Genomic DNA, 245,503 nt, shown 5'->3' with positions numbered 1-245,503 from the left:
TATACAGAGAATAAAACTTTATCTTTGTATTGTATTAGTTTGAAAATGAAAATAGTTGGTTAAATCTAGGTTTTACTAGTTCATTATACAGTGATGTAGTCAACCTTATAGCCATGTCACTATTTTGTTCATTTGGAAACATTTGAGACTCACAACTTTTCATTTTACTTTATAGAATCTAGATAAATGATGCAAACAATGGTTTTGAATTAGATCTTCAGTATATTTCAAGATCAGTCTCCAAAGATATCTAGCTGAGTCTTCTTTAAGCAGAAAAGTATTTACTGATTGGCCACCTGCTAAAATTACAGTGTATACTACAGTAAAAACTCCAATAATAGTGGTTTAAAATGAAATTGATTATAGAAATCTCTGCATATCTAGAGTTTAACTAGCACTATGTCTTGTGTACTCAGCTTGACATATTCAAGTCAGTTCAATTCAGTCACTCAGTCATGTCCGACTCTTTGTGACTCAATGGACTGCAGCACGCCAGGCTTCCTTGTCCATCACCAACTCCCAGAGTTTGCTCAAATTCACGCCATCCAACCATCTCATCCTCTGTTCTCTTCTCTCCTGCCTTCAATCTTTCCCAGCATTAGGGTCTTTTCTAATATTGAAGCTTCAGCATCAGTCCTTCCAATAAATAATCAGGACTGATTTCCTTTAGGATCGACTGGTTTGATCTCCTTGCAGTCCAAAGGATGCTCAGGAGTCTTCTCCACAGTTCAAAAGCATCAATTCTTCAATCCTACTCTCACAACCATACATGACTACTGGAAAAACCATAGCTTTGACTAGATGGATCTTTGTTGGTAAAGTAATGTCTCTGCTTTTAACATGCTGTCTAGGTTGGTCATAGCTTTTCTTTCAAGGAGCAAGCATCTTTTGATTTCATGGCTGCAGTCACTATCTGCAGTGATTTTGGAGGCCAAGAAAATAAAGTCTCTGTTTCCATTGTTTCCTCACCTATTTGCCATGAAGTGATGCGACTGGATGCATGATCTTAGCTTTTTGAACTAAGCCAGCTTTTTCCCTTTCCTCTTTCATTTTCATCAAGAGGTTCTTTAGTTCCACTTCACTTTCTGCTGTAAAGGTGGTGTCATTTGCATATCTGAGGTTATTGACACTTCTCCACGCAATCTAGATTCCAGCTTGTGCTTCATAGTCTGGCATTTAGCATGATGTACTTTGCATATAAGTTAAATAAGCAGGGTGACAATATACAGCCTTGACGTACTCCTTTCCCAATTTGGAATCAGTCTGTTGTTCCATGTCTGGTTCTAACTGTTGCTTCTTGACCTGCATACACGTTTCTCAGGAGGCAGGTAAGGTGGTCTGGTATTCCCATCTCTTGAAGAATTTTCCAGTCTGTTGTGATCCACACAGTCAAAGGCTTTGGTGTGGTCAATAAAGCAGAAATAAGATGTTTTTCTGGAACTCTCTTGCTTTTTTGATGATCCAACAGGTATTGGCGATTTGATCTCTGGTTCCTCTGCCTTTTCTAAATCCAGCTTGATTGAACATCAGGAAGTTCTCGGATGAAGTACTGTTGAAGCCTGGCTTGGAGAATTGTGAACGTTACTTTGCTAGCCTGTGAGATGAGTGCAATTGTGCGGTAGTTTGAGCATTGTTTGGCATTGCCTTTCTTTGGGATTGGAATGAAAACCGACCTTTTCCAGTCCTGTGGCCGCTGCTGAGTTTTCCAAATTTGCTGGCATATTGAGTGCAGCACTTTCACAGCATCATCTTTTAGGATTTGAAATAGCTCAGCTGGAATTCCATCACTAGCTTTGTTCATAGTGACGCTTCCTAAGGCCCACTTGACTTCGTGCTCCAGGATGTCTGGCTCTAGGTGAGTGATCACACCATTGTGATAATCTGGGTCATTAAGATGTCTTTTGTATAGTTCTTCTGTGTGTTCTTGTCACGTCTTCTTAGTATCTTCTGCTTCTGTTAGGCCCATACTGTTTCTGTCCTTTATTGTGCCCAACTTTGCATGAAATGTTCCCTTGGTCTCTCTAATTTTCTTGAAGAGATCTCTAGTCTTTCCAATCCTATTGTTTTCTTCTATTTCTTTGCATTGATCACTGAGGAAGGCTTTCTTATCTCTCCTTGCTATTCTTTGGAACTCTGCATTCAGATGGGTATATCTTTCCTTTTCTCCTTTGCCTTTCACTTCTCTTCTTTTCTCAACTATTTGTAAGACCTCCTCAGACAACCATTTTGCCTTTTTGCATTTCTATTTCTTGAGGATGATTTTGATCACCATCTTCTGTACAGTATCACGAACCTCCATCCATAGTTCTTCAGGCACTGTATCAGATCTAATCCCTTGAATAGATTTGTCACTTCCACTGTATAATCATAAGGGATTTGATTTAGGTCATACCTGAATGGTCTAGTGGTTTTCCCTACTTTCTTCAATTTAAGTCTGAATTTGGCAATAAGGAGTTCATGATCTGAGCCACAGTCAGCTCCTGGTCTTGTTTTTGCTGACTGTATAGAGCTTCTCCATCTTTGGCTGCAAAGAATATAATCAATCTGGTTTCGGAATTGATCATCTGGTGATGTCCCTGTGTAGAGTCTTCTCTTGTGTTGTTGGAATAGGGTGCTTGTTATGACCAGTGCGTTCTCATGGCAAAATTCTGTTAGCCTTTACCCTGCTTCATTTTGTATTCCAAGGCCAAATTTGCCTGTTACTCCAGGTGTTTCTTGACTTCCTACTTTTGCATTGCAGTCCCCTGTGATTAAAAGGACATCTTCTTTTGGTGTTCTAGAAGTTTTTGTAGGTCATCACAGAATCATTCAACTTCAGCTTCTTAAGCATTAGTGGTTGGGGCATAGACTTGGATTACCATGATATTGAATGGTTTGCCTTGGAAAGGAACAGAGATCATTCTCTAACCTCCCCCCTCCCCCATCAGAACAAAAGCCAGAATCCCCTGCCCATGGTCCCACCCATCAGAATAAGGCCCAGATTCCCTCACAGCCAATCCCTCCCATCAGGAAGCTTCCACAAGCTCCTTATCCTTATCCATCAGAGGGCAGACAGAATGAAAACCACAATCACAGAAAAGTAGCCAAACTGATCATATAGATCACAGTTTTGTCTAACTCAATGAAACTATGAGCCATGTCATGCAGGGCCACCCAAGATAGATGGGTCATGGTGGAGAGTTCTGATAAAACGTGGTCTACTGGAGAAGGCAATGGCAAACCACTTCAGTATTCTTACCTTGAGAACCCCATGAACAGTATGAAAAGGCAAAAAGATAGGACACTGAAAGATGAACTCCCCAGGTCAGAAGTTACCCAGTATGCTACTGGAGAAGAGTGTAGAAATAATTCCAGAAAGAATGAAGAGAAAGAGCCAAAGCAAAAACAACACCCAGTTGTGGATGTGACTGGCGGTGGAAGTAATGCCCAGTTCTGGAAAGAACAATATTGCATAGGAACCTGCAGTGTTAGGTCCATGAATCAGGGTAAACTGGAAGTGGTCAATCAGGACATGGCAAAAATGAACATTGACATTTTAGGAATCAGTGAACTAAAATGGACTAAAATGGGTGAGTTTAATTCAGATGACCATTATATCTACTACTCTGGGCAAGAATCCCTTAGAAGAAATGGAATAGCCCTCATAGTCAACAAAAGAGTCCAAAATGCTTGACACATTAAAAGCTTAATATATGTTCAGTTCAGTTCAGTTCAGTTGCTCAGTCATGTCCAACTCTTTGCGACCCCATGAATTGCAGCACGCCAGGCCTCCCTGTCCATCACCAACTCCCGGAGTTCACTCAAACTCATATCCGTTGAGTCGGTGATGCCATCTAGCCATCTCATTCTCTGTCGTCCCCTTCTCCTCCTGTCTCCAATCCCTCCCAGCATCAGAGTCTTTTCCAATGAGTCAGCTCTTCGCATGAGGTGGCCAAAGTACTGGAGTTTCAGCTTTAGCATCAGTCCTACCAAAGAACACCCAGGACTAATCTCCTTTAGAATGGACTGGTTGGATCTCCTTGCACTCCAAGGGACTCTCAAGAGTCTTCTCCAACACAGTTCAAAAGCATCAATTCTTCGGCGCTCAGTTTTCTTCACAGTCCAACTTTCACATCCATACATGACCACTGGAAAAACCATAGCCTTGACTAGACAGATCTTTGTTGGCAAAGTAATGTCTGTGCTTTTCAATATGCTATCTAGGTTGGTCATAACTTTCCTTCCACGGAGTAAGTGTCTTTTAATTTCATGGCTGAAATCACCATCTGCAGTGATTTTGGAGCCCAAAAAATAAAGTCTGACACTGTTTTCACTGTTTCCCCATCTATTTCCCAAGAAGTGATGGGACCAGATGCCATGATCTTCGTTTTCTGAATGTTGTATGTACCTTATTTCACAGTTCAGAGAACATAATGAACCAAACACTTTGTAAACTATAAAAAGCTCTTGAAAATGTAACTTCTTATGTGTTTGCATGCTAAATCACTTCAGTTGTGTCCAACTCTTTGTGACCCTATGGACTGTATCCTGCCAAGCTCCTCTGTCTGATGGATTCTCCAGGCAGGAATACTGGAGTCGGTTGCCATGCCCTCCTCCAGGGGATCTTCCTGACCCAGGGATCAAATCCACATCTCCTGTCTCCTGCATTTGCAGGCAGGTTCTTTATCACTAGCACCACCTGGGAAGCCCAAATTCTTATCATACACAACCATAAAGTCAAAAAGTATAATGGAAAGGGCTGAATTTAACCTGATCTCAGCTTGTTTTAGGGCCTTCCCTGGTGGCTCAGATGGTAAAGAATCTGCCTGCAATGTGGGAGATCTGGGTTTGCTCCCTTGGTTGGGAAAATCCTCTGGAGAAGGAAATGGAACCCACTCTAGTATTCTTGCCTGGAGAATTTCATGGACAATACAGTCCATAGGGTCGCAAAGAGTTGGATATGACTGAGCAACTAACACTTTCACTTTTACCTTGCTTTTAGGTCATTTGCCTCTTGGATGGAGACAAGTAGGTAGAACCATAAGCCCTGGACTAGGAGTGTGAAGATACAGTTAGTTGTATCTTGAACACGCATTACCTTTGGGTTCTTTGTTGCAAGCTCCTATCCATAAAATAAACCAGTTAAATAAGCTCACAGTTGTGTTGTGATACTCTTATGCAGAGGGCACTGATTTTGCTCCTCTCCCTCTATTTCAATTTTCATACTCATTAATTGTCTGATTTTTGTCTTCCTAAGAGTAGATTCCAATCCATTAGAATTTGATTGTACTGAAACTCTCCCCTGCCCTCCACCCCACACATACCAAAAAAGAAGACAGAGGGAAAGGGAGAAGAGGAAAGTTTCCTACCAAACAACAACAGTGAACAATCCTCTTAAACATCTCAGCATTACCAGAACAAAAATCATCCAAGAAAAACAGTCCCTGAACAGGAGCACACTGCAAATCAATAAGCTAATAAAGGTAGAAATAATGTATGTGCATTTTATTAAGCTATCTGATCTGATAATCTTTATCAGTCTGGCAGGTTGAAAAATTAACCTAATCTGATAGAAGCAGTAAAGGACACTGGATTATTTAAAGCATTTCTGGAGAGGATACGCTACAAGCTTGGAAAACAGGCAGGAACAAGGGCTCTTGGCAGCAGATAAGACTCACCCACAGTCACAGCCTGTGAGGATACTGCTGATCCTGCATGGCCAGCTGTGGCCTTGCACGCTGCTGTTGGGACCATTGCTTCCACTACCTCTGAGAAAAGTGGGCACACTGTATTGCAGTGCTCCCTATACCTGCCACTTGGCTTCAGTAGCTCCTGTTGCTAGGCCTAGGTTGAGTGTACCTGATTGGTCCAGCTTGGATCTCAGGCTACAAATGCTACCTGCAAGGGAGTCCTGAACATGCAACCTGTATCTGGCACTGTCAGGCTTTTAGTGATAGGCCATCTCTGCCTCCCACCTAGACTTAGGAAGGGCATTTTGAACTGGGCAGTCAAAAGCATGACAAAACTTTGTTTCAATATTTGATACTACCTTACTACAATCATCATTTCCATCCTCATTAATGAAAAGACTTCCTGCTGTGCCAGGTGAGGGACAGGTAATAATTACAACAGCAGCAGATAACATTTATCAAGTGCCCCCATTTCCTAAGCCCTATGTCAAGCCCTTTATATGCCTTTTAAATTCTCATAATGATCCCATGTGTAGTTATTATTATTTCCTTTTTACAGTTGAGGAAACTGAGGCACAGAATATATAAGTAACTTCTGTAAAATTTAGTCAGTAGTGCAGCTGGAATTTAAACCCAGGCAGTCTGGCCTAAGCCTCTTTCTGAAAGAGCAGAACTGACTTGTCATCTGCCACTTCAGTTTCGAGGAATGATGTCCATCATGTGAATTTCACCAGGCCACCTGCTTGCCAGCCTCCTTTTCCTTCAGTATACATTTTTGGGGAGTCCCTTTTGGCATTATGCTAGAGGTAGAGGTAAATGGGTACAATGGGAAGATTATCCATTCCCATACATTTCCATAAGTAGAGGCTTGAGGTTATTTTAACCTATTTCTTTGGTTTAGGTAAGAACAGAGTGAATGAGTGAAAGTTGCTCAGTTATGTCTGAGTATTTGCAACCCCATGGATGGTGGCCCACTAGCCTCCTCTGTCCATGGACATCTCCAGGCCAGATTATTGGAGTGAGTAGCTGTTCCCCCTTCTCAAGGGGATCTTCCCAACCCAGGGATTGAACCTAGGTATCCTGCATTGCAGGAGGATTCTTTACTGTCTGAACCACCAGGGAAACCCAGGGAAGGACAGGGAATATGGAATAGGAATACCAAGCATTCTTCTTTCTGATCTGGGTATGTGTATACGTGGAAGGAGGCTTCCCTGAGAAAGGATAAACTACTCAGGGGTTATGTTGGGCTACCATTTGTCCAGCTGCATAGCCTCTAGCAGTAGCTGTCACTGCACCTCTTTCCCCTACACCTCTCTAATCCACATGCTGGACTATATTGAGACAGAGGGAGGGGTTGAGGGCAGTGTCTCCTTCCCAACCTCTATCCTGTGCCTCCACAGGAAACTCCAAAAAGGTTCAAGCATTTCTTTATTCAAGACTTCCAATGTTAAAGGCTTCCCTAGTGGCTCAGACAGTAAAGGATCTGCTTGCAGTGCAGGAAACCTGGATTCAGTTTCTGGGGTGGGAAGATCCCCTGGAGAAGGGAATGACCACTCACTCCAGTATTCTTGCCTGGAGAACTCCATGGACAGAGGAGCCTGGCAGGCTACAGTTCATGGGGTCGCAGAGTCAGACATGACTGAGCGACTAACACTTGGGGTTTCCCAGGTGGCACTAGTAAAGAACCTGCCTGCCAACGCAGGACATGTAAGAGACGTAGGTTTGATCCCTGGGTTGGGAATATCCTCTGGAGAAGGAAAAGGCAACCCGCTCCAGTATCCTTACCTGGAGAATCCCATGGACAGATCCAAACCATACAAACTAGAGGTTTGGGGAAGGTTTGCAAAGTCAGCTGTTGTGGTCACTAGCTTTACCAGCAGACTTACATTCACATGTACTGTCAAACAATGTGGGGGCCCTGAAGCCCACATCTCCAGTGTTCTCTCCACGCAGACATTTCCCTGGATCTCAAGAGGTCTCTGTCCCCACACTTCCTTATCTATACTCCTTCTCCCTTCTGCTCCTCACTGCAAATGCAAAGGAATAGCAGTTGTGGAAAACAACGAATTCTACTGTTTTCAAGTCCTTTTGGGTTAACTATCCAAGTAGAAATGTCCAGCAGACACACAGGTATAAAACATGGAGCCTAGAAGAGACGTCTGGATTTGGGAGTCAGCAGTTAAGTTATAGAAATCATTGGAGTCAGTTAAGGAGGGAGAGTATGTGTAAGCACAAGGAGGGTAGACGATAGAACCCTGGTGAGCATCAACACAGGGAGGAAAGATGAAAGGGCAACAAGAAAGGCAGTGAGGGGGAGGAGGAGGAGACACAGGCCTCGTGGAGGAGCTCATTTCAAAGAGGACACAGCCACTTTGTCTTTTGCAACTGGAGATGTGAGTGCAAACAGCCTCGGAGGTTAACAGTAAGGATGCAGCACAGAGGATGCAGAGATGAGAGAGGAAACGATTCTTTGAGGATGAAAAGAGAAGTGACAATAGCTCCAGGGTACCCAGGGTAGAGGGAAGGTTTGTGTTCTTTGTACAGGCTGGAGGAAAGGTCAGTAGAAAGAGAGAACAGATGACACAGGAAAGAAGTGGGTCGTGATGAAGCAGACTTCCATGGATGCTACGCCATGGGCTGAAGGGTTGCCTCTTCCTCTGATGCAGGAAGAAAAGATGAAAGGCCTGCTGTCGTAGACATAGATGAGTATGAAAGCAAAAGAGCTTTGTAAGCTTTCAAATTCATACAAAAGTAGGACTATTAACTATCATTTTATTTAAAACATTTGCTTCCTTAAAAGGCCATCTCTACATTTAAAATATTTTGATGCCTTAATTTAGTAAAAACTAAGGTCAGGGACATTAAACAAGAACCAAAACTTTCCCATCTCTGTAAACAGTTTCTCTAACAGAATGAAAGGAAGTAGTTTGTGCCTAAAACTCTCAGCTATTATCAAATCAACCATTATACGAAGTTAGGACCTCTTAAGATACAATTAGTTATAGAAATAAATATAAAAAGCACTGGTTTCAAACTGGCTGACTAAAGCACTGTAGAATTTGAGAGGGAAAAGGTAAATACAGTGGATTGCAGATTTCTCCCAAAGTAAAAATGTAGACAATGAATGTAAATAAACTCAAACAAATAGGGTCATCAAATCAAAAGTTTCTCAGCCAAGGCAGGAGCCATAAGTAGCTAAATATTTATCATAACAGTTGGCTAGAGAAAATTTTGCTACATTCACCCTTAAAGCAAATATGAAATACTTTTCTCAGTTAAAGGACAACACATAATTTTTTAAACTCACAAAACACATATTTCTCATTCTCAAAGACAGGAGACCTCACTGACCACAGGTGAACAGAAAGGCCCCTTGGAAGTCAAAGAGAAGTGATGTCAAGGGATGCTCTACCCATAGGCCTTTGAAGTAGAATTCATCTTGGCTAAGAGATGTGTGCACACAGATGGGAGAATCCTGAGATATGCTAAACATGGACTGTGAACAAGGCAAATAAAAATGATTAGCCAATAGAAACCCCGGAAGAAATGCCCCATAAAAGTAACTTAAAATGCCATGAGGGTATGACTCAGCAACTCTCTGAGTCCACCTGTGTGTCTACCCACACATACTGTATACTCTGCCTCCAAATAAATACTGTATTTGTTTCACTACTTTCCATCTTTGTGGGAATTTTTTTCTCCAAAGCTGAAGGACCAGGGCCCTTGTCACTGACCACTGGTATAGCGGCTAAGATTTGGTGCTCTCACCACTGTGACCCAGCCTCAATCTCTGGCTGGGAACCCAAGTCCTGCTCCAAGCCATTGCAGGCTGAGGTCACCAGAGATCATTTCAAGGTGGATATTTAATTCTCTTTGGGGTTTCTGTTGTAGTTTTTTTTTTTTCTTTTCTGCTTTGGGGTAGTTTTTTTTTTTTGGCGGGGGGAAGCACTTTTTATTAGTTGAAGTTGTCTTGTTTTCTGTTTTCTTCTTGTAACAGTTTCGTGTATATTTACTGTTTTCATCTATTCATTTCAAAGATTTTTGAAAGGTTTTTCTTACTGGATGGTTCTTATGTGTATATGCATCTATGCACGTGTGTATGAGTGATATGGGCTAAAGTCAAAGTGTTAGTTGCTCAGTCGTGTCCTACTCTTTGAGACTCCATGGACTGTAGCCTGCCAGGCTCCTCTGTCTATGGAATTCTCCAGGCAAGAATATTGCAGTGGGTTGCCATTCCCTCTTCAGAGGATCTTCCCAACCCAGGGATCAAAACCAGCTCCTGCATGGCAGGTGAACTCTTTACCGTCTGAGCCACCAGGGAAGCCCATGGACGTATGGGCTAATGATTGCATATTTTCACAGCTTTGGATCTCTTTTTTTCTTACCTGACCCTAAAATTTCCTTTTGCTTCTTTTCTTCTTCACCAGATTCCAAAAGGGGCCTCTCCATTCCATTTTTCACTTCTATTCCAGAAGCAAGGGTTTTACACACTGTCCCCTTGAAGTACATCCATCTTTACTTTTAAAAAACATATCCAAGTGTTTTGATCCTTCCCAGTATCTTAGCACAAAAGTGGACTTTCTCCCTTTTGTGGTTATCTTAGACCAATCATACAACCACCAGTAGTCTTCTCTTCTATGCATTTTCTCTGTACTGTCCCTTATTTCTCTGTAAGTTTGCAGCAGGAGAATGGGACACAGCTTGCTGAGATTTGGTGTTTATTTTTCTACTTCGAGACAATCTGAAGTTTGGGCATTCTCTTTTAGTTATGCAGATGACATGGGTTTTGTGCAGTTTTGTTATCTATTTTGTTTTCAGTTTTATGGACAATGAGTTCAGATTTATGCTGCAATGGCTGCTATTATCTTGGCTACTCAGGAATTCTACCCCTAGCATTATTTTGATAGAAGTGTGGTGATGCTAGTGGTAAAGAACCCACCTGCCAATGCAAGAGACTTTAGAGATGCAGTTTAGATCCCTGGATCAGGAAGATCTCCTGGAGGAGATCATGACAACCCACTTCAGTATTCCTGCCTGGAGAATCCTATGGACAGAGGAGCCTGGCAGGCTACAGTCCATAGCGTTGCAGAGTCGGACACAACCGAAGTGACTTAGTACACACGCACATGCCCCCTGCACCAGAAATTTTTAAAAGAAAAACAATGCAATTCACTCAGGTTTTGCGAATAAAGGAACAACCAGACCCCTCATTCTCTTTCCAATACTTTGTCCTGGCTTGGAGGAAGAGGGTTGCTTATGGTTTAGGAATCTTTTCCTGAAGGATGAACATAAAGTCATTTACTTCTCAAACATGACAAGTCCCTATCTTTCCCATTCCAGGAAGAGCCAGAGAGGGTAGTTTTGAGTCTGATCAGGTCTGTGACTCAGGCTCTTCCTATCTCCCTTCTCCTCAAGCTCCTATGCATCAGAGCTAGGATTGTCCTTTACTTCTGGGAGAGCTGGTGGAGGGAACAGTCACCCAAAGGCTTTCCTAATGCTTGGGTTCCTTGTAAGACCTGCCCATTCACTCTGTTTACCATAGAATTGGGAGCAGCCAGAGGGTGACCTCAATAACTACTGAGGCCATCCAATACTGCTAAATATCTGGATTTTGGCTTTAACTTGAAACTAATAGAACATTAGGACTGTTGTCATCATGGTTCACATCCCTGTCTACCTTAATCCTCCCAGTAATTCCAAACCCTCAAGTTGTCCACTGTCACCTGAGCTTCTGTTCCCATATTGCCAGTATGTCCATCACTCTGAGCCAATCTCCTACTCTTTCCATTTCTCTCAAACATTTCCACTGAGCCTTTAAAATTCCCTTTTTAAAAATGTCCCAATTTTTTTTTTTTTTTTTAATGAGAGTTCTCTGCTTCTAGTGTCTGTTTCTCCCATTTGAACAGAAGTAGGCAAATTCTGACCCATGGGTAGCTCACACTCTAGGAATGGTTTTTACATATTTAATGGTTTTTGAAATATTCAAGAATATTTCATGACACATGAAAATTACATGAAATTCAAATTTCAGTATCCATAAATAAAACTGGAACACTCACTCTCATTCGTTTATGTATTATCCATGGCTGCTTTAACACCACAACAGCAAAGTTGAGTAGTTATGTATGGCCCACAAAGCCTAAAATATTTACAGACAAGGTCTTCTGACAACTGCACTAGAATGGAAATGCCATGAGACATTAGGTCAGGGACACTGATCAGGAACATTTTTTTAGTCCTTCACTTCCAGGGCCTACTTCATAGTTCTGTTGTTGTTGTTCAGTCACCCAGTCGTGTCTGACTCTTTGCAACCCATGGACTGCAGTACGCCAGGCCTCCCTGTCCCTCACCATCTCCTGGAGTTTGCCCAAGTTCAGGTCCACTGCACCCTGGACATGACAACGGACAATATAATTGTTGAGTGCTAGTTAACTAGCTCATAGCTAGAGCTCAATTGGAGAAGGCAATGGCACCCCACTCCAGTACTCTTGCCTGGAAAATCCCATGGATGGAGGAGGCTGGTAGGCTGCAGTCCATGGGATCGCTAAGAGTCGGATACGACTGAGCGACTTCACTTTTACTTTTCACTTTTCCTGCATTGGAGAAGGAAATGGCAACCCACTCCAGTATTCTTGCCTGGAGAATCCCAGGGTCGGGGGAGCCTGGTGGGCTGCCTTCTATGGGGTCGCACAGAGTCGGACATGACTGAAGTGACTTAGCAGCAGCAGCAGCACTCAGTAATTATAAGTTGAACAAACCTTCTCCCTCTCCTGCATACTATCAATATCTGAGGGGTAGGTGGGCTCATCTCACTCTTATTCCCTTCTAAGACCCAGTTAGAAAAATTAGGAACCAATTATTATTGAGTCCGGGAAAGTACTTTGAGAATAGTACTGTGTTTTATCCATTTTGAAATACCTAGCAAAGTCTCTTGCACAAGTTAGATTGCAGTTGGAAACCAAAAGCACTCTTGTGGTTATTGTTAAGAGAAAATTAGTGCATGCAAGGAATTTAGAAGAACCTCAGGTGTACAGACGTATTCAATAAATGTTTGCTCCTGCCTCAGTGTTCCTTTCTGTAAAAGGAATAACAATACAGGACTGTCACACAGCTAATTTAAACAAGAATCCTCTGTGTAAAACAGCTTTGTAAGCCATAAACACCATCCAAAGGCACAAATATTCCACTGCTTGGCATGGCATTGAGCAGCCCAGTTTGGAGGGAAGGGCCTTCATCTAGAGGTGAGAAAACCTAACTCAGCCTCTTACCATTATGAACTGACCCTGGACGATTGCAATTTCGGCTTTGTTTTCTTCAAGTATAAAAGTAGCCTCTGAATGGTCAAGATCGTTCCTCGGGCATCCAGACTGAGTCTCCCTCCTGTGACCTTTCTTTTCCCAGCAGGATAGGGAGACTGGGGTTGGGGCGGGAACCTCCCACCATCCCCTCCGCAGCCTCCTCTGCGGCGGCTGAGGGGCCGGGCGCTGGAGGGGCGTGTCCCGGGAGTGTCCCGGGCGGGGCCTCCTTTCCCAGGCTCTGCCGGGACGCACGAGGGCGCCGCTGGGCCCGCACTGCTACAGGAGTTGCCGAGCAGCAGAGGAGGCGCTCACTTCCGCGTCGGGCCAGGCGGCGTCCGGCTGCGGCGGCGCCCACGGCCAGGCGGGCCGCAGGTCAGTCGGGGATGCTGCCTACCCTGCCTCGCCCCTCCGGAGGAGCGGGGCGCTGGGTGGGCCTCACGCCCGGGAGGCGGCGCGGCGCCGCGCCCTGATGAAGGGCCGGGGCCTCGCTGATAACACGGGCGCCCCGGGCTGCAGACTCGGCTTCCGGTAGATTCGGGATCCCCGGAGTGCGGGAGACCCCGGCGGGGCTTTGTGGTGTCCCAGCCCCTCCCCTTTCGTCCAGCGTCATGGGAGGAGCTCGAGGCCCTTGAGCCGCGTTTCTCAAAGTAGGGTCCGCTGGCGGACTCCTGACCCCACCTCATACTTTCTGAACCGGAGTCTCTATCGTGGTCGGGGAATCTGCATTTTCATCAAGCCTCCCTGATGGTTTTGATGCAGGTGGTCACAGGACTGCACTCGGAATGCTTTCTTAGAGGACTGGGCACTTCCGACTCCTTCCGACCCAGCAGGGAGTCCAAGTGGGTCCATTTGAGGATAGGGCCCTATGACTGGCCTTGAAGTGGTGGTCCTCTGTCTTGGGGGTTCTCTTGAATCCTTGCGCTCAGGGTGCTGCTGTGTTACTGTTGCCATCAGCAGGAGTCTTCAGATGGACAGATGTTTAGTGAGTGACGTGCCCAGGTCAGGAGCCTTAGTGAGAGTGCTGTGTGGCGTGCGGCTGGAAGAACTTGGAGTTGGTCCAGCTGTCCTGGATTGGGGCTGACTTCACCATTTATAGCAGGGCGCACATTCTTGTATCTTTCTCCAGTATCCTCACCTGGAGAAGGAAATGGCAACCCACTCCAGTACTCTTGCCTGGAAACTCCCCTGGCGGAAGAGCCTGGTACGCTACAGTGCACGGGGTCGCGGAGAGACCAACAGGACTGAGCGACTTCACTTTCCATGCATTGGAGAAGGAAATGGCAACCCACTCCAGTGTTCTTGCCTGGAGAATCCCAGGACGGGGAACCTGGTGGACTGCCGTCTATGGGGTCGTACAGAGTCGGACACGACTGAAGCGACTTAGCAGCAGCAGCAGCAGCAGTGCTCTCATCTGTCAGTAGGGACAGGAACGCCTACCCAGTAGGACTTTCCTGTGAATTAGGTACAGTCAGTCCAGTGACTCCTACAGTGGCTGGCACATAGCACTCAGTAAATGGAAATTGTTAAGGGTGATGCTAAGGGTTGGATGGCATCACCTACTCCATGGACATGAGCTTGAACCAACTCCGGGAATTAGTGAAAGACAGGGAAACCTGGCGTGCTGCCTGCAGTCAGTGAGGTCTCAGAGTAGGACACAATTTAGCAACTGAACAACAACAGAGGTGATGCAATTTATAGTTCCCCAAGCCAGAGATTAGTCAAGTGGAATAATATGTGGAGAGGGGTACAGAGTATATCTGGAGAACAAAGATTCTAACTGGGGTTGCTTGGGAAGTTCATGTAACAAATGAAGTTTGCCTGCAGCTTTGAAGAATAGACAGGATTCCAGGGAGCTGATAACAGGGACAGCGTGAACCAGTTCCACTCCAGGCCTCAGAAGTGCTTCTTTCACATGGTTTGTTGCTGGGCTGCTGCTTGGACTTATAGGAAGTGTAGGAAGTCACATTGATAAACGGATTTTGAAAGCTGGACTGTTGGCCCATAATAGTTTCTGTCTACTGATTATGTTTCACACACATGGTATTCCTCAGACTCTAATGGTCTCCTTCTCTTATTTCATTGGAAGTTGGGTAAATTGAAGCATCTACGAAAAGATCATAGTTGATGGCATAGGTGAATGGCCATGGATGCCATGGGTGTAGTTGAGCCTCTTGGCAGCCATTTTACACTTGCTATGAAAGGTCCAGATACATTGGGAGTGCCTTTTTCATCATGGCATTGTTTTAGGTTTCATAGAAACACTGCCATCACCTGTGGTTCACCTATCTCCAGAATGGGTTAGGAAATAAAATCTATAAAATGTACCCAAAGCTTCAGCTGTTTTGGAGGGAAGAAGCCAGATGATTTACAGATATCATTTTGTTCCTCTAGACCAATTTGTCTTTTGGTATACATGGAATTCTAACCTTAGTTGGCAAATTATATTTGCCTAATTTAAGAATTGTTGTTACAAAAAAAAAAATTGTTGTTACCATTATTAGTAATGTCTGCCCTTAGGTTTCCTTAAATCTCTGGAGCCAATATAACATCTTTCAGTGTAGACGTTCTGGTAAATTTTTATGATTATAGATGCTATTTATCATTTATTGAGTACTTACTTGGAGCCAGAGACTGTTCTACATACTTTTTAAATTTTCTGTCAGTCATTCCTCTGATAGTCCTTTAAGGGAAGCATCATCCTTACCTCCAATTTAGACATGGGGAAACAGGCAAAGGAGGATTAATGTTTGCCTAAGGTCCCAGGATAGTAAGTAGTAGCGTCTAGCAGCCTAATTCCATGCTACATGCTCATAACCTCTGCAAGTCTACATTGCTCCCTAAGACTTATTATAGTTTGAAAAGATGTGTGAATACAAGAGATCATAAACACACCTCACCTATGCTCTAAATGTAACAAACAATGCATTAGTTACCTCGTTTAATTCTTTAAGCAATCATCTCAACACCTCGATTTGGTTATAATAGTTTATTATCATTTACATACTTGGGGACAGAGTTTTCCAGCTTCTCAGAATATCTGAGACTTCTTTTCTGTTATATAAAATCCTTCAATTCAGTATTGCCAGTGCTGAGGAATTTGTTTAAAATCACATTTGAGTGTATACTTTTTAATCTATTTCATGTATTATTGGAAATGTCACTGGTGATTGTCCTTTGTTTTTACAGAGGGGGACTGAGACCACATTGTTTTGCAGTTTCTGAAAGTATTTCAAGGCAGAACTGTGGGTGTTGGAGAGAGCAATGGAAGGTCAAAAGGCAGAAGAAGAGGTGTTAGATATTCTTCGACTGAACGTGGGTGGCTGTATTTACACAGCCAGGCGGGAGTCCTTGTGCCGCTTTAAGGATTCAATGCTGGCATCCATGTTCAGTGGTCGTTTCCCTTTAAAAACAGATGAATCAGGTAAATACCTCAAGTCTGTAAGCATGATCATGAATATTCATTAAAATAGTCTAGTTTAAATTCCCTTTAATTTTTCTAATTACAACAGGATGTATTAGCTCAGTATGCTGATTACTAAGATCATTAAGACTGCATGGAGTTTCATTAAGTACCTGGAGAAATTAAATACCAGTTTCTAGAATCTGTGATGCTGTCACTAAAAGTTGACAAAAAAGTGAGTGTATATAAAGGTCAAAAAGTGAAACTGTCCAACTCTTTGCAACCCCATGGACTGTAGCCGGCCAGGCTCCTCTGTCCATGACATCTCCCAGGCAAGAATATTGGAGTGGGTATCCATTCCCCTCTTCAGGGGATCTTCCAAATCCAGGGATTGAACTCTGGGTCTCCTGCATTGCATTGTCCAACCATGGATCTGATTTGGGGGATTAATTATATTTGGAAAGGTGTTACATTCATGCAACTCAGTGGGTCTTTGTATTGAGCTTGATTAAATATATTAGCTTCTGTATGTGTTCTTCAAGTTAAAAATTGTGTTTCTTAGAGAAAGCAGCTGCCTTCATAGCTGAGGGCAGTCATTGTCAGTGTAGAATTAGTGTTAAATTCACTCCTAGTCCAGCTGCAGAGCCTTGTGTGGGCTGACATGCAGGCCGCAGAAGACGTCAGTGCAGTGATGAGGTCAGTCAGCCATGGGAGAGGACTGAAAATTGGTGTTTCAGAAGAAACTGGAAAACGCAAGGATTAGGGTCCTGGTGCTGCTCTCTGCTTCAAGTGTTTTGGGGTACACTGAACCTACTGCTGGTTGTAAAAAAAAAACTTCAGCAATGCAAGTAGGGCTTTTTGTACATCTGAGGGATTCTGGGGCTCAGAGCACCCACTCTTGCTTCTGTGTTAGGTTGAGGAGTTCTGAGCCTGAAGGGCTGTTAGTATCCCTGGGTCTTGTTTGCCAGACGAATGGCAGTTGAAAGAATGAAAAACTCACTGATGTGTGGTGCCCAGGACTTGATGTCCATCTGGACAGAAAGGCTGTGGTGAAAAGGTGGTCAGTGGGAAGTGAGTTGTTTCCTCTGCTCCAAAGCTTATACCTTCTTAATCCTTTTATTCTAAACCAATCAAGGGAGAAAAGGAATTATTGAATAACCTCATGGTGGTGGTTTAGTCACTAAGTCATGTCTGACTATGACCTCATGGACTGTGGCCTGTCAGGCTCCTCTGTCCATACAGAAGTATTTTTTTTTTTAATTCTGCTGAATTGTCTAAGAAAAGCCCTTTTTTATAAAGTAGTACCCGCATAGCATTTCTCTTTTAAAGTTTAGTACAAAAGGACAAGCCTAGTAAGTCCAAGGTCATGTGTCCAGGTCTTGGAACCGTGGCTTTATATGTCAGTGACACTGCAAGTTGATTTGTATGATCACTGACATATGAACGCCAGACATAGTAACGAGCACTCACATACCCTCATTAGGGAAGAACTCCATACACCTCTCCTGGCCCAGCCAGGCTGAGGTTAGGGGTAAACTTAGAATTCTACCAGCAGTCTGAGGCTTCCATGGTCTTTGCGGTAGCCAGCAGTGGGAATGTGGTCATTGTATCCAAAATTCCTGATGGAGCTCAGAATACATTTTCCTATATAGTAGGTGTGAATACAGAGGATCCCCAAATTTGACTAAATCTACTTGAACACATGATATTAACTTTCTTATGAGAAAGAAACATTTCTACTTGTAGAGGTCTTCAGTCTAATTTTAGTTTGACATGTTGAAACTTTATCATGGTTATTTGTATCTATGCAATAATTTTTGAACTGAATGTTTTCTAGGAGCTTGTGTTATTGACCGTGATGGACATCTATTTAAATACCTTTTGGATTATCTTCATGGAGAAGTTCACATTCCCACAGAGGAGCAAACTCGGGTTGCTCTGCAAGAAGAAGCTGATTACTTTGGCATCCCTTATCCATACAGCCTGTCTGACCACTTGGCCAATGAAATGGAGACATATTCTTTAAGGTCAAATATAGAACTTAAAAAGGTCTTGGCATTTTCTTAAGCTTTAAAATACATATATGAATATATAATATTCATTTATTATACATTTATTATTCACAAAGCACTGTATGTTATTTTGCATAGCCTGTGTTGTAACATAAGCCACAATGAGACAGTTTTACATCTTACAATTTTTGAAGTTGTGTTTCTTAATTACCAGTATTCATTTTTAGGCCAAAATTCTGTTCTAGGAAAGTATATTACAAAGCCACTCAAAGGTTTATGGAGTTTTTATTCCTTGTTGAAAATTTACCACTTTTTGATGGCTTTTTATTTTTAAAAATAGAACTCTTCTACTCTTGAAGTTCTCCTTAAATTAAGAGCAGCACTGTAGTATGTAAAGATATAGTGGTAATAATTTCTTTCTCAAAATGATATTTTGAAAGGATAAATATGTTAGTCGCTTAGTCGTGTCCAACTTTGTGACCTCATGGACTGTAGCCCACCAAGCTCCTCTGTCCATAGGATTCTCCAGGCAAGAATCCTGGAGTGGATTGCCATTTCCTCCTCCAGGGGATCTTCCTGACCCCAGGATTGAACTCATGTCTCCAGCATTGCAGGCAGGTTCTTTACCATCTGAGCAACCAGGGAAGCATAACTTTAAAAGGATGGTGATGATAAATAAAAGATGGAATAAAATCTTTCACCTGATTGAATGAGTGTAGCAGTTGATTATTAAGTTGAAATATGATTAGTTCACCTTGGGATCAGTAAATCTTTTTTTTTTTAAGCTGCTTCTATTTTAAATCACATTTTAAAGGTGTTTACATGACTTGAACGGCTTCATCTGTTTTTTTCTCATTAATAAGTATCATGTTTGCTATTAATTAGCACTTTGGGGCATCTAAGAAAAATGTTTTTCCTAAATAATTGTGCTTAGTGAAAACTGGTTTGAATTGGTCTGAATTCTGTTGACTTAGACGTCAGTGTTTAGGAGAGCAAGTTGATGGTATAGTTATTAGGAATGCAGCATGAAGAAAAAGTTGATTTGGCTCCAGATCCCCTTTGGGAATTTGCATGGTTGTATAGATTCTGCTACTGGAGTTATTTATAAATTGAGTTGTTAAACAGTCTCTTGGTACTGTTTGTCGCATCTGCAGAGTGGGGCTAAAAAAAAAACCTAACTGGGGTTAGTTGGGGTGGATTAACATTCACCTTTATAGTCTTTCATTCCTGGTTTGTATGCACAAAGGACAGAGCATGCATACGTTCATTCTGCCAGCCAACTCGTACTTATTACACGTAAGACACTCTTCTGGGGACTGTGTGGGACATTCAGTTTTTGCCCTTGAACAGTTTCTAATGCAGTCGATGATTTTCACTGATGTGCAAGTGAAGATAAAAGCCAATTCAGGAATTAGATAGCAATATTAAATGCAGTACACATTAGGGTCCTCTTTTCCTTCTGTGAGTCAGTAAATAGTAAGCATCTCCTGTGTGTCAGACCATTTTCTAGGCCTTTGGGATACAAAACCAACAAAACATTATTGCTCACAGCAGTAACGCCGTTTCTCCCAGGGAAGGTCTTGCTCTGTGCCCCTCAGCACCTCGTAGGCTTTCCTGGTAGCACTTATTACACTGTGTGCTGATGACTTATTTAATGTCTGTCTGCTCCATCAGCTATAAATTGAGGAGGGCTGGGACCCTGTCTCCAGGACCTTATATACATAGTATTCACACTTAGTATTCAAGTGACTGAATGAATAGGTGGATAAATGCCAAATGAGTTCAGACAGTAGGCATTTAGTTTCATATATTCATATCCTTCAGTGTGAAAGAACAAGTTAATCTGGTTCATCCATGATTGGATTTTGAGTTCAGAATAAGCATCCACCATGGGGTTAGTGAATAGAAGGTAAAAGGAAAATTGAGTCAAATGGAAAATTTGGAGGAAAAGAAAAAATTCTAACTTTTAGTGATCATATGAAGATTTTAAAATGATGTTGGTAGTGAGTCTAGAGGAGGAGGAAATGAGGCATAATTTCCTAGTGGAAAAGGATTCTCTAGATGAAAAGGTTTGGATTTTGGGATAGTGAAATGCCCAAGCCCCCTCTACAACACCCCAAATTCAACAAATGGTTTGTTTTTTAAAGGCATAAGAAGTAGATTATATGTTTAGTCTTTTTATTTCCCTCACAACCAAGTGAAATGATAGCTTTACAGGAAAGTAATAAAACAAATTCATTTTTACTTTGCTCCAGAGTTAAATTCAAACTTTATATATATATATTTTTTGCTTCAGGCTTTAACAGACTTCTGTGATTCGTATGGTTTAGTATGCAATAAACCAACAGTTTGGGTTCTCCACTATCTTAACACATCTGGTGCAAGCTGTGAGAGTAGAATTATTGGTGTATATTCCACAAAAACTGATGGAACAGATGCTATTGATAAGCAGCTGGGAGGAAGAATTCACAGTAAAAGCATTTTTAAAAGGTATGTCCATATTTAAATATGAAAAGGAACAAAATAAAGTCTTGGTCTCTTCTAAGAGGTGTTATTGAGTTTTATATGTGGTTGACTGGGAAAGACCATCAATACTTCTCAACAGACAGAGTGAGTTTCATAGCTGTTGAGATAAGCCTGCTTCATGAAGAGATTGCAATTCAGGCCATTTGTTATCTGTAGAAGCAACAGGCCATCCACCTGGTCTTACAGAAGTTCTCGGCTGGGAACAGTCATCAGAATCCCCTGAAAGGACTTATACAGAGAGAAAAGAAAGAAGAGAAAAGCCACATGCCTGGGTGTCTCCCATGGACTGCAGTCCACGAGCAGAACCCTAACCTAAAGTCAGCAGGCCTGCTGGGTGACCCAGGACTGGCCTGTGTCTTGGTGTCCTGGTTTAAGAAATGCCAAGAGTCGGACATAACCGAGCGACTGAACTGAACTGAAAGGCTTTTCATCCAGTCCCGTCCCAACTTGAAAATTCTATACCTTGAGCATGTTAAATTCTTAAGGGTTATTCTGTTAATGTTTTCCTTGTAATCTTATTTATACTGGTCAATTCATCTAGCAGTTTTTTTTAATTCTCTGGGAGATTGGATTGGGTCACATATTAGTGACTAATGCATGACCACATGAGCTTGCTTTTTAGACAATTAATATATCATCATTTTCTAAATTATTTACAGACAGAGATGTTTGTATATAAGTACATGGCATAGTGTTAGAAAAGTTTTAGTCAAAGTTGAACCTTTTCTAACTTTGCTGGAGTTAGGTGATTTTTTAGAAAACTTATTTTAAAGATTTATTAGTTTGTCTACACAGTTTATATTGTGGAGTTAACAAATACTTTGCCACAGTAAAAAGAGATAAAATGTAGATTAGTATGTAAGTTTAGTTGATTATAATAATATAGCATGTCATACATATATGCTTAAGGATCACAGAAGAACAACTTTACTCAGTACCGACATATTTTTTTCCTTAATTAGCAAGCACTTATTAAGTATCTTATTTGCTGTATACATATAGATACATTCATACTTATGTAGTATATTTTCATTACCTTTTGTAATATTTCTAGGGAGGCGGGAAATAATGTTCAGTACATTTGGAGCTATTATTCAGTAGCAGAATTGAAGAAAATGATGGATGCCTTTGATGCCTGGGAAGGAAAAGGTACAGTACAATTTTTCTATTTCAAGGCGGAAGGTAGACTTTTCCTTAATAAGACAAAGCAAGGTCACATACTGAATTGCTTTTTTAGATAATGTAAATGGTGTGGGTCCAGGTATTTGTCACCTCATAGTAACATTGAGGCAGTTTACTTAAAAATTTTTAAAACTCATGCATTACTGGATATTATTAATAATTTATAGTTCAGTAACCTAAAATACACTTTTATTAGTTATGCTTACTTAATTCAATTTAAAAAGAGTTCCTGTAGCACCTTTTGGGTTCCTAGCATTGTCCTAGGAAGTATACATCTGTGTTAAGCATAAAATATATAATCAAAAGGAGAGAGAGAGAGAGAAAATGAAAATAATGCTGGGAAGATAGCTAAAGAGACCTTAGAAAATAAAATATTCTTTAAATGCACACTTTGAAATTTGACCATTTTTACCAAGCTGCTAACTTGAGTTGATAATAATACTGCTACTTGATATGCAGTGTGATACGTAGTTTACACTTAGAATCTGTTAGTCCTAAGACTATGTGCTGTTTACCGTTTATTGATAATGAAAAGAAGTCTCAGAGAGGCACGCCACTTGTTAAAGATGGCAGAGAGTTAACTGTTCTATGCTTAAGTATTTTTTTCTTACTTAACATGTATTGATGTCTGTTAGGTGCAAGCACTATGATAAGTCCTAAACTTATCCCAAGATAAGTAAGACACATCTTAGTCCTCAAATGATCTTAAAAGCTGGTAGAGACGACATTGCAAGTCACATAAGATTGAATAGAGAACAGAAGAGCCTTTTTTAAAACTCTTCATCAGCTGTTCCTCTTTCAGGCGGGATGCTGGTCCCAAGCCTTTTTTTCCTCAGTACCCCCACTTTTCCTCCTTTTTCTTTTCATATCATGCCCCTCAAACAGATAGGATGAAGTGTAATGAGCAAAGTGCTATTCTCTCTAAGCTTATTACTTGAGACTTAATTGACTTTGAGACACTTGGGCTTAAGTTGAGGAACACCCCTGCTGGTGTTCTCAGTCTCCTTTTGTGCCCCTGGACTGGCAGGCTGCCCAGGAAGCTTTGGGAGGGCCTGGCTGGGATTCCTTCTCCACTGACTCAGGAAGCTGGGATCTCTGACTCTAACAAAGCATGTGTGTGTGACTGACTTTAACTTTTTAGAAAGCATGTTATAAAGTATTACTGTTATCTTACAAAAGTTCTGGAAGGCCTGTGGAAAGCCATAATACAGGAAACAGAAATGAGAGAAAGAACTATTGAAAGGAAGAAGATGAAGGTGAAAAAAGTGTGAAAGTGTTAGCTGCTCAGCTGTGTCTGACTCTGCTCCTCTGTCCATGGAATTTTCCAGGCAAAAATACTGGAGTGGATTGCCATTCCCTTCTCCAGGGTATCTTCCTGACCTAGAAATCGAACCTGGGTCTCCTGCATTGCAGGCTGATCCTTTACTGCCTGAGTCACCAGGGAAACCCTAAGAAAGCCTTAAATACCAATAAAAAAAGATAGGTTATTTGAGAAATATGCTTGGGAGAAGAACATAACTTTAACCTCACAGCATTTATCAAAATACTACCAGTATTGTGAATTTTTTTTCATTATTTCATTATGAATGAAAAATGAAACTTGTATAAACTATAGTAAGATGTAACCAAATAACTGGTTTCTTAATTGGAAAAGAAATTATAAGCTTAAAATGAAACATAAAGACAAAGATAAATTTGCTTATACAATATTTAATGTATTAACTTTAAAGCATGCTGCTGCTGCTAAGTCGCTTCAGTCGTGTCCGACTCTGTGCGACCCCAGAGACAGCAGCCCACCAGGCTTCCCCGTCTCTGGGATTCTCCAGGCAAGAACACTGGAGTGGGTTGCCATTTCCTTCTCCAATGCATGAAAGTGAAAAGTGAAAGTGAAGTCGCTCAGTCGTTCCCGACTCTTAGCGACCCCATGGACTGCAGCCTACCAGGCTCCTCTGTCCATGGATTTTCCAGGCAAGAGTACTGGAGTGGGGTGCCATTGCCTTCTCCGACTTTAAAGCATGAAATGTTATAAATAAAATTTTAAAACTAATTTAAAAACTTGTATAAAAGTATTACATTAAGCAAAGATTATACTTACAATAAATAGAGTTTATTTAAATTGACTAGAAAATCAGTTCAACCCTATTACAAATAAAGGTATAAGATTCATGACCATAAAATTCCCAGAAAAGGAAATAAATGTGGCAGAGATTCAAACTCATTATTAATGAAATATGCATTAAATGAGAACTATTTTTATATACCAGATTAGTAAAGATCTCATGCATTCTTGGCAGGAGTAAAATTAATATTACTTTTTTGGAAATAATTTATCAGTACATATCAATAGCATCAATATTGTTCACATCTTTTGACTCAGTAATTCTACTTCCAGAAATCTACCTTATGGACATAATCAAATGCAGAAAAACGTTTATGAACAGACATATTCAACTAGGCATTTTATTCATAATAGAGAAAAAGTAAAAACAATATAAATGTCTATAATACAGGGCTAAATACATATTGGCACATCCACAAGATATAGATGGGATATAGCTATTAGAATTACTTTGAATAACTTTTTACATTGATGAGTGCCTATGATTAAGAAATGGTCAAAGTAAGAAACAAAATTAAATATAATGTGTTTTTAATTATGTACATATCATATAAATAGAAAAAAGACTCAAATGAGATACATCAAAATGTCATGAGCCATAACTTCTAATCCCTTAATTAGAAGTGGTTTTTATTTTTTATATATACTTTTCTATATTTTCCAAGTTTTATACAATGAACAAGAATCATTTTTTTTCTATATATAGAAAAAAAATAAAAGTTTTAAAAACAATTTGCTGTGTATCCATATAATAGAGTTCTACTCAGAAATAAAAAGAAATGACTATTGATACATATATCAACATGGATGAATCTTCAAAGCATCGTAAAGAAGCCAGACACAAAGGGCTACATACATAGTGTATGATTCTGTTTATGTGACCCTCTGGAAAAGGCAAAACTAAGGAATGGAGGGCAGGGCATTGAGTGTAGAAGGGCACAGGGAACTTTTGAGGGTGACAGATATGTTGTGTATCTTGTTTGTGGCCGTAGTTACATGACTGTACACACTTGTCAAAACTCAGAGTACTTAAAAAAGGTAAATCTTATTTTATGTAAATTACATTTCAGTAAACCTGACTTAGAGATGAAAACTTACTGGATGAGATTTAGGGATGTTTTTGTGGTGTTTAAGTAGGTTTGGGATTATGATCAAGCAGTTCTAGAAAGTTGTCTTAAAATGAGGTCCACAGACTTTGAGTATTGGACACGATATATATAATAATTTATGGGTTCACCTTGCTAAGTTGGTTGTTATTACTGGACCTTTAATGATGAAAAAGAAAGCGCCAAATTCTTTCTTGGGATTTAAAGATTACGTTTGTTTTTAATGCCAAGCAATTTTTATTCAGCATCATTCTTTAAACTTTTTCTGATGTGTCTATGTATAATTTTTAGGGTTCTTTTTTTAAAAATTGAGGTGTAATTCACATAAGAATTAAAGTACACATTTCAGTGACATGCTGCACCAACAGTGTGTGTAACCAGAACCTCTGTTTAGTTCCAAAATGTTTCCTTCACCTTAAAAGGAAATCCAGTATCTATTAAGCGGTTACTGTACGTTCTCCTCTCCCCTCAGCCCCTGGCAACTACCAGTCCGCTTTCTGTCTCAATGGATTTGCGTATTCTGGATTTTTATATAAATGGAATCCTACAATCTATGACCTTTTGTGTCTGGCTTCTTTCACTTAGATAATGTTTTTAAGTTTCATAAGAATACATTTTCAGCTTTCAATCAGAAACGTATCAAACTGTTACCTATAGAATAGATAACAACAAGGTCCTATTGTCATGAATCCTGTGATAAACATAATGGAAAAGAATATGAAAAATAATATATACATATATATGTATCACTGAATCTCTGTTGTACAGCAGAAATTAACACAACATTGTAAATCAAGTGTACTTCAATAAAATAAATTTTAAAAAGAAACAGCAGATTTAAAAATTAAGTGAATTTGACTGGAATCTTGGCTTACCACATTAACTCAGATTATTCTTTTTTCTTTTTCTGAAAAGATTTATTTATTTATTTCTGGCTGTGCTATGTTTGTTGCCGCGTGTGGGCTCTCTCTAGTTGCGGTGAGCAGGCTTCTCACTGTGGTGTCGTCCCTTGTTGACGAGCACAGGCTCTAGGCACATGGGCTTTAGTAGTTGTGGCGTGAGGACTCTAGGGTGCTGGCTTAGTAGTTGTGGATCACGGGCTTAGTTGCTCCCTGGCCTGTGGGATCTTCCCAGACCAGGGATTGAACCTATGTTTCCTGCATTGGCTGGTGTATTCTTAACCACTAGACCACCAGGGAAACCCCTCAGATTATTCTTGTTTGAACAGGTGCCTATAAAGTATTGACGACACCTGTTGTTCATATAGTGGTTGCCTTTTATAGAGTGGTTCACAAAATTTATCTGAATTGATGATCACAGCAGTCTGCTGCTGCTGCTAAGTCGCTTCAGTCGTGTCCGACTCTGTGCAACCCCATAGATGGCAGCCCGCGAAGCTCAGCCATCCCTGGGATTCTCCAGGCAAGAACACCGGAGTGGGTTGCCATTTCCTTCTCCAATGCATGAAAGTGAAAGGTGAAAGTGAAGTCGCTCAGTCGTGTCTGACTCTTAGCGACCCCATGGACTGCAGCCTACCAGGCTCCTCCGTCCATGCGATTTTCCAAGAGGTAGAAAGGGCAAGTGTTAGAACCCCCACTGTCCAATCTTTTCACGTTACTACCAACACTGTGACTTACGATAAAGGTATTGAACATCTCTTGAGTGCTAAATTCTAGGCATTTTGCTTGTATTTTCTCATTTAAGGTTTGAATTCTCATCATCATTTCACAGATGAGGATATTTGGGCACAGAAAAGTTGTTAACTTTCCCAAGGAGTTATGATTAGCCAATGATAGAAATGGGATCCAGACCCAGGCAGTCTTGGCTCCAGAGCCTGTGGCCTTAACCAGCATACACTCAGTTGCCCAGGTCTATATAATGACCTGCTGATTATCAGTAGCAGAGCTGGGCTCGGAGAAGGCGATGGCGCCCCACTCCAGTACTCTTGCCTGGAAAATCCCATGGACAGAGGAGCCTGATGGGCTGCGGTCCATGGGGTCGTGAAGAGTCAGACATGACTGAGCGACTTCACTTTCACTTTTCATTTTCATGCACTAGAGAAGGAAATGGCAACCCACTCCAGTGTTCTTACCTGGAGAATCCCAGGGACGGGGGAGCCTGGTGGGCTGCCGTCTCTGGGGTCGCACAGAGTTGGACATGACTGAAGCGACTTAGCAGCAGCAGCAGCAGAGCTGGGCTGGTAGCCAGCTCTTCGTAAACCCAGGTCATGAGCTGTGTCCCTGCTGCCCTGGCTCTTCATGTGAGCTTTTCCTGTGTATACTTTTCTTTGTTAAACAGGAGGCATGAACTTTAAGGTTTTCCTGGCCAGTTTTATACAAAACAGTGTTGCTGAATCTTTGGCAGTGGACAGTGGTTCTCTAAATTGTCTTTTATCTTCCAGGTGTTAGCTACTGGCGGGTGCCTCATGAGCTGATAGAATGCTGGACTCTGGAAGAGCGCCCTTTACTTGGAAGCCTGAGTCACATGGCTCCAATTCGAAAGAGGTTATTTGTTCTCTGTTGGTTTATTATTATTAATCTGCCACCTTTATTTTTACTGCCTTTATTGGGGGAATAAATAATGGTTCTTAACCTCACTGAGCTTACTAATCACCTTGATAAATATTCTAACTTACCATCAAAATATAAATCTAGATAAATGCAAAGTTACCAGAACTATGTAAAAAGTAGAAGTAATTCTTTAAAACTGAGTTATATGGTTTGTTGTTATTTGGGCAGATTCTGATTTTAAAAATACTACTGGACACAGTAGGAATGCTGTGGTATTTTTCCCCACTAAAGTGAAATCTCAGGCTTTATTGGCAATAGTTAAAAAATATATTAGACTTAATATTTAAAACTTCCTGTGATTTACTCTGAATTCTTTTCTGTAACCACAAATACTAATAGCATTTTTATTTAGTAGTATTTTCTTATGTTCTATGAAATAATTAGCATTAAATTCACTGCATGTCTGTGTCTTTCACTGTGTTTTACATACATTTAAAATTACTTCATTTTCATTGTCTGGGTATTATTCTTGGCTTTCTGATGTTCTAATTTCTTGATCATCTATTTTAGACTTTGTTTCGGTCCTCCTATGAAATTTCAGACTGCTTTCTTTTACTCTCTGAATCTTTCACAGAATGCAGAGAATTTTACTTAGTTTTTAGTATTAATCCTATATTATTAAAACAGATCTTTTTTATTAAGGGCTCTCATTTTATTATCATAATTTCTTTTTGCCATTTGAACTTACAGCAAGCAGATATCATTTGGGTCTAGAGCAGTAGTTCTCAACCAGAGGCAGTTTTGTTATCCAGGGGATATATTTGGCAATGTTTGGAGACACTGTAGGGTGGGGGATGCTGCTGGCATTTAGAGGGTTGCTTCCTAGAAGGCAGAGGGCAGCCCCTCACAGCAAAGAAATATTGAACCCCAAATGGCAGTGGTGCTAAGGTGGAGAAAGACAGGACTAGAGTTCAGTGAAAGATGCATGTAAATGCAAAGCAAGCAGAAGGGGCTTTATGGAAGCTCTCCTCTGTGTTGGTTGTCTTTCCTCTGGGATTGTATTAAGCATTATTTTTGATTCATGGTCAAGATGGTGATAATGATGACTTAGCAGCACTTGTGAGGTCCCAAAGAACCATTTTTCACCTACAAAATTTCAGTTATGTTCAGTTGAGTTTAAAGGTCAAATATATTATATTCACAGTTTTCAAATCAGTATGCTATTATGATTCCAGTTCTAAGAATCTGATGTTAAGTACAGATACTCCAGCTTTCTTTTGTTTTCTTTTGGTTTTTGTGGAATATCTTTTCCCATCCCTTCACTTTTGGTCTGTGTGTGTCCTTACATCTAGAGTGAGTACTTTGTGGGCAGCATATAGATGGGTCCTATCGTGTGATCTGTTCAGCCACCCTATGTCTTTTGATTGGGGAATGCAGTCTATTTTCATTTAAAGTAATTATTGATAGGTATATATGTACTTAATTACCCTAAAGTAGGAAACAGCTGCTCTATTATTGCTCCAGTATTCTTGCCTGGAAAATTCCATGGACAGAGGAGCCTGACAGGCTACAGTCCCTTGGGACGCAAAGAGTCAGACATAACTCAGTCAGACTGAGCACACATGTACTTATTTCCATTTTGTTAATTGTTTTCTGGCTGTTTTTGTAGTTCCTCTCTGTTCCTTTCTTATCTTGCTGTCTTCCGTTATGGTTTGATACCTTTCTTTAGTGGTACGATTTGTACCACTAAAGAAAGTTCAGTTCAGTTCAATCGCTCAGTCGTGTCCGACTCTTTGTGACCCCATGAATCGCAGCACGCCAGACCTGCCTGTCCATCACCAACTCCCGGAGTTCACTCAGACTCACGTCCATCGAGTCAGTGATGCCATCCAGCCATCTCATCCTCTGTTGTCCCCTTCTCCTCCTGCCCCCAATCCCTCCCAGCATCAGAGTCTTTTCCAATGAGTTAACTCTTCGCATGAGGTGGCCAAAGTACTGGAGTTTCAGCTTTAGCATCATTCCTTCCAAAGAAATCAAGTTATCAAACCATAAATCTCAGTATTTGTACTATCCCATGCCATGTTTTATGTTTTGATGTCATATTTTTATACTGTTTCTTAACTGATTATTTTAATCATAGTTATTTTTTTACTTTTGATTTTTAACCTTTATATCAGCTTAAAGTGATTAATATACTACCTTTACTACATATTTACCTTTCCAGTAAGATTTATTCTTTCATATGTGTTCTTGTTACTAATTAATGCCCTTTCTTTTAAGCTTAAAGAAGTTCGTTTAACATTTCATGTAAGGCTGGTTTCAGTTCAGTTCGATTCAGTCGCTCAGTCATGTCTGACTCTTTGCGACCCCATGGACTGCAGCACGCCAGGCCTCCCTGTCCATCACCAACTCCTTGAGTTTACCCAAACTCATGTCCATTGAGTCGGTGATGTCATCCAACATCATAATTTCATGGCTGCAGTCACCATGTGCAGTGATTTTGGAGCCCAAAAAAACAAAGTCAGCCACTGTTTCCCCATCTATTTGCCATGAAGTGATGGGATCAGATGCCATGATCTTAGTTTTCTGAATGTTGAGCTTTAAGCCAACTTTTTCACTCTCCTCTTTCACTTTCATCAAGAAGCTCTTTAGTTCTTCACTTTCTGCCATAAGGGTGGTGTCATCTGCATATCTGAAGTTATTGATATTTCTCCCAGCAATCTTGATTCCAGCTTGTGCTTCATCCAGCCCATTGTTTCTCATCGTGTATATAAGTTAAATAAGCAGGGTGACAATATACAGCCTTGACGTACTCCTTTTCCTATTTGGAACCAGTCTGTTGTTCCATGTCCAGTTTTAACTGTTGCTTCCTGACCTGCATACAGATTTCTCAAGAGGCTGGTTTAGTGGTGATGAACTCCTTTAGCTTTTGCTTGTTTGGAAAACTATTTCTCCTTCAATTCTTAATAGTAACTTTGCTGGGTAGAGTATTCTTGGTTGGATTTTTCTTTCTTTTACCACTGTGACTATATTATGCCCCTCCCTTCTGGCTTGCAAAGTTTCTGCTGAAAAAAATCTCTTGATAATCTTATGGGGGTTCCTTTGCATATCACAAGTTATTTTTCTCTTGCTGCTTTTAAGATTTTCTCCTTTAACTTTTGACATTTTAATTATAATGTGTCTTAGTGTAGGTCTCTTTGGCTTTACCTTATTTGGAATTCTCTGGGCTTCCTGGATCTGGATGTCTCTTTCCTTCTTCATCTATGTAATTTTCAGCTATTATTTTTTCAAACAAGATTTCTTCTCCTTTCTTCTTCTGGGAGCCCTGTAATGTGGATGTTAATTTGGTGGTGTCCCATAAGTCCTTTCAGTGATCTTCAATTTTTTTACTCTTTTTCTTTCTGCTGATCTGATTGGGTGAATTCCACTGCCCTGCCTTTGAGTTGAGTGATTCTTTCTTCTGCTTCATCTGGCCTGCTGTTGAACCCCTGTAGTATATTTTACAGTTCAGTTATAGTATTCTTCAGCTCTGTGACTTCCTTATATTTTTCATATCTTTGTTGAAGTTTTTCACTGTGTTCATTCATTCTTCTCCCAGTTCAGTGACCATTTTTATGACCATTATTGGACTCCTTATCAGCCAAATTACTTAATCTATGTTTCATTAATGTCTTTTGGTGAGGTTTCATCTTGTTCTCTCATTTGAAACATTTTCCTGAGTTTTTTCATTTTAGTTGATTCTCTGTGTTGATGTCTGTACAGTAGATGAAACAATTATCTGTCCACCAGTGTTCCCACTTTAGGCTTTTTATAGTGAATGGTAACTCAGTTCAGGAATCTTTGAAGGTTTGTCCAATACTTCTCGAATTCGAAAGCATCTAACTGTACCGTGGGTTTTACTAGTCTAACAGTTCCCAGAATGTGTTCTGTGGCATGCTAATTTTACTGGGTGCCAAAGGTTACATTACAGAATGATTGGTAAGTGGAGTCAACAAAGCTAAACAGGTGTCTTCACTATAGAACCTTTGTTAACATAGAGTTTAAAACTTCAGTAGAATAAAATACACACTTAGCATTTCTCAAGTTTATTTGTGAAACCCATTTTTTCCCTTAATAAATCTCTTGCAGCTGCTTTTCTGGGAAAAACAACTTGGGACACTCCTGGCTATCCTCTGGATTGCATCAGGCTTTCTGAGAACAAGTCATGTGTTATATAATTCTAGTGTGACACTTCAGATTTTAACTTATCATTGGTATTAACATTATGCATGAGTTTAAAAGAATGTATTTAAATTGAAACAATCTTCTGCAACCTTGCTAATTTATTTATTGACCTTAGTGGGCAATGAGAGATGAGGTAGGTAAGTTGATACCGCTAAACCTCTTGACTCAAATTCTTGACAAAAACCTTTTTGTTCACCTTGAAGTTAAACTTTGGAGACATTTTCATTAGCTATTAAACCTGTAAATGCTGACAAGCACCCACTTCTGTATTTACAGGCGACTAATAGTCAATGAAGAGGAAGAAGAAGGTGTGAACTGTAAGACTGGTCCTAAGCCAGTCCGATTTTTGGGTCCTTCCACCAGCACCCAAATTAAGGTCAAGAACTCTGCTTCCATCAGGGTGTCTCCGGCCAGTGCCCCCCAACCCTGGCCCCGGGCAACAGCAAACCTGGCTTCAGGAGGAAGGGCAGCACAGCGCTCTGCCCGGTCAAAAGTGCCAACCCCGGTGGGGACTGGGCTGCCTGGGCATCCCCAGGCTGCACAGGGGACTGGGGCTCCTGAGAACGGGGTCACACACCTACCTCCGGCTAAGGTTCTGCTCTCGGACAAGACAGCCACCCCGCACCGAGTGATCAAACTGAAACGGACTCCACTGTGTGCCACTGGGTCTTCCCTGCCTGCCTGCACCACACCCAGGCTGGCGGGTCCCCCGGAACCGCCCCCTGACACCCTTAGCCCACTGGGCACGTGGACCGAGAACAGGCAGGACCAGACCAAGTGATGGAAACGGGGACTTAGGACCGTTTGCCTCTCCAAGCTTCCAACCCCGTTAATACAAACAAGCAGCTCTCTTTCCCAATACTGTCCAGGTGAACACTTATGTTTCTATTTAGGATGATTAGTGTGAAGCAGGAATGGAGGAGGGAGACTGTAGGTGGTTGGGCCTATGTTTACTTCTCATTTTCCCAACGTTTAAATTATTTGTCTAGGGACAGTTTTAATTTCAGGTTTTTTAATGTGTAGTTTTTTTATTTTTTTAATGTTTAATTGGTATTAAGGCAACAAAACAGCTGGGCAAAGTCAAACCTAGGAAGCCTACTTTGTTGCTGAAATAATTATAGATTTTAGGCACTTATTTGATGTTACTCATTTCAGCGGAGAGATAAAAGTGAAATTTGAGCTTAGCTCTTCCTGCCGGTGAAATAGAGAGGGTGATTAAGTGCTTCCCTGTGCTACATGCCAGATGGGGAAGATTTGAGAGAAAACGTAGATCAAGGTGAACTCCCTGCAGGTGACTCTCAGACTCAAGAGGTAACATGAAAAGAAATGATGGGGAGGGGAAAAAAAAGTAATTTGAGATCACACTTTGACTCTCACTTAATGGAACAGTTTTCTTTCCTAGATTGACTTTTCTTACTCTTTTCCCTTAGCAGATTTATTTTATACATCACAGGAAGATTTCTTGGGTTTAGAATTATATAACATGTTTTTGGACTGAATTGTGAAAGTTTTTTATTTTCATTTGGATCGTGAAGTTTTGAAAGTACTTTGAAAAAGAAAAAAAATTCAGCTTTTTAACTAAAGTTAGTATTTTTTTCCCAGAAATGACTATTAAAGAGTTACTCTGATTATACAATATGGTTTTTATGCATAAAATTTCCACATAATTTGAATTTAATATTTTAAAACAGTATTTTGATTAATCTTCTATTTTTTCACAGTTCAGTTGTATGTGCTTACACATACATGTTATATTTTGTAATTGGATCACGTGTTTCTATCTTTAGTGAGCAGTATGTTTTCAGTGTGTTAAAAATAAGTTCATACAGCAGGATACTTTTTACTCAGTGCTTATCATTGTATTTGCATTGGTTTAAAAGACTAAAGTAAATATACTTAAAACATTGCTTTCTATTAAATAAAGCAAAACCTTTCCATAAAAAGTGATATTTTTCTTTAACTGTACTTATTTTTAAGTCCTGGAGCCCTTTAGTAGTTTGAAAGTTTGTTCATTTATATCTGTTTCTGCTCACAAAATTGCTTTCTTGTATAGTTGATGCATGAAATAGTTAACCCAATTTGGATAGCTGTCTGAGTACCCTCAGCTTTTTTAAATAAGTGGTTTACTTGGGTAGAAAAAGTGAATATTTAAAAATTCATGAATGATAGTCCCCTGGGAAATACATAAAATATGTAGTCACCTTGAAAAATACTAAAATCCAGGTCTTCTGAAAATTAAAGACCATAGTAAGTTTTAAGTACTTTCATTTAGGGTATTATTCGTATTGCTTGATCTATGACATTTTGAATTGTGGATTCATATAAGAAGATTTTATAGTAATAGATGTGTATTTTATACATAGTAAACATTTGTCTGGAGAGGAAACATGTTGAAAGTTAATCATGGTTGATTCAGTTGACAGCCTGCCTTTCTTTGCATCAAGTAGTTTAAGGGACATCTATTGAACAGGTGAGTTTTTGGAATAACTACTGGGCCATGGCACAGCTAAAGTGGAAAGGTACAAAACTTTCCCTTATAAATATCCGGAGTCAAAATGCTCCTGGAACTTGAAAATTACTTTATTTTGGTGTGATTGGGGTTGGGGGGGGTATGTTCATTTTGCATAAAGAAACATTTTACCTAATACCAGACTCTCCAAACATATGAGTTGGCAACTCATCATAACCCATGGCCCTTCCTGGAAAATAAAAAATTTTTAAATGAAAGAATGCTTTATAAAATAGTAATTCAGTATCATTACTTTGGAAAAGTAGGTTTGTGCAATTGTTGGGTCAAAGGACACAATAGAAATTCTGAATGGGCTGAGTAGGGTGAGTATTGTTCATTATCTTTTTTATGAAAAAGATAATTAACTATGCCCTTCTAGGTAATCTGTGTTGAAAACTGGTTTGCCCTGATTAAAACTGGTTAATTATGCAGTGGAAAGCCTAAGGCTGACAGTAGGAATCTACTGAAACAGTTGTTTCATTTGTATTTTTAAATACCAAGGTTTTGTTTCAATATTGCCTTATGTTATCGTTTATAAAGTATTTTCATATATTTTATTTCATTGTGTTTATTTTACTTTTTAGTTTCAGGACCACATAATGAAAGTTAGTCTTTCCTAGTCCTTTAAAGATTAGGAAGATGAAGTTAAGACTGTACAATAATGACTGCGCTACTCCCAACACACATTTTAGCTTCATAATCTAATTTTCACAGACTGACACAGCATCACTGACCAAAGGAAAAGCTAGATGTAACTAACTTTACATGTCTATCTTCTCCTAGAGGGACTCTGCCACCTCTATACTTGCAATGCCTGGTACATAGTAGGCCTCTAGTATGTTGCTGACAGTTAGGGCAACTGCCCCACCCCACCCCTTCTTTTACCCCAATTATTTTATAAAATGTATATGGTAAGACAAGGCAATGGCACCCGACTCCAGTACTCTTGCCTGGAAAATCCCATGGACAGAGGAGCCTGGTAGGCTGCAGTCCATGGGGTCGCTAAGAGTTGGACACGACTGAGCAACTTCACTTTCACTTTTCACTTTCATGCATTGGAGAAGGAAATGGCAACCCACTCCAGTGTTCTTGCCTGGAGCATCCCAGGGACAGGGGAGCCTAGTGGGCTGCCGTCCATGGGGTCGCACAGAGTCGGACACGACTGAGGTGACTTAGCAGCAGCAGCAGTCTTCATGGGGTGCAGAAACTGATTTCTGACCTTGCAAAATGTATCTTGTTGAACAAAGGAGATGCTTGTGGAAGTCCCTTAATTTGATGATTGTTGTTAATGACCACAGTTACCATTAGTAATGATCATTACAATTACATAGCTTGTCAAGTTGTTTAAAGTAATTCAGAGATGTGGCTCATGAGACCCCAGAGAGGTCAGACAGATGCTGCCTGACTTCTGAGAAAGGAAAAAAGCAGCCTGGCTCCTCCCCTCCTGCCTTACTGCCCCTGCTAGAATTGCTGATGCAATTTTTCATTCACAGACTGAATCCTATATGCTTCTTTAGCAGCTACTAACATTGAAAAAATTGTTGATTCACTTCAAAGTCTATGGTTAAATACAGTATAATTATTATCAACCATACTTTGATTTCTAAAGAAGGAATTGATATACAAGCATATTTGGCCTTCCCTGAGAAATCGTTCATACAGGAATTTTTATTTAAATAGCATTTTGAATGTGCATATAGACTTGTGGTAGTAAATTGTGCTGTAAAGGGAAAAATGCTAACCTTTATATGAATATGAGGTGCCTTGTAAAGGGTTGCCCTATTTATACTTTCAATCCCTTTGAAGAGCTTTAATTGACATTTGTTAGGATGTTGTTTAGAAACTAAGTGGAAAGTATGGACTTCATAAAACGAAGGGAAAGAGCTTCTGCTATAGCAAGTGAAAAATATTTTAAAATGATTTACATATGTGTATTCCTAAGTTAGCCAGGAACTTTTTAATTATGGAAAATACTGTCATTCTTCCATATGCTGAAGCTCTCCCTCAAGAACTGTCAACAAGTTGCTGAATTCCTCAGCCAGCGAAGAGTGGATGAATGATTCTTGAGGGCTGCAGTTTTCAATCAGATGAAATCAAATGCAGGATTTCAAGCAGGTAGTACAGTCAGGAAAGGAAACATCATGAATAACTAGCAGAAACAAAAAAAGATTGGTTTCCAGCTGTTTTCAGAATTGTATATGCACGGAATTTGGTTGGTGGTGAGGCCTCAAAGGGACCGTTTTCACTTATAGTTCTCGCAGCCTCATGAGCTACACATGGTTTACGTTGTTACAGAAAAGCTAATTTTTCTTTGTTCACATGTGTTGCCTCAGACAGCCCATACGCATTTTAGATTTGCTGGCTAGACACTTCCTGATGCAAGCTGTGGCTAAGACAAACAGAATTTTACAGTAACTGTCAATCAGTACCCTGTCCTACTTGTTTATTTAACAGCTTTTCATTTTATAATGTTGCTTCTCATACTTTCCATTCTTTTACCCTAGACCTTCCATTACCTTAGTAAAATTTTGTTCAGCTACAGGAATAAATTTGAGGGCCTGAAACTTAGAAGCGAAACATTTTAAACAGAGAGCACTTGATGGAAGAAAAAGGTCGTGTATTTGCTAAAGTTGGAAGAAGACGAACATTGCTTCTTTCTGCCAAGGTTTCTTAAAAATTTGGACATTCTACTTCAGTAGCACTTCTTTCAAGAACTTATGCCCTAATTTCTGGGTTTGGAAGATGTGGGAATCCAGCTTCCATGTAGATGACATGAATAGCCCAAAGACATCAGAGAGTATACATTGAGATTCCAGCTGTGGGCCAGATGGTCTGGATTTGGTAACATGGGCTGAACCAAGTGGGAACACAGCGCAGCTGGAGGAACAAGGCAGGATGTCCTTGCTCATCTGCTGTTTCTGTTTTCTTTCTCCAGAGCCCTTGGAACCTCCAGATCAGGGTTTTCAGGTGTGACACTTGTGGACTAGATAACATTTTTGGACTAGATAATTCTTTATTGAGGACGGCTGTACTGTGCACTGTGGGGTACTGAGCAGCACCCTGGCCCAGTTGTAACAATCAAAATGTTCTCAAACTTCCAGATGTCTCCTGGGGTTGGAGGGTGGACACAAAATCGATGACCCCAAGTTGAGAACCATTGCAGTAGTTGAATAACTTAACCTGAGCAAAATACTGGTGGCTGCCTCTCCTAATTGGGAGGTGTGGATGAGTAAGGGAACTTTAGAGCTGTCAAACGCTGGCAGGAATGGAGCCCTGGGAATTGAGGGGGTAATAATAAAGGAAGGCTGTCCCAGGCCTGCCAATTAAAAAATTCGATCCCGTTAGTTCTCACATTTCTGGCTTTAGTATAATATTAGAGACATTTTTGTTTGCTGTTATAACCAAGCAACTATTAATATCTAATAAAAACTAAGATGTATCTTTCTAAGCCCTTTATATGTTAACTTAATTGAATACACCAACCCTATGATGTAGGTGTCTTATTATTATCTCCGTTTTTCAGATAGGGGAAACTGAAGCACAGAGGGTCTGGTAAACTGTGTTGCATCTAGCAGGATTCACATGCATGTCACATGCAGGCCTTTCAGCTTTATTCTAGGCCTCTTATAGGAGCATGACATTGCTTCTGGAGATGAGCTAGAAGGACTTGGTGCGTCTGTGTGTCTCACAGCTATGATATATTAATCAGGTGCTCTTTTAGTGCTTTCTAAGGGTATGTGGATGCTGTGCTTAGTTGCTCAGTCGTGTCCGACTCTTGGCGACCCCATGGACCCCATAGCCTGCCAGGCTCCTCTGTCCATGAGGATTCTCCAGGCAAGAATACTGGAGTGGGTAGCCTATCCCTTCTCCAGTGGATCTTCCTGACCCAGGAGTCAAACTGGGGTCTCCTGCATTGCAGGCGGATTCTTTACCAGCTGAGTTGGTAAGCCCTTCTAAGGGTATGCCAGGTTTCAACTCTTTGCCTCTTGATTTCAAATCTGCTCTTCATTGTCCTGTTTGTGATCCTAGAGCTGGACCCCATAAGCACTTCCCTTTAGCCAGCTGACTTTGCCACTGGAGGGACCCTGAAGGAAGAGGAGGCTTTGTTGAGTGAGTGTCCCTGTGTTCTTGTTGCTGCAACGAGTGCTCAGTTAGGGTGTGGAAAACCCATGGGCCCAAGTTTCAGCAACAGCAGGTTCCAGTCCCACAGGTCTCCTTGCTGGCTCCACAGTTAATTCAACATTACTTCCTGCAGGAAGCTGCCGGGGTCCAGCCCCAGTGGATCCAGGGAATTCGAAGTGGGGACGGCATCCGCGAGGATCAGGAAACAATTGCTTAATTAAATGTTAATTAAGGATATAAAGAGTGGTTAAATAAGGATAGCTCAGTGAGAAAATTTAGTGGAGAAAAGAGGCTGAATAATTCAGCCAGAAGGTGAGAGACAGAACGACACGGGGAGACCAAGTTTCGGTGAACAAGGCCCACACTTTATTTTCCAAAGTAGTTTTTATACCTTAAGTTATGCCTAGAGGGTAATGGGGGAAGGGGTAGAGTCCTGCAGTAAGCCAGGCTTTCTTCCTGCAAACTTATCATATGCAAAAGTTTAGGTGATTTGCATCATCTGGCCCGGAGGCCTGTTAACATTTTAAGACCCTTTCTTCAGAAAACTTATTTTTCTCTAAAGGTGATTAGTCAGGCGCCAACCTCCAAAAGCATTAGATAAAGTTGCATTCCTATAGGGCAAAGGTGTGGTGGGCTATAACAAGAAAAAGAATTAACTCAAGGGTCCAAGATTACAAGCATTAAAGCTACTACTTACACCAATTATATTAATCAATACACTGCCAGGGACACAGCAGGTAAGGGATATGGAAACTTAGCAGCAAACATTGGCCCAACAAGTGAAAAACCCTTCACCAATACAATTTCTAATCAATCTTTTAACTGCTCAAAGGAATCTGTATTCAGACAGTTTAGAACATCTCATGCCTCTCACAGTTGGGAGGCTCTGAGCAATCACATGTGGCCGGAAAAACCTATTCAGGCAGGCTAGAGGACTTCCAAAGGAGTTTGTAGGTTGAAACACTGTCACACCCAGGAATTATTAACTGGAGCTGTAAGTTAACTCTTTTTTCAGAGAGAGGTAGTGGGGGACAGCCCCCCGTAAAGTCAGAGGTGTAGGTGAGAGCACAAAGCAGAAAGTAGGCAGACTCTGGTTTTGGAGGTAGATGCTCGAGAATTTCCAGGGGGACTCCTGAGGCTCGATCCTGCCTTTGCGTATGCCGAGCCTCCTTCCTCATGACCTTTGCCAGGGGCGGAGCTCCTGCTCCCGGCAGGAAGCTTCCTAGCTGGTGCCCAGCAGGATTCCCAGTGAATTCGGTGGCATCCCTGGGGTTGGACCCCTGGTGAGTTGACCAGCCTGTCAGGAGAAAGTTCCTTGGTTCTCCAGTGCCCTGTGGGGAGCTTCTCTCTTGTTAGCACCTCAGGGAGCTTCTACTGGAACCATATCCATACCCTCCCCAACAAGGTCAGAATCTCAGCCTTGGAAGCAGGGCTGGTGGGTGGTGGTGGTGAGCTTTCGCAAACTTGATTCTTTCCTCTGCCTCAGGCTCTAACAGAAACCATCCCAGTGTCTGCTATTCCTGTTTTCTTTAGTAGCTACTCCCATTACTATTTATAACTTCATATATACATACATTTTTCTCTCTATAAAGCTTCCCCATATAAATTTATAAAGCATTCAAATTACTCTGTCTCTGTACAAAGTGCCAGGCATTATTCCAAATTATTACTTTGCAAATATTAACTTATTCAATCCGTGTAGCAACCCTTCAAGGTAGGTATGGTTATTAGTCCCATTTACCTGTGGAGAAATGGAGATATTGAGCTGTTTAGAAATGTGTCCACACTGACACAGCCAGGAGGTGATGGGACCCTGATATGAATCAAGATAGCCTGCCCCAGGGCTGGGACTTCAGCTGCTGCTCCCTTCCCATCTTCTCTAGAATTGACAGACTGGATTATTTTGCACAAGTCATTTAGATTCCAGAATTCTCTAGCGCATTGGAGTTGGTCATTCTTTCATAGTTGCTCTTTCTTCCTTGTATTTATTGAGTACCTACTATGTGCCAGGTCTGATGTTGAAGCTGAAACTCCAATACTTCGGCCACCTGATGCCAAGAGCTGACTCATTTGAAAAGACCCTAATGCTGGGAAAGATTGAGGGCAGGAGGAGAAGGGGACGACAGAGGATGAGATGGTTGGATGGCATTACTGACTCAATGGACATGGGTTTGGTGTTGGACAGGGAGGCCTGGCGTGCTGCAGCTCATGGGGTCACAAAGAGTCAGACACGACTGAGCAACTGAACTGAACTGAACTGATGTGCCAGGCCTTCCCTTTTAGCTCATATGGTAAAGAATTTGCGTGCAGATGGAGGAGACCGGGTTTGATTCTTGGGTTGGGAAGATTCCCCTGGAGGAGGAAATGGCAACCCACTCCAGTATTCTTGTCTGGAGAATCCCATGGACAGAGGAGCCTGGTGGTCTACAGTCCATGGAGTCACTAGAGTTGGACATGACTAAGTGACTAAACCACCACTATGTGCCAGGCACTAGCAGAGGAGTAATGATGTTATTGGGCAGCTTAATGGTAATTTACAAAAAGTACATGTTCTCCCAAAAGACTGCTGCTGCTGCTAAGTCGCGTCAGTTGTATCCGACTCTGTGCGACCCCATAGACGGAAGCCCACCAGGCTCCTCTGTCCCTGGGATTCTCCAGGCAAGAACACTGGAGTAGGTTGCCATTTCCTTCTCCACCCAAAAGACTAGGAATAGGTAAATCTAACTCAAGTTAAAAATAGAGTAGTTTTCTGTCCATGACAGGAAGTCTTTTTTATACTTATTTTCTGTAGAAGTGTCTTTGGTCATGGTTGCAATCATGGTACTAAAATACATTTTTTTTTTTTTTTTTTTTGCCAGAAATCTATGCACACTCTCAGGCAAATATAGTAGACAAATTTGCCACTAAATTTATGTATTCTGTAAAAACTGTGTGTGGTTATTTCTGCTCTGAAACTTGAACTTAATAGTAACACTGAAAATGCTTCTGAGCTGTAGGAAGAAGCAGAGTTCACAAATAAGGGGACTTCTGAGAATCAGTCACCAGAAAGAATTAGTGAGAACCTTGTGTGTTTCTCTGACAGCGTGACTGAGTCCACGCTGGAGTGCCTTTGCCTGAGGGGCTGCTATAATGAAATCAAACTCTGATTTGGGCTAATCTGCCTCCAAGGATCAGGGGCCTGGTCCTTGGAAACTAAGAATGGACAGAAAACTTCTTTAGGATTTATAAAGCTTTGCTGGGAAAAGCAAAAGTACGAAAAACAAAAATTCCTTTGAATAGTTTGCAATGAGTAGTATTAAAATTGTGCCTCAAATGAAACCCTGGCTAGCAACTCTTCCTATTTTTTTCTCACCAAATTAGATCAGTTAAGATGGCTCAGTACTTTCTGAAAAATGCTAGAGCAAAGTTTTAGTCACTGAACGATTATTATTTATTATTATCTTTCACTATGATATGGGCTTCCCTGGTGGCTCAGATGGTAAAGAATCTGCCTGCAATGCGGGAGACCTACATTCAGTCTCTGGGTCAGGAAGATCCCCTGGAGAAGTGAATAGCTACCCACTCCAGTATTCTTGCCTAGAAAACGCCATGGACAGAGAAGCCTGATGGGCTACAATCTATAGGATTGCAAAGAGTCAGACATAACTGAGTGACTAACACACTTGCTATTTTATAGTTTAGGAATTTGGAAGCAAGTGACTGTTTCTTTCACCTTTATTTTATTGTTTGGCACCCGAGGGCAGTCTGGAATCCTAGCCTACCTGTGCCTGAATTTGAGGTATAGGCTCTGAATCTAGTGTGGTTATTAAAAAGGTGCCATTATATGTTTTATGGATGCTGTCACTAGAGTGTCTGCTGAGAAATGAAAATGTTACCATATCCAGACACAAGAGGGCACTCTAAACAGGCCAAGTAGGATACAGTATTGACAGGGAGGGAAGGAGGAAGCTTAGTCAAAGGTAGTGTTGAATTCAGGCATCCCTCTGTCTCCATTGTTCCCCCTTCTTCCCTCTAAACCACCCCACCCCTCGCAACCCTGCCTCCAGTTTGCTCTAGGAAAAGAGCTGTTCAGGCCCTAGATTACCTCTTCACATGGTTAGATCGAGATTAAGGCTTTCAGAGTCAGAATTCCCAGATCTCTTACTTTAGCAAAAATCTGCATGTTGCCTTTGCTCTGCTAACTTTCCCCATTGGCCTCATTGGATAGTGCTTCGCTAAGAATGTTAAAATGGAATCTTTTTTTCTGATGCCAGCAGAATTGAACTGCTAGCGAACTGAGCTTTACATTGGATATAGAGTGTTATTTTTTCCCTACCCACTCTCCCCCCTCCCCCAGCTCTTGTAAGTACAGCCTTTATTAAGGATGAATTTTATACAAACTTGTGTTTGACCCTCTGAACCTTGCTTAGCCCCTAGAATAGGCTGGATGACTGAGCTGGAGTATGGAGAGATTCTCAAATGAAATGTAAATTTGGAATGTAATTGGTAACCCAACTGAGAGGTTTGTCTTTAACAGATGGGAGTCTTGGTGATACAATGTAGGTGAGTTTTGAAGTTATTCAATCTTCATGGGTATTAGAGTGGTTTAACCTCTACTAGAGAAATGTTTGAGAAAAAATAATCTATTCTTCTGGCTACTGTGTATTAAGTAGAGAGATTAGAGTGCTCATAGCCCATGGAATTTTTTTTTTTAAGTTTGACACAGTTTAAAAGAATCTCAGAATTTAACCCAGATTTCTAGAATCACACCAATGATTCCATCAGAATAGATGAAGATATATACACACACACACACACACACACACACACACACACAGTATTTCCATGGACTCACACTGGCACTAAAATATTGAAATTACCATTTCAAAAAATGTACATTGGTAAATGTTTACATACCTGGGTCTACAAGAAAGGCAAAATCTAGGAAAAAACATAAACAGGTATGCATATTTCTTAGCGTGCTTTCTTGTTTCTTTTCAGTAACTTGGAGCATTTGTTATGTGCTTAGGAACGAAAACATAAACAGGTATGCATATTTCTTAGCGTGCTTTCTTGTTTCTTTTCAGTAACTTGGAGCATTTGTTATGTGCTTAGGAACGTGACTGCGCTTTCTTAACCCTGAGAACAACATGATGGGTGTGTCAAGGTTGAGAGTCGTGTCCACCCTTGACAAAGACAGGTGTGCCCCTGACCTGGCAAAGCCATTATTTTCCTGTTGCATGAATCACTTGACTCCTCTTTGAAGCTGTCACATTTATTTAAACTGACATTTTCTGTGGTGAGCCAAATCTTGGTACACAAAATTTGTGCAAAGTCCTTCTGTCTTGTAAAATATAAATCCAGGGTCTCAGATAGACTGAACAGAGATTGCAGGCCCAAATGTTTATCTTTCTTATTTGAACGAACAACCCTTCCTTCCTTCCCGGAATGTGACTTAACATTTAAAATTCCTATTAAATCTCTGGATACACCCAGAGACCTCAGAAAGTTCTCTCCAGACAGAGCAAACATCCTCCTTGTATTTGGCAAAAGAAGAAACGGATGCTTGCATGGTGTGCAGACTCAGCTGCTCAGGGCTGCTCTTTGGAAGAGAAGCCCACTGAACCTGGGCTGCCAGAAAAAATGTTAACATTGAGCTGAAAATAAGCATTTGCTCTTGAAAGAGGCCAACAAATCTGCAGGATACATGGAAGTTCGATGGAAGCGGTAGCCAAACTGAGTCACCTTGCACTCAAAGACTGGGGTACTTGGGGCTACTCGGGGTGTGGGTCCCTGGTATCCATTCTGTATTCCTCAGGGAACAGAAGCCCTGCTCCAGGCAGCCCCAGTGCTTCTGGGGAGCCTGCAGCAACCCAACTTGGAGGTGGACTCTGATTAGTCTATGCCCATTAGCACATCTCATTTGCTGATTGGTTGAGGGACAAGCCTACCCGCAATCTGGGGCAATGATATGCAAGACCCTCCCTGGTACTTTTGAGAAAGACACTTGCTCCTTGCCGATGCTACCTGGAAAGCTTTTCTTTTTTCCTAGACCGTGTTGGGGATGAACATGAATCTGAATCTTAGGATCAAGGCACGTATTTTACCCCATTCTGAACACAATGTCAGTTTAAGGAGGAAGGGAGAGCTAAGATAATCAGGAGAAAGGAGCTAGAATCCTGATTCAGTTGGACCCAAGGCATAATTTTATGCTGGGTTTTTCAGCCACTGAACTAATCATTTTCTTTACTGTTTAAAGTAGGCTGAGTTGAGGTTTATATTACTTGCAACCAAGGTTTCCAAACTGCCAAGTCGTGTCCAAGATGATTGGGGTACACGTGCATCTGTATATGTGTAAGGTACTGGCAAGGCTATGGTAAGGAATTCTTTCTTCCAAAAGGACCCTTGTTCCAAGAGAAAAGAGCGTTGTTCAAAGCTCTGTGCCACAACCGCTTTAAGTTTTCTTGAAAGTACTACATGGTGCATTTTATGATAAAGTGGGCTTCAATTAAAAAAAAAAAAACCAAGCCAGGTGTCAAATGCAGCATATTTTAATTTGTTTCAAATAAAGCAATATATGTATATATATATATATTTCAGAAAAACACCAGATGTTAAACTCTACAAAAGCGCATGTGTCTTCAGCAGATCATGTTTGTCTGATCAATAAGAATTTTGTTTCCAACATTAACTCTCTAAAGACGATCAATGGACTGACATCACTGCTACAACATAGGTTGCTACTGAGCCTCTGATCTTTAGCCACATCTTGATTTTCCTAACAAATGAGTAAATACTGCCTGGCTAAAATGCTGCAATGTGTTGATGAGAAAAAGCGCCAACAGATCAAGCAAAGCCATGAAAGTTATGAAGCAAGCTAGAGCTGATTATTAGAATTAGTAAAAATGATTAAGAGAGGATGACACAGCCGTACAGGATTTGTGTATTCAGATTGACTCTCTTTTGGCAGCGAATTGGGTCAGCACCTCCTGCGGGGGAACCGCAACTGAGTGAAAACGGCCTTTTTTCCCCTCTCTCCACGCTCAGGCCACCAACGTCACAGCCGGGACCGAGAGAACCGTGGCATCTGTGGAAACTTCTATTCTGGTGGGGCAGAGGTTGCACTGGGAGACCCTGGCCACGTTGCCCCGGAAAGGCCTGGCGTCCGCGTTGTCCGCGGCGTGCTGCCTTCGCCGGGGCTTTTCCGGGTGGGCGGGGGCCTCGGGGGTCTTTGTCCCCAAGGAGGCCTCTTGGTTTTTGGCGCCGCCTTTGTTTTTGGGACGGAAGCCGTTGTGTGGCTGTCTTCTGTGTTCGTGGCGGTTGTTGCTCTTCGCCATCAGATCGACTTCATTACCACTGCCCTGGGGCTTGGCAGACCCATTTAGCCTGTTGTTGTGATACTGCGGATTAAATCTTCGTCTTTGGCTAGAAGACCCATTCTATAAAAAGAAAGAAAGAAAGAAAGAAAGAAAAGAGGTAGATATTAGATGCCAACAAACCCCAGGTGACATCAAACCAGGGAAACCAAACCTCTAAGTCACAGGTCACCTTTTTTTTTTAACACCCCAGAAGAATGTGACAACATGCAAATAAGGTCAAGCTGATAAAACCCTCAAGCTTAAAAGAATGGTGGACTGTCTTGTAAATGGAAGTTCAAGAAAATTGCTGATGTTCAAAGAGAGGTTACAGAAGTGTAAGACAGACAATTGCAGAACCAGGCCAAATAAAACCCATCAAGTATAAACCTGAAATAAATCACAAAGAAATGTAACACAGAGGCAGGGAAATGATGGTTCTCTACCATACATATTTCTGGGACATTCTGTATGGACTATATATATGCATTCTCATGATCACATTACCAGTTTACACACCCCTAGGTATAAAGGGTGATTATCTGTGGAGGTGGGGACGAAGCTTAGGTGTGCAGGCAGTCGTGTCCACATTCCTGTCTCTGTGCACAGCTCCCTCACAATGTGGGATGAAGCCAGAGTTGGGAAGAGACAATATTCAGACACATGGGACGTGGGCCTCTGCCTTTGTACTCCTGCCCTGGGCCCTGAGTTACTAGCGGTGGGTCTGTCCTAAACCAATACCATCCAATCACAGTGCACAAACTAAGAACTTGATATATTTGTAACTTATGATACATCCAGGGAAGTAGCCCAGACAGACCCTGAGAATAGGCTTGGGACATTTGGGAATAGAATTCCAGGATCTCGGGTATTTGGAGAACTTTGCAGAAGGGAGAGCGTAGATTCTGGGTAGTCACCTCTTAGTCTCACTCTGAAGGGAAGGCCATGGGCCATGGCTGGGGAGGGTCACAAGGGTTTACTCTAAAGCATGGGGCCCAGCACAAGGGCCTTTCTTGGACTTAGATATATTTTCAAATTTAAACATGCTGTCACCTGAAATGCTTTGCTGAAAATAATAAAACAGTGAGCGCTGAAAAGGTATCTATGTGGTTAACATTTAATCTGGCCTCCTTTGTTTTTAAATAAATTGTGACAGAGAAATTCAAACTAAATTTTGGACTTAATTTTAGCATGGGGTTTAATAATGAGCAAGGAACAAAATCTGTGAAGGTGTATTTCAACGACAGTGAAACAAATTTGTTTATGATCTTGAATCAAGGACTGTATGAAACACTCCTTGTCAAAGTGCGATTTTAAAGTTCATGAAGACATCTGGGGCTAGAGAAATGCCTGTCAGAGTTACTAATGAGAATTCTAACAGACCAAGACCACAAAAGCCAACAGGGCATCTGTTAGAAAACCAGCATTTTGGAATGCTTAAAAAAAAGTCTCTTTATTCAAGCTCTCTTTCTGAAAGATGATGAAAAATATCTTTATAGCATGCCCCACTTCTGAATCATCAAATCCCATTTCATGGTCATTCTTTAATAAGCAGGGATTACTTCTCAAGAATATATGGAGAAGCAGAAGGAGAGAAGACTGTCCTTTGGATATTTCTGTTTTTAAGGGTCATTGTAATGAGAATTAATAATGTCATTTTGAAATGCATGCTGAAAGCCCAAGAGAAGAAAGAGCAGTTTGAACTAACTTTGGCCTCTTATGGATAAATTAAAGATAAATGGGATTAAAGGATCTTAAAAAACATGCCAGATTTCTTCTCACTAATGGTGTCAATAGCCTGGTTCTCAATCTTGTTCCCATGTCTGTGAGTCCTTTCCATGTGTGGGCCAGTTACCAGTACCTGGGTGGCACTCAAGTCATGAGAAATGCCATCTCATGTAGAAGGATTCTTTGCTAATGCTGTCAAGTGTGTGAAGACCACTTCCTCCACAGGGGAGAGTGCCTGTGAGGGGACCAGATGGACTAGGGGAGCTCAGGGAGGCTGGCCAGGCACATGGAGGCTCGACAAGTCAGGCTGCTGCTGGGGGCAGATGGAGCCTAGGGGTGACTAGCAGTGGCTATTTTCTCCCACTGCAAATGGGTGGTTTCTTGCCCAGGCAAGGCACCAGGGTCTGCGGGACCCCTGGAGGTTGGGCAGTGTGGCCTCCTTGGGGCAGCTTACCTGCTTATTAGCCGGCACGGCCTGGTGAGAGCTGTCGGCGGTGCTGGGAAGGTTGCTCGCCATTTTGGGGTTTGCTGCTTTACCCTCGGAGGGCTTGTTGTGACTCGAAGACTTTCGGGTAAAGTTACTCTGTTTCCCAGAGGTGGCCGCGTGAGCGCTGAGCAGTGGCAGCAGGGAGCTGCAGGGAGTTCTTGAGGAATAGTTGTTCTTTGGATGTGTAACTGCAACAAGAAGTGCTTGGTGTTAGGGGCTGTGCCTCAGTGGGCTCCCCTGGTGGCTTAGATGGTAAAGAATCTGCTTGCAGTGCAGGACACCCAGGTTCGATGCCTGGATTGGGAAGATCCCCTGGAGAAGGAAATAGCAACCCACTCCAGTGTTCTTGCCTGGAAAATCCCATGGACAGAGGAGCCTGGTGGGCTACAGTTTGTGGGGTTGCAAAGAGTTGGACACAACTGAGCAACTAACACTCACTTGCTCACTTACTCACTAAGTAACCTGTTAGAAGATGAGAGGTTGGCAGGAGCTTCATAAAAACCATAAGGGAAGACTTTTTTTTTTAAAGATGTCTTTGAAAAAGCACTTAGGTGCTTGGAACCACAAAATGTCTTCTGTGGGAATCAGTGAATAGCATAATCATTCAAGCTGGGAGACATTTGTAGGAAAAGAGACAAATCTGAGCAACTTTAATATTGTTCTTTAGGTTGAGAACCACCTGGGGAAGAGGGATAATGAAACCCCAAAGTACCCTCTCAGCCCTGTCCACAAATGCCCCTTGGGTTCCCCATTACCAAACCCATTCTTGCTGTTCTTGTCAGATCCCTAGACCAGCAGGCGCTGCAGAGATGAAGAGCAACCTAGGGGCACATCCACACTTGGCCAGTCAGAGCCACGGTGTTCTGAGAACATGGGGATGGAGTGATGCTGGGTGTCAGGGATTTTGTCACCCTGGGTTTGTCACCCCAACTTTAAGGCCAGATCTGCCAGCCCAAAAGATGCATCTTCTGTCTTCCATTAGAGCTATATTATCATTTTTTATCAACTCTAGAACCCCACTGCAAATCTGCAACAACTCCATTGCTAATGTCAGCCCGGGCTCATCAGACAGGTTCCCAGCAGGGATCAGGCAGGTCTGTTCAATGTTTACCATCACCCCTCCCGCTGGCTTTTGAAAGGGGTGGTTTTGACGGGATGGTTTCTACGTGATTATGCTGAATTGGGGCTGGAGGGAATCAACTCAGGGATATATTCATGACCTTCCTGTCGTAGTTCACCAGAATTTGGCTGTCAGTCTGGACAGCAAGACCTTTGGATCTTAAAAATGGTCACCAGTTTTGAAAAGCAATTTTCTCTGCTACCTGTGTTGGCTTGGACTTAATCCCACCATTCTTCCTGAGGATCTGGAGCGTGGGTAGGGATCACAGCACATTAGAAATGGAAAGGACACGGATGCATCTCCAGGCCCTTCATCTGACAGGTCAGGTGTGATGGCATGTTGGGGGTTGTCCAAACAGGACCAGGGGATTTTAGTGGCTCTTTGCTAACGATGTTCAGTTTTCTAGGGGTCATAATTAGGGTCATTTTCTAGGGTTCAGTAGCTGTGGGATTCCAATGTGCTCTCAACAAAGCCCAGAAGTAAAGGGCCTTTTGAGGAGCACTGTCTCCCAACACGGGAGGCTGGGTTCCAGTGTGGACACTTGGGATTTGGTGAGGGATGGCTCCTCCCACTAGGTGGCACTGGTGTGCTCTGGAGGAGAGCAGGGGATGCTGCACTGCCCTCCCCTCCTCAGATGGTGGGGTCACTTGGCATCAGGGGCTCGCCCATTATCAAGCTGAGGTGGAAACTAGTCTGCGTAGTTAAATTTCCAACTGTGAATCATATAGTCTGGCTTTTTTCTACAAAATCTGGGGATGGAGAATGGCAAATGGAGTAGATTCTTTCATAAGAGAGGAAGTCTATAGAAAAAAAAGAAAATTTAAAAGAAAGGCAATCAGAAATTCAGATATTTGTCAAAGATAGGTGAGCAAGGATGCTCACAGCAATGTTATTTTAATGGTGAGAAGATGGAAGCAACCTAAATGGCCACAATCCTGGGACTGTTTACGTCAATTATATTTAAGTAAATGATGGGTTAAAATATATTGACGTGGAAAAACGTCAACCATATACTGTGAAATGATAAGAGCAAATTCTCTTACTATATATGTATGTCATGTAGTATAGTAAATAAGATGCAGTATAATTAAATACACTGCATAATTTACACAATAGATTATATGTGCATAAAAGTGTGAATGAGCCTCAAAAGTAATGTCATGTTCTATTTAATATGGCTGTGTAATTTTTGGATCAAGATTGTATTTTTTAGACTTAGAGAAAAAACGCAATTTCCACTTTGAAACAAAAAAGTGCAGTCAGATCTCCATTTCTTAGCTCGCTAAGAGGCTGTGGATATTCCATGTCCTTCATCTGTCCTTCCTACCTCCTTCTAACTGTCCTTGGAGCCACTTTAATGCAGGTCCCCACCTCCCTCAGTGGGTGGGCTGGAGCAGGGGGGAAAGAATCAGCCAATTTTGTTGCACGTTAACTGCTCTAATTAAGGGAGAGGCTTGGGAACTGCTGAGCAGTGCGTGTGTCACACACACACACACACACACACACACACACACACAGCTGGGCCTTTCACGACAATAGCCCATTGTTCCCAGACTTATTAGGGAGACTTGCTCTTCCCATAACAGGTCTCTGTAGAACCAGACTTTTGAAATCAGAGACACTTGATCCGGCAATGCTTAAGAAAAGTTTGCAAAAGGTATAAACTAGTTGACCTGTTCTGTTCTGCTTAATAAATCCTGGGGATTTACTGATGGGCAGTGGCATTTGAAGACTCGAAGTTCAGATCTTGACATTTTTAGTGACTCGTGTCATGACCTTAGATCATTAAACCTCTTTAGACCTCACTTTAGCCCCCTGGGGGACCACACACCTGACATTTCCCATATTGACGCCAATAGCGCCAGCCTTACTCACACAGAATTATTTAGCAAGTATGCAGAACTCACTTTCTCCACAGAGCATGATTTGGGCCTTGAGCTGTTCAATGTCACAGGAGAACCGGGCAGCTTTCCCGAGCTCTTCATCATATTTACGCTCGCTGACAAAGTGCTGCGGGGAAGAGACAGAACCCCATGATGACAGAAATGACTGAGACACGCTGTTGATCCATTCTCTCTGTTCTCCCGCCCCTGCTGTCAGTGTGAGAGCATCACCAGGTGGGGAGCAGGGCAACTCTGTGCTGGGAGGTGCCTTTCAAGCGGGCTTGGCTTTGTCCTGGAGCACGATCACCTTCTTGTTTTTGGGAACTCGTGCAGGTCCTGTCTTTACCCTATCTGGGCTTAGACAAAACTGTGGTTCAGGCAAGATGAGTGTCTGGACTCATCTACCTAACCTTTCAGCATCCTACACCCTCTTTCTGGGACTTCCTGTCCTGTTGTAAGTTATGGAGTTGCCTTCTGGCCCTCTTACTAATCTGCCCAATGGCCTGCTCAGCTATCATTCCTCATGAGAAAGTATGTCAACCTTCCTAGACATCCATCTCCATTTTTAATAGGGGACCAGGAAGTGGTAAAGAACCTGCCTGCCAGTGCAGGAGACATAAAGACATGGGTTCGATCCCTGGGTTGGGAAGATCACCTGGAGGAGGTCGTGACAACCCACTCCAGTATTCTTGCCTGGAGAATCCCACAGACAGAGGAACCTGGTGGGTTATAGTCCACAGGGTCGCAAAGAGTCAGACACGACTGAAACAACTTAGCACACTTAGTAAGTCCAAAAAGCCTTTAGTAACTAGAAACCATTATCTTGAATGGTAGAATTTCAAGTGCTGTTAAGGGAAGTGGGAAAGAGATTACTTCTCAGTTCATTTAAAATTAAGATCTATGTGCAGATGACAGAGGGAGAAATACAGAAATAACTATGACTCAGTCCCTCTGTGAGTTTACCAGGGAGTTCACCATGTGGCAAGAGAGACAGATACCATAAAATAAAATATAAGGTAGAATGTAGTAGATGCTTTAGAAATATGAAAGGGAAAGAAATTATTTCCTGCTGAGGGGAATTAGGGAAAGAATTATGTAAGAGGAAGCATTTGAGCTGGAACATTAAAAAAATATTGAACACTTACCAGACATGGGCCAAATTCTTAACAGATAATCTCATTTTTATCTGATCACATTATTATGAAGTCAGTACTGTTATTAACTCTGATTTACAGAGGGGGAAATGAGGTTCTAAGAATCTAAGAGAATATGTAATTAATCCAAGTTTGCAAGAGCTGGGCTATTGCATTCCAAAGCCTGAGCTATCCACCATTTTACGATGAGTAGGGTAGAAATAGGTAGGTAGAAATGAAACTTAGAAGATGAGTGGATTTCAATAGAGCAGGAAGCTGGCAATTTCATAGTCATCAAAATAAGTGTTTGTTATTTGTTTTGCCTTCCAGGATGTCTTTCTGGGTATCAGGACAGGTTTCACCAACCAGCCCTACTCTCTATTCTAATCTACTTTGGGACCAGAGAATGTCTGTGACATTGGAAGTGCATCTGTGTCCACAAGATGAAGGGTTTCTTCTACTGAAACTAATTAGCAATGGTCATAACATACTGGGGGTTCCTAGGTAGCACTAGTGCTAAAGAGCCTGCCTGCTAATGCAGGAGACGCGGGTTTGATCCCTGGGTTGGGAAAATCCCCTGGAGGAGGGCATGGCAACCCACTCCAGTGTTCTTGCCTGGAAAAGCCCTGTGGATAGAGGAGCCTGCCAGGCTACAGTCCATGGGGTCACAAAGAGTTGGACATGACTGACATGACTTAGCACACATGCTCACATAATGTATACTGGAGTCTGGTGGTGGATTTTGTTCTGAATGGAAGAGTAGACCTCAGTGGGGAAGACCAGATCTGCTCTAACAACTCCAGTCTTAGGGTGAATGGCTGAGCTGGAAGACAGTGGAGGTAGAAAGGCTGGTTGGGGAGGCCATTACAATCGACTGGTTGGAGGCAACAAAGACCAGGAGGGCAGGTGAGAAGGGAAAGACCTCTAGAACTTCTCAGAAGCTTCAGGGCAAGTCCTCATCTCCACAGGGCTCCCTTTCATGTCTAACCAGGACAGAGGGGACCAAAGAGTCACTTGCCACTTTCTATTATCCCCAACCACTTTTATGCTGGGATGGGCAGACAACCCTACTTAAAAAGCTAGCAGCAATTGTGTCTGCCTTCAATGTGGGAGACCCGGGTTCAATCTCTGGGTTGGGAAGATCCCCTGGAGAAGGAAATGGCAACCCACTCCAGTATTCTTGCCTGGAGAATTCCATGGACAGAAGAGCCTGGTGGGCTACAGTCCATGGGGTCACAAAGAGTTGGACACGACTGAGTGACTAACACACACAAATGTGACTTCAGAGCTCCCCAGTTCCCTGGAAGTTGATCAGAAGCAGGGCTGCATGTGTATATGTGTATGTTTAGTATACTAGAGAAAAAGAGGGTACAGAAAATTTATTAACTGTAACTTCCTATCTTGTTGTAGATACTTTTTCTGTCTTTCTGGTGACAACTTCTCCTTCTGGTAACTGTACTCCAACACAGTTTTGAAGATTCACAGCATTGGTGGATCTGTCAATCAAGACCTCTCTTGGCCAAATGGCAGATGTGACCCAAATGGAGGCAGTTCAGAATCTCTCTCTCTGGGATTTGAATCAAGAGGGGGTGGCTCAGGGGGTGATGACATCTGGAGGTCACTCACTTGGATGGTGCCTGGAAGAGTGTCTGGTAATTACTGCTGCCTACATTCCTGCCCAGTTGTAGCCCGGAGTCTTCAGAGCACACTTTGCTTTGGGGAGCTACTTTCGTATTTTTTCCAATTCTACTTGTTCCAGAGGTTAGCAGAGTCAGCTTCTGTTGTGTGCCATTGAAGAAATCCAATAAATACATATTTGTGGGTGGTATTCTTAATAAAAGGGCAAGTAAGCTAGAAAAGGATACAGGGAAGAAGTTGCCACATATTGTGCGTTCTTTAGAATCCTCACTATTATACTAGGTTCATACTTTGTGTTCACATGTGTGCGGTTTATAAGCATAAATTACATATGGTGCAAATAATATCCCCTTTCCCAGATATAATTTATGGTTGAATACATTGTATTTGGGTCACTTTCAATAGCCTGTACCTCTCCTCTGTAATGCTATATCCCTTAAACCCATAGTATATTTAAATACAGTGATTAGGTGGTTCTTTACCCTTCTGTATTCTCAATTTCAACCCTGTGAAAGAGAGCGGGGTGTCTGATTTAGATCCTCAGAGAGCAGTGCTCTGTGGATGCAGAACAAACATAATAGGGATCAGAACTCTGGCTCAGGGTTCAGGCTGTGATATTTTAGAACTGACCTTAATTTCTGCCCTGAGTTCGGCCAGCTGCATCTCTGCCATCTGACTGGCTAGATCAGTAAGTCTTTTTAGTTCTTCTGCTTTCTTTTGACGAGCAGTCAGGATTTCCACTGCCGAATAAGAAGGAATAATACGTTAACGCCAAGGATTTAGACATATTAAATGACCTAATTTCTTGGATCAGTTTTCCGTCTGCAGACTGATCACTTTGTTGGGCCATGGCTGTTTTCTGAATTGGTCACTGAGGTGGGCTGTCCCTGGGTGCTCAGCACCAACCACTCATTTCCATATGTCTTTATCCACCAAGCGTCAAACCAAACATGGTCCTTTCTGATTCACTGTACACCCACAATCTTCTTCATTTTCCCCACTGGCATCTGATCTCACTTACTTAATTTGGACTTTCAGATTTGTGCATTACTCAGAACAACAATCTCCAAGAAAAGAAACATACAAATCCTATCTGAATGATACTGCAAAGACAGGAGTCCACTAAGCAAAAGCCATTCTTCTGTGTGTTGAACATTGGACTCTCTGAACTTAACACATATTCATGTAGGGCAACTAGCTGTGTTATTGAAATATGACATAAAAGTTTTCCTTTATTAGCTTTCTGTGAGCTAGAAAATGCCTCTGCTTTTGCTACTCTGCAGATTTGTTTCCATTTTGCAACCAAAGAGAAGTTGCAGACCAGAGTGTCTTGTTTTTGTTACGTGTCCACAATGGAAAAATTTCCAGAGTGAGTCAAAGCCTGCTTGAACTGAATTCACGTGCACTCTTTAGCATCTGCACATACAGAGAAGACACAAAGGAGTTTTCAGCATCACATTTCACACACTTGCCAGATGAACTAAAGGTTCAAGTAGATGTACAAGCCCACAGGTTAATTTGTATGTTTGTGTATGTTCCCCAAAAGATCATGGAGCTCAAAGCAATCAAAGCAATGAATACAAATACATTGGGTGAGATTTTAAATAAGAAGTTTGATTTTATAATACAGAGACTTGCAGTTCTCTCATTCCAGTCACATATGAATTGCCTTCATTTCTTTTGGACAAAGATTTTGAGTTATAACAAAAGAAAAGTCCATCTAACTAATAGGATATGCACACGGAATTCACATTCCTATCTCAGCTGAACAAAGGTCAACTGCTTTATTAGACCAGATTCACAGAGCCCATGCCCAGCAAACAATGTGATTTCCCATTGTAAGAGTTCTTAATTTATAAATGTCCAAAATAGTCACTTCAAAAACCCCCAAAGATGTTCAGAATCAATCAAGAGTTAATATTTCCTGCAAACCATAAACCATTCTTCAGACAGGCTGAGAAACATCTTTTTTATGCTGATATCAGTGTCAAGATGTCAGTAAAATAACTGATCTGTAACTCTTAAAGCCTAATCATCTGTCAGACTACTCTAATCATGCTTTGATTATTTACTGGGATGCCCCCTGCCTCCCATTTACAATACCATGTAGCTGGGCAGAGGCTGAGCTGTGCCTGGTAGCATTTCAGGATACAGAGGAGCTGGAGAAAGCTTGTCCTGATGATGGGAGGCAAAGGAATTTTCATCGTATTACTGAATGATGTCCCAGGTTACCCAGTCACACTGGAAGTCACAAAAAGGTAGCCCACTATCACTTTCGGTGACAGGGTACATATATTTTGTTTGGTCCACACATTGTTGTTGTTCAGTCGCTCAGTTGTATCCAATTCTTTGAGACCCCCATGAACTGCAGCACGCCAGGCTTTCCTGTCCTTCACCATCTCCCAGAGTTTGCTCAAACTCATGTCCATTGAATCCGTGATACCATCCAGCCATCTCATCCCCTATTATCCCCTTCTCCTCCTGTCCTCAATCTTTCCCAACCTCAGGGTATTTTCCAATGAGTCGGCTCTTTGCATCAGGTCCACACATTACGTTTACAAATAAATTGCCCATATTTGAAAATTAAGATATTCCATTCAAAAGCTGGATTTCTGGCTGTTATTTCTGGCCACAGTTGGCCAAGCATTCCCATATCAAAACCATTAGAGCTGAGGGGTTGCTGCCATTTTTACATGGAGCATGACATCCAGTGTGCCCTAGTCCACTGCTCCTCTGCCCCCACTCACCCTGTTTGACTCACTAATGTTATCTTCCTGGCCCCTGTGGGCATTTCCAATTCAGAAACTGCACATTTAGTTCTTTGTATTTATGATTACTAGGACCTAGTACACAGTGGGTGCCCAATATGTTTGCTGAATGAAAGATTCCAATGAATGGATCAGTGCATTACTTAATAGGAATATGCAAAGAAAGGCAGAAGTTCCTTTTCTACAGGGCCACTTAAGAATATCTAGGACTCATACCTTTGATTGGGCTTCCCAGGTAGTGCTAGTGGTAAAGATGTCCAATGCAGGAGACATAAGAGATGCAGGTTCAATCCCTGGGTGGGTAAAGTCCCTGCAGAGGGTAATGGCAACCCACTCCAGTATTCCTGCCTGGAGAATCCCATGGACAAAGGAGCCTGGCAGGCTACAATCCATGGGTCACAAAGAGTTGGACACAGATGAAGTGACTTAGCATACACTCACGCATACCTTTGATTAATCAATTATTTCCCTTTATAATTCAACATATGGATGGGACTGAAGCCTAGAGAATGAGAAAATGATTCTTGAGTAGGAAGATGAAATGAGGTACTTTCCTCTGGCAAAGTAAGATAAATGAGAAATTCTGAAGGTCCAGATTTGATGAGCAGCTAGTAAGGGGTCAGTAGACCCAGAGTGACTACACGGTTAAACAGATCTGACTTTTTCTTAACGGATCATTTGTGGGACTGGTGACAATTAGGGGTGATTGTTCTTTTTGATTACGTAGAATTTGGGCATTCATACCAAACAAAAGATTTGGTAGAAATAGATATAAATGGGCCCTAAAATAGGAATGCAGGTGCAAGATCACCAATAAATTCCGTGTTTACACTCATGCAAATGTGCATGGGAATGAATACTTTGCATCAGCAAGTGTTGGGATGAGTTTTACATATAGTCTCATTAACATTTCAAAGATTTCCATTATGAAAAAGCCCTAAAACTTGAGATCAAAAGCCAATATTCTCTTGGGGGAAGTCAACATTTTCACCTCAGAAAAATCAATGACAGAAACAGAAAGCAAAACCAAAACAGGTCAGTTCCTAAAATTCATTGACCCTATAATTTAAAATAGAATAAGTATGCTTTGAAAGCACCATCCTTTCAGAAACTTGTAGAAGGAAATAGTTCCATATGGCTTTAGATTTTCACTGCATTCAAGACTCGATTAATATTATTTATGTAGTTTTATAAACAGTCATCTGGTATGCTGAAATCCATTTCCTCAATAGGATTTATACTTTCCTTCAAGTTTCTGGAATACATTGGAAGCTTGTTCATATTACCTGAACCATAGAAAATTTCAGGGCTTCTCGAATAATACTCCTTAGCAGAGGGTGTGCTTGAAATCCTGGGGGGTAGGGGACCAGGAGCTGGGGCAGAAGTAGCTCTTTAAACACAAAGTGTCTTTGAAATCCTTTTGATTCCTTAAAAATTCTGGTGAATTTTGCATTTTGCTTCATAATAAATCTGTGTTCCATTAATATAATGTCTTCTTCCAATTTCTAGTAAATTTGACACTCTGGGAACATGCTTGTCTAGACCTCCAATTCCCTGGGCAGCCAAAGTTTGAGATCATAGCACTACAGCATCTTCAGTTTCTTCATCTGTAATATGTAATAACTGTATACCCCTCACAGGATTATTATGGAACTAAGGAAATAGCCTATGTGAACTGTTTTGACTAGTATACTAAAAAACCCTAAATAAAAATACTATTAATAAAGTGAGATGTATTTATCTACTCTCTTATTGCAGTTGCATTAATGCTCAGTAATACTGGATCCCACAGCCCATGGATACTGAATTAACTATAATGATTCAGTTAACACAATTAAGTACTTACAGTCTTCCCAGCTTTGTGTTAGGTGTGATGAGGAATGGAGAAGCTTACGTTATGATTAGGGAAATGTGGCTAATATCATGTGCAGGAAATGGAAAACGTGGAAAATACCTTGAGACCATAGATAAAGAGGCTCAAAATGGTGGTTGTAATGACAATTTGGGGCTTCCCATGTGGTGCAGTGGTAAAGAACCTGTTTGCCAATGCAGGAGATGCAAGAGATGTGGGTTCGATCCCTGGGTCAGGAAGATCCTCTGGAAGAGGGCATGACAACCCACTCCAGAAATCTTGCCTGGAGAATCTCATTGACAGAGTAGCCTGGTGGGCTATGGTCGACAGGGTCGCAAAGAGTTGGACACGACTGAAGTGACTTAGCACGCACAAAGACAGTTCAGTACTTTATAGAGAGATTTAATGGTTTCTTCTCTCGGTAAAGAAGACTCACGGTTAACATACATGTGTCACCTGAGAGGCTGCATAACTTACCCTCTGACCCCTGTTTTCTCAGGGGGTTGAACTAACTTCTTTACTAAGATGGGCTTTCTCTTTTGGACACACTGCATCAGGCACTGTGCTAAGTGTCCGACATGTGTCTTCTTCTATCTTTACAGTAACTATTTGAGATAGACACAAATGTTATGCCCCCCTTTCCTTTTATTTTTAATTTTAATAACTTTCTATTTAACCCAGTATATCACAATATATCATTCTTTCAACAGGTCAGCCATACAGAAATTATGGGTGTGATATTTACTTTTTTTTTTTTTTTTTAAGATATTCAGTCTTTGAAAGTTAGTGTGCATTTTACATTCAGCACACTTCAATTTAGCCTAGCCACATTTTAAGTGCTTGGTAGCTGCGTGTGTTATGTCCCCTTTTCTGATAAGGAATCTGGCTTTGAGAACATCACAGAATAGTTCAAGGTCACACCGCCAGTAAATGGGTGGAACTTGGATGTGATTTCAGTTCTGTTCACCTCCAAGGTAAGTGAACTGGCTTCCCCAGGGCGTTGGGCAGTTCTACACCAGGACAGATTCTTGAAATTAGGGGTATCCTGTGAGCCCATCTCGCTGTTTGAGCTAGCCTGACGGTTCTGAGTCTGCAGTTCCAGACGTATCTGTCTGCCGTGTGTCCCACTCTCCACCAGTGCTTAGCACATACAGAGCACACAGTAAATGTTTACTGACTGAATCAGTTTTAAAAATAGGGATGCTCTCCAGAGATGCCCCAAATCCCACAGGTCTTGGGATCGAATATAATTGTCCCAAGGAGGAAGAATGAACACTTGAAATCTGAAGCCTTCTGTTAAACTCTGAGAAAGTGATGTGCTAGTAACTTTCTATTTTGGTGCTAGAGAAACATTTGTGTTTGCATTGGAAGTTAGCATTTTTGTCATTAGGAAATGGAACTGAAAATAAACTGTACCCAAGAAACAGGGAAAATCCCGTCATGGGGTAATCTACTGCTACTGAAGAAATCAACAAATTCCATAAAAATAAAATATTTTCACAATCAAAGGGATTGTGAAAATATCTAAATATTCCACAGCTTAACCCTGGATCATATTTAGTTTTATTTAATAAAACCTGCTGTATTTTAGATTCTAAAATGTTGTTTAAAATTATTTAGAAAAGTTGTCTAACAAAAATAATGATAGCTATTTTTCATAAAATGACTACTGAATTATGGCCAAGGGCCAGGCAAGAAAAATATTAAAAGAATGAAGAATTTGGTCTGATCCTCCACTGATTTAAAAAAAAAAAAAAGCACTGAAGTCAAAAGTACAGGAACTTAGCTGAAAGCTGATTGGGGATGCAGACTACCATTTATCCAATTTATGAGATAAGATTTGGGTAAGGATGAAGAATTTAAAATGCCTAGGAGATAAAAATTGTAAAACTAAATCCCAGCTGAAAAATATGGTCTTAGGTTTCCCATTAACAAAGCAGATGAATTTAAAAATAAAAGAGGGATCAACATGTTCACTTGTGTTGAATTTGACTGAGCAGTCTTGTCTCAGCTGAAATTTCCAACTCATGAATCTCAGCCTATCTGAGATGGCAAATCTACCCTACTGGCTGTTGAACAACTTTACAACAGTGGAAAGGTTTAGAAATAGGTGTAAAAATAGTAAAATAAATCAAACCAGAGTACTAATATTTTGTGTTAAATTTAGAAAAAATGTTGTAATGATCAAGACTGCCTATGTGTGTTCATTATTTTATATATAGAATATTCTGTATCTTAAAGCAATCTCACTTGTGATTTCAATTTAAAACATTTCTTTTGGAGTGTTAAGTTGGTAGGTGTCAGTGAATTTGACTGAGTTTGTAAACAGAATTGGAGTGTTTTAAGAGAATTTCATTTAGTACATCTCTGAAAGTGAAAGTGTTAGTTGCTCAGTGGTGTCCCACTCTTTGCAACCCCATGGACTGCAGCCCACCAGGCTCCTCTGTCTATGGAATTCTCCAGGCAAGAATACTGGAGTGGGTTGCCATTCCCTTCTCCAGGGGATCTTCTGGACCCAGGAATTGAACCCAGGTCTTCTGCATTACAGGCAGATTCTTTACCATTTGAGTCACCAGGGAATTATTAATCTTGTAAGTGTTGCTTAAGAGCTTGGAATACTTTGCTGGTTAGGTTTGTGAGTTTGCCTTCTCAGGTTTCTGAAGTGCTTGAAAAAATAAGCTATATTAAATTTACAAATGTAATTCAAAATATTAAGGGGAATTGAAGTAACTTTCAAATAGAACAAATTTTTTAGGGGAACTGAATTTGGTAAACTTGAGTGAGTTGAAAGAACACGTGAAAAGGATTGTATAAGTAAAATAGCAATATTTGTAAACTATAAGGCTTAAAAACTTATATTTTAAAAATTTAATATTCAATATCATTTTAAACCCAGTTCATTATAAGTAGTCCTATTTAGGCACAAAAGTCTCCTGGACTTTAAATAAACCCAAGTGACACCTATTTTTTGCTGCATGCATATTCTGCCCTCTGCTCAGTGGGTGCTTCTGTTCCATCCTTTTGGCCCCCACTCAGAATCTGACTTAGATGGTAAAGAATCTGCCTGCAATGAAGGAGACCTGGGTTCAGTCCCTGGGCCAGGAAGACCCCCTGGAGATGGGAATGGCTACCCACTCCAGTATTCTTGCCTGCAGAAGTTCATGGACAGAGGAGCCTGCTGGGCTGCAGTCCATGGGGTCACAAAGAGTCAGACATGACTGAGCGACTAACACTTTCACTTTTATTCAGAATCTATATCACTGTCATCTGACCTATTGATTACTTCTGATTGGGAGGCTCCTTATTGAACAACCATGTGTCTACTTACTGGCTTCTTCTTTAACTTTATCCATTTCTGCCATTAATGAAACTTCTTTGTCAATGATGCTGGGGGGAAAAAAAAAACAAAAGCAAAGAATGGTTAATCAAAGATTAACTTTTAATAGGCACAGGAAATAAAAGAAAAATTATTTTCATTAAACAAAATACAAGATTACCATAAATATTTCTATGTTACAATGCCAGCAGCAGGCTCTGCCTTTCCAAAAATGAGGCAACATGGAAGGGATGCTCCCAGTGTTACACAGTGACATCTGCTGATTAAATCATTGTCAGCAAATCTAAAAACACAAGCCTTTTCAGACTTTTGGAATTGCACTGCTTTGAATTTCAATTTGGGAGTATTTTTGCCCTATGAATTTTCAAAGTTCCAAAACAATATAATAAGTATCTAAAAAGCTGGCACTCAGGTTATCAAGGCCTGTAATTCTCAAATGTCTCTATGGTTCACTCTGCCAGAATCGGTCTGGGAGGGAGAGAGAGGGCCCAGTTCTGATGCAGAGGGTCCTAGGAAACATGGGTCTGGGTCAATCCATCCACATGTTCTGTATTGAGTCCATGCTTTCTCGTTCACCCAAATAAGCATTTCAAGGTCAAATTAACCTTGTCCATTATATTTAATATACTTATGGTTAGTCCTTTGAAAAGGTATGATCTGGAAAAGTAATAATTATCTGTCCAAAAGTTCCTCTCTCATCCTAACTCCTTGTTCCCCTTCCAGAATCAACACAGCACAAATCACTTATATATCTTCTCACAGATTTTTATGTGTATATAAGTAGAGATTCCAGACTTTTAAAGTTTTCATCTCAACCATAAATATTTCAATATAGATAGCTCAAAGATAAAAACTTTGGGGGGATGTAACCACAGTATTACTACAATACCTAAAAACATTAACAATAATTTAATGTTATCAGATATATACTCAGTATTCAAAATTTCCTAATTGCTCCATAGTTTGTTTTTTTTTAACTGTTTGAACCAGGATCTAAATGAGGCCTATTCATGACAATCGGTTGACTGTCTTCTGTATCTATTTTAATCTATACATTTCCTCCTATTTCTCTTTTTTTTTTTTCTTTGAAATTTATTTGTTAAAAAAAACCAGGCTACGTGTCCTGTAGAATTATTCAAGGTCTTAATTTTGCAGACTGCACGTCCATGGTATTATTTAACCCAATCTTTTCTATTTTCTATAAATTTGCTACAATATAGAAATTTGATTAAATTCAGATTTGTTTCTTATTTCAGGAGAAATTATTTTATGTTATATACTTCTGTAACAGGACTGGAAAAGGTCAGTTTTCATTCTAATCCCAAAGAAAGGCAATGCCAAAGAATACTCAAACTACTGCACAATTGCACTCATCTCACACGCTAGTAAAGTAATGCTCTAAATTCTCCAAGCCAGGCTTCAGCAATGTGTGAACTGTGAACTTCCTGATGTTCAAGCTGGTTTTAGAAAAGGCAGAGGAACCAGAGATCAAATGGCTAACATCTGCTGGATCATGGAAAAAGCAAGAGAGTTCCAGAAAAACATCTATTTCTGCTTTATTGACTATGCCAAAGCCTTTGACTGTGTGGATCACAATAAACTGTGGAAAATTCTGAAAGAGATGGGAATACCAGACCACCTGACCTGCCTCTTGAGAAACCTGTATGCAGGTCAGGAAGCAACAGTTAGAACTGGACATGGAACAACAGAATGGTTCCAAACAGGAAAAGGAGTTCGTCAAGACTGTATATTGTCACCCTGCTTATTTAACTTATATGCAGAGTACATCATGAGAAATGCTGGGCTGGATGAAGCACAAGCTGGAATCAAGATTGCCGGGAGAAATATCAATAACCTCAGATATGCAGATGACACCACCCTTATGGCAGAAAGTGAAGAGGAACTCAAAAGCCTCTTGATGAAAGTGAAAGTGGAGAGTGAAAAAGTTGGCTTCAGATCAGATCAGATCAGTCGCTCAGTCGTGTCCGACTCTTTGCGACCCCATGAATCGCAGCACGCCAGGCCTCCCTGTCCATCACCAACCCCTGGAGTTCACTGAGACTCACGTCCATCGAGTCAATGATGCCATCCAGCCATCTCATCCTCTGTCGTCCCCTTCTCCTCCAGCCCCCAATCCCTCCCAGCATCAGAGTCTTTTCCAATGAGTCAACTCTTCGCATGAGGTGGCCAAAGTACTGGAGTTTCAGCTTTAGCATCATTCCTTCCAAAGAAATCCCAGGGCTGATCTCCTTCAGAATGGACTGGTTGGATCTCCTTGCAGTCCAAGGGACTCTCAAGAGTCTTCTCCAACACCACAGTTCAAAAGCATCAATTCTTTGGCGCTCAGCCTTCTTCACAGTCCAACTCTCACATCCATACATGACCACAGGAAAAACCATAGCCTTGACTAGACGAACCTATGTTGGCAAAGTAATGTCTCTGCTTTTGCATATGCTATCTAGGTTGGCCATAACTTTCCTTCCAAGGAGTAAGCCTCTTTTAATTTCATGGCTGCAGTCACCATCTGCAGTGATTTTGGCTCAACATTCAGAAAACGAAGATCATGGCATCCGGTCCCACCACTTCATGGGAAATAGATGGGGAAACAGTGTCAGACTTTATTTTTCTGGGCTCCAAAATCACTGCAGACGGTGACTGCAGCCATGAAATTAAAAGACGCTTACTCCTTGGAAGGAAAGTTATGACCAACCTAGATAGCATATTCAAAAGCAGAGACATGACTTTGCCAACATAGGTTCGTCTAGTCAAGGCTATGGTTTTTCCTGTGGTCATGTATGGATGTGAGAGTTGGACTGTGAAGAAGGCTGAGCGCCAAAGAATTGATGCTTTTGAACTGTGGTGTTGGAGAAGACTCTTGAGAGTCCCTTGGACTGCAAGGAGATCCAACCAGTCCATTCTGAAGGAGATCAGCCCTGGGATTTCTTTGGAAGGAATGATGCTAAAGCTGAAACTCCAGTACTTTGGCCACCTCATGCGAAGAGTTGACTCATTGGAAAAGACTCTGATGCTGGGAGGGATTGGGGGCTGGAGGAGAAGGGGACGACAGAGGATGAGATAGCTGGATGGCATCACTGACTCGATGGACGTGAGTCTGAGTGAACTCCGGGAGTTGGTGATGGACAGGGAGGCCTGGCGTGCTGTGATTCATGGGGTCACAAAGAGTCGGACACGACTGAGCGACTGATCTGATCTGATATACTTCTGTCAGCAGACACATAACAGGACACACTTATAAATATTCCTCTTGAAAAAAAAATAAAACCTGAATGTGCTCAGGTTTCTACATTTCAAAATAAATGTAAAGGAAATACAATGAACATCTCTAATGATTATTATATTAGTAGCTATTGGTGGTCATTGCCTAGATCAACAGGATTTGAAAAATGAGAATATTTGAATTCTCTCAATCTTTCATTTATTTACTGAAAACTTCCCTAAAGAGAAACCTTTCTTTACCAACTATTTGGTTATCATGAAGTACAGTTTGCATAGATGAATCAGGATAAATGCTTGGTTCTCCCCTTTTATTTATCAGTTTTCAAGACAATAGTTGGTTCCTGCAAAAGTAATCAATTAGATGATTTTTTTTTTTGCTGGTTTGTATAGTTTAATTATGAACCCATATTTAATGTACTTCAATACACTTATTACTTTATTATACTCAGATTGTTCCAACAGATGTACTTTTTGTTCTCCATCAGATGTACTTTTAAAATTTAAAGTGTGTTGAAAGTCTTTTCCCCTTAAGAGAAAATATTGTGTAGTATTTGTCAAGGTAGGAAGTGGTTTCTGGGATGTATCTATGTCTAAGAGTTTAGGGCTCCTCAACCAGTGATATAACCTAAGCACTTAGAGAGTAAGGACTGTTTGCTGAAGAGCTTGGCTCTTTCCAACCAGGAAATCCTAATGGAAAGAGCTGACATGAACAAGGAATGGCAAATTCTCCAGAACTGGGCTTGAAGCCTAAACCATCAAGCGCAGACACGTGTGGCTGAAGGTCACTGGCTATGACCATTTTGGTGGAATTAACATATTAGGAGGATTGTGCCTAATTTATTGACATTAAGTACATATGATGTCAGTGTGTTAACATAGGAAATACATGATGCAGAAAGATGGACGGCGAGAAGAAAGTCTTTATCCCATCTCTGTCCCAGTTTACTCAGTCCCTGTGCCTGGAGGTATCTCTTTGCTACCAGTTTCTTGTGTTTCTTTCTGGAGATCATAAACCAGCATATGTTCATGAATTGTATGAAATGCTGGGTTAAGTCAATAGGCTTGTACTCCTGCAATTATCAGGTATATTTAGCTTTCCTGTAAAGTTCACAAATGCAGCTACATAGAGGTCAAGTGAATGGAGCAGGCAATTCTATGCTAGTTTAGGAAAACAAGGGTAATGGATAAGCTGGTAGGGAGCTTAGGTGAGAACCTAGAGATCTGGGGTCAGGAGCCCAAATGACGACAACACGCTAAGCTATTCTGCCTGAGAAAATGCTTTGAATTTTTACAGTCAATCCTGAAGGAAATCAACCCTGAACATTCACTGCAAGGACTGATGCTGAAGCTGAAGCTCCAATACTTTGGCCACCTGATGTGAAGAGCCAACTCATTGGAAAAGACCCTGATGCTGGTAAAGATTGAGGGCAGGAGAAGGGGATGAAAGAGTATTAGATGGTTGGAGAGCACCATTGACTCCATGAACATGAGTTTGAGCAAACTCTGGGAGATAGTGAAAGACAGGGAAGCCTGGTGTGCTGAAGGCCACGGGTTTGCAAAGAGTCAGACACAACTTAACAACATAGAAAGGGAGATGAAAAGAGAGAGAGTCAGCCAGGACAGTGGGAGCTGTGTAAGGGTGAAGAGGCTGGGAGAAATGACTGGTAGTGAGGTGAGTCAAGGAGCTTCCAGAAGCAGGAGGACCACATGTGCTACTGTGAGGTGTCCACTGTGAGGTGTGTGAGGTAAGCCTTGCTTGGGCCATCCAGACCTTCACCACACTTGTATACACACACACACACACCCCATAGACCCTCACACACACAGACTGAGGAAGTGGCTGAGTGTCAAGTCTGCATCAGTGCAGGGCTGAGGAGATGGGAAGACGTCACAGCCTGAAGGCAGAGTGCAGGTGAGAATGTGGGGGTCTGGCCCACATCCCTGAACTAACACAAATCTCAGGGCTTTTGACTTTCTGCACACATGGAACTGGAGTCCAGGGGGCTGGGACTCTGCTGACTTATGGGCTGCAGGTCATGTGAGACTTGTTCTCTTCTCTTCATCAGCACGGTGAAGCCGGGTTGCCCAGTTGGGGTGGCTATACAGGATACGCCACAAAGAGCACAAGGAAACTCTAGTCTGTGGAGAGACTGACACATCATTCAGCCACAGGACAGATATTAGCTGAAGGTGAGGCTGGGGATACAGCTGTGGATTAAAAAAACCAGATTCCTGCCATCCTTGTGGAGCCTACATTCTTTTGGGGGAGCTGAGAGGAAGAAGGTGAGAGGACCTGTTGAGCTTATGGGGGAAACAGTGAAACACAGATGGAGAGAGAAGAAAATGACAATGGTGAGAAGAGGAACTTAGGATTCCCCACCCTCCATCAACCACAAGGCTAAGATTAGAGTCTCCAGATTCTGAGATAATGCAAGGTGCACGTGATACCAGATGGGGTGTCTTTAGATTTCAAGGGACGGGCCGGGGCAGACTGCAGTCAGAAAGCCACGACAGCCTCCACAATCCCCATGGCCTCAGTCCCCAAACAGTACCATGGACCCTGTGGCATGTCCATGTGCTGGGTGAGGAAGATGGTGTAGGAAGGGGCCTTTGCTAATTTCTTTATCAGCTATAAGATCACAGTTAATTTTTGTTGATTAAACTTGTTAACATAATTATGTGCTCAGAGGGTTTACAAGATGGACATTTGGGGTATAATCTGTATCCCTAGGTCTAACATGTATTAAACAAAGCTGGACATTCACACCACGGTTAGTTCAGGCCTCCTGGGCTAGCAATAGGAGGGATGAAGGCCACACACAATAAATTGTTAATCTGTTTAATGCCCACTGGAGGAACTGAACTGAACTGGAGGATGTGAAAAGCCTGTGAAGTTGGCATCAAACTATGCCTCCACTCCTCTGGGTATTTCAACAAAAAGACCGTCCTCAAGCATCTTAGTAATTCAAGCACTGCTATGTATGATTGCTTTCAAAACTCATGCATCAAGGCGAGCCAAGGGATCTCTGCTGCGTCAGGACCCTGCTCAGAATATATGAGCTGGATGCAAAGCAGGATTAAGGTGCTGGCCCCAGGCAGCACCCCAGGACCTCTCCTGTGAGAATCAGTAAGGTGAACCTGAGAATTCCACTGTATTCTTTTGTCCTTTCAAGGCAGCAGGTTTCTGGAAGGGAAGACTAAGGGAAGAGGATGTGGAAGTTGCAAAGGAGGATGGGACAGTGGAGGCTGGCCAGTCCTCTGGCAGGCTGTCAGACAGCAAGGAAACAGCATCATAGCATGCTGAGAGCCAGTTCAAAGGAAGGTCCAAGCGGAAAGGCTGTGTCTAACACCTTTATGGCTGCTTCCTGAGGCTTGCAGGATCTTAGGTCCTCAACCAAGGATCGAACCCATGCAGCGAGATCGTAGAGTCCTAACCACTGGACCACCAGGGAAGTCCCTGAGCCTAACACCTTCTAAATACCCACAGTGCCTGGTGTCATGTCCAACTTTCTGAGCAATTTCATCAGTGCCATTCCCAAGTCCCACGAAAATTTCTTAGAGACACAAGGACAGAGATACACACTGAAGGGGTGTCTGATGGGAAACAACTCTGTGGGCTGGGCAAGGGCAGAGGGTGCTGGGCAAAATCCAGGAGGGAGTGTTAAGAGACAGGGAGGGTAGGAGGGAGGAATGGCACTGGAGAGTTGACGAGCCACAGAAAAATCAGTGTCACTGTCCCATCCCTGCTGCAGAAGCAGAAAGGTCAAGTGTGGGCTTTCAAGGTACCACTGTGTGTAGACAGACAGCAGCCTCCAGATGAGAGCTGTTTGTAACTTACACCCCGAGAGTGTGCCCTGTGCCCCGCACATTAGGGAGAGCACCAGTGCATCACCACAGTGAGTTCATTCAAGTGTCCTAACAAACACCCTGGGAGGTATGAGCTCCTCTCTCCCCTCACCACAGGGCTCTGGCACATGCCCCTCCTGTTGCTGGAAGACCTTTCCTCCCCAACCCTGCCTTTCTTCATCTCCTTCACTTGGTGGCATCCTTCAGGTCTCTGCTTAATCATCCATTCTTCAGAGAAACTCTGACGGAGTTTTAAAAAACTTCCATTCTTAGACTTTATGATCTTAGACTATTGTGGGCTGCTCGACGAAAATGGCTTGATAGTGATGAATGGAAGGGAAGACAGCATATTCATTTTTCTACAGCATAACAGTAATGAAACTCCTTAATTGGTATATTGTAGTGCTTGCATATAAATCATGTTTATGCAAAACTTTATATAACTTTTGTCACTGATGGAATCTAATCATTTGAGACACAAGCTTATGAATAAAAGTACAATGATATTCACAAAACCTCACAGGGTTTGGCTCAGAATCAAAACATGTAGAGAATGATTCTGTTTGCAAATTGGGAGGGTAATAAATTATTGAAATTTGTACTTTCCCCACACTAATCATCTGCGATTCTAGATTTGGGGTATATTTGCTTTTCAAAGGTGACACTTGGAAGAAACACGGAAGTCTTTAATCAGCTTTCTGCTGACCACTGAAAGTTTTCTAAATAGCTGGATCAAGTCCTCAGGAAGGCACCAGACTGAAGACAGACACTATCAAACATGTTCTACATAAACTGAGCTCACAAAAAAACCCATGCTGACCTCACATGTTTCAGACGCGCCCTTTATCCTTCCAAAAACACATCTTCTCATTTTATCTAAACTGCCTAGATAGTAAAATTTTATCCTGTTGCAGTAAAAAAGCTTTTATTATTAAAGCAATAAGGTGTAAGGAGAGGAAGATTACCATGGCCCAGGCTTTAGGGTTTATTATATAGTTAATCACAGAGATAAAGTGTCATTTTATAAAAATGTTTCCACTGTCTTGATTCCTTTCTATAGAGGACTAATCATAACAATAATAAAAAGAATCAGAAAGGCACTTCCGCAGGAAGAGATTTATCACATTCTTCTCTGTGAAAGACTTCTTTAAATGTGGAGGCGAAGACACAGAGAGACAAAACGGCTTCATTTAGAGCTCGGAGGAGCCATGTAGAATCGGGTGTGTTTCATGAATAAAGATGCCCTGATGGGGAGCAGCCACTGGACTGTCACTGGGTGAGAAGCCGGAGAGCAGAAGCTACTGGCAGATACTGAGGAAGGGAAGGTAGGATTTCAAAGGGAGATGAACAAGATCAATCTCCAACAGCAGCCGGAGTCAGATGTTAAAGAGTTAAAACTAGGCCACACTTCATCTTCCTGTGCTGGCCTCAGGGAGGCCGTAGTGAGAGAAACTGCTTGTGAGCATCTGATCCCAGACAATTCTGCTTCACGACCTTCTGGCGGATGAAGGGCTTCCATGTAGAGCTTTAACTTTTGGGCTGCCAAGCAGAACCAAGCAGAAGAAAAAGAGCTTCAGGAAGCAGACACAGCCTGTGCTTGCCGGGAGGATGAGCATGAGGCAGAGCCTCCGGACCGTCGGTCCCTTGAGAGAGAAAAACATTGTGGAGACTGGACTTCCTGGTGATCCCGTGGTGAAGACTCCACCTGCCAAGGCAGGGTACATGCTTTGATCCCTGGTCTAGGAAAATGCCACATGCTGTGGGGCAACTGAGCCCTCGCGCCGCAACTACTGAAGCCTGCGCTTCTAGAGCCTGAGCTCTGCTATAAGAGAAGCCGCCACAATGAGAAGCCCACGCACCACAACTAGAGACTAGCCCCCACTCACTGCAACTAGAGAAAAGCCCTCGCAGCAACAAAGACCCAATGCAGCCAAAAATAAAAAAATAATTTTAAAAAGAAATGTGGAGATGGCTAGGGAGGAAGGATTCTACTGAATGCTAAGGGGATAGCTATGACAAACCTAGACAGCATATTAAAAAGCAGAGACATCACTTTGCCAACAAAAGATGGTATAGTCAAAGCTATGGTTTTTCCAATAGTCATGTATGGATGTGAGAGTTGGACCATAAAGAAAGCTGTGCGCTGAAGAATTGATGCTTTCGAACTGTGGTGTTGGAGAAGACTCTTGAGAACCCCTTGGACTGCAAGGAGATCAAACCAGTCTATCCTAAAGGATATCAACCCTGAATATTCATTGGAAAGACGGATGCTGAAGCTCTAATAATTTGGCCACCTGATGTGAAGAGCCAACTCATTGGAAAAGACTTTGATGCTGTGAAAGATCAAGGGCAGGAGGAGAACACAGCGACAGAGGATGAGATGGTTGGATGGCATCACAGACTCAATGGACATGAGTTTCAGCGAATTCTGGGAGATGGTGAAGGACAGGGAAGCCTGGTGTGCTGCAGTCCATGGGGGTCGCAAAGAGACACAACTTAGCAACTAAATTTGTAACAACAACAACAAAAGGGGATGTTTCACCTATCCTTGTTGTTGCTCAGTCACTCAGTCATGTCTTTTCCTGGCCTGTATCAAATAGTTTAAAGCATATCAATGAGAAGCCATAAAGCCAGACTTCCTATATAAACAATTTCCATTTCTTTCACTAAAGAAAAAGGGTAATGTACAAATATCTCCCCTCATCTTGGGCTCTGCTCCTTACTGCGGCATCAGGAGTAAGAACTGTGACCATGGGAGGAAGGCTAGCTGGGTGCCTGGCAGCCTCGTAGTGCCTAGTGGCTGCTGTGTGGACCCTGAGCTGGGAGCAGGTGCTGATGGGAGAGACCACTGGTACTGCTCAGAGTTTAGGCATCTACATCCCTTGCCCTGGAAGAAAGGATTGCGCCCACCAGGTGGAGGGCAGAAAACCTCCCTTTATCCACTTCAGGTGTACTATACTATTACCACGGGAACCATTTCTAGTCCACTCCCCAACATATTGCCAAGAATTCTTGGGCCCAGGGCAAAACTAGTCAGGGGCTTCAGTTCACCCATTTCTCAACTATTGCTGCTGCCAACAAAGGTGTTCCTGGCCTGATAGGCACACACACAGCAAGACTGCATGTGGTTCTCTATTCCTGGGGTCAGGAGAACAGGTGCCCACAAACGGTGCCCACGCTCTTGCATGGCTGCCAGTTCCGTGTTCCTCCTTTCTCCCTTCTGCTCCCTGAAGACTAGCAGAATATGCCACCCCAAAACACGGCACTTTGGTATATTGATTACTGTGAACACTATGGGCAGTGAAAAACAGCAAATGCAGCGAGACATGTTCTCCGATCTGCTTGGAGCTCAGTTGTCATACACCCACCTCCTTTCCCAGGAGTTTTCACCAAACAGGGAGGATGCTGACATCACAGGAGAGACTAGAATTGACACCACAGTCAGACTTTGTCACAAGCTGTCATATACTTCCTGGGCTTCCCAGGTGGCGCCAGCTGAGTGTGCTGCAGTCCATGGGGTCATAACGAGACACAACTTTGTCTTTTGGTAAAGAACCTGCCTGCCAATACTGGAGACATAAAGAGACATAGGTTCGATCCCTGGGTCGAGCAGATCCCCTGGAGGAGGGCATGACAACCCACTCCAGTATACTTGCCTGGAGAATTCTATGGACAGAGCAGCCTGGCAGGTTACAGTCCATAGGGTCACAAGGAGTCAGACATGACTGAAGTGACTTAGCAGCAGCAGCAGCCCTTCCATTTGCTCTTCTAAGGACCAGTTTATCTTTCCTAAAAATCATGCACTCTCCCCTCAGAGATCTACATGCCTCTCCTCTTTCCCTATTAAGATGGTATTTAATCCTGAATTCCAGGCCACGGTGGGGACTTCACTTTTCCCTAAGGGTCTCCCATGTGTACATGAGATGTCCACGTTAATACATGTCTGTTTGTTTTTCTCTTGTTAATCTGTCTTTTATAACAGGGTCTCAGTCAAGAACCCAGAAGGGTAGAGGGTAAGTATTCTTCCTCCCCTGCATGTCCATCCTGGCCCCTTGCTTGCCCTGACTGCTGGTCACTGTTCTCACCACTCACCAGTTTCCACAACACCCCTTCATTCCCACGTGATCAGGTCCTCCTGAGTTATCCCAGAAATGGCTCTCCTAACCAGCTCCACCTGCCAGGGTGCCACTACAGCTCATTATCAAGGAGCCGGCTATGCTCATTTATTTAGCTTTCTGTTGGGATTCCTGAGTCTTTTACCTTCTACTCTGTCCACGTTTGCACCTCAGTTTCACAACAACCCGCGTTCTTCTTATAATTGGAATTTTTTTTTCTGAATGCAGCAGTGATTTGACAATTGATCTAAAGATTTCTTGAATTCCAACGTGTTGTGCAATAAACATACAAAACCCAACACGCATGTCTACAGCCTGTCAGCTGGGGTTGGGATGCAACTCTTTGAACAGCTGCCTAGAAATCGTGACTCTCAGGGAAATAAAGTAGAACGTCTCTGAGCACGAATCGAAGTTAACACGTACGGCAGAGCCACACTGCTCTGGCGGCCAGTGAACATGGCAGCTGGGCTCCATTTGCCAATCAGGTTGAGGCCATTTTTTTTCCCTTTTTTTTTAATCAGAGGTAACATAACCCGTTAATGTTAATACCTCTTAGTCTGCATATTTTATATTGGAATTAGATAATGATTTAAATTACAGTTGATGAATATTTCACCACACCATCTGAGGTGCATAGACATGTGCAGATGAAGCATAATGACTAACTCTCACCACAAAATCCTGGAGTTCCTTACACACAATAGTTAATTGAAAAACGAACAAATACGGACAGGGATTCCTTTTTCTTCTTGGAATTTAAGAAATGACATCAGAGTTGCAAAATCCTGCAAATTCTACAAATCCCACATCATCACATGTTCAATTAAAAAGTATCTACATTCCTTATATACCTCTATTTAGAATTTTACATCTGATTTGACTTAATAATATAATTTCTTATCTTTGCTGACTACTTCTTAGTTTTGTTTCTTTCCATGGCGATCAGCATTCAAGGAAAGTAACTTATCTGTATTTCAGCTTCTATAGGTATAAAAATGATTTGAGTTACTACCATCTCCTTTTTTAAAAAAATAAAAGAACAACAAAACTACATCTATGAAAAAGAAAGCAAACTTCTATCTGTGGTGTTGATTGTCTTACAGCACAAAGGTACCACTTAAGGAAGTAACATTCTTCATTTACTTCATTTTGTGCTAAGTCACTTCAATCGTGTCTCACTCTTTTCAACCCTGGGACTGTAGCCCACCAGGCTCCTGTGTCCATGGGATTCTCCAGGCAAGAATATTGGAGTGGGTTGCCATTTCCTCCTCCAGGGGAATCTTCCCAACCCAGTGATCAAACATGCGTCTCCTGAGTCTCCTGCACTGGTAGGCAGGTTTTTTTTTTTTTACCACTAGCGCCACCTACACCTCTACTTCATTTTACATGCTCATTAAAAACAAAAAACTGGGAAATGTAGAAAGGAAGATAAAACAAATTTCAAAATAAAATCTCTGTCTCATACCCAAAATACAGCCAACCACTCTGAATACTGTTGCATTCCCCTCCAATTTGGGGGGAAGAGGGCATCTAGGCAGAAGCCATCATAGTGATGAATCACAGTTAACACATACTCATGAACAGAAACTAGAAGAGATTGACAGGGCCAGAAAAAGTCACAGAAATGCTGGCCTACTTCCAACCCAAGGCAGTCAGGCCTAGACTCCACTGCTCTGGCCTCCTGAGGGCTCCTGCATCTTTTGACTCTTTTGTGAAGAGGAGAGAATGTGTACTTCTTGGTTTGGGCCAAAAAGCTCTCACCAGCCAGCATCTCCAGGCTCAATCTGTTGCCCCTCATCTTCAGGACCTGCCCCAGCCAATGGCTTCCCAAATAGGGGCATAAGGAAAATAGTAAACTGCATGTACATACATTTTTAATTTTTTTTTTTTTAAGCTGAGCTATGTGGCATGCAGGATCTTAATTCCCCAACCAGAGATCAAACCTGTGCCCCCTGCATTGGAAGTGCAGAGTCTTAACCACTAGACCACCAGGGAAGTCCCAGTGTTTACTTTTCATTCCAAAAAGTAGACTTTCCCAATCTTCAGTATACAGACTAACCATAGCACACATAAATTATTTATAAATAAATTTTTTGGTTTGAGAGGGATGTGCTCACAATTCACTTCGATGGAGTGAGACCCAGGGCACACACTCCTCTCAAATCATGCTGTGGTCTCTCTTATTTTCTGGTTCCTTGTGTTATTTCTTCTGCATGGAATCCTTTTTCCCTTCCAGGATGACAAATTCCTAGACTTCCTTCAAAGACCAGCTCAAATGTCACCTCTGTGGTCAACCCTTCATTAACCAGGCGGTATTGATTTCTCCTCCTCCAGGCCCAGCTCCATTTCAGTACTTGCCTTTGTGCAGTTTCTATATTCACCCACTAGCCCTGGGGTTCTACTGTATCGGGTGGATGAACGAAGAGAAGGGAAGGGAAGGCTTTGCCTTACATCTCTCTTCACCAGGGAGTAGACAGTAAAAAGCTGTGATGAAATATCCATATCTTATAGCTGAAATCCAGTGTATGCTCAGTAAACAGAAAGGTGGAATGGATTCACTTCCTCCTAGTGTCTTGGTAGAGAGGAAAAGACATTTACTAAATGCTTACCTGAAAGAGAAGAGAACCAGTCTAGACTGAACCTCTATCATGGACCAGGCAAGAAATTTTCTAGAATAATCTGCAGACTGCATATCTTGTACATAAATCTTCATAAAACTCCAGAAAGAGACAGTAGCCCTGTTTTGCATCGGAGTAGAAGTTAGGAAACTCAACCATATTCGGTACTAGAATATGTGGAGAGGAGATTTAAATCCTATCCTGTGGAAATCCACACCTCATGCCTCCTAATTAAGTTGTTAATAAACCCAGGAAGATGTCACTTTTGTTCCAATATGGCCTATTAAGTACCAAAGGTAACAGTCACTGGAGCAATAATGTAACATACATGTAAGGAAATCTACTGTATTAGCTTCAGGTACAGCTTTTATATGATTTGTTGCTGTGCTAGACGATTAAGTGTCCCAAATTACTCCTTGGTCTCATTTGACTCTACACTCTCACTCTGCACTGGTCTAATAAATACAAATAAACTCCAAGATGTACTCTGAGACTGTGATCTAGGATATTCCACTTTTCAAACAATAATGTATTTTATATTTATCCTAATATATAGGAACAAATTTGTCTTATTTTCTCAGTGAAAATGGATTATATTTTAAATTTTTAAAAACACACACATACAAATGATACACACTCTCTTGGGATTGTATAGTTAGAACACTTTGCTTAATTCCTTTTTATATTTCCACTCTATGATAAAAACTTAACGATTCCTATTTGGGAGCATGTTCTGAAGCTGATTTGACGGGCAGCCTTCATTTGCTGAAAAGATTCAGAAATCTTTTCAGATTTCAAGCTGAAATCAGAACCAACTTCTTATCCTCTAGCTCTTCTTCTGGGTTTATTATTCTGCAAGAAGGCTGTAGTGAAAGAAAGCTGACTTCCAACGCTAAGTGCGCCGCTGACAAGATGTATGGAGGTAATCACACGTGGAGCTCACAAAGGTTATTAATACAAGGTGCTATTTATGCTGGTTTCCCGGGGACCGTATCCAAACTGAAAAGGCCAGTTCTGTACTTTTTGTATGTATCAGCCTGCTCTTCCTTCATGTCGACTGATTCACTCGGTCCTTGCGGTGGCCCTGGGGAAACATCTAACGCAGAGAAAAACCTTGGGGAGGAAAGAAAAGAGGAAAAGAGAAGCTTTCGCTTCCCAAGAGTGAGCTACCCCTATTTAGAATGACACATATTCACGAACAAGGCAAGATTTGAAATGCATTGTGCCACGGGGACTTGCCATAGACACAAAGTCACAGGAACCTTGAGTTCCTCCATGGTATAAGGTATTTACCCTTTTCACAATTTCAGAAATGGATCCTGGAACTGATTTCTGTTTATTGGACTGGCGCCGAGTGAGGAAAAGGAGTCATTTTGGGCAGTTTGTCAGCTAGGCCAGTGACAGAAAAGCATACATACGGCTCTCTTGAGGCATAAATATATTTATTAGCTTCTTCTACTACTGTCTCGATATCCTTTGCAGGTGTATGCTCATCTCCATAATGTGCGTTCTTTTAATATGCTGGCATAATCTCCAATACTGAGTGTGGGGAGAAGGAATGGATTTGTCTAATTCCCACAGGATAACACAAGTCACTGGCAGGTAGGCACTTGGAAAAAACATCTGATGAGAAGAAAAGAGATTAGTCAGAAAGTCTTGTTTGGATAGGCTTTGATCAATGAAAAGATTGTATTCCCTTGCAGGGCAGAAGGATGTAGAGACTTTGTATTAAACTTCTTGGAAAAAACATAAAATATGTAAACTCTTGGTTTTATCTGCATCATGTATATAGGCTAAGGAGTTGGCAAAATCTAGCAATTATTTAACACATTGTTGATATTTTAACAGGAAACCAAAGGCCTGTTAAAGTCCTCACGTGACAATACTAAGTGACTACAAAGGTTCCTAACGTCAGCCCTCTCTCCTATTGGTAATCCTGTGATAAACATCCTCTGTTGAAGGGCTCAGAGAAAAGCATCACTTTATTACTGACCAACACCCTGCCTCAGACACTCTCGATGCACTCAGAATGCTTCCTATTTCAGTCACACTGTTTTACAATGGAGTCTCAACTCATTACCCACACTGACATCCACATCCTCCACGTGACTGAACTCAAAAGCCAGATTTGCTTGCTGTCATAGCATCTATTCTGAGGCGCAGATCTGATTCTGGGACCTGTTTCACCTAATATATATTTCCCCTGTACTTTCCTATCAAAGTAGACAGAGTGCTTTAATTTCAATATTCTCCTAATTAAAAGAGGGTAATTCTCTTATAATTAAGAGAGGGTCAACAAATACTTGCCCAACCACTACAGCATGGTAAGATTGCAAAAAGACCTTCTGTTGTCATTCAGTTTAAATAGCACAAGGGCAGGCCCACCTGAGGATGTCACTGGCACCAGAGTAGTTGGATATATACCATGTGTAGCCACAAACACCAAGCAATATTGCTGCCTGGCTAAAGCCAGAGGAAAAGAATACCTCCCCAGACAGACACTTAATGGAACGATTCCCTACTGTATATATCTTTACATGCCTCAGATCTTCATCTGAATCCGGGTCCCTGAATCAATAACTGCGTTATTTGGTTTTATTGCAAAACGAGAAAGAAAAAAAAAAGACTCAGCAGAGACAGCATGGTGAATGAAAGTGACTGTCTATCACCAGCTACAACTTTCAGTTCTTAATTCTTCCATTTTCTCCTAAGGACTGACTTGCATTCTATAATGAAAAATAGACAAAGAAGCAAAGTCCTCAATTTTCTACACTTCAGTGTAATTGTTTCTGCTGGTCTTAAGCAAACAAAAACGTAATTTGACCTTTAAAATGTGTAGCAAGAAGGTTTATGTTTCAGCAAGTATGGGAGAAATGCCTTCCTACTGCACTGCTGTGAAAAGAGAAGACACTATGGCTGCATTGGGGGGTATGTGAATGATTTGGGCATGGAAAGGAAATCTCCCTTCTCTCGTCTGCAGTGGTGGATTAGGAGGGCTGCTGGAGGAGGGGCAGACAGCTACTGGGTAGTTGGGGTGGGGGGGAAAGTTGCAAAGGGAGGAATCTCCACCCTTCACTCAAGGAGCTGCAGCAGACCATGCAGAAGGACTGGTGCAATCTTCGTCTCCCTTTCCTCTTACTCAGGCTTTCTCAGCCTATTGACGTCTTGGACTAGATCGTTCTTTGGTGGGGGTAGGGGGTGGGGTGGGGGAGGCTGTCCTGTGCATACTAGGTTAAGTATTAATAGTGGCATCCTGGTGTCTGCCTACTAGAGGCCAGTAACACTACCTCTCTGCAGCTGTGACAACTTAGAAATATTTCCAGACATGCCAACCGTCTCCCTGGGGGAAGGCAAATTCATCTGGTTGGGAACACTGCTCCAGCCCCAGACATATCACCCTCCTTTGCGGGACTCTCAATTCGTGGTTTTCAACCACAGATGCACAAGAGAATCACCAAGGGATCTTCAAAAACAAAAACCTTATTTCTGGGTTCACTTATGCCCAGTGAAATCAGCATCTCTGGGCCTGGTACCAAAGCAGAGGATGACCACGGAGCTCTAGAGTTTGTAATTACAGTGCATACACATATACTTTGGTACTGAGAGAAGTAAATATTAATTCTCAGGCATCGTCTTTCAGTCAATGCTAAGTTATTCACAAAGATAACAAATAAAAAACCTAAAGGGCACAGAAATCTCAGCTTTTAGCACTGTATGGAGAGCCAGATATTAGAAAAGGCAGCTAAAAGTTTGGGGAGTTCGAGCAGGGAAAGGGGAGGAAACAACCAAAGAATAAGAATCCTGTTATGTGATAAATCTGCAAAAGTGAAGACAAATGGTCTCATTTGGACTCAAGCTGAAGTAGTTCTAAGGCGCCTGCTCCAAGAATTTGATGTTATTCAGGCACCCAAGAAGCAGCAAAGTGGGAATATGGGACAGACTGCTGCCTGGCTTGCTCTGAAATCCAACAGCCCCACTGACAATTTCTTCTTCGGGAGGCATTCTCGAGTTCATATCCCAGAAAAAGACACAACATTTAAAATGTCACAGTAGTGATATCTGGTCTGTGTGTGGGGCCACCCTGCTGACCACCCTGGTGGTCTGTGTGTGGTTCTGCTTGGCTACCCACAGGGCTTTAGCAGCAGATAAAGAGCCCTTCTTCAGAGGGGGATTTGAGAGATGCACAAGATATACTTATCTCGAAGTGGCTTTCTCTTTAGCCGGCAATTCTCACATTTAGAGTCATTCTTTTGGCTGGAGGAGAGCTTGAACAGACTCTGTTAGCTGGTTAACATGCAAATCTGTCATTCTGGAGGGGGCAGTGGGCGGGGGGAGGATCACATGGTCATCAAAATGATGAGATTACCAGTGACACAAAATGAGTTTCAGTCATTAAAAGGAAGAAAAGAAAAAGGAGACAGAGAACCCATTACAAGGTCCTACGGTGTAGTAGGGGCTTCCTGGGTGGCTCAGCAGTAAAGAATCCACCTGCCAATGCAGGGGACCCAGGAGATAGAGGTTCAATCCCTGGGTTGGGAAGATGATCTGGAGGGAGGAAATGGCAAGCTGCTTCAGCAAAATTCCATGGACAGAGGAGCCTGGTTGGCTACATTCAGGGGGGTGGGGTGTCACACAGTGGGGTCACACAGAGTTGTTCACAACTGAGAAACTGAACACGCAGGCATAATGTAGTGACTGGGGTTGCCGTGAGGAGCCCCCGGCCTGTAGGGGACAGTAGGAGGCTCACCTGCCCTTGCAGGGAGGGAGTGAACTCCAAGATGGAGGGAAAGCCGACAAAGAAAGGGAAGGTGGGCGAGGGCTTATGGTCGGGGGAGCTGGGAAACTTCTGACCTACTTCCAATTTCCTGGCACTGCTTCAAGAGAAAATAAACACAGGTCCAGGAACATGTCTGGCCACTTTATACAGGAGGCATGCTTTGACTGATTTCCCTTTCCTTTTTGAAAGCAAAGCGGCCTAAACATATTATCCCCTCCAGCCCCCATTCTCGGCAACCTGGTTACCCAGCACATACCCTAACCCTCTGGCTCCTTAACCATCTTCCGTTTTCTTTAGGAATGCTTTTAATTAGATGTTAAACTGACAATAGCACCTAACAATTTTTTTACAGCTCTATTTTGGAATCCTTTTTCCCCCAGCATATGGCAAAACTATCAAGTATTACTCTCCTTCCTCAATGTTTTTTTGAATTTAATGTTTTACTGCTCATTTAAAGCCGTCAACATCAACTTGGCCATGCACACACAGATTTGTGAGAAGTTAGACTAGTCTGCACACAAAGCAATTAAACCTGGCAGCTATGATTCGAAAGATGAATATTTTCCAGTTGTGGTAGGGGGCCAATCATATAGGAAAGAAACCAGCTGCTTCATGTTAGTTCCTGATGTGACTTTTCACACAGACACTCATGTTGCAAAATTTATTTTCTGTGAAGACATATTGAGAGGGTATTGTGTCATCTTTGTTCCCCCTCTTAAATCCCTAATTCTTTCTGGAAAAATGAGAAGGGGCCATGTAATGATCATTTAGCCCTGTGCAACTGTGTCCTGGTTAAGTGCCAACTCTGATATTATAAGTTAGCTACTTAATGGCTTTCTTCAGTAAACATATTGAGCAAAACATTCTTCACAGCCAGATTGGGAAGGACAAGGATTTCCTTCATTTCGCTCAGTACTGAGCATGTGCAAACCACGGCTTTCTCCGAACCTCACACAATTCATTCCGGTGAATTCCAGCCTGGGGGGGAGTTTAGTTACTCGGGATTCACCTCCTGAAGCTGGTGCTTTGGTAGTAAAGTGAATATGAAGGGTGGTTTTTCTTTTTTTAACTGTCTATTTCTAAACTACACACAGCGCCTATTGAGAGCTTAGGTGAGAGAACAGGGTGGCCCCGAGGAAGCGCAGAAGCTGCAGAGGGATGTACTCCACACCCCTGTTGCTTGTGCACCACATGAGTCAACATCTGCCTCAGAACCAGCACTCCTGGAAATCTCCAGAGGACGCCACATCCTCCAAATCTGGACACACTCTATGATACAACCCTGAGGTTTCCATCGTACTAAATGAATAGGGCTGCATTCAAAATTCTCTCTAGTGCCTAGAGTTCGTGATTTCAGCACCACTAGGGAAGTTCATTTTTTAAGCTTTTAAGCTGCCTTCTTCTATTTCGTGACCCACTATTTTTTCAAGAGCACCACAATCCTTAAGATCAGCCTTTGCTCCTCAGAAAATGAGAGGCTTAATTCAAGCACATCGCCCTGTTGCCTGGGCAGCATACTTATTTTGAATAGAGGTCAAGTTTTTCCCTTTGGCATAAATGCATGTTTGTGGTTGTTAAAAAATACTTTAGTTTTACATTCAAGTTAACATTTGTGTAATTATTTGGGGATTGTTTTGCTGAAGGGTTAGGTCAGAAAACAAGGGGTGGTGTTTTCCCCTTTCACAGCAATACCATACAGGACGTAGTTGGTCTAAATGTTCTCTTGTTCAGTTTGGAGGGAAAATGTCCTTTTGTCAAGGAGGTGACTTTTAAACAGCCGTATTGCTTTGGCAGAGCTCATTCAGAAGCCATCCTTCCCAACAGTATAAAACACGATGTGAATTACAAGCAAAGATACGCATCTTCCCTGGGTGCTGACTTTCCTGGCCCCACACTTCCCGCTCTTGAGGAGTAAAGCACTCAAAGAATCGGTTATAAATCTCAAGACGTCTCATGAGCCATGCGATGTTCATTTTACTAAGGAAATAAAAAATAAAAGGACTCAGAGCAGCTGGAGGAGAGAGGTAATTTGAGGTCATTGCTACACTCCGTCGATTAGTGTGTGAGTCACTCAGAGGGAAGGTGTCACACATGGGCCTCAGGAGAAGACTGTATTCTAAAATGCCGCACCAAAGGAGAAGACAGAGTAATCTGTGAGCAGCCTCCAGACAGAGGCTGGCAAACCACGACCCCCCCCGAGCCAGATTTGGCCCCTGCCTCTGCAGGCTCTCCGGCTGCTTCCACACCCCAGGAGCAGCCCTGAGTACGAGCACACAGACCTTACAGCCTGTAAAGCTCAAGGTTTTTAACCCGCCGGCACTTTACAGGTGACGTGTGCTGACTCTGGCTCCAGAGAACAGGTCTGGATGTTGCATGTTCTTTTATCTATTTATTTTTAAAACTTTATTTATTTATTTTTGGCTGTGCTGGGTCTTGGCTGCTGCACACGGGTTTTCTCTAGTTGCAGAGAGCAGGGGCTCCTCTCCAGTTGTGTGTCCAGGCTTCTCATTGTGGTGGCTTCTCCTGTTGTGGAACAATGGCTCTAAGGTGCTTGGGCTCAGTTACTGTGGCACTCTGGCCTTGTTGCTCTGCTGCATGTGGGATCTTCCTGGACCAGGGATCCAACCCATGTCCCCTGCATTGGTAGGTGGATTCTTAACCACTAGAACACCAAGGAAGCCCCTGAGCATGCTTTTACATATTAGGGTAACTTGGAAACGGTCAGTTTTCATTCCAATCCCAAACAAAGGCAATGCCAAAGAATGCTCAAACTACCACACAATTGCACTCTTCTCACATGCTAGTAAAGTAATGCTCAAAATTCTCCAAGCCAGGCTTCAGCAATATGTGAACCGTGAACTTCCAGATGTTCAAGCTGGTTTTAGAAAAGGCAGAGGAACCAGAGATCAAATGGCCAACATCTGCTGGATCATGGAAAAAGCAAGAGAGTTCCAGAAAAATATTTCTGCTTTATTGACTATGCCAAAGCCTTTGACTGTGTGGATCACAATAAACTGTGGAAAATTCTGAAAGAGATGGGAATACCAGACCACCTGACCTGCCTCTTGAGAAACCCGTATGCAGGTCAGGAAGCAACAGTTAGAACTGGACATGGAACAACAGAATGGTTCCAAACAGGAAAAGGAGTTTGTCAAGACTGTATATTGTCACCCTGCTTATTTAACTTCTATGCAGAGTACATCATGAGAAATGCTGGACTGGAAGAAGCACAAGCTGGAATCAAAATTGCTGGGAGAAATATCAATAACCTCAGATATGCAGATGACACCACCCTTATGGCAGAAAGCGAAGAGGAACTCAAAAGCCTCTTGATGAAAGTGAAAGAGAAGAGTGAAAAAGTTGGTTTAAAGCTCAACATTCAGAAAACGAAGATCATGGCATCCGGTCCCATCACTTCATGGGAAATAGATGGGGAAACAGTGGAAACAGTGTCAGACTTTATTTTTTTGGGCTCCAAAATCACTGCAGATGGTGACTGCAGCCATGAAATTAAAAGACGCTTACTCCTTGGAAGAAAAGTTATGACCAACCTAGATAGCATATTGAAAAGCAGAGACATTACTTTGCCAACAAAGGTCCGTCTAGTCAAGGCTATGGTTTTTCCAGTGGTCATGTATGGATCTGAGAGTTGGACTGTGAAGAAAGCTGAGCGCCGAAGAATTGATGCTTTTGAACTGTGGTGTTGGAGAAGACTCTTGAGAGTCCCTTGGACTGCAAGGAGATCCAACCAGTCCATTCTGAAGGAGATCAGCCCTGGGATTTCTTTGGAAGGAATGTTGCTAAAGCTGAAACACCTGTAGTTTGGCTACCTCATGCAAAGAGTTGACTCATTGGAAAAGACTCTGATTCTGGGAGGGATTGGGGGCAGGAGGAAAAGGGGAAGACAGAGGATGAGATGGCTGGATGGCATCACCGATTCGATGGACGTGAGTCTGAGTGAACTCTGGGAGTTGGTTATGGACAGGGAGGCCTGGCGTGCTGCGATTCACAGGGTCGCAAAGAGTCAGACAAGACTGAGCGACTGAACTGAACTGAACTGACTGAAGGATAAATTAAGGAGGAGAAGGGGACAACAGAGGATGAGATGGTTGGATGGCATCACCGACTCAATGGACATGGTTTTGGGTGGACTCTGGGAGTTGGTGATGGACAGGGAGGCCTGGCGTGCTGCAGTTCATGGGGTTGCAAAGAGCTGGACATGACTGAGTGACTGAACTGAACTGAACTGAAGGATAAACTGGAAAAGTTGTGTAACTATAAAATTTAAATATCAGTAGTAATAATAGTAATAATAACACTTTTTATTTGTATAGCATCTTTACCTTCTCCAAGTACTTTCAAACATATTCTTGGAGTTTGCTTTGAACAATTAGTGAGGTTATAATCTGATCAAACAGAGAAGTGTTCCACTGGGTGGAGGGTAAATGATTCCTCACTGAATGATAACTGAAGGAAATGGTTTGTTTTCAAGTCCCTGGTGACTGATGCACCCCTGGAATCTCACATTCTAAGTAGCAGATGCTTTAAAGTTTGAGACTTTTACATTAGGTTACTGATTGACATAATCCTTAGTTTTACACTATGCTATAGTCAGCAAAAAAGCACATCAGTGTCAAAGAAAGGACTTAAGAATGGGAAGAATATGCAGAAAGTGTGATCAAACTCTGGAATCATGAGAAGCCAATATAGGGAACATGTTATGTGAGCCTGGACATTGTGGACATGTGTTTTCTTTGTTCTAATTTTCCTCTTTAACACCATGATTTTTCTCCAGGGATCCAGGGTTCTTCACCTTTCAGTTCATGGAGTTCAGGTGGGGTTTTCCCCCACCCTGCAAATGTCCCACCGCTAACTCTCTGGGCAGGCACATGACTCTGGCCTGGCTAGTGGGAAGACTGTCCCTGTAGCCACAGGGACTGGTTTATAGACAGATATATGTCGCAACCCAGCCAATGGGAATTAGCCCTTTTGGACTTTTTTGTCAGAACTACTGGAAACAAAGTCTTCTCTCAGATCACAGGGCTGAAGATTGTGTAAGCTTGGAGCTTCCAGCGTGTCATCTTTGCTGTGACATGGAGACACTGTACCTAAGAGTGAAGTGAAGAATAAGCAGAACCAGGAGACCGTGGGGGACATTGGTTAAGGAAAGGAGGCAAAGAGAGAGAGAGGAATCTGAATCCTGCTAACATACTGGGCTTAGAACCAAATTTGCCTAAAGGAATTTCCTGGGATTTTCATGTGCATCAGTAATAAATCCTCTTTTCTCTTTAACTCCTGTGATTTGAGGTTTTGTCACTTGAAACTGAAAGTGTCCTGATGGATACACTGAGAACATTTTTATACTGATATTAACTTAATCATTTTTACTAACAGATATTTCACTCTGACTGTGGACATGAGCAAAAGTATAAGGCTGAAAGAAATGTCTTCCATCAAAATCCATTGCAGAGCAGGGCAGGGCAGGACCAAAACTACACTGGCATACCATTTCTTAATTCCAGTCTTCAAGATACCAAGAATGGGGGTCTATCGCTAAGTTTACATAAGCTGTTTCTGAATTTTGTTAAGGGAGCTTTTCTTATTTTATGATGATATCAGGCTGGAAAATATTCTTTCTGAGTAAGCATTCATGATGTTAACCTTTCAGAGATATGTCAAAAATACAGTTTTTGAAGTTTTGTCCTTTACTGAGGTTGTGTTCTACATCATTCATATACTTTTGACCCAACTTCAAACTCCAGCAAATAAGTCTATCAGGTTTCCCTTTATTTCAAATTTTCTCTTCTTTTCTATTCCCAAGATATGCATCTGTCAGCAGGGTTTAAGAAAACTCGCTGAAGTGTTGTTCTGTGATGTTTATGTATTAAATAAACAACATTTTCCATCTGATGCTGTTACCTATAGGAACAGCTCAAGTGCCATAAATTGACAGTTTCTAAGTGAAATTACTCACCAGTTGTGTAATTCAGCAAAGGCAGCTTTGATCTTCTTCACGGAGCTATCTACTTCTTCCTTGATCATGACACGGTATCTAGTTAGAGACACAGTACAGCGTTGCAAATCCTTCACCGATTTCTCAATATTTGGGCCTGAAATTAACGTCAAGAAAGAACATGTAGTGAACACTTTATTTTTTTTATTTCTGAGCTAAACAACAATGACAAAGGCAACTATATCCCCTTCCAATAAAAAGAGATCTTCTTTTGTTTTTCAATGAAAAAAAAGTTCCATTAAGAAGATGTTTATAATCCCAATTTTTTAAAATCCAGAGTGGGTGGTTTGTGTGGTCCCTGAGAAGCTGTGATCTCACCAGTGGGCTCTCTGACTGGGCCATTTTGGGCACATGTGTCTCCTTTACCCTTTGCAAAGAGGCTCTGATCATTATGTTCTATTACAAACTGGGGTTTCTTAGAATCTGATATGTCTAAAGACCATTTGTGCTGCTGGCTGTCTCTATAAACACCATTCTGTGTGGTTTAAAGCCAGCAGGGCTTTTGGAAGAGGAAAATGACATAGAGGTTGGGAGAGGTACAAATGAACTAGAGAGAGGACAGAGCATCCGTGCCAGGTACCCTGGCTCTGGCCCCATCAGTCCTGAGCCAGGCTTGTAATTATACCAGCAGTACTTAAAGCAGCTCTGTGGGTGCCAATCTTGCCTGATTTCCTGAAACTGTCACCAGGGTTTACAGATAGTGCAGAGCAAATAGGCAAATTGTACTTATCCCAACAAGGGCATGGTTTCTTAGAAAAAAGAAATCTCTCTCAAGAAAAGTGAGAAGGTATAATCAAACCCAAGCCAAGGAAATCAGATACAACTGAGGCCTGAATGAGAATATTATTTAAATCCTCTGGTAATCAGAAAGGAAGTGATTTAGCCCCTTTCATGTTTAATACTAGTTATGCATAAAGTATCAATATATCAAAGTTCAAAAAGTAATCAAAATACAGGGTGTCCAATATAAAACCCTCTTTCAGTGTCTTTTGTCTGAAAGTTCTAACACAGAACTGAATTTACATGAGGAACATCATATCAGAAGACATGGTTGGCCTCTAAACTCATCTTCAGTCAATGCAAATTCAGAACCTGTATATCAGGGAAACATTCAACATTTACATGGCTAAAGAGGTTCCTGCATTAACATTTGCTTTATAGGATGTTAGGGTACCAAGTGTTTGTGGTGCAAATTTATCCACACCTAGAAAGAGAAGAATGGCCACAGAGAGGCAGACAAAGGGGATATAATTCCACTTAAACATTCAAGACCTTTGATTAACAATGGAGGAATCATATCTGGTTTTCAATCTATGTGGCTCACAGAAAGAAATGCAATTTCAGGTCTAACTCTAAGCGGTATCTTTTGGAAGGTTTTGTCATTCAGATACTTCTCTGTGTGCGCAAAATATGTTGAATCATTTGTGCAAAAGAAATCACTTTACCTCTTTTCTTTGCCAACTCATCTGGCTTTATTTCAAGATGAGCTGCAGGGGCATTGGACTTAACAGGAGATGTTTTTGTCTTAGGCTTGCTTGGGTTACAAGGCTGCTCAGCTGACCACTGTAGGCCATCTGACCTCTCTGGTGTTCCATGTATAGGTTTGGGGTTCCCATCTAAGGACAGTTTCTGTTGCAGTGGTCTGTTGCCTTCTGTAAGAAAACACCAAATAATGACTGTGAAGTGATAAACTAAAAACACTGATGATCAGGTGATGGGGATGCCACAATTTTGGGTTTTGTTAACATGTTGGCAATAGTTCCTTTCACTGCAAACAGTCAAGAAACTGTTTTAATAGACTCCCCAGAAGATGAAGGGATATACTAGAAAGTGCCTTGTACTTGGAGTTAGAAGACCTGAGTGGGTGTTTTGACTCTGGTAATTACTTACAGAGTGACCCCAGGCAAGCTACTTATCTCTGAGTCTTAGTTTCCTCACCCATAACTACCCAGGAAGATCCTTAGGAGCCTTATATGCATGAACAGTTCCCCCACTATTCAGTAAAGGCATAGATGTCTTTAAGTATGATTTCAAATTGAGGCTATAAAAACACAGCCCTCCCATCTCCAAGTGCTACATCAGTGTCTTGTGGTATTTTATTCGGAATTAATGAAGGCAGAAGAGGAGCTAGGGCAAGAATGAAGTGACAACAGGTTCTATGATCATTTCATCTAATTTATGGAAGGATTAAATCAGGAAACATCATCACAATAACTTAACTATATTTAAAATCTAGAGAGTCAGATTCCCTCTGGAGCTTTAACAGATGTGGCAATAAATTAGCAGCACGTTGCTTTCGGCATCCTTTAAAGGTAGGTTCCTATTTAGTTATTGCTGGAGTGGATTAAATGGCACCTTAGTGGCCTGAAAAGGAAATGTATCACACTTAACATCTTACTCACAACCAGAGAGAGCTCTGGGTATGAGAAATAGGGAAGCCAGCCTGCTTTTGCAGGTTAGGTTCTTGGAGAAAGTTGGGTGTAATGGAAAGAGTGTAGGTTTGGCACTTCTGACCTTCCTGATGTCTGGATTACCCCGTATGAATGAGTCCATTTCTCTGGCCAACTATGGCCCATAACCAAACTGAGAACAACATCATCGCTATGAAGCCTGGCCTCTGTCTCACCTCTCTCTACTTCCTGGTGTAACATGGTGCGTTAAATTCAACACAAGGTTTTCATGTCTGCTCCTTCCCTGCAGAGGCTAAGATGCCCTTAAAGGCAGATGCAAAATCTGATTCGTTTTTGAAGCTCCAGTACTTGTGTCTAGCTCAATAGCTATCTGTAGGATTGTGACTGAATTAAAATACTCTTAAAATGATTTCATAGGAAAAAAAAAGAAACAAAGAATACCTTTCCTGACACTGTCACACGCATTATAGAGAATACACTTGGAAAATACAAAAGAATAGAATTTGGTCCTAGTCAGTTTGGTTTTAGACGTTTGCCCATTTATGATGGGTAAATCTGATTTTAGTTGAATCCATCATTTATTACCTATTTATCAAAAAGGCACAGCCTATGTTTTATAGACTGAATATTGAGTGCCTCTTAAAATTTACTTAAAAGGAAATTACAGCACATAGTGGAATGTTCAGCCCAGGTGGTGAACAAAGTAAATAAGTACTGAAAACATCATTTCCTCCAGTAATAAAACAGATTTAAATGATAGTATACAATTTTATCTTTAGTTATACTAAAGTTTGGAACTTTACTGCAGGGGCAGTGGTTGTCAAACTTTAGTGTGCATGACTTTTCCCCTAGTACTTATTGCAAATGCAAATTCCCTGACACCACCTGCAGAAATTTCGATTCAGAAGTGGATCCAGGATTCAGCTTCCAGGTGTTTCTGTTGGGGTGGAGTTGGATGGTACCTGGGTAGTACCCTCACCAGGAGAAACTACTGTGAAAGATGAAAAACTAATTTTTTGATGACTGTATAAATGTTTTGTTAAAAGGGACTAAGTATAGGCTGGTTCCAACTCTCTCTAAATCACAGTTGAGATTCAGGTTTGATGAAATTCAATAAATTAAGACTCTAAAATACAGTTCATTGTGCATAGTGTAGTAAATTACTGTTATTCTTGAAAATAAAGGGGATTTCCATTATAGCCTAGTGGAAATAATGACCTTAGAACAGAAGAAAGAAATTATTCTGTTGAATGCAAAAGCATTTTAAATGGAAGACCAGCATGCAAATGAATTTGGGATTATTAACCTACAGCTGAATATATTTTGTGTATCAGAGAACTGATATGAGGGCTACTGGTTCATTTCATCATTCATCTAACAAATATTTATTGAGATATTTGAGTAGTAGTATTTTTTTTAGGACCTGAAAACTGTCTCAATGGTGGGGTCATTAAATGATGGAAAGATCTGAGTTCTCAAAGACTGCTGCTGCTGCTGCTAAGTCGCTTCAGTCGTGTCCAACTCTGTGTGACCCCATAGACGGCACCCCACCAGGCTCCCCCATCCCTGGGATTCTCCAGGCAAGAACACTGGAATGGGTTGCCATTTCCTTCTCCAATGTATGAAAGTGAAAGTGAAGTTGCTCAGTCGTGTTTGACTCTTAGCGACCCCATGGACTGCAGCCTACCAGGCTCCTCCATCCATGGGATTTTCCAGGCAAGAGTACTGGAGTGGGTTGCCATTGCCTTCTCCGTCTCAAAGACTACTTGCGTATATTTGCACACTGGTAGTACAATTTGTCTCCAAATATAGTAAAACTCTAGGATTCTTTCAGATGAAAACTGGTGAATTGGTGGAGGGTTACAGAACTCTTGACTATAACAGAATTAGTTCATTCTGACCACAGGTCCTGATATTTCTAGCAATAGAATAAAAAGAGTCCTTTCCTGGATATAGCGATTTTCCTCTAACATTATGAGCTAGAAATACCATCAGTTTTCCATCTTTCAGAAACCTACTTGTAAACTTTATTATTTTAATTAGAAATTTTTATGTATGTATTTCTGGCTGCACCGAATCTTAGTTGTGGCACATGGGCTTTGCAGTTGTGGTGCACTGCCCCATGGCATGTGGGATCTTAGTTCCCTGACCAGCGATTGAACCTGTGTTGCCTACAGTGGAAGGCAGATGCTGAACCACAGGCCCACCAGGGAAGTCCCTCCACTTGTAATCTTCAGTAGACTATAGCTGACTTGGAGTTGAATCATATCACTCCCCAATAAGGTAGCCACTAGCCACATAAGGCTAGTGAACACTTGAAACATGGCTTGTCTGAATCGAGTTGGCTCTAAGTGTAAATTACACACTGAAATGTGAAGACTTAAAAAAGGAGAATTAAAAATATTCCTTTGATCAATAAAAAATATTGATCACATGTCAATATGATTGTCAATATAATTTATATAGAATATATTACTCAATTTAATTCACCTGTTTATTTTTACTTTTTAAATGTGTCTACTAAACAATTTAAAATTACATATACAGCTCATACTATTTTTCTATTGAAGAGCCCTAATACAAACCAAAAGAAGCATGAAATTTGTTGGCCTACAATCTATAGTCATTACAAATTTATATTCTAGACTAAGAGTATTGATTTTAGTGAAACCTTAAAATATCCTCTTCAATTTCTACATGAGAAAAGTGGAGACAGTGATGTATGTCTTGTTCATCATTATATGCTTGGTGCCTTGTGGGTACATGATGAATACTGAATGGATGGGTGAATGAATGAATCAGTATTACTTTCATACTTTGCATGCCTGGGGCCTTTCCAATTATAGGGAAGCTAGTTTGATATGAGTCTCTGGCTATGTCTTTATCCAACATTCATCAAATACTTGAACCAAAGTAGCTACTTCTTGGAAAGAGAGTTATCTTTGGAAACACCCAATCTGCCCAGATTTCAATAAAAATTATATTTGAATTTAATCCTTGTCCATGTGTCTAAAAAATTGCTCCTAGAAGCTTATGTGTTTTTGAATCTATTACCTGAGCCTTCCTCTTATTAAAATTACTTATCAAATCCCAACATAGATGTTATATAGCTTTCTGAGTATGGATCTGATTTCTGATTCAATTTAACTCAACAGGCCTGTATAGAATGACCACTACGTGCTTGCCCTGGCTAATTTGCAGGAGTTAAATGGGACATAGTCTTTCTGCCCTTAACAACTAGTAAGTAAAATGCGAAAAAAGAATGTAAGACTCCAGCATGATAAATCTGAGTTGACCTTTCTCCACTAAACTATTTTGTCACCTCAGTTGAAAATTTGTTGACTGTATCTGTGTGTTCTATTGCTGAACTCTAGTCTATTCCACAGATCTAATTGTTTCTCCTCACCCTGATACCACACTATCTCATTTACTAATTACTATATAACGAGTCTTAATATTAAATAATGAATGTCCTTCAATTTTACTCTTCTTTTCCAAGATTGCTTCAAGATCTTAGGTCCTTTGCATTTCAATGTAAATTTAACAATGAACTTGTATATTTCTTTTCAAAAAAATCTGATGGGATGTTAACTGCATTTGCATTCAGTGTATAAATCAATTTGGAGATAACTGGTATCTTAATGATATTGCATCTTTTGAGTACTGGACATTATATATCTCCCCATTTCTTTAGGTTTTCTTTTATTTGTTGCATCATTTTACAGCTTTCAGTGTCTTGTGCATCTTTAGTTTTTATTCCTAGGACATCAACCCTGAATACTCTTTGCAACAACTGATGCTGAAGCTGAAGCCCCAATACTTTGTCCACCTGATGCGAACTGCCGACTCATTGGAAAAGACCCTGATGCTGGAAATGATTAAAGGCAGAAGAAGAAGAGGGCAACAGAGGATGAGATGGTTGGATGGCATCACCAACTCAATGGACATGAACTTGGGCAAACTCTGGGAGATGGTGAAGGACAGGATGGTGAAGACTGGAGTGCTGCAGTCCATGGGGTGGAAAAGAGTTGGTCACAACTTGGTGACTGAACAAAAATTTTAGATGACATGCAAAATGTCATTGTATGTATAGTAATTTTTTAAAACTTCCTTTCCCAATTGCTGGTTGCTAGAATACAGAAATACAAACTAGCTTTTTATATATTGAACTTGTACCTAAAACACCTTGCTAATTTCCTTATTAGTTTTTTGTTTTGTAGCTTTCTTGTAATTTTCTATATGGGCAATAATGATATCTGTAAATGAAGTGTAATTTCTGTCTTTCCAATCTTTCCTTGCCTTATTGGACTGGCTAGGAATTCTAGGACAATGTAGAACAATTACTTTTGCATTGTTCTTGATTTTAGGAAAACTACATTCAATATTTTATTAGCAAGTATTATATTGGCTATACAGTATGATTTTCATATGTTTATCAGTAGGCTTTCTTATATACTGGGAGTTTTTATTTTATCAAGTGATTTAAGATGATCATGCTGTTATTTTCTTTGATTTCATTACAACATTGGTTGCTTTTTAAATGTTAAACCAATGCTGCATTCCTGGAAAAAACTACTTTGGTTATAGTGTATTAACTTTTTAATATATTGTCCTTACTTTGGTTTGCTAATATTTTGTTGAGGATTTTGCTCTTTTATTTATGAGCAATGTGGTTCCGAGGCTTTTCCTGTAATAATTTTTGTCAGGTTTTGATAAGGCTATGCTGGCCTCATTAAATGAGTTGAAAAGTGCTGACTTCCTTCTATTTCTAAACTATTTCAGGAAATAAAGATTTGTTTAAGACTGCTATTATTTTTTCTTAAATTAAGAGTTCACTGGTGAAGCCACCTCAGCCTGGAATTTTAATTACCAATTGCTTTGATGGATTTAGAGCTATTTCTATTTTCCATTTCTTCTCACGTGCATTTTAGTGATTCATATTTTTAAAGAAATGTGTTCACTTCCCTTTTGGCATAAAATTCTTTTATAATATGCTGTTGCTAGTCTTTAAATAAATAAATGTGGGGTCAGGATCGATTTCATTACCGATACTGGTAACTGGGTTACTGTATTTTCATTATGGTGCAGTTCAAATGATTTTCTAGTATCTCTTGTGAATTTTTTTTCTTTGATCAATAGAGTATTTATTTTTGTTTATTTATTTTGGTTGTGCTGCATGGCTTGCGGGATCTTAGTTCCCTAACCAGGGATTGAATCCAGGTCCTCAGCAGTGAAAGCACAGAGTCCCAACCACTGGACTGCCAGGAAATATCCCATCAATGAATTATTTAGAAGGTTGATTAATTTCTAAATTTTTGGAAATTTTCTAGATATCTTAGTGCTATTAAATGTTATTTTACTTCTATTTTTGGTCAAAGAACATAATCTAAAGATTTTAATACTTAAATTTTTTTGAAACTTATTTTATGGTCTAGCAATTGGTCTATTTTGGTGAAAATGCCATGTGTCCTTCAAGTGGTTAGGTGTAGTGTTCTACAAATGTCAATTAGGTCAGGTTGGTTGACAACACTATTCAAATATTCAACATTCTGAAAGATTTTTAATATACTTGCTCTATCAATTACTAATAAAATGGTGATAAAACCCGTAAGTATTGTGAATTTGGCCTGTCTCTGTCTTCATGTGTGAAGTGCATTTCTTTAATCAGCATATAATTGGGTCTTGCTACTGGTCTTGCTACCCAGTCTGTCAATCTCTGTTGTTTACTTAAGAGTCTTTTGTCCATCTCCATTTAATATAATTATTGGTATTACTGGGTTATGTTTACCATTTTGAGTTGTGTTTATTCTTTATTTCTTTGATTATTTCCTTACTTCTTTTAGGTGAAATGGTTTTCAAGAAATTCTTAGTCTTATCTTTTTTGTGATACCTCTTCATTCTTTGCTTTTAGAGGTTGTTCCAAGGATTATAGTACTTATCATTAATTTATCATAGTGTCCTTTGAATCAATATTATACTGCCTCATGTATAATGTAACAATCATACAATAATAAATAAATAATTACACATACCCACTTCTATCAACTGTATACTTACAGCCGTATATTTTACCTCTATGTTTGTTCTGAACCTCACAATACATTGTTATTATTTTTGCTTTAAGCAGTCAATTGATTTTCAAAAAAAACAAAGAGGGGAAAAAAAAACACATTTTTCTTTCTATCCATATATTTACTATTTTCAGTGTTTTTCATTTCTTCCAGCAGATTCAAATTTCAATCTAGTATCATTTACTTTCAACCTAAAGAATATCCTTTAGCTTGTTTTGTAGTGCAACTCTGTTGGTGAAAAATTCTTTCCATTTTTGTTTATCTTAAAATATCTTGACTTTATCTTCCTTTTTGAAGGATATTTTCTCTAGATATATATATAATTCCATACTGGCAGTTATTCCTATTATAGATTTCATTCTGGAGTTTGCTGGCCCATATCATTTCTGATGAGAAGTGAACATTTACTCTTCTTGTCTCCTGTTTGTTATGTGTCTTTTATCCTTTGCTTTTAAACTTTTATCTTCATTTCTGACTTTCAGCAGTTTGACTGTGACACGCTTTGGTGTGATTTTCTATCATTTACTCTGCTTGGATTTTGCTGAGCTTTTTGGATATGTGGGTTGTTGTTTTATGTTAAATTTGGAAAAACTGTGGGCATTGTTTCTTCATATGTCCCCCCGTTTCTCCATTCTCTCCTTTTTTCTCCTGAGATTCCAATTACATATCTATGAGAATGCTTGATATTGTCCCTTGAGTCACTGAGGCTCTGCTTTTGTTGTCATTTTGTTTTCTCTTTTCTTCAGTTTGGATAATTTCTTTTGACCTGTCTTCAAGTTCACTGATCCTTTAGTCTTTATTGTCCAAATTGCTGCCAAAGGCATCTGATGACTTCCACAAAACTTCAAATACCGTACTTATTAGTTCCAGGGTTGTCATTTCATTCTTTCCATCTCTCCTGAAATTCTCCTCCTTTCACCTATTAAGTCCACTTTTTTGGGAAAAATTTAAAACATACTGATAATCCTTGTCTGCTGATTTCAACATCTGGGTTGTCTATGGGTCTGCTTCTAATGACTAATCTTTCTCTTCACTAAAGTTCATATTTTCTTCTTGCAATGTCTAGTAATATAGTAATACTTTAAACTGGATACTGAATATTGTGGATGACACTTTGAGAAACACTGGGTTTTGTTATTTTCTTGTGAAGAATTTTGTATTTTATTTTAATGGTCATTAAAATACTAGCATATCACTTTCTGCTCTCCCTACTCCCACCCCTCCCTTTTTACCTTGAAGGCAAACGTTAGACATCTTATAAAACAAACTGGAATGGAATTAGGTAAGGGGATAGTGGACTGTTCCTTAAAATATCTTTAATTACCCTGCTTTATACCTCTCTTTCTAAGTTTGTCCCCCATCCTAAAGGCTGACTCTAGATCTAGAGTTTCCCCATTTTCTGCCAGGCAGTCAGCATCCTTCCTGCCAAAGCTCCCTCCCTCTGAAGTCTGTGCTGCAGCTTCCCATACTCTGCTTCATCAGTCAATCCTCTTCCATCTACTTTTCCTCCTCTAGAAACTGAGGCTGTCTTTTCCCTTTCCTTCATCATTGTGGATTTCTATATTTAAAAATTCCTTTACTATAATTTAGTAGGGTTTGTGATGAAGAAGACACAAATTCTTGCCTTTATTTTTCTTAAAAAATTATTGATATGCTTTGCTAAATTATTTTCTAGTCACGTAGATCCACTGACACTCAACTGTAGTGGATGTAATTGTACTTACACTTAACTCTTGTCAATACTGAGAACTATCCATTTTCCAGTTACTAAATCTTAGTATCTACTTACATATTGGACTTGTCCTTGATTTATTTTACAGAGTAAAACATGAACAGTGGTGGTTGTTTTCTATTAACAATATCAAAGAAAACAAATCTTCCTTTGGGGAGAAATATATGAACTTAGAGCCAAAGATTTTCATAATATATGTACAACTATGTATGTGTTCAGATTTGAAAGTCTCTGAAGACTCCCTTGTCTCTTTAGCTTTTTGGTGAAAGCCTTTTATACTTAAAGGTAGACTGAAGGAAGTATACCGGGTATTCAAGTCTAAATTTAAAGGATGTATTAAGGGACTTCCCTGATGGTCCAGTGACTAAGACTCCTTGCTTCCACTGCAGGAGACATGGGTTCAATCCCTAGTGGGGAAACTAGATCCAACATGCTGAAACTAAGGCCCAGCACAGTTAAAAAAATAAAAATACATATTAAAGGATATATTTATTATAGAGTAGTTATAAAATAATTATTTTAACTCACTGAGTTAAGATGACTTCATAGTCCCCTATACAAATGTAATTTCAGTAAATCACACCATCTCATGATGATTAACTTAGTATTGTAAGTGGTCCTATCAAGAAAAAAACTTTGATAAAAAATAATTTTGCTATTATAAAATAATGCCTAAAATTTCTAATGTCTGTGTTACTTAAAGCATTACCATTCTCTTAAAAGTACTTATGTGAATACAACAGTGTTTTCTGATAACCAATAATAAAGTAATTGGTAGTTTTTTGACCATTGATCTTAGTGTTCTTAAATATTCACTAAAGAAGAGATGCAAATGGAAATTAAACACTGCAAAATTCTCCATTTTCCTACTAATCAGTTTTACAAATAAAACAATGAGATTAGTGCAATCTTTTTGGACAGTGATATATTAAGAATTTTAAAAATACTCATACCCTTTGAACCAAATAATTCCACTGTGTAATATCACGTATGAAACGAGTTGCCAATCCAGGTTCAATGCACGATACTGGATGCTTGGGGCTGGTGCGCTGGGACGACCCAGAGGGATGGTGTGAGGAGGGAGGAGTGAGGAGGGTTCAGAATGGGGAGCACATGTATACCTGTGGTGGATTCGTTTTGATGTTTGGCAAAACTAATACAGTGTTTCATGTTTAAAAATAAAATAAAATTAAAAAAAATAATAATAAATAAATAAAAAAAAGAAAGTATGTCAAGAAGATGATTGTTCATAAAGATTTATATACAAAAAATGTTCATTATAGCATTGTTTATAATAGCAAGTGGAAACAATGCATATGGACAATAGTTTGGAAATAATTAAACTAAATGGCAAATTCATAAAAACACAGCGCAGCTATTAAGGTCATGTTTTTAAAGAACAAAATGATATGAGGTAATGTTTATAATGTCATGTTAAGTAAAAAGCAAGATACAAAAGTTCACACACTACATAACATTTGTAAAAATGACCCCTATATATCTATAAATCTAAAACATTCTGAAATGAAATTCAACAGTGGTTGTTTCTAGGAGGTAGGCTTTTTCCCTCTAAACCTTACTGTATTTTTCACATCTCTTCAATTAATATAAATGTCTTTTAAAATCAGGAATACAAAATCCACAATTATCTTTAAAAAGCAGCATAGGAACTTTTAGGCAAGAATACTGGAGTGGGTTGCCATGCCCTCCTCCAGGAGATCTTTCCAACCCAGGGATTGAACCCAAGTCTCCCACATTGCAGACAGAGTCTTTACCATCTGAGCCACCAGGGAAGCCCCAAATTAACCTATACATATCCATTTATTTATTATTAACAACTCAATACAAATCATGAAAAAGGCTTGAATGCTTATTATGTCCAGTTATTGTTCCAGACACCAAAACATAACAGTGGTAAAAGACAGCTGTGGTTTCCATCTCATAGAACTTGCAGCCTCAAAGGAAGACACATAAACCACACCACCACACAAACAAATGTAGAATTACAACTGTGATAAGTTTTATGGGAAAAAAAAGTACATAGTCCTGAAACCTACAATTGGCATGCATTTGGCTTAGGGATATCAAGAATGAATTCTCCACAGAAGAAACAACTAAGCTCACCTGAAACCACATAAAAGACTAATCAGATGAAGAGGAAGAAAACTGCATTCCAGGCAGAGAGTGTTTGAAGCAGTTATCAAATTATTATCTCTTGACTCTAAATCCACCTTTCTTTGCCCTACTTCGTGATAAATAGCAGTGGACCCTGTAAACAATTTTCTTTTGCCAATTGGTAGATTGTTAGCTTTGTTAGTAGAGGGTAACAAAGAGTCCCCTGCAAGGTGATGAGGGCAGAAATACACTTTTGGTTTTGGTCCTTCATCATTATTATTATTCCCTACAGGAGCCAGCAGCCATGCAGAGGAGTTCCAGATGCACGCTCATGCCACATTCCCTGACTCCCCCCAGTGGCAATGGCTTTGAGCAGTTCCAGTCCATCTACACTCTCCGGAAATGGTAGGCTTCTTCTCTAGAACAGCTCGGCCCAGGCCTTATGCCGAGATCTTTTGTCACCACAAGGCTGCGAGCATGTTCCTCTGATAGTCATGACTATTTACTGGAAGGACTGATGCTGAAGCTGGAGATTCAAAACTTTGGCCACTGGATGCAAAGAGCCAACTCATTGGAAAAGACCCTGATGCTAGGAAAGATGGAGGGCAGGAGGAGAAGGGGATGACAGAGGATGAGATGGTTGGATGGCATCACTGACTCATGAGTTTGAGCAAACTCCAGGAGACACTGAAGGACAGGGAAGCCTGGCGTGTTGCAGTCCATGGGGTTGCAAAGAGTCAGACACGACTGAGTGACCGAACAACAAACAACTGGTAGCCACACACTTTATTTGATGAGGTCAGAATCTAGTTTTAGACTAGGGGAATCTCCCAGTCCTACTTCCTTTATTGTCCAGCCTTCTTGGAAATGGTAAGTGTTCGCTTGACAAGCCTAGACCCCTGAGAGTCCTCACTTACCCATTTAGTAGTTAGCCACCTCCTACTGTTTTAGTTAGCAGTTCTTGCTATTACATTCCACCCATTCAAATATCCAGTGTGGCTTCTGTCTCCTGACTTAAACCTGACTGATGTACACAGCCCCTATGTGGGACTAAGAGGAGACCAGTATGGCTGAAGCAAAGAGCAAGAATCAGCACACCAGATCATGAGGCTGGAACGGGACACAGGGGCCAGAATATGCAAGAAATGGCAACCCACTCCAGTACTCTTGCCTGGAAAATCCCATGGACAGAGAAGCCTGGTAGACTACAGTCCATGGGATTGCAAAGAGTCGGACAAGACTGAGCAACTTCACTTTCACTTTCACTTATGGGCCAGAGTAAGACTTTTGGTCTTTAAGAGTCCAAATATGTGTTATTTGATGCTGGGAGGGATTGGGGACAGGAGGAGAAGGGGACGACAGAGGATGAGATGACTGGATGGCATCACTGACTCGATGGACATAAGTCTGAGTGAACTCCAGGAGTTGGTGATGGACAGGGAAGCCTGGAGTGCTGTGATTCATGGGGTCGCAAAGAGTCGGACACAACTGAGTGACTGAATTGAACTGAACTGAAGAGATTACAGGATAGAGAATGATTTAGAGGGGAACAGAATGAATGCCAGGTGATTAAGGAATGGATTACTATAGCAGCAGAGACAAGAGAAGATGGTTTGGATGGAAATGTAGAGATCAAGATAGTAAGAAATGGATGGATGTCAGGAATATTTGAAAAAGAAAATCAATAGGACTTGGTGATCAATTGAATATCAGGGGAGAGGAAGATGTCTTAACTGATGCCTAGATTTCTGACTTGCTTCAGGATGGATGGATGGTACACTAAGATCAGAAAGCTAAGACTGGGAAGAGAGATCAGGAGTTTGTTTTGAGCATGATGTTAGAGTGCTTTGAAATATCAAAGTGAAAATATCAAGTAGGAGTCTAAGTTCAGAGAGTAGCCTCAACTGGGATGAGGAGTATGTGAGCCAGCATACACAATCAAAGTTACAGCACGACTGAGATGATCTAAGAAGAGAGAGCTTTATGTGTGAAAGGACTTGGAACTAAACCAGTCGTGATGAGCCTCAACAATTAACAGCCAGTTAGAGGAGATGAACCCTCAAAGGAAACACAGAAGCAATGAAGATGGAGGGGAGAAATCAGGAAAAGTGTCAGGTCATAGACACCAAAGGGAAAAGACATGATGGTTGAGGAAAGAGTGGTCAATAGTCCTGCAAGGAAAAGGTAACTTAAGGATTGGAAAATTGTCTGCTAGATTCAATATGTGGAGGCCAGTGGTAAACTCAGTGGGGGCAATTTCTTTGGAGTGATGGGACCTTAAAAAATTGATAAGTGAGAGAGAGGTGAAGACATGGAGACAGTGAGTAAAGATAATTTTCTTAAGATGTTATAGTGATGAAACCCCAAGGAAACTCTTTTCACATTATAATTATTGTATACCTTAATTTGCATCTTACATCATTCTTCTATCTCTACATGACAGGGTAATTAACAGAAATTCAGAGGAGCCAATAACTTTGGAACAAAGACTTAAACAAATAGGTTCATTCCATTCTGTAAAAATGGACTGGCTCAGATCAAGCTGGGAACTTTCTGACTGGAAACCAGTCTTTTAGTTTATATTGTCTTTACAAGGTCTTAAATGTCATTAATACCTTTAAAGGTTTCAATTCAATTCAGTTCAGTCACTCAGTCGTGTCTGACTCTTTGCGACCCCATGGACTGTAGTATGCCAGGCCTCCCTGTCCATCATCAACTCCCGGAGTTTACCCAAACTCATGTCCATTGAGTCGGTGATGCCGTCCAACCATCTCATCCTCTGTCGTCCCCTTCTCCTCCTGCCTTCAATCTTTCCCAGCATCAGAGTCTTTTCAAATGAGTCAGTTCTTCCTATCAGGGGGCCAAAGTTTTGGAGTTTCAGCTTCAGCATCAGTCCTTCCAATGAATATTCAGGACTTATTTCCTTTAGGATGGACTGGTTGGATCTCCGTGCAGTCCAAAAAATTAATGAAAGGCATTTTATTCTTTGCAAGGAGTGCATTCCATTTAATTAAGTCTGTTTGTAACTGAAACCTTGTAACTAACCAGGTTTGACTGGGAAGTTGGGAAGGTATCAGCTATTCAGAGATGAAGATGGTTTGAATTTTTGCTGTAGGGATGCAGCAAAAGTAGTTTTCAAATGAGAAAGAGAAGGGGGAGGGCTCTGGAGTTCAGTCTACCCAGGTGACAGAAAAGTACCCGAGGGGTTTTATTTATCCCGTGTCCTTGAGTCACCGCATCCTATGTCTGTCTCCTTCTCCTGCTTTATCACACACAGAGAAAGGAAGCAGAGGTCTAAGACACGGGAAACACAGTGTAAGGCTGCCTCTAATATTACCCGAACTATTCAGACACCGTGCTGCTGGAAGCTGAGTTTGAGACTGAACAACACACAGCTACAAACAGGAGTTAGCACTAAGGCATCAGATGCCCAAATAACAGAGTGAGAATAATGATAAATGTGCTTTAAACTTATGTGCTTTAAACTATATGCTTCAAAACGCCTGCTCACATGACCGTACTTAATGTCAGCTATATACCCTAACAAAGCACTAAATCTTTAATTAAAAACCAATGGTTACAACGCTACAAGGGCTTTAGCTAAAATAATCCTTAATTAAGGTTTAAATTGGAGAAGGCAATAGCAAGCCACTCCAGTGTTCTTGCCTAGAAAATCCCATGGATGGAGGAGCCTGGTGGGCTACAGTCCATGGGGTTGCCACGAGTCGGTCGCGACTGAGCGACTTCACTTTGACTTTTCACTTTCACGCAATGGAGAAGGAAATGGCAACCCACTCTGGTGTTCTTGCCTGGAGAATCCCAGGGATGGCAGAGCCTGGTGGGCTGCTGTCTATGGGGTCGCACAGAGTCGGACACGACTGAAGCGACTTAGCAGCAGCAGCAGCAAGGTTTAAATAAAACATTGGCTGTTTAGACCAAGATAGCCTGATGTCAGAGAACGTGAATGGGGGCTCCCTCAGCATCCACATATCCTCTTCCTTCACCCATTCATATAGGGCCTTATCTGAAGTTGCTACACACACCCCTCTTCCTGCCCAAGCCTCTCTCCTTCTTGCTGCCTTCACAACATTTACTATAATCTATAAACATTTAACAGAGAAGGCAATGGCACCGCACTCCAGTACTCTTGCCTGGAGAATCCCATAGATGGAGGAGCTTGGTGGGCTGCAGTCCATGGGGTCACAAAGAGTCTGACACGACTGAGTGACTTCACTTTCACTTTTCACTTTCATGCATTGTAGAAGGAAATGGCAACCTACTCTAGTGTTCTTGCCTGGAGAATCCCAGGGACGGGGGAGCCTGGTGGGCTGCCGTCTATGGGGTTGCACAGAGTCGGACACAACTGAAGCGACTTAGCAGCAGCAGCAGCAGCATAAACATTTAAACTTCCCTGGTGGCTCAGATGGTAAAGAATCAGCCAGCAATGCAGGAGATCCAGGCACGATTCCTGGGTCAGAATATCCTCTGGAGAAGGAAATGGTAACCCACTCCAGCGTTCTTGCCTGGAGAATTTCATGGACAGAGGAGCCTGGCAGGCTGCAGTCCACGGGCTCACAAAAAGTTGGACACCACTAAGCGACTAACACTTTCACATAAACATTTTGGTGTATTCTGGTTTACTGTGCATCTCTTCTCCCCATTCCCCACAAAAGAACAGAAATTCCAGGAAGGCAAAAACTTTTTTATTTTGTTTACTTCCTCTAGAAGAATTTCTGGCACATGTTAGACACGTAAGATATTTCCTATATAGACAAAGAAATGACTTCAGGGTTTACTCTGTGCCAAATACTGTGCTAATCACTTTATTTATCTCATTTACTCCTCATCACAATTGCAGAATATTTTGCAGGTGAGACACAGAAGGGTTAGCTTGTCCAGGGTCACACACCTAGTAAGTGACGAGGCCAAGATTTGAATCCAAACATGTTTAATGCTAAAGCCCTGCTTCTTAGCAATGATATTATGTTGCTTCCATCTGAGAGCTGGAATGGCTGAAATCCTGGAATATACACATTTGGCTTTTCTATTAAAGTTCTCGGCAAGCTGCTTTCTTCTTGTTGATCTTTTCTAATCCTCTGGTCCAGTATAGGGTTTAGAAAAGCAGAGGAGATAATCTTGGAGCTAGGGCCAACAACAGGATTAAAAAATCTGCTTGGAAATCTTATAGGGAACCCCATACCACAAAAATATTGTAAAATAGTCTGTTGTTGTTTTCTTCTTTTTTATATGAAGCACAAATGAGGGACAGGCAGCCAACATTCTAAAATAACAGGACCCTTCTCTCACAGTTGGTTCAGTTCACCTAGAGAATAAGAAAGCGGTTCCGTCCCAGAGGCAGGCTGCACGCAGAATCTGCATGGCAAAGGTAGACGATGAGGCTGCTCCTGTTCTCCCACACAGGGCAGAAGCCCAGGTCGTGGAGGTCAGTGAACACAGCATGGGGCCTTCTGTTAGAAACAAGTAACGGGTAACAGAAGAGCTGGCTTCCCAAGATGCTTTACAAGACGAGAGGAAATAAAGGAAGCCTGCTGGGAAGAGGAGCTGAAGACAAGGAAAAGTCCCGCCCCCAAGCTTATCTCAGTGGAGCCAGTTGGTGGCCCACAATCCTGCTCCTTTCCTATTGGATGGGAATTGTGTCCAGGGGGAGAAGGACAGCAGAGGAATCTGAATTTCTATTCTAGCCCATGCGGTGATAAACGTATAGACATTTCCGCGATCCGAACCTTAAGGAAAATAGAGCAGGAGCCAAATTTGGGAAAAATGAAACCTAAGGTCATAATGCACTTTAACCATTTAGATAGAGCCTTAGAAATAAAAGTGACCCTTGGCATTACTTCTGTGAATATAAATCTTGATCTACTCCTTGTCTGACTTTGTACTTAGATGCAGATAATCTTCGGAGAAGGCAATAGCACCCCACTCCAGTACTCTTGCCTGAAAAATCCCATGGACGGAGGAGCCTGGTGGGCTGCAGTCCATGAGGTCGCTACGAGTCAGACACGACTGAGCGACTTCACTTTGACTTTTCACTTTCATGCACTGGAGAAGGAAATGGCAACCCACTCTGGTGTTCTTGCCTGGAGAATCCCAGGGACAGGGGAGCCTGGTGGGCTGCCGTCTATGGGGTCGCACAGAGTTGGACACAACTGAAGCGACTTAGCAGCAGCAGCAGCAGCAGATAATCTTGATTGGATTATGTAAAAGATCTAATTTGAGTGGTTATTAAAAATTCTGAAATACAGAAAAAACTACTCCAAGGCTTAAAAAAGTAATTTTGTACTAAGTTTAAATCAAACTCCCCAACTTCAGAGCTATACTCTGACTTGCAGCATTGTCCCACTCGACAGTACTATATTTACAGCCTGAAACGATGATGCTTTTGGTGGTTATTTTTCATGTGGGAAGTCACACTAACACCCCGGAACCACCTGCACATATCTTAAAGCAACTTTTCCCCTACCAGCAAATGATCCTTTTTAAAACCTTTAGAAAGAGAGATCTTGAATGTCAAGGTGTTATAAAAGATAAAACACGCTTTCCACATGTTCACAGCCTGCTGCCCAACTGGGCATTCAGGGCAAGCTTCCCTGAGCCAGTTTCATCACTGGAAAGCTTGATAAATGCTCCACCACCAGCAAACTGGAGATTTCTTCAAGGCTCATACTTTGAACTCACTCAAGTACAGAATATCATTATCTGGTTTTGTTATAATTACTTTTCCCTAATTTTTCAATTATATACATCTTTCAAGAGTTATGGAGCCTGTGGTTTTAGTAATAACTCTCTAATGCATGCATAAAATTGCATGGATTTGAGTCAGGCTTTTGCTAACCAGACAGAGTTACCCATGGGGCACAGATCTGCTCAGCTTCTTGACCCCGGGGGCCTTGGTTTACTCAGCTATATAGTGAGGGGATTAAGGGATCTTTCCCATCCTTCCCAGTTTCAAAGGTCTACTCAAAATAGGGTGCAGTAATACGCAAGATCCGACACTCATCTGTAAAATATTTAGCAGAGATCTCAGGATTTCTGAAAAATTGAACAAAGCACTTCAGAAGTCATTTGATAGTTTTGGCATCAACCTCCTGATGAATCTTCATTATCTTTGGGAAGAAACTTAACTAGCTATAAACTCATTTTAAAATTTATGATCACAAGCTGCTGGTGAAGTTAATGGTCAACCAGGAGAATTCCCTTCCTTTTGCAAAAACTTCTGATAACCTTCCACTGTCATCATTTATTCTTTAACAGAAAGATTTACAAGAGTAATATCTTTGTTTTATTAATTATTAACAAATAATACCGACATACCTTAATGACTTTATGCTAAACTTACAAAACTGAGGGATCTTGGGATGGTTCTTTGTGCAATAAAGTATTCTTTGCCAACAGTTTCATGACAGGGTTCACAAAAGCCCCCTTGTACAGAGAACTCATCTGCTGGGTATTTAACTTTCAAGGCAGCTCTCCACTGTGAAGTGAAGCGCTTCAGTATTGCATTTTCTCTAATGTCATATACTTGATAGAGTTACTGAAATTGTTTTAGGAAGAAGGTATAAATTATAAGTAAATGAACAAATATATGTGCTGGGCTTTTAATGTATGATTGATATCACAACAGCAACCTGAGTAATTAGATTTTGAAAGTAATTCGTGTGAAAGCAATCACAGGCAAAGTTGGGAATGTGCCATTCGATTATTTAATTTCTTTCTCTTGCCCTGACCATAAATCAAAACATTCTCAAAATTGTAGGCAGAGGGAAAGCTGAATTAAAAGATGACTGGAACATCCAGATTCTAAAGAGAAATAGGTTATTTTTGTTGTTTGTTGTAAGATATCATTGTGTAGTAAGGATTTTCTGAATTATAGCACTATTAATAGTGTTGTTAGGTAATGTTTATGGAAGAAAATTAGAGCTTTGTGAGCAATTAGAAAACTTCTTAATGTGTTACACAGTGTCAGTTATTTCATGCTTCCTCATGGTAATCCCTGATTCAGAACAGGTTATCATGTGATTTTCTGTTTGCACCTGTCTCTTCTGCTCAACTAAACTCTCCCCGTAGGTTGTCGTTCTGTTGCTAAGTCATGTACAACTCTTTGTGACCCCAAGGATTGCAGCATGCCAGGCTTCCCTGTCCTTCACTATCTCCCAGGGTTTGCTCAAACTATGTCCATTGAGTCAGTGATACCATCCAACCATCTCATCCTCTGTCACCCCCTTCTCCTCCCGCCCTCAATCTTTCCCAGCATCAGGGTCTTTTCCAATTTTAGTCAGCTCTTCGCATCAGGTGGCCAAAGTACTGGAGCTTCAGCTTCAGCATCAGTCCTTCCAATAAATATTCAGGATTAATTTCCCTTAGAATTGGCTGATTTGATGTTCCTGCAGTCCAAGGGACTCTCAAAGTCTTCTCCAACACTATAGTTCGAAAGCATCAATTCTTCGGCACTCAGCCTTCCTTATGGTTCAACAGTCCCATTCATACATGACTACTGGAAAAATCATAGCTTTGACTATATGAATCTTTGTCTGGAAAGTGATGCCTCTGCTTTTTAAGCCCCTGTTTTTATTCATCTTTGGTTTATTTTAGGAGGTGTTTTGAAAAACTTTTAAAATTTATCCAAGTAATTTTGTATGGGTGGGTGTTGGGGGCAGGATGCTAGATGACTCACAATCACAGGAATCCCACACAACGAAGAACTGCCCAGTGACCTGAATTTTCTCATGTCTTCCCAGACATGTGACATATAAACTCAAAGTATTTTTTGTACAGTTTTCCTATGGATTTCCAAGATTTACTTGGATTTCCAGGGTTCAACTACTATATGCATTAAGAGAAAACTGTACTCTCTGGTGTTTATAACTTCACCAAGAGTTTTTCACCATTTCGAAAATTCCATGGCCAACCACAAAGGCAGTCACTGTATCTGAGTGGATAATCAGCAACTGTCAGTCTGCATTTGTAGCAGCTGCTTTCCCAGTGACCCCATGTCTATATTAAAATATACTTATTTAGTTTTTACTTCACATGTTGAATATAAAGAAGCAGTATTCATGTTATCCAGTTGACTACTATCTCCCTTCCTGTAAGTATAAAGCAATTCATGATAAGTGGGTATGAACATCTGGCCATTTTATTAAGCCTTCTATTTTAGCTATTCTTGAACTTCTTATATCTTTATATTATTGATGTTCTGTTTCTAGGTAGATTTATATTATCTGTGAATTTTACTTTAGGATTTGACATAAAAATGGAGCTTTGGGCCAAATAGTATTGAAGATCACAGATCTAGTAGAGTCCTGTACAGTTGCCTTATTTTACAGAAAGGAAATGGGACACTTGAGATGAAATGGTTCCCTTAAGGTCATACGGTTGATTAAGAAGCAGCCTTTCGTTGAGTAATGAATATATAGCTGTAGCACAAATAAAGAATATTCCAGATTCTAACACCCTGGAAGATTATATTCTATTGCATGATATAAAATACCAGGAGATAAAATAATTTGGTCTACCCTTTAATAACATTTCCTTTGATCACCAATTATCCCTCCCTTATGCCAGCCAAAGTGTCTTTAGAAAGAAAATTTCTTTAAGCTGGAATTTCTATTTTCCTGATGATTCCAATAAAGACTAGAACTATATTTTTTAGATTAAAAAAAAAAAATCCTCTGACTTTTGCAGGGCTGGACTGGACATGTCTTCTCTGGTCCTGTTACTTTCCTCCCGGCCCCTACCATCCTGCCTGAAGACCGTTTGAATCTATGGACAATGTTGCAGGACAATCGTTTCCTTAACAACAACAGTAGCAGTGACTGTCCCAGTGGGTCCCCTGCCATCCTTTTCTTCTATGTCTTTCTAAGCAACTTTACTTAAGAATAACTGACCTGTGACCCCACGGAGTGCCTTTGAAGGTTCCTCGAGTATTGAGATCTTTTTCTCACGAGGGGGAAGGGCTGGTTTTTCACTGGCAGAATCAGTGGATGAGCTGTCCTTCTCACAGCCGTTGATGTGGCCATTCTGTATCTGGGGCGGTGGTGGCTGCATGGGCCCTGCCTCGGGCCGCTCTGCCTTGTCTTTAGCATCTTTGTTGCCTTGATGCTGCTTGGACTTGCTTCGTTTTCTCTTATTGTTCTAGAATGAGAAACAAATGAGAAATGAGTATTATGCAGTTCACAAGCACCTTGAAATAGAATGTGAGTCCAAGAAAGCAAAATAAGATATGTTATCCTTTTGCTTTTTTTGTTTTCTGACTCTTCAAATAAAATGGGTGAAAACACTGATGTCTTTATTAACCACCCAAGTTACTATAAATATCTTCTTTCCCCCAATGAGTTGTATAAACTTTTACCTCATAAACATAGAAAACAAAAAGTTTCCTTTACAAACAAAAAACAGCAGGAAATGGCTTAAAATAGCTGACATATCATTTGAGCAAATTGAGGGCCTACATATCTGAATGGTCATAGAGTAAAAAATCTCATGGTTACTACCCTGGAGGAACTTGAATTCATCTATTGTGCTATTAGAGAAGAGTTCTCATTCCTTATAGAGACCGTGAGGGTGGGAGGAGGGCAGGGAGGACCCTGAGGTTCTACTCCTCTGGGGAGGAGGGAAACTTGAGGGGAGGGTGGAAAATGAATTCCTCATTTTCCTTGCAAAATGAGGAAGTGGAGTCAAATCCCCAAAGTCCAGGTTGGGTCTTTGAAAAGGCACCCCCTCAACCAGGCCACCCCTGGATTGTTGCCACACTGTCCAGGAAGTCCCAGATTCATTCCCATGAACATTCTAGCTGGAGTGGAGAACTGCTACAAAACATTGCCAAACCAACGTGGGCCCACCTGAATTCTGTACCCCTGGAATACTTGGCTGCTAGCTCAACAGCACCATAAGACTTTTCTTACATTTAGCTCAGAATAACACAACTATGCATTTTATTTCATTTCTTATTTATATCTTTTAGTAATTTAATTAATGTATTTATTGGCCACATCTTGCAGTATGTAGGATCTTAGTTCCCTGAAGAGGGATCGAACCTATGCCCCCTGCAGTGGAAGTGTGGAATTTTCATCACTGAACCACCAGCAAAGTCCCTACCCCGAATTTTAGATAATTGAAATTTTTTAGACCTTGGTACAGGCTTCAGCCAATGAGAACAGACAAAGGACCTTTCAGGACAGACCCTGGCCTGCCTGCGGCATCAGTGTCCCACCAGCTAAACATCAGCCCGGCTTTGTTCTGCAATATGTTTGAAAAGAAATAAGAAGAAACAATTTTCTCTTGATTCTCCTCCCCATTCCCTTTCTTTTCCTCTGAAACCACAAGCGTGGCTCTGCGTAAGGGCTCCTCCAGGGGAGAGAAGTGCAATGACTGGGTGAAGGGAAGGCCCAGGGGCACCTATTCCCACAGGAGGCCTGAGTCTCCTAGGCTAGGGAGACCATCTTCCCATTTAACCTCTAAGAAGAAGGCTTGGTAATGAGTTGGGTCTGCAGCTGCCATCTGCTCTTTTTTTTCCGCATCAGAGAAATTTAAAACCCAATCCACACATCTGAAATTTTTCCATTTAAGTATAAAATACTGCCTTTCAATCACTTGCAAACCATCTTCATTTCATACAGAAGTCTGGGAAGCTATGATTAAAGATAAGCAGACATTGTCAAAGATGGTGGCATACAAAGGTTGAACAAAAAACCTCGTAATTCTCCCTGTTCTCCATGAACAGGGAGGAGAAAAAGGAGGAAAGGATCATTCCAGTAATTTCAGTAATCTTGGGAATTTATGAAAGTAATACTGCTTTCATGTGTGCGTTTGTTAAAACCTATTCCTCGGGCCAGTGATCTTCCCTCAGTGGGAAGAGTATATACTGGGATTCCCCTTGGGGAAGTTACTTTGGAAAGAGAAGCAGACTTTTTGTCAAAGTCATGAAACAGATGACAGGCCTAGAACAAGAAGCCGCACCTCAAAGGAGCCAGTGAGTACCCATAAATGCGCACAAGACCAGGAAGGCCAGTGTGTGCATAGCACACCACATGTGTGCCCAGAGGTTGAAACAGTGTGACTAGACAAGAAAGAAATATAACTTGAATGGGGCAGCTTAAAATCTCCCCTCTGCTCACAAGGAGCAGTCAGTCTGCCAGGGTTCGAAAGAAAGGCAAACAGGTCCCTTACTTACTATGGCTTTAAGGCATGTACGTCCTTTTTTTCTTCCTTTATTAAAAATCTAGCTTATTAGAACTCAGGAAAAATGTTTCTCGGGGCAGCCCTGCACAGATTCTCTCGGCTGGAAAAACATGTGAAAATATATTTAGAGCTTTTCAAGTATCTTTAAAAAGCTCCTTAATGTTTTCCTTTGTGCTGTGGGATACGTTCAGGCAAGTTAACATCTAGGATCCTTTGAATTCTCTGGTTGGGCTTGCCTTAATACTTAAAAAGAAAAACTCTGGGACTTCTAAAGCACACCTGGTGGTTAAAAACACTTGAACAGAAAACAAGGGCATTAGTAGGGAGGGTGGCTTGTAATTTAAGAGAGTCATGAATCTGGAAGCTTCTTGGGTGTACATATTAACATATTTGAAAGAAGCACAAAATTGGCACCCTTGTTAAAATGATAACAACCACGAAGGTTCTGATGGAAGATGTTACTAATTTACAATCCATATCAATCTTACCTTCTTTTTTCCTGTCATATTCCATTCTTTTAGAACTTGAATTGCACTGCCTAGACAAAGACAAAGAATCTTCAACATGTATTCACATAATAAAACACCACACAAAATTCATCTATGTCTTTCCATCTTAGTAGCGATTTTTTTCCCTGGCTTTTTCATTTGTTTTGATACATCCTACCTTAATAAAAATGCCAGTTTCATTTTTTATTTCCAGATTTTCATTTAATTCACTGCATGATCTTGGTTTTATCAAAGTATTAAGCCCCACTACATGAAGCTTACTTTGTTTTATCATTATGTTGTCTTAGAGAAAATGAAATATATCTTGAGAATTTTCTGATAGCTTCATTGCCATAGGTAGAATTAAAATTGTTCTGTTTTATATATGAATCAAAATACCTATAATCTTCTGGGCCAAACATGGGATTTTGAATATTATTAACCATGTGAATCCTAACTTTTTGTTTGGCTATTTCTGCTCATTTTCTGCCTCTACTCATTATGTTCACAACCTGCAGGGTGACAAGAAGGACAGATGATCTGATGTTAGTTTTGCTCATGTCACTGTGGATAAGGACAGGACGCAGTCTTTGCAAGGTTCCACTTTGAAACAAAAGAAGCTCATTAAATAACAAGTTGAGTCCCAGGTTCTGCAATACTCTTCACGTGCATATGTGGCATGGCCCAGATGCAGAGGAAAAGTCTAACTTGATTAAATTAGAAAATATTTTAAAAGAAATGCTTAACCAGCGGTCAGCTACAATAAGTATCTTCATGTAATCTAAGTTTCTTCACTCACTCCAAGGTGCTAGTGGTAAAGAACCCACCTGCTAACGCAGGAGATGTTAGAGACTTGGGTTCAATCCCTGGGTCAGGGAGATCTCCTGGAGGAGGGCATGGCAACCCGTTCCAGTATTCTTGCCTGGAGAATCCCACGGACAGAGGAGCCTGGTGGGCTACAGTCCATAGAGTTACAAAGAGTTAGACACGACTGAAGCGACTTAGCATGCACTCATTCACTCACTCCAAACTGCTGGGGGTAATTTCAACAAGTTATTGGTAATGAGCAGACCGGTTGTTCTTATTTACATAGGTATTTCTAAAGAGTAGCTCTTAAATGTATTCTTTCAACAATTTTAAGCATTCTCATACAATTTCATTATACTAATAGTTCTCTACAATGAGTGTGTTGGCTAAACAAAGATAAACTTCAGGCTAGTCTTTATAACAAATTTCAAATTAGTAGGGCCCCAATTATTGAGTCTACTGTCACTGTTAGATAAGCAGAAGGCCATATTGCTTTGACTAATGTTTAAAAAGACTAATTATTCCTATCCATTCAGAGTTTCCAATTCAATGCCCCTCGAAGGCTTTTTGCGTTACATGTACTTGAAATAGTAAGACTGCGTTTAAAAGTAAGCTATAATTCAGACTTTTTATTAACTAGGCTGATCTTTTTCTAATTTGCCCAGAGAATTAATGTTTCACAGTATTTTCCTTTCGAAGAACTTTAGGAAGTCACTTTCACTAGGTTACTTCCTAAGTCACACCCGTGGCTAGGAATTATTAGGGTAGTTCTTATTTATAGCTCAACTTCAGTATTCCAAATAAAATTAAGTTAAAAAAACGTTAAAGACTGTTCTTTTAAATCAGAGGAAGGAGGTGAGTTGTTTACTACTTTCAACTGCAATATTCAATTATTCCTCTCATTTTTATATTTGGACATAAATTCTATTTGCAATTTGGACCATGAGCTTTTAGAGGGTAATTCTGAAGAACCTGTGTTTACAGACAATTTTGAAACTGTTATTATTAAACTTTAATCATACTAAAACTGCTTGGGGTTTTTTTTTATATACATAATTTAATTAATTTATTTATTTTTGGCTGTACTGGGTCTTCGTTGCCTCAGGGACTTTTCTCTAGTTGCAGCCAGCGGGGGCTACTCTCCAGCTGTGGTGTGCAGGCTTCTCACTGCAGCGGCTTTTCTTGTTGCAAAGCCCGGGCTCTAGGGCTCCAAGACTTCAGTAGGTGCAGCACGTGGGCTCGGGCTCTGTAGTGCCGATTCCCCGGCTCTAGGGTACAGCTCAACAGTTGTGGCACAGGGGAGTAATTGCCCCAGGGCGTGTGGGATCTTCCTGGATCAGGGATGGAATTTGTGTCTCCTGCATTGGCAGGCAGATTCTTGACCAGCGAGCCACCAGGGAAGTCCTGTTGGGAGCTTTTTAAGCCACTCAGAAAGTGTGCTTTTAGTGTGCCTCATAAATGATTCCTAGTGATTATTTCTGATTTTCAGTGATCTTTAAACACGTTTTCCTATTGACCCCCATCCAAAATGACATCTCAGCAATCGATGAATTTTTTAAAATGAGACCTTAATCCTGACAAGGTGAAAATTTCAAGAAAGACAAGCATGGTGCTCTATTTAAATATAATCAGATTTGATGACAGTCCACCAGTTACTGAGCATCTGAGCATCTCATCAGGGTCACTGTAATAAAAACTTTCAGGATGGAGAATGTGGGGGCCTCACTCCAACTGACGGTGGGGAGGCATGGGGATAGTAACCTGTTTCCTTTCCTAAAGCTTTTTTCCATGTGAGTGATGCTGGCAAGTGAAACTGAAAAGAGAGTTTATCTGAGCCAGGCTGTGCAACTCTCAATTTTTTTTATGAGACAAACTGTACCAAATGTTGCGAAGTTAGATTAGCATCCCATTCTCTGTATTTGTTTCTTACAAATAAAGATTCCATATTTGTTCATACATGAAGCAGGAAAAATAGTCAGAAAAGTTATGCTCTGTGAGTCTGCTTGCAGGTCTATTTTGAACCATGTGTGCTAAGTCACTTCAGTCATGTCTGACTCTTTGCAACCCCATGGACTGTGGCCTACCAAGCTCCTCTGTCCATGGGATTTTTCCAGGCAAGAGTACTGGAGTGGGTTGCCACTTCCTTCTCCAATTTTGAATGATAATCATTTTTAATTCAATTAGCACTCTAAACTCTGACTGCAGATATCAGAATGTGAGTGTGCTATCTGGTTCCAAGACCTTGCCTGAAATGCAATTATAATATATGTAGAAACTTAGGAAGATTATTCTATTTCCAGGAAATTGAGTAAGTTTAACAGAAAGTAAAACTAGTATAAAATGGAGGAATATGCTGAAAGGTATTCCCTGAACTTTTGGTCAGATTATGTTTAGTTAGTCCATATTAACAAAACAGAAACTAACGCTAGGACAGAAGATATGATATATATATAATATATATGATATCAAAGAACAGGTATAAGATATTTGTTCATAAATGAAATTTGTTTAATTTGTCTAGGAGAGAAGAATTTCCCATAATTTATAGGAAATGTGAAACAGTAGGTTATACATTTATGAAAAAACTACATTCCTGAGAATTTAGATTCTATTTTTTTTATTTTATTTTTTTTTAATTTTTTCTATAACATCACTGGAAATGGGCTGTTCAAAACATCAAAAATTTTTTAGACAGCAAAAAACGTTCTAGAGGTGGATAAGATGAACTAATATTCTGACTAATTAGGAAATTTCAAAATGATAAACTAAGGATATTAAAGACCAAATCAGTCCTCTCAGACTACGTAAGCATTAAGTTCAAGGATTCCAATCCTAAGGCTAAGTAGAACTATGCTGGTTGAAGAGCTGAGAAGGCTTTTCAGATCAGGAGTGAAGTTCATTATCCTCCATTAACAAGGGCATCATCAAATAAAGGACATTGTTTAATAACAGATTGGACAGACTGGTCGACAGTGGCATTAGTAGCATTAGAACAGGTATCCTTTGCAAACTATCTACAGTCTGTCTTCTGTTTTTTCCCAATGAGGAAAAAAGAACTTCCAAATTCTGCTCTTAATACATAGATGTGTTTTTTTAAATGCTGTTTTCTGTGGTAAAATTCACATAATATAAAACATACTGCGAGCTTAGTTGCTCAGTCATGTCCAACTCTTTGCGACCCTGTCGTCTCTAGCCCACCAGGCTCCTCTGTTCATGGGATTCTCCAGGCAAGAATACTGGAGTGGGTTGCCATGCCCTCCTTCAGGGGATCTTTCCAACCCAGGGATCGAACCCAGGTCTCCCACATTGCAGGTGGATTCTTTACCAGTTGAACCACTAGGGAAGCCCAAGAATACTGGAGTGGGTAGCCTATCCCTTCTCCAGGGGATCTTCCTGACCCAGGAATCAAACGGGGGTCTCCTGCACTGCAGTGGATTCTTTACCAGCTGAGCTACCCGGGAAGCCCTGAAACACACTATCTTAACTACATCTAACTGTACAGTTCAGGGGCACTAAGTACATTCACATTGTTGTGCAACTCTCACCATCATCCGTCTCCTGAGTCTTTCCTTTCCTAAACTGAAACTCTGTCCCCATTAAACCTAAGTCCCCATCCCTCACCACCTCCAGGACCCTGGCAAGCACCAGTGTATGTAGACATGTTTTTAAAGCCTAGCATATTTTTATGAAAAATAAAGCATTAGTAAATAATTGGTATTCAATGCATTCAAAGAAGAAAACACAGAATATATGGAATATTTAGTTCTAACATCTACAGGTTCACAGGACATGTATACTCACCATCCACAAAGGCCTGCACTGCTTTATCTACATTAAAATCAAACTGCTGTAGCACCAGGACTATTTCATTATTGCTTTTGTTGGGAACAACTGATCGAACTGCATAGATCTGGAAAGGAGAGAAAAAGAGAAAGGCCAACATTGTGAATGTTTTTCATCCATGAATCTCTCACTGGATAGAAAAAAAAACAACTGTTCGAAAGGCCTTAAAAAGCTGACTAATCTATCTTCTTGCCATCAAGCATACTCAAGGCATTTTGGACCCATAAAAGTTAATCCTGGTAATCACCTTGATACCCTCTTTATTTGAATACACATTTCTACAAAGATTTCCCTGTTAGGACTGGAGTAGCAAGCCTGAAGAGCCAACTCTGGTTTTGCAATCTACTCCCCTCCCCCCCAGCCCCTGCCCAGGACTCCAGATGCACACAACATGTGTTTTCAGTGAGCACACAGATAGTTCTCTGTCTCTGGCTCTCTTCTCCATGAGCTCAGGGCCTATCTTTGGAAAATTTACAGAAATAGCTTCATGCCTCAGCTTCTCTTATCTCCACAGTGGAGACAGTCACATTGCGGTTCACAAAAGTATGTTGTGAAACTCCATTAATGTTTATAGAGATATAAAAATGTGGGGCATTGTGTTTTTGAAATGGCAATCTTAGCCATAATACAGAAAAGGTTCCCCAACACACTTCTGAAAATCAAACATTTAAACCAGTGTAAATACATACATGAGAGCTAAGGATTTCAACAGGTTAAGCTAATATTCAATTTTTAATGACCTATAGATATTTCTTAGTCAAATTTTGCACATTTTCTTCTTGCCTAATAGAATTCATTGACCTTTAGCTCACAGAACTTGCAATTACTACAGGATACTTTATCCACTTTAGCAAAACCTGGCTCTCTCCGCTTTCTATCAAGGGGATGACTGCAGCCACTACTGACAAATATGAGAATACTATATGGTGCCAAGGTGAGTGGCATCCACACTGATGATCACAAAAGCACTGCACAATCCTTACTTGTTTTCAGTGAACATTTTTTGAATGCCTACTGTGTGACAAGGCACCAAACTTCTTGTAATTTACTGACTAGAGGGGACATATCAGTATGCACATACTGATCAAATGATCACACAAATAAATATCTATGTACATGTTGCAATAAATGCTATAAATCATGTCAAGGGGACTTGAGTGTATATAGGTATGCTGAAATCTGATGGACAAAAGAGATGGCTGGGAGGTTAAGGGGGAGGCCATCTTAGACGGGACAGCATGAATGAGGAGCCAGGCACAGATGAGGAGGGAGTATGGAGCGGGACAGAGGCTGAGGCTTCCAAAAGTACAAGATGAGGCCAGAGGCAGGCAGGGATCAGATCATGTAGCCCTCAAAGTCATGTAAAAGATTTTGGTCTTGTGAGCATCCCTCAACCACCCTTTTATGCTGTCCTTTCTTACTCATTCATCATGTTAGAAAGATATCTCTTGGGAACTCCCCAGCAGTCCAGTGGTTAAGACTCTGCACTTTCACTGCCAAGGGCAAGAGTTCCATCCCTGGTCAGGGAAATAAGACCCTACAAGCTGCATGGTGCGGCCAAAAACAAAACAAAACAAAACAAAAACATTACAAAAAAAGAAAAATAGCTCTTTCCCTCTTCCCTCTCTCTCTGTATGTATGTATGGTATTACCTTCTATATGCAACACTTGTGTTGCTTCCAAAGTTTGGCTCTTGGTGTGTACACACACACACACACACACACACATACATGTACACAATGGAATATTACTTAGCCATAAAAAAGAATGAAATTCTGCCATTTACAGCAACATGATGGACCCAGAGAATATCATGCTTAGTGAAATAAATCAGACAGAGAAAGACATAGACTTTCACACCATATGATATCACTTATGTGTGCAATCTAAAAAATAAAATGAATGTATATAGCAAAACAGAAACAGACTCACAGAGAAAACAAAACAGTGGTTACTGATAGAGACAGGGAAGCAGGGAGGGGCAAGATTGGGGCATAAAATTAAGAAATAGAAATGACAATGTATAAAATACATAAGCAACAAAGATATATTGTACAGCACAGGGAATTATAGCCATTATCTTATAGTAACTTTTAATGGAGGATAAGCTATAAAAATGCTTAATAACTGTGCTGTATACCTGAAAACTAATATAATATTGTAAATCAACTATACTTCAATAAAAAAAAAAAACACAAAATTTTCAATCTACCTCCACAGTTGTGTGATCAGTAAAGATCAAGAAGTATGGAATAAACATAAAATAGTTGTTTGCCCTGTTTCCAGACTCTCCTCTGCAAAACATTATTTTATTATGTTAAGCCAAAACATGATATAAACCATAGCTTATAGAGATACTTCCTCTTTAACAGGTACACAGCTCTTGCTTGTTACTCTTTAGAAGAAGAAAAAAAATCCAACATGGTAGAATATAGAAAGCATCTATCCTTGTCACTTTATATATCCTATCTCTGAACATATCCTCAGAAAATTGTCAATAACTGAGTTCTGATATCAAATATAACTATGAATATTGCAAATAGTTCCCAGAGGAAGACAATTAAAATAAGAATGTCAAAGAAACTAAAGGAAGGAAAGGAAAAAAAAATCTATTCTTAGATATTCCATAGAAATGTTGAATTCTAGTAAATTTCTTGGCCAAGTTTCTGCTTTAATCACAGTCCTTGGCTAATGTGAAGAGAGTAGCATTGTTTTTCCACCTTCTTATTTATAAATTCACTACATTTGTTTTGCTATGAAAATGTCTTGGAGAAAGAGGGAGGAATCTAGATACTCATATGCATGCATAAACATACAGAAACCTCACAGTGTCACTATTCAAGATGCAGCAGTCATAAGGAGTCTAAGCATTTAAATCTAAAAAAGGTCTTCTTATGAAGGAGCTTTAAAACATAAGGTGTGGATGACAAAGGCAGTGTTACAGGGAGGTTGTGCTGAAAAGCTGCCTTTGCGTTAGGAAACGAAGCTCCTGGAGCAATGGATCAATCAATGCGTGACTAATGGTAGTTTGCATATGGGGAGCTCATAAAATTCTCGCCTGCAGTGGCTGTTTTGCAAAGGCTGTTTCTGGCACCACTTCACACACACAGCCTTTACGTCGCTGCCGCAGCCTAAGCTGGTGAATCCGCTGCTGCAGCTTCACACTGAAGCCCACTGTTTGAATCTGCACGCGACTGCATCCCTCAAGGGTTCTCACACCATAAAACAGTCTCCTGGGGGGCCGACCAGACGGCAGCACAGGATGCTGGGGGACAATCTGGACCGTGAGTTAGCGGTTCATTTAGCAACTGCTTTACCTTTCCCTAATCACTGTTCCCCGGTTTTGCTTTTACTAATTTAAATGGCAAATTCAATTTGCTATTGACAAATCTGCCTTTTGCACCTCAATAGTTGTTTTGATTTTAAATGTTTTTTGCACAGCAAAGGAAACCATTGATAAAGCGAAAAGACAACCTAATGAATGGGAGAAAATATTTGCAAATGGTATGACCAATAAGGGGCTAATATTCATCATATAGAAACAGCTTATACAACTCAACATAAAAAAAAAAAAAAACTGATTAAAAAATGGGTAGAAGAGTTGAACATTTTTCCAAAAAGGAAATGTAGATGGCTAACAGGTAAATGAAAAGATGTTTAACATCGTTAATCACCAGGGAAATACAAGTCAAAACCACAATGAGCTATTACCTCACACCTACCAGAATGGCTCTCATCAAAAAGAATACAAACAACAAATGTTGGTGAAGATGTGGGAAAAAAGGAACCTTGGTACACTGTTGGTGGGAAAGTAAATTGGTGCAGTCACTGTGGAAAACAGTATGGAGGTTTCTCAAACAACCAAAAATAGATCTACCATATATGACCCAGCAATTCCACTCATGGGTATACATCTGAAAAAAACAAAAATAGTAATTCGAAAAGATACATGCATCCCTAATGTTCATAATAGCATTCTTTACAATTGCCAAGATATGGACACCATGTAAGTGTTTATCAACAGATGAAGGGATTAAGAAGATGTGGTGTATATATGTATAATGGAATACCACTCAACCATAAAAAAGAATGAGATTTTTGCCATTTGTAGCAATAAGCATGGATTTGGAGGATACAATGACAAGTAAGTCAGCCAGAGAAAAAGACAAACACTGTATGATATCATTATAAATGGAATCTGAGAAATACAACAAATAAGTGATTATCACAAAAAAGAAGCAGACACAAATACAGAGAACCAAGTAGTGGTTACCAGTGGGAAGAGGAAAGAGGGTGGGGGCAAAATAAGAGTAGGGGATTGAGAGATACAAACTATTACATATAAAATCAGCTACAAGGATATACCGCCCAACTGTACAATGCTGCCCAATGTGGGGAATATAGCAAATATTCATAATAATTCTAAATGGAATATAACCTTCAAAAATTGTGAATCACTATACTTTACACCTGCAACATATAATATTGTACATCAACTATATCTCAATAAAAAATAAACATTTAAAAAAGCGTTGTGATTTAACGTAAGCTTTCTAATCTCCCTTTCTCTCCTCTCCCTGGGGTTTTCTATCTAGGATGGCAGGTTTTGCCCCGTTCTGCCTCAGGCCCGTCCTGCTGGCATTTTCTTTTTCTTTATTTATTTTTAAACGTATTTATTTTTTAATTTAAGGATAATTGTTTTATAGAATTTTGTGGTTTTCTGTCATACATCAACAAGAATCAGCTATAGGTACACCCATGTCCCCTCCCTCCTGAACCTCCCTCCCATCTCTCTCCCCGTCCCATCCCTCTAGGTTGTCACAGAGCCCCTCTTTAAGTTCCCTGGTTCATACAGTAAATTCCCATTGGCTATCTATTTTACATATGGTATTGTAAGATTCCATGTTACTCTTTCCATACATCTCACCCTCTCCCTCCTCCCCTCTCCCTGTGTCCATAGGTCTGTTCTCTATGTCTGGCATCTTGCCGGCACTAGGCAGCAGGGCAGTGTGGCTTTCACAGACGCGGTTTACTTCAGCTTCCCACATTAACTTACCTCTCCTGGACCTGATTTGTCTGGCTTAAGAGCTGTTAGCAGATTTCTTCATTCACACTGTGCATTTTTTGAGCCTATCTGTGATGACTCCTTAGAAATTCTCCTTGGCTTACAGATGAGTCACTTAAGACTATGTCTGAGTTTCAAAAAATGGTTCTAACAGAAGTTTTCAATCCACCTACACAGCTGTGTGGTCAGTAAAGACCCAGTATTATCAAATAAACAGAAAATAACAGTTCCCTCTGCTTCTGGTCTCCCACCTGCAAATTCATCCTGAGCCTGTTGCCAGACTACTCTTCTTCAAGTATAATCAGGACTACTTCCCCATCTTCCTTAAGAGTAAAATTCAGTGTCTACAACCTGGCACTCCAGGCCATTGACAACTGGGCACTTATCTACTTTTCCAAATGCCCTTCTTGCTCTGCCCTTTACAGATGAGCACAAGCCCAGTGTTGGCCACTTACCCCTACCTCCATGTGAGTTTTGCCCTTGATAAAAAGCAGAGACAAAAAAAAAAAAAAGAGTAGAGATGTCACTTTGCTGACAAAGGTGTGTATAGTCAAAGTTATGGCTTTTCCAGTAGTCATTTTATAGATGTGAGCATTGGACCATAAAGGCTGAGTGCCTAATAACTGATGCTTTTAAACTATGGTGCTGGAGAAGACTCTTGAGTCCCCTAGACTGCAAGGAGATCAAACCAGTCAATCCTAAAGAAATCAGTCCTGAATATTCATTGGAAGGACTGATGCTGAAGCTGAAGATACAATATTTTGGCCACCTGATGTGAAGAACTGACTCACTGGAAAGGACCCTGATGCTGGGAAAGACTGAAGGCAGGAGAAGGGGACACAGAAGATGAGATAGTTGGGTGGCATCACCAACTCGACGGATGTGAGTTTGAGCAAGCTCTGGGAGTTGGTGATGGACAGGGAAGCCTAGCGTGCTGCAGTCCATAGGGTCATAAAGAGTCAGACACAGCTTAGAGACTGAACAACAAAAGATGTGTCCACTTGCCCAAATTTTATATTCCAGCTGAAATGCCATGTATCCTGTGAGGTTCTTTGTCTCCACCATCCCTGCCATAAGTCATCTCTGTCTCAATTCCTGCAGACCTTATCAGTGGATGTCTCCTAACCCCAGCACCTTCTACATCACAGGCCTGTCTGTGTAAGGTGCGTATTCTAAATGATAAGGAACATGCAGGCAGAATTCTCCTCCCAGTCATTTCTGCATCTTCACCATGCTCACCCAAGTGACTAATAATGTGCACAGATAGATGGATATGAAAGTGAAAATCGCTCAGTTGTGTCTGATTCTTTGCGACCCCATGGACTATACAGACCATGGAATTCTCCAGGCCAGAATACTGGAGTGGGCAGCCGTTTCCTTCTCCAGGGGATCTTCCCAAGCCAGGGATCAAATCCAGGTCTCCTGCATTGCAGGTGCATTCTTCACCAGCTGAGCCACAAGGGAAGCCCAAGAATACTGGAGTGGGTAGCCTATCTCTTCTCTAGCGGATCTTCCTGACCCAGGAATCAAACTGGGGTCTCCTGCACTGCAGGTGGATTCTTTACCAACTGAGCCATTAGGGAAGCCCAAATGTGCACAGGGTAGGTATTTAATAGCAATCTGTTGAATGAGAGAATGTCAATTTGTAGCTATACCAGGCTGCTGTTTTTTTGACATGTTATGCTAATATTTTTATTCCTTTTCCATTAGTTCATATGTGTTATTGTGCTACAGTGGGGTTTTGCTAATTGTATATAAATATGCTAAAAAGCTCTCCTTCATTCTCTACCCTCTAAAATCATTTTTTTAAATTGGCATATAGTTGATTTAGAATGCTGTGTTAGTTTCAGGTGTACAGCAAAGTGAATCAGCTATACATATACATACACCTATTCTTTTTAAGATTCTTTTTCCATATAGGCCATTACAGAATATTGAATACAGTTCCCTGTGCTCTACAGTCAGTCCTTATTCAGGCTACTCTTCTGAGTCAAAGGAATATGCTGCTAGTGTTGGATCATCCCATCACTCTGCATCTACCATCCACAACAATAGACGGGTGAGTCCCTGCTGACTGTTATGTGCCCTAAACATTATATAGTTATGGAGAATAGACACATGCTCTTTAAATTTCAGTAACAGAGATGGGAAGAATATTTATGACATTTCTATATAATAAGATACTCATGGTACTTTGTGGAGGTTTTAAAATAGCACAGTAATCGCCTATCCTTGCGAAGCTCAGCCCAGGTATTGGTTGGGCCTCTACTGGGTACCAGGCCCTGAGGACACAACTGCCCTAAGAGAGACAGCACTGCAGGGCAGCCAGAACATCTGCAGCTGAAAGCATGTGAACGCTGTGCTGCTTGTGTGAGAAAGGCTGGAGTGTCACAGAGAAGAGAGCAGTCAAGGAGGGGAGAATAGAGAGGAAACAGCCAAATATCACGTAAGAAGCTCTGGAATTAAACAGACCTGTTCTCTAACCTTGGCTCTGTTACCTGTTTAGTTCTATGACCTTGGATGAATGGTTGAAATTGTTGAAACTTAGCTCTATAGCTGTAAAATGAGGATATTACCTGCTAGAGTCTCAGTAAAAATGAAAAGAGATGATGCATGTAAAGTGTCTGATATAGAATTTGGCATATATTAGCTGCTCAATAAATTTTAAAAAGGAAAGTGTGGAAGCATTTACATTGGGCCATGAAGGAGAAGGGTGTCTCTAGGTATAAAGGTTGGTATGCCTTTGAAATGGAAAGAATGTATGTCTACCCTGGTGACCAGGACTTATCTGGGGGAGATCATCCTATATACAACCCTTCTTAAGAACATTCCTCCTCAGCCTTGCTGAGCAGTGGACCCAAGGCTGTCTTCAATCTCTTCCTCCCCTGCAAGTTGAGTGGTACCACAAGGAAGCCCACCGGTAGAGTGGCTAACAATATGTGCTCCTGGCCTCCCTCCACCCCACCCCACCCCCTACCTTGGTCTCATTCTTTCATGTATTTATTTACTAAATGCCTGCTGTGGTCAGGATGCAGCAGTACACTGTGTGCATATAGCAAACTGCACTATGGCTGGATACAGCACTAATAAAACAGATATGGTCGCTACCAAACCTAGAGAGGAAAACAGATGTGAAACATACAAATCGAAAAAAATGTAATTACAACTTATGCTGAGTGAGTGACATGAAGGAAGCAGAGCAAGTGACAATGATGGCAGCAGTCAGGAAGGGGCCTGTCTGAAAAGACAAAGTGGGCCAACCAGGCTCTCTGCCTTGGAGTCTGGACTATTCCACACAAAGGGAGAGAAGCCAGAGCGGAGTTGAAGAAGGGTTGTTTGGGAGCTGCCTCACTTCCTGCCTTTTCTGCTGCTTTAACTTGTTCTGAAGTCCCATGAGTCCCCACTCCATCTTTAGAGTAACCTCTTTTTCACTTGCACTAGTTGCAGAGTTTTCATTTTCTAGAACAAGTAAAGAGTGCCTAGAGACAACATTTGTAACTAGGGCTGGAAATAAAAGTAATAGAGCCAGATAACTAATCCAATTGGCAAAGGGGAGGGGTGGGCAACATTAAAGATAAATCCCGCTAGAATGGGAATGACAGATCAGAGCAGAGAGGCCCACGAGCCTGGTTCACAGCCCTTGTTTAGCACTCACGTCACCCTAATTATTTACTTATGTGACTGTTTGTCCCACTGGAATGTGAGCTCATAAATGACAGGGATCACAGCTGTATATCCACAGGGCCTAGAACAATGGGTGCCATTCAGTAGATGATTCGTAAATGTTCAAATAGATGAATGAACAAAAGGAAGTAGGGAGTCCAGGAAGTAGGGAGTCCAGTAAGATGGTCATTGAAATATTCCACTTCTATTTATCTAATTTTCTTTTTTTCACTGCATCTCTGTAATTCAACATAACATATTGTATGGTGATGAAAAGAATCCAAGCCCCCAAGTGTATGAAATGCCTCCTAGGTCTCAGACATTGCTGGTCCTTACCTTGAGGACCTGGCATCTTAGAGGTGAGCTTAATCTTTTTGCCTACAAAAGGAGAAACAGCCTACAACTTCGTTTTTGCACCAGTGAGAACCAGTTATTTATGGGTTGCCATTCCTTCAATTCTGAAAGGAATTTTATAATCAGCTTTGGTCACATTCTCAAATGCTGATCCTTTCAGAGATGCCTTAAAAACAGCTCATCTGTGTACATTTTGTTTCACTTGCTGGGCCACTAATATTATCTACACACTAATGAAGGCTGTTCTCCTATGAATCTTCTTGAGAAAGAAAATATTCTTTGCGGGCCAGTACCTTTGTATCATGGATAACTTTATAATTTAATTGCCTTTTCTAACATCTACTTTCTGCCAGTAAAAAATATGCATCAAGTGCTGTCATCTTCTTCATGGCTGGCTTTTGGGGAATTAACACCAGCGGTATAAATCAAAATTAACTTTTTTTTTTGGCAGGAAACCGGGATTAGAAGGAATAATGAAGATTTGAAAGTGGGGGAAAAATGCAGTTTTCATAGAATTGTGGCAAGTTTAAAGTAGAGGGAAGCTTACAGGTAACTTACTAGTGACTTCTCAAATGTTAAAGTACATTCAAATCACCTGGGGATCCAATGAGAATGCAGATTCTGATTCTGCGACTTGGGGGAGCAGCCCCATTCTGTTTTTCTAATAAGGTCCCAGGTTGTGGAGATGCTGCCTGTCCAAGGATGTGGCAGCAGAATAGTAGCCCCAAAGCCATCTACCCCACCTAATCCCCCAGAACCAGGGAATACGTGAGGTTATTGGCAAATTAAGGCTGCAGATAGAATTAAGGTTATTAATCAGATGACCTGGAGAAGGGGGAGATTATCTAGATTATCTCAGTGAACCCAATATAATCACAAGTGTCCTTATAAGTAGAAGGAGGATGAAGAGAGTATAAGACTGACTCATTGTGAGAAAGACCTACCAGCCATTGCTGAGTTTGAAGATGAAAGGGGGCCACGAGCCAAGGAATGTAGGCAGCTTCTAGAAGCTCCAAAAGGCAAGAAGACGAATTTTCCCCAAAGCAATGCAGCCCTGCTGACACCTTGATTTTGGCCCAATGAGACCCATTTCAGACTTCCGTTCTCCAGAATTGTAAGATAGTAAATTTGTGGTGTTTTAAGTCATTAAGCTGTGGCCATTTGTTATAGCAAATCCCATCTGTTACAGCCATGGGAAAATACTACAACGGGGCATGTTTTGAGGAACAAATGTCTACTCTTCTCTTCTTCCTAATATGGAGCTACCTTTCCCTTTCTCAACGATGATCCTCTTTTTAAAAAAACATACCTTCCAAGGGGCAGCTCTCCCTCTATCCCTACCCCCATCCCTACCCCTGCCCCCACCCCATGTTTTAAGGAAATTCTAAGCATTCGTTCAAAGCTCTATTTCGTGAAGGAAAATGAGAAGAAATTGTGAGATGAATCTGGCACGGTATTTGCCCCCAAGGAGCTGACAAAACCACAGGAAAATAAGACAAAGTCATAAATAGCAACTAACTCAAGGTCATTCTGACAACAAAATCCTCTCAGAATCTCACCTGTTCTATATTTCTTCTTTTACTACCCTGGACAGTTACCCTCTGCCTTTCACCTGGACTCTAGAAAAAGCCTTCTAATTGAACTCTCTGGCTTGGTTTCTCCTCTCTCCAATCCATCTTAAAACAATCACCACACAATTAATCTCCACAAAGCACTTGAGTGTGTTCACTGAGGAGGTAAGAGAGCTGGCACTGAGAAAGAATTTGAAGAGAGGAAAATACAGAAGATAAACTATGAAGCAAAGTCCCAGAGGAAATGGAAGAAAATGGTATCAACATCCATGTGGAAATAAAAGCTTTGGAAGCAAAGACAGAGTCTTTCTCTTTCTCAGAATTCTGAGGAAGGAAGGAAGGAGAGAAAGGAAGAGTGAAGACAGAGAAGAAATCTGAGATTGTGAAGAGAAAGTTTAAGGAAACTATTTCTTCTGAGTGAGAATTTTAGAGTTTGCTTTAGGATTAAAAAGTGGGGAAACCGGGACTTCCCTGGTGGTGCAGTGGCTAAGACTCTGTGCTCTCAATGCAAGCAATCCCTGGTCAGGGAACTAGATCCCACAGGCCACAACTAGCACCCGGCACAGTCAAATAAATACTTTTTTTTTTTTTTTTAAGTGGGAAAAGGTTTAGAACTTCCTTATGGGAATGTGACAGAATATGGCCTAGCGGAACGAAAGAGCTGAGCCAGACTGAGGGGCCACGATGCTGGATGGTATGGATTTGTCATGGAGCCAACTGGCCTGGCTTTCTCCAAGCAATTCTCAACATGCCAGATGGAGGAGCAAAGAAAAGGAGTGAGCCAAAGTTATGAACCCTAAAAAAATCATAGTGGTAGATCCTAGGTCTCAGGGATACGGGGGCCGAAAATCGTAAGGTACCTAATCAAGACATCTGTGGTCTATGAAGGGGGATGATGAACCGGGGGACTAGGGACAGACTAAGGGATGAGAGATCCTGTTGAGAACGCAGAGCAGATGCTCAAGAGAATGAGCAGATGAGAGAAGCTAGCTCTCACCACCCTGGTCAAACTCCTTCGAGTGTATGCTGATGAAATGTGGTTCCATAAATGAAGTACATTGTTCCAGAGATAGTTGGATCAAGGCAGGGGACTGTGGAAACTGCACCTCTTTTGGTGTGGCTCCACTTTTCCATTAAAGGAATCTAAGATGGCATGAGCAGTTCCAGGAGCCTCATCAATTATAGTAAGTCCCTTATATGTGAACTTTCAGTTGAAGACTTTCAAAGATGCGAACCTGAAAACTGGTCAACCACTTGTAAAAGAATGAAACTAGAACACTTTCTAACACCATACACAAAAATAAATTCAAAATGGATTAAAGATCTAAATGTAAGACCAGAAACTATAAAACTCCTAGAGGAGAACATAGGCAAAACACTCTCCAACATACATCACAGCAGGATCCTCTATGACCCACCTCCCAGAATATTGGAAATAAAAGCAAAAATAAACAAATGGAACCTAATTAAACTTAAAAGCTTCTGCACATCAAAGGAAACTATTAGCAAGGTGAAAAGACAGCCTTCAGAATGGGAGAAAATAATAGCAAATGAAGCAACTGACAAACAACTAATCTCAAAAATATACAAGCAACTCCTACACCTCAATTCCAGAAAAATAAATGACCCAATCAAAAAATGGGCCAAAGAACTAAATAGACATTTCTCCAAAGAAGACATACAGATGGCTAACAAACACATGAAAAGATGCTCAACATCACTCATTATCAGAGAAATGCAAATCAAAACCACTATGAGGTACCATTTCACGCCAGTCAGAATGGCTGCGATCTAAAAGTCTACAAGTAATAAATGCTGGAGAGGGTGCGGAGAAAAGGGAACCCTATTACACTGTTAGTAGGAATGCAAACTAGTACAGCCACTATGGAGAACAGTGTGGAGATTCCTTAGAAAACTGGAAATAGAACTGCCTTATGATCCAGCAATCCCACTGCTGGGCATACACACTGAGGAAACCAGAAGGGAAAGAGACACGTGTACTCCAGTGTTCATCGCAGCACTGTTTATAATAGCCAGGACATGGAAGCAACCTAGATGTCCATCAGCAGATGAATGGATAAGAAAGCTATGGTACAGATACACAATGGAGTATTACTCAGCCATTAAAAAGAATACATTTGAATCTGTTCTAATGAGATGGATGAAACTGGAGCCTATTATACAGAGTGAAGTAAGCCAGAAAGAAAAACATCAATACAGTATACTAACACATATATATGGAATTTAGAAAGATGGTAACAATAACCCTGTATACGAGACAGCAAAAGAGACACTGATGTATAGAACAGTCTTATGGACTCTGAGAGAGAGGGAGAGGGTGGGAAGATTTGGGAGAATGGCATTGAAACATGTATACTATCATGTATGAAACGAGTCGCCAGTCCAGGTTTGATGCACGATACTGGATGCTCGGGGCTGGTGCACTGGGACGACCCAGAGGGATGGTATGGGGAGGGAGGAGGGAGGAGGGTTCAGGATGGGGAACACATGTATACCTGTGGCAGATTCATTTCGATATTTGGCAAAACCAATACAATATTGTAAAGTTTAAAAATAAAAAATGAACTAGTAAAGAAGGAAAAAAAAAAAAAAAAAAAGAAAACATCAGTAGTTCCCCTCCCCATTCCCTCTTTTCCATTCTCCTTCTCTAGGATATGTTATCATTAATTTCTAGTTTATCCTTCTTGTGATTCTTTTTGAAAAAATAAACTGGTGCATGCACAGTTAAAAAAAAAAAAAGATGTGAACCTGCATTCGCACGTCCTGTCACATAAATTAGTTCACACGTCTGGCGTACAGTGCCTGCATCCTCTACAAGCAGTTGTGCTTTTGTGTACCTTACGCTACAGTACTGAGTGTAGTTCAGTAGCGCAGTATCTTTATCTCAAGACCAGGATGTCTGGAAGCGAGTGTAAGAGCAGCAGTGATGTAGCTAGTACTACTGTAAGGAACTGTACTGTAAGATAAAAAATGTGTTATTTTTTGTGTTTGCTTTTTATGTGCATATTATTTGTGTGAAAAGTATAAACCTATTACAGTCAGTATTGTATTAGTTGGGTACCTAGCTTAATTTTGTTGGACTTATAAGCAAATTGGACTTAATGAACATGCTCTCATATGTAGGGGACTTACTGTACTGGCTCAAACAGAGCTTACTATGTTACTAACACACCCTGGACTGTTTCTGTGACAAGTATCTGTTGGATACTTGCATAGTGACTAGAATGCAAGGATAGGATACTGCATTTAGCTTTATTAAATTACAGTCTGTAAGTTCTGACCCATCACTCCAGCTAGCTGTTTGGTTTTAGAACCTTGCTTTCTGCCATCAAACACAGGGAATACGTTAGCCAATCCTTTCAATTTTATATCATTTAAAACAAGTAGCCGTCTTCTACAACTTATTCAAATTGTTGATCTGAATTTTAAATGGGCCATAGCCAAGCACAGAGATCAGTGTATCACGCCAAGAACTTCCCTCAGAGCTGATACGGCTCTCTTAATCCACATTCACTTGTTTATTCATTCATTCAGTCACCAATGGACAGAGGAATATATGCAGTGACATATACATTTCATGACATGCCTGGGAGCTTATAGCCTAGGAAGGCAGATGTTTGATGAGCCTTCCAGAAGGGTAAGTAAAGATGCTTTGGGCAATTCTAACAGGGGAACCTACCTAAACCAGAGACTCAGAGAAACCCCATCTTAGGCTCTGGAGTCTGTTTAAACTCAGGATAAAGGGCAATTAAGACCAAGCCAGGAGAGGGAAAGGGAAAAGGAGATGGAACATTCCAGGAAGAGTTTACAGCATCTCCTCATAGACAGGACTGAGTATCTGGGAGCATGTTCAAAGGGAATGAAGGCCCAGGATCGCTGGAGCATTAAATGAAGGAATGGGATTTCAGATGAAGCTTGATCCAAAAGGCACGCGGCAAAGTGTGCCAGGCATCACAAGCCATCTTATGATTCTGAATCTTATTCTAAAGGTAGCCATTCAAGGGATTTACTCAGAAGAGTGTGATTATTTGTGTACTTAAGAAAGTCACTGTGGTTTCTATGTGGATGAGTTAGAAGAGAGCAGACAGATACCTGGCAGGATTTTAATGCAGGGAGAGAATGTAGACCAGGATGGAGCAGTAGAGACAATGACTCATAATTTACTTGAGTGGAAGTAACTGATGTGTATTTAACTAGATACAGGGAAGCCCCCAGGTGACTCAGTGGTAAAGAATCTGCCAATGCAGGAGCTACAGGAGACATGGGTTTGATTCCTGGATCAGGAAGATCCCCTGGAGAAGGGAATGGCAACCCACCCCAGTATTCTTGTCTGGAGAATTCCATGGACAGAGGAGCCTGGTGGGCTACAGTCCGGGGGGTTGCAAAGAGTCAGACATGACTGAGTGGCTGAGCATACACACACAGACACAGGGAATGAGGAAGACGGAAGATGAAGGAATCTGGATGGTTCCCGGGTGTCTGGCTTGAACATTTTTGTGGACAGTGGTGCCATTTCCTGAGAAAAGGAGTAGTGAGTGGTAAAAATGGAGCATTCTGAGGGGGCTGGGAGACCTCCACTTCCAGATGTTTAGAAAGCAGCTGACTTTATGAACCTGTAGCTCCAGGGAAGAACTGAGCCAGGGATACAGATATGGGTGCTGTTGGCATCCAACAGCGGAGAAGGCAATGGCATCCCACTCTAGTACTCTTGCCTGCAAAATCCCATGGACGGAGGAGCCTGGTGGGCTGCAGTCGATGGGGTCGTGAAGAGTCGGACACGACTGAGCGACTTCACTTTCACTTCTCACTTAAATTCATTGGAGAAGGAAATGGCAACCCACTCCAGTGTTCTTGCCTGGAGAATCCCAGGGACAGGGGAGCCTGGTGGGCTGCCATCTATGGGGTCGCACAGAGTCGGACACGACTGAAGTGACTTAGCAGCAGCAGCAGCAGCATCCAACAGTGGTTCTCAGCCCTGCCTGCAAACTGGAACCACCTGGTGAGATTTAAAATGTACCTACATTCGGGTCCCACCTCAAGCAATTAAATATGGGCCTGGATATTTACTATTTTTTTTTAAGTTTTCCTAGTGGCTCTGGGAGTTAGTGATGGACAGGAAGCCTGGCGTGCCGCAGCTGATGGGGTCCCAAAGAGTCAGACATGACTAAGCAACTGAACTCAACTGAAGTGGCTCTAATGTCCACCCACAACTGAAAAGCATGAGTGAGAGATGCAAGGGAAGGCATGACTAGCTAAGGCAGAGTATGGAAACAAGAGAAAAGAAGGTGGCTAGGACAAAACCTCTTTTTAGGTATAACTGCTTACCCTATCAACTAATTTACCTGTGCCTACTATCCACTCATCCACACTTCTGCATAGTTTATGCAATAGTGTCATTTTTAAAATATCAGTTCTAGTTTAGAACAGTTTTACTTTCTGAGAAGGTATTTCAGTTATTTACTGCTGCATAACAAGTCACCTCAAAATTTCATGGCTACAAACAAAAATCAGTTATGATATTTCAATGTTTCTGTGGGTCAGGAGTTGAAGAGGAGTTCGGCTGAGAACTTGGGGTCTTTCAGGCAGACTGAGAGAGGAGCTGGTGCAGTAGGGGAGGGGGCCACTGGTGCAGCCAGAGTCTGGCTGACCATCTCTCTCTCTCTCCATGTATTATGCTCAGGCATTCCCATGTGGTCCTTCTGGGTTCATCTGGGCTTCCTCACAGCATGGAGGCCTGAGAATAGTTAGACTGTTGACATGGCTTCCCAGAGTTTCAAAACAAGTGTCCCAACTAGTGAGCAAGAAGCTCAATCACCCACTGTGAAAGCCACACAGAGTCAGTCAAAGCCTACCCAATTTTAAGGGGAGGGGGCACAGACCCCACCTCTTAACAGGAGAGATCCTGTTAGAGCCGCTAGAGAACACCATCTGGCTCAAAGGGTTAAAGCAACAACAACCCAGGCTTCTTTCCATCAACTCGGGGTCTATACTTTCTCAAGTCATTGAGCATTTGAGGGGCAAAAAAGCAAATTAATGTAGTAGTTACAATACTAAATGAAAATCGATAGCTTAAAGAAGTTACAAAACTTCTCTGATTCCTAGAAATAAGACTGATAAGTTGACTTGTCTTTGAGTATCTGATACTTAAAAGACACTTTTCAGATGAAGTTGTCTTCAGTTCAGTTCAACTCAGTTGTGTCTGACTGTTTGTGACCCCATGGACTGTAGCATGCCAGGCTTCCCTGTCCATCACCTACTCTTGGAGCTTGCTTAAACTCATGTCCATCAACTCAGTGATGCCATCAAACCATCTTATCCCCTGTCATTCACTTCTCCTCCTGCCTTCAATCTTTCCCAGTATCAGGATCTTTTCCAGTGAGTCAGTTTTTTGCATCAGATGGTCAAAGTATTAGAGTTTCAGCTTCACCATCAGTCTTTCCACTGAATATTCAGGACTGATTTCCTTTAGGATTGACTGACTGGATCTCCTTGCAGTCCAAAGGAATCTCAAGAGTTCTCCAATACCATAGTTCAAAGCATCAATTATTTGGTGCTCAGCTTTATTTATGGTGCCCAACTCTCACATCCATACATGACTACTGGAAAAACCATAGCTTTGACTAGACGGACCTTTGTTGGCAAAGTAATGTCTTTGCTTTTTAATATGCTGTCTAGGTTGGTCATAACTTTCTTTCCAAAGATAAGCGTCTTTTAATTTCATGGCTGCAGTCACCACCTACAGTGATTTTGGAGCTCCCCCAAATAAAGCCTCTCTTTGTTTCCACTGTTTCCCCATCTATTTGCCATGAAGTGACGGGACCGGATGCCATGATCTTAGTTTTCTGAATGTTGAATTTTAAGCCAACTTTTTCACTCTCCTCTTTCACTTTCGTGAAGAGGCTCTTTAGTTCTTCACTTTCTGCCATAAGGTGGTGTCATCTGCATATCTGAGGTTATTGATATTTCTCCCGGCAGTCTTGATTCCAGCTTGTGCTTCATCCAGTCCAGAATTTCTCATAATGTACTCTGCATATAAGTTAAATACGCAGGGTGACAATATACAGCCTTGACGTATTCCTTTCCTGATTTGGAACCAGTCTGTTCCATGTCCGGTTCTAACTCTTGTTTCTTGACCTGCATACAGATTTCTCAGGAGGCAGGTCAGGTGGTCTGGTAATTTAGGATAAAGTTTTTTTTTTCAGCCAGCCTTTTATATCCACACAGTGTTAGGATTTAGGAAAATATTTCTGTTGAGCTTGAGCAACTTTCTCTGATGAAATTCATACTTGAATTTATTAGTGAAGGCAAAAAGAAAGTGGGCATTTTATTTTTACAAGGCTTTTTTGTTTTGGTATTTTTTTCTTTTTAAGTTTTAACTGATTCAACTCCCTTTTTTTTTGGCCACACAGTGCAGCATATGGGATCTAGTTCCCTGACAAGGGACTGAACCTGTACCCTGTGCATTGGAAGTGCAGAGTTTTAACCATTGGACCACCAGGGAAGTCAGATTTTTGTATTTTAATCAAAATAGAAAAGTGAGATATTTTAAACTTATCTTTTGCTTGTAACTTAGAATAGTCAGTTACAAGCATAATAATAACTTCCCTGGTGGCTCAGACGGTAAAGCATCTGCCTGCAATGCAGGAGACAAAGGTTCAATCCCTGGGTCGGGAAGATCCTTGGAGAAGGAAATGGCAACCTACTCCAGTATCCTCGCCTGGAGAATCCCATGGACAGAGGAGCCTGGTAGGCTACAGTCCACGGGGGTCACAACGAGTGGGATAGGACTGAGCTACTTCACTTCACTTCACTTCACTTCACTTCACTTCACTTCACCTAGAATAGTCAGTAAAAAATCTTTCCTCATTTCCTTTGGAACTTAATGTCTCCACTCGAGGGAGGAAGTTAATTATTGAAATCTACTCTCCCTGTGGGTATTTCCCCCTGCTCATTCACAAAACTCTTCAGATAAAGAGTACCATGAAGGTACTAGTCACTATTATACTTTGCTGCTGCTGCTGCTAAGTCGCTTCAGTCATGTCCGACTCTGTGCGACCCCACAGACGGCAGCCCACCAGGCTCCTCCGTCCCTGGGATTCTCCAGGCAAGAACACTGGAGTGGGTTGCCATTTCCTTCTCCAATGCATGAAAGTGAAAAGTGAAAGTGAAGTCGCTCAGTCGTGTCCGACTCCTAGCGACCCCATGGACTGCAGCCTACCAGGCTCCTCCGTCCATGGAATTTTCCAGGCAAGAGTACTGGAGTGGGGTGCCATTGCCTTCTCCTTTATTATACTTTAATCAATACCAAATAAAGAAGTTAGTTATCCCTTGTGCATGCATGCTCACTCAGTTGTGTTCAGTTCTTGGCAACCCCATGAACTGTAGCCTGCTAGTCTCCTCTGTCCACGGATTTTTCAGGCAAGAATACTGAAGTGGGTTGCCATTTCCTCCTCCAGGGGATCTTCCTGATTCAGGGATCGAAACCACATCTCCTGCACTGCAGGCATATTCTTTACCACCAGCACGACCTGGGAAGCCCTAGTCATCCCCTTAGTCAATCCCAGAACAAAGGAGTTTTTAATCTCTAAATTATATTAATCTTGGCTATTTCTTCACTGTGGCATGAAGGATGGAGACCATCTCACCACCATGGAAACCAGGAACATGCCCTTTCTTAGGGGAAGTGTGTTTGTTCACCCACATACTTTTTTTTTTTTAGACTTTAACAGATTTGACCAATTTTAAGAAGGTATGCTGATTTAAACATCAGTAAAAATTATAATCTGTCAGGCCAGATGTTGTTTTCCCAATGATTTTATGATTTTGTTTGCTTTTTCTCTATAAGTGATAAAAGGAGTAAAAACTAGTTTGTGGATTCAGCCTTAGTCAAATAGCTACAATTACAGTCTGAGTCAATAAAAACCTATATGGAAAAAGAATCTGGAAAAAAATGGTTATATGTATACGTATAACTGAATCACTTTACTTATGAAACTAACACAACATTTTAAAGTGACTATACTCCAAAGTAAAATTAAATTTAAAAATAGATTGGAAAAACTGGGAAAAAACCAACAAACAAACATCCACTGATGGATGAGTAGGTAAAGAAAATATGATATATACATACAGAGGAATATTATTCAGCCTTTAAAAAGAAGGAAATCCTGTTATATGCAACAGTGTGGATAAAACTTGAGGACATTATGTTCAATGAAATAAGTCAGAAACAGGACAAATACTGCATGATTCCACTTATATGAGGTATCGTGTTAACACAGTCAAACTCATAGAAGCAGAGAGGAAGAACAGTGGTTGCTAGGGAATGGGAGAAAGAAAATGGGGAGCTGCTGTTCAGTGGGTAGAAAATTTCAGTTATGCTAGCTGATTAAGTTCTAGAGATCTGCTGGGCAACACTGCTAGATTAACAACATTGTAGTGAACACTCAAAGAGTAATCTCCTGTTAAATGCTCTCCCTACAATAAAAGAAAGAAAAACGTTAACTTTAAAGTGTATCATGTCACTTCAATCATCATTTCAGTACATTTTTATGGATAATTATCTTCAGGAACTGAGCAACAGACATATTCACTACTATGTATAAAATAGATAATTAATGAGAGTCAACTGCATATTACAGGGAGCTCTACTCAAAGCTCTGTGATGATCTAAATGTGAAGGAAATCCCAGAAAGAGGTGATATATGTATACATGAAGCTGATTCGTTTTGCTGTACAGTAGAAACTAATACAACACTGTGAAGCAACGATACTCCAATTAGGAAAAAAAAAAATGAGCAGCAGAGTTTTGAAGGATCTGTAGACAGTCATCAGACATGCCACACAAGTGAACCATAAATGTAGCTTGAAAGAAAGTTAAGTCACTCAGTCGTGTCCAACTCTTTGTGACCCCATGGACTGTAGCCCACCAGGTTCCTCCATCCATGGGATTCTCCAGGCAAGAATACAGGAGTGGGTTGCCATTTCCTTCTCCAGTGGAATCTTCCTGACCCAGGGATTGAACCCAGGTCTCCCATAATGCAGGCAGATGCTTTAACCTCTGAGCCACCAGGGAAGCCCAAGAATACTGGAGTGGATAGCCTATCCCTTCTCCAGGGGAACTTCCCGACCCAAGAATCGAACTGGGATTTCCTGCATTGCAGGCGGATTCTTTATCAGCTGAGCTACCCAGGAAACCCAGAGAGGTTGTGTACCGCGCTCCAGTGGAGGCCACTGATTTATATCAGGACCAAGGCTGCAATCAGGTTCTTTGACCCATGGTACAATCCCGTTTTCTGTCTTTTATGGTGCTTATGAAGTGAGAAAGTCCATGGATTCATCCATTATTAGAGCTGGAAAGGATTTTGGAGCTCTTCCACATGAAGGAGAGTCCTCATTTGGCAGATAAGGATACTAAAGCCCAATGTACCAAAGGACACACAATTTTTCAGTAAAATTAATGTGTTCCTTTGTTTCCTTAAATGTGGTTAGAGTACACTTGAATGGAAAATGAGACTCCTAAATCATCCCTTCCCTAGAAGTCACGAAGACTCCCTATGCTAGTGGCAGTATGGCTCATCTGCTAAAGGAAAGGAAATTCTAGTAACTGTATTTTAACTTACTAATTAACAGAGGCTCTCAAATGTTTTATGGATTCTTTTCAATAAGCATATAAATCTCATGCTTTTCTCTTACATGATTCAATTCCAAAGTAGTTATTTCAGTTTCCTTTGTAAATCTAAAATTGTGTTATCCTCTCAAAAATAGCCCTTTGCGGAAAACAGAGGTGACCGATGGCCAAGCTACCATCCCTCTGGGTCCACCAAAGCTATGCTCCCCGCACCCAAGCACGTAAGTCACACTCCACCTGGATGCACCATACGATGCCTCAGGTAGGTGGCAGGATACTAGGGGAAGTTCATTACAGGATGAGGGTTTCGGGAGTCCCCTAGCCGGGGTCTGAGGATGCCTCATCCACCTGCACAAACTTCCTCAGAACTGCACTCACTGTCCAGGGAGACTCTTCCTACCCTGTTTTCTTGTCTTCTCCTTCTTCTTTCAACAATAGTGGACCGGCATGTGTGGCAGTCTATAAATTCTCCCTGCCTGCCCCTACTGCTCTTTTACAAGCACCTGCTTAACCTGCTTCCCACCCCAAGAAATCTCTTACTTATGTAATCCCACCTTGGCTTCTGCTTTTGGAGGACTTAAACGAACACAAATATGCCTTTTCCCATCTTTTTCTTACTGACATTCTAAGGCTTGCCCCAACACAGGGAGGCACGCTCCACTTGCTTTTCCTTTCTTCCTGCTGCCTGAGAATCACCGTTACAGAATCTTGGCTCAGTTATTTAGCTAAATAGCGATTAACAAATATTTGGGGGGCATAAATTCTATGATATTACTACTATAGAAGCTACTGAGTACACAAATAAATTAAAAGCCCATTTATGCTTATAAGAGGCTTGTAATCAAGTTGGGGATAAATCTCAGAGAAAAAGTGGTTTTAACAATAATACAAGCAGTATGCTGTTAAATGCTGACTCAGTCAATCTACCTACCTACCTATTTAATCTATCTGGACAGATTTTTAATGCTCAAGGTCAGAAGAGAAGAAACCATCACAACTTTATCATTTTGTGTGTGTGTGAAAAATAACTAGAATATTGGTAAAGTCCCCGTAAATTCCAAGGGATTGCCAATAGAGGTAACTTTTATTCCTGTCACCAAAGGTTTTAATTTTTACATGCTCTTGTATCGTTTAGCATTAACCATCTATCTTGTATCTACCTCTCAGTCACAGTGCAAAAGGGGCTATGATGAAAGGCTGGAAGGAGGTGAGGGGCAGGAGAAACAGAACAGAAACACTGTGAATTCCGATTGTGTAGCTTGAAAAAAAGCAATGTGATGCTAATCCTACAATAGTAAATTTCTTCTTATCCCCAGAAACTGATGCTGACATTTCCATTTATTCATTCAGTTCTTTTAGACTCCTTGTCAAATCTCTTCTAGTTGCCAAGCAACAATAACAGCAGTTCTGTACATAAGCATTAGGCAATAACTACTGTCAATGTTTCTCCTTTCTTTGAAAGGGAAATTTAATGACCCTTTCCTATGAGAAAATGATGACAAGAACCTATTCGTGGTGAAACCTAAAAGTTGTGTGTGTGGTTTGTGTTTTTGCTGCCTGAATCCAAGGACTGGGCTAAACTGACCTAAACACTATTACAAAAGGTTAAAATAAAAATTTGCTCCAATGCTTGCATTGTTTGATCTTTAAAAACAACTGCGTATCATTAAAACTTGTCCACATCCCATCAAATGAGTTCTCTATTAAATGGAGTTAATATTTTAAAGATGCATGATGATGGGTCTCTTCTATACTTTCTCTGATCCTGTTAAAATCTCTTTAATCAAACTCTTGGGTTTTTCTGACAATACTCCTCCACAGTAAAGAATCTGCCTGTAATGCATGAGACCAGGCTTCGATCCCTGGGTAGGGAAGATCCTCTGGAGAAGGGAATGGCAACCTATTCCAGTATTCTTGCCTGGAGAATCCCATGGACAGAGGAGCCTGGTGGGATACAGTCCATGGGGTCACAAAGAGTTGGACACAACTGAGTGACTAACACTTTCACACTTTCACTCCTCCACGTAAAGACTTGAACCACATTTCAGTACTTTGTAAAACACAGATCAAGACAGTTATAAGAAAAAATAAAATGAAATGGAACATCTGCCCACCTATTGAGGACAGACTCCAGGACACAGTCTACGTGAGGCACCAGCACGATGGTGGAGACGACCCCTCCCTGTGCCCACTGTGGACTAAAGGCTCCTCTCCTCTTATCTACTCCTCCTCCTCCATTTTAATGAGTCTGTATGATTATTGTTTACAACCCAATTTACCTCTATAACAACAGCTCAAAAAGCTATTCACAATAAGTGACACATTGCAGCAAGGATATTGTAGACTAAGCAATTCCCCATTTCCATATCATCATATTTTCTAGTCTCACTTATTTTTTGTGAGGCTCAGCAATAGCTATAAAAGTTTGAAAAAGTCAAGTCCAGTTTTATGTTCTTTTTCTCATTTGGGATTTTTATTATGTTTTCTTTCTGATCTCGTTTCTGTGTGAATTATACTTTGAGTTCCAAACAAAAACATGAACTCCTTTTTAATAAGCTCTTTTTCCTTTTTTTAAAATAATAAAATACACAGATGAGCTCCCCCGGATGCTCTATAGTTCATAGGATTAAGAGCTTATAAAGTTGCCGTACATTTATTATCGTATTTGATGACTTTGTCAGGTAGGTTTTATTTTCATGTCTAACCTACAGATCAGGAAACTGAGGCCCAGTAAAGTCAAGTGACTTGCTCCAGACCACTCAACTAGTAACTGGGGAGAGGTAATAATCTCTGCTTCTGTTTCCAATTTTGTAACTCCATCTGTAATCCTATTTTACAAACAAGGATCCCTTGGCTTTCCATCACCAAATTGTACTGCTGAATTGTATTCTATTTAAACTGATTTATAATAATGCATGAAAATATCTGACTAAAAATGTTATTTTGTGGATGCCAGTTGCAATAATCTTTCCTTATTCAGATGAGAATTACATCTAAAACTTTATAAATCAATTTAGTTTGGTACCCTAGTGCTTCACGTGAGAAATAATGTAATAGTCATCACTGAGCCCTATCTTTAACTCATCTATGAGTTTCTAGTGTTAAATTTCTTTTTCTTCTTCTTCTTTTTTTATTTTTTAAAGGCATTACTTAGTAAAGAGCTGTAAAAAGTGAATTGGCCTAAATATAAGATGCCCGATTGGGTTCCCCAGGTGGCACAGTGATAAAGAATCCAGGCAACATAGGTTTGATCCCTGGGTTAGGAAGATCCCCTGGAGTAGGAAATGTCAACCCACTCCAGTATTCTTGCCTGGACAATTCCATGGACAGAGGAGCCTGGTAGGCTACAGTCCATGGGGTTACAATGATTTGGACGCAACTGTGCATGCACATGAGATCCCTGATTAGCCTGAAGATTTTGTTCTGGTATCTTTCTTTAACAAAGTGAGATATTCTTCCTATTTTTTGGAAAGGGTAGAGTGAGATAAGACTGGTTACTCACCAGAGGACCTCATTTGTTATCGCTGAAACCTACCTGAGACCACCTGTATTTGATAACTGTCTCATAAAGATGCTGCTTTTCTACAGAACCACAGGGAATCAACCTAAGTAACCTAAGCTTGTTTTTAGAAGCGATTTAAAACTTGCTTTATTTAATAGAAAAGAAAGTACTAAAATGAGATGACATTTCCATTAACCTACATTTCAATTTCCAAGAACGCTTGAGGTTTTGCAAAATATTGTGAATGGGAAATTTGTCTATAAAGAACATTAACAATTCAAGCAGGCAGGTTCATTCATTTGTCATCCATTCATTTATTTAACTCATATTGAGGTCAGCTATGTATCAAAACTAAGAATATGAAGACAAGAAAGGCCCTGTGCCTGCCCCCAAGCAGCACACAATCTCCCTTGGGAAGACAGACCACTAAGCATCACAGTACAGGGGCAGAAGGCAGAGAACCCCACTGAAGCACAAAGGAGAACAGTAGAAGGGCCGGCGGACAGAGAAAGGAGGCACCTGAAAGGATTCCTAAAGGGTAGTGAGTGAGGGTTCCTGGGGAGGACATCCCAGAGAGAGGAAACTGTCTTTGCAAAGGCCTGGAGGCAGAAACACTCATGGTCAGGATAGCTGCACTGAAGCGGGAGTGGAGACGTGGCTACAGATAAAGGTGGAAAAACAGACAGGGTCAGCTCACACAGACAGTGGATGTCACACTAAGGACATTAAACTCTGACTTCAAGAATATTTCCAGAACTTTCCTGGTGGTCCAGCAGTTAAGAATCCACCTCCATTGCAGAGGACATGGGTTCAATCCCTGGTCAGGGAACTAAGATCCCACATGCCAAGGGGTTAAGCTCCACAACTACAGAGACCGTGGGCACACCTAAGACCCAACACAGCCCAGAATAAAATGAATAAATAAATAGTTTTTTAAAAAGAATATTTCCAATTTAAATCCTTTCAGTCATAACCCAATCACAAAAAGTGTCAATTGCAAATGTCAATTGTCTTGGATATGAGACCTGAAGTTATGTCTTTGGATTAAAAGCTGCATGAGGACAGAAATGATGCTCTCAACTCTTCCTTTCCAATTCATCCAAGAGTGAACCCACCAGAGATAACTGAGGAAATCATCTCACTGCAAGACTTTAACTAAGTATCTAACTCCCCACAGTGCTTGACTAGATAGTGTATAAACACACCACACAGATTTGTTCTCACATCTCCTAAGAGCTTATAATTTATAATGTAAGACATAACAGTTGTTATTATTCTTAATCTTCAGAACTGAAATGTCACTGCTGTGTGACAGATTGGGAAACAAACTAATCATAAAAAGGCCATAAAAGCTAATAACTAAAGGAAATAAAAGTGCAAAAATAAATCAATGTGAAATTACAAATGATCAGAATTTTCAGTTGTTTATTATGATTTATTTTATTGAGCTAAGAAATCTATTAACCTTTTGATATGGGAAAATGGAATTTACTAACTGAGTTAGAAGAGCTCTACTTTCATTGTCTTGCAGATGGATAATATTTACAACTTAAACATCACCCTCTTTCAAAATAATGCCAACACTTTGATAAGTTACTGAAATGCAACAGCAAAAACACCATCTACTGTTAATCTTCATACATACATGTGACGTTGGTCAGGACAAGCAGATGAATGTGGCAGTTAAGCCAATGCATGGAGCATTCACACTGAACCTCTATGGTCTGTGAGATGATGGATCAGCCTCCTGCCACATTTTGGCTCGACACTACCTCTATTTTGAATAAGACACTCTATCTGCTGAGCCTACCATATTGGTCTGTCCACTGGCCATGTTTTGTAGGGAATCAATTATTATGGCTGATTCTTTAAAGTGCTTTTCCGTCTCATAACCCAACTTTAAGAGCTGTTTAGCCCATCCATCAACAGACATTTGAAAGGGGCCAATATCTGGTCAGCACTGTGGTGGCAAACGCAGCTTCTCCAACTGGGAACACACTCTTGCCTGAGGGTATGACTGTGAGTCACGGAGAATATGAAGCCACAATATAAAAGGGCACAGACTTCTGCCACTGTTCACTCAGCAGTCAATAAGTGAACACAGTTCTGTATTAATATAATATAGGGAATATATTATGGAATACAATAGATAAAAAATTTGCACCCATTTTTAAGATAACACAGAAGATCCCAAAGAAATTCTATGTGGAAGTTGGTTTTGACCATGTCCCCAAGTAGGAGGTTTGTTCTTCTGTGCTCGGGTTATTCTGGTAGAAAACTCTGGGGAGCGGTAATGTAGAGGAAAGAGCAAGAGAAAGAACCAGAACCAGACAGAGCTGAGTTTAAATCCTTGCTCTTTCACATTCCCTGAAAGTCTGACTTTGACCAAATCACTTTATCTCAAGCCTTTGTATCTTCATCAAACAAGTAGTACTTGTTTATAGATCTTCATATTAAATAACTTTTCCTGGTGCTGGGAAAGATTGAAGGCAGGAGGAAAAGGGGACGACAGAGGATGAGATGATTGGATAGCATCACCGACTCAATGGATATGAGTTTGAGCAAGCTCTGGGGGATGGTGAAGGACAAGGAAGCCTGGCGTGCTGCTATCCATGGGGTCACAAAGAGTCAGACACGACTGAGCGACTGAACAACAACAAACCACAGCTGGCAAAGCTGGGGGAGCTTTGAAAAATACACCATATCAGGTCATGTTCCTGTTTAATTCCTTTCAGTGGCTACTTTTGCCCTTTGAATAAAACCCTACATGTTTCTATGTCAGGTTCTAAATTTTGGGGGGCACAGAACCCCTATGACAGTCTGGTAAAGCCTTGGGGGTCTTTCCCAGAATAATATTTAACTAAAGTACATAGGATTACAGGGTAAATCACTCATATTAAAATAACGTTGACATTAATAAAAAGTTTATGCTACAGTAATATATATGTGCTTCTCTGTCAACATCAAATAACACAATAGGGTGGCAAGTTCTGTAACTACAGTAATTCTACAGTGTGTGCTAAGTCCCTTCGGTTGTGGCTGACTCTTTGCAACCCTACAGACTATAGCCCACGAGACTCTTCTGTCCATGGGATTCTCCAGGCAGGTATTCCTGGAGTGGGTTGCCATGCCCTTCTCCAGGGCATCTTCCTGACCCAAGGATGGAACCCCTGTCTCCTGTGGCTCCTGCACTGCAGGCAGGTTCTTTACTGCTGAGCCACTGGGGAAGCTCCAATTTTGCAATAGAGATGAACAAATAGCATTTTAAGATATCTGTAACAAATGTAATTTGATATGAAGATATTTGTGATTTCTAGTTGTGAAAGTCACAGGTACTCCAGCTATTCCTGTGGGTTGTTTTTCTCCCTTGCCTATATTCATGATTGAAGGAAATTTTAAATTTCATTCAGATATGAATAAAGATGAAAATTCATCTTTTCCCATCCAGCTTTGTGGACCCCTGGCTTCCACTCATGGATGCTGTGGAGACTGAGGAACACACAGGTGAGGAGCCAGAATTCTACCAATACTGGTTCATGCCCTGCTCTCTGATCTCATCTCCCATCACCATTCCTCTGCCTACCGCACTGTGGTCAACCATCCACTTGCCCACTTGCTCTTCAAACACGATGAACTTTAGTCCTCCTCAGGCATCTGCTTTTGCTTTTCTACCTGGAACACTATGCCCTTGGATCATTGCATGATGTTCCTTTCCTGTTTTCTTTATCTCAGCTTGCATCACCTCCTCTGAGACAGCTGCCCTGACCAAGCCCACCTAAGTAGCCACCTACCTGTGCCACCCTGCTGTATTTTTCTCATCGTAACATCATTATCTGAAACGATCGTGTTCATTTACTTGTTCTTGTGTTTACTCTCTGTTTCCCTGCCCTAAAAAGCAAGCTCCATGGGAGAAGGAACTTCATCTACACATTGAGCGCCATATTGCGGGCATCTAGAACAATGTAGAGGTCGAAGTAGGCATCTGATACTTCTCAGCTAAATGAAGGCAAAATTACTAAGGATTCCAGCAGTGTTACTTCTCTCGTTGTTCATTCAGTATTTGAGGTACTAGGAGGATACAAAGAGATGAAAGACAAACTCCTGCCCTCAAGCAGTTCACAGCCTAGTGGAGGTGGGAGGCAGCCGGCCATGTAGAAAGCTGGAGGGAGTTCCAGAGGAGGCTCCTCCACTCAGCTGTGTAACCATAGACAAACCTCTGGGAGGGCCTCATTTCCCCTAGTGCAGATGAGTGGTTTGGACAAACTGATCTCCATAATTTCCTGTGATCTACAGTTTATGATCGTTTAAGAGCTAACAGGGCAAGGGAGCAGATACGGCAGGTGAGGGGTTGTGACCCGAAGTGGAGGAAAGTCACAGAGGAGGACAAGATTTGTAAGGACTCTGATATCATCAGCCTTCATCAAATAATAAGGAGGGGGGATTTTCAGACTCTTGAACTCTATGTTGAAAGAAACTGTAAAGGCCACCCAGCATGACCACGAGGTAAGACTTTGGATAAACCTATGAGGCTGTTTTTGGAGATGTAACATAATACCCTTGAGTTTAGATGGAACGTGGTGGGTAAGAGTATCAACTATAGAACGGCACTGCTAGCTTCAAATCCCAGCTCTGTTGCTTCCTAGCTACGTGAACTTAGGCAGAGCACTTACCTTCTATGTGTCTCAATTCCCTCCTCTGTAAAATGAAAATAGCTACATGGGGTTATAGTCAAGACTAAATGAGGAAATGAATGTAATAGGCGTACATGCTACTTACGATTGTGTGGAATGGTTTTCTCCTGTGTCAAACTTATTATGTATCTCTCACCACCCGCCCCCTCCTCCCCAGAAACCATTTTTCTCTTGTTCCATTATAATTGAGTTTTTACTAGCTAGAGACTACATTATCCAGTTTGGAGTTTCTGCAAACCAATATATAATTATAGCCTACCTTTTCCTTGACATTCACATGAGTATTGAGTTCGGCCATCTTGCTTCTAGTGGAATAAGCCCTACCAAGAAGGAAAAAAAAAAGATTAACTTTTAAAATTGATTTCTCAATGTGTTATTTTTACGCTCTCTTCCAATATAGTAAACAATTTCACTTCGCCATAATCATAAATACCAATTTAGAATATAAAAATACTTTCAAGCTAAGCACTTGTCTTAGATACGGTCTAAAAAGCATGTTACAATAATTCCAGATGACAATGTGAAATCTTTTATTCATACTGTACTGACACAGAAAATGACAAAATCAGATGGGTATGCACCTAATCTGTGTTCCTTATTATGTAAAAGAATGGTGGTCAAAAAACAGTGCGAGGAGGAAAAGTGTACCTATTTTAACTAAGCACTGTCATAATCTCTATGGCTTCGATGTTTCTCAATCTCAACATAGCAAACACTGATTGAGTCTTTCCTGCATGTATGTAACTATACCAAAATGCTCCAGGAAGAAACAGGAGAAATGGTTTCAGATTAAAACGTAAAAAACACATAACAGTTTTAAAACTTGCATTTTCACTTATCAGGATAGAAATATCCCTCTGAATCTATACATATACACCTTTATCATATTTTAATGACTATAAATTCATGATCTCTAGTCTCAGAGGCACTCTTTAAACTGCCCATAATCATTGTTTCCTAAAGTTCTTTAGGTTTTAAGCCTTTGGTATCCAATCTTCTTTGAGAAGTGGCCCACTATGAGAAGATCTTTATTCTTAATATCTAGCTGTGGCATTACCTTCTCATCTGGTCTAAATCTTTTGCTATTATTAAAGAAGATAGACTGTAAGTCTTTTATAGTTTCAATCTCTTTCTGAAATTGAGCACAAATGACTTACAATGGACAGACTGGTGCAGAAATTAGCAGCTAGATAGGCCAAGATATCAATATACTATCCATTTGCATGTTTTGTCAATCCAGATTTACTTTCTATTTGCTTTTTGTCAATCAAGAACCACTGAAGCTCTTTCTTATATTCTTTGACTTTCGCTACAAAGAGTATATCTAGGAGACTTCCCTAACGATCCAGTGGTTAAGACTCCATGCTTCCAATGTGGCCACAGGTTCAATCCTTGATTGGGGAGCTAAGAGCACACCAAAACAAATAAATAAGTGAAACAAAATAGCTTACCTCCAAGCTAGAAAAACCAAGAATGTATCTAGATTTGATACATTTCAAGGTTTAACTTGCAAAAATTCTGATTTCTCCCCACCATTTTCTTTTAAGCTTAGGTCTTAAATAAAGCATAAATTCAGATCCATTACCTTCTGTTGAGCTTGGCAATATGTAACCTTATCACCACTCAAATAAGAATCCATATACTATTATCTATTATTAAATATTAATGTTAGAAACAGTAAAATTTTATTTTTACAAGCTTCCAAATGATACTGCCACTAACACATGAATTTGCGCACTGTGATGGGGGAGACCCTGCACACTCAATCACCAGAGAGACAGCTCCTTTCCATATACTCTGCAAATAGTGCCCATCCCACTGGATACACCTCCTATTTCACTAACTCTTCCAAATGGTAAATCCTGTATCCTCTGCCTTGGCATAAGGGAGAAAGTAAATAATGCTAGCTGGCAAATAATGTCTGAATTTCATTCTCATGTATTTTTGCCCCTGAGAGTTACTGGTAAAAGACAATAGGATTATTTTCTGATTATCCATAACAGTGAATAGAGATGGTATGTGAAGTATAAGGACAACTATCAGGTGTTTTTTGTTTTTTTTTTAACAAGCCATAGATGTAAAACCTTTAATCAGTTACCACAGTGCCTGCAAGATGGTCGATAAGCATGATATCTGAAGACATATGAATGGTTGATTTTCTTATTCAAATGGAGGTTCTGGCATTATACAAACATACACGGCTTACACATGGATTTTTCTACATGTGATAGTATATGTATGTGTGAGAGAAAACGAGGATGGGGGAGGTAGTGAAAGAGACCCAGGCTGCAACAATGGAGTAAGGAAGGCTCAAAGGATACAGGAGGACTTGGGGCTGTTTGTCAGGATGGATCTGAGCCACAATTCCTCTCATTAGACTAGATTAGCTAAGTCTTCCAGACACATCTACTCCTGCCATTAAAGAGGTGTGAAATCTGATAGAAAAAGGTTTTTGTTTTTGTTTTGCTTTGATGTCTAAGATTTGAGTGTGCAGCATTTTCTAAAGCCGGAGTGTTGTAATCTACAGAAGAATCAGGGAGGAATTCGATGGAACACAGAAAATTTCTGAGATCTGAGTAACTGGCAGTATGGAATGGTGAGCTAGATTCATAGAAATACACAATTTCCTTGGCAATTCCCTTTCTCATTGACCTCAGCATCTAAGTCAAGGAAGACTCTTCTTTGGTTGTGATGCCAGTAAGATTAATTACAATATTATTTTGCGGTGGGGAGGAAAATGCTGGCTGTGAGGGTAGAATGGGGCTATTACAGGTTCCTCAGATGGGAAGATAAGATAAAAATAATTTGTAGGGAGCTGTTCTTTGTCTATTTTACGCTCTTTTTTTCTTTTTCCCCTTGCGTGAAGGGCTGCCTCTACAGGCGATCCCTTCCAGCTGGACTCTAATGGCCTCTGCATGCCAAGGCTCTCTACTGGTTGGTGTGTAACAGAGAGACTGAAAAATCAGCTACAGCTCCAGTTATGGAAACTAGAGGAAAGATTTCAATATAAATAGAAAGTAAATCTGGTTTGCCTTAAAGAATTAAGAGTTTTAGTGGTTAGAATTAAGAGTTTAGATAGTTAAATTGGGTTTCATTAATAAAGACGAACAACGAGGACAAGGCTGATCTTCATTGTCTAAGGTCCTTGCTGAGTGTCCACACCTGGGCTTGGCAATAGCCTGCCCAGAATACTCTGAAGCACGCCTCACCCTGGCACAGCATCATTTGTTCATTGCCTTTCCTCTGACCCCCTCACTCCTCTGAAAATGAAATTATGCTATGCCCCTGTTTTCTGGGATTCTGTTCTCTGTTATGAACTGTATCTGGACAGTCACACACACACACAGAAGTCGCTCAGTCGTGTCCGACTCTTTGCGACCCCATGGATTGTAGCCCACCAGGCTCCTCGGTCCATGGGATTTTCCAGGCATGAATACTGGAGTGGGTTGCCGTTTCCTTCTCTAATCTGGACAGTCAGATCCCCTGAATATGACTTGTTTAATTTGTATAGTTAAGGAACTTTTCCTCTAAGAAACAATATATTGGCACCTCCTCCTAAATGACAGGTCCAGAGTTCAGCAACTTGAAACTCCATCCCTCAAAGCTGCAGATCCTTTGGGTTAACCTGAGAAGCCTTGGATGCTGTGAGTGAGGGACAGAAGTCTGGGGCCAACAAATCTCCTATTTCCTCCCCTCTCGCCACACTTGGTCACCACCCTTGATGGTCTATCAGTAACATAGCTTGATCTCAGAGTTTTAAATCCAAAAGAAAGGTACAATGATCCCACACTCTGACTTCCTGGGAAAGAACCTGGTTTCTAATCCTGTTATCACTTAAAATTGCTCTTAGAACAGACCAATGACTGAGGCCTAACTATTCAAATCCACAAACACAGAAACACAAGTCCTGATCCTGGAACAACATTTCAACAGCTCAGGAATGTTTGAAATTTTTTTTCCTGTAATTTTATACTTTGGCTTTCAATTTTACATATAGCCCAGAGAAAAATAAAGATCAAGGAAACTGTTGAAATTTTATTTATGAAATCTCAGATTAATCTCTTACCTCAGTCTAGATGCATGTTCCATAGTCAAAAACTTATTAGGAGAGATATCAGTCCCAAAGGAAAGAATTTCACTGTTTATCACCAATATATCATCTGTATACTTCTCCAGTGTAAAATTAATAATGCACAACTATAGTTACCACCAATCACTTCATGTACAAAGTTATATCAAACTGAACTTACTTATGCAAAAATCTTACTTAATATGCATTAATGCTAGTCAGAAAATCTATTAGTTTGTAAAAAAGAGAAATATTCTTTATGAAAAATAAACCTGAAGAGTATAAATTCTGGAACATATGTTTGTTTCAGCATTTCTAATTAATACAATTCAGAGAAGGTTAATATATACAACAACCTGAACAATTGAAAAAGATATTACATATATATTAATATATCTCATGCAATCATATAAATTATAAAAAGCTAAGAGTGTAAAAGAAGCTGTTATTTGCTCAGGCATGTCTTACTGTTTGTGACTGCATGGACTATAGCCCACCAGGATCTTCTGTCCATGGAATTCTCCAGACAAGAATACTGGAGTGGGTGGCCAATTCTCCTCTCCAGGGTATCTCCTGACTCTGATCAAACCAGGGTCTTCTGCATTGTAGGTGGATTCTTTACCATCTGAGCCACCAGGAAAGCCCAGTCTCTGTTTTCGCTTGTTTCACTGCGTAAGCAGTAATGAAAGTTTCACTTTTGTTTCTCTGAAACCTATTACTACTCTTAGACTGACTTTCCTGTTCTCAGGTATCCTATTATTTTTCTGGAATGGAATTTAGAGGCAGAGGAAATACATAAGAAAAAAAAATTTTAATAATCATTTTAACAATTTTTTCAAGGTCATTTATGCAAAGTCCTCCCATGATTTATAAAAACCTAATAGAGAATGTCAGTTGGTATGGGAGGGTGGAGGTCAGAAAAAAGAAACTTACTCATGACATTTACTTGCAAAGCCAGATTTGAATGCAGGCTGGTCTGAACTGGAATGTCCTGTAAAATACTTCCTGGATTTCAAAGGCATGCTAAAGAAAAGGAATGTAAGCTGTCTCAATACTAATTTATGACAATCGTGTGTTGAAATGATAATATTGGATGTGTTGAGTTAAATAAAACATTATTAAAATTTAACTTCACTCATTTCTTTTCACTTTTTTACTGTGACTACTAGGAAAATTTACACGGCCTATGTGGCTTACATCTGCTAGAAGCCAGTGTCCTGGAGCAGTGGCTCTTCGAGTGGGCTTCCCAGAGGAGCAGCATCTGAGAACTTGTTAGAAATGTAAATTCTCAGCCCATTTCCAGAAGGACTGGATCAGAAGCTCTGGGAGTGGGTACAGTGGTCAGTGCTCCAACCAGCCCTCCAGGGCATTCAGACCCACGGAGACTAAACTGTGACCGCCTGGGAATATTAAGAATGGGCCTCTTCTTTGATCCCAGTCACTACACACAACAAATAGACTCTCCAGAAGCCTAGACAGATAAACAGGGTGTGGGGGCTTAGGGGTGGTTTCCTACCAATTACCTTGTTAGGGAATGGTCATTTCACCAACATACTAATTATAATAATAGCAATAAATATGGAGCACTAATATTGTGCCAGGCACTCTCCTTAGTGCTTGACATAAATTTATCCATTTAACCCTTATACCCCTATAAAGTAGAAACTGATTATCTCCATTTCATACACATGAAGGCTGAGCAACAGAGGTTCAGTGACTAACCCAGGGTGCATGGTAAGTGACAGGGCCAGGACTCAGGCACAGGCACTGTGACTCTGGAGCCCAGAGCCACTGTGCTGGAAACACTTCAAAACCATCACAAACAAGTCATGGAGCTCATTACATATGAACTGCAGGAAGAACTCTGCAAGGAGAATAAAACCAGTCCCAGTCACTGCCTTCTCCAGTGAGGCAGGGATGTGATGTATGCCTTGTATTATACATTCACAGGGCACACAGACTGCAGAGCGAACCACGAAACTCGCACGGGAATGGGCGGGAATGTACCTATTATAAAGAGATGGCTGTTTTCCTGCGGCTTCTGCCTCTGATGAGAGTGTTAGAAGCTGCATTTAGTGGGCCGTTGGCCAACAAGCTGCTTCCTGGTTCTATGATGCTGTCCAGAGGCGCCACGACATTCCAGGGTCTAATGTTTAACTACTACATCTTTCTAAATTAAAGTAATTAAAGTGTCTCTGTAGCCAATTTTTGTACAGCCTTGACAGTGTTGGGATCACATAGATCCTGAGACGTCATCTTGTGGCTGCCTCAGAGAGGAAGAATCGGGACTGATCTTGTGGTGCTAAGTGCTAAGTCATTTCAGTCATGTCTGACTCTGTTGTGACCCTGTTGTAGCCCACCAGGCTCCTCTGTCCATGAGAGTCTCCAGGCAAACTCGCAGGGATTGAACAGGAGTCTCATGTCTCCAGCATTAGCAGGTGGGTTCTTTTATCACTAGCGCCACCTGGCAAGCCCTGATCTTGTGGGCAGGAAATCAATTATATGACGTGACTGGAAAAGTAGAAGAAAGCCTCTCAGTCAAAACAGAGCACCCCATGATCTCCCAGAGTGCAAAAGCCTAAGCTGGGAAAATCTCTTAAGAGATATCTACACTCTTACTTAGCTTATGGCATGCTATCATCTCCTGAAGAAAGAGTGACTTCATACATTAATTTATTTCATTCTCTACTGCCATCATTTGGCCCTTAGCAGAGAGTGGTACTCTGAGAGAATGGGAGACAGGACAGGTAAGAGAGAATGGGAGACAGGACAGGTGAGTTTCGATAGAGATCTAGGGAGAGGCTGCAAATTTATCTATGGGGCCATCATTCGTCCTGGTGGAACATCTGAGCAGAGGTTCTAGGTTGTCAGAGTATAGCATGAGGGACTCAGGTCTCCAGCTGCAAAAAATGAGGATGGAGTTCTAGGGGAGGAAAAGTAATTTCCCTCTTACCCTTTGAGTTCTTAGTTGGGACCCCTGTAATAAAAGACAGATTAATACGAGAAAAACAAACACATGCTTATTAACATGTATGTCTCATGGTATCGCTCAGTTGTATTTGACTCTTTGCGACCCCATGACTGTAGCCTGCCAGGTTCCTCTGTCCATGGGATTTTCCAGGCAGGAATAATGGAGTGGGTAGCCATTCCCTTCCCCAGGGATCAAACCCACATCTCTTGCATTGCAGGCAGACTCTTTACCATCTGAGCCACAAGGGAAACCCCGTATCTCATGGACACATGGAAGATGGTCAGGAGAAAGTGAAGAATTCTCCCCAAGGTAGCCTAGAATTCAGGATAAATACCATCTTAACAGGGAAAGCAGAGGGGGTACAAGCCTCTGAGGGGACAGCACATGATTTTTAGGAAAGACAAAACAGGTCCTTAAAAGAGCAGATGGGAGCTATGATAGCTTGTGACAAAGTCTGCTGAGTGTGGTGTCAATTCTAGTCTCCTCTTCTGTGATGAGAGTCAACACGCCCCCTGGGAGTTTCACCAACCAGGGAGGGAATTTATGGCAACTGAGTTCTTCTTGGACGATCTGTCTTTAAGCAGAAAAGCGGAATTCAAAGAAAGCCTCTTCCTGTATTTGCTGTTTTTCAGTGCCCATAGCTCACCAAATACACCAAAGCAGCATATTTGGGGGTACCATGCTCTGAACTCCCACAGCCATGTTTTGGGATGGCATCTTCTCCAACCTTCAGAGCACGGGACCTCTGTGGCCCTTTTCAGCTCACAGGTACTCAGGTCTGTAAGGGCCCTTGGGGTGATGGGAGCAGTGAGCATCCAGAGCAGCTGAAAGCTGAAAATTTACCTTAAAAAAAAAAAAAAAAAAAAGACCTGGGTGCTGTCTCCCATATATTTGGCTATTTCTCTGTAAAGATCATCTTTAAACTGGCCGAGGACTAACTGTCCAGTTGCCTAAGCACAGTCAAGGGGACTGACATGCTAGCTCAAGAGGGAAACAGTGCTCCCTCTATGAAACTGGAACCTTGTCTAAATGTAACAACATACAGGTTTTCCATTGCTCAACTTTTCCATTGCTTAATCTCTCTTCAATTTTGTGCTCTTTCCTTTCACTCCCACCTTTACTGTTCCTTATCTGGTCTTGTAATTACTGAGGTCTCTCATATTCCAAGTACTTCAGCTCTTTCTTCTGTGGTTTAATTCCCACAGTTTAATAAAGGTTCTTGTGCAGTGCCTTGCTCCTTGGAGGAAAGTTGCTTTAATTATTAGGAATGAGGACACATAAACAATGAAACAGGGAACGGTGGCTGAAATACGACTGTCATATGAAGACTCCTAACCTAGATGTTTTTTGTTTAATTTGGAGGGGGAAAAAAGATCTCAAGGTTGCATTTTTATTCAAAGACACTTCAGTGGACTAAACCCACTGTTAGAACAGCTTCACGGAAAAGCATTTTAGGGGCAAATGTCAGGGGAAAAAAAAATTCACATTTAAAAGCCCAGTCTCTCCCTCTTTTGAAAAGCAGGGTTAGCCTTTGGTTTAGAAATGTCACTGCCTACTAAGTTCTTTGTAGGGGGAAGAAAGAAAATTGAATGTTTTCTTTAAACAGGTCATTAACAGTCAATACTTATTTGAAAAATCCTGCTTCCAGAGGCAGATAAAAGCTTCCAATCACTTAGGATATCACTTGAGCATATCCAGGGCAAGATGGGCTGATGCAAGTTTCAGACCTTTCTGAGAGAATGTCTTGACTCAACAGCCCCGGGTGCTTGTAGAGGAGGCAGAGTCATCTGGATTGCACACCCTTGTACACGCTGCACACACAGAGTGGTCTGGGAGAGCACAAAGCAGACTTGATGGCGAGCCCAGCTTTGCATTTTCCATTTTAGTACCGGCAAATGCGTATGAATGAAGATTAACCATTTTTACATAAAGTGCCAAACCACCTCCTCACTCACTGCAGCAGAATGCAAATAGGAGCAAAAGAGCAAAGGACAGCTAAAATAAACGCGTAGATCTCAGGCCCCTGAGAGCACAGGGGGAGGGTGCATGGCAGGCTCTATTAGCATTCATCTGTGGCCTGATTTTTCTATTTAATTTGAAATTATTTCATTGCATAGGTCTCTGACAGCTCGAGAATATAAATAAATGCCTTTTTCTAAAAGTGACCCAATGCTGGCTCCTGGAAGACTCTGCTTCTGATTGCTGGGCTTTCAAGCAAACATGTGTTTCCATAGAGATGTGGGTGAGCGGGGCCCAGTGCAAGTACCCACTTGTATCAGCAATTCAATTATGCTCCGTTCTTTCAAGATGCAATGATGTCAGCTCAAGTCTTTACAACAGGCCCATCCTCAGAGATGCCTTGGGAAAGGTGAAGTGGCTGGCGTTTCGAGGTTCGGAAGAATAAATCCATTCTCTCCAAGCATGCTATAATAAGCTGTCTGCCCACAGATCACACCGTCTTGCCCACCACCCCTCTACTGCCCACGGAACAAATCCCAAACCCCAGAAGCTTTCAGACAAAAGATCAAGCACAGTTCTCCTCACACCCCTGAGCACCAAAGCACCTCACACCAACTCCCCAAATGTTGAAAAGGAAATAACAAGCCTTCTCTTTTTTTTCCCTTTCCCCCAGCTCTTTACCCAGCTATGGCAATTCCTACACAAAGTTTTTTCTTAATATCTGACAAACATTTACTAAACACCTACATGCTGGGCTCTACGGAGAATGCTGGCAATGGTCACAAAATAACACTTATGGAACTCTTCCTGTAAACCCCAGGTGGCTCAGACTGTAGAGAATCCAGGTTTGATCCCTGGGTCCGGAAGATTTCCTGGAGAAAGGAATGGCTACCCACTCCAGTATTCTGGCCTGGAGAATTCCATGGATAGAGTAGCCTGGTGGGTTACAGAGTTGGACACGATGTAGCAACTAACACACGCACATACTTTCCTGTATAGCCAAGTATGAACTTGGGCACTTCCCAAGTATGAACTCATTTAATTCTCATAAAGACCCTGTGGAGTATGTTAACCTTCATTTTATAGAGAAAGAAATGTGAGCACAAAATGGTGAGCTCCTTAAGTCACACTGCAGGCAAGTGCCTGAGCTGGGATCTGAACTCAGACCTCCTGACTCCAGGAGTTCAGTTCAGTTCATTTCAGTTGCCCAGTCATGTCCGACACTGCAACCCCATGAACCGCAGCACTCCAGGCCTCCCTGTCCATCGCCAACTGCCAGAGTCTACCCAAACCCATGTCCACTGAGTCGGTGATGACATCCAACCATCTCATCCTCTGTTGTCCCCTTGTCCTCCTGCCCTCAGTCTTTCCCAGCATCAGAGTCTTTTCAAATGAGTCAGCTCTTCTCATCAGGTGGCCAAACTATTGGAGTTTCAGCTTCAACATCAGTCCTTCCAATGAACACCCAGGACTGATCTCCTTCAGAATGGACTGGCTGGATCTCCTTGCAGTCCAAGGGACTCTCAAGAGTCTTCTCCAACACCACAGTTCAAAAGCATTAATTCTTCGGCACTCAGCTTTCTGTATAGTCCAACTCTCACATCCATATATGACCACTGGAAGAACCATAGCCTTGACTAGATGGACCATTGTGGACAAAGTAATGTCTCTGCTTTTTAATATGCTGTCTAGGTTGGTCATAACTTTCCTTCCAAGGAGCGTCTTTTAATTTCATGGCTGCAATCACCATCTGCAGTGATTCTGGAGCCCTAAAAAAATACCTGCCCCCAAAGGAGCTTAAACCATGTGACAGAGATAGATATACAAGCAAAAATACGGAAAAGAGGAGGTGGGGGAGGAAAGCAGTATGTGGACTCAGGAAATTAGACCTGGAATTGAACTGGCTTAAGGTTTGGGGCAGAGCACCACTGGGGTTGCGATCAACCCAGCTAGCCAGTCTCATCAGAGGGTTAGGGGCAGACTTGCAGAGGGGGTGGGCTGGAAGTCGGCTTGTTTTTACAGCAAATCTTGAAGGGAAACACTGATACCCATCTCCAAAGAAAACACGCGCTGTGGTTCTGCACTATAGCTCTGGCCTGGCAAAGAAAAGTACTAACAAAACCTGGCAAACAAAGCTCTACCTTCACCGCCAGTTCAGGGAAGTGGTCTCATTTGTCACGGAATAAACATCTGGTAAAGAAAGCCACCATCTCTCCAGAGCATATTCTGGTTCCAAAAACCTTTCTTCTAAGGAACTCACAATATTCTTGCTTCATTAAGTCAGCACCCTCCTAGTAAACACTGAATGGTTTTCTCAAAGTAGCGGAGAAAGTCAGGTCCCTCCTACTTCCTTGAAACATTTGCCCCTGGCACCGACTGAATCAAAACACGCTATGATGGCATCTGTTGGGAGAGAAATGCTAGGGAACTGAGGCAGAAGAGAACTAGAGGCAGCCGGACCCTCTCATGCCTCCTTCCCCAACCCAGTACCATTGCTCCTAAGCCTTTCTCACAAAATCCACCTCGACTCACTTGGTAAGGTGTCCAAATCAGGGCTTCCCATGCCCGGCTTGGTTGCCTTTCTCAACAGACAGATAAGCCTTTCCCCTGAACTGACCACCTTTAGCAACTTGCTTTTACTGTGTCCAGTCATATTAACAGTGTGACTCAGGTAGAGTCAGAGACTGGGTAAGTAGCAGGATCCTGAGTGTGGTGGCTGGATAACCAGGGGTGGGATGGTGGCTGAGGACACCTGAGGCTTGGAGGGACTCACCTTCTGCGAAAATGCTTGTTTCCTTTACGTAAAACTGCCCCGTGCTCTGGCTTTCAGGCCTCTGTTAGCGAATGCTCAGTTTTTCGTTCTTCTCCACTTGGGGAAGGCAGAGCTGTAAGATTGAACTTGGAACTTTTACACCGACTGCCTCAGAGACTCAGAGACAGTGCAGGCGGGACCACAGTCATCCTTCCAAAGGTCAGTTTCTGAGAATGTGAGTCAGTTAAGGGCTTCTAATCTTCCTGTGACACCAGGATAGGCAGGTCAATCAATCAGCAAACATTCCTCACCCTGCACCTCCTCCCTGTTCTAAAACCTGTTCCTGGCTCCAGACCTAACTGGAGGCAACTGCCAGCTAATCTTACACCCAATGAATAAGGTACTACTGTGTCCAGGGGTATATACATTTTATTTGGGGTGATGCTCTCACCCATAGGAATGAAGTTTTTTAAAGTGGATTTTACCAATGAAAAGCCAGTGTGAGGAGCTTGGGGGTGGGGATAACCATTGGAACTCAGAAGAGAGAAGGCTTTCTTGCCTGTCAGGCCTGTGCCACCAACAGGCACCTTAGTCTTATATATGTTTGTTTGCTGGTTTGATATTTAAAAAAAAAAAAAAAAGAAAGAAAAATCACTCGTAAATTCAACACATTCTGAGAAAGGCACTATTTCTCCTTAGGTTCAGGCCTCTCTTTGTCCCCATCGTCTCACTAACCAGTCCCAGGCAGTCAGCCAGAGAGCTTCATAGCCAGCCCTGTGGCAGGGGTGTCTGCATTAATTATGGTCCCATAGTCACCAGACACACAATATCTTTGGTGTTTGTTGTTCAGTCGCTCAGTCATGTCCAACTCTTCACGACCCCATGAGGTATAGCAGACCAGGCTTCCCTGTCCTTCACCATCCCCAGGAATTTGCTCAAACTCATGTCCATTGAGTCAATGATGCCATCCAACCATCTCATCCTCTGTCGTCCCCCTTTTCCTCCCACCTTCAATCTTTCCCAGCATCAGGGTCTTTTCCAGTGAGTCAGCTCTTCGAATCAGGTGGTCAAAGCATTGGAGTGTCAGCTTCAACATCAGTTCTTCTAATGAATATTCAGGGTTGATTTCCTTTAGGATTGACTTGTTTGATCTCCCCTTGCTGTTCAAGGGATTCCCAAGAGTCTTCTTCAGCACCACAGTTTGAAACCATCAATTCTTTGGTGCTCAGCCTTATTTAATGACAACTGGAAAAACCATAGCTTTGATTTAGCTTTGTACTGGCAAAGTGAAGTCTCTGCTTTTTAATATGCTGTCTAGGTTTGTCATAGCTTTTCCTCCAAGGAGCAAGCATCTTTTAAAATTTCATGGCCTCAGTCACCGTCCACAGTGATTTTGGAGCCAAAGAAAATATGGTCTGTCACTGTTTCCATTTCCCCCATCTATTTGCCACAGAATCAGGGTCCCCTAAATGATCACAAAGAGGAAACACTGCCCATTTTCTGCTATTCAGATTCTTCTTTATCTTCTTATGATAGAAAATAAGTAACTGCAATTTACCAAGTTTGAATCTCAACTCTGCCTCTTACTGGTTTGGGGACCTAGGTAAGTTACTCAACCTCTCTACACCTTCATTTCCTCATCAGTAAACTGAGGCTATTTATAGTAACTACCTCTGAGTGTAGTAATGAAGATGAAATGAGTTCATATTTTTCAAGTGATTAAAACAATGCTTGGGGCACATTATGCACTATAAAATAAATCTAAATAGATAAATAATCTCATCAATTCCTCCAAAGCATATGTGGTTGCTTTCCTCCATCTTCACTTTGCAGGTGAAAAACTATGCCATAAAAGGCTATGGTCATGCATCTGGCCAGTGATGGAGCTGGTCCTTGAAACACAATCTTTTGAGCACAAGTTGCCCTCATGTAGATACACCCTTCCCTCGCCACGGATGCTGCCACTTTAAATGAGGCAAAGGGCAATTCCAGGGAGCTGTGGGTGGCGGCACAAGGCTGAGGCCTGACTGCAGCATCCTGAGAGACTCCCAGGGCTCGGTGTCCACAGAGCCATTTGTTTATCATGTTCTTAAAATTTCAGCATAAGCAAAAGTAAATCCAAGACTAGAACACCTCTTCTTTGTAGAATGACTCAGAAACCCATGCCAGGTCACACTTTCCTGCCCTGTGTTGGCAGGTGTGGTCAGTGCTCTAGTGACCAAGTTGACCTTCAAGGTTCTTGTCTTCAGAGGGCAATGAGCAGCTATAACACGGAAAGGACAAAGTTCAAATAAAGTCTTAGAGCTAATAACAGAACAGCCTAAAAATTATGAAATCTCCTTTGATACGTGCTGATTTTAGGTAATTGTCTCAAGATGGATAAAAGAGAGAATTAACATAATTTTAATGTCCTTGAATTTATTCTAATGCAATCACAGATAATAAAACTCATTTTGACTGATAGGTTCAAAATTCTAGACATCATATTCACTGCCTTAGCAAATTTTATTTCAATTTCTAGCTATAATAAAAAATAAAAATTTGCCAACTGAAATATATGCTGTTTTGGGAAAATTAATAAGTACTTTTAAAAATGAATTACAGAAAGAATCCCTTCCTTTTAAAAAGCCTGTCTCTGACCAATTCAATTTCTCCTTTCTGTTTTCCAAAGTACTTAGGAGAGTGTCCTTGACCTTTGAAATGTTCAATAAAGACATGTGGCAAAAGAGGAATAAATGTCTTCTCACTTTTATTTTTTTCTTGGTTGCAATGATTTATTCCCCAGGTTTCAACATCAAGTATTGGGGAATCGCTTAAAACAAGCGTTGTCATCATTAAAACAAGCGGTGTCAAATGCCACTCTAGCCACCTCACTTACACACACTCCAATCCACTCCTTCTCCTTCTCCCCACTTATCTCCAACCCAGCAGTGTTCCAGCGAGTCATGGACACTGAAGCCCTCTATATCTTCCCATATTGGACCCCATGTATCCCATGTCTTTAACCAGGTAACTTCCCCAACATCTCCTACTTATTTTCTTAACTCAGAGACTTGTATGCAGGATAATCAGGTAGCTAGACTAGCCCTCCCGTTCACCTCCATCAAAGCTCTGTCTGAAAATGTATCTTTTCTATGGAATATGAGGAAAAAAGAGTGGTTTCTAGCCCAATGCTAAACACATTTAACCACTAACCTCACCATTAAATACTCTCTAACTCCACCTATACATATGGATTTTCGTTGCTGTTGATACCCTTATGCACACTATGGGTTCTTTGTAAACCTTCTCACAAACTGTCTGCTTATTTCTTTAGTGTACAACAATCAAAGGCCTGAAAGCATACACCTTGCTCTGAGTCCCAGCCTGCCTATGGCTCAACTCACACTGGGTGAAGTCTGGAAGGTACCAAATGCTTATGACTGTCTATAAGCCACAGCGATATATAGTTTAATCTCTTCCAAATCATTTTTCTAAAGACTGAATGATTCAAAACTGGTTTTTGTACAGTAGTTCAAATATTGTACAGGTCTCTCAAATAAATATAATACCATATATTACTTCCCTTTGAAAGACTTTCTGTTAGTCACCCAATCTACTTTAAAGCAATTTTGAGGTGTAAATGTATTAGGTTTTGATAACTTATCTGATGAAAAAAATCCATCTCTCACAGCCTTGATTCCATTTATACCCATTCTTGGCAGACTGATAGAGACAAACAATCAGGGCTGTCTGGCTTTTTTCACTAATGTTAAACATTTCATTACCCAGCTGTAGAACACATCCTTTGCTTCCATGGGTGGACACTGCATGTGTAGAGGTGTGCCTGTGTGTATTGCTGTGGGAAATAAGACTCAATGCCTATTCCTGAGGTGTGTATATTGTAGGGGTATGAGTGATGCCAGAGCCAAGAGAAATTAGAATCTTAAATCATTCTGAAATGACTACAACCATGTTTATAAAACAGGCTTCTCGATGGGTGAGATGGCTTCAGTTTAGGTGGGTTAATCAGGGGAGAAGAGGTGCTCTTCTGCACTGCTTTGAGAAAGTACTGCCAATGATGCGAATGGCATTTCAGGTAAGAGAAAGAGCAAAACCAAAACCTCTCTGGCATAAATGAGTCAGCCATGCATGAGGCCAAAAAGAAAACCCACCTGTGCAGTCCACAAAACTCAACAAATATTTACTGGGAGTCCATATGTGTTTTGGCTAGATGAGATGTGTTTAACTAATGGTAACTCAGCGTAATTTTAAGATAGGCTCCTGAAGGAGATAAGATTAGCAGGCAGTAAGTAATTAGATGACATCAGAAGGCAGTGTGTGAAAAGGTGTTATGTGCTTTGGTTTCAATTATACGCTTGTCCTGTTCGTAACAGCGAAGAGATAACATCCTTGTTTCGTTTTCCTTTTAGCAACTGGGAGAGTTCCTTCTCATTCCCACCCCACCCCAACTCCTCATCCCACCCCACTGTCAGAAACCAGACTCTATTTTCTCTGCTATTCTTGAAATGCTGAATCAAACACTGGAATTTTGTTGTTTTTTTTAAACCAGTTCAACTTGATTCTTTGTCCTTACAGTTTTGTAAAAACATTAGTTTTAATCTGACTAACACGAAAGGCCTGCAAACAAACAAAAGCTATGAAGCCGAGTTTCACTTAGCTCTAGGAAAGAAAGTCATAAATTATATTAAAGATCATTTGGTTTTATTTTTTACCTGGGAGATGACCAACGGCTAATACTATGTAATTTACCAAATTCAGCCTTGAAAAAGAGATAATTAGACACTGGAAACATATTCCTGTTGTTTTACTGAATGCTTCTTTTAAAAATGAGGAAGTCTTAAAGAGGAAAATGTCTCTGAAAATTAATCTACTTAGAAAAAAAAATCTATTTCTGAATGGCTATCAGCCAGACTTAACTTGGTTTCATTTTTCATTTCAAGCTTTCAAATAATATCTGACTAGACAAAATAAGAAGAATGGAAGTCCTTACCCCATTTTTCTCCAGGAAGAAGTGGGGGAAGAATTGAGGAAACACTACAAAGATGACCTAAAGGTCATAGTTTTACTTTAGTTTTTAAAAAATCCTGAAGCTATGCTGTATAATGGGAAAAAATAAATTTAGCTATGACAAAGCATTCCCCTTCTTCAAATCTGTGAATAATCAGTCTGTTGCTTTAAAAAGACTTCTCATGATAACACTGCTATTCCCAGATAGCTCAGTTGGTAAAGAATCTGCCTGCAATGCAGGAGACCCGGGTTCAATTCCTGGGTCAGGAAAATCCCCTGGAGAAGGGATAGGCTACCCACCCCAGTATTCTTGGGCTTCCCTTGTGGCTCAGCTGGTAAAGACTCTGCCTGCAATGTGGGAGGTTTGATCCCTGGGTTGGAAAGAACCCCTAGAGAAGGGACAGGCTACCCACTCCAGTATTCTGGCCTGGAGAATTCCATGGACTGCATGGTCCATGGGGTTGCAAAGAGTCAGACACGACTTAATGACTTTCACTTTCATCCTTTACTGAACATATTCATTCATTAGGTATTCACTTAGAAAACACTGCCTAGCACCTTCTGTGTCAGGCACCAGCCTACTTGTTGGGGCTACAATAGTGAAGAAAACGAAACCCCCTCAGGCACCATGCCATATAATTTTATCTCTTTATGTCTACTTCCTGAGTCCTCAGGATGTTCCTGCAAGGTAGGTGTTATTGTTGCCATCTTCTAGATGAGGGAACTGGGTGTTGAGACTTTAAGGCCAAGGTCCCAGAGCCAGTTAATAGCAAGAAGGGGACTCAACCTCCGGGATTGACTGCCAAGCTTCTGCTTATTCCACTAGTCTGCTGCCATTGTTTTGGTTCAATGCAAATAAAGGGACTCATTTAAAAATTATTTAGTGGGTTCATTCCACTAAATTGAAAAACCTTAGTATTCCCTAGAACTAGAGTCAAAAATGGAATGTTGACTTGGTTAAATAAAAAAGTCAAATGGGGTAGAAAATTATTAATGGGAAAAAGAACAATGATTTTAAATTTTGCTCTAAGATTGCATATTGTTGACAATCACACTATTCATTGGTCATGCCGCTGCTGCTGCAAAGTCGCTTCAGTCGTATCCAACTCTGTGCGACCCCATAGAATCCCAGGCTCCCCCATCCCTGGGATTCTCCAGGCAAGAACACTGGAGTGGGTTGCCATTTCCTTCTCCAATGCATGAAAGTGAAAAGTGAAAGTGAAGTTGCTCAGTCATGTCCGACTCCTAGCTACCCCATGGACTGCAGCCCACCAGGCCCCTCTGTCCATGGGATTTTCCAGGCAAGAGTACTGGAGTGGGTTGCCATTGCCTTCTCTGATTCATTGGTCATAGTGAGCCAATATTAAATGAAACTCCCAAGACTTCCTGATTTGCTATAAGTCCTATCTTTCCAATCTTTACTTTTGCAGTTGATTTATTTGGAACTTGAGTGTATGAGTTTACATTTGGCTCAAATTAATTTTATCTTTATTTACTGGGCTAATTTTTCCATTCTATTATTATTTTGGGGGTGGGGGCACCAAAGCTCTAACTTTACATACCTATACATTTCACTTTGTTGTTTTTTATTTATAGTTGCTAAGCTGTGTCCAACTCTTTTTGCGATCCCATGGACAACAGCCTGCAAGGCTCCTCTGTCTGTGGGATTTCCCAGGGAAGAATACTGGAGTGGGTTGCCATTTCCTTCTCCAGAGGATCTTCCCGACCGAGGGATCGAACCCATGTCTCCTGTTTGGCAAGTGGATTCTTTACCACTGAACCACCTGCGAAGCCTCACATTTCACTTTGGTCATCCACATATTGATGGATATAATTCATATAACTTATGCCATTAAGTAAACCGTCTGGGCTTGAATCTCAGTTCTGCCACCTATAATCTGTGTGACCTTGAGGAAGTTACTTCAACCCTCTGTGCTGCTTATTTGTAAAGTGGAGATAAAAATCTCAACTATATAGGACTATTGTTTTACATAAATGAATACATACAGAGTAACAGAAGAGTTCAACAGATGTTTCTTATTTCTATTATTTTTATCAGAGTAATCATCATTCAAGTCATTAATAAAGGATCTAGAGAATAACACAAGTAGATGTCTATAGATCACCCTTTGATCACATGGACCCATTCTTTAGCACTCCTTGGGCTTGGTTATGCAAACCTAGCTGTGAATCCACTTGACTCTTCTGTTATTCAGTTCATAGTTCTCATTAAATTCATAATAGGATCTTGAGATGTTGTGAAAACTGCCTGGATGAAATCCATATACACCATACCTACCACATTTTCTTCATCTTGCATTCTAGTTACTCTAGTGAACAGGAAAATCATTTAGTCCTGCTTGACTTCTTGGTGCCTAATGGTTGTCTCTTTCTTTTCTGAGTGTTCTCAAAAGTTTCAGAATAAATTTTTGAATTTTCCTGGGATTTCATATTTTCTTTTTTTTGTCAATCACCAGGCACTTGGGGGGTTTTCCATTCACAAATGCCTCCAAGGCGGCTGGCTGGAGTGGGACAGTTACAGGCGTGAGTGTTCTCAGGCTACAGCCTGGGCCAGGAGACCCCGATCCACACCAAACAGCTAAGGATCTGGTGTTTCACGGCTGTGGGCCTCAATTCCCTCTTCTTTACATTTTGTTCTGTCCTACCAGGTGAGAAATCATGATCCTTGATTAAAAGGCAAAAATAGGAAGAGATGAATAGCCTTTCGTTTTTCTCATCAGAAGTCCTATCCATTTCTTGTTCTTTTTTTCTACAAAAGTAAAACGAAAGTCTACCAAAAAAAAAAACAACAATAAAAGTATCCCAGTCTTGACAGAAATAATAACTATGTCATTAGCAAAAATGGGCATAGTACTGAACATCACAAGCATCCCAGTTTTCTATGTTTGGCTTATTCTGTCACCGTCATTTTCTGTAGCATTGTTCCTTGCCAGCCTTTTAAGTCTCTTTTGTTGTTTTTAGAATGTTTTACATACTTCAGCTCACTCTGGACTTTAGGCTTCCTGACACTATTCTAATGGGATTATCTCTCTCTTTGGTATTTGTTCTGTGTTATTTGCCTCTCCCTGCATTCTTCTTGAAATGGTCTTTTATATTGTGAGTTACTTTGAGCATGTCCTTTGTAGCCGCAGCCATTTCTTTTCCTCATTAGTTAGAACTTTTAACCCTTTAATTCTAATCATTCAAAAAACTGAACTGTTAGACTTGGAATGTGTGTGTGAAGGTGTACATTATCTTTGATAATCTAGAAAAATATTCAGGATTATATTATCAGAATTTCAGTATTGTTTACTACTTACTTCATTATATATATAATGAATTGTGGGTGTGAGTATATGTGGGTGTGTGAGTGTAAGCTGTGTGCCAGGTACTGTCCTATTTGCTAGGATACAAAGATAAGTGTGAGAGATGCAACCCTGCTGTCTTAAAGCTTAAAGTGAAAGTGTTAGTTGCTCAGTCGCGTCCAACTCTTTGCAACCCCATGGACTGTAGCCCACCAGGCTCCTCCGTCCATGGGATTCTCCAGGCAAGAATACTGGAGTGGATAGCCTTTTCCTTCTTCAGGGGACCTTCCCAACCCAGGGATCGAACCCAGGTCTCTCGCATTGCAGGCAGATTCTTTACCATCTGAGCCACCAGGTAAGTTCTTAAAGCTTAAAGCTTCAGAGTAGAGATGAGTGCGGGGGAATTATGATTGAGCCTGACACTGGACTTGTCAAGGGGTTTTGAGGAGCTTCGGGAGCACATAGAAAGGGCCCTAATCTGAATTTAAGGGTTGGGTTTCTCATTTCCTTTGTCATCTTCTCTTTTAGGGTCTCAGACTATAGAATCACATCTATTTCTTTGATTATTTGAAATTTCCCTCCTAAAGTCCACAGCATGTATGTCACCTGCTCCCTGGTTATCACAAAAGCTAAGATGACATCATGGCCACTGTCTTCCGAGTGCCTGAACACAGCAGGTGCCCACTGAATATCTGCTGAATAAATGGACACACATTCTTTCCACTTCTATTTCACCAAGCAATCTCTTCTTGGTTAAAATTTGATCCCCAAATAGACATTTCCTTCATCTTCTTTTCTTTTCTTTTTAAAATTTGTGTTTATTTTTGACTGTGCTGGGTCTTCATTGCCACACAGGCTTTTCTCTAGTTGTAGACAGTGGGGGCTGCCTCTGGCTGTGGCGCATGGGCTTCTCATCGTGGCGGCTTCTCCTGTGGTGGAGCACGGGCTCAAGGCTGAGCAGACGTCAGTGGCCGCGGCTCTCGGGCTCCACAGCACAGGCTCAACAGTAGCGCACCAGCTTAGTGGCTCTGTGGCATGTGGGATCTTCCTGGATCAGGGGTTGAACCCAGATCTCCTGCATTGGCAGGCAGATTCTTTACCACTGAGCCACCAGTGAAGCCCTTCTTCACCTTTCTAAAGATGAAAATGTCAGTTAGGTAAACTGGTATCTAAGATTTGTCTTCATTTAAACATGAATAAGACTTCTAGTGATGCCCAAAGAGCTTAAGTCTCTCCACACCCCTACTAACTACCTTTGTGTCACTTCTGTACTCTACATCAGAAGAAAATTAGATGCCTGCTTCATATGGTTGGGTAGTCTAAGTTCATTTATTTGTACAAAACTATTTATTGAGTGCTTGCTATGTGCAAAGAACTGTTCTGGGCACTGTATTCTTTCCTGCTTCCTTTTAACTTCTCCAAACACGTCCTTCCCTGCGTTTTTGGCTATTCACACTTCTGACTCTCATAGAACGTCTGGATTCCTGCTCCGTGGGAACAACTCATTTCCTTCTGTTTATTCTCCATCAAAAATACTGCCATGGACCAACTTTTTCTTAACTGCAGATTAGTTAAAACAGGTTTCTCAATCTTCTGATAATGAAAACCTTTCTTATTTTCCTTTAATGCTATTTGAAATTTCAAATTAAGTAATCTAAAAAATCAGAGCTACAAGACAGCATACTACATGGTTTATAAAACAGTCCTGAACTTCCTTGGTGGTCCAGTGGTAAAGAATCCACCTGCCAGTGCAGGGGACACAGGTTCAATCCCTGGTCTGGGAAGACTTCACATGCTGTGGTGCAAATAAACCTGCGAGTCACATCTACTGAGCCCATGCTCTAGAGCCCAGGAACCGCAATACTGAGCCCATGCGCTTCAACTACTGAAGCCTGCATGCTCTAAAGCCTGTGCTTTGCAACAAGACCAGCCACTGCAGTAAGAAGCCTGTGCATCGCAACCAGAGAGTAGCCCTGCTTGCCAGAACTAGAGAAAGCCCACAGGCAGCAAAGAGCCAGCGCAGCCAATAATGAAATAAATAAATTAATTAAAAATTTAAAACCCATATCACTCATTAAAAATAATAATAATAAAACAAAATAGACCCTCACCACCCATCATCAAGAATCACTGACATTAGTGATGGAAATAATTAACATTTTAAAAGAATATGGCCAAATTTAGAATATTCAGTTGATCATCAAAATGATGAGTAACTTTCAAGATTTGAACTATACTTTATTTATCCATATACCCTATGTTTAGCATAAAAATTGGAATTCACTTTCAACAGTTCAGTTCAGTTGCTTAGTTGTGTCTGACTCTTTGCAACCCCATGAATCGCAGCACGCCAGGCCTCACTGTCCATCACCAACTCCTGGAGTTCACCTAAACTCATGAACATTGAGTCGGTGATGCCATCTAGCCATCTCATCCTCTGTTGTCCCCTTCTTCTCCTGCCCCCAATCCCTCCCAGTATCAGGGTCTTTTCCAATGAGTCAACTCTTTGCATGAGGTGGCCAAAGTATTGGAGTGTAGGACATGTAAATATGAGCACTACTTTGTTAATCTGTCTAGCCTACTTTTTAAAAAGTAATTTAAGTAACCTATAATAAAATGCAAAAGCTGTTTCAAATAAACCACCACAATTTTCCACATGAAATAAAGATACACTCTTACTTTCTTAAAAATATAGATTTTCATCAAGGTTTTTGTACCAAGTATTTGAGTCATTAAATCATTTTCACTGGTTGTGATTTAGAGTAACTTGTAAGTAGAGGAACAACAAATGCATTTGTCTTTGGTGTTCTCCTGATGTGCTGCTAAAAGACTGTGCCCTGTCCAAACAAGGTCATGGCCAGCTGACCTGGAAGCAGGCTTTGCTGAGCCACAAGGTCAGAGATCATCATGGATTGCTACATAAGCAACAATATATAAAAGTAAGAGGAAAAGAAAGAGGAAAAGAACCCTGATGGTAATTAGTCTATAAACTAGCCATATACAGTTTTGTCCAAAGATAAAAGAAATTCTGTATTGGACAAGACAACTTTCAGTTAAAAACAGAAAATAAAATATATTTATAGTGAGTTTACCTAGAATACTTATGTTATTGCTGTCTTAACCCATCAGGTATATCATTTTAATAACATTGAATTGAGCAAGGCTTCGTAGTAAGGTTAAGAAATAATTTTGAGGGGTGAGCAGGGCACGGCCCAGGTCAGCGGGAGCAAGGTTCACGCTGCACACTCGGAAAAAAAATAAAAGAAAGAATTTTGAAATTCAGCTTTTAAGTCTTGAGTTAGTCATAATTACCAGGAAACAGAGAGCAAATTTTAGGAAAAATTAATTGCACCTACGGAGAAGGCAATGGCACCCCACTCCAGCACTCTTGCCTGGAAAATCCCATGGACGGAGGAGCCTGGTAGGCTGCAGTCCATGGGGTCGCAAAGTCGGACACGACTGAGCGATTTCACTTTCCCTTTTCACTTTCATGCATTGAAGAAGGAAATGGCAGCCCACTCCAGTGTTCTTGCCTGGAGAATCCCAGGGGCGGGGGAGCCTGGTGGGCTGCCATCTCTGGGGTCACACAGAGTCGGACACGACTGAAGCAACTTAGCAATTGCACCTATAGAAACTCTTAGTAAATTACTACTTCAGATTACTACACATAAATATTAATGAAATACCTAAACATGTTTAATTTAGTAGCAAGATGTACTTGAGACATGGTAAGATTCTGATTCCTATGGTAATAAGCACTAAGAATGTACGTGGAAGCAGCCTCCAAAATGTTTAAGCTCAAATGCAGTCTTGTAGTTTGACATGGATTCCCGCATAAGGGATAACCCAGCAGACATCATGTGTGAGTCACTGCAATGATTAACATTTCATATTCATATTCTTATAGCTGGCATGTTGGTAGTTCTCTTTTTTCCTTTCATTTTCATATCAAATATTCCACATTGTTAATATATGGTATTATGTCCATTACCAACTCAAGTTCATCAAAAACAAAAAAAATCAGCAAAACTTGAAGATCTTTTTCTTATTTGATAGTGCTGTTCTCATATAATGGCTTATTTAATTACCTTCACTTGAAATTATTAGTACAGTAAAAGATTTCATTAAGCCCCTCTAGGTAAAAAATTAGTGGACATAAGAACAAAACAGTGAACATAAACAGAATTTATCATTTTCTCAGGCTTAAAAGGCTCCTTTCAGATGTTTCTATCAGTATAGATGCAGAGAGTATTCCAGCAGAAAATAAGCCCTTGAGTTAAGGACAGAAAAATCAACACAAGAACAGGTATGAATCTAATGATCATTAATATACATATAAGTGGGTGAAGTGAAATAATCAATCCATGTTCAAGAAATGAATTCTGTGGCAATGCTCCCAACTTATCATTTGCAAGATGTGACTGACTACTGATTTATAGCTTCTGGATGGCTAACGAGTTGCATTAGAATCCCAACATGTTCATGATTGGAAAGAATTTCATATCATCTCAATGAAATTTCTCTTTTCATAAATGAGGAAACTGAGGGCCTACAGTTTCCTACATATAAAGCAAAAGTCACACACTAGAAAGTGGCAAGGCAAAGGCTTCAACAGAGGTCTTTCATTCTCTATTCATTCAAGAAAACTTTATTAAGCACTTCCTGAATATGCAGGCTGTGACAAGTACAAGGTAGAAAAGTAATAGTGAATGAAAGATGGACCCGGCCTCAGAGAACTTTGATTCTGGTGAGGGTTACCAGATAGATAAACAGGACACAATTCAACACAAACTATTATAGAGGAAGCACAAGTTTTATTAGATGACTTTGACTTGAGGGTGGGAGCAAATAACTGAGATTAGGAGGGTCAGGGGAAGCTTCCAGATGGATGCTAGGTCTAAGTTGTGCCCTGAAATAGACAGATAAATGGGTTACAGTGAAGAGGAAAAAACTAGGAAGACTATGATCTTAGCAAAGGGACCAGAATAAACCAAAGCACACATGCAAAAAAGATTCAGGCCTGACGGAGGTGTTCAATATCCCTAAAACTGAGTGAAGAGAGAAGAGATGACTCCAAAGAGAGAAAGGTTTGTGACTTAAGTAATGGAGCTTCAGCTTTAACCAGAGGGGAGCAAGGTGTCCCTGAGTGGTCCTTCAAGGGAGTGAAATGGCCGGATGCATATTTGAGGAAGAACTCAGGGGCACTGAGGGGATCAGACTGGATGAAGGGCAAGAGAAGTCTGTGAGCCCTTGATTTTGGAAAGAGGATGTCTTTCCTGGTCCTTAGAAAGAAGAAATGCCATATTAATAAAGACATAAGCTTTCTGGCTGATCCATCATCCATAGAAAAACTATGTTAGCCCAAGAATATCAATAGAGTTTGGGTATCTCTGAGCTCACAGAAAAAGTCCAGTGTATGGACCAGCAAGACTAAAAATTAGGTTTTGAAATAAGGCCTCAATGGAAAGGGCCTGCCCAGGCAACCAGCTAGCAGCAGCCCCACACAGCGGGTCACATCGCTGTCCCAGTCAAGCCAGTACAGAAGCCATCCTCCGGACCCCTGGGGCCTCAGCTGGAAATGGGGGTTATGATATCTATTTATTTATTTCATAGTGATATTGTGAAGATACACCCCCTTCTTTAGCAAGAAGTGAGAGTAGTAATATCTATTTTACAATGCTGCTGTTGCTGCTGCTAAGTCGCTTCAGTCGTGTCCGACTCTGTGCGACCCCATGGACTGCAGCCCACCAGACTGGAGTGGGGTGCCATCGCCTTCTCCATGATGCTGCAAAGACTCAAAGATAACCACATGTAAACATACATAGTTTTAGCACTTAAGTAGTAAGGGTACAGTTCCACTGGTTTCTTTTCCTGTGATAATGCAAAAGCTGTTCTCTGTGAAAACAACTGACTCAACAAAGAGAGAAAAACCTGTGGCCTTCACTTCATTCACACTAGGCTCAACCCAACTGACTTAATGAAGCAAGTCAGTGAATGCTACATTGTGAGGAGTCTCATTTCAGTGGGATTTTGTCAGTCATTAAAAAAAAAAAAAAACCAGCAAAACAAGAATGAACACACACACACACACACACACACACACACACACAGAGTCCTTAAGTTAAAAAAAGAAAACAATCCAAGTTCATTGTTCTCAGCACAGTCAGGCTCTAAGTTGGAGTGTCTTTCTGGAATGGCAGCCCACTTGGGACTGCCCCTCCCTCACCAGGGTGCTTGGCAGCTGGCCCTTTTCTCCTCACTACCACTGCTGGGAGTTTCTTTCTCCACCACCCCACCAAAGCTTCAGACAGATCAGAAGAGGGGAAAAGAATGGGGGTAGAACTACTTGAAGGAAGGACCTAAGAGTTAGTGATACTCAAAAGGTGCTCAAAAGAACATCCCCCAGTTGAAATAAAATCAATACATGATGGTTATCTTAGGTCAGTCTCCCAAGGCAATGTAACAAAGCAAATATGAATGGGTCAAGCTGGTTTTAGAAAAGGCAGAGGAACCAGATATCAAATTGCCAACATCTGCTGGATCATGGAAAAAGCAAGAGAGTTCCAGAAAAACATCTATTTCTGCTTTATTGACTATGCCAAAGCCTTTGACTGTGTGGATCACAATAAACTGTGGAAAATTCTGAAAGAGATGGGAATACCAGACCACCTGACCTGCCTCTTGAGAAACCTATATGCAGGTCAGGAAGCAACAGTTAGAACTGGACACGGAACAACAGACTGGTTCCAAATAGGAAAAGGAGTCCGTCAAGACTGCATATTGTCACCCTGCTTATTTAATTTATATGCAGAGTACATCATGAGAAACGCTGGACTGGAAGAAGCACAAGCTGGAATCAAGATTGCCGGGAGAAATATCAATAACCTCAGATATGCAGATGACACCACACTTATGGCAGAAATTGAAGAGGAACTAAAAAGCCTCTTGATGAAAGTGAAAGAGGAGAGTGAAAAAGTTGGTTTAAAGCTCAACATTCAGAAAACGAAGATCATGGCATCTGATCCCATCACTTCATGGGAAATAGATGGGGAAACAGTGGAAACAGTGTCAGACTTTATTTTTGGGGGCTCCAAAATCACTGCAGATGGTGATTGCAGCCATGAAATTAAAAGATGCTTACTCCCTGGAAGGAAAGTTATGACCAACCTAGATAGCATATTCAAAAGCAGAGACATTACTTTGCCAACAAAGGTCCGTCTAGTCAAGGCTAATGGTTTTTCCTGTGGTCATGTATGGATGTGGGAGTTGGACTGTCAAGAAAGCTGAGTGCCGAAGAATTGATGCTTTTGAACTGTGGTGTTGGAGAAGACTCTTTAGAGTCCCTTGGACTGCAAGGAGATCCAACCAGTCCATTCTGAAGATCAGTCCTGGATCTTCTTTGGAAAGAATGATGCTAAAGCTGAAACTCCAGTACTTTGGCCACCTCATGTGAAGAGTTGACTCATTGGAAAAGACTCTGATGCTGGGAGGGATTGGGGGCAGGAGGCGAAGGGGACGACAGAGGATGAGATGGCTGGATAGCATCACCGACTCAATGGACGTGAGTTTGAGTGAACTCCAGGAGTTGGTGATGGACAGGGAGGCTTGGCGTGCTGCGATTCATGGGGTCGCAAAGAGTTGGACACGACTGAGCGACTGAACTGAACTGAACTGAATCAAACTTACAAGCTTCTGTACAGCAAAGGAAGCCATAAACAAAGCAAAAAAACAATCTATAAGTTGGTAGAAAATAGTTGCAAATTATGCAAGTGGCAAGGGCTTAATTTTCAAAATATACAAACAGCTCACATAACTTAATAACAAAGAAACAACCTGATCAAAAAATGGGCAGAAGACTTCAACAGACACTTCTTCAAAGAAGACATACAGATGGCCAACAGGCATATGAAAAGATGCTCATTATTGCTAATTATTAGAGAAATGCAGATCAAAATTACGAGGTACTACTTCACACCAGTCAGAATGGCCACCATTAAAAAGTCTACAAATAATAAAAGTTGGAGAGGGTGTGGAGAAAAGGGAACTCTTTTACTCTGTTGGTGAGAATGTAAATTGGTGCAGCCATTATGGAAAACAGTATGGAGGTTCCGCTAAAAACTAAAAATAGAGTTGCCATATGACCCAGCAATCTCACTCTTTGGCATATTCCCAGACAAAACTATAATTCGAAAAGATACATGCACCCCCTCCCCATGTTCACAGCACACTATTTACAAGAGCCAAGACATATGAACAATCTAAATGTCCATCAGCAGATCAATGGATAAAGAAGATGTGGTACCTATATAAAATGGAATACTACTCAGCCATAAAAAAGAAGATAATGCCATTTACAGTAACATGGGTGCAACTAGAGATTATCATACCAAGTGAAGTAAGTCAGAAAGAGAAAGACAAATACCATCTGATATGACGTATACATGGAATCTAAAATACGACACAACTGAACATATCTATGAAACAGAAACTGACTCAGGAAGCAGACTTGTGGGTTGTGGTGGGGAGGTGGGGTGAGGGGAGGACAGGGTGAGGATGAGGGGCGAATTGGAAGTTTGCAGTTAGCAGATGCAAACTGAAAGTATATATATCATGGATAAACAACAAGGTCCTCCTATATAGCACAGGGAACTATATCCAATGTCCTGTGATAAACCAAAATGAAAAGAAATATGAAAAAGAATGTATATAACTGAGTCATTTTGCTGTTCAGCAGAAATTAACATTGTAAATCAACTACACTTGAATAAAATTTTTAAAAATAAAATCAATACATGACAAATCTGAGGAGATATCTACAAAGCCCCTTTAAAGTGACAGAGTCAGTTGAAGGTCTGACTGTTGTCAAAATAATCAGAGAAATAATCAGAATAATCAGAAATAATCAGAGAAAGAAACCTGTCAGCAACCTCGGCATGGGAAAGTACACCGAGGGCACAAATGTTGCCCGTACCAGCACCGTCAAGGCTTGAGTGGGCCACTATGTTCCTTATGCTAAGTACCACTCACAGATTATTTTCTTTAATGCTTACAACAAACCTGTGACATGTATCATTCTATTCTTCTCACTGAACAGGAGAGAAAACTGAGTGCATTCATTTTCTACTGCAGTTAGAACAAAGGAGCACAAACTAAGGGTTTCAAACAACACACATTTATTACCTTACAGTTCTGTAGCTGTAGAGGAGGATCTGTTCCCTTGCTTTTCCAGATTCTGGGGTCTCTCCACATTCCATAGCTCATGCCCCCTTCCCCCACCTTCAAGGCTGGCATGGTAGCATCTCTCTGAGTGTCCCGTATCACAGCTCTCTCACTCTGCCACTTATACCCTCAAGCACCAGTTTTCACCCCCATGAGGGAAATGCATCCCCTGTTGAGAATGCACAGTCTACACAGACAGGGAATAATGGTACTGAAGTAGAAACCAATTGCTTTTATTTCTTCCAAAGCTCCCAAGTATCCTTTCCTCTGTTGTGTAGCAGCCATACAGTTTGGGTGCCACCAAGTCAAGGCTTAAACTTTGACCACAGAAATTGGTGCTGGGAAGATATAAATTGAACACTCAGCAAATGAGTTTTTATTATTACCTGATTATTATTTCTACAATAGGCAATGAGAATGTTGATTTTGCATATCAAATACAAGATCAGCAGAAAAACACACTTAAACGGAATTCTTAACATCCCCTATATATTCAAATGAATCCAATACTTAGAGCATTATATTTCTTTTTTGTTCCTGTTTAAAATAATGGATGCTCCTGATCTAATTCTGCCTCGGTTTTATATTACTTTTCTCAATAACAAAAGCCAGGGACAAAATCAGATTTGGCTTCTAGCAGTTTAAATAGATAAAAATCAGTGTGACTGTCAAAATCCAGGTTGGTCTTGTCAGGATGAGATGAAAACCAGGGTTATATTTGGAAAAGATGAATGCGGACACTAACAGGAAAAAGCGCCTGGCTAATCAAGTAAACAAATATGACATGCAAGTCCCCGATGGAGTATGTATAGCACTGTATTCATCAGTATTTTTTTCACCATTATTTTCCTAGAACATCCTTAAAGAATGCAGACCTTACAATGGGGTGGTAGCAGTACTACAATTGTTAAACTAAAAATTTTTCACTTACTAGCATTTTAAAAAATTTTATTTTTATCATGACAGGGCTCAAATACATGTTACTGCCCCATTCAGAGAATGATCTGGACCTAGGGGCAAGAGGGCAGCATGGTTTTTATAGCCTGAAATCACTGTAATGGAACCATGTGGGGTCTTGGCTTTGTATTGAACCTATTTAGCCTGGAAACTTCTCCTAGAAAATCTATTTTAATTCAGTCATACAGTAGTAAAAGACATTTCTGGAATTAAGCTTCAATTTCTCTCCCAGTGGCAGGAGAGGTATGCCTTATTGTTGAACTCCAGGCCTGAAACCCACAAGGCTGCAACACCAAGCTTATCCATGAGTCTCAGCTTCTACATCCAGCAACTCTCTCTTTCTTCATATCCTTAGGTATCATCTCTACAGCTTACAAGTTCTCTAGTGAAGTCATGGTTCTCGATCTGAAACATGCTTCTCTAGGCTAGCCCTACCAAGCCAGGTGCAGAGCTAACTGTTGTCTCCCAAATCCATCTTTCTTTCTTCCTCCAGTAATAGAACTTTGCAGTCTTACTTGGGAACATGATCCTCCAGTTCATAGACAGACTTTCCAGCCTCCCTTGCAGCTCGGTGTGTTCATGTAGCTACATTCTGGCCAACAGGATGTGAAAAGAAGGGATACCCAAGCACAACTTCTTGGCTGTACTCTTAAGAAGAAAGACTGGTGCTTTCCACTTCCCCTTGTACCCTTCTTCTAGCTGGCTGGTGTATAAGATCTTGAAACAGAAGCCATGAAGACAGCATGGCAGTGCTAAAATATAATAAGACTGGTCCCTATCACTGTGGGGCCTCCACATCAGCCTGTACACTTAGACTGTTCATAGGCAGAGATCAACTTGCAAGTTTTTAAGTCGCTGTAGTCTGGTGTTTATCACAGCAGCCAAGTCAGAACCCTAACTAATATTTTAGTCAAACCATTTTCTGAACTGGCCTTCCTGAAACTTTCAGCATTCATATTTTTGGATTAAAAAGATTTCTCTGTCTTAACGACTTAGGTATGAATATACTAATACCCTAAAGAAACCTGAATGGACAAGTAAAGAGCTGGTTCTGAGTGAGCATTGTGTTTTTAAAGCTGAGTACATGGGAGAATCACATGGAAACCATCCTATCATCTTAAAAATTTCCACAAATAAAGTGGGAACCAAATTGGGGAAGATATAGACAGGTACCACAGAGATGAATCAAGGTAAACAAAAGTAGATGTATGAATGGACTGGTTTATTCAGTCATAAATCTAGTGGTCAATTGAATATCACTGAATCAGACAAAGGATGGTGATGAACTGTCCTGTCCACTATGGAAAGAAAACCACTTAAAACTGAAGCAAGAAAGCCTTGAAAGTTTCAAGAATGGTGGTCGCTGAGCCCCAGGTTAATCATCTTTGTTTTTAATGTATAAACTACATTTAATTGATTTCTTATTCTTTAAAAAATTTATTGGAGTATATTTGATTTACAATGTGGCATTAGTTTCAGCCATGAAATTTAAAGATGCTTACTCCTTGGAAGGAAAGTTATGACCAAGCTAGATAGCATATTCAAAAGCAGAGACATTACTTTGCCAACAAAGGTCCATCTAGTCAAGGCTATGGTTTTTCCTGTGGTCATGTATGATGTGAGAGTTGGACTGTGAAGAAGGCTGAGCACCGAAGAATTGATGCTTTTGAACTGTGGCGTTGGAGAAGGCTCTTGAGAGTCCCTTGGACTGCAAGGAGATCCAACCAGTCCATTCTGAAGGAGATCAGCCCTGGGATTTCTTTGGAGGGAATGATGCTAAAGCTGAAACTCCAGTACTTTGGCCACCTCATGGGAAGAATTGACTCATTGGAAAAGACTCTGATGCTGGGAGGGATTGGGGGCAAGAGGAGAAGGGGACGACAGAGGATAAGATGGCTGGATGGCATCACTGACTCGATGGATTTGAGTCTGAGTGAACTCCAGGAGTTGGTGATGGACAGGGAGGCCTGACGTGCTGCGATTCATGGGGTCGCAAAGAGTCGGACACGACTGAGCGACTGATCTGATCTGATTAGTTTCAGGTGTATAGCAAAGTGAATCAGTTATACATATATCCACTCTTAACCATCCTAATTAGTTATTGAGGGTAGTTGTGACATCTTTCTCTGTAGATGTTTACAGATTTTAACTGGGCATATTTTAACCTTCTAGGATATCATGTTAAGAGTTCTGCCCTGTGGGTCAGGGAGGAGTGCGGATGCACTAGATGACCTCAACAAGGTCCCTCGCCTGGGGACCAGAGGTGCTTTCCATGCATCTCTCTCTCATGACGTGAAATTGTTTTCTGATTATGAGCAATGAGAAGCAACAAGTTTTGGTTTCTCTTTGCTTTATTTCTCATGACCACATGCTTTGACCTGTCTTCCCTTCCACAATGTGCCAGAGACTACAAAATTTAATAGTAGCAACAGCTGGTGGCTGGGGGGTGGGTGGGGTGGTGGTGCCGGAGGGGAGTGTGCACAGTGGAGCATGGGCTGGTCCAGCTGAGAATGAGATGGACAGCCACACTATTCTTTCAAAGAAACACATACACAGGCACACAGGGCTCTTTTCTGTGTAATCAACTCTGGAGCAGGGTCACATAAGGTGTTATCTTAGACCTTCAAGCACACAATTCAAAATCGGATCAATGGGATTTATGTGTTTTGCTTTTTCTTGTAGTGAAAAAGAGAAGTGCTCCTTCATAGGGAGATAGATTGGTCACAACAGAAAATCTTACTTATTACAGGTGTCCCTTGTGGTTCAGCTGATAAAGAATCCACCTGCAATTTGGGAGACCTGGGTTTGATACCTGGGTTGGGAAGATCCCCTGGAGAAGGAAAAGGCTACCCACTTCAGTATTCTGGCCCAGAGAACTCTGTGGACTGTATAGTCCATGGGGTCGCAAAGAGTCAGACACGACTGAGCGACTTTCACTCACTCACTCACTCACTCAAAAGCTGAAGCAACAGTGGCATACTTATGAGCAGGGACCACCCCCCAACCCCACAGTAACAACTGCCCACCTCTCTCTACTGGCTACCTCCTTTCCTTCCCCCAAGAAGGAGTGGCCTGTCTCATAGGTGCATTTGAAAGAATAAAGCAAACAGCCCCATCCCATCTCTCCCTTCTGTCAGAAGCCACCAGCCTTTGCTGTTGGTCACACAGGAATCTTTGCGTGCAGCCCTGAGTGGGCAAGAGGGAGGTAGAAAAGGCGCTGCATCTGTCTATCTACTTTGCCTGTGACTTGTCTGCTAACCCCTGGGGAGAAATATTAGCAAACCATCCCGGTCCCGATCTAAAGTCACATTTTCCAGGGAACTTTTATCAGAAATAAAACTAAAACTTTGAGCTTTTATCAGAAATAAAACTAAAACTTTCCCCGGCACACTGCAGGGGAAGGGTAAACAAGTTTTGAATGAGAGAATGAGTGGGTCTGGATGGGCCAGTCTGCTGACCTTCGAAAACCACAATGGAATTGTCCTGAATTTGAGGCTTTATATACTTTTTGATCACTCACTATTATTAAAATGGACTCCCCAATATATGTATGTTATTTATTTGTAAATGCTACACATGTATCTCTGTAGTAAATATACTTTATAAAATACTACAAAATAGAAATTTTTAGAGATACCAAAGAATGTAAATAGAAGTTCCAAGAGATTCCTCCTGAGCCCTGGGGTTATTCTGAGCACTCCACTCCATAGTCTTCTGGTCCTTTAAGTACTTAGAAGTTCAGAAGAGAAGGATGTGGCAGTCTGGTGTGGTCCAGACTTAAGCAGTACAGTATGACTCCATTTCACACAGCCTTATACTCCTCACAATACCCTGTGTAAGGTGACTTTCAATTTGATGGCAGGTGCTCAGTTGGCAGGTGTTTACCAGGACTTCCCTGGTGGCTCAGATGGTAAAGAATCTGCCTGCAAAGCGGAAGACCCAGGTTCAATCCCTGGGTTGGGAAGATCCCCTGGAGAAGGAAATGGCAACCCATCCCAGTATTCTTGCCTGGAGAAGTCCATGGACAGAGGAGCCTGACGGGCTACAGTCCACGGGGTCACAAAGAGTTGGACATGACTGAGCAACTAACATATAGCAGTGACTAACATATATATAGCTCAGTCGGTATGTGTTAAATAAATTGAACTGGAAGGAAATGGTGAGTGGATGTCTATCAAGCTATTAATAGAAGGAGCAAGGGAAGGGTATCCCAAGTGAGACCATCTTATTCCAAGTACAGACATCACAGAAATGCAAGAGGCTTGAGCTCTAACACACTGTAGAGAGTAGGAAATAAAGTCAGTTATTGAATGAGAGAGATAAGAGAGAAGGCAGCCGAGTACCCTGAACCATGAAATCTAGGCAGAGACGATCCACATCTAATGTGCTGTAGAACAAAACAGGAAAACACAGAATGATTTTGGGCACCATCATGACATCAATGTTTTCTGAAGATACACGGGGATTAGGATGCATATTGGATGGAACAAAATTGGGATTCGGTTTGATCAGTTCTGAGTCTAGAATGAGGAACCATGAGAGTCTGTCAAGGGGAATGCAGGTATAATAGAGAGAAAAAGTATGAAACTAAAAGTACATTAGAGGGAACAGGATCAAGTGTTGTAACCAATGAGATATGAAGGAAGAAAGAGAAGAAACCAAATAATCCTAGAGGTAATTCCACCATTTGGAAAATGAACAACATTAATTGATTTCTTGATGTTTTCCTCTATCTTGAATTGCTATGATAAGTAACCTCCATGTGGGCTGGTATTTCTTTGCTTCTATTTAAAAGCTTGGGGCTCACCCTACAACCTCAAAGTAAAATTCTTAAACACAGAACATGAACTAAAATGTTTATGAGTCCAAGATACCAAGTTTTCTGAAAGATGCAATTTAGAAACGGCACTCTGCCTCAAAAAGAAGGGAAACATCATGTATGTGTATATGCAGTTGACAATTGTTGGTTTTCTACACTCAAGTGAATAATCTAGTGAAAGACAAGATTAGTAATAAATCCATGACCTTTTCAGCCACATTTTTCCTTTATGTGAACTCCACGGGATTGTAAGCGACAGAGTTTAGCTCTGGAGTAATTCAGCCTGCTGAATAAAAAAAAAAAAAAAAAAAAAAAGGATAGGATAGAGGAGCAGGATATAACAATGCTGGAAGAGAAAGAAACCCAAGCATTTTCATCAAATAGCAATAATTCTGTGGACAGGTTAAACAATGAGCCTACATTTGTGCAGTTCATGTTTTTTGAAATCTATGTGCTTTATCCCTCAATGACTCATTCTGAAAGTGGTCTCCTAAGATGGTGAGAAATGACCAAAAATTACATAAAGCTCACTTTCCAAATAGAGTTCTGCAGAAAATACAGCTGCCATCTGGCCTTCTGGCTAACTTCACTTCTTTCCTTTTAGGCAGATATTATTTAATCCAGACCACACAGTTTGTGTGTCTAGTTGGTTCATGAAAATTTCAGAACATGAATCTGTAGCAGGAATGTTTGGCAAGTGACAGAACATTAGCTGCTTGACATGAGGGCAGTTTCCTTGTCTCAGTGGTTAAGCAGGTCTCTCCCAGGCTCTGTGCGCTTGGGTGCCTTCAGCTATGAAGCCAAACCGATTATCCTTGTCATTTCTCAAAGATGATGTCTGCAGTGCACTCTGAGACAGGTACTGCTCCTGTACACACACTGAAGCTTTAAAATTACTAAGATTTTAAAACCCAGGGCCAGTTCACAGTTAACATGATGATGGTCTACTTGAAGGTAAATGGATTTAAACCAAGTTATTGTAGTTGTCATTTCATCCAAAATAGGAATAAAGTTTCCCTATTCTTATTATATAAAATACAACCTGTGCTTTAAAATTTATCCAGGGTGTATTAAAGTAAGGGAAAAGTAATTTGGTCTGGGTTGGTTTTTCAAATCCTGTTTAAGAAAAGAGGCATTTAACAACAATAACAACAAATCACATCAGTTACATAGCTCCTTCTTCCTCTTTCCAGGTTTATCAAAAGGCAGAAATTGTTGGTCTCTGTAACTGCCTACCTGTCTCCAAAGAAAGCGAGAGGGTGAGTTAGTCAGAGCCTGCAAACTCCTGTGACATTTAGATACGGAAAGTCTTTTCAACACACTCTAGGTTTGGCTTAATTTTTCAGTGGTCTCACTTAAGTAGCAGTGCTAAAGACTGCAGCAGAGCCCAAAGCATAAATCTACAGATACTGCCAACGAAATCACCCTTGGGAAAAGTAGTAACCTACCCAAGTGAAACAGATTAGAAGGATCAACCAATGTTAAACAAAACAAAACAAAACAACACCTGGCCATACAATAAAAGTGAATGGAACAGCTTTCAACATTTCTGAAGAATGTTGGAGGATGACATATTACAGTTTTCAAGAAAATATTCAGGTAGAACTTTATACAATTCTAATCAGGAACAAGATTTTAGCAAATAATAATTCCATGATCCTTGAGGTTTTACTAGATATTTATCAAGTTTTCATATTTTCATTTCCTGTTAAATTGAATTTATAAGTTTAGCATTCATTTGTATCATTCCATTTCCTTCACCATTTCATATTCAGAGCATGACATCATGGAGTCAGAGAATGGAAACTGTTTCTATACTTTGGGAGAAAAAATAGCAATGTTTGTGATAAACCAATTTTTTCCTTCCTTCTAAGTTAAAACAGTTATAATCTTTAACACATGTTTTCTCTTGGAACCATTTTTACTTCTGGCTTTATGTAAAATGTGAAAATTCTCTATCTCAGAAAGTGGCACTAGTTCATCTCTTATGACATTCCCATTGTATGTTCACTGCTAGTGAGATAATCAGTTTAGACCCACCATAATTATTACTATAAATCAACCTGTATAGTGTACTTTTATGCATTCCTATCATTTTCAGTTTCAGAATTGTTATTTAGGCCCTGATCAGGAATGTTATCACATGAAAATATTTAATGAACCTGGCTCTCTGGTATGAAATTCAAATACACTTTGTAGCTACCAATAATACTCAGTTACTAAGAGTGGACTGACTTACTATAAGTAATTCAAAACCACAGATGTAAACATACTATCAGTGTTGGAATTAGGTCTGTAAACAGAAATATAATTCATGGATTTTATTATTTAACCAACCACTACATAGGTGTTTCTCAGTCAAGTTGCAAAATCTTAACATGGCTTCTAAGTGTGTTTTGTAGGCACACACAGTACTCTCAATCTCTAATGCTTGTGAAATAAGACCCCCTCATCTAATTTTCACCTTCCAGGTACAAGGATCTTAAAAAATAGCAGAATATCGAGGTCAGACATGGTTTGAGAGTCTCTGAATTGTTTGCTGATCATATGCAAACACATTTGCTTTACTTAAAAAGGCAGAGCTGTGGTCATGTGTATATACAAAAACCCAGACATGTATAAAAATACACACCCAATGGGATATGGAAAACAAGAACTGGATTCCAAATTTGAATTTGCAGTTTCTGAAGTCCTGCCTGCAGCATCTCAAACATTGCAAACTGAGTTACGAGTCTCACCATTTGCAAAGCAGCTGTGAAGAACAGATGCCTGTGGGGAAACCTTTTATCAACAGTGAGATATAAAACACTAAGCAATACTCCAGGGCCGTGTTGGTATGTGTGGTCATCGTAGCTTGACCCAGTTCATACAAACATACAAATGAAAGAAGGCTGCTTTCTCCGTTTCTCTCACAGACATCCCATATCTTAAAAAAAAAAAAAGTCCAAATGAATAAAAGTAAATAGAGCTTAAAAGACTCCTACCACATTAGAGAAAATAATGGGGGCATGCACCTGGCCCTGCCCAGGAGCTGTCTCTGGGGTCAGGCCCAATTGTGCCCATTGTGTTCAGCTTCTTCTCCCACTTTAGAAACCATAGTTTTTCCAGAAGAGCCAAGTTTTTCCATGGCAGTTTCCATGGCAGTGCTGAAATGGCTCTGGCATTGAGAGGACAGGAGGGAGGGGGGTGTAAGGGCAAAGAGGAGAAATGAAAGGGATCCTGAGAACGCGGAGGGTGGAGGAAGGGCAGCCTTTTCTGTCTCCTGGAAACTTGTTTGTCAAGTTCTTGTAAGTCAGGAATTGTATGTATATCCAACCACACTTAACTACAGTTTTTAAAAAAGTCATTCACGGTTGACATTTCCTAAATGTCATGTTTAGCTACAAAACACAACCCTGGCAAGGCGTCAAAGGTACTGCCTTTGTTGCTAAAATCTGGTCTGTTCGGTCACAGCAAATAACTACCAGATTTATGGCTCTGTGTGTGTGTGTGTGTGTGTACCCGCATGCTCAGTCGTGTCTGACTCTTTGCAACCCCATGAACTGTGGCCCGCCAAGTCTGTTTGTCCATGAAATTTTCCAGGCAAGAATACTGGATTGGGTTGCCATTGCCCCCTCCAAAGAATTTTTTCGACCCAGAGATTGAACCCACGTCTCTTGCATCTCCTGCATTGGCAGGCAGATTCTTTACCACTAGCTCCACCTGGGAAGCCCAAACTCATGGCTATTTTCTCTTAAATGGAAAAGCATCTTCTCAAAGATCCCAGAAAGTACTTTAAAATACATCTACTGACAGTTAAAAGGTACATGTATTTTCTACAAACTACCCCCTAAGGTGAGAAGAAAAGACATTAGCAAGAATCCTTGGCCATATGTAGCCTCCCGCATCGGTGAGGACCTCAGAGGCTGAAGCAGGTAAGCAAAGGGAGATGGCCGCACGTGACTATACTGGGGCTGGTTAACTGCATCAGTTCTAGAGCTCCATGAGCAGGGTCTCCAGGTAAAGCTGAAGTCATCTCATTGCAGGAAGGTAAGAAGCCTCAATATCTGTTTCTACCAAGAATAAAGAGCCTTCACTAAGCTGTATGGCCTGACCAATACATTTTTTTCCTCTTTGGGATAAAAGATGGGGTCTGAGGTAATGATTGTGTTAAAATTATAGACATAGGAAAACACTTATTCACGGTTAGCTAAGCTTCAGTCTGCTGCAACATGCCTTCCCGAAGCAACTCCTCTCAAAAACAAACTCTCCTGGCAAATGTTTAACTTCATTAAGGCTGAATGACATCAAGAGGGTACATTTCCAGTAGACTCGGACATGCAAAATATGGATCAGGCATCTTTACTGAAGGCCATGTTGATATTTGTGGAATGTTCTCAAATGACGATAAGACCAGAGTGTGGCCAAGAAAATGGAAAAGCTGTCATTTCCTACAATAGCATGGTATATTTCTGTTTTAGACTCTAGTGCGGTACTTGGAAAAGTCACTGCTTCCATAAGTGCCGATTACGTGTTTACTTCTCAAGAATAAAGTGGCTGAGTGGCAAACACCTTCAGAATTATTTTTTTTAAGGGATAAGCTAAACGAAGTCAAATTTCTCTGTGAAAGAAGGGATGTGGCAAGACAAATGGTGTTGAGATTTAAAGTCTGAAAATTTGGGGTCTGGTAGCCATTGAGGGTGGGGGATGGTGAAGGCTTTTTGGAAGAGGGTGAGAAGATCCAAGGACCACAGTCACGTGCTCTGGTTTTCCTCTTTAGGGGCAGTGACCTCTTTTGAAAAATGAGAGGTTTATTTTCCTAACAGGCAGTGAGGAATAGCTAGGCAGATGTGTGTGGGCTGGTTCTGGCCCTTGATTAGCAGACAGAAATGATGCTGCCTTTACGTTTCACCAAATATATCCATCCAAACACATACGAGGGACCTCCACTTTAGTTGCACAATCAAGATCCTAAATTTCACTCAGCGATGGTGCTGTTTTAGGAAAGTTTACACGGGACCAAAATTCCATTAGCAGAACCATCCTCAGATGTGGTTAGCAAATAACATGGACTTTTTCTCCCCGCTGTTCACTCCCGTAGTTTGACAAGTCTGAAATCAAGGTATTTGGGAAGTGTTTCTGCGTCTTAGTCAAGGAGGCAATTGATGGGGGCCAGATATAATTCTCCGGGCAAAGTGAAGACTACGACCAGACCCCTTCCTCCATAAACAAGAATGGTCCCCGCCTTTTAAAGACTGTCTCTGTCATGTACAACATGTAGATGCTCTTGTCAGTGTAGCTCGGTTTTTTGACAGTTAAAATTGGAGCGTGGCTTTGAGCACTCACTACAAAGCTCCCTGTGCAGCTATGTTTGTGTGTCAATGTGGGTGTTCCCCCTCCCCCTGCTTTTTCCATGGGTTTTTTCCCTCCTCCTAGAATAGGGGGTTTTGTGCTGTTAATCCTCTTGGAATGTAGCTCTTATCACCACCTAGATGAATTCATTACCCTTTTGCCCTCAGTGCTCCCCAGGCCCATGAGACTTGGGAACAAGAGGGTAATTGTCTTGGGAGCTGCCCCTTGAATTCAGGTGTGCTGGCACTGAGTTACCATGCATCCAATTTTTCCTATAATCAAAAGAGAAGGGGAAAAATTAATCATGCATCCTTCTCCAAAGGAGTGGGAGGAAAAGAGCCTTCAGGAACGTAAGCTGAGGTCCCCTGCCATTAAATCCAGCTATTCTAAAGCTAAATGTTTAAGGGGGGAAAAATGGCACCAGGTTCACAAGAGCATTTTTGTGTTGTGTCTGCACAAGGCCAGAGCAACTGATCAATACAGTGGGAAAAAAACTAGCCAAACCAGTTATCTGGATGATGTTTAAGAGAGACAGAGGGAAACACTGTTTGTCTTTATTGTTTTTAACCTTCTGCTGGTTATACAGTGGCATCAAAACCAAAATGTTCTGTATTGTACATAGAGCTTGCAAAACTCATTTTATGTCTTTAAGTGTATGCCCTTTTCCATCATCTTTAAATTGTCAGTTTTGCTCACATGAGAAAACAAAATCAGAAGACAAGCATACTTCTCTGGGTTGTAAACCATGAGATGTTGTCATGTCATCAAGGCAAGAGGTGGGGACATGCAGGAGTGCATTCATCTCTGGTTCTTCCTTCAAGCACATAAACTGAGATACACGCTGACCCAAACCAGAAAGGTGACCAAACATACTGGAGAAGAGATACGAAGGACATTCTTAGAATGCACTAGAAGCCAACAGAAAGCAGCCATTAATTAAACAACACCTAACTAGACCCCCTCTCTTAAAGAACGATGTCAAGGGGGCAGGGATTTATAACCAAACTCCTCAGATTATTCTAGAATCCAGTACTTCCTGAAGAAGTCCACAGGACCACTAAGTTCTACGTTCTTGTTAGCTAAGGGCTTCCCGGGTGGCTCAGACAGTAAAGAATCCGCCTGCAATGCAGGAGACCTGGGTTTGATCCCTGGGTTGGGAAGATCCCCTGGAGGCGGGCATGTCAACCCACTCTAGTATCTTGCCTGGAGAATCCCCTTGGACAGAGGAGCCTGGCAGGCTACAACCCATGGGGTCGCAAAGAGTCGGACACGAATGAGTGACAAAGCAATGGTTTCACAAGGCTGAACTGTAGTTGTATCAAAATAAAACTCAATTTGTGATCCTCACCTTGGGGATGGTCAGGGGAGGAGTGAATACAAAACTTCTCATGCCTTCTCCTTCAGTTTACGGCTATGTAAATCAATTATCAATTCTGAATACAATGTTAGTGAACCCCTCTGGTAACAATAATGTATGTCAGAACACCGGGAATAATGGGGTACTAACTAAAATACATCAGGAGTTGGGTAAAAGTTACTGACAGGCTAATATATTTATTTTTTTAACGGAAAATTTTAGTTCTTGGCAAAATAAAATATGTGCCATTTATTTAATTTTATTTTCTCAGGAGTTTGAAAAGCATCTTGCCTTGTTTATATTGCAAACACATTGCAGGAGTCACAAAAACATTTACCATACATTAAATTTATTCACTTAACAAACACTTCTTCCTCTGCAGTCCTGGTAGGTACACAGGCGGAGGAAAGCTTCTTCTTGCTGGCTGGTGTCTCTAAAAACAAAGACACTGAGAGATGTTCAGCGCTTCTTCCCAGCAAGTGTTCAGCCACAGATGAAATATACAAACACGCCTCTCCCTCAGCAGTTCTCATTGATTCCCAGCCATTGATTTCATAGTGGCACATTTCATTTTCAAAACACTTCCATAAACGTGATAGTGAACCACGCTAGGAGGTTAATTTTTGGTGATAATACAAAACCTGATAAGATTTGTTTTTCAGAAGGTTCTCGGCAGTGAAGGAAGGTATGATGCATTCTTTGCTGAGTGCAACTCCTCACACCCAAGATTTCCTTAACGCATTCTCTGTACTGCTGAGGGCCAAGGTCCTTAACACTCAAAAAAGAAAAAAAATTTTTTTAAACTGCATTCAGTCCTGGTCAGTTACTACCCACTGGGCTTCAGATCCACCTTAGAAACTTGTATTAAGAGAGACAGAAATAAACAAGGTATAAACCCCAAAGGACCACAGATGGTAGAGGAGACAAAAAATGTGACATGACAATTGCAAAAGGTAGAGAGCAAACAGAGGAGCGGACCTGACTCAGCAGAGGCCAGTGAGAAGAATACAAATGAGAAACCAGCCAGTTAGGCCCCCAAAGAACCCCAGAAGGCCCAGGATGCGGACAGGTCCACACCACTCAGGGCAGCCCAGCAACCATCCCTCCCCAGCCCTGTGGGACACGGAGGTTTATTCTAGAGAAACTGAACCCAAGGAGCTGGAGTCCAGACGTTAGAAGAAGACAGTGCAGGGCACCATGCTGAAAATAAGGGGCTGTCTGGGCAGTAACTGAGAGGCCTTCCATTCAACAGTGAGCATGGGGGCTACTCTTAGACCCCCTCAGTAGGAGCTGTAGGTTCCGTTTGTGGGAGATGACATGGATACAATAGGAAGTCCTACAGATGTTGACACTCTGGGAGGGAGTAAGGTGGCTTCTAACAAACTGAACTTGCTGAAAGGAATGAGTTCCTGTCCTTCAGTTGTTGGATGAAACCAGCAATTAGAAAAAGAAAAAACAAAAAAGGAAGGGTGGTTTTGAGGATACCCAGGAGTCTAGGGACTACTGTCATCCTTGACCTGGGCATCAGGAACCTCAGGTTTAAGGTCCTGCCTGTGTCATTGACTCTGTGTGTGGCCTTTGAGTTACTTTCTCTTTCCAGGCTGCAGTTCCCTCATTGTACAATGAAGGGTTACACTCCTAGGGTCCTGTTACTCTGAGATGCTCACTCTCCCCAGCAGATGCAAAATGACAGACAGATAGAGTCTCAGGGGTCCCTGGTAAGATACCATGCAGCCGGAGGCTTCACTGACTTCTCAGGTCCTTGCAGCTCCCACAGCAGGTGGTTGTCATTCCTGGATATGATCCAATGACACACTCCTTCCAAAAAGGCTATTTGCAACCAACTTGCATCAGAAGTACAGTACAGGACTCTAAGACACCTACAATATGCCCATATCCACTCTCTATTTTTTCCATATAACAAAGTAAAAGCATCGTCAGGTGGAGCAGACCCAAATTCAACTGTTTTACTGTCACACTTTCTTTTTTTCTTAATGAAACTCAGAAGAGTGAAAAATTCAGCACTCTTCCCTCTTTTCAAGGGACAACTCTGAAAACAGAAAAGTAGTTAATGTTTACTGAGCAAGAAGGATAGGTCTGAGGCATTGGGCTAGAAGCATGTAAATGCCTTCTCTCACTAGATTCTCAAATACTCCCATCTTACAAATGATGAAATCGAGCCTCCAAGAGCTTAAGTACACGTGGAAGAGCCAGTGTCAAACCTAAATCTCTAAACTACAGGGGCCACACTCTCGTTCCTACTGTCTTCAGCCCAGATAGCCAGTCCCCCGGCCACTGCAAGAAAGCTTTCTACAGCCCACACTCCAGTGATGCTTTCCTGTAGCTTCAAAGGATGGACATGATCAGCCCTTCCTTCTCCTTCAGAATGGGGGCATTCTGAAAAATCGATACTGGCTTCTGCAAGAAGCAGCCTTGCCCAAAGCTAATTGAAAGCCATCTGAACATTTTCAGAACCGTGGCCACAGTCATCTGTCTTGTGGTGTGCTGTGTTCCGTCATGCGACTGCAGTAAACCACTTCCAGATCACATCTACAAAACAGCAGCCCATGGTGTTTTCTGTCATTGCCCAGTGACTCCTCCACCTAAACTCAGAGCACTGGAATTATGGTGACATAATAGGCAGCTTGCTGACATTACTATTTTAAAGTACCACTTTTTCAGGGTTTATCACAAGTCATTTTAAATTTGATTTAGCTGTAACTTGTTATATAACTTCATGTTTGGAGACAATGTCCTCGGCTGCATCAACAAGCTATGTTGGAAACATAGTCATTTGGGGGTCTAAAAAATTTTTTGGGGGGGCAAACTTTGATTTCTATCCTTTTAGAAGGCTATAAATAGGGTGGTGATGAAAAAGGGAAGTTATATGGCTTATTGCAAGATGTTAATCTGGAAAACTAAAAGATATATATTTTGATATTTAATCTGGATTTATTGTATGGCCTTCACACTCTAATTTCTTTAACAAAATGAATCCAAAGACCAAATCATTATTGAGTGTAACTCTGCAAGCCAAATGATCATCTACTCAATACTAGAGACTATAACTCAGAAAAGAAACTGGAAAATTTGGTGGGGGAGATATTTGTGGTTTGGTCATCATCCAGTATCTTCCTTCCCACTTCTCCTGGAGCTCCAATGAATCCATCAGCACGTCATTCTGTATGTCTCAGTTATAGGTTCAACACAACTCCAACTGGGGAATCAAGTCAAGGAGAAGCCAATTCAGGGTTTTGCTTGAGCTACTGGGGAATTGGACTTTCTTTCTGCTAGGCTTTAGTAGAAGAAAGTGATGGGACTCACACTGTGCAGTGGTAAAATCATTCACCACCTGCCAATATAGGAGATGAAGGAGACATGGGTTCAATCCCTGGGTAGGGAAGATCCCCTGGAGGAAGAAATGGCAACCCACTCCAGCATTCTTGCCTGGAGAAGCCCATGGACAGAGGAGCCACAGTCCACTGGGTCACAAAGAGTCAGATACGGCTGAGCACAGCAACAAAGCGTCCTCAGCCGCACTGTGCACACACGGAGCTCGGAAGGGAGAGTCCACAGAAAAACAGAGGACGCAGAGTCAATAAATACACACCCCAGTCAACTGCTGCCAAAGAGGTTTCCTGAAAGTCCCAACTAACAATTTCCCCACTGGCTACCCCCTAACTGCAAGGGAGGCTGGGAAATGTAGTCTTTCCCCTTGAATAAAACCAGAGTGGGCTACTAAGGAAGAAAGAATGGGCATTGGGTGGGCAATTAGTAGTCTCCACTGTGGCCTGTTTCGGTTGGGTTTTCTGTGCTTACTACAGAAAACAGATATCCTATATATGTAAAAGAGTTAGTTGCTCAATCACGTCTGACTCTTTGCAACCCTATGGACTATAGGGTCCATATTCCTCTGTCCATGGAATTCTCCAGGCAAGAATACTGGAGTGGGTAGCCATTTCCTTCTCCAGGGGATCTTTCTGACCCAGGGATCGAACCCGGGTCTCCTGCCCTGCAGACAAATTCTTTACCGTCTGAACTACCAGGAGTCTACAAATGAGAAATTAAGTAAAAACACCCAAGTGTTTGATTTATAAAATCTTTCGTTAGGGTAACCTGATTCTTCTTTTACAGTAGATTCATTTGAAATAATTACTCAATTTTAAAATATGCTATCTACAATTAAAAATGCAGGATCAGCAAGCATGAGCAGCAGCCCAATTTTGCATATTCAGTGTATACAGTGAAAAAAATGTTGCTAAAAATGTTAAATATCCTAATTTCTTCTAAATTATAGGGACAAATCATACTACATATTTATGAGTTCACTGTCTCAAGGGAGGAATTTTTCTGTCTCAGATTTGCCTTAGACTTCTATAGGTTAGGTTGGAAATGATAACAAATACAGGAATCTTTGAATTAACATTTAGCTCTCATTTAGTTCTCAGGGCATAGCTTTAAAAACTAGAAAAGCAGCTGCTATTAAGAATTTTTTTTCACTAGTCACAAAGACACATCATACATTAGATATAGAGCATGCCAAAATGAGATGGAAATTATTTAGTGTGGCACAAGAAAAGGAACATAAGCAAGAAAACAGGGTTGGTTGCACCAAGAGAGATAAGAGCCGGATTGTTAACAGACACCCTGCCATGGGTCTAGAGTCATGTAGGCAACAATAAACAGCCTTTGTAGATCATTTTCATATAATTTTAGAGCTGGAAGGGAGCTTGAAAACCACTGAATTCAACCCTCTCACTTTAGAGAGGAGAAAAACTTGGACCTAAAAAAAAAACCTCTAAGGTTCTACAAGTTCATGGCCGAGTCAGGTTTCTTTCCTAACTCGTGGCACAATATTCTTTCCAACTTCCATTCAGAAGTTACAAAATTAGGAAGTCAGTCTGCCAGATGTGTACTGTAATTTACCTCGATGTTGATTGTGAACTCATTCTGAAATTGTATGTTTACAGGTAGGAGGAACTGATTGTAACACTGTGACATCTACCAGAGTGATTAATGAGAAGAAATGAACAACATCGCGCCTCACTGAGCTAAATCTGGCCGAGGACAGACACAGCTCTCCTTGATACCAGAGGAGGAGGCTGTCAGGGTTAACAGCTGGCAGAGCTTTTACCTTCTAGTGGAGGTGAGTTCTTTGTCACTGTCTCCTTCAACTGCTTCCCACCTACTGCTGACGTTCCCCCAAAACACTGGAGCAGTCGCATTATGTGCTCTGTTATGTGACCCTCATCATACACAAGTTCTCCCCAAACACTCAAAACAAGGGTAATCAACATGTGATGGAAAAAATACATCATTTGAAGGTCTCTCTCTCCAAAGTATCAGAGGACAGATTCAAGGACAGTCTTTCAGAGTGGGTTGGTTTGAATGTACTACGAATAATAAGATGAATACTTATTCATACACCTTCATCATATGGCAGCTTGTAATTAGCTCAGCAGTTTCTCTGAATAAAGGATAGACCTAGCATTTGGGAGTAGGAAGAAACCCCAGAGATAATCTAATAAGTTGAGTTCCTTCGTTTTGCAGAGATTAAGAAGAAAACTAATAAGCTCTGCTAAATCAAGTGTAGGAGAGAGCAGTTACTGGTCTCGAATCATGGCATTTTCAGTTGAAAAATGTTTACAAATGTATTCCACTGAAAAGTATCACGAGGTCTCTAGGATCCATCTGGATCATGTGGTTTGACTCATATATTTTCCTTTTTTCAATTAAAAATAAACTTTGTTGGTTCTTTCTTATTAGAAAAGCAATATATGTTTAGAGCAGGAAAATAAAGACAGAAAAAAACAGAGGAACATTTGAAATGCTCATGGATCTTACTACCCAGAGAATCTCTTTTAAAACCCTCAAATATATTTCCAGATCATTTTCTAAGAATATATCCATATATTAGCAAAAATGTGATCATTCTGTGCATACTTGGAGGGATTTTTTTTAAGAATTTTTGTTTTTTTAATGGGGGCTTCCCTGGTAGCTCAGATGGTAAAGAATCTACCTGTAATGCAGGAGACCAGTGTTCGATCCCTGGGTCAGGAAGATCCCCTGGAGAAGGGAATGCCTTTTTTTTTTTAAATAATAGGATTTCATGACTTAACAATATATGATGAACATCTTTTCATTATCAATATTTATCTATATCATTAGAGTAGCTGAACAGTAGTTCACTATAACATAATATATATACATATTAATATATACAACTAATCTGTTATTGTGGTACATGTAAGCAATTTCCTATTTATCCTTTTATAAGCAATAATGTGATTAACACCTTTGTGGCCAAAACAGTTGCACATATCTTTGATTATTTCCTTAGCATACATTTCTAGAAATAAAATTTCTGTTATAAAACAGTGAACACATTTTAAAAGATCTTTTAAAAATACATACTGCCTCTACAAAGGTACAAATAGTCAAAGCTATGGTTTTTCCAGTAGTCATGTATCGATATGAGAGTTGGACCGTAAAGAAGGCTGACCGCTGAAGAATTGATGTTTTCAAACTGTGGTGTTGGAGAAAACTCTTGAGAGTCCCTTGGATAGCAAAGAGATCAAACCAGTCAATCCTAAAGGGAATCAACCATGAATATTCATTGGAAGGACTGATGCTAAAGCTGAAGCTCCAACATTCTGGCCACCTGATGCGAAGAGTTGATTCACTGGAAAAGACCCTGATGCTGGGACAGATTGAGGGCAAAAGGAGAAGGTGGTGACAGAGGATGAGATGATTAGATAATATCACCAACTCAATGGACATGAATTTGAGCAAACCCTGGGAGATATGAAAGACAGGGGAGCTTGGTGTGTTGCAGTCCATGGGGTTGCAAAGGGTCAGACATGACTTAGCAACCTAACAACAACAAAATTGCTTCTACAAATTGAGTCAACAGTTTAATTTACTTGAGTTACACGCATATCTAGTGTTCTGATCAGTTCAGCACTCCATGAAGAGAAATCTCATAGGTGTGGGCTGGTTAAGTGTAATATATGTGGCTTTTCTCTATAATTCTGATGTTTGTTACTGCAAAAACCTTAATCCATTAGATAAGCTTTTCACTAGAAGCTCTCTATTTATATACCCGACTTACACATTCCATTTCGACTTTTTCTTTGGAATTTGATGCTTTTTCTCCCTCCCGTATTAAGTACTCTTTTTACACGCCAATATTCTTAAAGAGATTCTAGATATTTAGTCTCTGACAACATTCTTGTAGAGCGCCGATTATATGCATCAGCTAGAAAATCTATCATCCAAGTTATGCCCCCAGTTAGATGCCAGAACCAGTTTGGAGTTTGACAGTTTAATGAAATGATAAAAATGACACCTGAAGTTCAGGCAAAATCCACAAGTATCTGCAAGACTAAAGAGAGGAAGGAGAATGTGTTGTCAGACCATGTGTTGTACTTTAACTTTTTTATTTACTCATTTTTATTCCACCTGATTCCAAAAAAGGACTTAAGGCAGCTTTTCTTTTTAAATGTGTCTTCTAAATTGGACATTTCACATCACGAGGCTGCCAACCCCTTTCTTAACATAAGGATATTCTTCTATCATGACTACTTGCTATATTTGAAAACTGAATGGCGAGGATATTGTTCTTATCCAGAAAAGAAGAAAAAATAACTCGTTATGATCATGACTCCTGTCTGGAAGCCTCTCCAAACAGCATGCCCTAGGTATAAAATGCCAGTCTCATTAACAAACCAGGAAGAACTCCATTTCTAGGATGCATGAAAGCTCCAACACAGCACAGAAAGTTAGGCCTTTGGGTATTCACTTCTCCCAAGAGACTGTAAGAATGCAGATCTCCGACAATGAATTGTGAGAACATTGTGAGACCCGAAAACTAAAACGCATAGGGGGCCTGAGGGCAGCGAAAGCCAGCCGGGCATCATGGGGAGCGGGGAAGCCTCCCTCTCCCCCAGACCAGTTGCAGGAAACCACCATCTCCTGCTTGATTTGTTCTTCTGAGTCTGCTGTTTCTATTTCATCCCAGGCCCTCCCACTCTTCCAGCACCACCGGTCAGACCTCTCAGGGGTCTGGCTTTGGTCTCCTGTCCTGTGCTTTGAAACACGGAGTTTTTAGCACATGGTCTTTCTAAATCCTCCTCTTGAGACTCAATTTCCATCTGTCTTCCATCAGCCTAAACCTTGTCTGGTATCTCCTGTGTCAGGGCCGCGTGCTGGAAAGACATGGTCGCAGACCCTACACTATACACTGAAGCACCCTTTATGACAAGTACTTGGTATGAGGTAAACAGAAGACTTGGAAGAAAATTAATTTTGCATGCTTTAGGAAAAAAGGGAGGGGTGTTAAGTGCTACATTAATGTTAAAGGGATTAAAGGGAACAAATATTACTGAATGTACTTGGCATATTAAAAGTATAACGCTGAGTTTTGCCTGTGCTCTAAATCAGTGGTCATCAATCTTTTCTGGCACCAGTGGCCAGTTACATGGAAGACAACTTTTCCACAGATTGGTGGGAAGTAGCGGGGGGTGGGATGGTTTGGGGATAATTCAAACACATTACATTTATTGTGAATTTTACTTCTATTATTATTACATCAGCTCCACCTCAGATCATCAGGCATTAGATCCTAGAGTTTGGGGACCCCTGCTCTAAACACTCCCAAATGCCACCATTTAGGAATACAAAGGATCATTTTCATTGTGAGATCTAAGGTTTTCTGAAATTTCCAAAAAAAAAAAAAAACCTCAAGACCAAACACTCAGCATTTTAATAGGGCATCCAGGGAGCATGGACCAGATTCAAACACTAAAACCCACCTATTAGAAAATATCATATCGACAGTTAGCCCAAACCTAACCCCGAGGCTTTAGCGTTTCACAATCCACTGGGCCCTTTCAAATGATTATTTCATTTGATCCTCCCCACAATTTAGTCAGGTAGATGTCACCAGTCCCACTTCAGAGATGAGGAATCAGGCTCCCAGGGGTTACATGATGTGCTTGTGGCACTTAGGCAGCTAGTTCAGTAGCTGAGAATGTGGGCACTGAGGCAGACCCCCAGGTTCAAGTACAGGTCCTGATCACTGTGAACTATGTGAACTCGGGCAACGAACTTCCTTTCACTATGCTTCAATGTCTACAACCTAGAACACAGACAAACAGCGATACTACCCACCTCACAGGGACGCTGTGAGGAATAGTTGAATCGGTGCGTTAAAGAGGTTATAGAATCAGTCTGTCTGCAGGTGCCTGGCACACAGTTATCACTTAAGAACTGTTCACAAGACTCAATTCCCAGAGCTGAGGGTTTTAAGGCCAGATGAGGTATCCTTATCTTTAGCAATTACACTGCTTCTATGATTCATCATTTTATCAGTAGAGAAATTAGCAATTTCTCACCAAAGGAAACGACATGCTAAATTAAGGCAACCTTGCACTGGATATGACTTGAAAAGGAAGGAAAGGGCAAAAGTTCAAGTGTGGCTTCTTAAAAGAACCCCATTTATTTTTGTTTCCAGAAAATTACTGTATGCCATTTAAGTATTTTCAGTCATTTCAGAGCACAATGAAAGGTCAAGTTAAATGGAAGTAATATTTGCGTAGCCCATGGTGACTGTCCGGGAGTCTGTTTCCCATGGCCTGGCCCTGGGTGTGGACAATGAAGCATTTCTCTGGGCGGGCACCCCTCACCCCCAGTACTCCCCTGCACCCAGTCCACTGGAGCTCGGGCAAGACAGGAGGACAAAGATGCAGCTGGCAATGCTGGAGTGCTAAGGAAAAGAGCAATCTGCCAGGAAGAGGGCAGAGGGAATAGCACCAGCACACACTTTCTTGCTTCCAGTTTCTTGTAGCTCTGAAGACCCCAAAGGAGGCTAGAGCGCAGAGAAGTCGTGCTGGGAGGACAGACAGAGTGACCAAGACATCCAAGACACAAGCTAAAATAGCCTGCTGGAGATGCCAAAGCAGCAGAGAGCATCCTGGAAGAGAAGAGCTGGAAAAGTAGGACCAGAGGACCCAAAGGTGGGTCATATAAGGCCACGAATGAGTGATTTCTCAATCCTCTTCAGGTAGACCTCGAGTGGGACTGGGAGATGGCCATGGTGGGGCTCTTAGCCATCATCTGTAGAGTGCAGCTGTGATGCAAGTCGAGGTTTCTTCCTAGAAATCACACCGCCTTCTAAACCATTATGTGAAACCTGCTCCTCCCGGCACAAGTGTAGTCTGGAGTGTTCAAAAGTCAAGTGCTGTGTGAAGGAACCCAATTAAGGAACTCAGGGAGTCTCTGACACAAGAATTATATGTGAAAAAGGAAATTTCACTTGAAACAGCAACATATTCAACATTAAAACACAAGTTATAGACTGTCATTCAGCTCAGAAGTCCTGCATGTCACAAGTATAAAAATAACGATAACATTCATATTGCACTTTAAAGTTTATAAAGAATTTTTTTGTAGAAGTCTGGACCACGTGGATGTTTTTTATACCCTAACAAGACATGTTCTTCATATTATTATGAGTCCCTAAGCATTCCTTTATACCACTGCAAATACTTTTTTTTTTTAATCTATAAATACTACACATAGAATTTTATCTGAAGTACTATACATAATGCCTGGAGAAGGAAATGGCAGCCCACTCCAGTACTCTTGCCTGGAAAATTTCATGGACAGAGGAGCCTGGTGGGCTACAGTCCATGGAGTTGCAAGAAGTTGGACATGACTGAGCATGCACACGCTCACTATACATAACAGGCAAATGGTGAGTTTTAGGTACTGAATCTATTCTAAAATATCTACTATTTTCCAAGAATGACTAATTAAATATAATTTACGTTAACTGAACTAGGTGTAAATATTGCAATACTCTGCACAGACCATTAAGCATTTCTCATTAAGAAGTTTCTATATTTCCAAACCCTCAGACATTCTGAAGCAGTACTACAGATGAAAAATTATTTTTAAAAAGAATGTGCTAAAGGATATCCCTCAAGGGTCTTTAAAAACAGCTCTTAATAGCATAAACAGGAAGCATGCCATAAGGTAATGAAGAATGGTGGAATAAAAATGATTGTGGCCTATTTCCATAAAGAAGCATGGAAAAAAAGAAAACAAGCTAAAATTACTTCCAGCTTGCCGAGTTAAAATGAACTGTTATGTCATTAGGCAAGTGTCTTATTTACTCTTTGCCCTATATACAATAATAACATGTGCTGTTGAGAGTCAAGAGTTCACATTAGCATTTTTTAATTTAGGAAAAACAGGAAATTGTAAATCCTGAGGAACGGTTCTCCGCTTGACACAGTTGAGCATGCCTCGAGGGTGATGTGTATTTTGTACCCAATCTTTATTAAACGTTCTGTCCTTGAGACACAAAGATAACACTTCTGACCCACAATCAGCAGAGCATTCACTCTGAGGTTCTTTCTCTCAGCTCTGACAATAAATTTGTGTTGATTTACCCTCTTTTGGTCATCTGGGTTCCTATGTTACTGACAGCGTACATTTGGGAGACAGCTGCCTGGCTCTGCGAGAGAAGTTGCAGCTTGGAGAAGGGAAGTGAAGCAGAGGGCTAACCCTTGGCCTTGGCACTGAGTGCTTGCCAACTGATGTGTTAAAAGCAAGATTCTGTACAGTTGAAACTGATACCGTCAGTATGGTAAGAACTCTGCAAATGTATTTACATTCAGAAAAGCTGCGATAGCTGGATATGCTAACTTCTAGAGTCAGTTAAGCCTGCTGGAAGGTTGTATCAGTCCTTTCTATATTCCTGAGTATTTGTGTTGTTCCAAGTGTTGGTTTCTTCAAGCCCTTAATTCTCCATCATATTGGAAAATCACAGTCTATGAAATTTAGATATTGAGTCCTTGATCAGAATTAATCTGGCCTAGAGTATGTGCATGCTAAATCGCTTCAGTTGTGTCTGGCTCTGGGTGATCCTATGGATTGCAGCCCACTAGATTCCTCTGTCCATGGGATTCTCCAGGGCAGAATACTAGAGTGGGTTTCCATGCCCTCCTCCAGGAGATCTTACAAACCCAAGGATCAAGCCTGCATCTCTTATGTCTCCTGCATTGGCAGGCGGGTTCTTTGCCACTAGTGCCACCTGGGAAGCTCTGAGTATACCTGGCCCAATATCAGTATCAGTTCAGTATCAGTCAGTCACTCAGTCTTCCCCAACTCTTTGCGACCCCATGAACTGCAGCTCTCCAGGCCTCCCTGTCCATCACCAACTCCCAGAGTTTACTCAAACTCAGGTCCATTGAGTCGGAAATGCCATCTAACCATCTCATCCTCTGTCGTCCCCTTCTCCTCCCGCCTTCAATGCCTCCCAACATCAGGGTCTTTTCAAATGAGTCAGCTCTTCGCATCAGGTGGCCAAAATATTGGAGTTTCAGCTTCAACATCAGTCCTTCCAATGAACACCCAGGACTGATTTCCTTTAGGATAGACTGGTGGGATCTCTTTTCAGTCCAAGGGACTCTCAAGAGTCTTCTCCAACACCAACACCACAGTTCAAAAGCATCAATTCTTTGGCACTCAGCTTTCTTGATAGTCCAACTTTCACATCCATACATGACTACTGGAAAAACCATAGCCTTGACTAGATGGACATTTGTTGACAAAATAATGTCTCAGTTTTTTAATATGCTGTCTAGGTTGGTCATAACTTTCCTTCCAAGGAGTAAGCGTCTTTTAATTTCATGGCTGCAGTCACCATCTGCAGTGATTTTGGAGCCCCCCAAAATAAAGTCAGTCACTGTTTCCACTGTTTCCCCATCTATTTGCCATGAAGTGATGGGACCGGATGCCATGATCTTAGTTTTCTGATTGTTGAGCTTTAAGCCAACTTTTTCACTCTCCTCTTTCATTTTCATCAAGAGGCTCTTTAGTTCTTCTTCACTTTCTGCCATAAGGGTGGTGTCATCTGCATATCTGAGGTTATTGATATTTCTCTGGCAATCTTGATTCCAGCTTATGTTTCCTCCAGCCCAGCATTTCTCATGATGTACTCTGCATATAAGTTAAATAAGCAGGGTGACAATATACAGCCTTGACGTACTCCTTTCCCAATTTGGAACCAGTCTATTGTTCCATGTCCAGTTCTAACTGTTGCTTCTTGACCTGCATACAGGTTTCTCAAGAGGCAGGTCAGGTGGTCTGGTATTCCCATCTCTTTCAGAATTTTCCACAGTTTATTGTGATCTACACAGTCAAAGGCTTTGCCATAGTCAATAAAGCAGAAGTAGATGTTTTTTCTGGAACTCTCTTGCTTTTTCGATGATCCAGCGGATGTTGGCAATTTGATGTCGGTTCCTCTGCCTTTTCTAAAACCAGCTTGAACAAAACTGGAAGTTGGTGGTTCACATATTGCTGAAGCCTGGCTTGGAGAATTTTGAGCATTACTTTACTAGCTTGTGAGATGAGTGCAATTGTGTGGTAGTTTGAGCATTCTTTGGCATTGCCTTTCTTTGGGATTAGAATGAAAACTGACCTTTTCCAGTCCTGTGGCCACTGCCGAGTTTTCCAAATTTGCTGGCATATTGAATGCAGCACTTTCACAGCATCATCTTTCAGGATTTGAAATAGCTCCACTGGAATTCCATCACCTCCACTAGCTTTACTTGTAGTGATACTTCCTAAGGTCCACTTGACTTCACATTCCAGGATGTTTGGCCCAATATACAAATCACCAATTTACAGATCATAGAGAAACCTGTCTGAATACATTCCTTCATTCAACAAATACTAATTGAACATTTGTTATGTATCAAGTAGTGGTCACAGCACTGGAAATACTAGTGAACAAAACTTGCACTCAGCTGGTGGTCTATCATGGGGCTAGCTGAATATATCATGCACTATTTTGCTACATCTTTGAGTAGAACAGAGAGAGAGAAGAAAGAAAGAGAACATCAGCTCATTAATCAGAGAGCAAGCTGAGAGGACAAAGCCACATCTCTTTTCACTTGTTGGTTTCCTCTCCCTAACTCTTTGTTACTCTAGGTGAGCAGCGCACGCTTCTTAATTGGCTGCCAGAGCCCTCTTCAAGCTCTCTTTTCAGAAACCTCTGCAAAAGTCTTATAAACAATTCTGCTATTCCAGAAAATGTTAATGCTCAAGGTATTTCTTTGAAAGAAAAGGAAAAAAATTTTTTTTTTCTCAGTAGCTAGGAATGCAATTAGGCCTATACTTGGCAACTTCGTCAGTTCTCAGAGCCAAGAGATCTCAGGGTTAGGAGAATAAAGCTACCAAGATGCTTTAGCTATTGACTGTGCTGGCCCCAAATTCAAGAGTTAAAGCCCAAGAACATTTTACCCTTTTAATTTCCCATATAAGTAATTTCCAAATACCAAAGCTTAGAGGACCTAGAATGCAAAATCCTTTCCATTACTTTATTGAAAAATTACGTAGGCTGTGATTTATTGCTAATGCTGGACTTTCAAAGCATTAGTTAGGACATCTGCAAACCTTTGGACAACAGCTGCCAATACAGTTTTAGCATTTCATGGGTCAGCATTTAAAATCTGACGAATAATAGATCATCCTTATAAGCTAACCAGTGTCAGGCACTGGGTTGGTAATCTATTGAGAGCTGGTTTAAAAAGTATAATCATAGACTATGTTATAACTCAGCAACTTGGGAAAATGGAGACTGGGTAAAATAATGATTGTTTTTACCACATCTCTTTGTTAAGTGGTACTCTTTCTCTAAGAAGGAACTTGTCTTTTGATTTAAAGAAATTTAACTGCGTGTTAACAACCTAAAATTTGGTCATTAACATTAAATCTATATGCTTAAAAAACAAAGAATTTCTGTTCTCTTTATAGCTATATAGTGACTGTTCCTAAGGGGACAATATCTATTTAGGACTTGCCAGGGCAATATTTGATAGCAATAATTAACTTGTTTTGGAAGATATGCATTGATTTCTCAGGGATATAAACATTTTCATCTTTTCCATTATTGGAATATTGCACGTATCTACTTGAGCCCTGATAGAACAAATGGTAAGCACTGAATACCCTTTTGGTGTGAGGGTGTGAGACAGCTATTTATGTCTGTCTAGGAATGGCTGTGATATATTCAAATATACTTTGATAGGCTCACAAGATTGGTATGATGACTTGCCTGTGGTATACAGACTCTGCACCTCTCTTACCTTATTTCCACATTCCATAAAATTTTAGGGCAAGTCAAGCTGTCAGTAAGAAGAGCATCAGCATTAGGAATGCTAAAATTGATTTTATATCTTCTTTCTAACAAGAAAGACTTCCCTGGTGGCTCAGATGGTAAAGCATCTGTCTACAATGCAGGAGACCTGGGTTCGATCCCTGGGTTGGGAAGATCCCCTGGAGAAGGAAATGCCAGTCCACTCCAGTACTACTGCCTGGAAAATCCAATAGACAGAGGAGCCTGATGGGCTATAGGCTATTCTTGCAAAGATTCGGACACGACTGAGCAACTTCACTTTCTTCTAATAAGAGGTAAAGCAGTAGCTAAAGGTAGAAATGGAGTCAAACCTTAGAGAAGTGGCCTGGGCAGGAGGACCCCTTGGGACCTTCAGAGAATTCTCAGCATCTAATGAAAGTGATTTCAAGTCCAGTGTTCACCTCAAGAAATATATGAGAAGCCCAGGCTCAATTAGGTGCATTGACATTGATTGAAAAAAACACTTGTATATACTTCCATACTTGTATTAATATTTCTCTGATTCTTTTAATTCAAATCCCTTAAAGAGAGTTGAATCATTAGTAACTATGGAAACATTAATACCAATGGTAGGCAGAAGTTGACAGGGATGCCTGATTTTCTGAGAGGGCCCAGACATGCAGAGCCAGAGATCCCAGGAATCTTGTCCATCCTCTGTGACCTCATCTCCTCACCTGAGGCTGACTGTTCAAAAGGCGATTCATCAACCCAAGTTGGATAAATTAGATTTCCCCTTCACGGAGCCTCAGATTTGGAACCATGAACCCCAGAGGGCAGAAGTCATCGGCGATCCACCACGCTGACAGCGACGCCTTAGAGGAGAGGCCACAGAGTCCAATGCTAAGACTGCAAGGCCTTCCCTGGCGGTGGCCCTTGTGCAATTCGAAGATTCCACCATCCCTTCAATTCTGTGAGTGCATGTGCATGTTCAGCGTCCGGCTCTTTGTGACCCTTTGGACCGTAGCCCACCAGGCGCCTCTGTCCGTGGGATTTTTCAGGCAAGAATACTGGAGTGGGTTGTCATTTCCTCCTCCAGGGGATCTTCCCAACCCAGAGATGGAACCTGCAACTCCTGTGTCTCCTGCACTCGCAGGCAGATTCTTTATCACTGCACTACCTAGGAAGTCCCTTCAATCCTATAGGTACCCCTAATAAAACAATTCAAAAATAAGTATATTTTGGTTTAAGCTAGCCAGTCAGTTTCTGTAGCTTCCAATAAAAAGAGCTCTGTAAGTTAAAGATGTCAGCACTTTAATAAGAAGTTATAAATGTTGCTAAGTCGTGTCCGACTCTTTGTGACCCCCTGGACTGTAGCCTGCCAAGCTCCTCTGTCCATGGGATTCTCCAGGCAAGAATACTGGAATGGGTTGCCATGCCCTCCTCCAGGGGATCTTCCCTACCCAGGGATCGAACCCATGTCTCCTGCATCTCCTGCATTGGTAGGCAGGTTCTTTACCGCTAGTGCTACCTGGAAAGCCTGAAATAGAAGGGACAGGACCATAATTCCTTCTGTTTGAAGGAAACTCCATTTTAAAGAGGCTCTCATATGTGATCCCTGTGCCAGGTCAGGGAAGGGTTGCTATCACAACCCTCATGATAGAGAAAAGGCAAAGACAGCTCAGGGAGGATCCCGCCTCTGTGCTGTGGCCTGGCTGCTGGCTACTGGCAGAACCAGGCTCAGAATCAGGTCTCCTGACTGCTGGTCAAGCACCCTGTCCACTGCACCTTGGTAGGTATGCATAGATGTAACCATAAAGGAATCTTAAAGGGAATATAAACGAAACAGAAAAACAGAGCCATTCTGAGTATACACCTCTTTTCATTTTCTCCTACCCAACTGCAAGCCAAGGGCTTGGGGAAAGTCTTAATAAAGTAAAATATATAAACCCTTGCCTTACTGTTGATATTTACCAGTAAAAAAAATTAAGGCTAAGAAGTGCATCTTTTAGATATGGACAGCAAGTTTACTCTATTCTACACATTTTAACAGTTGGCAAGGAGTAGCCTTTGAACTGCATGACAGTGAAGTTCAAGGTATTTTCATCCTAGATGTTGGAACAAAAACGTTTCCTTGTTTGTTTACAATTCATATATATATGTTATTGTACTAACATGTTATATATCTTATAAAACATGATTAAAATAGAAAAGAATGACAGAATTGATGTACTATTTTGCTAACTATGATGTCTCAAAACAACATACTCAGGACAAGGTTCAAGATTAACCACAGTGGATGTAAATCTATACATCTTTCAGATAATTTAGAATTTTGGTGGTCAGTTTCTTGCCAGATCTGATTCAACTGATCATGGTCATTACCTCATACCGGGGCCAACAAAGTTCATGTTAAACTTTGCCATTTTCTTGCGTGCAAATTTAAAATTATTTTCAATTTATGGGAATTCTTTGCAGACTCTATTTAAGACAGTTTGTGAGGGTTTGTTAAAAGTAAAACATTGAATTTGTAAATCCAGGTGACCAGGTATGATATATTCCATACAATAACCAAGGCAGATGAGCCAGAGGGGAAGCCACTGTGAAGAGGAGGTCTTGCCTCCCTCCCTCCAGATGATACTCGAACATCTGACACGTGGACTCAGCAAGGATGCCAGTGTCAATACAGTTACCTGTTATCATAATGTTTCATGATAATGAGATGAAAGTAAACGCAAGTTCTAATCAATTTCCTTCTCAACCAAATGGATCTTCTCAAGAGCTCCCTGGGGTGCATATTCTACTTTAGAGGCCACTTTGCCAGGCAGGGAGGCAGTAGTTTACTTCTAGAGCCACTTATAACCACAGGAATCTCTTGGCCTAAAACTATGCAGGACAAGGATAAACCAACCTGGGTTGGAGAGAGTTTATTCTGCCTTTTTTAAAAACTTTTAAAATTATGAACTCTAACCTACAACCAGAAAAGCAGATAAAACATTAATGTAATTAATATAAATATAATTAACATTATATATATAATGTTCCCTGGTGGCTCAAATGGTAAAGCGTCTGCCTACAATGCGGGAGACCCAGGTTCAATCTCTGGGTGGGGAAGATCTCCTGGAGAAGGAAATCGTAATCCACTCCAGTATTCTTGCCTGGAAAATCCCATGGACCGTGAAGCCTGGTAGGCTACAGGCCATGGGGTCACAAAGAGTTTATATATATATATATATATAAATAATACAGTGTTTTACCCATGCAACTATGTGTGTATGCTCAGCCACTCAGATGTGTCTGACTCTTTGTTACCTTATGGACTGTAGCCTGCCAGGTTCCTCTGTCCATGGACTTCTCCAGGTGAGGATACTGGAGTGGGTTGCCATTTCCTCCCCCAAGGGAATCTTCCTGATCCAGGGATTGAACCTGTGTCTCCCGCTTCTCCTACATTGTCAGGGAAATTCTTTACTACTGACCTGGGAAGACCACGCACCTACAAGCTCCAGTCAAAACCCAGAACATTGCCAGGACTCACAGGAGTCCCACAGCTCTTCTGTCTTCCCCAGCACACTCTCCTTTAGAAGGGATTTGTTCAGCAGTAAATTCCTGGTCTCTTTTGTTCATGCCCTTTAGCAACAGAGTGTAGTTTTTGTCTGTTTTCACACTTTGCACAAGTGAAATAAGATTGCTATGTAGTATTCTGTATCTTCTTTCTTTCAACATTATGTCTTAGGATGTATCCCTGTTATTGTGTGTAGCTCCAAGTTTTCTTTTTTCATTGCTGTATAATATTCCATCCTATAATTATAGAAATCATAACTTCTTATTATTACTGCACGGTTTATTCATCTGTTCTACAACTGATGGCTATTCTGTGTTTCTAAGTTGAGATGAATATAAGTAATGCTGCTAAGAACAACTTACACATCTCTGGATATATGTGAGTGCACATTTCTCTAGCATATACACACAAGTGCACACCTGTGCATGCATGAGAGTAGAACTGCTGGACCAACCTTAGTTTCTGGGGGGAAAAAAAAACTTAAGAAAGGTAATTCTGGTGAATCACTTGGCAATCAATTTTAAAATAAACTCTTATGTAGCCATGAGGAAATCTCATTAAATTACTAGATTTATCTTTCCCTAGACTTTTACTCCTACACACTGATTAAATTTGAACTAAGACATTAAATGCATTTAACTGTTAAAAAATAGTATGAAAGTTTCCAATGAATTTACTGAAGTCAATTCCCCCAAGCCTCCTCTCCCCACCACATATATTTTTTACATATCATAACTGTATTTTTCATTTTAATGAGGACCAGTATTGTGCCTACTGAGAGAACAAAATGTTCATTCAAATTTTAAAGCAATTTTACACCAAAAGGTTTCATATTGATCAAGCATGGAAAGCCAAAAATGTTAATCCTAAGCTAAACTGAGGTGTACAAATACAAACAACAGAGATTAATTTCAACCTCAGAGTCCCCAATGTATCATTACCATCATGAGTGATCCCCAAATGGATGACATAAATGGGACAAACTTGGATGACAATATTGTGGCATCAGCAAATCTGCCCATCAGTCTCCTACTGTCTTATGAACAATAAACATAATAAGTAGCATCTATCATAGTGCCAGGGACTGTCTGCATGTTAGTTCATACATGCAATGCCTTTTCAAGCCTTAAAACAACCCTATGAGGTAGGTACTGTTATTCCTCCCATTTACAAAATGAAACCGAAATACAGGGAAAGCAACTTGGCCCAGATCCCATGGCTGTAAATAGTTGAGCTGGGAATCAAAACCAGTTCCTGGTGCCTCACTTCATATTCTACTGCCTGGCAACATGTTAGTTTTGTTATTGTCATTGTTATAATTTTGATAACAACAAGAACAATTCTTTAAGACCATAGCAAATGTGTGAACCATAGGGGGGAAAAAATCTATGTATGCTTGTTTTTATTGGAAAATTCTGTGAAAATGATTATAACCAAGCAACTCTAATTCTGGGAGAACTAATTAAGAAATGAATTAAGGGATTCAATGGATACCCAAATTAGTCATTAGAGCTTGAAGATCTGGAGTTCTGGTCTAAATCCAGCTTTGGCACTTGCATCCAAAATAAACATGACCAGATAAGTACCACAGATCACAATTAAAATGGATTTATATGGCTTATGCATCCACATGGGAGAGGTCGCTTCCTAATTGAATTCGGACACCTCTTCAGTTACTGTGGGTTTCATTTGCCATCTCTCTGTTCTTTTGTAACTGCCGGCAATAGGATTAGGCTGAGGGAGAAATCATTTCCATCAGTGATGTCTGCAGAATGAACATAAAAAGATAGAAGTAAAGCCTCTGAACTATAATTAGAAAATTCCTTAAGTGTGCTCATGTGACATGTTTCAGACTGTGACCAATTGGCAAGATGAGTTACAGAACGGATGCCCAATGTCACTGTTCTGGGATAAGCAGCCAGTAACACTAGTGTTCCAACATGAGACTAGAGTGATCTTTTGCAGGCCAAAACATTTCTGCTTTCTACCTCTAATATAATTAGTGACAGACAGCTGGAGGCATCTCATTCTTCTGACAAAAATATGATCAGAATTGTTTTCAATTGGTACATCTTTCCATCAAGCTGCTTGTTGCCTTCAAGCAGAATAATCAGTTTCTGATTATTTGGTACATTCCAAGAAAACAGGAATTGATTGTGCCCTTGCTTGTCTGATGGGGAGAAGGCTGCCAGAAATTTACATAGTAACTCTTCAGTTGCCTAAGGGAAAGAAAAACTAAAGTGTGTGTGTGTGTGTGTGACACAGAGAGGGAGAGAGAGAAAAATCAGTCAGTAGTTTCCATAATAATTCCCTTTGAACAACAATAAAGAAAATGTTTTTATGGTGATTCAGATTTCAGATATGAGGAAGTAAAATATTCTATTCCATTAATGGAAGACAACCAACTCCCACCAATGTTAATGACTCTTTTCCAAAAAGTTACAATCATCTTACTCCTGAAGTTTCAGGGTTTTAGAAAAAGAATCAAGCTTAAGTATTCATGGAGACATTCACGTGCAATAAGACCTCTTTATTTTGGAATACTTCAATTTGGAATTTATAATCATTTGACAGGTTCTATCAGAGATGATCTTTTCACAATGAATATATGGCTTGCTAAGCAAATTACTTTAAACAAGCAAGACTGCTGGTGGAGAAAATGAAAATATTTCAGGGAAAGTATGTGGAATAAAAAAAAAAACATGCTTTCCCCTCCAGAAAATACTTGTTATGAGCCCATTCAAATATCAATAACTAATAATAATAATTGCCATTGAATTGAATGTCAATCTTATGCAGTCCACTTTACACAAATCCCAACAACTCTTGCAGAGATGGGTATAATTAGCTTCATATTAGAGAGGATGAAACTGAGGCTCAGAGAGGCTGGGGACATGCAGAGACACTACAGTTACTAGGCAGCAGAAGAGAATGCAAAGCCAGGTTGTCTGGCTCAAAAGGCTGTGTCCTTCCACTCCAAGTCAACACTGAGTGAGCACTGAAGACTGCAAACCAGACTTCTAGATTCAGGGAACCAAGCTTTTCAACAACACCAAACATGGTTTATCAGTGCAAGGAGGGAAAACCAAGTAGTTTGGCTCCAGAGCCTGCCTCTCTTAACTATAATTCCTTTCTACAACACAAGGATCTCTAAAAGACTTTTCCCCCTGGCACTCTGAAGTATTTTACATGCATGAAACTACACTACAGAACCGGTGAGGCAGGTGGAGAAGGTGCACGTGGGTGGGGCAGCAGTGCTTCCGGTCCTCTGTTGCTCTCCCCCACGGCCCTCTTCCCACCCCAGCACCAGCAACTTGGCCTTTCAGCTTGCGAACCCATACATAAGCATTCTGGTGCTAAAACCCTGGAAGATTGACAGGCTATGACAAAACCCCTGGGAATCAGCGACAGGTGCAGAGGCAGCCGGCCATGTGGGCAGGAGGAGGACACACAGAAGGGAGGGACTACCTCTGCTTACCTGGGAATCCACGGAGATAGTCCTGAAAGTGGCCAGGGTCTGGAGTGCTCTGGGGGAAAAAAAAGAAATTTGGGAAATCAGATCTCACGTTTCAAAGCCACACTGCTCATCTTCCTCACACTCACATCCAAGCTCAGGCTGTCTTCCCCGTGACTTAAAACTGTGTGGGTGGGGTACCTCTCTGTGCCTCAGTCTACTCAACTGTAAAATGGAGGATAATAATAGCAGCTTCCTCACAGAGATGTTGGCAAGACCGGATAGTATATAATTTGTGCAATGAATTTACTATTCACAGCAGTGATATTTTAATAATAACAAAAGCTAACATTTATTGCTTGGTATTGTTCCAGGGCTTCCATGAGTTAAGTCTACAATACTCTGAAAGAAAGTGAAAGTGTCAGTCGCTCATTGGTGTCTGACTCTTTGCCATTCTATGGACTATAGCCTGCCAGGGCCCTCTGTCCATGGGATTCGCCAAGCAAGAATACTGGAGTAGGTTGCCATGCCCTTCTCCAGGAGATCTTCCCAGCCCAGGGATCAAACCTGGGTCTCCTGCAATGCAGGCAGATCCTTTACCTTCTGAGCCACCAGGGAAGCCAATACTCTGAGATAACCACTTTTGCCGCTGGCATTGTGCAGATAAAGAAAATGAGGCACTGAAAGTTGAAAGCAGCTGTCTTATAAAAATATACAGGACTAGTGATAGAGCTGGGATTCTGTGACCATCTGACCACAGGGCCTGGACTCGAAACCACAGGGATATCCTGCCTAATTTATCACAAATAGATGTTAGTTATTATTGTTTCCATGATAGTCTCCTTTCCAAAAGATAGCCTGTAATATCCATACAAGCCCAGCTAGTAACCACTTAAGGCATTAGAGACAGCTGCTGGGCTGGTTAGTCAACCAGGCAAACACTCACTAAGTCCACAATCTCTCCAAGCCTTCCCTGAGAATCCCTCTGCATCCGTTGCTCTGTTAAGCTCCGCGTGGGGCTTCAAAAGCTCTGGTCACTGATCCCGCAAAGTCAGCTCAACCTCCCTGAAACAACCAGAGAAAGATGACAGGAGCGAGAGCCGGGAAGGACGGGACAAGACTTCAGGACGCCGGATGCTGGGCCTGGCTTGGTGCCAACTCTCTGGGTGACCTTCCCCAAGTCAGCTGACTGCTCCGGGTTTCATCTTTAAGTGAGAGGACTGACTGAGAGGCTCTTTTAAGCTCTGAGATTCTAATCCACAATTCTATTCTGACTCTCTTTCAATCGGACTAACTTATCCTTCCAACAGTCCATTTCTGAGAGAATATATTGTAACCCTTCATTTTGCTAACACGCTGACTGAACACAATGCCAGACGCTATGAATGTGCCCGGGATATCAACACAAGACAAAGCTTACACTTTGTGATGAGCTCTGAGAGCCTGGTGAAGTCTCAGGAAATCCTGGCAATCGGAAAACCAGGGAAGAGCGCAGCCCTTAGGACAACTGCGCATGCCGGGTGGGCCCCCATTTGTGGTGGGGCCCCGAACAACTCTGAGCCAATCTTAGGTCCCCGGGTCCTGGTGTCCCAGGTGCCCAGCAGTCTGGGAAGAGGGTGCTGTGCTAAGCCGATGGGGTAGATAAGAATGTGAAAAATAAGGCAGAACCCAGACAACAAGGGAGATGCTTGAGTTGAGGGTTAGGTTTGTTTTCTGAAAGCAACAGTGTTGTGTACAATAAACCAAAGAGATGAGAACTCAGCTGGCACTTGACTTTCTTCTTCAACTACTTGACTTTCTTCACTTTAATAAAGTATACCAACGGTCATTTCGATAGCAATCTTTTCTTTTACGTATGTGTGTGTCTGTGCTCATGCACGCCTGCTTCTTTGAGAAACATTTACCTTGACACAAGATGCTACCGACTTTATTTAAAGATCAGTTCATCACACTTAAGATATATTTGCTTTTACAGAAGCTCCTTGGAGGGAAATCATTCAGTGAGTATAACACTTCCATTAAAAAGAAATTGATTTTAAAATGTGCTTTTTCAAACTTCTGACAAAAACAATTCTTTGATTTTCTTTATGTACCACAAAAGGCAAAGATTGTTGTGTGGACTCTGTAATAAATAACATGAGTTGTCAAACAAAATAGTAAACATTTATAGATTTAATTTTTAATAAAGACTTTTAAATATAACCCAAAATGTCCATCAATCTTTGACATGGGAGGAAGTAGCATTTTGGTAAACTCCATCTCCTACCACAACAGAAGTGGCAGAAGATGTTTATGGTCCTTAGAGAGGGTAATGATGGTATTCTTTACAGGATGGTCAAATATTTGCAGCATATAATTTTAGAAGGCACAAAAGTTAGAACATAAAATATATTATTCTGACAAGCATTTAGGGAATGGATACATTGTCTTTGCTATGTCTCTACCAAAGTACCCAGTGCATGGGAATCTACAGAGAATTTAGTACCTAAATTGGCTCTGAAAAAGGTTCTAAAAATGCTTTAAGCAATGGCAACTGTTGTTAAAGAACATGAATACACTTCAAGGATGACAACTCTGAAGAACAATACTCTCTAAGATATATAAATTATAGCTTTCTTTAGCTTGGAGAAGGAAATGGCAACCCACTCCAGTATTTTTGCCTGGAGAATCCCATGGACGGAGGAGCCTGGTGGGCTACAGTCCACGGGGTCGCAAAGAGTCAGACACGACTGAGCGACTTCACTTTCACTAGCTTAGAAAGAAAAATAAAATTTAGTACTGATTATTCTTGGGGTGAAGAATTATGAGTGATTTTTTTCTTATCATTTTGTCTGCTTTCCAAGCTTCCTATAATGAACATGTGTAACTTTAACAATTAAAAAAAAAAAATCTTTTTTCATTCTCAAGACACCTGGTGAAAAAAATGAAAAGGCTTTGGAATCAGACTAACTTGGGTTAAAATCCCTGCTTATACCCGTTCTAGCTTGGTGCCCTCAGATAAGTTATTCAGCAGTTGAATGAACATGAAATGGAAATAATAATACATGCATTAAAGCATCATTTTACTATGAGAGATGAGATGTTGTAAGTGCTTAGCACAGAGTAGGAGCCCAAGAAATGACAGTCACTCTTCTATTCACAGTACAGGCAAGAGAAGCTCAATTTTCTGAAAACAGTAAATACATTTGATGATGTTTATATTGATGCTTCAGGCCATTTGTTTACAGAAACACTGAACTTTTAATAGGTAATTTTCAGAACGCGTCTAACAATTAAAAGTTCCAAGAAAGAGTAAGGTAAGAGGCTTTCACCTTACTCTCCCTTCCATCACGATGATTAGATTCCAACAATCTGAGACTCTTGGGTTCATTAGTATTTGCCACTTTGTGGGTATGTTCAGAAATCCTCTGACTGGGACAGAAGATGGGACAGTGTGTTCAGGTGAACCCTTTAGAGCAAAGAGAAAGAAAGCATACCTATCACAATCAAGATCTTATCCATACTGTCATTCCTTATGATGAAAATGAGGGAGAAGACAGAGATTTTCTGTGTGTTTTTTTTTAAGGGTATATTTGTGGATTATTTTCAGCCTATTTATGTGAAAGTAGTTCAATCAAGTAGGTTTATGATAAACTATATACACTTAACAAAAGAAGTCAAATGGGCCTTAGGAAGCATCACTATGAATAAAGCTAGTGGAGGTGACAGAATTCCAGTTGAGCTATTTCAGATCCCAAAAGACGCTGCTGCTACAGTGCCGCTTCCAATATGGCAGCAAATTTGGAAAACTCAGCAGTGGCCACAGGACCGGAAAATGTCAGTATTCATTCCAATCCCAAAGAAAGGCAATGCCAAAGAATGCTCAAACTACCGTGCAATTGCACTCATCTCACACGCTAACAAAGTAAAGTCATGCTCAAAATTCTCCAAGCCAGGCTTCAATAGTACATGAACCGTGAACTTCCAGATGTTCAAGCTGGATTTAGAAAAGGCAGAGGAACCAGACATCAAATTGCCAACATCTGTTGAATCATCAAAAAAGCAAGAGAGTTCCAGAAAAACATCTACTTCTGCTTTACTGACTACACCAAAGCATTTGACTGTGTGGATTACAACAAACTGTGGAAAATTCTTCAAGAGATGGGAATTCCAGACCACCTTAACTGCCCCCTGAGAAATCTGTATGCAGGTCAAGTAGCAACAGTTACAACCAGACATGGAACAATAGACTGGTTCCAAATAGGGAAAGGAGTACATCAAGGTTGTATATTATCACCCTGTTTATTTAACTTGTATGCAGAGTACATCATGAGAAATGCTGGGCTGGAAGAAGCAAAAGCTGGAATCAAGATTGCTGGGAGAAATATCAATAACCTCAGATTTACAGATGACACCACCCTTACAGCAGAAAGCAAAGAACTAAAGAGCCTCTTGATGAAAGTGAAAGAGGAGAGTGAAAAAGCTGGCTTAAAATTCAACATTCAAAAAACTAAGATCATAGTGTCTGATCCCATCACTTCATGGCAAATAGATCGACAAAAAATGGAAACAGTGACAGGCTTTATTTTCTTGGGCTCCAAAATCACTGCAAATGGTGACTGCAGCCATGAAATTAAAAGACGCTTGCTCCTTGGAAGAAAAGCTATGACCAACTTAGACAGCATATTAAAAAGCAGAGACATTACTTTGCTGACAAAGTTCTGTCTAGTCAAAATTATTGTTTTTCCAGTAGTCATGTATGGATATAACAGTTGTACTATAAAGAAAGCTGAGCACCAAAGAATTGATGCTTTTGGACTGTGGTGTTGGAGAAGACTCTTGAGAGTCCCTTGGACTGCAAGGAGATCAAACCAGTCAATCCTAAAAGAAATCAGTCCTGAATATTCTTTGGAAGGACTGATGCTAAAGCCGTCCAATACGTTGGCCACCTGATGTGAAGAACTGACCCATTGGAAAAGATCCTGATGCTGGGAAAGATTGAAGACAGGAGGAGTAGAGGACAACAGAGGATAAGATGGTTGAATGGCATCAATGACTCAAAGGACACGAGTTTGAGCAGTTCCGGTGGGTGGTGATGGACAGGGAAGCCTGGCATGCTGCAGTCCACGGGGTCGAAAAGAGTTGGACATGACTGAGAGACTGAACTAAAATGAACAAAATAAGGCTGGTAGGGATATGCTGCCCTTGGATATATGTTGCTGTACCTTCACTACAGCAAGAAATATTGATTTAACTGGCTTTACTATCAAATCAAGTATTTGTTGACAGGTGGAAATGAACAATATAGAGGAAAAGCTTGATATAGAGGTCAAGTCCCATTTCAACTCACTCCAAGGGACTGTTCAAAGTCTTCTTTTGCATTGAAATTGTGTTCTAATGATGTTTGCTTCAGTCACAGATAACAGGAATTTTCATTATAATGGGATTTGTTACATAAATGAATGTTGGTATAGATTTTTATGTAGCACAATTTATTACAGAAAATACAGCTCAAAAAAAAAAAATCATTACGCACTTAACTTCTCCCTTTCTCTCAACCCTGGAGACATATTTTGTTTTCTACCTGAGGTGTGAACTGTTCTCTCCTTTTCAATGTTTAATTCCTTTCTGTTCCTCTCAGAGTACCCAGTACAGAGCAGACACTCAAGAAATAGCTGATGAAGAAATGAGATGAATGAAATGCAGTAGCAAAGCAAATAAGGGAAATTTAGAATAGTTTCCTGTATAAAAGGAGAAACGGCTTCCCAGGTGGCGCTAGTGGTAAAGAACCGGCCTGCCAATGCAGGAGACAGAAGAGATGCAGGTTAGATCCCTGAGTCAGGAAGATTCCCTGGAGGAGGGCATGGAGAATCCCATGGACAGAGGAGACTGGTGGGCTACAGTCCATAGGTTTGCAAAGAGTTGGACATGATTGAAGCAACTTAGCAGGCACACGCATAGAAGGAGAAACAAAATTTCAAAACCAGTTCAAGATGAGTACAGCAAGCAGGGTTAGCCATTCCCAGGTAGCAGGTCCTTCATGGATTTTTTTTTATAAAACATCTAGCACTTGGCTCACACCACTCCCCTGTCCCCCATCCCTGAGGAATGCCACAGAGACACTTCAGTCATTATAGACCTGAAACACATTCATAAGACATGAGCTCAAACTGGTGGCCAATAAACCAATCCTGTCCTTCTAAAGGACTGAGAGAAAGGGTCACCACGACCAGCCGGGAGGCAAGAAAGGGCAGGGAGGTTAGCCTGAAACATCCCAGGGAAAGGGAGTAAGTGCAGCCCCACAGGTGAGATGGACTCTCTGGCAGCCAGACACAGAAGCAGTTTCTGAGCCCTTGCCAACATTACCAGGGCTGCAGGGGAACCACGGGAGACTTCAGAAAAGTGTGTGTGATGTCCAGTGTCAAAATTCCTAACTTCTTCTCTTTCCTTCTCCCCTTTGGCAAAATGATTGCTTTAATAATCAAAGAGCTGCTTATAATTATTTATAATGCAACCCTGTTGGAATGTTTTCCTATCTGATATCTTTTCTATAAATCTTTTTTATTGAAAGCTAAAATAATGCATCAAACATACAAGTTTTGCTTCTATCTTGAAACAACACAGCAGACTTAAATGCCTGTTTTTATAAAGGTCTATATTGTGTTCAAAGGAACCACCTACTGATGCCAAGGCCTCCTTCCTTCATCAGAGGGATGTGCCATGGGATTGAGCATTCAAGCTCTGAGAGATGCCATGCTCGTTGGGCACCAGGTGCTTCCTGGGCAAGCATGGAGCCTATCCCTATATTATTGCAAAATGTATAAGCAAAGAGTTAGGAGACTCAAGTGAGGTTAGCACCAGGAATGGTATATTTTTACAAATATTCCCATTATTTATTTGAAAATATTTAAAATGGTAAACTGGCTTCTCCTTGGGAGGCAGGACCTGTAACTATTAATTTGTAACTTGGGAGCTAATCATCAGAGCACTTTTGAGTTAACCCATTGGTTGGTTCAATGCATTTAATCCTCCCTATGACCTTTGACTGTGCAGGAATCATTATCTCTGTGCGAGAGCAGAGGGAGCCAAGGCTCAGAGGCAGTAAAGCACTTAGCCCAGCGTTACATAGCTACCGAGGGCTGGATGAAGCCACATCTCAGATCCAATCCGCAGATCCAGAGTCCATCCTCTGTCCACAGTTGTAACTGCTCACTAGTTGTGCAGAGAGCCCACACTCAACTCGCAGGCCCTTCCCACCTGCTACCCGACCAGGGGCAACATACTCTCCACAGCCTGAGCTGGTGGTCATGCTGTGTCAAGATGCAAAACCTTCTTAGTTCTTGGGCTATGAGGGACACTCTTTCTCCCCTGCAGGAACTAAAATGATCTGAAGGGAAACTGAAACAATTATAAGGCAAGTGTGTGTAAGCTCAAGGACTATGAAAATTCAAGAACTCAGAAACCAAAGGTAGCTTTCTTGACTAGACAAGAGCTGGTTATAAACTCAGCAACAAAGTACCTCTTCGATATGAAATATTACTACCGGGGCATTTTTTTCTCTTTCATTTTTCACTAAGAACTGATACCTACAAAATGACAAGCCAGGATTACCCTATTAAAAGACAACTTCAATTGCTCCTTTGTTCTAAGAAACTGTGTGTTAGGTACTGACTGGCAATACTTTCTACCTTGATCTTCGTATTAATTATGCATTTTTCCTACAAAAATTGACTGCCACACTACACACTGTAAGTCAGATTTGAGAGCTGCCAAGATAAATGTTCCGAATGGCTGACTTTTTAAAGACAACCTGTCAGTTCACCAAATAATTCTTTGGAGGTTTGTCCCAGCACTTTTATGTCTCCCTTATACCTATACTTATACCTATAGCAATTGTTTTGGCTCTTTCCTGATATATCATCTTACAATTAAGGCTAAAGATTTTTCCTTTCAACCCTTAATATACAAGTAATGAAACTTATAATCCCTTTTGACAGCATCCATTTACTTTGGCTGTTATTGTTTAATTCCTATACTGATGTGTGTGAAATACTCAGATTGCTAGGGAGGTAAGCAATTCCGGCCTAGCCCATCCAACTAAAACAAAGACGATTTCTGTATTTTTTGACTAAATAAATGTTTTCTTCCTCAAGGTTTGCTTCATCAAATAATCACACCAATGTTTTATTTCCTTTAGTTAACACTTTATTTTAATGAGGCTTGATTCCAAAACATATAAGAACATACGCACATGGGAGGTGCTATATTGAGCAAGCTCAGAGTTCCAGCCAAGTGTCCTATCTTTTATGTGGCACCAAGTAACATTTAGTGAAAAACACAATGGTAACTATTCATCCCGCCAGCCTTAAAAAGATAGGCATGAGCTGCCTGCCAGAATGGGAAGGCTTAAGCTTTGAAATCAGACAGCTGGCTTCATACACCATCTCCACCACCACTGTCTCTGTGACCTTGGGCAAGCTGCTTGTCTCCCATCAGAGGGTTTTCATCCAAAAACTGGGGTAACAGATGTACTTCAACAGGGTTATGGAAGAGTTAAATGAGAATTTTGAGATAAAAAAATCCCTAGCATATCACCTGGCACATTAGCAGATACTAAAGAACTGTTCGTTTTTTTCTGCTTCTCTGTAAAATGCCATTAGTAATTCATTTTGTTGTCTATGCACAGAAATGAATGTAAAGGATATTAACTGTGGCGCTCTTCGTGACAGCAAAGAACTGGAAATGGTCTAAGCATAGAGAAATGATTACATTAAGGTATATTCATGTATTGAAATATATGCAGTCATTCCAAATACTTCTCAAGTAATGTTTTTTGACAAGAGAAATTGCTACTAGAAAATAAAGTGAGGACAAGAGACAAGAAAACCTGTATAATAACAATAGCTCACACTTACTGAGCATTTACTACGAGGCATGTACCATGCTAAGTATTTTATATGTATTATTTTATTAATTCTTATACAATAAACCTAGTAGAGGAATACTATTATTATCCTCATTTTATAGAAGTAGAAATGGAAGTTTTGATAGTTTAAGCAATTTACAGTCACTACATAAGTAGTATAGCCAGGTCTAAAATTTCAAATTGTCTGATTCCAAGCCATTTTTAAGTCATACTGACTGTTCAGTACAAACTTCTCAGGTCCACCACGAAGCTAATTTAAACACACACACACACACACACACACACAATGTATGCACATACTCACAACCACACATGAATGCATATCTGAAAGGAAAATATACCAGGTGCTAACAAAGATGATCTCTTGGTGGTGAAATTTTAGCTGACTTAATTCTTTTACCCACTTCAGTATTTTTTCCAAATTCAATGATATGCAATTATTTTTATAGTCAGAAAAAAAGTTTTTTTGCAAAAAAACAAAAAACTTGTTGAAAGTATTTTGTAAAATATAAAGCACTACCAAAGAGCAGTATTTCTAGGAAGCAAGAGTTTATTTCTTTTTATTGCAGGTTTGAATTCCTCGGTGCTACTGTTCTTTCACATTATTTCTTTCCATTGAGTCCAAGGTAAAAAGCATGTAGAAGACTATTTTGTACACAAAGAAAACAAAATACAGTACACAAATATTGTTTGTATATTTGACATTTGATATTAATGTAAAAGTCAAAGAGTTTGTGTAGTGGGTGGCAGGGGGTGGGGAACTTTTTCAAATAATACAGAATTTTCCACTTAGAGAAAACACATCCGTTAGCAACATGATGCTATCAGTGCATTCTCTGTCATGGTCACAGTTAGTGAAGCTGTCATGGAGCCATTTACATAGATGCCAGCATGCTGTGTGGACATGCCTCAGTGTGATTCATGTCTGTCCCAGGAGGAGTGAGTATAATGATGTGCTGGAGTGACACCCAAGGTCTGATTTCCCATCCCACCACCAATTAGTTTTCAAAGCAATGATTCCATAAAGAGAACTGAGTGATACACAAGAAAGCAATTCCTTTTAACCAAACAAGCTCATATGAGTTGAAATTAGAGGTGAAGTATGAGTTTACTTTACAAAATTATTTTCTAAAAATAAAAAATAGGGTCATTTACATATGCTCTTGAGTAAACTTTTCAAAAGAAGAATGTATGCAATCTACAAGTTACTCCAAATTAATCTCATTACATTTCATAATACAGGTTCTATGATTGGCAGTAAGTGGATCAATAATGATGGCCATCACTAAGGCATCGGATTAAGTCTTTCCTGGTTGTATCCTCCTAGAGAGAGCTTGGGGGCAAGAAAGTAAACCCAAGTGCAAGATGATCAAACTTGTTCAAACAAAGAAACAAACAAACAAAACACAGCTAACAATTCATGTATGGATGTCAAGAAGTCTCGTGGAGAAAGTCACAGAACTCTGTCTTTGGACTGTCTTGGTCCACATTTTATCAATGACAAAGAAAACACCTTTCTCAAAAGTATAATCGACAAACAAGTGAAAGATGTACCACTGAGAGATTAAATTTTTAGAAGTTAGAATCCAAAAATGTCTTGATAGGGAGAAAAAATGATTTGCAAAAAAAGGAACAATTTTCATCAACCTTCATGAAGATACTTCTAGTGCATTTCCATAAGGAACAGCTAAATATGCCTTGCCTTAACAAATGAGAAATAACTACACACAATCCAGAAGATTCAGAAGGTGAAATCCTACCAAGGTTTGGAAATGATAAATTAATGTTGTCATGACCACCTCAGTTGATACCACCCACTGCACCTGCAACAGTTCTTATTCCGAGACTAGTAGAACAATAAGTGAGTTTATATGTTAATGCCACAAACCAACACTAAATAATATTTTTAATGCTATTATTTTTAACAGCATTAAAGGTAGCGGGTTTATACTCTTTGTGAGTGTTCATGGGTTGAATATGACACTCCATTGATACTATAGTATCGCCAGGGGCGATCAATTGCATCCAAGGGCCCCGTAAGCCATTGACAGCCCCTGCATGCACTGAATCCAGCCCATCATTTAGATTTCACAGGATACATACAGGAAAAAGGCCAAAGACCTTCCAGATGAGGACACTAGCAGTCACAGTAGCCAGCATAACATCTTCCACTTTCCCCTTTAAAAATTATAGAACTGCCCCCATTCCTATAATAAACACAAGTCAATCAGAAGCGGCAGTATGTCAGATCCAGCCCTGTTTACGGGTTTCCTCAGTTATGTATTAGCAATCACTACAATACAGGAAAGTTAGCCCACACTGAGAACAACACGCCTCCAATCAAAACCATTCTCTCCTGAGTATACTGAAGCTTTTTCTTTTTGTCAGCAACAAAGGTGACAATAAAAGAACTTCCCAAACACCCACAGTTAAGGAAAGAATGGCTCCAACAAAGTAAGTGTGAAGCCTGTCCCTGGTATCTAATTTGTATATGAATCTTCCTTTTCTGGGTTATTTTAGTGGCTTCCTTTATCTATAATTTATCAGCAAAGAATAGAAATAAAAGTTTATTTTGATGGCAGTGCACCTGACTATTCAGAGATTCAAAAACTTGCTTTGTTTATTCTTATATTATCCTGGCAGAGGATGTAAACATGTCTCTCTTTTTTTTTTTTTTTCCCATGGCTGCATGCTGCATTCATAATCCCAGATGAATATTTTCACAAATGCAAACCATTAGGCAGGACTGGCCTTAAGCAAAAATGTGAAGGCAACTTCCTTCTGATCCTTTTTCACCCAGGGATGGCTGAATTCTGGGTCTCTAGACCCAGATTTCTTATCTTCTTCCTTATTAGTCTCAGGAAAGGGTCTGTAAAATCTGGTAAGTTACCACTTCCTTAGCATTGCATTTTAGGCCCTGCTGCTGGGCACTTTATACCTTGTTTTATTTAGTCATAAAAAAATCGTAACAAAGCAAGTAGGTACTATTAATTTCACTTCATAAATGAGAAAACTGAGGTTCAGAAAGATTAATCTTCAGGAAGATTAAGTAATTGGCTCAAGTTCATTACAGCCAGTCAATTACATGAGTCAAAACTAGGCTTTCCAAGCATCAAATCTGCCCTCTTTCTCTTCCAAACCATAGTGGTCTTGGGAAAGAAAACAGAGCTTTTATAATGTAGGCTTTTGCATATTAGAGAGCAAGAAAGAGTAAGTATTGATATTTGAAAAGCTCTTTTAAGTGGAATGAATTCTGAAATCACACCATTATAAAGGCAGCAGCTACCTTTCTAGTCTACATGTAAGACCAACTTTTCCACAGGGAACAAAGAAGCAGATATACCATAATTTAGGAAAATCAGGCTACACTTGCCTTCCCCTTCTCTTCCCAAATTGCATTTATGGTACAAATGGGACCCCAGAGACCAGCAGGGCAGCCAAACTGAGTTTCTGGCCCTTTGCTGGCAGGAGTCAGTTTTGAAGAAGCTTGAAATGGAGCAGCAGGCACTTACTGTAGCGCTTGTAGCTCCGAGGCATGACTATCGGCTTAAGAAAGCGTGGAGGTAAGTGATGGGACCCTTACCAAAGGCAATTTGGGATTCCTACACAAGAACTCAAAGTGAGGACTTGGGAATGTGAAAGAGAACCTGGGGTGCTAAGTGGAAATTTGGTACCCAAGAATGACGGTTCTGGCGTCCCGGGTAAGGGGAGGCAGACTGCACAGTCAGTCCAATGGAGAGTCACTCAGCTTCAGATGGAAAGGAGCTGGAGCCCCTGTTAAGGGCCTGAACTAGTCCCAGATGTTGCCAATGGGAGAGCAGTCACCACACCTGGGTGGTCACCACTTTCTCAGGCCAGTCTCTGTACAGTATGACTTTCAAACTTTTAACACAACCACCTCTCCCCCTACCAGAATCTTATGCCTGATACATAAACGCAAGTCAGAACAACTGCCCAGGGCAGTCTTATTAGAACCAAGGGGTTCAATAGAACACAGCATGCAAACCACCAGAATACAAGCGCTGAGGCCCACTGCCTATCAGCCTCACTGGCATGCGATTCCATGGGACTTTTCCCTTAATAGTCATGGCTTCTTCCCTTTACCTTCATGTCTCTCCTGGCTCCAACCTGATAAGTTCTGCTTTCCTATCACTATTTGGCTTTTCCACTTGAAGACAGAAAGCTCTGCATATCTCTCAGGACTTATTATCTTCCGGGTCCTTGTGACAGCTCTATACCTTACTCCAAGCCTTTTAGGCCAAATGATCCACAGACTGCTGCCCCCGGTATCCTAAGGCACAACTGAGAACTTACCAGCTGTTAGGCAGGTCATTTTGTTTGACGCACAGTGGCTTCATCAGGGACATATTATTGAGACTCAAGACAGTGGGGGAGCTGGGACTTCTCCCACTGGGGAAGGAGCCATGGCAGGATGGGGGATCTCAGAGATCGTGGCTCTTGGTGTTCTGTCTGCACCTTACAAGCAGGAGGCTTCCTGGGAATGGGGCGCCTCTTGCCCTGCCCTTGCTCCTCCGGCCTACCTCAAAGCCTCCCTCCAACGCAGTCTCCTGCTTCCCTCTCCCGAGGGTGATTGGGGGGTCGGGGGAGACAGATGTGCCTGACTTGGGATTTCAGCCCTGAATACGTGGTACGAAGGGCTCCCTGCTGCAATTTTCACAATCTGTCTCTGTGAAACTGAATCTTATCTAAAGCACTTAATATCTCAGTTCAGTTCAGTTGCTCAGTCGTGTCCGACTCTTTGCAACCCCATGGACTGCAGTACGCCAGACTTCCCTGTCCATCTATACCAACTTAGTATCTCTGGATTTATGAAATGGAGCAACTGCTGCTTCTCTACACCTGTAGGGTTGACTTAATCATTCAGAAAGCTTTTGGGAGTGGTTCAAACAGGATGTATCTCCTGGGAGCAAGGAGATGTCCTCCATTGATGCTGTCCAATAGCACTACTATGCGAGCCACGCAGTGAAAGTGTGAAAGTGTTAGTTTCTCAGTCATGTCTGACTCTTTGCCACCCCATGGACTGTAGCCCACCAGGCTCCTCTGTCCATGGGATTCTCCAGGTAAGAATGCTGGAGTGGGTTGCCATTTCCTTCTCCAGGGCATCTTCCTGACCCAGGGATGCCTGCATTGCAGGCAGACTCTTTACCATCTGAGCCACCAGGGAAGCCCAAACACAGGTAGTTTATAATTTCCTAGTAGCCATGTTAAAAAATAAAAAGAAACGTGAATTAACTTTAATAGTGTTCAACCTACTATATTCGAAATGTTACTGTTTTAACATGGGATCAATATTAAAATTTGTTAATGAGTTATTTTACACTCTTTTTTGCATGCTGAGTTTGAATCCGTGATGTATTTCACACTCATATCTCTGTTTGGACCAAGTGTGTTTCAGGTGCTCAGCAGCCACAGGCAGCTAGTGGTCATGGTACAGGACACCACAGCCCTGTAATCTCTTCTCTGTTCCCATACCTCCTCTCATTTCTCTCCTGTAACAACTCATTTCCTTTAGGAGGGATGCTATGGGCAAGGGTAGTCAGTGGGGACCAGGATCATTAGAGAAGACTTTGATACACACCCGAAGGGAGAGCCAGATCACAAAGGAGCTTTTGTGCCAGGCTAGGGAGCTTCGATTTTTATCCTGGAGGAGCAGTGACTCTGCAGAAGGATTTTCAGCAGCAGAGAGTCCGTGATCAAATTTGCCTTTTAGAAAGGCGGCAGTGTGGGGAAGGGATTGGAAGCAGGCCAGGCAGAAGGCAGCGAGACCAGTTACAAGGCTACTGCAGTAACCCTCGAGAGAGTGATAAGGGCCTGAACCAAGGCAGTTGTAGAGGTAATGGCCTGGAGAGGTGAGGGCAGAATCAAGGGTGTGAGAAGATAGTTTTTACATGGCTGAGTCATCAATGAAGAATAGGGGAATAAGACATAAGAATAGAAGAATAAGAAACAGCTCCTAGATTTTAAAATTGATCAAATGGCTTCATTAATTGAGGTAGAGAACACAGAAGGAGTAGGCTGGCTGTAGAAGTAGAGTTTTGAACTCACTGAGTTTAAGATGCCTGGCACAGGTATCAGGAGAGTTCACAGTCGGAGTTGCAGACTGAGGAATCGACAGCTATAGGTGGTAACAGAATAAAGAAGTAGGTGAGCAGAGAGGGTTGAAGGATGAACCTTCAAGGGTGCTGAGGTCTGGGAGGAAAAGAGGCGCCTGCAGAGAACTCTAATACTGAGCAGTTGGGCAATAGGAAAGAAATCAGGAGAGGCATGACTCAGAAAACAGGTGGGCAAGGTCTCAAGGTGGAGAGATCAGTAACACCAGAGGCAGTGCACAGGTCAAGAATTATAAGAAAATCCTGGGCCATGGGTCTGGCAGTTTGAAGCACAGAGGCGGCTGTTAGAAGAGGACAGAGCTGTAGAGGGTGGAGAAGGGGAGTTGGGGCACGGTAAGTGATGTGTGAGGACCTGTTCTTCAAGGAGATGCCTTCTCAGACCAGGGAGGGAGATGGAACATGACCAGACTGACAAGGAAGGGACCAAGAGGATTTTGCTTGACTTCTCTTGTTATTAAAGAATGAGAAAGATTCATGAATGCTTATGAGACAAAAATGAAGGCTGGTTGAGACCCTGAGGGAAAGAGAGATGATGGAAAGAGACACTTAAGGAAGAAAGAGGGGATGATGTCCAGACCGATGGGCCTCAGAGTACAGAAAGTAAAAGGAAGAGAAGGAGTGAGGAAGAAGACACATTTACAAGGAAGACACGAAAGCACCATTGTGAAACTACTTTTCTTTATTCAGAAATCTGTGTGAAATACAATTATAGTGTGTGCGTGTATTAGTTGCTCAGTTGTATCTGACTCTTTGCAACCCCACGGACTATAGCTCGCCAAGCTCCTCTGTCCATGGAATTCTCCAGGCAAGAATACTGGAGTGGGTTTCCATTCCCTTCTTCAGGGGATCTTCCCAACCTAGGGATCGAACTCGCATCCCTTACATCTCCCGAATTGGCAGGTGGGTTCTTTACCACTAGTGCCACCTGGGAATCCCTATTAGGTATGATGTGTAAAATCAGATAAATGCTGAACATAAAAAGAAGGCACTACAGTTTTCTGGAACTCCAGATGTGTCGTCTTGGTGAACTACCAAGCTTTCACATCCCTTCAGACCTTGCCTCAACAGGACCTCATGGGAATCCCATCTCTGAGAAGAATCACAGTGTTGTGTATAGCTGGTGGCCTCTCTGAATGGTTGGTGTCTATGCTGAACTGATAGGTAAATATGTCTGACATCATCACCATGCATTACCTTAAAGGGTGATATGAGAAAACAGCTGCTCATCAACTCTGTAGATTTGATCAATCTATGTAACTTGGCAGAGCTACGGTGCCCCTTCCTTAAAAGGATACATAATCCCTACCTTGCAAGATGGCTGTTAGATTTAAATGAGATCAGTGAGTGGTAGCCATCATGATGGTGATGGTTGCATTCTCTTTGCTCTGAATTTCTAGGAATTGGGTGCTGCTGTTGATGAATTAGTGCTTGGCAACAATTAGCAGGATTCTTGATCCCCCAAGGAGAATTAAGACTCGATCCTAGCGTGAGGAAGCATCCTTAAAAATCCTAGTGGCCATCTGAGGTTTGCCCCCTTTCCTCATCCAGTACATATTCAGTCTCTGCTTCCAAACTGCCAGGGTTGACACCTGCTCCGTAATGTACTCACCACTCAGCCTTTCTAGGCTTCAGGATGGCCCATGGGTACAATGAGGTGGGAGGTGGCAATAGCAGTGATTTGAGGAAAGATGGAGATAATGCATGTATGTAGACACTGCCTGGTATAGCCCATGCCTGAATACATTTAGTCAGAGTCTTATCACCTCGTGAAACAGCTCAATCCATTACAGGACCACCTTCCTTATACTGACCCCAAATCTGTCTCCCTGAAACTCATACCCATCTGTCCTAGTTTTATAATCCATGGGGTCAGAATCAGAACCTGGGAACTACAGAACAGCATGTTTACTCATGCTCTGCGAGGATCGCAGTGTCCCACAGATGCCTGGTTACTTAGGACCACGATCAGGGCTGACCTGTTTACATTACTAAGAAAGTTTCAGCCTTCAGTGGTGTTTCCATGTTGCAAGAATCCTTTTCAGGAATTCTAGGCAAGCTGGATGCTACCCAGAAACACACCAATTTTAATCCTTACAAGATTTATTTTGCGCTTTGTCATGGTCAGTTCAGCACTTGGCACCAAAAGTAACAATTGCAGGTATTCATATATCCTTTTAAGCTTCATTACTACTACCCAGGAGGGTCCTAGTAGCATTTCAGCTTTGGAGCAGTGGTAGTTAAATATGTAAGAGGACTGATGTTAGAGTCAAAAAACCCTGGGATGCCTGCCCTGCGCTCCTCCCAACGCTGTGGCCATTTCCCCACCTCTATATTCCCAATATAGTTACTGAAATCTCACCCGAAGCCTTTCAATAATCAGCTCAAACAACCGTCATTCTTGGAAGGCCCTCACCACTCCCCAAGCAGCAGGAAATTTTCCCTTCTGAGCTCTCTTAGACCTTTGTTTCTGGGATGCATATGTTCTTTCTCCTGCTGAACTATAAACACCTTCCCGGCAGAAACAGGGCCTTGTACAAAGTGAGTCTTATTAAAAGTTGAAAGAACTGAATTTTGTCCTGATACAACAGAATGGGTGTGGCAATTTTTCCTACCTCACTTTTCATCCTTAGATGGATTCCCGGATTTTTTTTTAATGTTCAAGAAGCTTTTAAATGAAACGATTGGGTAGCTCTGCAACTGTTGTTGCTGTTGTTTAGTCACTAAGTTGTGTCTGATTCTTTGTGACCCCATGAACTGTAGCCCGCCAGGCTCCTCTGTCCATGGGATTTCCTAGGCAAGAATACTGGGGTGGGTTGCCATTTTCTTCTCCAGGGAATCTTCCCGACCCAGGGATAAATCCACGTCTCCTACTTCACAAGCAGATTCTTTACCACTGAGCCACCCAGGAAACCCTTAGAGCTGATTAGCCTGAATATTTATAGAAATACATGCATGCAAGTTAAGTTGCTTCAGTTGTGTCCAATTCTTTGCAACCCTATGGACCGTAGCCCGGCAGGTTCCTCTGTTCATGGGATTCTCCAGGCAAGAATACTGGAGTGGGTTGCCGTGCCCTCCTCCAGGGGATCTTTCTGACCCAGGGACTGAAACCACGTCCCTTTTGGCAGGTTCTTTACCACTAGCGCCACCTGGGAAGCCCATTTATAGAAATGATAACTCTGTATAAAATACTGGCCTAAGGCCTCAGTGCTTTCATCTGTGCTCACTAATGGGACCCATCACTCCACCTTAAAATAATGACAGCCTCCTTAATTCTAACTCACAACTGCCAGCCTCCATCATTATCTCAACTCTGGAAAATGCCGAGGTCTCAGAATCCTCATAGCTGATGAATGAAGAGACTGATTAGAACCACTGAAAAAAAATGGGAAAAAACTCCTTGACAGACTCTTCTTCAAATGCTGGTCCCTTTCATCCAATGTCAACATTAATTTCTACATTAACAAATATTTATTGAGGTCATGACTAGGTGTCAAGCTGCAAATTAGGCTCTGAAGACACAATGATGAGCAGTACACAGGCAATATCAAAGCCCATCTTTTAAAAAAACAACAAAAAAAATCACCTTTCTAATTTATTGATTCTACAGGTCTACTTATCAAGGGTGTGCTGTGCCCAAGGCTGGTAGACGATTCAAAGACAGCATACAAGGTCCATCAGTGCCCTCTGAGGACTTGCAGTCTAGTTGGGAAAGCAAGAATTAAGAACACAAGGGTATAAGGGAGTATAAGAGAGAATATATAAGAGTGTTCTAAAGAATGATGCAGGCAAAAGGGTAGAAGAAGAATCCAAGGACAGTAACATGATTAGGGCAAGTGGACTTAACCTGGAGATTGTGCTTAGGTCAGAGGAAAAAGGAAAAGGCATTCTAAAACAGAGAGCATGAACAAATTAGAAGGGCTGCTGCTGCTGCTGCTGCTAAGTCGCCTCAGTCGTGTCCGACTCTGTGCTACCCCATAGATGGCAGCCCACCAGGCTCCCCCATCCCTGGGATTCTCCAGGCAAGAACACTGGAGTGGGTTGCCATTTCCTTCTCCAATGCATGAAACTGAAAGTGAAGTTGCTCAGTCGTGTCTGACTCTTTGAGACCCCATGGACAGTAGCCTACCAGGCTCCTCTGTCCATGTCCATGGGATTTTCCAGGCAAGAGTACTGGAGTGGGTTGCCATTGCCTTCTCCAATTAGAAGGGCAGTGAGATTCAATTAGTAGGAATAGAAGCTTCATGTTAGAAAAGTAGGAAATAAAGTTGGTAAGTAAAATTTGAGCAAGAGTCAGGTACATTAATGGAGAAGGCAATGGCAACCCACTCCAGTACTCTTGCCGGGAGAATCCCATGGACAGAGGAGCTTGGTAGGCTACAGTCTATGGGGTCGCTAAGAGTCAGACACGACTGGGGGACTTCACTTTCACTTTTCACTTTCATGCATTGGAGGAGGAAATGGCAACCCACTCCAGTATTCTTGCCTGGAGAATCCCAGGGACAGAGGAGTCTGTTGGGCTGCCATCTATGGGGTCGCACAGAGTCGTACAAGACTGACGCGACTTAGCAGCAGCAGCAGGTACATTAAAACCAGGTTGAGAGGTTGGACCAAATGTGGTGGGTAGAGGGCATAATAAATATTTGAACTAGTGAAAAGAGTACGAACTTTGGAATCAGACAAACCTAAATTCAATTCAGTCTTCTCGTGAGACAATCCTTGGATAAGAATTCTAAACAGCAGAGTTTTAGGAACATTGATAAGATGAAATGCTTTGCATTGGGAGAACTCAATTACTGAGATACAGGATGTAGCCGACTATAATCACCCTAGAATAGTGATGGCCGAGGGTCTCGGCTATTGGGGGAGGCAGTGAGGAATGTCGGGGCTGGTTCGGAGAAACTCTTACAAAGGAAAAGTTGACAAGATTTGGTGTCCACTTTGGCTTCCCTGGTGGCTCAGTTGGTAAAGAATCTGCCTGCAATGTGGGAGACCTGGGTTGGATCCCTGGGTTGGGAAGATCCTCTGGAGAAATGAACGGCTACCCATTCCAGTATTCTGGCCTGAGAATCCCATGGACTCTATAGTCCATGGGGTCGAAAAGAGTTGGACACGACTGAGCGACTTTCACTTTCTCTTTACTTAATGGAATGAATGAGAGAGAAGTCAGGATGGTTCCTAGGTCTGAGTCTGAGTGATGAAGCGAACGCTAACAGTAGAAAGAAAAGGAAAGTCTTTTCATGGTGAAAGGAAGAGGTTTAGCAGAAAAATATAAAAAATTGATCAGGCATGTAGCTTCTGCCCTAACTACAGAACATCAATCATGAAAACTATTAAACAAGTGCATAAATGAGAAGAAAGTTTGAGTCAGGACTACAATGCTGCTGCTGCTAAGTCACATCAGGACTACAATAATTGGTACATATAAGGATAGATGACAACATCACATTTAAGAATATTTTTATTAGAAAATAAAAACACTAGCTGTTAAACAAAAATAATGGGAATGATATACACAGTAGAAATGCATCTTCACAGGCTATTTTTCTTAGCTATGGTACTTAGGGGATCCTATCCATTATCACAACATTGAATGAATAAACTTCTGTAGAAATTCAACATATGGCCTATTTACATAACAAGCGTCACAACTTCAAATTAGCCATTTTGATGTGTCAAGGAAATAACACCTTCACAGCAGACTACTTCAAAAAAAAAAAAAAAAAGGAAGAAAAAAAAGAAAGGTTTGTTTTTGTTCTATAATTATGTGTACTGGTGTTTTTTAACTGTTTGTATCATGAAAATCACATTTTAATTGTGTGATTACACACTAAGACAGAACAGTGATGGAATGAATTGATTGGCTGAATTATGCACAATCATTCAGAGATCAATAAACAGACTCCATCACTTAAATCTGCCCATATTATGCAGCTGCCGTCGTGTCCTGTGTCATGCTTGTGAAAGCAACTGTTCTGGGTACAAACACTGAAACAGCCATCTGATTCAATTATCACCTTTAAATAACAGTGAAGGGTCTACAGAAGATGACTAGTGAAGAAGCACAAGGGAGCAGTGAGCAGGCAGTATCCATGTCACACAAAACCCACTCCACTCTGTCATCACATGGGGAGACACATGGTTGCCGTTTAGATCATACCATGAGCAATCTCAACTTCTTCCACTTATCCATCAAACAGTAACCCAAAGTTTTTGTCCTGCCTCATAAGATGCTGATTAAAGCTGTGTAAAGATAACACAGGTAACAGGATGAAGATCACCTAAGTGCCTTCAACACAAAAGCCATAAATGAGTATTCATTGATAACAGCACAATTCTATCATCAGAGACAGAGAAACCGATAAAACTTAGAACCAAAAATGAAACATTTCTAAAGCTTGACTTCTGATGGAAAGTATTTCCATCTGCATGGCAAAGTAGGTCTTTGAGATGCTTCCTATTGGCAGAGTATCAAAAACTGCAATGGTGTTGCCTAAGCATTTTCTTTTCCTGATCGTTACAGAGACTGGCTGAGCAGCCTCACAAGCCCACAGAAATCTATCCCCACAAAGGCCACTTGAAAATCAGGCAAGCACAGCAACAGTCAGTTGGAGACTTTCATTAGGGGGCTCCCTAAAACAAAATGAATACAAAAGGAGTCTTGATCATTTTGCCTTAGTAAGTACTTTAAAGTGATTCCTAGAAAATTATTTAATATTTTCACAGGCAAGGATTAAAGAAAGAAAATTGCCAATTAATATACTCCTTTCCCTGATGTTGAGTTTCGGTTTTTTTTTTTCTAACCATCCTCTTAGATATTCTCTGCATTCAAGTGATTGTATTTTTATGCAAATTATCCTTTGGAGCTAGTTGTGTAAGTGTGTAAATGTGTGTGTGTGTGTGCGCGTATGTGTTTAAAGCCACACACAGATAAAGAATTGGACATATTTTTTGTTCTGCTGCTCCATAAAATAGGTTTTAACAAAGCTTGAGTTTAATCCAAAACTCTAATTAGAGACTGCAGCAGCATTTGCCTTGTCCAAATAGAAAATCATTCCCAAAGTTGATTTTCCCCTAGTTGATCTCCCCTAGAGATCCAACAAATATTTTCATACACAGGTATTTTTTTTTAAAACTACAATTACTTGATAAAAAACCTGCCCCATCTATACAACACACTGCATTTTAGTTGATATAATTTTATAAAGGCCAATCAAATACTTTATACAAAAAAGCGACTGGAGACTTCATTTCAGAGTTATCTTTCAAAGTAAATGGATTTGTTACTTGGATAATATTTTTTCTTTTTTCAGAATGAAGCAATTCTGACTTCCTGTCTCTTCTCTCTGCCATATTACACATCTGCTTAATCTCTAGAAAACAAAATCAATCAGATACGGCAATGAATCGTTCCTTTAGGACAAACTAAACCAGTCATAAAGGTCACACGACCTTACTCTTTCAAATACTAGCATAAAGCTCTTCTTCTGCATAGGTTCTAAAATTTGAGTCATTTTTTTCTGATGTGCGAGAGGATTGGTAAAAGTTTTTAATGTAACATTTTTTTAAAAATTAAATAAGCAAGTAAAAAATATTGCACATAACATTTCATGAAAGAGGCTGTGTTTGAAGTTCAAGGTTTTTCCCTAGTTCTCAAGCTACAGATTTTGTAGCTCACTCAAAGGAAAATGCTGCACAGAAAGAATCTTTAAAATGTCAGGGCTCCAAAATCTTGGCATTTGCTAAAACCCGGACTACTGGGAATCAAAAGCTCAGGAAGTTCACAAACACACACACCAACCTCCTAAGAGGTGGAAACCTGAAGTTGACAAGATAGGAGGTTTCAGTCGCATCCCTGTCCAGGTAAAAGTCTCAACCCTTCATCTCCCACGTCTGCAATAAGTATTAATCACCAAACAGTGCGAGCGAGCGGGACCGATCTTCCGAGGCACGGAAAAGTAGAGAGTGGGCATAGAGCGGGAAGACCCTCTCGCATCTCCGGAACCACGGCTGTCTCGAGCTCTGGCCAACGTCGGCCGACTCCGGGTCCGCCCGCCCAGTCGCGGCGATGCGAACGCTTACTCCCGCGGCCAAGTCTCCAGGCATCGCCTCCCGTCACCCTGAGGACCACCACGGCGAGTTTACCCGCTCCGGGAGCCGCCGCATCCGGCTCCCACCGAGCACCGAGGGGCGCGGGTTTCCTTGGACCGGCTGCCCCCGGGCCGGACAGCGATCGAGGGCGTGATGCTGCCGGCAGAGGAGGCTCGGAGCAGGAGTGCGGCGGCAGGAGGGGATCGGTCTCCGTCCGCCCGGCGGATGGAAGGGGGCGCTCGCGTAGGGGAGGGCAGGCGAGAGACCGCGGCCGATTCAGATCCGGGGCGGGCGGGTCCACGTCGGAGCGCCGCCACCACACGCTCGCCCTGGGCGCGCGAATGTGCGCCGCACCCGGCGCCTCCTCCCGCCCGCCGGCTCGCTCGCCAGTGCCGGCCGGAGAAAGGCAGGACGGCGACCTCCGCGTCCGGTCCGCGCGGCCAGCCCGCGTCGGCGCCGAGCGGGGGCCACACCCAGCGCCCCGGGAGGCGGCGGGGGCTGGGCGACTCAGGCTGCGGATCTCGCGGCCCGGGCTCAGCCACCGTCCCGGCTGCGCAGGCCCCGCCGCGTCCCGGCCCGAGCCCGGCGGGCGGGCAGGGAGTGGGTCCCGGGAGGCGGTGGCGGCCGGAGATCCCGGGCTTACCTCTGTGCCGAGCGCCGGCCTCTCCGTCCCAGACCGGGGACGGGTATCGGGGGCGCGGCTGCCGGCGGGGGGAGGCGCGGCTGCGGTGGCGGCCCCTGCGGTGCGGAGGGCGGGCGGAGCAGGAGCCTCTGCCTGGGCCGCGCGCCGTCCGGAGCTAGCCCCGCGCTGCCGGCGCTCGCGGCGGAGGGCGCAGCCGGCTCGGCCCCGGGGCTAGATTCCTTCACTGACACAACTCCGGGTCGGCCCGCTCCACGCAGGGACACTCCCGCCCCTCGCAGGCTGCTCCCGCCCGCCGGCCAGCCGGCCAGCCCGCCCCTCGGTGTCACTCACCCAGGCGCACACACCCAGAGCCGGCGCCCCTCGCTCCCGCTCGCACACACAGCGCTGCTCACGCCTCTCTCGGGTTTTGTATCCGCTCACACGCACGTTCTGACACAGATCCCTTCCCTCCACACGCCCTCCCTAGCTCCTTTCCCACCCCACTTTCTAGAAGAATCCCCGTACAGCTTCCCGTACAGCTTCCGCACTTTGCTTGCTTGCCCCACACCACCCTCCTCGCCTTCCCCCGAACCTCTCCCTCACTTAAGCTGCCTCTGTGCGGTTCAGAGCTGTTGCCACCACCGGCACGTGTTGCAGGAGAGGCACCCTCCCCTGCCCAGGAGAAGGAACTTTGCTCCCCCAGCACTGTCTATAAACGCAAGAGATTTCTCTTTTTTAGAAAGCACTAAGGCTTTCTAGTACTGAGCCAAGCTCAACATGTAAACAAGGGTAGCCGATTTCCGAAATGACCAGAAGAACCAGCCACGGAAAAAGTAGGGGGGGTTGGGTTGGGTCTGACCTTAGAAACGCTGCTCACCCGAAGTGTCCCGGCCCCTCCCTTTCGCTGCCTTTCACGCTGAGTACTGGTTGCTCTAAACGTGTGTGATAACCAAGTTCCAGATAGATGCCGTGGGCACCAGCCCATGGATTTCTGCCTGAAAGTACAGTAGTCGGAGAGTAAAGGCAGTTTCTCCATCATTATTCATGATGGAAGCACTTTAGATAACACACCTCTTCCAGAGGCAGCAGAGTGAAATGCAGGCAGCTCTGCAATTCAGTGTTTTTTTGTTTTTTGTTTTTTTCTTCAGGGTGACTTAGCCTCCCTTTTTCTCAATACCAATAACTTTCTCAGCGGCTCCTTGGCTGTCAAAACTTAGACATACGCAGGCCAGAGTTACGACTCTCAGGCCCAACACTCGAAGGGGCCCCTGAGTGTTTAGCAGCATGGTACATCATTCAATGTTCAGGAATTCATAATTTGAAATTAGATACAAACACCTTTCTGGCAAAGCTCAAATCTGCTAACGTAGTGTGCTCATGTTGACAAAGCACTATTCTAATAAGGAATAAAGGAGCCGAAAGTGGAGAAACTTAAATTCTCACGCAACTTGTGGTGGTTCTTGCTTTCCTGGATGGGAGTATGGGATCATATAATATAAAAAAAAAAAAAATTGTAAAAGCTTTGTAAGTATTAACTCAATTACTCCTTTAAACAGTCCAGTCAGATAGGTAGTATTTTTGAACTTTTTTTTAATAGATAAACTGAGTCAAGGAGAGGAGAAATGGTAGAGGGAGGATTTGAACCTACACAGTCTGGCCCCACCGATGCTACTGAAAAGAAAGTTTGCTTTTAGAAGTCGTATTATATGCAAATATAAAGGATAAACTTCATACTGCTTATCGAATTTAGATGGAAAGGTAACTTGGAACAATTTGACTTGGAATTTGATGCATTTTTTAGGTCCTCTGGCAAAATAATTCACTTAAGTTTTGAGGAGTTTCTCCTCAGAATTCCAAAATGAGTAATAAATTATTGTTTTCCTAGGAAGGGCTTTGGAAATAACATTGAACTCAGTCCTTTCATTCCATTCTTCTACTTCATTACCTCCTGGGACTCCAAAGCCAATTTGTTTAAAAGTCTGAGAGAAGAAAGCCTTCATGACCTGGATATGACAAGAGGGAAGAAAGGGTTTTCAGAGGCCTGTACGTGGCCTTTTACCTTTAAGGGCTATTTCTCAGTAAGTAGGTAGTCACGCTTGCTTAGCCATTTAGTGGAGTTTGACTCTTTGCGACCCAATGGACTATAGCCCACCAGGCTTCTCTGTCCATGGGATTTTTTTCAAGGCAAAGTAGGTAACTGGTATGTGTATGGAAGGTGAAAATATTAAAGCATTGAATTTGATGAAAATTAAATAAATGGAGAATGGGTGTATAGTAGTAGCCACTGTAACACAAATTAGACTAAAGCTGATTCTCTACTGGGAATGGAGGCCTAGTCCATCAAGAGACAATTATAAAGTAAAAGAAAATAATTACAACTTTCATTAGTCACTTAAGGGACCTAGCAAAAGAAGTCAGACTTTTAAAAGTTTATACAAGGACTTCCCTCGTGGTCCAGTGGTAAGACTCCATGCCCCCAGTACAGGGGTCCCTGGTTCGATCCCTGGTCAGGGAACTAGATCCTGCATGCATGCTGTAACTAAGAAGTCCATGTGCTGTAACGGTGATCCTGCAAGCCACAACACAGCCAAAGTAGATAAATAATAAATATTTAAAAGTTTACACACAGTGAGTTTCAAATAAAACTTCAACCTTTTGGTGCTCAGATTAATTTACTCTAGGGGAAAGAAAAGTGAAAACTTCTGTTTCTGAGAGGGAGGGTTTACTCAATAAGCACTCAAATTGAGTATTGAAAAATATGTAAAAATTTCTTGGACATCAAATAACTAACAAAGCAGTATTGTGATGAGTTACCTGTGGCGGATTCATTTTGATATTTGGCAAAACTAATACAGTTATGTAAAGTTTAAAAATAAAATAAAATTTAAAAAAAAAGCGTAAATGATTTTTAAAACATGAGTTAACATTCCTATAATTTCATGGAGATAGAAATATTCAAAGAAGTAGAATATGAAAAAGATATGTATTGGTGTTGGCACCAGATATTGAGAATTTACTTGCAAAATTACATTATTTGAAAGTTTAATCAGAAGGTAATAGTTTAAAGCTATTATGACTTATTCAAAATGATTCTGTGATTATAATCCATGAATCCCATTTTACTATTTTCTAAGCTAAATAGAAAAGTGAAAGTCTTTCCTTAAGCAAACAGAATCGTAAGAGTAAACATTTTCTGAAAGATGAACAAAGTATAGTAGTTTGTATACTATTTTCACACAGGTATTTTTCATCTGTATCTACTGCTTCCCTCCATATAGTCACTTACCCCCTTTATCTGATGTACTTAATTATAAACATGGGGGAACAATACGTATCCTGCAAGGAGGCTGACCTTTTCCTTGCAAGATTTCAGCAAAATGCCATAGTTCTTATTTTCCAGCTTCTAGATTGTCCTGATTCTCTAGGCATGGCCATACAGACATGGACACCACTCAGATCCCAGAAGTCTGTTTCAGGGCGTGGTCAGCTGTCCTTAGGATTTGGGCATCCAAATAAGTGTGAGGACAGAGAGTGACTTTAGTTGCCTGGCTCCAGACCACTGAGCACTGGGCTCCAGAGTGCTCTTCAGACCTGCTGGAAAGCCTTTTATCTAGAGAGCCTTGACTTTGACTAGGTGCACGGACTGGGTGGTATCTGGCAGATCTCCTTGGGGGAGGAGATAAATGCGCTCTGTGTGTGTGAGTGTGGTGTTCATTAGAACTGTTTACAAATATTCCAGCTCTACCTCCTTCAAAGCATATGGGAGGATTTGCCTGTCTGCAGCCTACTAAAGAATCCTTTGGACTGCAAAGAGATCAAACCAGTCAATTCTAAAGTAAATCGACCCTGAAAATTTATTGGAAGGACTGTTGCTGAAGCTGAAGCTCCCATACTTTAGCCACCTGATGCCAACAGCTGACTCATTGGAAAAGACCCTGATACGGGGTAAGATTGAAGGAAAAAGGAAAAAGGGGTGGCAGATGATGAGATGGTTAGATAGCATCACTGACTCAGTGGACATGAATTTGAGCAAACCCTGGGACATACTGGAGGACAGGGAAGCCTGGCTTCATGGGGTTGCCAAGAGCTGGACACGACTTAGCAACTGAACAATAACAAAAGCCTGCTAATGTACAGAGTAGCTCTGGGACTTGCTTCAGCCAGTGAAAAGTAGATGGAAGTGATGAGTATCGGTTCTGGGCAGAACTTAAGAGCTAGTGCAGGTATGACCCTGTTCTGCTTTTCCCTGTAGCACCTAGCCAGCAAGGTGCTTGTGGTGGCTGCTCTGTTGGACTGCGGTGAATGATGACCATGAGGAATGCCATACCTTCCTACCATCCCTTACTGGACCTGAGCATAAGTGAGAAATAAAGTCACTGAAATCTAGGGGTTGTTTGTCTCTGCAGTATAATCTAGACCATTCTGATTAAAAGTAGGGAGGAAAAAAGATATAAATAATTGCAGGGCACATCAAAGCAGAGAATGGCTAATAATTCTACAACTCTTTCCTCCCAGGTGCACAGCTAATTCACATTTTTCAGCCTCCTGTGTAGTGAAGTGAGGCCATAGGACTGAATTCTGCCGAGTGTAATGTAGATGAAAGTTTTGTGCTCCACCTCCAGTCTCCACTGTGGAAAACCTGCATGATCTCTCATCTCCATCTGCCACATGGAAACTAAGGATTCTAGAGCAGGAGTCAGCAAACTTTTTCTATAAAGGGCCATATGGTAAATATTTTAGGCTTTGTGGGTCATGAGTTCTCTGTCATAACTATCTGCTGTTTTACAGGAAAATAGTCATAAGCATTATGTAAACAAATGGACATGGTTGTGTTCCAATAAAACTTTATTTAAAAAAACAGGCAGTGGGTCCACATTTCCTCGGGGTGATTATTTGCTGACTTCTTACCTAGTGGAGGGTAGAAACACAGGGTGGAGGGTAGAAACATAGGGTGGAGGGTAGAAACACAGGATGGAGGGATCCTGAGTCTCTGAGTTCCTCTATGGTATTTACTTGCTGAACACACACATTGAAATGTTATCTGAGTTAAAAAAGCAAACTTCTGATGAGTTAAGCATAATTAATATGCTATCTTATCCCAGATTGCAGAAAAAATTCTGGATGGATTAATAAACAGAGAAAACTGTAAAAGACTAAAAGAAAATGTAGCAAATTCTTTAACAACACTGGTTATCTTTGTAAAACTAGTTAGAAATAGTTTTTATCATGATATAAAACCCCAGAAACTGTAACAGAAAAAAATTAAACAGATTTGACTACAGAATAAACAACCCAAGCATTTTTATACAGTGACAGGTACCATGAACAATATTACTTAAAGGGGAAAAAATAAATGCAACATATATTCACAATAGGAAAGATTAATATGCAAAATACCAAATTGCTTCTAGAAATCAATACAAAAAGGAGAAGCAGCAAAATAAAACAAACACAGGACATGAAGAAGTAATTTTTCAGAAGGAGGAATATGTGCTAATGAACATATGGAAACATATTCAGCCTCATCAACGATCAGAGTGTAAATTACAAGAGCATTTTTTACTTATTACATTGGCAAGGAAATGTTTTAATATAAGATGTTTGTGAGTGCACATTAAAAATACAGCTTTCATATTCAACCGACTGTAGTATGAATTGATGATATAGGATGAACATTTCTGGAAAGCAGTTTGCAGTATCTGTAAATGTTAAAAATGCATATATACTTTGGCCATGCATTTCCACTACAAGTAAGCTATCCTACAGAAATACTTATGTGTGCAAGAGTGTACTTACATGTATGTCTGTTACAGCGTTATTTGTAAGAGAAAAAAAATCAGACTGCACTTCAACACTTATGAATAAAGGAATGGTTAGAAAAATTGAATGTATATACGCTGTGGAATAATAAATAACTTTAAAAATCAGGGAACTATGCATGTGTTGACACAGAATAGTGTTCATGACATATTTTTGAGTGATAAGAGCGAATCAGAACAATATGTACAATATGTGCTCTAAAAAAAGGGGAAAGAGGGCGGAAGTCTACTTATCTTGAAGAATATGCACCCTGTTGACTTTGGTAACCCTTATATTAAAACATTTTTAACTTTGTACCCTTCTCTTTTTCCCTTTGTATATCATTTTTATAATTACAATGTCTTTAAAAAGCGAAAGGACCGAAGTCAAGAGAGACTGAAAAAGAAGCCGGTTGTGGAGCCTGGCCAACGCTGAGAGGTTGAGGGGTGGACGGGCATAAGAACAAAGACTTGCTGTAGACTTGCTGAGGCAAATCCACAGGCATGAGTCACTCCCTTGGAGTTCCAGTGGCAGCAGACCGAGTTGTTACGACCTGGAACCAGGGTTCTGCTTGGAAATTTTCCAGGAAAGAGGAACACTTAGGGTGAGAAGAGAAAGGATAACCTTGCTGGCCTAAGGGCAAAACATGTTGGAAACACAAAAACCAAGTAATGTCCCTTGGCTGAACTTTCTTAGTCTATACAGGCGCTAAATATTATGTTATATTTTCATTGCTCCAGATTTTGTTTAGGTTAAAAATCTTCTCAGAAGCTGAAATGAATATATACCTAATAGAAAGGTTTCTTATTTCTTTATTTATTTGGCTTTAAAGTTTCCATGTCACTGTGTATTCTAGGAAGGTAATTCAAGGTTCATTCAACCTTAGTTGTGCCAACAGGAAGACATGGCCCCAGTGTGTGTTAGAGATGTATAGGTTGTCACTCATTCAGGAGGCCTTTCATTCGTTCTCTGATGTGTATTAGCAATTTCTGTTGACCAAGAGTAGTTTTGTCACAAGTCTGATTCTAGTGAGATGGAACTTCATGTATGTTTATTGACCATTTAAGTAAAGCCATGTTGATGTGTTACTTAACAGAAAGTTTTATCTCTTGGGTATAGCTTGTACTCCAAAAGTCCCCGTATTACTGACTGTTACTTTTTACCTTATAAACAAAAGCCCACCATAGGAATGATCCAAAGGCAGATTTGGGCATTTTTCTGGTTGGTTGTACTCTGCGTGCCTTTACCCTTCCCGCCCGTGGGACTGGCCTTGCCTGGGGTGGAACCTGAAACATGGCATATGGTGGTGATAGGGAAATGATGTTTTAGTTTGCTAGGATTGCCATAAGAAAGCAACAGAGACGGGGTGGGCAGCTTTTCACAGGAATTTATTGTCTCAGAGTTTTGGAGGCTGAAAGTCTGAAAGCCTGGTGTTAACAGCCTTGATTTCTCCAAGGGCTGTGAGGGAAGGATCTGTTTCGGGCTTTTCTGCTTGGCTTATAGATGGCTGACTTTTCCCTGTGTCTCTTCACATCATGTCCTATCTATGTGCATCGGTCTTCATGTACAAATTTCCCCTTTTTATAAAGACACCAACCATATTGGTTTAGGGCTCACCCCAATGACTTCATGGGCTTCCATGGTGGCTCAGCAGTAAAGTATCTGCCTGTAACACAGGAGACATAAGAGATGTGGGTTTGATCCCTGGGTTGGGAAGATCCTCTGGAGGAGGGCCTGGGAACCCACTCCAGTATTCTTGCCTAGACAATGGACAGAAAAGCCTGGCAGGGTACAGTCCACAGGGTTACAGAGTCGGGCACAACTGAAGCTACTTAGCATGCACAATGACTTCATATTAAAGACCCCACCTCCAAATGAGATGACATTCTCAGGTACTGGGGGTTAGGACCCCATCATATCTTTTTTCTTTTTTTCTTTCTCTCTTTTTTTAAAATTTTTGTAGGGCACGACAGCAGGGACAATTCAACCACAATTGATGGCATAATGAAGTTAACAGTAAAAGTGGGGTCAGAACCTGGCTGTCTGACTAGTTACCCAGGATTTTTTTTTTTAATCAGACCCCCCTACCTCTGTGTTCCAAGCAGTCTTCCTGCCCCTTTTCCAGGGTTCCTATTGATTCCAGGGCATTTCTCTAATGTAATAATTAGGTAATTGGGCATTTATCTCCCTGGTGAGAGATAAACACTGGCTGCGAGGAGGGACCGTGTCTTTTGTTCCTGGGTCTAGCACAGTGCCTGACTCAGACAAGGTAACTGAATGAAGAGCAACATCTGTCTTGTAAAGAGGGCCAGTCCACACTGCCATTTGTTTTCCTGATCGCACAACTAAATATAAGTACCTCCAGACTCAGCCCTGTGAAACAAAGTGACATGAAACCTTGAAAAACTTAAAAATCCTTACTAAGTATATTGAGGCCCATTGTGGACAGAACCTTCTAGATGGGGTGGTGGAATAAGGAAGTCCCAAACAGGAGTCCTTACCTGTAGTTGCTTCAAAAGCAAAGCAAGTTCAGCCAAAGGATAGTGCACCTGGCTTACATTCATAATGAACTTTAAAGTCTAACTTAAAAATTACAGTTAGATAAAGCAGAAATGCTGCTGTAGAAATTATTCAATGGTTAGCAAATAGAGTTCATGAGGAAGGCCTATGGGAGTTGTGGGTTTTTAAAACCAAGAGAATACCAAGTCAGAAGGGCAACTTTGTAACAGTCTTCAAGTGGAAACACAGGGATGTTGATGAGTTTTTCTGTCTCTGCTGAAGACAGAACAAGAATAGCTTATGCCACAGCAAGCAAGGGTTGGGTTGACTATGAAGGAAGCATTTCCTGCTGCGGCTGCTAAGTCACTTCAGTTGTTTCCGACTCTGTGTGACCCCATAGACGGCAGCCCACCAGGCTTCCCCGTCCCTGGGATTCTCCAGGCAAGAACACTGGAATGGGTTGCCATTTCCTGATAGAATACTAAATATCAGGGTGGCTTGGATTCCAATACAAGCTTCAGTTTTGCATCTTTCTATCACTTAAATGAAAACTAAAATATAGGTAGCCAAGCTCTTTCACTTACTAGCCACAAGACTGTGGAAAACTTACATGTTTTCACTGAGAGTCTGTTTCCTTACTCATAAAATGGGCTTAATTTTTACCTCAGAGAGTAGTAAGAGATTGAATATCAAGCATGTAGTAAGCTCCAAGCACACTGTAAGAACTCCAGAAAGTGTTATTAATGAACTTGAGAGCAAATATTTAAAATTCTGATTTGTTATTCTAAGCATCTCATGTGCTATTTCATTTTGGTTTCACAATAATCATGTGAAGTAGGTGCTTTTATTTCCATTTTACAGGTGAGAAAAATGAGACACAGAGAAATTAAGTAACTTGCCCCCAAATCATAGAGATAGTAAGTGACAAAACTCCAGAGTAAATCCAGCCCATCTGTCTCCAGAGCCTGTGTTTCTAGTCACTTGACTAGCAACCTCTACATGTTTATAGCAACTAAACATTAGATTTTTAAAAATAAAAATGTGGCGTGCTCTTTAAAAATTCAGTCTAGTGGTCCCCAGCCATTTAATGTCCTTTTTGTTTTTACCTTCCATGTTTTGAATGATTTTATTTACTAAAGCACTTCAGTGATAAATAATAATTTATTTTTCATTGCTGTTAATCAAAGAAGTATGTGACAGAGCTCCAGATCAATATGAAGTAACAGCATGATCTCATAAAAATCTTGTCAGAAGCAAACAACTTGATGTTTTGGTTGGCTCATGCAGTTTTATCACTGCATGGCTTGCACCAAGGTTTCTGAAATACCTGTAATAATTAGCTGGTCTTCCTTCCACTCTGAAGTTCACAGAAGTTAATATCCTGTGATGAATCATCTATGGTACTGATATATGAGTTCCTTCTACTGAGACATCATAGTAAGTAGGTTCCCCCCTCCCCCAAGAATGATTCCTCCATGTGATTAAGTACACTCTGAAGACACAGATGCACTACACTGTTGATGTTGTTCTGTAGCACGCCAGGCTTCCCTATCTTCGTCTATCTCCTGGGGTTTGCTCAAATTCGTGTCCATTGAGTTGGTGATGCTATCTAACCATCTCATCCTCTGCAGCTCTCTTCTCCTTTTGCCTTCAGTCTTTCCCAGAATCAGGGTCTTTTCCAATGAGTTGGGTCTTCCCATCAGGTGGCCAAAGTATTGGAGCTTCAGCTTTAGCTACATTAGTATTTCTCAAATAGTGTGGTCAGTAGTTTTGGATAGGTCTAGTTAAGGTCAAGAAAAGACAATGGCACCCCACTCCAGTACTCTTGCCTGGAAAATCCCAAGGAGGGAGGACCCTGGTGGGCTGCAGTCCATGGGGTCGCTAAGAGTCGGACACGACTGAGCGACTTCCCTTTCAGTTTTCACTTTCATGCATTGGAGAAGGAAATGGCAACCCACTCCAGTGTTCTTGCCTGGAGAATCCCAGGGATGGGGGAGCCTGCTGGGCTGCCGTCTACGGGGTCTCACAGAGTTGGATACGACTGAAGCGATTTAGCAGCAGCAGCAGCAGTTAAGGTCCAGAATGTATTTTAAATATATATATTCCATTACTAAATGTTTAAAGTGAATGTTTTAAACTAGGAAAAAAAAAAGTCACTGGTTTTGGGTGAGTGTGAAAGTGTTCTCTGCAGCTGGAGGCTAAGGTAGACTGAAGAGATGAGGATCTGGCATTAGAGCTGTCCACTGAGTGAGTGCCTGTGTGTGTGTGTGTACATGTGCAGCTATGCAGGGGGCAATTATGGAGGAGAAACAAGCAATGGTGTGATAGTATACCACCTTTAAGGGGAAAAAATGACCCCAGTTGGTAGCATTTACCAATTTCCATGTTATAAATACTTCTACCATGGCCAATTTCAAGCTACCAACAGTTTGACAACATTATTTATTTATATTTATTTTAATATATTTTTGTACTTAACAGTTGGCTCTATTAAGCCACCATAAGCCTCTTCCATCAAATCCCTGGAAATGAACAAACTTGTTTATCAGTAGTCTCAAGATAGAACCTGGAGATGCTATTGATGAGAACGAGCATCTGACCGGGCAGGTGAAGGATAAAGTCAAGAAAACAGAGTTTCTAAGATGAAGCCTATGACTGATGACTTATAGCCAGAAATGACCCCGAACCAAGAAAGCTACAAAGAGGAGACATTTTGGAAGGCAGCAATCTGGTTGCCAAACTGCGAATGAAAGACTTGGACCCAGGGGCTTATCACAGAGATGATGACTAATCGGACAAGGAGAAGAGGGGAGGAAGATGATGCAGTACAAGTACAGTGAGGATCTGCTCACCCCAGACCAGATGTATTTCTGTACCAATCGAAATTCTTGTCTGATATAGCCAACTTACAAGCTAGATACTAAGGAACAGGAAGAGAGTGGGGATTTCATTCCAAGAATTCTAGTACAGGATGAGGAAGAAGGAGGAAAGACAGTTACTAGGACTAGGACTAGGACTAGGACATAAGACAAAAGCCAAACTAACAACCCTACTCAAAGTCTACTTCTCTGAAAGAGAGTTGTGTGTGTATTAATTGTTCACTTGAGTGCAACTCTTTGCTACCCCATAGACAGTAGCCCATCAGGCTCCTCTGTCCACAGAATTCTTCAGGCAAGAATACTGGAGTGGGTAGCATGCCCTTCACCACGGGGTCTTCCTGACATAGGAATCGAACCCAGGTCTCCTGCATTGCAGGCAGATTCTTTACGGTCTTAGCCACTGGGGAGCTACTTAAATCCAAATCTGAAAAGCTTCCACCAGACATCCCCTTTTGCCAAAAGCCACAAGCGGAAGAACAGATGGTCTACCCGTGGTAGTCAAGTGCTTGCAGCTGTGAGCAGAGACGTGTCCTGTCTCAGTACAAGGGAACAGGTAGGTCATTATACTGAAGAGTAAACTGCATTGGTTGTGAAGACTTCAGACATTTCAGTGTAGTTTTTGTCTGGAAAATCAAATTATGTTTAGCATCTCACAGCCTGGTGACCAAACTCTCTAGGCTACTCCTGGTCTGACAGTACAATCTTTTCCCTGCTCCCCATCATATCAGGACCAAATTTCTGGATGTCTGAAGATGGTGAGTGGTGGAAGGAGTCTGAGGAAATGGAAATGATGGATGTGGACCACTCTTTCTAACAGCTTGAAGGAGAGAGATGGAGATAGAAAGAAATAAGGGACCTAGGGGCTTGAGTGAAGGAGAAAAAGAATAATAAAGTGATGACTGCAAATTAGGCATATGAGTATGTTTATCTGGGGAAAGACAAAGTAGA

At 41.3% G+C, this 245,503-nt stretch overlaps 2 protein-coding genes across 6 annotated transcripts; one reads left to right on the top strand and one right to left on the bottom strand.

Moving 5' to 3' along the window:
• Positions 1–13,207: 13,207 nt before the first annotated feature.
• On the top strand, positions 13,208–33,986 carry KCTD18 (potassium channel tetramerization domain containing 18). Its single transcript, XM_055573050.1, has 7 exons — positions 13,208–13,339; positions 16,154–16,388; positions 18,205–18,416; positions 20,676–20,869; positions 21,960–22,054; positions 27,711–27,813; positions 32,320–33,986. Exons 2-7 carry the CDS (start codon positions 16,229–16,231, stop codon positions 32,822–32,824), a joined length of 1,269 nt encoding a protein of 422 aa, XP_055429025.1. The 5' UTR covers positions 13,208–13,339; positions 16,154–16,228; the 3' UTR covers positions 32,825–33,986.
• Positions 33,987–45,191: 11,205 nt separating this feature from the next.
• SPATS2L (spermatogenesis associated serine rich 2 like) lies at positions 45,192–233,809 on the bottom strand. Of its 5 annotated transcripts, none has more exons than XM_055573046.1 (13): positions 233,730–233,809; positions 209,657–209,705; positions 145,982–146,042; positions 116,184–116,292; positions 111,576–111,625; positions 108,795–109,041; positions 88,006–88,212; positions 86,522–86,657; positions 61,946–62,004; positions 54,628–54,737; positions 51,251–51,353; positions 48,191–48,411; positions 45,192–46,092 (listed from the first exon to the last, which is right to left on the bottom strand). In XM_055573046.1, the coding sequence occupies exons 3-13, from the start codon at positions 146,018–146,020 to the stop codon at positions 45,697–45,699; spliced, it is 1,677 nt and encodes a 558-aa protein (XP_055429021.1). In that variant the 5' UTR covers positions 146,021–146,042; positions 209,657–209,705; positions 233,730–233,809; the 3' UTR covers positions 45,192–45,696. The 5 variants fall into 5 exon arrangements, with proteins under 5 accessions (XP_055429021.1, XP_055429020.1, XP_055429023.1 ...); XM_055573045.1 differs by lacking the exon at positions 233,730–233,809 and adding an exon at positions 233,400–233,713; XM_055573048.1 differs by lacking the exons at positions 88,006–88,212; positions 233,730–233,809 and adding an exon at positions 233,400–233,713.
• Positions 233,810–245,503: the final 11,694 nt, after the last annotated feature.

The sequence above is a fragment of the Bubalus kerabau genome, chromosome 3, assembly GCF_029407905.1.
Source record: "Bubalus kerabau isolate K-KA32 ecotype Philippines breed swamp buffalo chromosome 3, PCC_UOA_SB_1v2, whole genome shotgun sequence".
NCBI classification, from domain to species: domain Eukaryota; kingdom Metazoa; phylum Chordata; class Mammalia; order Artiodactyla; family Bovidae; genus Bubalus; species Bubalus kerabau.
The sequence above is the reverse complement of the archived record's forward strand: the minus strand, read 5'-3'. Positions and strand labels throughout refer to the sequence as shown.

Coding starts and splice junctions, on each gene's coding strand:
- KCTD18 (XM_055573050.1), top strand. CDS start 16,229: ATGGAAGGTCAAAAGGCAGAAGAAGAGGTGTTAGATATTCTTCGACTG. Junction 16,389..18,204: donor TTTAAAAACAGATGAATCAG/GTAAATACCTCA, acceptor AATGTTTTCTAG/GAGCTTGTGTTATTGACCGT. Junction 20,870..21,959: donor AGTAAAAGCATTTTTAAAAG/GTATGTCCATAT, acceptor TAATATTTCTAG/GGAGGCGGGAAATAATGTTC.
- SPATS2L (XM_055573046.1), bottom strand. CDS start 146,020: ATGGCCGAACTCAATACTCATGTGAATGTCAAGGAAAAG. Junction 54,738..61,945: donor TAAAGTTAAAGAAGAAGCCA/GTAAGTAGACAC, acceptor CTTATTCGGCAG/TGGAAATCCTGACTGCTCGT. Junction 48,412..51,250: donor AATCATGCTCTGTGGAGAAA/GTGAGTTCTGCA, acceptor TTCTTGTTGCAG/TTACACATCCAAAGAACAAC.